The sequence below is a fragment of the Larus michahellis genome, chromosome 1 (genome assembly GCF_964199755.1).
Source record: "Larus michahellis chromosome 1, bLarMic1.1, whole genome shotgun sequence".
Classification (NCBI taxonomy): domain Eukaryota; kingdom Metazoa; phylum Chordata; class Aves; order Charadriiformes; family Laridae; genus Larus; species Larus michahellis.
Window position 1 is genome coordinate 218,659,917 of NC_133896.1, and position 288,358 is coordinate 218,948,274.

The window sequence follows — 288,358 nt, forward strand, 5'->3', positions numbered from 1 at the left end:
GGAAGGATAAAACTTCAGTTTCACAATAAGAAGTGGTTTTTAACTGTTAATTTGTTGGGATTTTTTCCATTGATGCAAAGCCATCTATAATTGTAACCATACTATAGACACCTACATGTAAGTACACGCCATATAGAAACACGCAGCATGCCAAGTACACAAAAATAGCATCCTATTACCACTGGAGAACTGCACATCCCCTGCTTTGTGTGAATATTGTCTGTGTGTACGACAGGCATAAACTTGCACTGTTACTTTTACATTAAAAAAACACCACATAATAAGATGACAAAAAGAAAAATAAATTACAAAGACATAATTTTAGTAACTTCTTGACAAGCACTTAATGTCTTCCAGTCAAGCAAGAACAGAAAATATGTTAGTTGCTTTTTAAACTATTATTCCAATAAAAAGTAATTATAGTGATTAATTGCATAATGATTACTGTAATCACAGCCCATTCTTAGTTGATTAAGAAAGACAGAAGCAGCTCACAGAAAGCTTTCCACTAAAACTATCTGTGTTTATTTTATTTGCCCTTTGCTAATTTTCTTATCAGAAACCTTGAAACCTTGAATGGCGATATTTCAAAGACAACCTTGCCAAGTTTCTTTGAGACTAATCCACTGTCCACTGATAAAAACTCCTTTTAAGAGATTGACAAACGTGTTAAGTGGTATTATGGAGGCAAGAAATTTTTCAGCCTTAACCATTGCTGGGGCTTTTGTTGCTATTACACTTTTTTCCTGCTTTTTAATTCAGTATTTCTGCCTCTCTAGAAGATTTTGAAAGAATTTGCATATACTTTTAGATACATATAAGTTTTAGCAAATACATACATTGAGAAGATGTATGAACTCTCTGAAGAGATGGTAGTGGGATGACAGATCTGGGATTTTATTCTGGGGGGGTGGAAATCTTGGATGCAACATCTGGGGAAAACCTTCACATTTCCATCTGCTTGGGTGGAATTGGCATAATTGACACCATTTAAGAATCTTCTCTGTCATGTTGTTCTTCCTCACAGTCCACTGGGACACTGGCTTTTGTTAATTGATTTGGTGTGTAATGAGATCAAACACTACTATGACAGGCAGCATCACAAAACCCTAAATAGAGAGCTTGAGTGATGAACAGAGATCTCAAAATATTACCTACTTTTGATTTATATTGGCGAATTGGAAGAAGAAAGCAGCTAATAGGCAAGGCAGTCAGTTTAGTTAAAACTCATCAACTGCAAGAAGACTTAATAACACCTGAGTCCTATCCATGCGTTTAATATTGCTGCACTCCTGTGTTGATTGTATGTGAGATTTTGTGGGCATGGAAGTACAGAATGGGGATGTGTTCTAAGGAAGAATAGGTGGGACGTCTGAAAACCTTTGTGAAAAGTATCTTAAAAAGGCTGGAGATCCAAAACAAACAGAGAAGGACCTATGATAAAAGAGAATCATGGAAGGGAGCCTAGAAGGGAGTCAGCCCATTCCTCATTGTGGTTTAGCAACATGAACTTAACTCCGTGGAAGCCCTACTGAGCTGAGGGTGCTGCTCAGATGCAGCATCAGCAACACAGCAAGACCCTCTGTGAAACTGTCCGAAGACGTTCCCACAAGATGATAGAAGTCTGTAACAACCACAAAGTCAACTCATGTCTCCTAAGTCTCATCCCAACACTTCAACCAACAGTGTCAGATACCCTCTCCATGACGATGCTTTTCAAGATAAGCTGTTGGACCTTTGCCAACTTTTGGTATGCTGACTACAGTCAGGAATGCTAAAATCTGTACAGATAAACGTCAATGCAGACAACAGCTATTACAAAGGGAAAACATATTCTTCTGTATAATTCCTCCACCTGGTGGTCAGGTCAGGGATTTGGCTAGTCCAGGTAATGGACACAGGGCAGGCCAGTTCCCAATTCAGTCATACTTGCCCTTCTTGCTTAAGGTGCTATTTGCAATTAGGCTGGGCAACCAGGTAAAGCTCAAAAAGTTATTACTCACCTGGGGGCCGGACCTTTTGGTTTCTGGAAGTGGCTAGGTAGCCCCCATTCGTCCAGGCATGTGCTTTGTTGATACACAATGTCATCGTCTTCCAGAAATTTTTTATCTTTTGCTTTCCTTCCCCAGCCCTGAAAATAATGATATTCTTCAAAAGTGAAACCATTTGCAGAAAGGGACTGGTTGTGAAAAATACCACATTTCAGTTTTAAAGAAAATAATCATGGTTTGCAATTGTCAAAATGCCCTGTTTTGACATTTGAAAATGAAAATAAAACTTTGAAAGGTCACTATAAAAGCAAAATGCTTTCAAATTTTAAAGTGAATTCTTAACTTGATTTCTTCTAAAAGGACCTTTTTTATTCTTTTTTTCCCTCTTGTTTGTTTTTTTTTTTTTTTTCTCTCCTCCTTGTTTCCCAGATATTCAGTACTGGAAGATCTGTAAGGCAGAGACATATTTAACCATCCTGTAGACTTTCCAAATGCACGAATGCATAACTGCTTTCATAACTAATGAGAGCAAGGAGCTTCTTTACATCCTACATCTCTAAATCCTGAAAGTACTTGCAAAACGGAAGACCTGCTTCCCACCTGGCACTCATGCGTATATTCCATCACGCTATTTTATGGCCCTCTTGAGTTAAAAGACATGCAATTATCACAACTGCTTGTTATTATAAATTCATACACGCATTAGAGCTGCATTTCTCTCTGTCTCACTCTTTTTCCTTCAGCTGTAGCTTTTCAGTTTGTTCTCTATTACTTTTGATTCCTCTAAATATATCCTTTGCAGCGAGGATATATTGAACCTGTCAAGTTTATTTAAAGAAAGTTAAACTCGGGAAAAATCAGGAGTGTGTTGCCTGGCCAGGGATGGTAAGGTATTCAAGACAAGGCCTTGCTCCACTTAGCAGACTACAAATCCTCCAGATGTCGAGGGAAGCACAGAAAAGCAGATGATAAATGGCATGTGAGAAACTGTACATTGATAAATGAGACTGCAAAGGAAGAATACATCTCCAGGAAATCCTTCATTGTTACCTGCAACGCTGTTGAATTGTAGAGTGCTATTTATATAATCAAACCTGCCAGTAATCAGTCAACGGGAGGCATGGTCCTACATTCGTATAACTCCAGAAAGTGAAAGGAAATTGTAACAAAGAGCGGAGAAAATAATCCAGTAGTTCCCATCCCCCAGCAGATGCACATGTTCATTGTCAGCTGTGGACTGAGTGTCCTTTAGGGAAGGGACAGGAACAATAAACCCTGAGATAAGAAGAATCAAGGGGAAGGTGTTTTGAGGACTCTAGTATCAGTCACCTGTCGTCGCAAAAAATGTTATTGAAGAAATGAGTCAAAGACTTTCCTTTCTCCATAATTATATGATACTTGAATTAATTGGTGCATGGTCCATTAAAGAAGACATTCATGTCATAGATGGGCTAAAGACAGGTTGCAAGAATTGGCTTGTCTTTCAGACTATTTCAGTGCCCTTCAGTGGGTCTTCTCTATTAATTTAGGCCTCACACACAATCATATTTGAATGTTTAAGAGGAAGAGGCAGTTATCAGAGACCTGTACCATGACTTAAACAAAATAAGTAATTTGCATGGAATTTGCATGGCTTTTTTGGAGGACATCCATTCTTCGGAGCCAAAATTTTAGGAGATCCAGAGATTCAGGATATGGACAGCATAAACACTTTAAATGGCCCAAAAGACAAATCAGAACACACAGAATCAGAAATCTGACCTCAGCTCCCTCCACTTAAACATAGTTACTTTGAGTATAACCTTATCACTGATGAGTGTGATTCTTGATCGATAAATTCATGCTACCCCTGCAATAGGCAAGTTATGGAGCTACAGAAGTACTTTGTATTGGTGTATCTTACATTCTTTGTAAGGGAAGGGGTCATTTTGGTACAGGCACATTTATACCAGTATAAGTATGACTTATACCACTATAAGCATGATCTCACCCATGTGACTGAAGGTTTTCGACTATATAGGATAGTTAAAGTAGTTCAATCAGGATACATAGAAAACTTTAGTCTAGTATTTATAGATACCTCTGCCCACAGCCACTCCGTACTGAATGCATCCAACACAGAGGCTCCTGAACCTTTCTGATAACTCTCTGGGGACCATGTGAGAATCTCAGGTGCTGTAGGACCAAGCCAAAAATACTAGTGTCGTGGTTTGGGCATGTTTGAACATGAAACCACAAAACCCAAGTGAGTGGAAAGATTTCAATCGGCTCCGTTGCTTCTGCTGACCAGCGGGATAGGAATTAAAAAGGAACAAAAAATAGACATCTCTTTTCATCTGCACATATTCACAAGTCAAACTGGTATTAAATAGATGGATAAGACATGCTTCATTATATGATACCTTGAGGTCTTAAAAATTGAATGATACGGTTCCTTGTTTGTAATCCAGCTGCTGAAAGAACCTCAACTTGCCATACAGAATGTTCATTCCTTCCTTTATAATTCAATTTTAAATACCTTCAGGAAGTTTAAACTCATGCATAATATGCAAATTATAGGTACTCTGAAACATCACATCGATTTACATTGTAATTGTTCCATTACTGATGATAATGGAAGTTGCATGTCCACGAGTACTTATTCTTATTAGGCAGGAACTCTGCAAAATAGGCTGTTATTGCTTTGATTTTGCAGCAGTTATTACAATGTGAATGGAAGAATCATAACACCCCAGCCATATTGTAAGATATTGAAAAGTATCCTTGAGATAGTGATATTTCTCAGAGGTTTATTGCTAGGGAAAAAAAAAACAAAAAAAAAATAACGCACCCCATCTGATCATGACTTCATGACTACAACTACAAATATAATAGTAAATATTAAAATACTAAGGATGTGGTTTATATGATGAAAATTCATACTTAATAGCAATGAAGCCATGGAAAATAGTGATGGGGGAAAAAAATTACATCTAATCTAGGTCTAACTAGTTCTGACAGTGCTGCCTACATTAATCTCGGACAAAATGATTCATGGAATGGAATTTTTTTGCTTTCTCTTTCTCTCTTTGCTCTTTCTTCCACCATTTTGCTCCCCTTCCTTCCCCTCAGTAAATGTAAGGCTGTTCAATAACGTTACAGATAGACCAAAAATAGGCAAAATATTTTGCATTCTGGTTTACCAATCAAGAAATAAGTGAAAAATTAGTTCAGAAGAAACAGCAAAGATACACATTTGACTTATAAAGTTGTTAACACACATCAAGGGAAAAGAGTTTTACTCTAGTTTAACAGGATGCATACTCAAGAGAAAGTAGAAGCAAAGATACAATAGTTCAGAATTTCTTGTTTTAATTTGGTAAGTTTGAAGCTAAATTTTATTTTTAAGGTGTGTGAAACACAATAGAAGCATTTCATTGCATCCACGTGATATTTGTATTCACAACTTTATTATTTGAGGGCCAGGCAGAAATTAATAAAGCCGAAATATCTTGGTTTCTGTATTCAAGTGACATGTGATGATGAGTTTAACCTTTGGAGGATGACCCACTCTGTATGATGACTCAAAGAATGATTCCATCATGTTCTCAACCAATTCCTTTGATTTCTGTGTGTCTCGAAGACTCATAGTTAATATTTGTATATAAGATGAAGATGTTATTTTTATAGAATCATACAATCGAATCATTTTGGTTGGAAAAGCCTTTAAGATCATCAAGTCCAACTGTAAACCTAACGTCACCACTGCTAAACCACATCCCTAAGCACCACTACGAATCTTTTAAATAGCTCCAGGGGTGGTGATTCCACTACTTCCCTGGGCAGCCTGTTCCAATGTTTGATAACTCTTTCAGTGAAGAAATTTCTCCTAATATCTAATCTAAACCTGTCCTGGTGTAACTTGAGGTTGTTGCCTGTTACTTGGGAAAAGAGACTGACCTCCACCTTGATACAACTTCCTTTCAGGTAGTTGTGGAGAGTGAGAAGGTCTCCCCTCAGCCTCCTTTTCTCCAGGCTGAACAATACCAGTTGCTCCTCACAAGACGTGTGCTCCAGACCCCTCACCAGCTTCGTTGCCCTTCTCTGGACACACTCCAGCACCTCAATGTCATTCTTGTAGTCAGGGGCCCAAAACTGAACACGGTATTTGAGGTGGGGCCTCACCAGTGCCCAGTACAGGGGGACAATCACTGCCCTAGTCCTGCTGGCCACACTGTTCCTGATACAGGCCCGGATGCTGTTGGCCGCCTTGGCCGACTGGGCACACTGCTGGTTTATATTCAGCCGGCTGTCAACCAATGCCCTCAAGTCCTTTTCTGCCAGGCAGCTTTCCAGCCTGGCAAGCCACTTTTCCAAGCCACTCTTCCCCAAGCTTGTAACGCTGCACGGGTCTGTTGTGACCCAAGTGCAGGACACGGCATTTGGCCTTGTTGAACATCATACCATTGGCCTCGGGCCATTGATCCAGCCTGTCCAGATCCCTCTGCAGACCCTTCCCACCCTCAAGCAGATCGACACTCCCACCCAACTTGGTGTCATCTGTAAATTTACTGTGGGTGCACTCGATCCACTCATCCAGGTTGTTGATAAAGGCATCAAAGAGAAATGACCCCAATACCGAGCCTTGGGGAACACCACTTGTGACCGCCCACCAACTGGATTTAACTCCATTCACCACAGCTCTTTCAACGCGGCCATCCAGCCAGTTTTTTAACCAGTGGAGAGTACATTCTTCCAAGCCATGAGTAGTTTGTCCAGGAGATTGCCGTTGGAATGCCAGAAGGCTGGGAAACAGTGTAAAAGGCTTTACTAAAGTCCAGGTGAACAGCATCTACAGCCTTTCCCTCGATCATAAACAGGTCATATCATAAAAGGAGATCAGATTAGTCAAGTAAAAAAAAAAAATTCATTTTAAATCAGGCAGTTCCAACACTTTTTTTCACATTGGTGGCTTTTGGAAGTTTTAAAACACCTCCATAGCCACAGTGCCTTTTCATGGTCATCCCCTCTTACATGTGATATGAACACAATAAACTACTAAGTTTCAGTTTTCTGCAGCTATTTCAGATCCCAAAAAGGATTAATGTATGTAAAAAGTAATCTCTCCCTCCCTGTGCCTTCTCACCCAAGATACTATCAGTTAATCTAATCAAAAATGTAATTTCTCACTAGAAGCCTTGTCTCATAACCTTAGAATATCACAAACACAACAATGCTACTAAGAAATTTGGTTACATTCAATATTGGTGGCCCAAAATATGCAAACATTGCCTAGATGGCAACTGTGAATTTGTGAAGAAATCAGGAGCAAATTTTGATTGGTTTAAGTGTTAGGTTACTTAAATTTTTAATGTATTAACTCTCATTGCTGATAGGTTACTCTCATTGCTAATGCAGATACCTTTACACTTATGCCGTTCTGCGACATACACTGCTTCAGGGATTCCTGCTAAAATGCGATGAATCTGCCACGGAAGTTGAATTCCTCTCGCTTTATTTTAGGTGTCTAAAAGTTAGGCATGTTGTCTAAGCCATCTAAATAGATTCCCCCTCTGTTCAGAGAAAGAGGTTACTCATCTGATCCCAAACCAGGTAATTAAGGGAAGTTCAATGAATCCTGCGGAGGAGCTCAGACTAAACGCCTAGTTTCTGACAGCTGCTGTTAGGTGCAATGAGTTCCCTCTTGTTGTTAGTATTGTACGTTGCCGATGCAGGTACATACAAGGGATCTTGACCCACTATGAATGGTTTAGAAACAATTTAACTGTGGACAACGTTTACTCAAAGTCTGAATCTGCCCAAAATTTCTAGATTTTGAAGTGCTATCCTAAGAGCCATAGAAACACACGGTGATGCTATCCAGCTTGAAAATATAAAATAAATGTGTCTGTGTGTATGTGAGTGTTTGTATGTAAATAAATCTGTGTTTCTACTCTCTAATTAGGTGTTCCTTTCATTAAAAAAATGTCTATAATTAGAACATATAAACCCTTAGCCAGGATGTAGGTAATTATAGGTAAACTATAATCACACGCTAGCAACTCCTGTCAGACTTCTATAACTAAGCTAATAAGGGTTAGATACTGTATACATTTTTTGCTGGATTTACTTTCAACCAGGATTGTACCTGCAAAGAAAACCCTGACTTCTTTCTTGGCTTCAATAAAGCTCCTGCTCACAGAAGAGGAAAGAAACTTTCCCAGTTTCTGATGTAGAACAGGGTTTCCCTGTGATATTTGTGCTCTGAATACATAAAGTCTACATATTTTCATTTCTTTACGAATTAACAATGGACTTTGCTGGGGGTTTTCTGTTGTGCTGTAACATCTGACATTTTTTCTCTTGCTTTTTTTTAATTTTGTACTGAGAGTGGGGTCCCCACAGGATATGATCCTCAACAGCTAATCTGAGTAACTGAGAAAAGAAAGGAAAAAACTATTTCTCACAGAATCTGCAAGAATGCAGGATTTTATTTTATTTTTTTTAAGTGTCCATGTGCTTCACACAATCGGCTATTTAGTTTTGCTTTAGTTAGTGGTAATTCGTTACAAATATATGAGATGATAAGAGAAATTAGTTTGAATAGAAGAGGCCTCTCAGAGTCACTCCTGCCTCTCACTGCATTTGTTTGTGTTTATGTAAGCAAAAAAATGGCATGCATTATCTTTTTATGAGCCTTGCGATTTATTCTGTTTTGTTGTCAGACCTTTGGGAATGCATTCTATAAACTTTATTGAGACAAGATATCTAAAGGCGTTTGCATATTTGTGAGCTCAGCACAATATTACTTTTTAATGCACTTTTGACTTTGCATGGAGAAAATGGAGTAAGAAAATGTAAACCAGCAATATTTCAGGTGGCTTTAGTTTTATTACCTGTTTTTTGTTTCCCCAGGTTAAAAACAAATAAAGACTCAATCATTTAAATGTAATAAACACTGAGGTCTAGTAGTTTAACTTCTGACTATTTCTGTGGATAAAAGTTCAAATTACTAACCAAGACCTCCATTCAAAAAGCTATTAAGGATACTGCTAGCTCAAGCACGTATTTAAGTATGAAGTTAAACTGTCATGTTTCTTGAATGGGGCTTCATGGCACACATCTGTTTTCAGTAAAAAAAAACAAACAAAACAAACAAACTTGCACATTTTTTGTTGTGATTTTAATTCTTCATGTTCTACCTGAAATTTACTGAAATTGCCATGAGCTCATCTGCAATACTTGCTCAGTTGTGCAGAGCTATTGATATACAGAAGCAAGTCCAGCGGTAGGCTATGCAGATGGTGCAGGGCTGGAGCATGCGTGGTGTACAAGCAGAGGCTGAAAGAATTGTTTTCGGACAGCCTTAAAAACAGAAAGTGAAGGGAGATTTTATTGTGGTCTTCAGCTACCTAATGGGGGGGGGTTAGAGAAGGTGTAACCAGGACCTTCTCAGATGCTTGCAGAAGGACAAGGGGAAGATGCAACGAGAGAAAATTTGATTAGATGTAAGGCAAAATCTTCCCACTAGAAGACTAGAAAAACACTGGAAAAGGTACCCAAAGAAAATGTGGGGTCTCTGTCCTTGGGAATAAGGTCTTTAGCAATCTGATCTAGTTGACCCTGATCTGGTCAGAAGATTAGACTACATGACCTCCAAAGGTCCCTTGTAACCTGAATTGCTCTAAGAGTCTGTGACTACATAGCTATTGACTTTCAGTAGCATATAATTTCACCCTGTGCTTTTGAGAGTTTCAGCCTTAAATATTGGCTAGAAATTTCACAAAATCGACATAAATGCATGTATTGGTTACAGCAAGGTTGAGGTAATCTATCATATCCCTTTAATTGATGGAATATTAGAAGTCTTTTTTAAAGTGGATCTTAAATTATCTATACTCATTTTATTTTAGATACTCTGTTTACATGAGTGGTTTGTCACTGTCGGAAGAACAGACCAGGACTGTCAGGTTTAGCTACTAAGCATAATTAAACATGTATTTGTTTTATTTCCATTCTTTGTGCTTCACTCTGTACTGACATCTCAGAACCCTCCAAGGATGTCAATGGTTTAACCAGGGGAAAAAATTGCCCTTTCTGGCTTCTTTCAAAGGACAATATTGGGAAATGACAGTGGAGTCAAAGTCACACTGGCTTCCACCTTTCTATTCCCCTTCACCTCATTTCTTTGCTGTGTTTTGTGCCTTTTTTTCACCTGAACTGCCCCTTAGAATGTTAGAACTTAGAAGCACTCTTGGAGGGAAAAAAAAAAAAGAAAAGAAAAAAAAAGATCAGATTGGAGAGTATTTACTCAAAACTTCCTTCTATCATACAGAAACACTTATGATGATAGAATCTGGAGAATAAAAGTTACAGCTCTCACTTCCAGTCCTTCTGGAAAGATTTCTGACTTGTTACATTTTCCTTCCCTGACGAATCACTTGATGTTGAAATAACATCTGCTCTGACAACTTGGGTAAGTGACTCAAAGCATTCTCTCTTCCCTGTGGTGTAGAGGTTCTTCTGAAAAATTTCTAAAGAAGTAAAGGTTTTTTCTTTGTTTTCTCTTCTAAAAGGGCCTAATGATTTTCCTGCTCTCTCTCTCTGTAGCACAGAAGGAAGGGACGTATTTGCCTGCACTGACACCCTTTCTCAATTTGCCAACAAGGTTGACTTAACAGATGGGTGTTTCTGTAGTTGTGGTATCGGACCTTGTTCCAACACAGTCTGTGTACCTGTTGTAAACATGGTTCATTATGCACACTGAGGAACTTTAAATAAAAAAAAAAAAACAAAAACCAAAAAGCCAGTAAATGAGCAGTTTCCCCATTTAGGACCTAATTCAGCAGTGCTCTAAAATGCATGCATCATCATTATTCAAGAAAACGTGCAAAGAACGTGCTGATGGATGTGCTTAGGTGTTATGTTGAATTAGGGACTTAATTACAAAAGACAAGCGGTAGAGCTGAACAGCTCATATTTGAAGAACCATGTCCCCATGGACCTCAAATGTTAATGATCGGCATATATGGATATTGTAAGGGGCGGGAGGGGAAAACAAAGCAAAACCCAAAATAAAAAGATAAATAGATTTTGAGGAAACTGCAATATATGTTGTAACTTTCCAAATGTCCATAATCCCTAGAAGGGTTCAGACTTTGCTATGAATATTAAAATCCCTGGATTTTGTTGAGGGTAGAAACACATAGGAGGGAAGCAATAACATGCTGGAGCTTGTTGCCAGAGGAGACTGTGAAGAGTATCAGGAGGGTCAAAAAGGATTAGAGAAATTAGGCAGACAAATTAGACAAGACAAATTAGATATTAAATGAGCAAAGTCAATACTACACTATTGAGTGAGTGACAAAACAAATAAAAAAAGCTTCATTCTATAGGGACTTTGATGAACTGTAAGGTTGAGTGAGCAGAAACTTCATGGAGTTTGCCAAAGAGAAAAGTCCTGCACATGAGCAGAATAAAGGCATTTTTCAGTACAGCTGGTAACCAACAGGCTGAACAGGAGTTCTGCTGAAAAGGACCTGGGCGCAGTGGGTGGACACTGAGTTTTGCAGGAGCCAGGAGCACTCTGACTGTGAATAAAGCATGCTCCATATTTGTATACAGTAGGAGAAGCATGGCCAGAAGACTAAGAGTTGGTACTATTCTCCTCACCAATGCCAGTGAAGTTACACCTGGAACAGTGTTCAGTCTTGGACCCCTCAAATTCAAGAACCATGTGGAGAAACAAGTCAGCAAAGAGTGACCAATGTGATAAAGGGCCTTGAGTACAGAATGTAGAGAGTTCCAGTGAGATGGGTGTGCTTCTTGTGACTAAGATGTGTGAAAGAAGGAGCAGAATGACACCCTGCAATTACTTCAATAGGAGTTATAAAGATGATGGTGTCCAATTCTTACTAGTGGCAGATGGTAAAACAAAGTGGAATGGAAAGAAGGTGTGGCTTGGAAGGTTCAGACTAGACATTAGAAAGATGCTTTTCACTAAAAGGGTTGCACAACACCGGAACAGGAGTAAGGGATGTTGTGGAATCCCCACTCTTAGAGGTTTTCCAGATGTTGTTAAACAGTCACTGCTAACCTGATCTAGCTTTAGCAACATTCATGCACTGACCATAAGGTTTTAGACAAAGTAACATAGCTGGAAAAATCAAGTGTTAAGGTTTACAAACTTCTTCAAGTCTCTGCATCCACACTGTCAAATATATGTCCTTAGGTTATCCCAGATACAAGCTATCAGAATAACTATAAAAAAAATATAAAAATTTTCACTTTGAATGTAGAGATGGTGGCAGAAGTCTTGGAAAACTCAGGAGTCTTTGCAAATGATGGGTTTAATTTTTAGTGGACATATAATTTCTGTCCATTAATCTCCTTCCTTCTCTCCTTGAAGCACCTTCATGGCCCCTTCTTGCTGATGTGGCACTCCATACAAGAGCAGTGCATCAGTACAAAATGGGATGGAACTTTATCTACTAGTTACACAATAAAAATAATTCTATTGCACAAGTAAATCACCATTACAATAGAGGTTCAATACACTTATCCAGGAACACTAGCCCAGTGCTGCAAGTATGCAGGTGTAATGCTATCAGCGTGACCACCTAGGGAGTATAAATGCATTAGCGACTAATAGGATTATTGACCTCATGTCACAGAAATGAAATAATTTCAATTTTTCATTTCTGCTTTAATTGTCTGATTGCAGTTAAGAACTCTTTCCCTTCTTCCTTGACTTTCACAGGGAGTAGATATGCGTATTGATGAGGAAGACATGTATGTAATTGCTTCATAAGACTGGATTGGTACCAGTCAGAATATAGCAAGTTGGCAACTGGTACATACACTATATATTTGAGACTAATTAATGCAAAGTAAGTAGTTCGCCAGTATATTTTTTTCATATAGGAAAGCAAGTTTGAGAAATATCCTTCTTGTTTCGTCTGTGGTAATATACCTCTGCCCTCAGCCAATGTTCACCCTCCTCTGTTGCACTAACAAATATACCAGTGGGTCCTATAAGGTAATATGGGCCAGAGAAAGGATTCATGTAATGAAAAATATTATTTTTATACTTTTTTTTCTATTCAACTTCATTTATTTCTGTTTCACTTGCTAGACCTGCTTTAGAAGGTTTAAAACCATTATTAAAAAGAAAAAATAATAATAAAAAAAATACTAAAGTTATGACATGTTAGTTGTAAACTACAAATACATGTCTGTTGTTTGTCATATTGGTTTGGATCAAGATGAAGTTTTCTGGTTTGCTTGAGTTTTAGCATTAGAAAAAACTGTATGGAAATCTTTATATGTGTTTTATATATATATAAATAAGAAAAGATACTTATTTGTTTATTCCTAGGTTGCTGAATGGAAATTCCTTATTATTTAACCTCATATAGTAATATGGACTAATTTTTTAGTAACTGGGTTCTACCTTGGCAATTAGTGGCTGGGTCCTTTCAGGGAAGATGTTCATCACGGATCATCTTCCAATGTGCTTATGAAGATTTTTTTACAGCCAACTTCACAGCTGACTTCAGAATTTACTCTTGTGTTGTACCACAGGCTGACTTTGGCCTGGAGCTTCCTAGTAGGACCTGTAAAAAAGACTTTATTTATGGGTAGGCTTTTTAACTGCAGGGATGTTGTTCCATGCAATACACTGGAAAGAGCAGATACATTTGCCACCTTGTTTTTCCACGCAACTAATGAATTTATACAGTCCTTAAAATCCTGAACAAATCAGAAACTTCACAACCACGTATGGAAGGCAAGTTTACGTGAGTGCTCCTCCCTGCCCATTTTTCTGAAAGGAACAGGCTAGGGAAGGGAGAATTTGCCAATCTGAAAGAAAAGGGTAAGGGAAGAGAGAATGGGACAGAAAGAAATTGCTTTCCTCCATCCTGGAAATGATACCGTCAGCCTGGAGTAGTTCTACGATTAGCACTTTATTTGAGATGTCCTTCAAACTCAATCAGGAGATAAGCCTCATTTTATGATTATTGCCACCCACTGTCTGCTTCCAGTACCCAAAAGACTTTTGAAGCCAAAAGTGGGCTATTCTGATCCAGAAGAGTACCAATGAAGAAACCTACACACTAGCTATGGCGATGATAGGGACATAAAAACCTGTGCAATTGTAAATAACGAGAATATTTCTCATGTTTTAAGAAGGCAGAAGCAGATATTCTTGAATCAGGGGGATGTCTGTGAGTGAAGAAATAAGAAAGGTGTTTTTCCTTCTTTTCTGATTCTCCCTCCCTCTTTTATTTTAATGGTCTTGCTCATGTGGGCCAATGAACATATAACCTGGCGGAGGCAGCATCTCTGCATAGGACCCCAGTAACGTAATTGAAGCCAATTCTGTAATGCAGTTTACCAAATCTCAAAGATGATGAATGGGGGATGATTTATTAAGTCACCCAGTCTGTTCCCTGCTACTCCAGGGTTAGTTCCAACAGTGTTTCTGTGTGTTTAATGGATTAATATAGTTCACTGAAGTTTATTCATGAAAGAGAAAGTGGGCTCAGCATTTTCTCCAGCTAAAGTGTGTGAAAACCCGCGCATAACAGAATTCAGATTTTATTTAGCAGGAAGGGGACCCAAGAGGAGTAATTCACTAACCTTTACAGCACACATTTCCCTTAGCACAAGTGACAGAAATGAGATACTTAATACAACTCTTGCTCTATGTTGAAAGATGGCAAAATTTTTAACAATGCAAAAAAGGGGCAATTTTAATCACAACTGCGTGTTCCAGACCAGCACATATACAATAAATATTGATTTTAAAAGTTTTAGAAAGGTACACTGCACTTTTGGAGCAGGAACAGTGGAAAACCCAAACAAAACAAGAAACTAAAAATACGTATATTTTCTGGGTATGTACTGACACAGAAGAGTTTTGCAATAAAAATTTATAGGTTGTTGTGTTTTGCTTCTCTTAGCGTAAAAGGTGTCAAAGAAAAAAAAGAAAAACAAAGCAAAAATCACAGACCTGAATGTGTATCCTCAAAATGGAGAATGAAACTGATGACTGAAAAGACCTTTTAAAATGTTTACATTTAAAGACATTTTCTAAGAGTAGAGAAATGGAATAACTAAAATAAAATTAAAAATCTGTCTCAGTTTGTGGAGTTATTTTTAAAGCATGTAAACATTTCAGGGTCTGCTACATTGAAAATAAAACTGCTAAAGGACGAACACTGCCTTATTATATAAAATGATGCGGTGAGAAACATCAGATAAGAACAAGTGACAAACATGTTAAAAGCATAAAAAATAAATCCCCTTTTTGTCTTATTTCTTTGCTTCTAGTACTTAATGAAAGAAAGAATTTTTCCTTCAGATTTGCAAACCAAAGGGATTTCAATAAAATCTGGATCAGTACTGTTTCAGGTATGTGGTGTGAATAAATCTGAAGGTTAGGCTTAGGATACCTGTAAGTACTGGTTTGTATTTCTAATTCTGGTTTTCATTGTTTAGTAGTCATGAAATAAAATAATGAGAAGGACTTACTCCATAACTAGTAACTTCTTAAATATTGCATTGCTTTACAAAGTATTTTAAGGTCATAAAGGGATAGAGAAAAAATGAAACTTGGGATTCTTTCTCCTTTCCTAATCTTTCTGAACTCTCAAATTTAAACCTAATGGGTGTTTGGAGAGGTGATACTTCTGATGGTCAACCCTCCCTGTTCATCAAGTAGGAGCAGCATTTTTATTGTCTCCAGAGTCTTCCTCTACATGCTCATATGCAATGAAAAGACAATTATTTTTTCATGCTTTATGACATGTAGAATTCTTTATACAACAGCCATAGAATCTAACTTGATGTGCAAAGAAAAGTATGACCAAATCACAGAACAGAGCATGTCTTCAGCAGGTATACTTCATATTTATCTTGAGAAGGAGACAACGGACACCAAAGTAAGGTGATTTAATGCAGAAAACAAGACGTTTCATCGAATCATAGAATTGTTCAGGTTGGGAGGGACCTTAAAGATCACCTAGGTCCCACCAGACCAGCTTGCTTAAAGCCCCATCCAGCCTAGTCTTGAACACTTTCAGGGATGGGGCATCCACATGCTCCCTGGGCAACCTGTTCCACTGCCTCACCACCCTCACAGTAAAGGATTTCTTCCTGATATCCAATCTAAATCTCCCCTCTTTGAGTTTAAAACCATTCCCACTCGCCTTATCGTTACACTCTCTGATAAAGAGTCCCTCCCCATCTTTCCTGTAGACCCCCTTTAGGTACTGGAAAGGGCTATAAGATTCCCACGGAGCCTTCTCTTCTCCGGGCTGAACAACCCCAACTCTCTCAGCCTGTCCTCATAGGATAGGTGTTCCACCTCTCTGATCATCTTCATGGCCCTCTGCTGGACCCTTTCCAACAGGTCCATGTCCAATAGGTCCATTTCTGCATGTTAGTAGTGTTACTTATTTAAAATAATGCATTACTTATAATATAATTATTCCAATTGATTATAACATTATTAACTACTGAGTTTGTGCTCTGCACTGCTGTTAGTCAAGAATACTTCACACAACACATAGCTTAAGTCAGAGAGATACAAAGTAGACAATTTTTCAAAAAGAGGCAAATTAGAAAATCATTCTGGAAATCCAGAGATGGAAACTACCCATTGACATCACAGCTACTGAGTTTAATCCTGCTCATTTTTTTCATTTTTGCCAGTAAGAATGTCACCCATATTTATCCCCCGAAGAACAGAAAAGGTTGTAGGGAAGGGGAGTTAGAAATGAGTTGTTCTCCTTCTTGCAAATGAGAATGAGTGAATATTGGAGCTGATGGGTATGGAAAGTTCAGGGAGTTGCCCCAAAGACATCGCTTCATCATCTTGCATGGCATAGACCTTAGTTCAGTACACAGCCAGAATGCTGTGCTGGGAAATGTCCTGGGACACCTGAGCTAGGACAAGAGAGTTTGCCTTACTCCTTTAACTTATTTTGTTTTCTTCCCTTCTATTCTGTTCTTATTATTCTGCCCTCCGCCAAAAATAGGTTTGAAAGGACTCTGAGCAAATAAGGGGATCACCAAGAAGGGAGACAGAAGTCTTGATTTTCTCAGGGTTACGTATAGGAAACTAAACGCTGGGAGAAGTCCTGCATCCATCCTTCAGCCCAGCTGGCTTTGTGGCACTCAATCCCATGTCAAAGGCATAGACAGTCCATAACATCCCTTAATGATTTTTAGTGCAATGTGTCTAAGGGCAAAGATTACAGAAGAAACAGCACAGCATGCAGTGGGAGGAGTGATCACCAAAATGCGTGCATTTCTTATGTTACAAGACCGTATGTCTGGGCCATCTCAGCCAATTCAAGGGATGTTGTCTACAATTTGGGATGCTAAATAAGAGGAAAACTAAATAACATATTCAGTTTCAGACACCCATTTATAGTGTAGCATGGAATAATAATTTTTGTTCAGTGTGTTGACATCTATTTGACATATGGAGATTTGTTATATATATACATTTATTATTCATGACTGCAAAAGATAGCTGAATAAATATGAATAAAAGAAATATACAAACCAATTTAATCTTAAAATAGTTCTGTCGAGATGGGATTTTACATCTTCAATACATCTTTTTTGGTATATTTTGTATTAATAATTCGGTTGTAGGTCTAGTAAATCTACAGTTTTAAAGAATGTGGTTTTTTGTTCTTTTCCATACTGAAAGGAACATAGTGGAGGAAATAATGTAGGAAACAATTTTTGTTTCGATCACGGAGTTACACTGAGAAAATACGAAAAGTTTGATGGTTATGAGTATTAGCATTTCTTGTTTGGGCATTAAGTATTCTTATCCTGTCAATCTTATGGAAATGAAAAAGATGTGGAATAGGTGTTGGAAATTAAAGCCATTTCATATAATTATTAAATGTGCCACTCCATTCTGAAAAGGGTGTAGCATTAAATGGGCTTTGTTTGATATTAATCAAACTTTCCTACCTGAAATACCTTCTAAATTTAATGACTCTGGTCTCAGTCAAGATCAGCTGTCATTCAAATTCAGTCTACGTATGGGTGGATATGTCTTTTTTTTAACTATATGATTACTGTACACAGAGCTGGACAGAGTTTAATGGAAATAAAATGTTATTACATGAGACAAAAGATAGAATAATACTGTTAGAGGGAATAAAGCTATATCATTCAATATCTCATATGTTCTCTGTTATGGAAGTGTTTTCTGCATTTGAAAGAATGATTTACTAGGAGTTACATTCTTCATTTGCTAAAGCAGTAGTGTGCTCTTACTGTGCTTGTCATGTAGTTGAGGCTCAGCAAAGGGAGAAAACAAAAAGGAACATGTGTCTCAAAGGCAGAATCTCTTCTATGTTGCTCTAATAAGGTGTTGCATAAAATTCTACATTGCAAAAGATTAGTGTCCTTTACAAAAATCAAGCATCTTAAAATGTGAAGAAGTTGCTATAAATCATCAGATCTTCATTGAAGTTAAGTTTTCACAGGAAGAAAAATGCTAAATAATGCAAGTGAAGCAAATTTTGTTGATTTACATCCTCTGAGAATCACAGAGAAACAAATTATGGCAATGGTTTAGCTATACATACCACAGGGAGTTTTTCCTTCTCTCTCTGTTTTTTCCCATCCCAGTGAAACTGAGCAAAAATCTGCCAATTTTCTTCACTTCCCCTGACCAAAAGTAAATGTAAGGGGCAAGATCAAACAAAAAAAATGTAGATCTGAGTTGCCTTTTCCTGAAGGAGAGAGAAAGTCTTTTTCTACCTACTAAGCTAAAGCCAACCTGACACTTCTGGGGTGGGGGTGTGCACATGACTCATCTCATGCCCATAGAAATGGAGCGTATACAAATGAAGTAAATCTTCAATTAAAAGAGCAAGTGTGGGCTTTGTCCTTCAATTGCAGAGGTAAAGCTGATAGATTGCATGCCATTTCTTCACAGTTCTCCTCCATTTATAGAATCATAGAATCACAGAATGGTTCGGGTTGGAAGGGACCTTAAAGATCATCCAGTTCCAACCCCCTGCCCTGGGCAGGGACACCTCCCACCAGACCAGGTTGCTCAAGACCCGTCCAACCTGGCCTTGAACCCCTCCAGGGATGGGGCAGCCACAGCTTCTCTGGGCAACCTGTTCCAGTGCCTCACCACCCTCACAGTAAAGAATTTCTTCCTAATCTCCCCTCTTTCAGTTTGAAACCATTCCCCCTCATCCTGTCACTCCACTCCCTGACAAAGAGTCCCTCCCCATCTTTCCTGTAGACCCCGTTTAGGTACTGGAAGGCTACTATAAGGTCTCCCCAGAGCTTTCTCTTCTCCAGGCTGAACAACCCCAACTTTTCAGAACATTTCAGAGTTCATATATTTTTACCCAACTCTGTGCCCTCTGAAATTATTTTCATGCATCAAATTGTTGTCTATGGTCAGTAAATTGCTCAGGGACAATTGGAGCCGTAGCATCTACATTAGTGCCACTCCTTATAGCCAGTACAAATTCTGGCTTGCAGGATGGAGAATTGACCAGTCCCTCTCCTGACATATTCATAGCATGGCTTGAATTTTTGTATGAAAGTTCCATTTATAAAATTAATTAAAGTTATAACTCTAGCACAGGAAATTGAAGATGTTAATAAGAGAGCTGGCTGGAAAAATTCCATGCAAATAGTTTTCTCTCATTCAGTGCTATTCAGAGAAAACCAGTTCCATTTTATTTTATTTATTTTTTTTGTGAAATGATATCATCTTTGTCAAAATTGTATTGTATGGTATTGTACAGAAAGTAAAACCCTTTGAAAATGTTATAACATGAATTTTTGATTTCTTGGAACAAAAACTTTCATAATTTTGAAACATTTTTGTTTCAAAATGAATATTACATAACAAATGAAGAAATATTACAATGGTAAAATATATAAATGAAATTATTAAACCAATCTAATAAAGCTGTAGAGGGAATTTTAATCTAATATCAGATGAAAGTATTTGGACACGATAACATTTTTCTAGTGAACAAAAATCTGTTCTTTGGCCACATCTAGTTGTCTCTCACCGAGCTTTTAAAATTTAACTCACCATTTTAACTTGATTTTACGAACATATGGGAAAAATAGTACACTTTGATTATATTAGACCTGTTAGTAGGATTGCCTGTCCTGGAAGTTTGTCCTCCTACTGATCTTTTCTTCACAGTCTCCAAAATTTTCCAGTCATCTTCTCACTGACTGCCCTTATCTTTCTATCCCTGCTCTTTTGTCCTGTTTCCTGGCTGTCTTTTTAACACCTTCATTCCTTTTGTGTTCCATTTTGTGAATGTCTTTCCCAAATAACTGTAGAATTAATGCAGTAGTTTCCTAACCATTTTTATATATATATGCCATGTAATATTCCATATTTTCCATTAATAGTTTGCCTTCTCTTCTATTTAGCCTGTAAGCAATTTAGGGCATAACTGTAAATCATTCTGTCTTCCCAGTGCTGAGGACAGGAGAGGTATATGTATATCCGGTTGCTCCAGAAGTTACTCTGTTGTAAAGATTATAATAATAACAATGCTCTACACCATTTTGTCATTGCCTAGAGAAGGTTAATTAACAGTAATTTTATCTAGATTTTTTAAAAAGTTTCTATATATGAAAAATCCTTTCTTCCTTGTAGAATTATAATTCCCATCCTGAAAATAAGGATAGCTGGGGTTTTGGTAAGGGAAATGCTTTGGAAAGATATACATTAATGGTAAGCAGTAGGACAACTGCAAGAGAATAAGTGCTCTGATGTACTCACAAGTGAAATTTTCATGTCTGTATCCACTTTTTTTTCCCTCATTGCATTGGTAATTTATGTCTCCTCCAGTTTTCCATTCTACCATTCCTCCAAATTCTGCAGCAAGTTTGCAGATGGACTATCCCAAGAGATGCATTGTCATAATGGGATTAGCAGCCTTTCCTCTCTGTTACACCCATTCAAATGCAGTTAAGGTCAATAATGACAGAATGTGGTCATTGTGTTCTAATAGCTCTGGACTAAATGAAATGAGCCAGTGGTCCCAAGGCAGTTCTGATAGTTGAGTGGCCATATAAATACAGTGAACATCCCTGCTGTCAATCTCAGGAGACAGAAGTCTGAAAGGACTAACATGAGGAATGACTTATTCCTTCACTTTCTTGAGAAAGCTCTCCAGTTGTGGGGCAAGGTATGGAGAAGAGGGAGAGACATGCCTCTTGTCCACCTGTGCTTAAACTCGTCTGTGGAGGAGCTCAGTTTTCAGTCCTACAGATGTGACAACTTCAGCATTTTACAAGGAAAAGAAACCAGAAGGAAAATAACAGGTAAACCAATCCATGAAGTGTTACTCCATTTTACTTTTTGAAAAAGCCATATCTTTGTAGATTGCTCAATTTTGTCTTTGTACATGGACATTTGAGAGAAGTCCCAAGCAAAAAGTTCAACCATGGGACTGAAATTCTAAAAGCCTAACAAGCGTTTGTATCTTGGATTACAGGTTGAGTTTGTTCCTAGTTGAAATTAAATATACTTAAAAAACCACCACAAACCCAACAACTTTAAGATGACAGCTTGACTTTGTGGTGATCAGAGCATGGTATAAATACTTTTCTGGGAGACTTTCTCAAATTACCATCAGAAGATCATGGTAAAACAACAATCTAGAAAAACACTTACTTTCCTTTGGACAACAATCTTGCTTTTTCCTTCTCCTTTGATCACAGTTCAATTTACATGTACAGGATATACACATGGACTGGGGACATTAATATTTCCATCAATCATAATTCTCTCACTAGATTAAGGCATTAATGACAAACTGAGGGTTACAACTTCTATGGAGGTAACATCACAATCAAAATATTTGTGTTATTTACCTAAGTTACGTAGTTTGATTAGCTTAGTTGGTTTTATGCAAAGATAATTAATAGAAAGGTTGATAAACCACAAAATTTCTAGTCTGATCTGTCCTTTTCAAGACAGCTGTTTCTCTTAACAAAGGAAGTTCAATAGATCTAATCGAGGCTTCGGTGATGTACCTCATAAACTGTCATATGTGTAATTAATGTAGAAATAGGAAAAAATTAGGATTGCTAAAAAATTTTTACAGGTAAGCAAAGGGCTTGATAAATTGAATGCGGAACAGGAAAAAAGGAAAGAATCTCAAGAAGTGATCTGGATAAGAGTCTTGTGAAAGCTTTGTTAATATTCTTGGCACAAGAGGTTAAATGTGAGTTCAGAGAAGTTACTGATGATTCAAATCTGGACAGCCCTGCAGGCACAAAATCTAAGTATCATGGAAGAACTACTAGATTAAAGGAGGAAAAGAATAGAAATGAAAAGAAATTTAGTCAGGGGTAAGTAATCAAAATTTCTCAAATGAGTTAGAAGATTTTTGCTCAGAAATGGCAAGAAAGACCTTAGTCCCTCATAGGATGTCTGAAAGACGTTACTATAAGGCCCTCACGGAAAAAGCAAATGTGAAACAAAAGTGCACGAAGCAACACATTTTCAGTAGAAATCAGAAAGTAAATTCAGGGAAAATAGAAAGGTTTAACAAAAAGAACAGATTGTTTTACCACAGGCATCTAAAAATGCTTGTCTTATTTTATCAGGCTAAGTAAAACCTGAGTAGGGAATATTATTGCTTTTTGTAAGGTTGTCATAAGTGAAAATAATTATCTCAGCTGAAGAGTGAGGTGGGCTAAAGAATGAAAGTATAAATTTCCCATAAAGTTGAGTGAGTTGCTTTTTTGTTTTGTTTTGTTTTGTTTTGTTTTTTAATATACTTAAATTTCTACGCTGATTTGATAATACTTACCGAAAGGACACTACTAAGTGCAAGTTTTAACACTAACACTGCAGCAGGTATAAATTCTGTTGCTATTTCTGCCTCTGAACTGCATATTCATCATGTTTTAAGACTCTCTTTATTTCCCACTATCTAGATGCCACTTAATTAAAACACCTAATTTAAAGAGACTCCTAGTTTACTAATATTTTATGCATATTAATATTGAATCCTAAATTTTAGAAAAAAAATCAAAAGCTCAGAAAAATTTGGGATGCCATACTTTCACAAGGGACTAACCACGCTAAGATGATCCTATTTTTAGCTGCAAAATATCAGGCATGTTAAAAATCTTACATTTAAGAAATGCTAAGCATGCTATCCTGTGACTTAGTCTTTTCAGATGTATCCTGGGCAAATTTTCAAAATTAGTATCTTTTTTGAAAATCGCTGCAAATATTATTCTTATGGGGATGTTATCATTTTTGTATTTATAAGAAGGAGGAGTTGAGGTGTAGAGATTTGCCTGCAAGTTAATCCGTTCCTTCCCCTCCTAGTCTTTCTAAAATCCAGGGGAGGACATTCCTTTAGTTTGTTTTCCTTAGTGAAACATTAGGAGTAGTTACCAAAAAAACGTATTTTAATGAATCCTCAGACTTATTTTGAAATGTGACATAGATAATATAATTACCCTTGCTGTTTTCCAAATGGTTCAATTGCAGGCAGAACTGTCATGGGAGACAACACGTACACTCAGTGATGATGCCGATAAATATTTTCACATTTTGATCTAATAACAATAATTTCTGTATTTCATGGGGACAGCTGAAAGAAGACAATAATTGGTATAGCATTATTGCCTTGTCCTTTATATCCTTGATCTTAAAGAATAAATATCCCTTAAAATGTGGTTGAATGAAGAATCATTAATGGAAGTTATGAGAGCTAATCAGACTGTCAGCCTGCATTTTTTGGTGTCCAGAAAATGAAAAGCAAGCAAGACACTTAGTAGAACAAGTGAGACATGCTTTTTACTGTGATAAAGATGCAATCCAATACAAATCTACTGAATGTCATCTTCTCTTGGAGTCAGAATGACATCTCTATTCTCCACACTTTTAATCCTGAGGCACCTCACAGCAGCAACTGTCAAACTAGTGCTAATTCAAAAAAAGCCCTGGAGGTGAAAATGTTTGACAGCCTCTCTCAGTTATCCAAATGAAAAATCAGGTTATTTTCCTTCACCACCCTTTTTGTCCACTTCTGTACACGCTTCCTTCAATTTGACTTTCATTTTCTTTGTCCTTGCCTCCCCCCCCCCAAATTTCTTCAATATTAAGACTTCTCTTTCTCTGCCTTTAATGATTCAAATATAATTATCTGCAGCGTAACACCAAGAAAAGGCGTGAATTGCCTTGTACAAAGGTGAAGGTACCTTGTTTTTAAGCTGTGGTCTTGATCTGAAAAGAAGAAAACAGCCTCAAACTTATTTTTGTTTTGCAGAGGGTCTCCCTGCTTTCTGAACATGTTAATTTGCATAATTAACATTATAGTAAAAGTTAAGTAAAGAGTAAGTAGAAAGAATTATTAGTGCCGGAGAAACCTGGAAATAATCTCCAAGTGCACTGGCTGGTCTTGAATTCACATTCATTCTGTATTGGCTCCCTACTAACTATTACGAAGACAAGAAATCTTGAATAGTCCTTTAAATCTAATGCATTTATGATTGCTTTGCATCTCTGTTGCTATGAACACTATTAATTTTATAGTATGCAGAATATGCATAAATTAAACATGCAGAATAGTTGCCTAATCATTCCATAGTATTTCAGGTCATTAGGTCACAAAGTCACTCCTTTGGTAAATTAAAACTCATTGAGTCTCACTCAAAGATCCAGAGACTCTCACTACAGAGAAGGATGTCAATGTCAGGAAACATGGGATGGCATGGAGAGCCCCCAGCAAATTTTAAGTGAATTAGCGTGGCTGTGACATGGGGTGCACCACAAAGCAGACATACGAAGGTGGGTCACAAAGCCCGTGTGCATGCAGTGAACTGAAGGTGAAGCCAAAGAGAAAAGTCAGCCAGCAAAAAATTTGGTGTATGGCTGCAGTCCTATTTCTGGAGATGGCTCAGGCATCCCAGCAGTCTGGCACATGTGCAGCCTGGAGATCCTGTTCTCGTGGACTAGGAGTGAGTAGGCACACAGCAAGAGATACCAAAGTGCCGTCTAAGATTAAGGCCCTGGTGATGGCTGAGATCTGATTTGAATGGGTGTCATGTCATATCCCAGTGTTCCACAGTCTAAAAAATAAATTATTTTGTATCAAAATCATTCCATTTATCAGTAAAAATAATTGCTTTCAGAAGCCTGAAAAAAATGTAAGACTTGGAAAGCAAGAACATTTTTTCTATTTCTCTTGCATCTTAACCAACAAATAGATTCAAAGGGTCAAATTTTTGGCCAGATTACCCAGTTGCTGGGCAAACTCTGACAGCTACAAGAGATGTAGTTGTATTTGTGTGTATTCCCTGAAGATTTACGGAAGAATCTCATGTCTAAAAAGTCCCCTGTTGGGAACGGTAAGAAAGAAACAAACTGCACGTTTTTGCACAAAAGTCTGCTGATTTCTTGTTATTTTGTGAATATTTTGTACTTATAGCCTGGATAGATTGATTATGGAGGAATTAATTTCAAATTATTAATAAAACATTCCACATTACTATTTTCAGAAGATCCCTTAAAGAACTTGCATTCAAAGATCACTGGCATCAATGGGAGTGAGATTTTCCATTTCCATTAAACTTAGTGAGCTCTGGATCATATTCCATGTGTACAAGTGGTTTCCATGTTATTTTTTAAATTGTCGAAGCTTGTTTGTAAGGTTGACATTAAGCTGTGAAGAGCAGGACTAAATTCACCATCTTAGAGCCAGCAGGTTATCTCCAAAAGGATGTCATGGCTCTGATTCATTCATGGAACAAGGTTCACACAATCTGTTATGTATTACAGTTTGCCTGGCTAGATTTTCTTATTTGTATCATGGCCAAGACATTTCAGTGTTCCTGTTCCTTTGAGACCCTCTGGTTAAGATGTGAGTGATTTCGAATGCAGAAAATTATTACTGCAATTAATTAATTGCCAACCAACTCTTTGTTAATAAACCCACCACTGAAATTCTAAGTTCTGCTCTGGGGGCTTTCACTTAAGTTTTATTTTCTAAAGTATTTTTTAATTGTGCATGAAAAAAATAAAATGTCAGGGTTAATTTTTTCTTCTTGCACCTTGCTCCTCTGGACCTACTATAGGAAATAAATAAGGGTAAGAAAAGAAGGATAGGGGTTTTCTGTAGCCATCTCACTCCAGACAACCTTCACACAAAGGAAATGATCTATTTTATTGATCAGCAGCGAAATTCTGAGTTTCATATCCTTACAGTAGTGCACGAGGGAATGTCCCCATTGGGCAGACCAGTTCTCCTTCACTGACGTGGTTATTTACCTTCCATTTGTTGTTTTCAAGAGAAGGATGAATTAATCTTTTCACCCTTTAAAACAGGCTGCTGGGAAAGATGCATCGTTCTGCATAGAGGATTCTTGCCTTTGTAAATCAAACCGGTTTTTAAGAAGGAGTTCTAAAAAAATCTGTCTTCCTTTGCATGAGGCTGTATGCACAATGCATTCAGGGCATGTATGAGCACCGTACTAACATTTATGTGGAGTTTAACTCTCTTTTTAACTGCCAGAACCATAAAGTTCTTTGAATCAGTGCCTTTCTTGAATTTCAAGGGGTGGTAGAGTCCCTGAGGAGACCATTCAGGCTGAGCATTTGTGCAGAGGAACAGTATTATTATTACACATCATCTTGTACCTGTAATCTTAATCCCCTCCACTTGATGTCAGGGTGATTACCAGTTCGGTGTAAATAAAAATCCATAAGGATTTATCATTTGTCTGGAAATTTATGGTTTTTCTTCAGATAACTAAGCACAGAACCTTGATTTTTTTTTCCAGAATAACATGACTTGAAGAACAACCAGGATAAATAGTGCTGATTTTCTCATTTTATTTTATAAATACCTCAGAAATGTCGCATTCCTGATCTGCATGCTCTATCAGTTTTGAAATTCAAATGTTAGAACTCATAGAAGAATAAAAAAAAAAAGTCTAATTCTACTCAGTACACAAGCCTAACATAACCCCAGCTACTAAAGGATGATATAATTTAATTTTTTTCTGCGTAATTCTGTTATTTCATTCTTCGGGCAAGTTTGCACAAAGAGAGTAGAAGCAAAGCTGTCAAACTCCTTGTGCAGCACTGGCACCTAAACTGGGACCAGGGCCCAAATAATGTCATGGCACTTAGAACTGGATCCATAAATCCAGGATGAATTTTATTGTAGAAGTGAGGTTAACCACCAGAAGTGCAACTGCGACTTGAGAGTAAAATTGAATCGCTGTACTTTAGAAAGAGTTGTTTTAAATTTTCTTCCTTAGAGGTATCATGTGGATATATTGACAGATAACCTGGAGTTGTGATAAAAATAGTTATTTGGCCATTTAGGAGTTTTCCCTTGGTTAGAAGTAACAAATAGCCTTGCTTCACACATTACTGTTCCTTACACATTGTTATAGATGTATTCTTCACAATTCCTGGATGAAGAGCACCTCATATCTTGGTTTTGGTAATTAAAATTTCATATAATGGAAAACTTGGCAGTTTTCTAAGGATCTCTCTCAACATCAGAGTGTCTGGCCCACAGTCTTACAAGGGTAATACTCTGGGCTTTTAGTGAGTTTAGGATCTTGCATTAGTTATTTGCCTCGGTGACATTTAGCTCTTATCAGTTCAAATAGTCTTTGAAGAATAACTTATATGAGAGAGAATTTAAATGATGATTGGTAGATTTGGGAAAATGACCTCAGGCGTAATGAGCAAAATGAAGATAAGGTGGAAGGTTGCCTTTGTCTTGCTTCTGGTATGACAGAGGCAGCAGGTGTGGTCCGAAGAAGTCCAGACCAGAAATGTCAGAACAACTCAGATTATTTCACTGTGAGCATTTCCATCAGCAGGGCTCACTCAGTTTATTAATAACTATGAAACTGGGCCCTGACTCATGATATTGCCTACATTTCAATGACAGTGCAAAATGATTTATTTTGCCTAAAACCTTCTTCTCTGCTCCTCTTAACTGCTTCTTCTAGTTATCTGCTCCTATAATTATGGGGTATAATGTGTTTAAAACAAAGATCATCCATTTTAGTGAAGTCTCATCTCAAACTACTTTGTCAAGCAACCTCCATCCTAAAGCTTATTGCTGATCAACTGTGTAAAATAATTACTGGTTTAGTAATGTGTTTTACTTTTCTTTCAGGCAGTTCAGATGTTCATTGCCAGTGAAACTGCTTAAAACTATAGAATCCTTATGGGGTTTATTCATCACTGAAGTCTTATTTTCTGAAGTAAATTAATGATTTGTTATTCCTGGAGACTTTACTGTGCTTATCACTGTATTAACTTGCATCAAAAAACACACTAAGCCATTTTTCAAACCTTAACAGAAATAGCCTAGAGACATTCTGGTGAATGAAGGTCTTGAGGGGGAAAAAAGCAGGTATATTTTGAATAATGGAAAGGTACTCAGTTAACTTCAGGTATAGCTGTCAGAGGTTATTGCTAGCTTTCAAAATCAGCCCCCCTTTCTACGGACAATATGTCAGAATACGGTGAGAGATGATGTTGGGAGGATCTGCATGAAGAAAAGCCGTGTTTAGCTGTTAAGACTTTGGCTCAGCTGTGAAAATTGCCTGAGTGCCAATTCACATTGGCATTGTGTAGCTGACACTTGGAGATCAGTCTAAGAAATCCAGCAAGTGCTTGCAACGGGTGAGAAAATAACATGTCAGAGATATATCTCTGTCAGAGGAAAGAGGGTAAATGAGGGAAAAGTCTTTTTTTAAATGGACAGGTATTTAGTTAATGAAAACAGAACGTGGAAAAAGCAAAAACAATGTTGAACAATTATGTGACCAGAAAAGACAGAAAAAGATACCTTTTTTTAACAGAAGAATAATATTGCATCCTCTTTTTTCTTCCATGAGTTACTAGTTAAAAGCCACGCTTATGCAGATCTCTGATAAGCTAATACACTTGGAGGTGTTTTTCCAATGAAAACCAGCATTGTCATGGGTATTAACAAGGGTGGAAGAACTGAACTGGGAAGAACGGGTGGTTTGAAGACCATTTCCTTAATTTGAAGATTCCTAGGAAAAAAAATCTTTGATCAACTGGTCTTTGATTTCATACAGTCCCCATCTGTCAACTTCCTCCTTCTTGCTTGGTCAGTCAAATAAATTTCCATTTTGCATAACAGATTAAATGGGCAGATTCACTTTATCCACCACTGAATCCTTCACTTGGGGACCGAAGCACTGGGGTCCTAGCCGCTGTTATTTGTTCTCTGGGACAGCACAAAGACTCCTGCCATACAGACATGGACAGAGACTGAGCAAAACAGCAATACCTTGCTGCCAGGAGCTTACAGTCTGAATAAAATACAAAAAAAAAAAAGAAAAAAAAAGGCAACTACAGAAAAGCAACCACAGGATGTTGAGTCTTGAGGGATTTGGAAAGAAACTGAAGCTGGTTAGAGACTTCTATGATTTTTGCATAACATTTTCCTCTCCACAATCTTCTGCCTTGAGTGTTGCATTTACATATACTGAAAGCTCCTTGTAACAAAAGTTCTTGTTACATGTGTGTTTGGTGGGTAATATAGCACCTGGCATCTCTGGGCTGTACCGTAATGGAAAGATTAGTCACTGAGCTACCACATATCAGAGACAGTGAAATAAGCAGCTCACACAGACTAGCAAGGACATGCAAATTCCGAGGGATGTGGACAGCTACAAAATTGTAAACTGGCATAAAATAGAAAAAGGGGTGAATTCATATTAGCACTTCAACTATCACACATATGCAGATTGTGATGCACCCACCAAGCACTAGCAGAAAAACATCAAAGAAAAAGTCAGAGAACTACTTGAAAATACGTAGGAAAGTGCTTCTAACACCTCTGGAATCTTTTCCTAAGAAACTTAAATAAGCATCAAAATTAGGTGCTAAATATTATGACATAGAATCATAGAATCATAGAGTCATTTTGGTTGGAAAAGATATCAAGATCATCAAGTCCAGCCGTTAACTAGCACTGACAAGTCCACCGCTAAACCACGTCCCTCAGCACCACGTCTACACGTCTTTTAAATACCTCCAGGGTTGGTGACTCCACCACTTCCCTGGGCAGCCCAGGCACAATACAACAGACAACAGGACAAACACATCCTCTCTCAGACGTTCTTGTAACAGCACTATAGGGATGGTGCCTAATTTGCTGCTTAGTTATTTCCAAAGATCTAGCTCAAGTGAGATTTATTTCCTATTTCACGATTTACTTGAATCATATGTTAGGAAGCAGAGTTGTGTCTAAGGAATTTGTCAGATTTGGAAATGAGAGTGTCCTGTGTAAGAAGAAATAACTGATATGTTTAGTACTATCCCTGATTCTTACATTTTTTTATCATTATGCTTTCTTTCTGTTGGGTAGTGTGGTCAGTGAACTGAGGATATCATCAAAATCCACTGAAATAAAAATAAATTATTCAAATGACTGTGAACAAATACTGTAATTCAGATTTATTTTAGTACACGATCTGGTTGGTTTGTTCTATTTTTGATGATATTTACAATAAATTTTCAGGTGGCTCTGGTTTCAACAATGTTGTTTGGATTTACTACAAAAACGATTGAGGAGACGAAATGTATTCTGTCCCTCAAATCAAGTTAAATATATTCAGAAATTAAGACTGCAAAAATAATAATCATGTGTTCCAAGAGTCTAACTGGAACACCAAAAAATGAAATGGTCTAATTCATGTGTCTCTTACGGTTTATAACATTTAGTGTTTCCCTTCTAAGCCAATTAGTGGTATTTGGAATAGAATACAATTAGAAATACAACCTCAAATGCAAAGAAAGGCCCATATGATTGCTTTACAATTCAGAGACTTATCCCCATAATCCCTGGTCTATGATTTTCACCCTTGTGGCTTGAGAAATAATTTCTTTGTCATTTCATATACCTGCCCTGATTAACAAAGGATTGATTATTTCCTAAAACAGTTTTGTAATTAATACCAAAGTCTCACTCCGTCCCCCTTGTTGATCCTTGCCTCTACATGTTTCTGATAAAATATAATTGTTTTCATTCTCTCTGGATTGATTAGATACAATGTTCAAAGGGAAATCTCCTTTATTACTGACCTAACATACCTTTGTTAATAAGAATTTTTTTTTACTGCACTTCAAAGATGAAAGTTTCTTAATTAACAGCAGAAGCTTTACTGAACCAAGTCTATTACAGTCACATCACCATATCCTGGGGCTCTATTATTTTCTTTATTAACAAAATCCATTGGAGATAAAGGCCTGAAAATAATATTTAGACACAGTGAAAAATGTACCATTCTGAAAAATGCTAGTACTTTTTAGAAACAAAGTTTAAGAACTAGAGGTTTTATGTAATGAAGAACATTTAAAATCTGTACTTGGAGTGGAGTTCACCACTTAACTTCCATTTGGAGGATTTAAATGGGACTCGAGTGGTGCACATGCCTTCAGATCTGCAGGGGGCAAATCTCACCCTTAATCAAGGTATTTTTTTACTATGTTATTTGAAAAGTGACATTTGCTAGCTCTGAAATTACTCTCAGTATTTTTGGTTAGTCAATAATGTGCTATTTTTAAGTTCAGATTTATGGTAGTCAAGGACAAGAAAAGTATTTGCCAGGAAGAAACCTATGCTGTAACCATTTCAGCCGTTATAGTTTAACAGTCAAAACGTCTCATACAGTACGCCACAATATTCTGTATAATTCATCTACATGGAAAGGCTGGACAGAGGCCCTTCAAATAACTTCTATTTATCCATATTGATATTTACTTTGCCATTTGTGGTACATAAGCATTAAAGAACCATCTTTAACTACTGCTCCTTTATCATTGTCTATGCCCACTGTTAAATAAGAAAAGAAAAAAATAAAAAAGAAATGGTATGGTTGACATAAGAATGTTGGATTTCTCAGTTTTTCTCAGCAACCCTAAGGTTCAAAAATGTAGTCATTTAAGGATAGGGAAAAATATTGACAAATTTAACACTTTGGACCTCAGCTTCTCATAAAGAAGATCAAGTATTGTGAGAGTAATGAAAAATACAGGTGGAGTTGACAACACTGGTTATTCCAATGAAAAAAAAAGAGAAAGGAAAAAGAAAAAAAAACAAAAAACCCCACCATTGCTAAAGAAATATGCGAAACACAGATTCACTCTGAAACAAACTGCTGAAAAATTGAAGCCTGAGGTTAAGAGACATGAAATAAAGCCTTAGACTGTAATACCTGTTTTTCAGTAAGTAATACTGGCAGCTCCACACATTCATGATAATATTAATTAGGCCTAGAAAAAATTGCAAGTATTATCATTAGCATGTTTTGACATTTAAGCCATCTCAAATTTGAAGACTGACGTTGACCTCTAAAACTCATAGAATTTATTCAAATTATGATCTCCCAGTTTAATATGCAAAGATGAGGGAGAGAAAACTTAAATTCTTAGGAGTGAAGTTGTTAAGGGTTTAGTAATTTTATTCTGATATTGTTGAAAGAGTTGTCAACAGTTTTTTAAAGTTCTTCCTGGTACATAAAGAAGAAACAGCTGCTTTAAAGTGGATTTTTATTAGTGTAAGAAGAGAACTCATGAGCTTGTCTGAGAGAATCTAAGAGATGCTTTATTGTTGTACATTTCTATGAAATTCTTCCTTTTATACAACTTTTTTTTTTTTTTTTTTTTTTTTGCCCGGAGAGCATTAAAAAGCAAGGAAAGAAGAAAGCAAATATTCACTGAAAGGAGCCCTAATCTACAAGTTATCACACTGACTGTATATATTCTAACTAAGAATGTAAGTTGGATATTTACAAAAATCAAAGGAAATCTTGCAAAAAAAGACTATATTTGGAAATTCAGTGAAATCAATCAGATAAATAAGAAAAAAAAAGGTAGAAAAATTTCTCTGTTTTTGGAAAAGGAAAATCTTTTGAGAGTATTAAAGATACAGATGTATGCGTTATTCATACGTAGTTTAATCACAGTATTTACCTTCTGTTATCTCAGAATACATGTTACCATGGAAAATCACTTTGTTTTGGTTTGTCTTCTTCTTCCAGCGCTTTGAGTTTCAACTACCTACATATGTCTGATGCATTTTAATTTAGGCACCACATGCCCAAGTACAAAGTGGAAAAAGTTTGGGTAGAAAACAGCTCACCAGAAAAGGAACCGGAGATTAAGAAAGATTGCTAAGTATAATGATATGCTGTCACACACACATACACATACACTGAAAAAAATATAGCTTCAGCCCAAAGTCATAAACAGGAGTGCTATAGTTTAATGACATGAAACAACCTTCAGCTACAGTCAACTGCCATGAAGCTGCACTGGTCTGGTATATCTAGTTGTGAGCACTGTGTTCCAAGAAAACAAACAAACAAAAAACTTAGATGGGATCCAGAAGAGAAAAACTAATTAAAGGAATAAAAACCTTGACCTATAGGAAAGTTTACAAAAATCATCATGGTTGAGTCTATGTAAGGAAAACCCGCACGGAGACAGCCTAATGTTCTTCAAATATTTTAAAGGCTCTACAGAGAATGGAAGAATAAAATATTTCACAAGCCTATTGGGTAGAAAATAGTCGCAATGGGTTTAAACAGCAGAGGAGGAGAACTGGGCAGGTAGTGGGAAGAACTCTTTTTAATGGTAAGAATAATTAAGCACTGGAATATCCAAGGATGGCAGCAGAATTCCTATCACATCAGTTTTCAAAAGAGTGATAGAAAGTTATCAGATGATAACAGGTCAGTATGACTCTACCCTGGGGCTATGGAGAGATAAAATGATTATTGGTGTTCCCTTCTGCATGTATTGGAACTCTACTAATCTGGGATGGTGCCTCTGCGACTTTTATAGGCATGTTTTTTTGTGAAGATGTTCATTAACAAAATCAAAACACAGGACCCAAAACTATTTCTGTTGCTGTTGTATTTTTGAGAGACAATGAGACAATAAAGACTTCTTGTATGAATCTCTTCAGGCAGTGACAGAAAGGTAAGGACATCGTACACAGTAGCAGTACAGCAATTTTCTTAGGCTTCTGAAAAGACAGAAAGTCAGAATGCATGTTTTTCTTGTCTTGAAACCATTCATCAGCCAGTGGCTGTACAGAAGATGATCTACTCTTAGATGTGATAAGACATCGGATTGAAAATAATCTTCCCATTGCTTTTTTGTTGTTTTTGGTTTGGTGGGAATTTTTTTTTTGTTTGTTTTGTTTGTTTGTTTTTTATATACAGAAACAACTGAATACTTCAGTGGTAAGTGCAGGAAAGCAGCAGATTTGTTCAGTGCATTTGATGACCTTTCGATGGCCTGATTAGAGATGGGAGGATCAACAAGAAGAGAAACTACTCAGAAATGCTGAAGTCAGGATCATCAACATTACTCCTTACTAAGTTTATAATTTGCAGCTACTGCTCAGAAAAGTCGGTATTCAGGCTTAGACCAAGGACTCTACCATACGTTAATAAAGATATATGTTGTTAGAATTTGATTTTAAAATATATTAACAACTAAATGTTGCTGCTGAGAGCACAACTGTAGGAAACAGAGAATGTAATGCACTTGCTGTGAGTAATTCCTCATAGGAACAATACTACATGTATTTGTTTAAGATTGAACAGGTTTTCAGGTACAAACCACAGAATTTTAAAATCTGAAACTCAAACATTTATTTGGGTTTAATAGGCTTTAGAAACATGAAAGATACCTATTCATGTCCAGTTTTATTCAATGTTCAAGAAGTTGTAAATACTTCACCATCTCAGGCTCAACCATGATTGACAGAATCTCTTTCTATATTGAGACTGAGATGACGACTTTTGCTTCCACACCCTTCAGGTCAAGTCCAAATATGACAGTATTTGTTTTAAGTACTGAGGTGGGACTCATCTCACTTAAGATCAAGTGTCTATAAAGCAATTCCTAAGCCCCTAATTCCTAGTTTTATTCCCACGTTTCAGTCAGTGGTGAGACAATCGATACAGTAAAGTGTCCAGAGAGGGATGCAGCTGACCTACTAGCAGGGGCTTGATTCCGTTGCCTTATCACAGGCAACAGTACCAAGGGTGTCCCATGTGACCTCCTGCTGCAGGTCCAGAAAGGCAGGGGTCTCCTCTATGTTATTCATCACAGCTGTTACCTCTCTATATGCCTTGAATAGCTTAGAGTATCTTAAAGGGCCTATATTTAAGCAACCAAATTGAGGATTGGGTGTTTTGTTTACGAAGAGATAAACCACTCTCTGGAGTCTACTGACTATATCTCCACTGACTATAATGACAGTTTAGACACCTACCTTCTCTGCAGGCACTTCTACTCTGGGAACCCACTGATAAGTGAAATTATTTTCACATTTTACATATTAATTGAAACCTCACAACGGCAGAGACCAATTTTCATGGAAGTTCTTTTATTTTGTTTTTGGTTTTGTTTTTGTTTTTCCCCGCCCCCCCCCCCCCCCCCCCCCCCATAAAGGTCAGTATAGGCTAAACTTATAGATCCCCTGGGCACATTGAAAACCCCCTGATTGAGGCTTTTCCCTTAGGGGAGAAGCAGGGCATTGGGCAAGGGCTATATTGTATTGTGCAACTGAGTCTCTTTCAATTTAGTTTAACATCAGTCAACCATTACTCATTGTTCTTAATAATTTACATGCGCACCCAGAGAGATTGCGATGAGCATAATTTTTTAAAAAAATTAATAATTAAGTGAAAGAAAGAAAGAAAGAAAGAAAGAAGTAAATGAATGAGGATGTCCTACTGAAAATGATCTATTGAGGATGATATATATCATAATGGGAAAATCAAATACTATGTTCTCATATTGTTAAAACAAAATTACTCTTCCCTAGTGATATAAAGTGATCTGAGGCTTTAGAAGCCTGAACTTGACATGTGAGGTTTTTCTTTATTCACGTTTAGGCTGAATAAGATAAAATATTTCCACTGGTGAGTCAGAAGCATCCTCTCCACCAACATACATAATAGGAGTCCTGTCGCAAGGATTATTACAGGGATTGTCACAAAGATTACTTAAAGTTGTGTTGGTTGAAGCATTGTTGAATGTACTACACAGAAAAAATGTGTACCAGTGTATCATGATAAATAATTCCTTTTTTGGGTAAGTATCGTTCACTCAGGATTGCAAACACCTGAACATACTTAACCTTCTGTGCCCTCGGTAGCCCTGCTGAGATTCAGCACATATGTAACTGTTTTCAAGATCAATGAATAATTATTTTAAGTTGAAAACCTAAGAACAAGACAATGATAAAACAGAAACAAGAAATGGGGAGAACCAAAGGGAGGAAATAGCACAAAACAAGGATGTTACGTGTTTTGCATCAATTAATACATGTCTTCATGATTCATTAATTTTATAAGCATATTCATCGTCATATAAACAGTTTATATTTAAGTAGAATATATTTAAATTGCTTTTGGCACGTGTCAATTAATATAATTAAAGCATAATTGTTGTAGGTTCAAAATATTTCATTGCAACTCTTGCCTGAGATTATTGTCATACTGCGGCTCACCCCATGGCGTTCATTGTTTATCATCTAGTTTTTCACTACAATTTCACAGCTTCAGTTGTGAACAACAATTCTTACATATTTCTCTTTCTGTCTTGTCCCTACGGTTTCTTCCCATTCATGCACGTGTAAGATGAGAAACTGAGCAAGGTAGAAAAAGCAGCGTACGAAAGTTACTATGTCCTAACAGGAGAACCAAATTATATGGATACACAGGTACGTATAAAGACTTATAGATAGGTATGCACATATTTATATACATGATCCTTGTACAGAAATACAAGTACTTATATAAACAGTATATAAATTAATTAATCTCAACTTCATATTGTAAATAGGTATATGCACACACTATGTAAATACTGTAAAAAGTTACATTGGTGAGCAGGGAAAACTCCACCTCAACAGTAAGGGAAGAATTGACCTCTTCCAATTTCTAGTCTATCTATCTTCTGGAAACAATTATTTCCAGCATGCACAGGCAATAAGGGAACTCAAGCACTAAGCAGTATGCCATGTTGCACAAGACAGGAAGATAATGTGCATCACCCCATGCATTCTCTTCTTAATTATTAGTACGGCACATTAGAACCGAATCACATAATTTTGTAATAATGGCAGTCAGGAAGGGGAGAGAGCAAACATAAAAAGTCTAAATTTTCTGTAGATTTCTCATACAACAACATATGTATTTATATATACACACACACATAAAATCACAATTTTAAAATTTATTTCAAGCTATATCTTTGGGGATTATTGGTGTTCAAATCTTTTATAGATTTAGGATTCACACATGCTAAAATAGTCAGAAGAGGCAATAAAACCCCTGGGGAATCACCCACGCAGTCAGCATTCCCCCAGTTTGACACAGTCCATTTTACAAAAATTCTTATTATGTACATCAAGCATCCACTGTTTTATCCCATCTTCAATCCCAGCTGCTTTGTGTTAAGATTCTGTGAAGTGAGTCTACACCCACAGTTTCTTGAAAATTAAAATGTCATGCCCCATATGATACGAGTATTGACTGCATCCTTCAGGGAGGTTAACAGGGCTACTAAACTGTGACTCCTTATAGCTGTGAATGCATTAATGAAGGGGAATATTTTGTACGGTAATGCAACAGGAGAGCATGCATGCTTTACATCATGTTTTGGTTTCAAATGACCAGAAGAGGCTCCAAAGTAATAGATTTCCAAAATGAAGTAAGCTTTTTCACAATTGTTTGTTTTCTAAAGGATCATGTAGCACAGGATAACTGGGGTGAAGAAAGGCTGGAATGCTTGCACTGTTGACACTGGAGAGCAGACCAATGTCTTGGAAACATCCTTGAAGTTGATGCCTAGGTCAGTTTTCTGTGATACGTGTTGGGCATGAGGTAGTCATTTAGGAGAAAACAGAATCGTACAAACATTTAGGTTGGAAAGACCCTTAAGATCATCAAGCTCAACTGTTAACCTAACATTGCCAAGTCCACCACTAAACCATGCCCCTTGGCACTACACCTGCATGTCTTTTAAATGCTTCCAGGGATGGTGACTCCACCACTTCCCTGGGCAGCCTGGTCCAATGCTTAATAACTCTTTCCATGAAGAAATTTTTCCTAATATCCATCCTAAACATCCCCTGGTGCAACTTGAGGCCATTTCCTCTTGTCCTATCACTTCTTATTTGTGAGAAGAAACCAGCCCCCACCTCAATACCCCCTCCTTTCAGGTAGTTGTAGGGAGCGAGAAGGTCTCCCCTCAGCCTCCTTTTCTCCAGGCTGAACAACCCCAGTTCCCTCAGCCGCTCCTCAGAATACTTGTGCTCTAGACACATTCCAGACAGTCTCAGAATTGAAACAAAACATCCCATTACAGCTGTCCCCCTTCCTGATTAACTGTTCATACCCTGTAAGGTGTTTTGAAACCCCATGAGGTTATGTATTTGGGGAGAGATAAATTTCTACGCTGTGAAAGCATGTGGGATGAAAACTAGACCTTATGTAGGGAATAAGCATTAAGTGCAGTAGACAAATACTCTAACACTTTCAGGTCATGAAAGTTTGATATGGAAGTTTGATGTGAAAGTTTGATGTGAAAATTCACAGAAAGTAGACAGTATACCTCAGATGAAACTACGAAATAATCAAACTAACATTAAGGTAGAGATAAACAATTTTTACTTGTTTGTATGTGTGTGAAACATAAGTTCTCATTGCTTAAAAAAAAAAAAAAGGAAAAATGAATAGATGAGAATTGCTTCTTTGTGGCACAAATAAATGACTTGCTGTGGGCTGCTGTGCTGTAGGCTGTGCATGTACATAGCCTGTTATGAAATCCTTACAGGGGTTTTTGGCTCATTTCCTGTACAAACTTTTCAAAATTTCACCACTTTATTGGCATCTTCTGGAACGTTCTTGTTCATTTTTCATTTCAGCTTGGATCTGGTTCTTTATTTTTCTCCTTTAGTGTTCTCATTTTCCTTTCTTGTTCACATTATTAATCTTTTAAGCTTTATTTAAATTAAAGATGCTTCCTTTTGTAAGGGGTGGAGGTGCAAAAAACCTTGTTAGAACAGTGCATGAAAGGGAAATCCCACCCGGTCAAGCTGACAGCCTCTCGTGATGGGACGACTGGCTCAGGGGATGAGGAGAGAGCAATGGATATTGTTTCTCTTCACTTTAGCCAGGTGTTCTGCCCTGTCTCCCACAACATCCTCATGGACCAAAGAAGGATGTGCAGCCCAGAAAAAGGGAAACTTACTGAAAACTGGATGAATTGCCAAGCTCAGAGAGAAAGGATTAGTGGAGCAAAGTCCACTGGAGCCCAGTCACCAGTGGTGAACCCCAGAGGTGAATACTGGGGTAAGTACTATTTAACGTTTTCATTAACGACCTGGATTGCAGGACAAGTTGCACCTTCGGCATGTTTGTTGATGAATCAAAGCTAGGAGGAGAAGTTATATACCAGATGGAGTGCCACCAGTCAGAGGGACTTTGACAGGTTGAAGTAGCGGGCAAAAAATAATCTTATGAAGGTCAACAAAGGAAATGCCAAGTCCGACCCCTTGGGCGGAATAACACTAGGCACCAGGACAGGCTGGGAGCCAAGTGGCTGGAGAGCAGCTTTGCAGAAGCGGTACTTGGTGGTACTGATAGATACCAAGTTAAGCACGAGCCAGCAATGAGCTCTTGTGGGAAAGAAAGCCAAGAGCCTCCTGGGCTGTACCAGAAGGAGCGTTTCAGGTAGATGGAGGTGACCTTTCTCCTATGTGTAGCCCTATTGATAGACATCTGTTGGGATACATCCAGTTCTGGATGTTTTTACTATGATGGAGGTCAACCACTGGAACTGGTTGTGGATTCTTTATTCTTTGAGACATCCAAAAGACAACTAGACACAGCCTTGGGTATCCTGCTCTACATGACTCTTTTTAGTAAGGGACGGAGTTGGCATTTCCTTTGTTGACCTTCATGAGATTGTTTTTTGCCCGCTACTTCTGCCTGTCAAAGTCCCTCTGACTGGTGGCACTCCATCTGGTATATAACTTCTCCTCCCGGCTTTGATTGATCAACAAACATGTCGAGGGTGCAACTTGTCCAGCAATCCAGGTCATTAATGAATGTATCATGGCTGTTCTGAGGTACTTTCCATCAATTCTGTGATCCTAGACTCAGCTCTTTCCCTGTGTTGACCCAGATTCATTTCTAGAGTAAGTTCAAATGAGTGATAAGGTTTTACCTTAACATTCACAATGCAGAACATCAAAGGCTCCACAGACTGAGAAGTGCAATACAAGGTGAAAGGAACTCTGGAATCAGGCTCTGTAAAGGCTTTTATGCTGGGACTGAAAACACACTAAGAATTATTGGTAGATCTTTGTTTTCCAGGAGGAAATTGTGCTGACATACCCTCCCATTTAATTCTTTCCCAAAAATCTTATTTTATTGTTCAGAATCTGCTGAAAGTCTGATAATAGTTTTCAGGAAATATCCCATATTTTATATTTTCTGCACTAGGTCAAATGGATGAGCAGTTTCATATATGCTTATTAATATCTTGGACACTGAATAACACCAAATACAGAAATAAATTATTGTTAGCAGAGTCCTTGATGTATTGCTTCAGGAAATAATAATTTGTTATGTCAGTCATTCCACATGCCATCAGCCAATATCTCAAAGGTTTCTCCCTAATTATTAGGAAGGCTAAAATCACCCATAATCACAATCTTACCTGTCTCACTTATCTGATCATATACTATTTCATTCTCCTACCTTTCCCGTCATGTTGGTCTCTTGCAGTCCCCTGCTATTAGGCCTTAAAACACTATCTACGAGCTCAATCCAATTGATTTTCTGGAGTTACAGTTCTTTTATATGTTTCCTCGACAGATAAGGGCAAATCTTCCATGTCAGATCTTTTCTTTGAAACATCTTATAATCATGTATTCAATGTTAAACCTTATTTTCAGGAAAAAAGAAAAAGGAAAAGAAAAAGAAAGAAAAAGAAAAAGAGAAAAGAAAAGGAAAAAAGAAAAAGAAAAAGAAAAAAGAAAAGAAAAAGAAAAAAAGGAAAAGGAAAAGGAAAAGGAAAAGGAAAAGGAAAAGGAAAAGGAAAAGGAAAAGAAAAAAAGAGAAAGAAAAGAAAAAAAACAGGCCCTCCCTGTACTGTCATTTCCATGCATTTTCATAAACATTTCTGGTTGTAAATTGTTAATAAAATGTTCTTCATCAGAACATGTTTACATCAGCAGTTTATTTTCACATTTTAACGTGGTCCACATCATGCATTTTTAGCCTGGTTCCATAAGCTTCTTCAATCCTAATGGGATACGTACGTGTCTATGCGTGCTCGTCTGTATGTCTACATGTTTGCGTGACTGTCTGTCAAGTCTTCCTTAAATCATTTTGAGGTGGTGATTTCAAAGTACGTTCAACAATTTTGAAGAGATCCAAAAAATATCATTTTTTTCTGCCCATGTCTAGTATTTCTGTGGTGATTATCATACTCTGCTTTCTTTTCGTTACCAGATTTCACTCTCCTTCCTCCTCCTCTTCATTTATTTGCTTTCACTTATTTGCTAGAGATAGATAGATTTTAAAAATTGAGAACACATAAAAAGAACATTGGAAAAGAAATGTTAAATACACTTTCCCCAGGACTTTTGAGGGGAAAAACCCAACAACAAACCAGGCTCGTTTTCATTCTCCCTTATTCCACCATCACTGTTTTGCACATTTTTTCTAACAAGGACACAGCCAGTCCTTTCTACTGCTGACAGCTTTTAAGCTGCATACAAACCATGTAATGCATTTGCTGAAGGAGGGTATAGCAAAGCTCTGCCAATCACTTTAAACTTAGCTTGGTTTGTTGCTTTAGATACTGACAGAAAGCAATAATCTAACACAGAGGTGATATGTAAGATAATGTCATTTTAGATGTGCTTGGATTGTACTATGTATCTATGGATAGAAAAGACATTATACATCCCATGCGTTGTCCACTGTATCCTTTTGAGAGACCCTGCATTTCCTACCATCCTGCATCTCGGCATGGCACGCAGCTGTGGTTTCTCCCTTTAAGGTGCCTCTTAGGGCTTCACTGGCTCCTCAGACCTTCTCTGAAGTCCTTCAAAGACATGTGAAATGGCAATGGGTGTACGTAGAGGTGACATAGTGCTGAGTGAGTCTGTTTCTGTCAGTAATATAGTGAGATTCTTAAAGTCCTGTCTATACTCAGATGCCCTGGACCTCAATTATTTCATCCACCTCTTGCTACAGTGGCTTGGATCAGCTTTACATCTGGGACCATGCATGGTCTATAAACTCTTGGAACCCTCCTAGGGCATTCATTCACGTAGTGTGTAAACGTCAGCCTACGTCAGACCAAGGCTAGCTACTATATGGGATTTAAATCTACAGATAAACAAGATAAAAGCAGAGGCAGGTGAAGATGCCTAGTTTAGGTTTTCTGTAGATTTGTGTTAATCTCCGAGTTTGGTCATAAAGCACTGCATCTCAAAAAATCAGTTGAGCTTTTACGTTGCTACACGCCCTCCTTTCCTTTGAGTGTTACTTTATCACACCAACTATCTGACCAAGGCACATGACTTAATCTGTTCAATTGCTAAGCCATTTGGCTGTCTTTATCATCCTCATATCTAACACCATGAAGAGAAACTGTGTACCTTTGCTTAAGTAAAAAGGAAACCTTTCATCTCTTGAAAGGTATTGTTAAATTATGAAACATCACTAGAAAACTGAGATTTCCTGTCTCCTATGAATCCTTTTTCTATTGCTATGAGAAAAATAATCAATGAACAACTTGAACCTGATATTGTTCTGCCAGTCTTGGAAAAATCCAGAAAGTCCAGAACTACATGTAAATTAATTATTTAAAGTAATACTATCCAGTATTGTCATTATGTTTCATGTTGTAGAATATTTTTCAAACTATGTCTTGAAAGGCTTTTTGAAGTTGTAATATACACCTTAGAGATCCAAATAATAGCAATTGAAAAGAGCGAGCAAAAGGGCAAGAGATAACCAGTGAAGAAGAAACGTTTTCAGATGTAGTTTGCAAATGGATGGAAAAGCAGAGTGTGATGCAAAGAGCATTTGAAACAACAGAAACGACAAAAAGTAGTGACAAAATTGTAGAAAGACACCGGAGGCAGGCGCTAAATAACTGAAAAGGGAGGACACTGGGGAGGTTGCTAAAGTACCGTGATAACAATAAAGAGTTAGACTGATCCCTACTGGGCTTTCTCTTTCAACAGTGATGGAAACGTGCAACTGATTTTCTTGGAAACATATCCACCACCTGAATGGTAAATATTTTTAATATTCCCACAAATTGTAACAGTTTTTCATAGTTTGCTTATAGCAATGCATAGTTATGGAAAGCTTTCCTTACAAAAAGAAAAAAAAAACAAAAACAAACAACCATGAAATCTATTGAAATCCAGACTTTTTATAAGCATTTTTTTATTTAGATAGTTTGTAATAATTCAATAAAACCTAGTTCCACATGTTATGAAATTTATGAAGACCAGGATAAGAGTCATCTCACCTGACTCAAGCATTTACAATGGAGATTCTGACATCTGAGCTAGCCACCCAGGGGTCCTTTTACAGTCACTGAAGAGAAATGGACAATTTTGGGTCATGGTTCATCTCTCGACATCTGAAATAGATCAGACGAATGATGCCCTGCAGTGATTAATTTTCCCTGTACAGAGGGCTGAAGACAGTTCATTCAGACTTCAGCACCTACTCTGAAAACCTCTTTAGGTAGAGATGAAACTTCTCCTAGGCACCACAGGCTCCACAAACCATGGGATTTCTTGTTTCCCTCAGTATATAGTGCCTGAGATAGTAAAATTTCTAGATGGGTTGTCTCATATTTGGACCCATGATTGGGCAGGATTGGGGTTGTAATGTATTGTAGGGGCTGGCAAAGAAAAAACACATCTGGGATAAGTACCATGGATTTAGTACATGGTAATACTTGGATTAAGTATCATGCTTTTGACATTGTTTTCAAGAGAAAAAAAAAAAAGAAAAAAAGGTCACCTGACTTTCACACATAGGCTCAACTAACTGTCTAGGGATTCAAGCTTTTAATTTTAATCGAAACTGTTTTCCTATCACAATACAGTGTCTGATAGTTGCTGAGCTTAATTTGACATTGGTGCAACTCGGCTGACAGTCACAGCTCTGGAGTTAACAGCAGCGCGCATGAGAAAAGGCCCATTAGCAGAATCTGTACTTTAGGAAAAAAATATTTACAGGTGACAGCCATTTTCATTTTAGTCTGAGGCCTAGTGCCTTGATATTGACTTTCTCAGGTTCAATTGTCAATTAATAAAATAAGGGTGATTTTTTTATTTTTTTGGAAGATGTTTTGAATGTTTAAAATGACACTCATTTTCTTAGGTTTTCACAGTGACTATAAGTGGAATATTCTTGATGCAATCTCTTTTTTTTTAAGGATTGGACATGTTTAATCCTGAGACTGCTTGAATACACTTCATTATAATTGTCGTATATTCATTAGATATGTGCAGTGAAGGGAGTAGTGACATTCAGAAGCTCCATCTGAAATGACTTATTCAAACTTTAAGACAACGACCTCTGACAAAGGAGATCTGTCTTTTCAGGTATGTACTTTTACACTCTCTATTTCCATATGGATAAGTGTTTTAGGATGTCAGTAAAGTCGCATATAAATATACAATACCTAGTGATAAGGCCAGACAATACAGCATCCATGAATCCAAGATCCCTTCTACATCAGTTTCCACATCTTTCTATGATTACACTGTAAGCTTTGTACTATACGTTACAGGAATATTTTACAGCTAAAAACCTACAGATATTTTTTTTAAATTGGGTTCTACCACCATCCCTGCTCCACATACACACCCCCCTGTACTGTCTTTAATTTTATGATGATTATCTCCAGGACATTCCTTGAAACAAAAAGAAAGATGAAATCTGTCTAGCTTGAGGGCGACAGACCTCTTTGTCTGCAACAAGCTAGTTCTATTAGTACGTTGTCAGAAAATGGAAAATAAAAAAAAGTTACTAGGTGATAGATTCGAATAAAATTTAAGATATACATACAAATTGGTTTTTTTTCATACATCAGCATCTGATTCTGCTTCATAACAGTATTGAACTTTAATTTTCGTTTGAGTTCCTTAAGAAAATGTAAAAAGGTCACATAATACAAACCATCCATCCCAAATGCCGCTGTACATATTAAGGGGATTTATTGATCATTAGATGACCCAGGTAAGAGTCCTGTTCTGCAGGGTTTGATTGTCTCACAAGAGTGACTTGGGGTGAATCGTGCCTTTCTTTCCATGGCACACCAAGGGAAGACATTTGTGGGTTTGGATGTATTTCAGTGGTCCTTTCCTCCAATTCCTTCAAATTAACCATCCAGCTGGCAGTATTGACTCAGTCCATCCCTATATTGAGCAAATATTCTTGAAGAGGAAATTATAAGATCCCGCTTGGTGTGTGAAGAGCACAACCCTGACTGCCGGGGAGATAGACTTCATCCTGGTTTATCTTGAGTGTATTTTGCCCACAATTTCCCTCATCACCACTGAACACCAAGTTAAGGCCATATAGAGACGATTTAGATACGATTCTGATATTTATCAATAGTCAATTCAGCCTCTACTGCAGAGAAACTAATGCCACATGTAGGCACAACCACCACTAGGCTCTTAGTTTGACTTGTCAGAGAGAACTTTATGGATTTTGTGATTTAAATTTCCATTGACACTTTTTATTACATGATTTTAAAAAAATGCCAAGAGGTAAGAACAATGAATAGTATCAGAAAAAAAGAGGCAGCTTTTTGGGTTTAAAGGGAAAAAAAAATCTACTCTGTCATTTTTATATGAACAGATAACAGGTATTAGAATGGCGTGTATTAAATGTTATCTAAGGGGAAAATAAACAGGGTTACAAAAATGTTACTAAGGCTGCAATACTGAGCAACTATCAGTGATTGCCCTTGCAAACTAATTCTCTGTCTCAATTCACTAAATGAGGTGGGGGCCCCCTGTGCTCATGTAAAAAACATCTATGTGACAGTTAATTGACGGTGGTCTTACTGCTTCTCAGAGGGAAAAAAGTCACTGGAATATCTCATAATGAGATGTCTTAGGCAACCTAAACGTACTGATCACTACCAGCTTCCCCTACAACTGATTATATTTGTGTGATTGTTAGAATATGGCTCGTAATGAGAAACCAACTCAACCTTGACAACAGAAAGATGTTAATTTCTCTTTAGTTAACCTCTGAATGCTGTGAATTATTATATAGAGAGATATTCAATCGTAATGCATGCAGATCAGATCCTTGCTTCTATTATTTTGTCAGTCATTTACAGTGCATCAACATTACACCTATCAGGGTTTTTTAAATTATTGTGGGAATAATTAAATCATACTGTTTCACCTGTACATCCACGCAGCGCGGAGTAACAACAATGTGGTTTCCCAAGGTTTGCTGTGTAATCCGTATTATTTCCAAAGATACTTTACGCAATGCAGTTCTCCTCAGAGAGTTTCTTACAAGTATTTTTCAAGCTCTTCCTATTTTCCATGGCAAGGCTATGTATTTTATAATCTGTAACAATGTGAATCTGGTGTTTTAATAAAAACAGAAGCTTTGCTGCAGAATTTACTTCAGTATCCTATCCAGTATTTGAAAGGTAGCTATTTTGTAATTTGAGGTTTAGTGCATTTCACAGGCTAGAAGTGTGAACCTATTGCAAAACTAGATGTGTTTCATGTATAGATTTCTTCCTGTAATAACTAATTTTTCACCTGACAGGAAATTTTGTCTCAAGGCTAAGAAAATCTTTCAAAAAATAGATCTTTTTTTTAACCAAACCTTTAAAAGACTCCTTATCAATAGCAAAATTGCTTTTTTTTTTACTGTGCAACGTAGGTTGTATAGTTTACACCCCATCATATCTAAGTCATGCTGTAGAGTCAGTTGAGTTACCAGATAATATCAAAATGTGAAAGATGTTCTTGCAATATACTGGTCTCCACATTGCAGCACTTCAGTCAGTGGTAGACAACTCAAGAGGATAGTTGCAGCAATGAGATTTACAGTCCTTATCTAGAATTCTGCTGTTAATGTTGTGTCTCCACAGACCTGTTGATTTTGTTCCAACTTAATTGCATCAACGCAGGAATTTTAAGGCTGAGGACATTACAGTGGTTTAACTGAGGGAATATCCATTAGTCTCACCTCTTAAAACCAAGCAATGACAAGCAAGAAAGAGAAGAAAAATTGAAAAGGATCGTCAAATAAGTTTTTTTTTTCAAATACCAGGACAAATTCAGTGTTATTTTTTCATTGGCCTCATGCCATACATTGAAAGTGGTTTCCTATATTTCTAATGTTAATATCAGTTTTAAAAGAACAAGCTGAAGCTATAATGTCATGCTTTCGTATGTTCTGAAGATTTTGCTTATCTATGTGGGAGTAGAAAGACAAATTAATGACTGAGTTGTGATGGTCTCCTTCATCCAGAGTTATAGTCCCAGTCAAGTAGAACATATGCCAATGAGAAAAAGTCTTTTCAGTATGGAATATCACATGTTCTTGTCCTTGTTTTTATTAATGCTATAGTACCTTAGTATTTCATTGATCACCCAAGAAAATTTATTGAATAGATAATAATCAGCCAATCTGCAAGTCAATTTAAATTATTGAGATGGTAAACATTCATATTGCATCAAAAATCCTCCCCCCACAAAAAGAAGAAAAAACAAACCCAACTTTATTAAAACAAACCTGTAAAGATCTCCCTCTCATAGCAATGCTAGTGGGTGCAATTGTAATATTAATGAGCTTTGGGAATTAATGACTTCAGAATTCCTAGGCTCTCAGTTTTGATCCATTAGTGGATATAGATTCAGTGGGAGTTAGCACAATTGGGCAAAGGCTGCCTAAGTGGAAAATTGATCCTGGTAAGTGCTAGCTTACTTGCTTGACACATTAATGTTTCCCATTTTAGTGCTTTGAACTTTTGCTCTGTGATAATGTGAGTTCAAGTCCCACTTGGGATGTTGAACTTTCAGTAAAGACTTAGAGCGAGCATGGGGGATCTGTCATTCCTTTACATTTTAATTAAAAGGATAAGTTGAAACTAATGGAGAAAATATAATGAAATTACCATCATCATCATCTAGCTCTGGAACTGGGAAATAGACCTTTTCTGTCACTTAGTCAAGGGAATGGTTGACTAGGGAGTTAAAGCAGGCACTGACAAGTATTGAAAGGTGCTACATCCAAAGTCTGAGCTCTTTAGTCATTGCCTCCCTTTTCTCCCAGCCTGCTGGAAGGGAAAAAAAAAAAAAAAAAAAGTAAGAAAGAAGAAAAAAAAAGATAAATCCAATGACTTTGAACAGAGTTTGCTCCTCGAGCACTTATTAATCAGACATAATATAAATAAAATGAAATAAATGGATAGTTTCAAGAGCACCTTACAGACTAATTAAATGGTTCTCACAGAACTCTTGGGAAATGGGCAATTAAGTAATTTCCCAAACAGATAATTTGGGAAAGTTGGGTAGAGAGATGAACTAGGGAAGGCACCCAGGGAGTCAAAGTTAATGATGATGTGGAACTTCCTCAGGTCCCATCTTGTGCTTAGATTAGTTGAGTGATACTGAATCTACAGAGAAAAATTGCATTTACCCAGGTTATTAAACAAGCCTTTTACAAGGAGGAAAATAATACCAAATTTAAAAAGGTGTAAACATTTCTCCTCCCCTCCTCCACCCCTCAAAATCCATTTCTAATCTCAGTGTAACACAAAATTTTGCCCTTTAATAGAAGAAAGCTTTGAACCCTCTCTGAGGTTAGTACTGATCACTGTGCAGGTATCATTTGAGGAATTTAGTGCAGAAGAACAAGATGCATTGTGTCCCTGCATATGCTTTCAAATTTGGATTGATATAAAGATTTATGGCTATGAAAACTTTCTCTTTGAAAACCTTACCCAAATTTCAGGACAAAAAGGTACAAAGGTTTCAAATTATTTTGTAAGAATAATTTGAACTTTATTTTTCCAGGTGCTAATGATGGCACCAGAAATAACCAAGCTTCTGGTTTATTTTGCAGACTCTTTAGGTCTGGATATACCTTTGAACTTTTGGATGTTTATCCAAGCTGAACTTAAGGTTTTTCCACACCTCATAGTTGTGATACTCCATGAAAATGGAAATAAATTTTGAGTCTACTGGCCACTGGTAGCTAGCGTTTCTATTTGCAAAATGGTCAGTGTTGAATGATTACAGCTTAGTAACATAAGCGCTAATGCTTACTTTTGTCATCTTCCTGGCAAGACGACTCAGGCAAATGAAAAAAATTATATGTGATTACTGCTGGCATTTAGATATCAATGTCACAGCTACTACCAATGGATAAACACCACAAAATAAGAGTCTCCACCACACAGCATTTGATGTATCATCAACTCCAAAAAGACAAATAAACCCCTCTATTATTTGAAGGCTTATCCACTTTTTAATGTCAGTTTTTCTTCTGAAATAACATCTTTCAGCAGACTGACATAAATGTTCATGTTCTGTTCTCCTCACAACTGCTTTTCCTACATTGAGTCCAAGAGCTCAGAAACAGGCTCTAATTAGATTTCTTTTATATTTTTAACCACCTTCCAAACTTGTCTCATCTGATAATATGTTGCCAAGCTCATAAAAGTCATTTGACCCCCATTGCTCTAGCAATTGGTAGATGTTGTAAGCAAAAATGACAAATTAGTTGGATCCCTGGAAAAGTATCTAGGTGAAATGATTATGGGAGGAAAAAAAATATAAAAGAAAAAACAAAAACAACACGTTCCTTTCTTTATTTTGACAATTGACCCCAGGGCAATATGAGTTCAATCATGCTACCAACAGGGTAGAAGGGCTGGAAGCAGTGCCATATACAGTGGGACTAACCTGTAGCTATTGGCTCCTTGGTCATAGCAGATTGGTGTGGCTTGATTGTTAGCCTGCGTGAAGTCTCATCAAATTCACTGAGAAATGGCTCACAATTACACAGACCACTGCCTCAACACTAAAGCTGGCTTCCTGCTACCAATCAAGCCTTCTTCCTAGAAATTGCCTCTGTGACATACATAAATACCAAGGATTATCACCCAGTTTGGCCAGCCCAACTGTTTATCTAATATTTATTATCAAGGAGGTTTTTGGGGTCATGGGGAACAGTTCACTCCAATCATTTCAGAGATCTTGTTAAAGAGACAACAATCTAAATCTTTAATACATAACTGCTCAGCAGAAGAAATTGTACCTTTAAGCATATGATCAAAACTAAGCTAGTATTTATATTTTTTGCTAAAGTGTGTTAAGATTAGGTATATAGCTAGTGTTAAATGTCCAGGTAAATACTTTCCCAACCAAAACCCCCTGGTGCTGTTCATAGTGATGCTTAGGCAAAGCCAGACATCTACTTTGCATCAGGTGATGCCCATCTGAGAATTAAATTCAGCTCCAAATAGTGGATTTAGAACATCCCAAAGGAGAACTGAGCCCATAGCATTAAGAATCGTGATCAGACACATTCTTTCATTCTTCCTTTGCATCCCAGAACTTAGCAGAGGCTTGTTTAAGTGAAACAAAATAAATAAATAAGAGGAAACAATCTGGATGCCCTCTGCCCTCCACTTCCAACCAATATTTGCTCACATTATCTGACAGAAAGGCCAAATACAGCGAAAATGAATTCCTGCTATCTGATAAGTAAGTGGGATTTATTTACACAAATTTGTTTAATTCTGATCTCCTGCTTGTCTGCTAGTTCATCTGCTCTATTTCACTCATTTCATGCAGCAGAGGGTTTTTCAATTATAAATCCAGGCAGCACAGTATATTTGAGCATTCTGTCAGCTTGATTTGTTTTTACACCCATAATGAATTTTAAATTCTCTCCTCAAAAGTCATCACGTACGATTTGGAGTAAGAGCTTCTCTGTTTTTGGTGGGATTACAGATAACTGGATAAATGGGAAAAGTCTGAAGATAACTAAATCAACCCTACAGGAGCCAGTGATGAATCCCAATAGACTGAGAGTTCCTTCTCATGCTCTTTATTTTACTCTCTATCCTCCTTAGTCTCCTCCTTCTCTTTCTTATTAAATCAATTTTATTTATTAATCAGTCTTTGATCATTGTTTATATGCTACACTGAATACCGCAGTTGCTGCTTGTAGCACTCTGTGGAAAGATAAACAATTGGCTTAAAAAGTTACAAATTCTGGCCTTGGTGACTTATTTCAGTCATTGGAAACCAGGCTACAAGTTCCCCTTGGGCAACAAAATCACCCATGGGAAAGAGCAGGGCAAAGTATCTACAACTTTGACTGTGCAAAGGGTCCTCATGTAGAGTGAAGCTATCCCAAGCCGCGTAATAGCGTCAGGGCTGAGCAGTTTCTCCTGGAGAAGACCAGGATTGGGCTCTCCTAAGGAAACTGGGATTTTTCCCCTGGTCATTTCTCTTACCTTAAGCTGTAGGAGGAACGGAAGGTGCATGTATAGAACTGTATGTGTGTGTACCTATATTTTTTATAAAATTATTCCCTGCACCTGGAAGGATTACCCAAGAGCTAGAGCTGTATTTACAACGTGTGTGGAAAAGCTGTTAAAGAAATGAAGCAAAAATCTTCATCAAAGGCAAATAATTAAAGCACAGCATCTAAGCAATGTTTATGCTGCCTCTGAAGTCATTTAGCTTCCTGTGCAAATCTCTCTGGTATCCTATAAGAATATTGTCTCCTCAAACACTAAAATTCCCTTGAGGTATATGCAGCATTTCACTAATGAGCCTTCTATAAAGTGAAGGCTAGAAGTATGAACTTCTAGTGAATGTTCAGAGCAATCTGACCCATTAAATCCCACGGTGGCAATCTGACGACATCCTTGTGTTTCCTGTGCCTGGCAAACAAGGATGTGTTTTTCTTGCTAGACCTGTTAAATTTATCGACAACCTTAAGCAGTAGAAAACACACTGCTGTGTTGGAAGTTGGGACGTTCCCAGGACAATCATCAGTAAGTGGCTAGCAACCTGAATGGCAAGACAAGTCTGTAAGGTATCAGAGATCACCAAACGTTCAATACTTACTGGATGGAAAGTGGATAGCTAAGAGCTTTGAGAAATCAGGTAATTAACCCGAAATTCCCTCTTGTCAATAAAAAGTGCTTAGGATGACAAGATACTTTGCTACATGCTAATGCTGTCATACCTTTGGCATTGACCAAAAATAAGTAGCTTCTTTCTTCATTGTGACAGAGGTAACTGCAGTTTACTTAAATCTGTGCGGTTTTCTGGTGGTTTACTGCACACATACTAAAAATACTGACATCTTTGGAACTTTGCAATCTGTGTTTTCCACGTAACTTCGAGTTTCCGAATGCATATATGAGTGATTGAAAGCAAACATTTCCGTTTATGGAGCCCTGAAGGCTTTATTTTCCTGGGTCGAGCCATTACTTTAGCCTTTATAGGAGTCCTCAATGGAATTCTTACTGTCACCATGCAAAGAGTTTGCTGGCTTTCTGATTGACCTAGAATGAGCTTTGCTCATACTACGATCCTCTTTCCTGCCCCTGCCAGCAGCCCCTCATGTGTCTTGCTTGCTGCTGCAGTTAAAGCCATGGTCTCAGGGAAATGATGAGGTGGGTTGAAGGAAGTGAAAAAGGCAGGAATTTGGGACTGGCAATCTCTGTGATGGCCAGACTCCTCCAGAAGAGACAGGAAAGAACTTAGTCTCTCCTCTTGGGGCTGGGACCTTGGTTGTTAAGGTTCTGGGGAAGAGTGTGCAGCAGAGTGAGTTAAAGGTTTCCAATTGCTGTGTCACTGATGTCATAGAATCATAGAATCACCTAGGTTGGAAGGGACCTTACAGATCATCGAGTCCAACCATCAACAAACACTGACAAAAAACATCACTAAACCATATCTCTAAGCACTATGTCTACCCGTCTTTTAAATACCTCCAGGGATGGTGCCTCAACCTCTTCCCTGGGCAGCCTGTTCCAATGCTTGATAACCCGTTCAGTGTAAAAATTTTTCCTAATATCCAGTCTAAACCTCCCCTGGCGCAACTTGAGGCCATGTCCTCCAGCTAAGCCAGGAAAGAAAATATTACAGAGACATGTCCACCTTGTGTATGTGCCACGTTTCACAAAGAAGAAAGGAAGGCCCCTTTCACAGTCTGAAAAATCCCCAGATTTCTAAAAGAGCCTAGGTGGATTAACGGATAGCATTAGATGATTAATTTTTAGGTACAGTTACATGACTGGAATCCCACTGTTACTGAATGAGCAAACTTGGGTCAGGAGAGCATGGTGTGAGTGAAGGCCTGTTTCAACAGACCCTTGTTTACATATAAGACTTTCATTTACCTTGAGAACAGATGAAAGGAGTAAGTTTTAAGCCTGCCAAAGGAAGAAAGAGCCTGTCAGCAAATGTGCAAATAAAAGCCTAGATGCATCCTGACAGCAAGAGATAAGTGACCTTGTCACTCTCTGATTTTTTCACTAATAAAAATACTTTTCAAATATATTCAGAATAGAAGCACTTATTCTGTAGGACAAGATAACACTCTCCCTGCAAAAACAAATGTAGGACACGTATGATGCTACTGAAGTATCCTCTGTAGATGCGCTAACACATGGATAAAAGGCAGATGGATTACCCCCCCCAAATGAATTGGCACAAGGTAATTGGGAGGCTCAGAAAATAAAATACAAATGAGCCAACACAACATGGGCCAAAGGTGCTTGGATGAGAAATGAGACACAGTTCAGGACAGGAGCAAATTTTGCAAAACATCCAAGGAGGCAGTGAGATGAACAGAAGCAGAAAATTCACTTTATATGGAAGAAGAAACCTTCCCCTCCCATTCTTCAAGGTTTTAAACTCCAAGTTGGATCCCAAAATTTTGCTCTCTGTGAGTATTGCTCAAATGAGAAATTCTTTGGTTTGGTCCTTCTGCATATTTCTTCAGCTGCCCAGTTGTATACGTGCTTTGGCAGGTGCTCTAGCTCTGCTGTCAACACATACCCAAAGTGCTAATATCATTTTCTCTGGATGACTTGCAGAAATAGGGGTCAATGAACCATCTGAGGAAACCTGGCATGCAGTCTACATTCAAACCATTCAGTGCCTCATTTTACTGAGGAACTAGCTTTTGAATGCATTTAGGCACCTCTCTGTACTTTGGGTAAGTTTCCAGCTTTAATATTCATATATTAAGATGAAAATAACATTTGTATTGATGACAAAATCTTACCTAAGTTGGTGAATCCTTCACCATTTCATGGCATTATTTTCTTCCAAAACTCTTATGGCATTATACACCACTATTACAATATGTGAACTCTTGTCACTCATGTCTTGCTGCGTAGGTCTGAGGTGAGATTTCCTGGGTTGCTTATTAGATTTACCTTCTATTTGGTTATTTAACTGAAGTTTCACTATTATGTTGGGCTGTAGTTCATGCCAAAACTCATTTGGTAAACAGGAGAGGTGTCCATAGGTATCTGAACAGGCCTAATCATGCTCAACACCTTTTATGATTAAGAGAGAGAAACAGGCACTTGACCAGCATGACTCATCGCATCCAGAACAGGTAAACTGACCTGAGCCATAAGAGACCCTGTTTTTCTTCATGACCCTGAAAAGAGCCTAGCTCAACTGCAGACATCTATGAGTAACTGTGAGTAATCTCACAGCTGCCCTTCAGCAGCCACACTGTGGCCTGCAGAAATTACTTTAAAATATTTTCTACTTTTCCCAAATGATGAAATTGATTTATAGGGTCAAATCAAAAGTCCGGCTGGCTCTATATTCTTCTTTGTGACCAGGATACTTTTATTGCTTCCTATGTATATTTGTTAGTTTTGAAGTTAAAGAGTTCCTAAAGGTATAAACTGTTGGAACTTGCACAGCTAAAATGTCTTCAATGAACGTAGTCAAGAAGATAGATGTTTTAATCTTAAATGGAGAGTATGGATTCGTTTTTCTCATCTCTATTACTGAAAGTGCTATGAGTGGATTTTCCAGAATGGTGTTATAAAAACAAAAGCTGATTGATTAATTCAAAACCTACAGCTAGGAAATGTTTTCCAGGAATACTTAGAGGAAATGCACAATGGTCTATTAATAGAAACAATTCACCGTGCGCACAATGATGGCTAAATTTACAGGGATCTGATACGTTTGGCTACGGCAGTGATAGATATGCTAAAATGGTGACTTTTTTCTATATTCATTCCTTCCTGTTATACTGAATAAGAAGATGAGGATATCAGAACTGCAGGCTGTCTTATAGTGAGACTCCCCAATTATACCTTTCAATTGTTTAAGTCTATAGGAAATATGCGAGCGTAGGTGTAAAAATGCATACAACAGGTGACTTCAGATTACAGCAAGCTCACTAAAAACTATCCCTGTTAAAATGAAAATATCTATCTGTCCACTATCCGTCTTATGGTGCAAGAACAGGAACCACAGGGAGGGATTTTTTGCCAAAGGTCAATGAAAGCAATGAGAGTTTGTCCTTTTATTTCAGAGGTCTTTGACTCAGGCTGTACCTGTTTGTAAAACAACCTGTGTGTAAGCAAAACAAGAGAGGAGTGTTAATAGGTTTGTATCATATCCTTAAGAGGTAGGTTAGTCATAAAATGCTAATGAAACAAGAAACTTCAGGGAATTTATCTGGGAAAAAATTGATAAAGATGAAACTTCATACTCATATCGTGCTCAAGAGATTGTTTCTGCATCTGCATCTTTTACTCTTCCATCAATCTATTTACTTCAGCTGCCAAGTTTAGATGTGGTCAGCTTGTTTCTCATAAACCATTTTTACTAACTTTTTTTTGTAATCAGAGTTAGGCCGTTAGTTATTTTCCTGAATCGTAGCGATTTGCTTCTAATGCAAAAAGTTGTCCCTTTTGACCTTTCTGAGTTACAGAAGAGGACAACTTCTGGCTCACTGACTTCACCTTCCCACTATCAAAAGCAGAACCTTTTTTTGATGTCTTTTAGAAATACATTGAACTTGATTTAATTTTGCTCAGTCATGACACTACAGCTCCGGAACCTCACCCTTCTAAAGGCTAGACATCATCTTTTAATTACCAGCTTAAATTTATTAATGATCAATTTATACCAAGATATTTTTTGTGTCAGTTAAACAGTCCCTCTTCCTTCTCAATATAAACACAATTTTGATGTATTTAAAAGGCTATACCGCCAGTTTAGTTATATGAATTCAAAGTTATGTGTGTACTGGAATGAATATAATTATTCCAAATGTTTGTAATGTACGAGGGGGATATTCAATGGCATTTCCAGGGAACAGAGAAATAAACATATTTTTAGTCAGATCCCATATGCTTACCATAGAAGAAAAAGGTATATCTATTAAATCAAAACTCCAGGAGAAAAAAACAAAACAAAACAAAACAAAACATAAAGCCATTTATGCTGTAGTGTACTTCTCTCTACGGGAAAACTCTTTCTCAGGTTTATTGATATGGGTGAATGAAGGTTTAAGAACAAACATTCGCTTCTGGTATGACATTATTTCATGGTTAGTTAGCAACATGATGGGCATCGAGAAGACCGTAGCACATACAGCCATCTAAAAAAATGTAATGAATCTACTCATCTACTCCTCTAATACAAACACATAATACAATTCCCTTCCTCATCTTCATAACGTTATTGTTTTCTCATTTGTGCTGTAGTTTCTTTGTTTGCTTTCTTGGTAGCGCGATATATATGGATGTGAAACACACATATCAGTTCGTTTATTTTTTTTTTTAATTTCCCTTTTTATGACAAAACATGACAACTTTAAATAGAAGTTTGTTATAACGAGGAACAGGAAATCACCAGGTATTACTGCTGGTATTACTGTGTCTGCAATTCTTTGAATTACTGCCCGTTCCTGAGGCAAAATGTCTTAATCTGATTATTTGAAATTGCATCATTGGTTAGATGTGAACGAATAGGCTCATAAAATGAAAGGTTGTAGAGCATGTCATGATTAGACTTTCAGATCCTCCTGGCAGCATCCAGGTTTAAAACCTCTTGCATCATTTCCCTTTCCACTCCACCTCCCCCCCGCAACACACACACTTTTAAGAGATATAGTGTCGTTCTGCTGGAGTGCAATATAACAGATGCTTAACAAAGATGTCTTAAACTGCTTCTGGAAAAAGAAAATCCATGACAGTAAAGCAAAAATCAGGACTTTAAAATATCTACTGAAAGTCTGATTTTGATAATAATAAAGCTAAGACTTAGGTGAAGCTCATTCTGAAAATAATGATTAACATGTTAACCAGGATTACTTCACTTCTTCCTACACCTCCCCTATGCATGTATTTCATTTGACGTACCTATAATCTCTGGTTTAGGCTATAAACACTTTCCAGACAAGGCTTGTACTCTGTTTTATGTACAGCAGTTAACACATTTGGGGAATAATAACAGGAAAAATAAGGATGAACCTTTCTAAAAATAGGACATGGACTTCACTTTACCTTGTGCTTATAGATCAGGAAACAAAAAAAAATAAAGCTTCAGAACAAGTTTAAACATGTCTTTTTGAATAAAGGGCAACGTTTCATATCATTGGCAAAGTAATAAAAATACAAATTCTGTTATTACATCATCAGTATAAAATCCCAAGATATAGACAATATGCACTGATAATAAAAAAGCCTGCACAACCCTTATACATATGTATTTCTTGCACAGGCATGTTAGACTGCTTGGATCATGGGTCAGGAGCCAATGGCCATGGGAAAGAAGAGCACAGAGGCTGATGCAGAGGGAAAAAACTGGCTTTTGGCACCCACCAGTTTTGGAAGTCAGCAAGCACCAGGAAAACCACCCCTGCGAGGTACAAGCTAGTTTAACCTAGTCAAGTTTTTCCCTCTAGAGAAAATGAAGCAAGGAAATGGAATTCATCCCATCTTAGGTTTCTCAAGCTAGGAAAGATGAAAGTAAACCTTAGTTTTTATTCAGAAAGGAGAAAAAGTCTAGAATACTGCACCAGAGAGCTTCTTAACCCCAGATGATAATTGATATAAAATCATAGAATCACAGAATCGCCTAGGTTGGAAGGGACCTTTGAGATCATTGAGTCCAACCATCAACCTAACTCTGACAAAAACCATCCCTAAACCATATCTCTAAGCACTACGTCTACCCATCTTTTAAATACCTCCAGGGATGGTGCCTCAACCTCTTCCCTGGGCAGCCTGTTCCAATGCTTGATAACCCGTTCAGTGTAAAAATTTTTCCTAATATCCAGTCTAAACCTCCCCTGGCGCAACTTGAGGCCATTTCCTCTTGTCCTATCCTTGTCCTGTTAGTTGGCAGAAGAGACTGACCTCCACCTCTTAGTATTTTATGGCCAAACTTTAATTATAGAAATAAACATACATGTATATGTAGTTATTCATTTTTTTCCATACAGATATTGTTTATAAAATATAAACATACTATTACAGAATATACCTATTGTCTTTAAGGGATTCTCAATTTAAATTAGTTAGTGAAACCATGCTATGTAAGTATTTTATGCAAGATTTTTATATGAAGTAAACGTAAGAGCAGAAAAATTGCACTTAACCAGGTCCTGTGCTTTATTGTTATGCAAGGTAAAACTTAGAAGCTGCAAGGTTAATTACTGTAATTTGGAAAAAGACAGTATAAGTAAAATGCAGATGCTGTAATATCTATGTAATTAAGTTGTAATTGCAGCATAATTGCACAGTGGTTTTGCTTTGCAGTGGATTGCTAAACTGGATTTATACAGTTACTTATGAATGAGTTAATTATACAAATTTTGACATCATATTACATTAATTTCTGTCACAAAGTTCCTTCAAATTATCAAATAGGGAGTGTATATTTTTTTTCAATTTCTTCCTCAGAACATTTAACTTTATTTTCATGTTATATGTAGACTGCATGCAAAAGTTGTAGCAAGTTAAACGTGAATCCTAAAAGGCTTTGCTTTATACATTATGCATTATTTCTCATAACACATAGCTCATAAAAAATACATATCACTTGGGCTGATAAAGCTGTAAGCAAAAGAAGGAAGACTGAAACCTAAAGGCAAAAATATTCTAATGAAATATAATTAAATACACAATAGAAATAATAATCAAGTAATTTTAGAGAAGTAGTGGAAGTGACAGAGTCATCCACCGTCTCATGTGATCTCCTGACACCCGGGTACAGAGAATGATGGACAGCTGCATCACGAGGTGGAAGTATCTTGTACTACAGAGGCAATAAACTCTTCTAAGCAATTTTTCTTGGTAGATGGAATAGTCATCTCAGGGAAAAGGGAAAGGGGAGAAGAACTCTTCAGAGCATGCTATCCCTTGAGCAAATAACGAAACCTACAAGGTGGCTTCAGAAGCGTGGTGAAATGCTGGAGCAGCTAAGGAGAAGTTTTAGTGCTAATTAATATTTTATTCATGCAACTAGTTGTGTATTGAATGTTTTGGGCTAGATATCCTTTTCACTTCTGTGAAGCAATAGAGCTGATTCTGATCATAGCGAGGAAATCTTTTGCCATGGCTTTGGTGAGTCCAAAAACTGGGCTCCTTCCAAAACAGCTGACAAAGCAATTTTCCAGGGTGTTGAGAAGGTAACGGTGTTGTGCCTCTACCCTCAGGGCACAGGCTAATTAGAGAGCTCGTAACACAGACATCTGAGGGCATGTGCTGGTTAGCCCCAAAGGTCTCAGGTATGTGCCAACACAGCAACAAGCAAGCATGAGCACCAGGGCCATGAATAACCTGAACGTGCCCAGCACTATCCTTGGGTAGAGGCCAGCTAGCACGAAACAACCTGCCGCGTTGTCGTTAAACCTAATTAGCCTCCTGCATCCAAACTGCATGCTGGGAATCATCCTTAGCTGTGCTAATTTCCCAACACTGCCTGAAAGTTGCTTGATAGAGTGTGATGTGGCCAACCCAAATAGATGGCTATTACATCTATCAGGGTGTCCTACTTCTTCCCTGGCAAGCATTGCTATTACATATATAATATATAGCATATATTACAGTACAATGTATTTACACAGTAAATGTGTGTGGAGGGTTATGATAAAGAAATTCCATGTTCTGGGACACAAAGCAAACAGTGTGTGATATGTAATCTTATTTAATTACAATTAAGGAAACAATTCTTTGATAGAAACTGAAGATGCCACAATAAGAGTGAATAGTTTAAGCAGGTATTTGTATAGGAAATTTACACATCAGATAATAAAATTATAACATCCTGAAACCTTTTGAGAAGAGTAAAAAAAAAAAAAAAACTCTCAAATTAAGCACCAGCTTACTCAAACGGATTAAGTCATCTGTGTAAAGCATTTAGACCGGCATTTAATAGAAGCTCAGATTTGCAAATTGTGGGATTTTTGCTAGAAGACGAAGTGCATCTGCAGCAGCGATGAGAATTCGGTGGGTGCCAAGGAACAGCACGTCAGGCACCGGTGCACAGGGGAACTCATGATGCAGGTTGAGCCAGCAGCTTTGGCAAGGTATTGACATCATGAGGTTTTAAAAGTGATACTCCACAAAAAATTAAAAACAAAAAAAAAACAGTGAGGGAGAAATCTCAGTGGAGAATCCTATACATTTTTAATTATCGTACCCAGGGTTTCCATCTAAAATTTTCATAGGAATTCAGTGCAAACCCAGCATTATTTTAAATGTTTGAGCCCACTATCCAGCTGAGCTTGTACTTTTAGATATCTTGAAGATAGCTTTGGAATAGCTTGCTTTGGAGTAAGCAAGGCCCCCTGAAAGACTCCATCTGTCAGAGTGAAGTTATAGGTCCTCTTTGCCATCATGTAAGTATTTTAAAGAATAAAGTAATCTGAAAATCTGAAACTCATGAAGAAGCTGCCGTTTGAAGAAAGGAAAAAGCAGACAGATAAGACATTATTGCTGAACAAACTATATTTTTGAACAGCACTGTAACCGATGTCTCCCTTTAACTGCAGTCATCACCTTCTCCTGTCACATCACACAGACACAAGAAAATAAACAGGCCTCAGAAATCTGATTTTTCTATCAGGCAGTAATGGCATTAGCCGCCTTTAAGCATTTTCTCTTTCATAGCCGAAGACTCAGTACATTCTTATAACTTTTTACCAAAAATGAAATTCTATCAAACAGGGCTTCATTTGCCAAGAAGAAGTAACAATATCCGTTGAAAATCTGTTGGACTATTATGCTGCTGGAATTCAGAAGCAAGAACTGATACTATTTGCCCCACTGCTCGATAATGTCCTAGTAGTTAAACACTCAGTTATCCTGGCTAACTCTAGCATAACACCAATTTTCCAACCACACCACGAAAATACCAGCATTCCTTGGCAATCATACAATAAAACCACATCATGAAAATACCCAGATTCTTGTCAGGAATATGGGATGTATAAGCACTAGAAAAATCTGGTTTTTACATCTTAACCTCAGGATCCGTCACAGAATACCCTATTTTGTTAAAGTTATGGAATTGAGAAAGTACAAATGTTGCAAAAGAGCTGTTCTCTTCAGTTGTTTCTCACTCTCTCTCCTTTTTTTTTTCTTTTTTTGTGAGCACACACATAATGAATTTTGTTCCAGATATTGATCTGCCAGTCTCTGTATCTACTTAAGTATAGAAAATTATGACTAAAGCTATCATTACAATTAAACAGGGTATGAACAAAAATTATGAAAAGAAAGCGCAACGAAAATTCCCTTGGAAAGTACACTAAGAAGGCTTTTGAATTACAAATACAACAATGGAAGAAATGAGAACATAGCACATCTTTTATAATATAATCATACATCTCTTATCTATGCAGAATTTCATATAAAATGCAAGGGAGACAATGACACTGTACATATACTGTGATTTGGTATATTAGCTGAGATGTATCTGGTACAAAATACCAATTATCGTAATTAAGTTTTTAAAATAAATATATTATTTATAATGTTACTGTTGTATAATGAATGTAGGAAGCTAGAAAGGACTAACTGGGTCACCGAGTCCAATTCTAGATACTGTCAGAAAATCATGATGTAGATGTTTAGCAGTGGAGGAAATAATGATAGACCTGCTACAGTGATGTTGATAAACAAACCAGTCAGCTGGATTGGTGATCTGCTCGTTGCTATGACATGCTCTCTGATTTTATCACACCACCAATAAACAATGCTGGTTTTCTGGGGCAATGCTTTGGTTTAGTTCTGGTTTTAAAGCCCTGTAGTTAGTTCAATGCCCTGCCATAGCTGAAACCATCATTTCTGACAATAGCCACCAAATTAAATAACAAAAAAGAAGACAAAAACACCACAAAGTATAGCAGAAAAATCATCATAAATTCCCAAAGCCTTTACTTATCCTATTTGGAGGTTGGCTGCCGTCCCCCATGTTGCAACTCATTAGTCCCTCCTTGTTCAGCAAGAAACGTAAAGATGTTTGATTCCTTTACAATGTGCTTGAAGGATTGCGGAACAAGGGATTGGCTTGATCATCTGCCTCAATGTTTTTTTGAAATGGCTGTCCTGCATAGAGTTAAATATTTTAGCACACTCAAGGCCTAAACTCTCTCTCTCATCACTTCAGAAAGAGCCCAAGGAAACCAGCTTCTTCAGGCAAGCTCATTAACTGATTGGATTAAGTCTGGCTTCCAGTCACACAAAGGCTGGTCCTCTAAAACTGGTCATCTTCTCAGGCATCCTGATGCCTCTTTAACTGACTAGAGAATCACTTGTGAAGAACATAGAAGAAGGAAATCTCAACTTTCAGCTCTATTGGTAAAGCCATTGTTGAACAGAGTTGAATGCAAAACAAATTCTGCTCAAAGGCATCTGTTACGTTTTTCTTAATTCTGACTAGAAATAAAGAAAAAAATAACGATGAAGTTGTTACAGAAAGAATGCTGAAAGCACCTCAACTTCAGTCAAAATGGCTTCTTTTGCCTAAACTGCTTGTTTCATTTCTGTTTAATTCAGTATTGTATACATCGTAATTCACAGAAAATTCTATTCCCCCTCTTAATATCTAAAATCGTTTTGAAGCCAAAATAAGCATGATTTTTCTAAGCCTCTGGGTTTCAAATGAAGTGTACTTTCTCATGGATAACAGTTCCATCTTTTTCCTTGCCAGGTCATCATGATGTTATCAGTATGCACAGTCACCACCACTAGTGTGGGAAGGACCATGACTCTGTATCCTGCCCATTCCCTTTGGGTCACGATTAGCCTTTGGAAAAGCTTTGAAAAAGCAGCTGCTTAATTTCACACGGCGCAATGACCACAAATGTTTTTGGCCCTAACATGGGGAGTACATTCGGGGGAGGCTCCTTGCATCTGGCAAGTGAAATCCATAACATGACCCTAAATAATATAAACGTGAGAACAACATTTTCTTGATAATGATTACAGAAGCATAGCTAATTATACAGCTAGCAAAGCTGTGTTGGATAGTTAATATACGCTAAGGCAAGTTCTTTTCTTGCTTTATGGCTTAGATATAACATAGACAAAGTCAGAAGACATTGTGAAGACTTGGCTTTTGTTGTTACTGGGGCCAATATCAAACAGACTGTGGTTTAGGGTGATTTAACTCAGAACTACAGGAGATCACCTTCGGAGAAAGTTATCCTTGAATAATCTGTGCATCCACTAGGTTCCTTTCCTCCTTCATATTGTCCCATTCTGTCAACAGCTACGTTCTCAGGAAGAACTACGAATAGATATCTCTGAAGTGCAACATGGTTTGTTTTGTACTGGACCAGATGGCATCCAGTGACAGATATATTCAAAGAATGCATTCCCAGATGAGGACACTTCTGTTCCTCTGACAGTACCTGAATGACATATACTATCTATAGCTTCATTAAAATACCCGTCTCTAACAATTACATGCAAAACTGTTTGCTTCTGTTCGAAAGAAAAACATGTTTGGTGTTGTTCTTTTTCTCTCTTTTGTTTGTTTTGTTTTGTTCGTGGTTTTGTTGTTGTTGTCTTAAAAAAAGGGAAGAGGATAAACAGATTCTTGTTCCTTTCTCCAGCAGGAGCACCAATAAAGTCACTTACATCTTCCATCAAACAGTTTCAAACAACCTGGATGTATAATACTGCAATTAGACATCATTTGATGATTCAACTTAAAAAAAAAATTAAATAAATAAAAATCAGGTGGTATGTTTACATGTATACTACATGTAGTGACATCTGAGTGGGGTCCATATGGCAAAGGCTGTGTTCTCCTGCCTTGCCTCTAACAAAAGTCAAAGTGCCATCATTCACAGTTAGAGCTGGGATTCAGGGTCTCTGGAAGCCTGGCAATAAAACATGTTGAGGCTTGAATACATTCCTTCCATTTGTGGCTGAATGCCTTCTAATCACTGAAAAGCCTCTAAATAGTCTCTACCAGAATAAAATAAGGTTTTGTTTAAAGTCTGAAATGGTTTTTATTTTGGGAATCATGTGTTATTTTAGTTACATAGTTCTGATTCTGTTCCATATTCAGCAGCAATTTATTTCTTAAGGAAGGTCTAACTTAAGCTCTGGGTTTAAGAAAATAATCAGCCACAGTTTGTACGATTCTGCTGTATGCTATTTCAGGTGGGCAGGCAGGGACTATGCTTAAACCTCAGAGGTTACATGCATTTTACAGAGATTGCTTTCTAACCACTCTTTGAAAGCAGCATCTTATAAATCTCTGATGTTTCACTAGCTCACCCAGCAAAACAGGAGGATTTTGTTTTTGCAAAAATGAAATTGTTCCAATTCTTTTTCTATAATTAAAAGCACATTTTGTTCTATTCTTGTACTTCCAGAAGGTCTCATTCTAGGTCCTGCTAAATATGAGCTTGAAAACTTAGTCTTTTCCCTCTTTCATAATAATAACAGTTTGCCACTCAAACTTCTTGCTTCAGAAATAGCCAGAAGTTACTTGAATGTTACTTGAAAAAAATAAACTGGTATGTGTTAGAAAAAGTGGATTGAAATCTTAAATTTAGTAATATAAGTCCAATAAGTTGCTAGTAAATTGTAGATGTTATATAATAAACAAAAATCAGGCAGAATGATGCTTTGATACGTTTACACTCAAAAACCCATTTCCAGTTTCCCACGTCACATGTAAATTACCAGATAGCACAATGCTGCTAAGAACTGATAATTCAGAAGCTGTTGATTTAGTTCAACAGGGAATGGCAGTTTGTTTTCTCACACAGGAATATAGAAAACTCATCTGAAGTGTAGGCATGTGCTTTGAAGTACAGAGGAAGAGCAAAAGATTCTCAGCATCTGCTAACAACTGTTGGGATGCTTGGGTTATATCTTGGATATAATCCATCAAATTGCATCAATCAAGTTAACTTATACTTCAAGACATAATGAAATGTGACCAACACAATTAAACACAATAACATAATATAGCAGCAAAAATGGATTCTTGATGATAGTGGGTAAAGAAATGGCAGTTTTGGTTTAACTCAGAAAATATTGCTTGATTTTTTGGAGTATTTTTAGGATACAACATGCTCTTTGCTGAAGGTTTTTGGCTGTTCTCAGAGGAATTTAAAAGGGCATGACTAGGGCATTTCTAGCTATTGCACTATTGAGGATGTAATTTCCAATTAAATAAGGAAAAAGAAATGATCATCTGCAGCTTTCTGTAAAGAATGTGCTCTACCGTCCTATTAGTACAGATTGCAAACTAGAGATTGTATAGAGGGTGCACAGTATTGCTCATATTTGAACTTATTTACACATACGTAATCTTAGATAGCTTCATTACAGATCATAATTGAACAATGATGACAGGCTTCTTGAACAAACTTTCACAAAAGCTTCATTGCTTTATTATGCAGCCAAACTCTTAATGAACCTGTGACTGGACATTGATTAATATAGTAATGATAACTATGCCAACAACACCGGGGAAAGGCAATCTCCAACAACAGCAGCAAGCAAAACACAACTCATTAATTCAGCTGTAAAAAGATTAAATCTACAAGATTCACTTGAAAGCAGACAAATCTTTTGTGTGAAAGAAATAATCTGTAAAGATTTGGTCACATTTTATGTATCTCCATATATGTATTTTGCTCAGCAAGTACCGCTGATCTTCTGTTATTGCGTGTATGCATATTTAGGTGTAATCCTTAAAAAGTTTATTTGGGACATCTCGAAAGTGTTTCAATTGTGTAATAATTGCTTCATAATCAGCTGGTTTTCCGATCAGGAAGTGACTGATATAAAGAAAACCAACGCTCCTACATCTATTTTCTCGTACCAGTGCAGTGCAAGCTCCAGATGTGATGAGTTTTACCGAAGACCGAGCGGGCTGCTAGACTAACTCCATATTGTACACGCTGGTGGTAATCCCACCACACGAAGCGTTAAGAGGTTGGTAAATCCATTTGTTTCTGAGTACTGGACTCCCATCAATCCTGCATTTATCTTAGATGTAATAATCTGATTTGATTCACTATGCTACTTATAACAAGGTTCGCAGAAGCGCTTACAAGAAACAGCCAGATCCGCTCCCGTTGGGTTTTGCTAGTATTTGTGCATTCCACTCCTTTAAAATGCTGCGACTTTATGTTTGTGATTCCCTGCCTCCAGAAAGAAGTGTATAATTTTACCTCAATACGTGAACATTACCTATTCAAACCCGAGATATACAAGAAAATGCACCTCAGTGGAAAACAATGTAACCCAGACATCAATCCTGAAATTAGTTGTTGGAGGGGTGGAGGGATCAAAAGCTTGTAAATCCCGTAAGTCTTATTTTCTTTGAGTGGGAGTTAAGGGTCCTAGCTTATATAACTGTTTTTCAAATTTTGTGCCAGCTATAGCGTGTTCATAATCCAGATTTAGATCCTCAGGCCTTAAAATTCCTGCAGGGTGATTTTCTTTACAAAAAGAATCGTTTTCTATAGAAAGGCAATCTCTTCCCGCAGGCTGGTAAAATTTAAATCTGTGATGCCATCCCTAACAACATACCAAAAAAAGTCCACAGGTGCTTTTTTAGCTAAATAAGGTGCTGTAACAACAAAGTCTTTGTGTAATAAAAATGCAACAAACTAAATTGTGATTCTAAACGAAATATAAATAAGTAAGTACAGAAAGAGAATTTCAGGCACCACTTCTCAAGCCATGAGAGGCTGCAAGACTATGAAATTGTACAAAATTTGAAGTTATCTCTTTCTTACCTTAATTACTGCTTTTCACCAATGTCCCAGAAGCAGAGAATATCCCGTGTTTCAAAGCAAAGAAATATATACATCCTACAAAAAAAAAAAAAAAGGAAGTAAAAGAAGAAATTGGAAAAAAGGTCTGCAATTTCAGAAAATTTGTTTCTCTTGTACTGCACTGGAATTAGAAAGTAATACTGAAGTCCTGTTCGGTGCCAGAGGAAGGCAAGATTTATTATATTCGCTATGAGGAGATCATAGTTACATGAAACATTTAATGAGTATTAAACTGAGAAGACAACGCGACAGGACTGAAGGCCCTTCTTGTGTCACTGATTCTTTCAGGAAGTTACCATCTTTTTATATCTTTGATTTATAAAGCACATTTTCTGTCCTGTTATTCACATGACACAATTTAATACACTTTTTTTTTTTTTGAACATAGTATATTATGCTATAAACCAGATGGATATATTCACTTGTAGTAAGGTCTGTGACCCCTATTCCTTAACCAAAACATAGAATGAGTGTTATATACACTCAAAGGAAAAACCTGGTCCAGGGATAAAAATATATATCTTAAAATATGACGGTTCGCCTTTTCTATCCACCCCATTTCCCACCAGGCCAAGAAAGATACTCCGTCCGCTTAAGGATGTAATGCTTAACATTCAACATATAGACACACACGTGTATATACACATATACATATAGTTCTAGACACATACATACATATATAATTAAGATGGTGATATGGAGTGGGTATGTAAAGCCAAAACATTTAATTTCAAGCCAGGACTCTTCTGATATCTTCGCAAACTGTTAAACCACCACAGGAGATGGTCTTGATACAGGAACAGATCTGATACATCATTTTCCCAGATTTTTCTGGTAGTATATATGAGAGCAAAGGAGGGTGGAATATGATAGTCTTCCAGCTTCTTTTTCTACTGAACAGGTATAAATTAATAAGTAATTAACTACTGGCTCTAGGAACACAGACATGAAGAGGACAACAAACTCACCTGCCTAAAAGCTCACTTATTTTAAACTGTTCTTCCTATATTCTGGCTAACTGAATTAAACACAATGATTTTTTTTTTTTTCCTCTTTTGTGGATCAGATTATTTGCTGTTTTGCCTGAAATTCTCAGAGCAGAACCCGGTCCTTTAGTTTTGGTTATTTGTGGAGTCAAAATCACAAGAACTCTTAGCTTCCTAAAAAGTCCCAGAAATAACACCAGGTCATCTGATCACCTGATGCTGCTCCCATTTGAGGCTGAAACAGGAGATTTTGATGTCTCTGACTTAAATCTGATTTGGGACTTGGTCTAAAACTTAACCATCCTATTGCCTAAGCTTTTAAAAGCAACCAAGACTTCTCAGTAGTTTAAGCTCAGTCACCACATTCATAACAATGCTGGTCACACAGAGTAAATTCACAGGTGAAGGAGACTTCTGCAAGTAGTTGGCTCCTGCCTGTTCTGTCCCTGTTTCCCAGCTGTTACGCTTTAAGCAGCAGGCTATTGAAACCCAGCAGTGACAGCGGAAAAAAAATTACAAACTGCCTGAAAAAAACCCACAAACTGCAATTTACAGTGACAATATTCGTCCCTGAAGTTTTGTGGATTGTCCTTCACACTTAGAGGGGCAAGCCTACGTGTTGCCTTTGCCTTCAGTAGGAAGGTGATGAAGGTAAACAAGATGAACCAGAAGAGAAAATATATTTAGAAAAATAGTTTTCTTTTACAGAAATATTGCAATTTTTTTTTCCTTCTTATAATTTATGCATGTATCTGAATTTATTTTTTTTTACTTTTTTTTTTTACTTATTTGAACTTTTTCTGCTGAGTTCTTTGTATTTACACTACATATATGAATCATGACTACGTCAAGTGATTACTTCTCCCTCAAATTAGTAGTCTGGAGATCAGGATTGGCTGAATAGACTCAAAAAAAAAAGAAAAATGCTGATATAGTCACATGCTAAGACAGTCCTAATACACATTACATACCAACGCATGCCCACAGAAACCCTCTTTCTTGAGGGTATTTGGCCCCAATTTCCTCCTACCAACATTTACATGGTTACCGACTTTTATTATTTTATTCATTACCTGAAAAGATACAATGTAACATTTAGGAAAATGTGTAAGCAAGAAAACCATCTCAATAAAATGTATTATTTGTCTTGCCCTAACGCAAATCCTAGACAATGACAAGGATAGGAACACGCACTTATGAATGTGATAGAGTTATAATGATTTAATGAGTTACAGCTTATCAGCTAGGTTGCTACGAATTACCGTTTGCATGATTTTCATCTCTCCTCTCCTTGCAGGTTAATGTAAAACTTCATATGTGAGAGAAGATGCTCTAACTAAAATAGCTTGACTTTGTATTCAGTATGGCTACAGTTGAACATGTGGGCAATTATGTGTGTTTAACTAAGTGAAAGGCGTATTTTGTTAAGCCGAAGTAACTGAAATCTGTACCTAAAGGAAACAAATTTTATTTTTTTTACCATGGGTTTCAGTGAAATTACTCCAGCTTGTACTAATATGAATGAAAATATTGGATGAAAATGACTTATGAAATGTAAGGGGGGGGGTCTCCTTTAATTTCTACCATTACATTTTCTTCGCTCTAATTTCTGCTACTCTGACAGTGTTTTTCTCTTTTGACTTGCTCTTAAAAGTTGACCTTAGTTGCTTCTCACACTGCAGGGACTACATGGTTGTACACCAGTTTAATGTTAATGAGTAAAGAACTCTAAAGCCTAGCAATAATTAAATGGGCACTTGCAATTGATAAGCACTTCAGGGGGGAATGCTGTTCTTTAACTCAGAGAAAAATCAAATTCTTGACCTAGGTTTGGAGCAGGAAAAAATGAAAAAACAAAACAAGAAAAAAAAATTATATCAGAGCAGCTGAGAAAAAAGAAACAAACAACTAAATATAGTAATTTTGAAAAATGCTGCTTAAACCGCTTTTTTCACCTGCAACTGTGGAGTCCTCCCTGGAACACAAGGTAGTCCTTCCAAGAATTTGCATTCACATAGTATATCAGAGTTAAAGGGGAGATGAAGTATTCATTATATACATAAGAACAAGCACGCTGGAACAACCCTATCTTTACAGGGAAAAAAGGCTACATCCACTGTTGAATTTAATTACTCAGAAAAGTGGCAAACACCTATATCTTCCCTCTGATTTCATTCTAGCCTCCTTGTTTCTAATTCTGATCCCCCTCTTAGGGTAGTTCTCTTCTTGGGGAGGCTTCTCATCACACAGTGAGGAGTAATTACCAGGGAAATCATGGTGAGACCGGACTAAGCAAAATGGACTTTGGTCATTCCTCTCCTTTCCCCCACGTAAACTTCTTGTAGGCCATAAAGAAGTGTCTTTGCTGATGTGTCTTTAACTTCCTTTGCACAACAGGAAAATATATCAGTTGCTCTACCTTATACTGAGTATTACAAATCAGAGATCATAGGGTGCTCACGCAACATAGACCACAATACCTACCCGATCTCGTGAGCCTTGTAACATACAGTTGAGAGAAAAAGGAAGGAACAAATGTATCATGCTTCATGCTCTGTGCATGATGTTCTCATTTGATGATCCCTTTCCATAGCTCCCAGACCACACTTTTTCAACACAATTGAATCCTATGATTAATTTACAAACAAACTGTGCCTGCTATGAGATCTCGGTGCAGAACAGAATTTCCAGCATTGCACGGCAGGCAGGGAGTGTCTCCTCCAGGTTGCGCGCCCTGATTGCAACCCTGGTTGATGAACCTTCCTGACCATATGACTTATCTTAGTATGTCAATAGGAGGAAAATCATATCTTCTCCTCAGCTGCCCTATGATATGGTATGCCACCATGGATCCATGCTCAGAAACCTTTATCTAACAAAAAATATGGACAAGTTTGCTTGATACTACAGGGCAGATTACTTTGTAAAACATTTCAAGTTCTTTCCCCATAAGCCTCAGCTCTACAGGAAAATTCATCCAACTAGCTACAAGAGGAGTCTGGAAGACATTCAAGGTGACATTTTTTGTATTGTGATATTGGATAAATGGCAAATACCAGACGCAGGCAACCATGGTGCTTGTAAGAAGTAAATTTTCCTGGTCTGCCTTCCAATTTTTTTTCCTAATTCTCTTTAGAAAGTTGAATGGATCTTCCATGTCTAGGGAACGACTTTCTCTTGCTAAGCCATATGCTGAGACCATCTATTTTTCTGTTGTCTCTGCTATGATGTTTTCAGATCGATAGACTATAAAATAAAATCAAAGTGGACCGCTCTAGAACATCCAATATGATTTTGCACATAATGCAGATTTAAAAAGATCATAACTTTTTATCTGATTGTTGTGTAAACTAAAAACCTATGTTTGCTAAACTTTCTTTTGCAATTTATTTTTCCTCATAGTCAGATCAACATTTGCTATTGCATTGCAGTTCTCCACTGCGTTATATTCTTGATGCTCCAGTTTAGTCACAATCATTAGTGGATAAACTCCATTACAGATGCTTCTATAAGCATCTCAGTGGTGAAGCTGAAAATCTAGGTCAATTTTTTCACTGAAAAGTGAATCAAATTTCTTTCTGATGATACTGGAAAGCGTGATAGGGAAAAACTCTACGGAATACCTTGGTAAACTTTGATAGACTCCTAAACCTTGATCAGCATTACTAACAAATAGCATGAAATCACACACTTCTGCGTGCAGCAGCTACTAATATATGCTTGTCCGGCTAATGCTTCATTACAGGTTGGGGCTTATCAACCCTAGGAACCACATGCTACTCTCATTTACTTCTGTTTACTGCCAAATCCTCTCATCTCTATGATGGTGTGACCAGGCAGGAATGTGAGGACAGAATTTAGCCCCATAAATCTATCTAATGGGGGCATTACATAAGTAAGTGACTACCACTGAAAACATGGATTAAAAGAATCCTCAATAAGGTGTTATAAATACCCTGCTCTCCTGAGCAGTTTCAGCAGCTTCCTTCTTTTATGCTCTTAGTCTGAATATCTTAACAAAAATAAAATTCCTAAGAGGCCACTGTGTTTCTGGACATGAAATCACTATCTAGCATTCATAGCGCTTTATGGAGGGCAGCAGAACAGGTTTTCGATTTCACTAATTTCACTTTTAATACTACTATCTTGCCAAGCAGCTTGGTGAGTTGTACAGGCCAGCACTGTTCTGCCTTATATTTACAACCTTTTAATCCTCGATCAGTCCCATAGGAGCAAAAGGAAACATATGAAACCTTTGCTTTTACTCAAAATGAAGGCAGAATTGCTGCTACCTCTGATGCTGTCTAGCTTTTAGGGTAATCTTCTGGTCTAGTAGGATGGTTTTCTCCTATTTCTGCCCTCACTGCTGGTGCGATGTTAGGCAAGGAGCACATCACTGTACCTCAGCTTCTTCCTTCGTAAAATGGGTATAAGGCAATCTCCCTGCTATCCCTCTTTGAGGTCTTCTGATGAAAGGTGCTAAAATAAGCACTATGTATTATTCATATATTAATTCGCTCTGGCATATTGGTTTCAGGAAACTTCATTTAAGAGCACTGGGAAATCAACATCAAAGAAACGCAGAGTTACACACAGTGAATACACTCAGCAGTGGAGCAGACCAGGCTTGACACAACCCTGAAAAGCAAATAAAAACCACATATAGAAACTCTGTAATCTCCTTATAACCAGAAAAAAAAGAACAAAAAAGCGCCCTATAATAACTTTTCCACAGCTTTTGGGGCAATCTTGTACAGCTTAGTAGTGAATTAGACTCTGGTAATGGAATTTTGTAGGGCAGCCCAAAATACTTATGGAGATAATTTAATTAAGAAAGTGATGGTCGCAGACAAAATCTTAAGCAATTAAGAGCCCTGGGTTCTTTGTCTTTCAGCCTGATTTTTTAGGGAGAATTACTTCTTAGAACATTTTGAGTTGTTGCTGTTCTCTTTCAGTCTTCAAAATACCTTGAGTGGGACACCCAAAAACTGACTAGCCCAAACTCCCACATCACTTCTGAGACTGTGGAACAAACTACCACCACAAGAATTTTTAAAAACTCTTCCTTATTCATTCACCAGTGTTTTTCCTTAGGAGCACTTATTTAACTGTTTTCAAAAACAAACTAAAAAAAAAGATTATATACGGCAATATTATTTGGTTTTTCCTCGTTTCTCTCTGGCACTTTGAAAGACTGTTTTTATATATGCATATAAAATGAAACACTCTGAACTCTGGAGGCAAAAGTAGAATTTCACCAGGCAGCGCCAAGATGTTCCCAAAAAACTTTATAGCATAATTTGCTATAATGAGCCTTGAAGCTTAAACTCTCGATTCTGTAAACAAAGGCAGTATATGTGCACTGAGGGAAGACAATTCATAGTAATTTTGTCAGCAAAATTGTTACAGTAAAGGCCTAAGCAACACTTCATCTACCTGTCACTTGTCTTGAAAGGGCAGATTACTTTTTCCTCAATCTTGGCACATCCAATTAAGGTAGACTTACAAGCCAGGCAGGTGTAAAGTGCAAGCCAGCACTTGTTCACATTAGCAATTATCAATGGAAAAAATACATAAGTGCTGAGGCTTGGCACAACAGTTACCCTGGCAACCGTTAGCACTCAGAGCCTCAGCAGAGACTAACATGACAGTTTGACATCTTTTCCCATAAAAAAAGATGATTGCATTCTCTCTTTCCCTCTCTGTTTTTTCTGTTCCCCTCTTTTTGTGCTGTTTTTCCAAAGCTCTCGTCAGTGACCCTGTCTTGTTTAACTCTACCCTCTCACCTACCGGCATGTAGGGTGCCGAACTGAACTCCCCTGCTTTGCCAGCCATTAGAGAATCCTTTAAGCAAGAGTGTTTACTGTTTACCTGACCAAGCCTGAAGAGCAGGAAGGAAGGGTGGAGATGCTGCATTAGTGCTATTGACCCAAGATAGAATCAGAGAATCAGAGAATCATCTAGGTTGGAAGGGACCTTTCAGGTCCCTGAGTCCAACCATCAACCTAACTCTGATAAAACCACCACTAACCCATGTCCCTAAGCACCATGTCTGCACGTCTTTTAAATACCTCCAGGGATGGTAACTCAACCACTTCCCTGGGGAACCTGTTACAATGCTTAATAACCCTTTTGGTGTAAAAATTTTTCCTAATATCCAATTCAACCTCCCCTGGCGCAACTTGAGGCCATTTCCTCTCATCCCATCTCTTGCTACTTGGGAGAAGAGACCAACCACCACCTCTCTACACCTTCCTTTCAGGGAGTTGTAGAGAGCGAGAAGGTCTCCCCTCAGCTTTCTTTTCTCCAGGCTGGACACCCCCAGCTCCCTCAGCCGCTCTGCAGAAGACTTGTGCTCCAGACCCCTCACCAGCTTTGTTGCCCTTCTCTGGGCGTGCTCCAGCACCTCAATGTCTTTCCTGTATTGAGGGGCCCAAAACTGGACACGATATTTGAGGTGGGGCCTCAACAGTGCTGAGTGTAGGGGGTATAGTATAGGAGTATAGGAGTATAGTACTGCTGGCCACAGTATTCCTGATACAGGCAAGGATGATGTTCGCCTTCTTGGCCACCTAGGCATGCTACTGGCTCATATACAAGGCCCCAGGTCCTTTTCTGCTGGGCAGAGACCTGCTGGCCAAATTCACTCAATGTTATCCTTTTTTATGATATTCTGCAACATCCAGTGAAGCACAACATTCAGCTGTGGCAACTTGCCTCAGGATGCTGGCCCCTCTTTCTTATGCACAGATCTTTGCAAACAAGTGTCTCTTTATTCACGAACCTCTCAAAAATGAAGAGAAAGTCAACCAGAAGGAAAGTATTTGTATTTTTGTGCACAGGGAAAAAAAACAAAAAACACCTCACCCTCAATTCCACCAGGAAACTCAGCCTAAGAAAGGTCTGCAGAAATTACAACTTCAGAACATACCCAATTGTCCAGTCCTTGAGGACAGAAGAGCTGGCAGCAGTCTTAGTGTCTCTTTGGATTAGTCTTTGTTCTGTGGAATGCCTATAGACTAAGTTGTCTGAACTTGTTGACTGTCTTAGCTGCCAGTACTTTCATTTCTATTTGTCATTTTTATGTCAAATAGACTTTAAAAATGATATGACTACATCAAATTTTTGTTAATCAGTGATGGTTTCAGTTAGCGTTTACTTGACTTTCCCTTTGCCGTTCCTCAGAAGTCATTTCCTTTTGTTGTTTTTTAATGTCCCTTTCCTAGGCAGTCTTTCAACATCCGTTGTTTTCCTTCAGTCTTACTTTCTCTTTAATTTTGTTCAGAACTTTCAATTTTAAGAAGTTAAATTACAATCTTAAAGATCTAGATCTCATTCATTTTATTTTTCTTTTAGGTTTATTTTCTTCCCTTTTCCTCCCTTGATGTATGTCATTCCTGTCCTTCAACTCATCATGTTCTCACTCACTGTCATCTCCAAATGGAGAAGAGTGGAAGGACTGGGGGTAGTTGTCTTCTTTTCTGGGTGGAGGAAGAAAACATTTGGGAAGCTGTGTATACAAGAAAAGCTTTCATGGTGAAATTGAGCTGATCATCTTGTCCTTACTCTTAAATTCTAGCCAAACTGAACACATACTCTGAAAGATATGCAGAAAATCAAAGTTAAACATCTCACAGTGTTTACAAGAAAATTCTGCATTTGCTTATTATTGCATATGCTGCACCCTTAGACCTCACAGATTTCAAAAAAGTAGGTTTTGGCTGTGGATTAACATTGACATGAAAATTCAAGATGCAGAGCCAAATCTTACTGCCTATGTTCCTGTGATCTGCTCCCATGGGCAAACAGAATCTGTAGTGTAACTTTAATTCTGTCAGCAGGATGAAGGCATAATAAATAAAAGCGGTAAACATTTTACAACATTAAACAATCTTTCACAGCTAGTCAATTTAACAGTTTTGACCAGCATTAAATTTACTGGAATGTCTCTAATCATGAACAAGAAACAAAGTCATACTTCCTCTGGTACAGTTGCATTGATTAGAAGAGTGAACCAATAAACATTATTACTACTTTCAGATTCTGGGACTAACGGAAACTTGCTCCTTTCTCTGCTGTTCTGTGAACTGCATTGCAATCTCTTCCACAACAACATAATTTAATTTAAAAATCATGATGCTATAAGTACTTGAGGAGCAGTTACAGCTATTCAGTCAGAGAAAGGTCATGTTAACATAAATATTGAAAAGAATGATAATTAGGCAAGAAAAACAGCAAAACACATTAAAGAGAAATGAGGCAATTTTTAAATGTTAACATCTCAATTCAGAAATGTTTACACTACATTTAATGGTTCCATTTTCAATGAACATTCCAATAAAAAAAATTACTGAGCAAAATTATAGAAGAGAATTACAACCAAAAATGACACTGTATACATCACACCATCTTGAGAGAAAATGAATTGACTGAACCTTGTTAAACACAATGGAATTCAAATAGTCCAAGCATGACTTACTGCAGAATAAAGCAACATACTCTCTTCTTAAGAAGAAAGTACTTAGTCTTTTGATGATAGTTCGTAATTTAAAATTCTGAATATTTGAACTAGTTACAATATATTTAATTGTTTCTATAAATTGTCCAACCCACATAGGGTTGGATAAAGGTAAGAATGTCACAGCAATGTTAGCAAATTCATAGCCTGAAATAGACTGTCGCTCGGTATTACTATGAGCAATACGCATAGTATTGCTTTCCACATAATCCAGCCTTGATATCAAGAAACACACACTTAATGACACTTATAACTCCCAAACAGGCTAAGCTTATTGTTTCAGGGTGACTTCCAACTTATAGTATAAGCTTTTCGAGTTTAATTTTGAAGGATGATTTTAGATTAATTAAAAATATTACAAGAAGAAACCTAAAGATTTTATCAAAAGATTCCTGGTTTTACTTATATTCAGTTGATTTTTTTTATTATTTTTTTTTCTTTTCCTGTCTTCTCACTTATAGCTCTTACCTCTGATCATCATTCCCTCCCAGGAAAATCTGAATACTTTTCCAGTCAGATTTGTAATCTACCTGGACACCACAATCAGAGCTAGAGTGCCATGCTAATGCAGCAGTAGCACAATACAGTCCCCAAAGCAAGGTCATTGTAATATGGCTAAAGAGGGATGAAAAAGTAAAAGGATAGACAGAAGCATAGAGCAATAAAGAGATACGCTGGTAACGTAACTTTTTTGTTTGTTTGTTTTATTCTCGGTATAAAGCCACACAGTTTAACCTGCACAATTATCAGGTCAAGCAAATGCTTCTGATTTTGTTTATTTTCGAATCAAAGGGAAGAAGGGATCACAGAAGTCAGATATTAGGAAGAAACGATTAAGACATTGTGAGAAGGGACAAATTTAACTAAGAATTCCTTCTTTAATTACAACCTCCTACACCCTTCTTTAAAATGCAAATGAATCTACTTAAGTGAATTTACTTTAAAAGGGTTGTCATATAAGAACACCCTTATTTGCAGAGACCCGAGTACCTGAAATGTAGAGAATAGCAGAAGAGATTTCAGAGAGCTTAGAGCTTTAAGTCTATATAAAATATCTTGACAAAAATACATTCCTGTGGTTTTCATTCCCAGGGGCCAGGACCTCTTGCCCACACGCAGCGTATCTGCCAACAATGTAATGTCAACAGACATCATTATGGGCATCACAACGGGAGTGCGAGGAAGTTGGTTGCCATTGTAAACAGCAGGGCCATGATTCTAGCAAGGAAAATCCTGGATATCATAAAGCCCAACTACCTGTAACACTTCTATACCACTTTTCTCTCTAAGCTCTTCCACTTGAATTTCATCCAAAAAAAGGATAGACAGAAGGTGCTCAAACTTGTAATGAACTTACATGAAGTAACAGCTGCAGAAGAAACAAAGGCCATATAAAAACTATGGCTATATTTTTCTGCTCTTCGGTTCAAATACACCTACTTACCCAGCACTCATCATTGAGAGTATTGTTGGGTAAATTTTCAAGATATCTAAAAGCAGAACTGCTGTGATTTCTGTAAATACGCTATTATTAGTTTACAAGCAAAAAGCTGACTTTTGTTTTTGTCCAGATTATGTCTCGTGACAGCATCTCTCTGAAAAAAAGTTTAGCAAAAATGTACTTCTATGAAGGAAATTCCACCCCAAATTTCTCAGCATTACGGGTACTGGGAAATAGAGTGTGGAAATTCTGTCCCAAGGAAAAAAAGAAAAAAGTAGAGCTTAATAGAAAATAATGTAAAAAAAGGGGTGTCAAGAAATTATTCCTTGAAAACCCTTCTTGGTCCATGTTTTGGTCTTTCTGTAAACATGCTGGGGGAGATGCCACAGCCTCCCAAGCAACCTAGTCCTGTGTTTTGCTTTCCTGTTAGAAAGTTCTCCCAGAAGTTTCACCCAAACCTCTCTGATGCAGCTGAAACCTTTGGTTCTTTCTCTATTAAATGAGGGAAAAGAGAATGTTTTATTCCTTTTCCCTTTGAAGGTCTCTTCTGCATATTTGGAGATGATTATCTTCCTTCAGTCTTCTGGTGTCTAGACTAAACAGTCTCAGCTCTTTCAGGGTTTACACTGATTTCATAATGTCTGCTTGCCATTTTTGGAATTTGAACAAACTCCACAGATGTATAATGATACTAGGTTGACCCAACAGAGTGTTTAAAATGTAAATACGCTTTATACACTAGTATTTGTTGATTCTTGCAGAGGAAATTCCTGTTGACTAATACCGATAAAAATAGCTAAGAACAAATTGTGTGAACTGACATGACTAACACTGGCCAGTAGTTTACCATATCAAATCAGTGAGTCATAACTACTGTTATTCCTTATCACAGGTCAGACCTTTGAGTGCAATCATTCCTTAGCTCAAAAGCTTTTGATGGCCAATATACATGGGATTTTCAAAAAAGGAGTGATTCTAGATATTTCTTTTGGGTGTTCATCTATTTCTAGTATAAGAACCATCAGAAAAACTCTTGAAGAGAAGATTTTGTCAATGGCATATAACTGCCTCCTGGGAACTGGGCTGGAGCGATGATACGGACCCTTAAAATCTTAGCGTTTACGCTTATTTGAAAATCAGGATTTGGTGTCTGCACAAGCCATTTGATATGGGGAAGCAGCCTTTTCCAAGGGGATTGACTATGCACACAACAACTTAAATCTGTAAAAATGAATCAACTGACTCAGCTGCCGATGACTGCAAAAATGGCCTAGATGCCATTTACTGTTACCTTTTCAAGCAGGAGCTTGAAATTAGGAGAATTATAGCAAAACTGTCATTGAAGAGAGATCGACTGCCTGGAATTTGCAACGCAAACCTGTTCTTATCCCTTATGCAGGAGAAAGATAAGTGGGGGAAAAAAATAAATTAACAGCCATAAGAGTTCTCTCCCAGCTGCAGTTTCATCTTATTTATTGTTGCTATTTATTTATATATATATATTTAAAAGCTTAAATGATTTGTTAGCTGTGCATCAAGATAACTCATATAAATGCATGTTTTATTGCAGCTGTTACAACTTTTAATGCTGTTTATTATTATTCTTTTAGCACCTAGAAACTATTATCATGCTTTAAGGCCCCACTCTGGAAGTCTCTCTATGAGCAAGTGAGACAAGGGCAGTGGCTGCCCCAGAGGGCTCACAATGTAGGATTTTGGAAGGATGAAGCACACGACCAAACATCAAGAGGGACAGGTGGGGTGACAAGGTGATGTAGATTCAATATGTTTACTTAAAGAAGCAAGCTTTGCAGCAGAGATAGGTGTTTCAGTGAAGAACAGGGAGAGGTCATTCTCTTCCTCTGCTTTGTTGTGCTTTGTGTCACACCTGTTTCTTGCTTTGTGGCTTCAGATAAAGCCCTGTCCTGTGACTGGCTCTTCCTGGGCTCCTCACTGCAACTGCACGGAGCCAGTGATGGAACGAAGGCAAATTACTTCCAATAGAGACAAGCTCTGGGTTTGCCCAGCACCACTGGGGAGCCTTTTGCACAGCCAGAGGAAAACATTGATAAAAATACCTTGGATTAAAATTACCAGCATCTGTCTTGTGTTGTGAGCATCTACTCCCTAAATGAAAAAATATAACATCAGCAAAGTACTACGAAACCTCCACAGCCTTAAAAGATCAAAGAAAAGAAAAATAAAAGAAAGAGACGTCTAGCTGGTTAACAAAAGCAGGCTGGAAAAGCAACCACTCTAGCTGAAACACCTTGCAGAAGATACCTGTCATCTGCTCCATTTTTTTCACACTGTGGAAGTTCTAGCCTGGATTCCTCCTTCAAGTTTGCCATGACAGAAGAAGAGATGATTTATTAGCTCTTCTTGACCTTTCTGAGTCTTTGAAGGTTAAACCTGGCATCCTGGTTTCCAACGACTTTCACAGAAATGTGCGTTCCCTGTTTTATATTTTCAGATGTAAAGTCTGGTCCATGGCAGATCTGTTAGTTGGTGTTGAATGGTTCGTTCAAAAAGATCTTGTATATGCCTACATATATTCTGAGATCATCTACTATCTCAATAAGCCATCCCAGGGTGTGAGATCAGCTGAAGTGTTTTCAGAAGTAGTTGATGGACATAAAAACATAATGAGTGCTGGTAAATTGTGTTCTCAATGAACAGGCTCCCAGCTATGCAATTTAATACACTTTGTCACCCCTCTCACCTCTCCCTAGCACCCAGAAAAGGTTCTCATTCAACAAAATAACAAAACATTTACTGAAGTGCCTCTTAATTACACCTATTGTGTGCTAATTTTTAGGATCCATTATTAAGGTCATCTGTTTAATGAGAGAGAAGGCAGCATGAAACAACAGGCCAATGAGATCTAGCAATTAAAATTTACAAATATCATCTGTGGTCCTGAAGGCTAGGATAAACTCTTGGCTGAATAGAACAAACTATGGATAGAATCTGCATGGTTTTGGTTTGTGTTTTTTTCCTCTCAGGGGAAGTTCGGCCAACACACTCTATCAAAAACGGTGTGCTCCAAAGCACTGGTTGGGATTTTTCATCCTACTGATCATGCTACCTCTAGAAATCAGAAGTACAGGGTCTGCCAAGATTTGCATTTGTTATCATGTAGATGCTTATTATGTTGAAATATGCACATTTGCGGGTTTATAGGGCTGAGGCAGTTAACAAGGTATGCTGTATATTACTGTCTTATTTTACTTAAATCAAAAGAGCCCATGTTACTCTGGAAACTAGAGGTGAATTTCAGATACTCAAAGTTAGGTGTTCACATGCAGCATTTATAGCTAGGCAAGGTGTCTGACCCCTTTTCTCCAGCGATAAGGCGATACACTCTATGGAGTTGGTATTCAACTCCCAAAGCCCAGTCCAAACCCTATCAGCAAGATAATACCCTGGATACCTGGACCCTCAATTTATTTGCTGTAACTTAGTCACCTAGTGCCATTTGAGATGTTCTGGGCCATCCCACCTGATCTCAAGCAGCTGCTCCAGAAAGGTGGAGATCTCCCATACACCCTGTGACAGGCAGATTTCAACATCATAAATTGTGTTGATACCTGCACTTAGGCACCTGAATTGTGTCTCGTTGAATGTATTGACTCTGTCTCTACTGTTAAATATCTAGCACACAGTTAGGTCCTTGTCTATAATATAGATACATAACAGGCACCTGCAAGTAGTTGGCTAAACCTGAAGCAGCACTAGACAATAAGCAGAAACTGCTTTAGTTTATCATTATAAAAGAGCTTCCACTTGAGTGAAATGGACAACGATTTACCAGATGAACAGTTGAAGAACAACTGAAACTAAGTGATAACAGAAATTAAAAATATGGCAGTGTAATGCAAAAGGCAGATAGACTTGGATAATATCTATGAAGACTTTATCACAGCACCAGTGTTAACCTGAGGTACTTAAAATTAAACCAGAACCTAAACCACTATGACCAGTCAAAAGACAAAATATCATCCAAACCCAAATGACAATAATGCTATTGACCATGAAACAGAAATTATTGGATGCTGCTAGACAAATAGTTATTTGGCCTGACCCTGCTGTGTCCTTGAAAATAACTGACTTTGCAGCAGATGCTGACAAAAAAGCTGTTTGGGATGAAGTCAGGATAAAACTCCTTGAACTCTCAACCCGCCAAAAACCTTGTCTAAATTTCTCTAGAAATGCATCTTTTTAAAGCAATTACGCCTATCCCAGGATTTTTGTCTTTTCAATGTATAGCTGGGTTATCCTGGAAAATACAGAGATTGTAGATAACTCATCCAGGTGGGCAGCCTGATATTTGGAATGTGGCAAGATGAATCTCACCCTATACTGGAGACTTGGATTTCATTTTCTCCCTCTACTGAGAGCATCTAACGTAGGGCTGGGTCCCCATTTCAGTGGATAATGAGTATGCTAGCACCCTTGGATATTTAGGTGTCTGCTCCATTGTGCTGCAGTTTGCTGTCTGTCCAGCATGGATATCTATCAGGTAAGATTGACTCTACCTCACAATGGTATTGTAATGGATAAATATAAAGACATTGTTAAATGCATAAAGATTAAGGTAATGGAGACTACCTTGGCACATTAGCATCATGAATATGTCAATCAATGCAAATATAAAAATAGAGTATGCTTTAAACAGGAATGTTATTTGACTTCTGCTGTCTATGGTCGAAGATGGAAATATGCCATAACTTTTTATTCTCATCATCTTGGTCTTTTTTTTGCACACTCTGTTCTCATTACTGTAAAATCTCTGCAACAATTTCGGATTTACTGTTCACTTAAACTCCTCTGTGCAGCTAATCACTTGAAACTGCTATCATTTTTACTGCTTTTTTTCTTCCCTTAATTCTGGGTCATCTGCCATTTTTGAAGCATCTGAGGGAGACTGAAAGGGAAGGAATATGCATCCTTTAGGACCAGGCCCCAAGCAACGCTCTGAGATCTGTATTATCTTGTAACTTTAATGGGGGAGTTTCCTTATCTACCTTCTTTAGTCCTACATATCCTTAGTAAGCCATACAAACGTTTGTCAAAGGGCTTTCTTGTTTTCTTTGCTGCTCAGAATTATGGAGCCTAACACAGTTGAGACCCAGTACTTCAACAGTTTTTAATAGTACAAATTACCTTGTTAACTGATCTTGGGCAACAGCAGATCTTTTTAACATCTTAATTTCCCTCCGAAAAATTCTACCTTTTTCTCAGACGTGTTACCATAAAGTGTCCCTCCTTTGTGAGTACTGATAAATAGTGGAGGCCCTCAGTGACATCCGGCTAAATCTTATTCGTGTCCTTCAGAGGTAGGGCAGAAGAGGATTTTGCAGTATTTGACTGATAAGAGATGACATCTCATAGAGATGCCATTCTTCTACTTTCCATATGGGAATATACATAGTATTTCAGTACGTATTTGTACTTACTCACCTTGGTGGACTGTGCTGGACAAAGACATAAATGAGGATCACAACAACAGAAATCTATATTCTCCTATATCATTATTATATGTTTGGAAATCAGTCAACACAGGCATCCCAGAAGCTGGCACACAAGTTTGTACATTTTTTGACCATCCCATGACACATTCACAAAATGCCTGAAACTATACACATGCTAGAGATGCTAAATTTTCTCTTTTAGCTGATTGGTGGGGCAAATTTATAGCACATTGTTATAAATCACCATCACTCATATATTTTCTGGAATTATTTTTCTGGGAATGTTTCAACAAAAAGGCAGCAATCCTGCATAAGGCTAAAAAGCACACAAAAAGAAAAGAAGAAGAAGAAAAGGGAAGAAAAAACCCACAACAATAAAAAAACCCTAATCCCAATGCATTTGCCAAATTAATTCTCCAAAAAGTTATATTATTCTGTTTTAATTTGGTCTTGGAAAGTTTTGGACTTGAGCTTGATGGACCCAGTTCAATTCCCAGCCTTTCCCTTGTCATCATAAGTGATGGGGTTGTGGGATTTTCTCACTCTTCTGTGGTGGGACCTCCTCACTCTTCTGCTGTGGGACCTCCTCAATCATACATTGTGGGGCCTCCTCACTCTTCTATTGTGGGAAGGTCTTTCCTTAAAGAAAAGTCCTGGAGGGAGATGAAGGTAGGGCTGTGATACACCATGAGAATAGGAGCCACAGCTATTTGAGGTAGACAAGCACACAGTTCTGTGGTCATTTTCTTTTTCTTTTCTTCCAGCCAGCAGGACATTCCAAAATTTGAGAGGTTATAAATTTAACAACTTTCCCACTGTATTTTCAAGACTTGTCTTTGCATATTAGCAGAGCTCACAACGCTTAATTTCTTGGGGATTTCATCCTGTGGTAGGTCTGTTTTCCAACAAAATCATTGTGCTGCTGCTGTGTGAGCTTGCCTTATTGCCCCCCCCCACCCCCCCCACAGGGAACCCTCATGGAAGAGGGGTTTGCCTAATGTCTTGGCAGTGGGAAAACCTTCATTTGAAGTTCATGACTTATTAGACACCAGCAAATTCACTCCGAGCTCTGTGCAGTTCATGCTCTCTGCTGTCTGCTGGAGTGTGGATTGAGGCTGATGGTCTTCCTGTGATTTGAGCATTCATGATGCCTTCTGTGTGCTAATCCTCTGGTCTCTAATAAGGGTTGCAGTGCTTGTCTAAGGACATGAGAGTGGTAAGGTTCATAGTCTATTTTGTTAGTTCAGCTGATACTGTTGGAAAGATCAAAAAGCTAGCTTTCAAATTGCATGTACACCCTTTAGATCCAATTCAGAAGAAGCTAACTTAAAAATAAATACAGGCAAAGATAATTAAAGATTAAGCACAGTGATTGTAACCTGTTAAATACTCTGAGGAAAAAAGTGAGTCCTGCCTGTGGAAAGCAATGAGATCAGGAAGGAGAGGGACGATGCTGACTACTGATACAAATCAATAAAATCAGGTATCATATGGGAAAAGATAAGTGGATGATGACTTTTGATTGTTTCCTCTAACAGAAGAATGAGAGGGGGGCCAATGACATGAAGAGACATCACATTTAGGTACCTTCCAGTACCTAAAGTGGGCCTACAGGAAAAATGGGGAGGGACTCTTGATCAGGGAGAGTAATGATAGGATGAGGGGTAATGGTTTCAAACTGAAAGAGGGGAGATTTAGATTAGCTATTAGGAAGAAATTCTCAGCTGTGAGGGTGGTGAGCCCCTGGCCCAGGTTGCCCAGAGAAGCTGTGGCTGGCCCATCCCTGGAGGGGTTCAAGGCCAGGCTGGACGGGGCTTGGAGCATCCTGGTCTGGTGGGAGGTGTCCCTGCCCAGGGCAGGGGGGTTGGAACTGGATGGTCTTTAAGGTCCCTTCCAACCCAAACCATTCTGTGATTCTATGATTCTATGATTTAAAAGCAAGGAAAAGGAAATACTTATTCATGTAACATAGAGTTACAATTTAGACCTCTGTTATGGCAGGGCAAAAAGCACAACTGTGTTAAGACACAGACCAGAGAAATTCACGTAGTTCTCAGAGATCAGAGCTTGGGCAAAATATCTTCCTTTGGAAGTTTCTAGATGCTGGCAGCCAGATGCTGGGAAGGTAATAATCCCTCTATACATGTCCTGTTTCTCATAGTTGTCTTTAGGTGACTGTTACTGCCTGCTTCTAGAGGCAGGATCTTGGCTTGGTGAGCCCGGTGGTTTGACACAGGGTGGTGGCTCTCATGTTCTTCAGTTAGCAGTTTCAGTTAACAAAACAGTGAGACCACTGATGATTTCCAGCTCCAGAGTGCTCTTTGTGAGTGCGAAATGTTGTAATTTAATGTGCACTCTCATTTGAGCTGGACCTTGCAGCAGCACCGGCAAGCTCTCTCACAGAAAGAGGGGGGAAACTTGAATACCTAGAGAAGTCAGTTGAAGTAGTTATTCATTTTGCTTTCGTCTCCTTGGCTTTCTAATTTCTACTTCTGTCAATTTGGTTAAAAAAATTCTCCCTAGGTGGTCTTGCATGTTGCAAAATGCAATTAGCTGAACATCACCCTGTGAAATCAGTATATCCCCAACAGCAGAGGGGATATATCCCCATCAGGGATATCCCCATCAGAGGGGAGATATTCACATCAGCAGCTGAGCAAAAGAGAAAGCGTGTCTCTTCCCAAGGGGGAGGCAAGGTGGAAAAACAATAGAAAGAGGAGAATACACCACCAGTGACAGGGTGTGGGGAAGAAAAGTCTTCAGTGGTTGTAATGAAAAAGGGCTGAAATTATTTTTCCATCTATGTGCACAGCTGCAGTGAGGTTCCTTGGCACCCATATTTCTGCCTCCCTCTTTTCCTCACACACACTGTGGTCACTCTGTCATCACAAGTTGCAGGGCTGAAGATTATCTTTAATTTCTTGGTCACCCCTTTTGGTCCTTGTTGCTGTAGCTCTAACGACACATGTTCCCCCCCTTCAGGTCTCTCTATTATCTTGGCAAGTGCTCTTCTGAAATGAAGTTTACAACTATATTTAGCTATCAGCTACATGCAATTTCTTTTTTTTTTTTTTTTACTGAATCGGCAGTCTTACTCCAATTTTCTAATTGGAGAATTTGTGAGAAATTTGTTTGAACTTCTCCTCATTAGCATTTTTCAATCTGGAAATTTTGAGCAATGCTTTCCAAGGTACTCTTTGGTAATGGAGCAGTGAATAATGAGAATTTATTTCCCTTTTCAAAAGTAATTAATAAACACGAGAAGATACTACTTCCCTACTAAATCAATAGATTTATAGAACGTTTTCTTCCTGGAAGCTATAAAAGAAATGGGACTTAATGCAATGTTAATTCTCAGAAAATAATAATAAAAACCCTATTATAGTCAATTTTACTGATATTACATGTACAATAGATAACTGGGAGCAACTCTTGGACTCTCTACAGGAAAACAATAGGTGTTGCAGTAATGCAGGGGAGTCTTTGCGTCTTAAGGAATATTTTAAGAAATGTATCAGTGTATGAAATATGCTTGCTAACTGTGTAATCAATTGGCCTTAATGGTCAATTCAGAAAAAGCAATCCTATACTTTCTGTGGTTCACTTGATGGAAATAGAAGTTGAGGCAAGGATAAACAGTCAAGCAATATATTTTTGGAGAACTGGAGACTCTTCAGAGTATTTGCTGTGAGTCCAGGTGAAGTGCATGGCAGAGGCTGTGCAGCAGAGGAGTTAGGGTATGGGAAGCATGAGGATGAAGACAGTTCAGGAAGAAAGGAGATAACAGAATCAGATTTTAGATATTCAGTGACCGGAGTTTGATGTTAGAGTGCACCGGAAAGAGGCTTTGAAAAGAGAAAAAAATGTGTTTGTCTGGAAAATCTGCTGCCATAGCGCTGGGAGGTGTTAAAGGGCAAGAGGGAGAGAATACAATCTCTCCAGTCAAAATTGGAATCTTGAAGCAATAACAGCAGGCAATCATGTTCAGTAAACAATTAGGGACAGAACTAAAGATAGGCTAAAAACAATTTACAAGCCATATGAACTAGAAAATAGGAAAAAAAGTGAAGTAAGAAGCAAAAGGAAACAATGAATTGTGTCCAGAAGAAAGAAAAATATAAAATAATAAAAACACAGCAACAAAAGTGTGTTGAGATATTTGGATTATGATTTTTTTTCTTTTTTTTCCGTCTTGAAATCCACTGTATATAGTGAGAATAGTTCACATGCTCAGGTAATCAAAAATATTTCTGAGCAGAATAACTCTTAATTTCTGAGCTGGGTAACAAACAGGAGGAGCTGGAAGCCATTGTGCAGCAGGATAATTATGATGTAGTCGCCATCACAGAAACGTGGTGGGATGACTCACATAGCTATAGTGCTGCCATGGATGCCTATAGGCTCTTCGGGAAGGATAGGCAAGCAAGGAGAGGCGGGGGTGTGGCCCTGTATGTTAAGGAGTGTTATGAATGCTTTGAACTAAATGATGGTGATAATGAGACTGAATGTTTATGGGTAAGAATCAGGGGCAGGGCTAACAAGGCAGATATCGTAGTAGGAGTCTGTTATAGACCGCCCAATCAGGATGAGGAGGCAGATGAAATATTCTATAAACGGCTGGGAGAAGTCTCAAGATCGCGAGCTCTTGTCCTCGTGGGGGACTTCAATTTGCCGGACATCTGCTGGGAATACAATACAGCAGGGAGGGAACAGTCTAGAAGGTTCCTGGAATGTGCTGGGGATAACTTCCTGACACAGCTAGTGAGAGAGCCAACTAGGGAAGGTGCCCTGCTGGATCTGTTGTTTGTAAATAGGGAAGGTCTTGTGGGGGATGTGAAGGTTGGAGGCTGTCTTGGGAACAGTGACCATGAAATGATAGAGTTTTCAATTCTGCGAGAAGCAAGGAGAGGGGTCAGCAGAACTGCTACCTTGGACTTCCGGAGGGCGGACTTTGGGCTTTTCAGGAGCCTGGTTGACAAAGTCCCCTGGGAGGCAGTCCTCCAGGGCAAAGGAGCCCAGGAAGCCCGGATGATTTTCAAGAAGGAAGTCTTAAAGGCGCAGGAGCAGGCTGTCCCCATGTGCCAGAAGACAAGCCGTCGGGGAAAAAGGCCGGCCTGGCTAAACAGGGAGCTAGTGTTGCAACTTAGGGAAAAAAAGAGGTTCTATGGCCTCTGGAAGGAAGGGCAGGCCACTCAAGACGACTACAAAGAGGTAGTTAAGCTATGTAGGGAAAAAATCAGGAGGGCCAAAGCCCAGCTGGAGCTAAACCTGGCTTCTGCTGTCAAGGACAACAAAAAAAGCTTCTATAAATATATTAGCAATAGGAAGAGGACTAAGGATTATCTCTGTCCTCTAGTAGATGGGGCCGGCAACATAGTGACCAAGGATGAAGAAAAGGCTGAGGTACTTAATGAAGTCTTTGCCTCAGTCTTCAGCAGTAGGACCAGTTGTTCCCTGAGCACCCAGACCCCTGAACTAGAAGACAGGGATGGGGAGCAGAATGAAGCCCCTCTAATCCAAAGGGAAACGGTGAGGGACCTGCTTCAGCACCTGGAGGTGCACAAATCTATGGGGCCGGATGGGATCCACCCAAGGGTATTGAAAGAGCTGGCGGAGGTGCTCGCCAGGACACTTGGTATCATTTATGAGCAGTCCTGGACAACCGGGGGGGTCCCAGCTGACTGGAGGTTAGCAAATGTGACACCCATCCACAAGAAGGGCCGGAAGGAGGATCTGGGGAACTACAGGCCAGTCAGTCTGACCTCGGTGCCTGGGAAGGTCATGGAACAGATCCTCCTCAGTGCCATTACATGGCACATGCAGGAGAACAGGGTGATCAGGCCCAGTCAGCATGGGTTTGTGAAGGGCAGGTCATGCCTATCAAACCTAATATCCTTCTATGATAAGGTGACACACTTAGTGGATGAGGGAAAAGCTGTGGATGTTATCTACTTGGATTTTTGCAAAGCTTTTGACACTGTTTCCCACAGCATTCTCCTGGAGAAACTGGCTGCTCATGGCCTGGGCAGGTGTACTCTTCGCTGGGTAAAAAACTGGCTGGATGGCCGTGCCCAGAGAGTGGTGGTAAATGGAGTTAAATCCAGTTGGTGTCCAGTCACAAGTGGTGTCCCCCAGGGTTCGGTGCTGGGGCCGGTTCTCTTTAATATCTTTATCAATGATCTGGATGAAGGGATCGAATGCACCCTCAGTAAGTTCGCAGATGACACTAAACTGGGCGGGCGTGTTGATCTGCTTGAGGGTAGGTTGGCTCTGCAGAGGGATCTGGACAGGCTGGACCGATGGGCTGAGACCAATGGTATGAGGTTCAACAAGGCCAAATGCCGGGTCCTGCACTTGGGACACAACAACCCCATGCAGCGCTACAGGATTGGGGCAGAGTGGCTTGAAAGCAGCTCGACAGAAAAGGACTTGGGAGTATTGGTTGACAGCCGGCTGAATATGAGCCAGCAGTGTGCCCAGGTGGCCAAGAAGGCCAACAGCATCCTAGCCTGTATCAGGAATAGTGTGGTGAGCCGGACTAGGGAAGTGATCATCCCCCTGTACTCGGCACTGGTGAGGCCCCACCTCGAGTACTGCCTTCAGTTTTGGGCCCCTCGCTACAAGAGGGACATTGAGGTGTTGGAGCGTGTCCAGAGAAGGGCTACAAAGCTGGTGAGGGGTCTGGAGGACAAACCTTATGAAGAACGACTGAGGGAGCTGGGGTTGTTTAGCCTGGAGAAGAGGAGGCTGAGGGGAGACCTTATCACCCTCTACAACTACCTGAAAGGAGGGTGTAGAGAGATGGGGGCTGACCTCTTCTCCCTGGTGACAAGTGATAGGACGAGGGGAAGCGGGTTCAAGTTACGTCAGGGGAGGTTTAGATTAGATATTAGGAGACATTTTTTCACTGAAAGGGTTATTAAACATTGGAATAGGCTGCCCAGGGAGGTGGTGGATTCACCATCCCTGGAGGTGTTTAAAAAAAGGGTAGATGGGGCACTTAGGGACATGGTTTAGAAGTGGCTCTTGTCAGGGTAGGCTAAAGGTTGGACTCGATGATCTTAAAGGTCCCTTCCCAACCTCAACAATTCTATGATTCTATGATTCTATGATTCTATGATTCTATGAACTAAAAGCTTGGTCTAAATTAACTACGAAAACTTGACAAAGAGACAGAGACCATGCAGATAGGTCCAGAAAATGCTGTAATCAGTATGCAGCAGTGCTACAAAGGCTGGCAGACTGTTACGATGCAAAGGGAGGAAGAATCAGATTCCCATTTGATGTGAACGTACAGGGGAAAAGCAAAGCAAGAACTCTGCAATTTGGATTTTTGGTTTTGGAAGACTAAATGTTTCAAAACCTTGAATTCCAGTGTAGGAACAGTGAAAATAAAAATCAGATATCAGGTGGGTAGAAATGTTTCATTAAAAAAAAAAAAAAAAAAGATATAATGCTACACTGATTTCAACCTGTTTTCATTGTATATTAAAGTATAAAGTAAAAATGGAGAAGTGAAAAAAACCAACCAATATATATATTGAAGTGGAAAAATCTAAGCACTCCAGTACAGTCAAACTGAAACCTTTGCACTCACCAGTGTACCTCTCCCTCTGTGCACTGCCCTTGCCCTCAGCCCTAACCTCCCAGTGCTTATTTCAGAGCAAAACATCAATGGCAACAGGATTTCCTCTTGAACAGCCCACAGCAGCTCCCTGCTCGCTATTTGATGTCTCCAACCACACCCAGAGGCATCCAACCTTCTCTGGTCATGCCATCAGGAACCCACATAACTAATCAAAGCTTTTCGGTTCTGCTCCAGTTCTCAGTTGTCTGGATCCCTTTGAGCCTTCGCCTTGAATATCTTCACGGTTCTCTTTACCTTTCTGTAAAATGGGTATTTCATAACCTACCTGTAAAATGCCTGTGAAGGGAGAAGACTGCTATTCTTTTGCAATTCTCTCGGATTAGGTGTACTGCAGGACTAAAACATGATATGTACATGTACATGCACACGTGCGTGTTGGACTATACACTGGGCTCATTGTGTACCACCATAAGATGCCAGAAGTAATGGCTAAATGACAGGAAAGACGGAATATCACTAAAAGGATCCTTTTTGCAGATGAACACCCATGGTAATAAGTAACTACAGAAATCAGTGTTGGCTCTTGGACATGATTGTCTGGCTGTCAGATCTGACTTCCACATTAGAAAATGATGTTAAAATGGGATGCAGAATAATGTGGGTAAGGACCAATGAACCAAGATTATTCTACTGACTGCCCTAACAAAAAGCAGCACCAATTATGAATCATAATTTTGAATTAAAAATAAAGTGTAAGTCTTACAGCAAAATTAAAAAGAAAAAAGACAGAGAGAAAAAATATGAAAATAAAACTTATTTTTGCCTATTGACCAGGAAAAATGTTTGAGAATTATTGTAGAAAAAGCTCTAAAGCCTCAGCTCACTGAAAACTGCAGTGGAAAAGGCAAACAATGTGCAGGTTGTATTTACGGACCATAACAGATATCAGAGAAGACAGTGGTTCTGCTGCAATAATAATTCAACACTAGTTTCCTGGTAAACCCAAGCTTCATCCATAATCAGTTGCCTCAACATACACCAAAAGATGAGAAGCCTTTCTAAAAGGAGACAGTCTAAAGCAGGCACAATTTCAGTCAAAATACTACATTTCAGAGAACACAAATTATAGTGAAATATGTACAAGCACTGTCCCCATCCTGTTCCGGCTAAGGGAGCTAAGGAGAGATTTATTTGGAAAATGCTGATGAAGGAGATTGATAAGCATGCACTTGGGAGGAAAATATGCAAATTAAATCACCAGAAAGCTGCAATCAACTCCGCCAGGGCTGTGCAACTGTGGATGCTGCTCTCAGTGTCACTTACTTTACAATCGCACCAGCTCCATGATGCACTTCCCTGTGTGTCCCCAGACTGCTGGACGGACCAGGCTGGGGACAGTCATGAGGGGGGCAGCAGAAACTGGTGCCAATTTTTCCCCAAACAGGCAGCAGAAGGAAATAATTCAACAGAAACATGAAAACAACCGGCAGGTGAAATGACTGCAGAAGTTGCAACTTATCTATTTTCTGTATGCTCTTTCCATCACCACGTCCTTTGTTTAAGTCTGCTCAGAACAACTCCAGGTCCCCACTTGAAGGAAGATGTCCCCAGTTAGCAAAGTGCAGGTGACGGCACAAACCTGAACACGGGAAGTTCCATCTCAACATGAGGAAAAACTTCTTTCCTGTGAGGGTGGCAGAGGACTGGAATGGGCTGCCCAGAGAGGTGGTGGAGTCTCCGTCTCTGGAGACATTCCAAACCCGCCTGGACGCGTTCCTGTGCCACCTGCTCTGGGTGACCCTGCTCTGGCAGGGGGCTGGACGAGACGATCTCCAGAGGTCCCTTCCAACCCCTGCCATTCTGTGATTCTGTGACCAGCTTGCAAGAGGATAAAACAGGATATAAGGTATAGACTAGACTATACCGTGAACCTGGACTGGTCAAGAGATGTGGGACGACACAGTAGTGTGTGCATGTGCATATCTCTGGACGAAAAGATACTCACATCCCATTTTTTAAAAATAAAAACAAGAAAAAATATTCGCGCACACACTTGGCATTTAGCAACGAGCCCACAAACTGGAGAATAGGAAATTTTAAATACCAAAACATTGTAAGCAAATTCACAGTGATAAGAAGGGATGATCAGCTGGATGCTAAGAAATACTAATCTAAAGTGTGGAACAGATTTTGTTTTATTCTTTTGGCAGCATGCTCCCCTGTTTTCATTTTAATGGGAATCTTTATACGGTTGTGCTTAAAATGATTCAGCAATTCTTTTTTTCTTCCCTCCTGCATACAATTCTACTGACTTTACAAATGTAGTTAGAAAATTTAATTTCGTTCACTCTCAGCTCTCAGAGTAACAGTAATTAGACACAATCAGGAATGATACAGTTGGGACAACTACTTCTTTGGGTATTTTTATTTGTCCTTTACATCAGGCTGTTACTCTTCAAAGTTTCAGGACATTGTGGCAATAATGAAAAGTATTAGTTCGTTTGTAGACTAGGTGTTTATGCACATGCCACTATCAACAAGTTGGGGAGAATCCTCCCACTTGCCAGCTCACTCATATCGCATTACTTACAGGATCCTCTGCCCACCACTTCAAAGCAGCCACCTACCAAGGAGGGCTGAAAAGCTGTTTCATGGTGCAAATCAACAGCTTCCAGCACTGCTGGGCAGGATATAGAGGCTATCATCTATAGCATTTTATAAGGAATTTAGGAAAAAATGTTACATATATTGATTGTTTTAAAAATGTCTGTCTAATTTTTTGACTGATATCAGTTGAGAAGGATGAGATCAACCTTGTCATTACCTACAGAAAAAATATATATTTTTTTTTTTTCCTATAGCTAATGCAAGTTCTAGTGTTACGTTATCTCCTACACTTCGTAGAAAGCAAGCCACAACCCCACAGAACCGAAATGGCTCAGTCACTATGGCACAACGAGTATGAATGCAAGCGTGAATGATCAGAAACACTGCTTTTCATGCAGCCTCTGTGGGCTGCTTGTGGAGCTGCTGACTGTAGGGATGGCCCTTGTTTGGAAAGGTGTTTTTGTCGTGCTGTTTCAAACACTGCGTTCATTTTGTGATCTGAAGCAGGTAGTGTATGTTAGATGTGGGCTGCTCTCTCTTACCTCATCTGGTGCAGGAGAGACAATTGTTGCAATAGTTCGATGCACAGACCTCAAAGTAACAGACAGATTTCGATGAATCCATGGCATAACCAAATAAAGTAGCTTTATACTTCAATGCTATTAGAAACGGGGCATGCACAACTCAAACACTATGCTTAGCACAACATTTGCCTGCCTAATTAAAAGGGAACAGAGACAAAACACAGGAAAGCTTATTGCCACGCTTTAATAGCTGGCCAGCTTGAGGGAAAGGATTTCTTTCAAAGTCTGAGCTTTATTTCTGAGGAGCAAAACCCAGACCAACTTAAGGCTGTGCTTAGCTTTAAGCAATTCTTACTAATGCAGATACTTCAGTCCTGTAGTGAACAGGACCTGATGTTGCTTTAATTAAGTGCCTTGACCTCCTCCCAGATAATGTTAGTCCTTGGTTACTCTGGAAAAAAAACGGGAAAAAAAAAACAAAACTCAAGAAACCAACCCCCCAACTACATTCATTTTCTTTATGCCTCCCCATTTCATTTACAGTGTCATTCGTCTCTGTGATGATGCAGCAAAAATAAAGCCTTGCTTGGCTCGTTTGCATTGCGCCTGGCTGCGCCGCTCCAACTCTCCCTGCTCTCCTCCTGATTTACAGCATCCCGGCTCATCCCACCGCATCAATCACCGCATCTCTCATCACTGAGGGAACAGCAAGGAGGAAGATGTGAAAGCGGAGGTGGGGGAGGAAGGCAATGGGGCGCACAAACCGCCACGTAAAGAATGGCTGGCGTTAAATTCCTGTCTGCAGAGACAGGGAGATAAAATCTGGCACGCGAGGCATCTTAGCTGCGAATGACTGTTCTAACTTCATTAAACTGAGATTACTGGATTCAGGGGGAAAATGATGCCTCCTTTAAGGGAACATATAATCACTAACACAGCTTTTTGTCTAAAGGGAAATCTGTATGACAAATAGCTTGCGAGATAAGTGTGGTATTTCTATGATAATTCTATGTTGTCCTCCACTGTCCAAAGGCAAATGCAGGTAACTATAAGGTAGACGAAATACAAGCCTGACATTTCAGCATGTTATTAGCTACGTGCGGGATATGCAGAGCATCTCTGATATACACACGGTCCCGGCTTCTCTGCATTTGCAAATTACCGGTTCTCATCCCCCCATGGAAGTACAGATCGAATGTTTCTCTCGAGTTATGTCTTACATTTTAAGACATTTTTCCTTTCCCACTGTGCTATTGCCATTTCCAATGAAACGCATTTTATGCTAAAACATCAATTTTTTCCATTTCTGCTCTCTGCCAATCACTTTTCCCTCACAACAGTTAACATCTGTTTTGTTTCTGCATTGCTTTTTTTAAAAACTAATCATGGGTTTGGACAATATTCCCAGTGCAGATATCCTTTCCCATCTGAAACATAGTGGAAATGCAACTCTGGCTCAGATCTTTGGAGCTCAGATTTCTCTATTATGATAGGAAAAGTGGAAAGTCGAGACATAAACGTGCCTGAACTTCAAGTGCATTTTGTTTTCCCAGAGTTGTTCTTGGTCTTACATGATTTTAACTCTGCTGATTCCAACAGAATTATTCTTGGCTTAGACTATCGTAAGGGAAAGAGGGAATAAATATTAATGTAAAAAGCATTTTAAAAAAATATAAATCTAAGACACTTCGTTACCTATGTGGTAAAATCTTGGAATCTCTTCTTTATACTTAGCAATCCAATATTTTATTGAAATGATATATTGCTTTGCATCAAGTAAAAATTAAGTAAAGAATTCCAAAATTTGGATATATACACACAGTCTGCAGATAATTTTTCTCACTGCCTACAAGATAAACAAAGTCTTAATAATTTTTTCAACTTTTTTCTTTTCCCCAGCTCTTATATTCTTTTAAATTGACATTCCAATATGTTACCTAGAAATTTAAAAAGTATTAAAAGAAAACTTTTAACTCTTCTTTAGCCTGCCTTTCTCTTCCTCTCTCACACGCATATGTGCAGATACCTAGGACATCCCAGACGTGTAAGGAGCCAGTCCTATTAGGAATACGAAATAAGCTTCATCTAGCAAAAGAATGTCAAAATTCATAGCAGACAAAAATTCTAGACCAAATTTAATGATGCTAAGTCTTTCTACCTTCTACCTGAATAAAGTTTTGTGTTTTAATTGTCATCTCTGCTTACCTTGAGGATGTTACCAGAGAATCCAGAGGATACACAAACAACACATCAGCTCTGAAATGGTTATGTGTCCTAACATTTAACTTTCTGCACATTTGTCTTTTGCTTAGTAAAATATACAAATGCTCTTTCTGGATGTTTTGGGTTTTTTAGGACACTCAGGCTAATTTCTCCATGCTTAAACAATTACCTATGTGATTTTTTATGTGTCATTTATGAGAAGAAACTGGCATAGTGTCCACTAATAGTACGAAGTGGGAACTTGTTTTAATTTTTTCTGGAAATAATACTATATATTTTGTCTCACATTTCAGTTTAGAATAATGAGCCATATTTGACCCTAAGCCCATGCTCTCTGAGCTCAGGTGATGCGATCACAACAGTAAGTGATACAGCTAAAGCAAAACACTGGCTTAATCAGAATTTCAAGATCACAACTTGTATTGCTAAATAATAAGGGCCCTGGGACCAAACAGCTCTGACTGGCTTGTGTCCACACTGCTTGGAGGTAGTCCCCTCCAGAGGAGATTTTTCTTGGGCAGAGGTAATTGGAGCCATGCAAAGATCCTGGGAGAAAGCTAACAGTTTTGCAGTGAGCAGATTGAAGGCCCAGGGGTTGATCCCTGGCTTTCTGCTCAGGGGTTCAGAGGTAGCCGAACGGTGCCTTTCAATGGGCACACCATGGTGACTGCAGTAACAAAGCAAAAGGGAAAACAGCATCTGTATCTCCCATGTTGCACTTGGCAATGCTGTAGACCCCTAAATGATCCGGTCAAAGCATTGCCAGACAAGGAACTGGAAAGAAGAGTTGACTCGGTAGCAGAAAATGTGCCATTTATATGCAGTCTAACCCAATACTAGCAAATATGAGAGCTCAACAGTTTCAAACCTAGAGGGAAAAAGGGAAGAGGCAAAAAGAGTGGGGTACATTTCAATCAAAAGCACAAGAGTTGATCAATCAAGGTAGATGTTGTGGTAGATGAGAGACTGTGACCAGATAAAGAGAAATTGGCCGGGCAGAGCAACTCAGGATTTGTAGAAGATAAGAAGATGCACAGGTGAGGCCCCACATTGAAACTGTAGGACACAAAACTGTGTCCAGTTTTGGGCCCCTCACCACAAAAAAAGACATTCAGGTGCTGGAGCGCATCCAGAGAAGGACAACGAAGCTGTTGAAGGGTTTGAAGCACAAGTCTTATGAGGAGCGGATGAGGGAGCTGGGGTTGTTCAGTCTGGAGAAAAGGAGGCTGAGGGGAGACAGGAGACCTTCTCACTCTCTACAACTCTCTGAAAGGATGATGTAGAGTGGTGGGGGTCGGTTTCTTCTACCAAGTGGCAGGTAATAAGACAAGAGGAAATGGCCTCAAGTTGCGCCAGGGGAGGTTTAGGTTAGATATTATGAGAAATTTTTACTGAAAGGGTTATTAAGCATTGGAACAGGCTGCCCAGGGAAGTGGTTGAGGTGCCATCCCTGGAGGTAGTTAAAAGACAGGTAGATGTAGTGCTTGGAGATATGGTTTAGTGATGGTTTTTGTCAATGTTAGGTTGATGGTTGGACTAGATGATCTGTAAGGTCCCTTCCAACCCAGACAATTCTATGATTCTGTGATTCTCAGATGTATGCCTAGAAAGGATACAGTTGGCCGAGAGGGAAAACAGAGAAGAAAAGAAAAGAAAGGAGATCCGTTACACCAGAAACATAGTCTATGTCCATGCTGTACATGTTGTGACTGGAAAAGGGCTTCAGGCTGTCATTTTATAGCACTTCTCTCTACCACTAAACTCACAACACTGACAGCTGTGTTTTTGGATCCATTTGACCCTGAACAGGTAGAAAGATTTGGATTTTGCTTGTGCTAAAATGAGATTTCCCTTCCTAAAGCTTATGTTTAAGCCTTAACTCGGTTTGTTTGATGTTTAAATGCTTTCCCTGAATTTCTGCCTCCAAGGCTTAGCCTCCCTTCTCAGGACAATTCTCTTAAGCAACTGATTTGTGGAGAGGTAGGAGCTGTGAAGGAGAAGGTTGGAGTCGGACATAGCGACAGTCACATGAGTTCAGAGCAAATCCATTAAACCCCATTCTCTGTGGATCCATGTCTGAGACCTAACCCACCACCATGTCCCTCCTGTTCTACATGAGCATAACCTTAATGACATCAGTGGGGAGCTGCTGATGGAAAAAGGATTTGTGCAGTTGAATTTCAGGCTGCAGACTGTTGCACTTATGGTGCGTGCCGGAGTCATTATGAAAATGATGAATTGTGACTGATCCTCAGGAAACTTTGGTGTTCACAGTCCTCCAGCCACATACTTCCTCTAACACTCAGTTAAAATTGCAGGTGTTCTCCCTGTAAGTAAAATATATTAATGTCTGCCTGTAATTTCACTAGGACAGTCAGGCTGTTATCCCTGTACTTAGGTGGAGTAGTGTGTGTTGAACAGAGTAATACCCGGCTGCTTTGAATCATACAAAGGTGTTTTAATATCTGTAATGGTGTGAACAGGATGACTTTGTGCTCTGAGAAGTGCAGTCAGTTGGAATCCTTGTTAGTTGAAAGCACAGAAGACAAATAGGGTAGCCTTGACATGGCAGAAGGTGGTTTTATTTTATTTTATTTTATTTTATTTTATTTTATTTTATTTTATTTTATTTTATTTTATTTTATTTTATTTTATTTTATTTTATTTTATTTTATTTTATTTTATTTTATTTTATTTTATTTTAATAAAATATGGCATCATGTGTGTGTTTTCTGGATTACAGCATGATTAGGAGATACTTTTATAGCAAGTTATCAGGCAACTTGGATAAGATATTTGGCTTATCAAGACATGGGCCAGTCAGGTCATTAAGTGAAGAGTCAACTCCAGACTGTAGACACCTAAACTCGGATGTCTCAATATGCCTACAGGGGAGCTAGATTCCTAATTTCTCATTATACTCAGTGGTAACCAACACAATGAAAGGAGTCTAGAGAATTGCTCAGCTCACTCTAATATAGACACATTCAGCTAGGCTCCACTGACTGCATTAACTAGCTCCCAATTAGCTAGAAAAGTGAATTAGGTGTCTAGTTCAACACCTGCTCCTAGATGTCTACAATCCAGAGCTAAATCCCAGGCCAATGGTGTGATGCTGCAATTAAAGTGACATAAATGCACTGATGTTTAATCAGCAGGATAATCAGTGGGATAAACCTGTTCTCTATGGCCAAGGAGGCTGTGGGTATAGAAGGGATGTCAAATTAATAGCAAGGTTTTCCATTGCAAGAATGCTTTCCTAACACCAGCAATAAAGAATGGTAATTACACGTTCTTCATTTCTGCCTAAGTAAGCCTAGGACTTGCAATAATAACTATAATAGGACTGGTCAGCATTTAACCTAGTAGAAGTAACAAGTGCTAAATTAAGGCTTGAGCAAATCTGATCATCAGCACAATTGGCATATCAAGAGAAGAATGAAGATTATGGTCTGCAATGTAGATATGCGTGTCTGAAATACCGGTTAGACACTAACTCCTATAGTGATTATATGTATTAAGCCAGTTATTATTTCAATTCACCCACTAGCATTGTAATACATCTGAGTTTGCCCTAGGGAATTTGGTACATAACGGCTTGTTACCTATTGATTCTCTGAGAAAAGAAAAAAGCTGGCTTTCAACTAATCTAATATTACGTCTAGAATCCCAGATATGAGTTATTTGGAATCTTTAAAGGGAGAAACTTACCTAGTTTAGTTCTAATAAGAAGACTATTTGTACTAAAGATAACATATATATACAAATACATATATACTTGGTGTTGCAGATATTTTTATAATGGAATACATAAAAAAATAATAAAAAAACATTTTAACCTAAACATATCTTATTTAATTAATTCGCAGAAGGTTTTTTGTTTCATTTAACTTTTTTTTGGAGTTGTTCTATGTTTCTAGAAGGAATTTGAGGCATTCCTTTGCCTACATCCTAAACTATTATTTCTTTTTTGCATGTTCATAGCACGAGAATTAGCATTTATTATCTTTGTTTAAGCAGGTGATTTATTTTTGTCCTGAAGGCCAAAGGAGGAATTGGGAAATTTCCCACAGCCATAAATATTTGTTTTGGGGCAAATTTCACTGTAATGCTGTGACCGATGAGCCTGGCATTGGGCATTTGCTCATGCAGGACAGATACGGCTCTTTAGCTTTGAGTTTCTGTCTTGTGTGATCAGTGGCTGAAGACACTCAGACATTGAAGCACAAAACAGGAAAATAAACTTGATGAATTTGGAATGGAAAATCAGTGAGAGGGATGTACAGTGAGGGAATGAAGGGAATTCTCTAGCATACATTTCTGTGTTCATTTAGGCTTTCAGTGACAGTGAAAACTAGCACGGACCTGGAATAAAATATCAAAACCAAAGAATATGAGTTAGAAATTGCTTTTAGAGTCCTTAGATTATGGAAGATTTTAATTGGAATTTTAAAATCCTGATCAAAACCACTAAAATGTCTCTGGATTTTTCACTTTACAGTTGCAGTTAATGCAATCCTACGAAAACTGATAATTTTCCAGAGAGCTGATATAAATAACATGGGTAAGATCAAACAAAGAATGCAAAAGTGATCACACAGACGATCAGTACCATTTTCAGTGTAACTTCTCCTGCATTTTTCTCAGCTTGTGGACAAAATTAACATAACTAAGGCAAAGGGAGAGAGGGAGGGAGGGAGGGAGGGAGGGGAGGTACAGCTGTCTGTTCCTCCTCCACCCTGGTGACAGGACTTAATGGCTAAATTATGACTCCACTCATTCTGGTCGTGACAGACCAAAAGTGGTCACCTGGAGATCACTTACTTGTAAGACGGATGTCAGTTAATAATGAAAATCCAATGCAGACCATGGTCATGATAAGGACTGGGAAAAACAGGAAGATGAACCATGAACACGTTTCTTTTTTTTTCCCTCCCCCCCAGATCAATTTACCAAGAATCCAAATTTAAACCAAGACAAGGTACCAGAACTGCAATTTGGTGTAACTGAAGAGGGGATGCAGAGAGAGACAGCAGGAATATAATAACCAGGACTGTGAGTTCAGAGCATTTATCTCAGAATGACTTAATAGGGGCAGCAGAGCAACAGGATAGTGTGATATCATAGTCATTTTAGGTTCAGGACCGTTGGATAAGCAAGAATAAGTAAGGTGAGTCCTCCCAGGCTGGATCAAGCACCTATATAAACGGTTCTTCAGTATGGATGTGGGAAAGTTTCCCAGGGAATCGGTGTTTACTTAAAAAAATTAATGTTGGATTCAATTTCAAAGCCTAGGTCGAGCTTTGCAAATAGAAAATAAAAGTGGGAAAAAGAGGCTCTCACAGGGTTTATAATTAGGCACTGAACTGGGGTGTAGGTGGTGAGGTTGGGAACAAAGATGTCAGCCAAAGTCATGGCCCCCCCAGGAAGGGGGCAGTGCTGAGCTGCTCTGCAGTGGGAGACTCAGGTCCTCTTATAGTCATATTAAATATTGATATTTTTGCTATATATATATAAAATATATATATTACAGTATCTTAAATATACTGTGTATAATATATAGAATCATAGAATCATAGAATGTGTTGGGTTGGAAGGGACCTTTAAAGGTCATCTAGTCCAACGCCCCTGCAGTGAGCAGGGACATCTTCAACTAGATCACGTTGCTCAGAGCCTCATCAAGCCTGGCCTTGAATGTCTCCAGGGATGGGGCTTCCACCACCTCTCTGGGCAACCTGTTTCAGTGTCTCACCACCCTCAGTGTAAAGAACTTCTTCCTAATGTCTAATCTAAACCTACCCTGCTCTAGTTTAAAACCATTGCCCCTCGTCCTGTCGCTACATGCCCTTGCAAACAGCCCCTCCCCAGCTTTCTTGTAGGCCCCCTTCAGGTACTGGAAGCCGCTATAAGGTCTCCCCGGAGCCTTCTCTTCTCCAGGCTGAACAACCCCAACTCTCTCAGCCTCAGTATATAATACTATATTAAATATAGTGTTTACTGTGCTAAGAAAGATAAATGAGAAGGCCATTTTTTGTTAAGCCCTTTCACTTCAGAGGGGAGATTCAGCACCACTGGTCCCCCCATGCATTGAAACACTTCATACAGCAAGAAACACCATCAACAGCAGCAAGAGGTGAAAGTGGTCCCCATCTGAACACCGCGCAGCTCAAACCAGGCTGGTGCACATCCCTTCTTGCAGGCAAGAAAATCAACCCAGCGGTTTCCTTGATTTTACAGCTTACATTTTACCAGACTGGAAGACAACGGAGCAATCAAAGGGAGAAAAAAAAATCCAGAATCCTGAATGTTGTTATTTCAGTGTCACTTTGCAGAGTGTAATCTCATTTAAGAATTTCAGCAATTCCTGTTATTGCTGTATTGCATGCAACTTCTACTTTCTGCTCTATTAGGACATATTTCTGTTATGCAGCTGTCTAAAATCTGCTTTTGCTTTAAAGACAGATGCAAACAGCTGTTTAATGAATCTGTCATTTTCTCATCTTCCCCATTTCTGCAGTCTGATTATTTCTAAGTGCCGCACTGTCTTTTAGAGACATTTCTTGTAGGCAGAATAAGTCACATTTTCTTCTGTATTTCTAATATTTATGTCAACTTGGGAAAAATATCCTCTCAACATTAAATCTTTAGAACTAAAAAAAAAAAAAAAACAAAGCAAGGGAATAAGTTGATACATTAGACATTAAATCTGATGTCATGTTTTACAAGTTTGATCTCACAAGGAGCATGTTGTCAAAGGAAATTCTTCAGCTTGTTCACATGCTCGTGAACGGAATGCCATTTCGCTGCTTGATGGAAGTAATTTAGAATAATATGTTAAAATGCCATATATCACAGGCGAGCAGTTTTCTCTGAGACCTGCTGCATACAGTCTAGACTGATTTTTTAAAATACTGTCAGTTACTGCTATAGTCTAGTACTCCTCAAGTTGACATATTCTGAATGGCAGATTGCGGATAAGAGTGAAATACATTTAAATGTGAAGATAAAGGAAAAGGGGAAAAGAGAATGAAATTGCCAAGAGATTCAGGGAATAGCTAAAAAGCATTCAGGTCTACAAATTGCAATCAGGATGAGAACCATCAGAAGTCTACTAAAGCGCAGCCTGATAAGTCCTATGTAAAAACCCTGTGTGAGTGATATATGCACACCATCTTCTCTCAAAAAGGTACAGCTGAACAGTTTTAAGAAAGCGAGCTACACCGCCAGAAAGTGGTTAAGTTTGATTTTCAGTTTATGATTAGTGTTGAGGTCTTTCTCTATTGAAAAAAATGTGAGCCCAAGGTTTGAAATTCCATATTACCGTAACTTGGACTTGCACTGTGTTCCCATCTTTAAGAATTGTATTTGAATTATGAGCTTTGAAGCAGAAATGAGCCAGGAAAAACACACTGGATCCTTTCTGACTAAGTAATCAGTGGTTCCCTGATTAGATGCAGCCCGGTTATATTTTTGGCGGGCCACAATCACACTGTCATTGGGGGCTGTCAGCTGGCGGGATGAATTATAACACAGTGATGCCTCTACCTCTGAGCGCTCCCAGGGATGTAGATACACCACCTGCCACCAGCATGTCCTGCGTCACTCAGACATTCCGGAGTACTCATACATTAATTCAAAAAAATTCATTTTTACACCTTTCCTATACTTCTGCTGACCTCCACATCAATACATGGTGAAGTCCTGGTAGGATACATTCTCCAATGTTTTCCCATCATGAGCGCAGGCAGGCTGCAGTGGAAAAGCCTCTCCCCTTCCAGCTCCTTCTCCACTGTTGTCATACGCCTGCCCTCCCTTGGCCAATGTGCTCTTTTCTGACTTATATGGGATTTGCATGTTCTTGAATACCAGTTTTACCTGTAATATCGATAAATCTTATTATTCGACTGCTTGTCTTTTAAATGAATATTCCAATCCTGCAATATATCAAATGCTTGCAATCCCACTGAAGATATTGAGGTTACTCACAGGGAAGTGGTTACAAGGGGGTCTTGTCTTCCTTTCCTTCTTTGTATGCAAACTTGAGACCAATCTAATTTGCAGATAATCCTTTCCCTTTGGAAAACTAGAATGACAAAACCAACTTCTTAAATAGTGTAAAAATATAGAGTAAAAATGTGTACATGTACACACTGGCATACATTATTGGGAAACATTTAAAGTAACTAGAAACACAAATATTTCATTGTCTTTTTTTGTGGCTGAGAACTTGTGACGAGACTAGGAAGGATGTTGTGAAATGATACACAGTGTCTATCACAAACAAGAGATGTTTGCTGGTTGAATGAACTCTTTTGGCTTATACATGGTTAACTGCTTCTAGACATCAGGGCTGGGTTTCCTTTGTCTCAACTTGCAGGTCTAGGAAGAAGACACCTGAAGCTAAAATAATACACACACACCGCCCCCCCCATCTCCCTGGTAGTCAGAGGAGATGAGGAGTCACTTTCAGAGTGTGATCTGTCTGACCTATTTTGGTCGTCTCTTTTGGATAAGCTACTTTAAAAGTGCTTGTTCCTCTCCTTGGACTTTAAAGGCAACCTGAGTGATCAGCTCAGATGGAAGCATATGCAGGTTGTTCAGATGGCTACTATTGCAGGTCGTCATGGAGGTTAATGCTACAGCGAAATGATGTCCTGATTAATGGAGATATTAAAGATCTTATACTACGAAAAGCATGACTTGCAATTTTCTAGACAAATCTGATTTAGCTGACCGATAGGACAGCATCAAAGAATGTTATATAAGAACTGTTCATATATATATATATATATATATATGCACGTATGCAATAGAATCATAGAATGGTTGGGACCTTAAAGATCATCTAGTTGCAAACCTCCTGCCCTGGGCAGGGACACCTCCCACCAGACCAGGCTGCTCAAAGCCCCGTCCAGCCTGGCCTTGAACACCTCCAGGGATGGGGCAGCCACAACTTCCCTGGGCAACCTGCCCAGCGAAGTGTCTCACCACCCTCACAGGAAAGAATTTCTTCCTAATAACTAATATAAGTCTACCCTCTTTCAGTTTAAAACCATTAATCCTCATCCTGTCACTACACTCCCTGATAAAGAGTCCCTCCCCGTCTTTCCTGTAGGCGCCCATAGAAATATATATATTTCTATAAGTATTTTTTTTATAAATTGTTCCCTGTATTTCCTTTTTTTTTCCCCAGAAGTTTAGAATTACTTTTAAAATATTAAGTACCATTTTATTTTCTTTAACTGTTCAGGATATTTCAAAATGAAATCTCTAAATTTTCTATTGAAGTCAGAGGAGGTAAAAACCAAAAAAGTTATCGATAACACAGTTTTCCCACAGAACTAATAGCTGCATAGTACACGGCATAATATTTTTACATGGGAAGCTACAAAGCAAATAAAACATCAAGTGAAATCCCATACACAGAAATAAATGATGACAATCCCACAGCCAGCCACTGAGTCAGGATTTTATCCCCAGCTCATAGTGAAACCCTTACATTGACATAATACACCCCTAAGTATGCAATTAGATCATTACAGCACACTCCTTAACCTCCTCCCAATTATTAAATGCCTCCCAAACTTCACTTAGCAGTATTTTGCTGAACATGATGAATAAAATGGTCTTTGCTTTGTGATTTATCTGTATGTAATTTTCTATATGTTTCATTAGGTTTGAGAATCTTTTTGAAATTAAATTATGAAATGATTGGAATTTATGAAAGTAACAGTAAGCTAGGAGAAGAAAAAATACGGTTTTTACAAGGCAAACTGGAGCACAAGAAATGTGTTGTTAATGGAAAGAGAGGATTTGAGGCTAAAGCCTTTTTTTAGAGGCTCAAATGGGTAGTAGTGCTCTCTAACCTATAAGGGGTATAGCTTATATTCTCAGTAGGTTTGTTCTCATCTGCGTCACATGTTTCTTGTAAGACTTTCAACAGAGCATTTTCATGCCTTGATTTCCACATTGGTTTTCTGGTTAGTGCTGTTAGGCACAACTCACATGCATTTCTGGAGAATTTGGTTGCTAAATTCACAGAAGATTTGGAAATGGACAATCCTTGTGAACTACCTAGGAAGAAACGTACAACCAGACTCTGATGTTATTCTACCAGCTACAACCCCATCCATACCCCAGTAGACTCATTTTATCTGAGAGCTTATTTCAAATAAGTAAAGGGACTAGAAGAAATGACTGCATTAAAAGACAGTATTTAAATTATTTTTCATTTTCCTTTCATCGATCAGAAGGAGTCTCTTACTAGAAATATTCCGACTGGGAAATGAATGCAGTTAAGTTATTTGTTCATAAATATGCTGCAATAAAAGCAAGGAAATTATATTTTTAAGCTGTTTGAAGATGCTGACATAGCATAGTTCCTAACAGTGGGATTTGCTCAGCACGGGAGTTTAGGGAATACATCTATGAGTATCCCCAAAAATATGTACAACAGCTTTCAACAATACAGTACATTTACTTTTTTATTAGTCATTGTTCTTATATGTCAGAAACTTGTAACACTTTAGTTACCACTTAAGCATTCAAAATTTGCTTTTATGCAAATTTCTGTTGGCTATTTTCACAGCTTACGTTTGTTGGTGGTTTTTTTGCAGGGATGGGGGGGCAGTTTATAATAAGTCACTATAAACATTTCTGAACAGATATAAAAGACATTTCTATGCTCTGCCAAATGAGCACAACAGCATCTTTTAAACAGTAGTTATTGGGAAAACCTATAAATTGTGGATTTAATATTTGTTCTACTCCAGGTAAAATCTGGAAAAGGGAAAAATACATGACTTTGCACTAATTAGATTCTTATCAGTTTAAATCCTTGGCTTCCCCACTAAAGGTGTTAGAACAGAGATCAATTCGATTTTGGTTTATGAGAACTAAGGAAAAGCAAAGCCTACATGGCCCACCGGGTAGCTAAAAGTCACAAACACCAGGTGAAAGAGTTGCCCTGCATGATCTCAGGCTCCCATCTGCGGGTAGCATCTCTCCACTTCTTCCGTAGACTGTACAGTCATTGATCAAGAAAACTCTTGGAAACCGACAGTCCCAAAGTCAGTAAAAAATTAGATACTGCACAGTTTTGAAAAAGGGCACATCAGTAACTCAAATCTCTCAAGCCACCAACTCAAGCTGGGAAAGTGGTTTCATTTTGCTTTCAACTTTTTTGCTCCCACAAATCTTGGTAAGGTCTTGGCTGGACAGTGCTCCAACTCTTACAGTTTTAGAAAGGAAATTATTTATCTTATTACTTCTAGTCACTCTTTAATCCAGGACTGTACTTTACGTAGAACCAAGAGGCAGATTTTCATAGAGTTTCACAGGTGGACACCTTATTCCTGGGTGCTGCTGGTACCGTGGGTTTAGTGAGTGAGCCTGAGGCTTCTTTTGCATTTATTCCATAGCCAGATGATCCGTCACAATGGCTTGTCTCATAATTTCCCATCTGGTAGATATTTTCTTGGCTAGTTGAGACAGCATGTGGTTTACTTTTGCACATGTTCCTTGTTCTTTTTATATCAGTAACGACACTGTCATAATAATAGGAACAAAAAATGCAATTCCTCCAAAAGTGAGAGCACTCATCTCTTATCTTAATAGATAGTATTGGCTTAATTTACCTAAGACACTCTGTAGTTGGGTCCTGCTGACAGTGCTGGGGATTTTCCAGAAGCACAGGATTATGAAGTCAAGGACAGCATTGCCATTTCCTGCAGTTTTTAATAGGAAGCTTGCAGAGCTGCCACCACTAAACAGCCCAGGTCTTGGAGTCATGTGAAAATCTAATCTTCCATCTTAGTTTCAGCTGTGTGGTAAACATGCAGTACCACTTTCTAGAAAGCTTTCTAAAAAGCTCAAAAAGGTGAAGGTCCAGAAGGCATTATCACTATAATTGCAAAGAACAATGCTATTTATCTTAAGTTGGCTCAGTAACTTTTTTCTCCCCTTTATTTTTTTTTTATGATAGAAACCAAGAAATTTGCCTGTAAAATTTACTGTTATTCTTTGTTCCTTCACCAACCAGATGTACTGTAGTCATTATGTTGGCTTAGACTCCTCATCCATGTTAGTTCTACATCCTAAGTTCAGCACTAGCCAATGCTACAGTTAACTGGGCAATGATTTAGCTTCCTCCATCTATTAAAAAAAAAAGCAAAAAAAAAAAAAGGCAAAAAAAAACCAAACAAAAACAACCATCTGAAAAATCCCCAAGCACTCCATTAAAAGGTGTTTTCTTTAAAAATAGTTGAGGCTTCAGCCAAAATACAGTAATTTAGTCTTTTATTCAGACTTTCTGAAAGCCATAAGCACATACGTCACCTTCAGTCACAAGCGAAAAAAGAAAGGAGAAAATAATTTTGATGAAAAATACGAGTGATGTAGTAAAAAAAAAAAAAAAATCCATGTTAATATCCATCTTTCTAAAAATGTTCCACATACTTTTATTAGCTTGTGTCTTCCACTCCAGGGGAAGGTTCAAGGAATCCAGATGTAGTCATATGCAAGACCCAAGAAACACTATAACAACTTTTGGCTCTCTAATCTCTTAAATTGTGATGGCTCCTATTTTCAGTAAGTCTTGAAGATGGAATTGCAGCTGGTGAACATTTGTTCTCTGCAATCTTTGGAAATATAAATAAAAAATAACAAACTGCGTGGCTGAAACCTCAAATGCCAAGAGAGGATGGCAGACGCTACAAAGTAGTATTTACAATACTAATGAGGCAGCAATGACTAATAGCTCTAGGAAGCTTATTTAAGAGTCAGTTCACAGCTGGTAATGAAAGTTTACAACAAAAAAAAAAACAATTACAAAAATTATGAACATAAAAATCAAAATTTAGTAGAAAACTTGTAACATTAATATTTTACAAACTTCTCAAGAAGGACTCTGTACTCTTTTTTTTTTTTTTTTTTTTTTTCCCTAGAGTGAGTGCTGTGTTTTTTGTACTTTGTTTCTTGGGCATCCAAATTTGCCCAAACCGAATATCAGGTCTTAATACAGTGTTGCAATTGAGTGCGTAAGAATCATACTATGCAATGTCACTCCTGAAAATAAAACTATTGCAGAGGAGTAATAGATTTTACTTGTGATTTTTTTATAGGTTTTCAAAAGCGGAAGTGGGTCTCGTAATTATGAAACCACCCTTCTTCACCTGCTCACAGTTAGTTCCTTCACTATATTTGCAATTTATTTTCAAGAAGTCCTGCTAACATAATCACGTCCAGTAAACAACAGCTAAAAGGAAGCAGGTGCCATGCATAAGTCTCACAGTAGCTGAAGTGGAAATGGGTTTGGTCAGGATATTTAAATAAGTTGAGAGGAGATAAACTAGAGATAAAGTAGTCATTTTCAGTAAAACCTTTCCAGATCCACTTTGAAATCTCTCAAACAGCTGAGATATTCTCCTCTTTCCCTCTCTTCCTCCTATTTCTTTCATCATTATTGGTGTAAAATTATATTTGATATGTGAGAACATGGATGAATTAAACTGTCTTCTCCCGTGCTTGAGAACGATGCCAGAAGAACATCCATGGAAACTAATACCTTATTAATCCACACAGCAGATGCAGACAGGCTGAGACAGGAAACTTACATCAGTTTCCTACTATACCTTGCAAGGGATTAATATTAAATAATTAAAAATAAATAAATAAAAAAAAATACCCAAACAAAAAGAACCCCAAGAATATCTTATTCAGACATTTACTGGTTTGGGTTTGTGCAAAAGTTTATGAAGTTTTTGTTTGTTTATTTGTTTGTTTTTATTATTTATCGAAGCTCCTTTGTCTGACTCGAAAATAAGCCTAAGCAGAATTCTTCAGAGCAACCGGGCTTAGTTGATATTCTTTCAGACACACTAAAAAACATTATAATTCTACCCTCTAAGGAGTCAAGCTGTGAGCAATATAATTTTCAAAATGGGAAAGAAGGGTATACATTGGTTATGGGCAATCTGTTCTTGTAACTTCTGTAATCAGCCAAGATGATGAGCTATGGCCTTCCTCATTATAACAGAAAATCAGATTTACCTCTGACAAAAGAAATAGTAACACTTAGCATTTATATAGCTCTTTATCTCTTAAAGCTTTTTAGAAATATTAACTAATTATACGTGGAGTTTTGAAGTTTCCTGAAAGAAATATCACAACCTAAAATTCTATGAAGGGAAATAAAGTTCCTACAAAGAAAAGGATCCTGGAAATTTATATCATTTGTACTTATAAAATTACATGTAGAGAAAAAAAAAATCAACAGCACCAACATCAATCCTGTTACAACAATGTATTTAATGATTGCAATTTCATTGTAATTATTTCTAATAAAAAAATTCTGGTTATGAGGTTATCAAAAGAATTTCATCATAAAAATTTGATTTGGTAACTCCGGAATTTTTTTTTCTGAAGTCTGTGTCATATTATTTGTGTAAGTCATTTGCTCTAGTGTAGTAGTATGACTTTACCAGTACAGCTTAACAGTATAACCAGTCTTTTAAATCATTGGTGTGGTTTAATGTTCTAGGATGGACAAACCTTTCAAGCAGAAATATTAAAGGCAGAAGTAAAAATTTTAGGGTGATAATCTGTGACAAACATTTGTAAGTTATTTAAGTTGCTTGAGCGATTTTACAGCTGACAAATGGCATCCTTCAGAAATTTTGCAAATGATCTTTTGGAAAGGTAATTTATAAGGAAATTCTGGGGTTGGAAGGAAATTTGTGATGTTTATTTTTTCTTTTACAGGTAGCTAACTTTATATTTCTTATTAGTGTCTCTTATTCAGTAATATGCACTATCCACCTGCTAAGGGGTTTTGTAACAAAACAGCTGTTGTCTTTTCTGTTTTTATAGTGGAGTGTTATAATTTCTTCTTTTTTTTTTTTTTTAATTTGAATTATTTATACCCTTATGCCTGTTTACATCTTTGAAAACAGGCCAAAGAAATACCACTTACATTTATACTTATCCCTCAACTCTCCCACGCCAGTACTCATATACATATGATAAAAAACTGTCTATGCATAAAGAAAAGAAATAACTTCCATTTGTTGAATAAGCAGACTTGTCAATCATGGTCCTCATCAAAAAACTTTAAGTGTTACCGCATGGCTGGACATTTTGTACTAGAAGTTCTTCAGGTACTTTCCAACCATGAAGATTCTATGATTCTATGATTCTATTGCTGTAGTTCACATGGGTGGGAATAGCAGTAGAATCATAACGTCACCTGGGTTGGAAGGGACCTTACAGAACATCAAGTCCAACCATCAACCTAACTCTTGACAAAAAACATCACTAAACCGTATCTCCAGGCACTACATCTACCTGTCTTTTAAATACCTCCAGGGACAGTGACTCAACCACTTCCCTGGACAGCCTGTTCCAATGCTTGATAACCCTTTCAGTGTAAAAATTTTTCCTAATATCCAATCTAAATCTCCCCTGGTGCAACTTGAGCCTGGTTCCTCTTGTCCTATCCCCTGTCACTTGGGAGAAGAGACCAACCTCCACCTCTTTACAACCTCCTTTCAAGTAGTTGTGGAAAGCAAAGTCTCTCCTCAGCCTTCCTTTCTCCAGGCTAAGCAACCCCAGCTCCCTCAACCGTTCCTCATAGACTTATTCTCCAGACCCCTCACCAGCTTGGTTGCTCTTCTCTGGACACACTCCAGCAAGTGTTTACAGCTTGGGTCAGGCTAGCATCCAGCTAGAAGGAAGTTGTTTTCTAACCTGACAGATGTCTTATTCGTATATGCTGCTGTATGAAAGAGCAGAATCTGCATCCAGAAACACTTCTAAGACATTAATTCATTGCAAGCCTGTATCTTCAGACAAAATAAACTACTACTTTCCTGAAATTTCCTTTGCTTGTCACCTTCACCATTCACTTGTTTAAGTTCATCCAAATATTCTTTGTTTATGAATCAGTCTCATTTGAGCATTATTTCATGTTGTTTGGGATAGTGTGGTTGCATCTGCCAAAAGACTGGGAGGCAGCTTGCCTTATATGTTGCCTTCTGATATGTCTGTCTATGCATCCAGGGAGGTACTTGCTCCATTTTCATAAAGACAGTGTAGGTCTAGCTAACCTTAGGTACTGCAAGAAGAATGATACTTATAAAACTTTATCATCAGCGGAAACCACAATGCCAAAGTGAAACAAAAAAACCCAAAACCAATGTACCTACTGGCCTTTTTTCCCAAAGCCAATCATCAAAACTGTAATGTGCTAGTGATACAATGCCATTATAATCGCTATCCAGAAAAAAGAAAGAAAAGGTTTTAGGAAACAAGGGAAGATTTTGGTTTTCCCTTTTTCCTCCCATTTCTTGGATACAAGCTCTGGGCAGGAAGCTACACAAATTCTTGGATACTAGAAGCCACCAGGGTTTCTGAGTATCTTTCATAGAATCATAGAATCATAGAATCATAGGGTTGGAAGGGACCTCTGGAGATCATCTAGTCCAACCCCCCTGCCAGAGCAGGGTCACCTAGAGCAGGTTACACAGGAACATGTCCAGGCGGGTTTTGAATGTCTCCAGAGTTGGAGACTCCACCACCTCTCTGGGCAGCCTGTTCCAGTGCTCTGTCACCCTCAGGGTAAAGAAGTTCCTCCTCATGTTTAGGTGGAACTTCCTATGTTCAAGTTTGTGCCCATTGCCTCTTGTCCTGTCCCCGGGCACCACTGAAAAGAGCCTGGCCCCATCCTCCTGACACCCACCCTTTAAGTATTTATAAGCATTGATAAGGTCACCCCTCAGCCGTCTTTTTTCCAGACTGAAGAGACCCAAATCCCTCAGCCTTTCCTCATAAGAGAGGTGTTCCAGTCCCCCAATCATCTTTGTAGCCCTCTGCTGGACCCTTTCCAGCAGTTCCCTGTCCCTCTTGAACCGGGGAGCCCAGAACTGGACACAGTACTCCAGGTGCGGCCTCACCAAGGCAGAGTAGAGGGGGAGGATGACCTCCCTCGACCTGCTGGCCACACTCTTCTTGATGCATCCCAGGATGCCATTGGCCTTCTTGGCCACAAGGGCACATTGCTGACTCATGGTCATCCTGTTGTCCACCAGGACTCCCAGGTCTCTTTCCACAGAGCTGCTCTCCAGCAGGTCAGCACCCAACCTGTACTGGTGCATGGGGTTGTTCCTTCCCAGGTGCAGCACCCTACACTTGCCCTTGTTGAACTTCATAAGGTTTCTCTCTGCCCAGATCTCCAACCTGTCCAGGTCTCTCTGTATGGCGGCACAGCCTTCCGGTGTGTCAGCCACCCCACCCAGCTTGGTGTCATCAGCAAACTTGCTGAGGGCGCACTCTATCCCCTCATCCAGGTCATTGATGAATATGTTGAAGAGGACTGGACCCAGTACTGACCCCTGGGGAACACCACTCGTCACTGGTCTCCAGCTAGACTCTGTGCCCCTAATCACAACCCTCTGAGCTCTATCTTTCAACCAGTTTTCTATCCACCCCACTGTCCATTCATCTAACCCACACTTCCTAAGCTTCCCTATGAGGATGCTGTGGGAGACCGTGTTGAATGCCTTGCTTAAGTCAAGGTAGACCACATCTACCGCCCTCCCCTCATCTATCCATCTAGTCATGCCATCGTAGAAGGCTATCAGATTAGTCAGACATGATTTCCCCTTGGTGAATCCATGCTGAGTACTTCTGATAGCTTTCCTTTCCTCCACATGCCTTGAGATGACACCCAGAACGAGCTGTTCCATCATCTTTCCAGGGATGGAGGTGAGGCTGACCGGCCTGTAGTTCCCCGGCTCCTCCTTCTTGCCTTTCTTGAAGACTGGAGTGACATTGGCTTTCCTCCAGTCCCCAGGCACCTCGCCTGTTCTCCAGGACTTTTCAAAGATGATGGAGAGCGGCCCAGCAATGACTTCTGCCAGCTCCCTCAGCACTCTCGGGTGCATCCCATCAGGGCCCATGGACTTGTGAATATCTAGATGATCTAATTGGTCCCTCACTCGCTCCTCCTCAACCCAAGGGAAGTCGTCTTCTTTCCCTGTTACTTTATTCAATGCCTGGGACTCCTGAGGGCTGGGCCGAGCAGAAAAGACCGAAGCAAAGAAGGCATTCAGTAACTCTGCCTTCTCCACATCCTCCGTCACCATGACTCCTGCCTCATTCAGCAGTGGGCCTACAACTTCTCTGGTCTTCCTTTTGCTTCCAATATACTTGTAGAAGCTCTTTTTGTTGTGCTTGATGTCCCTAGCCAGGTCTAATTCCAAGGCGGCCTTGGCTTTCCTTGTTTCATCCCTGCACGCTCTGGTGGCATTCTTGTAATCCTCCCAAGGGGTCAGCCCCTTCTTCCACTTATTATAAACTTCCTTCTTCCACTTGAGCTTTTTCTGAAGCTCCCTGCTCAACCATGCAGGTCTCCTGCGTCCCTTGGCCGATTTCTTTCTCTTAGGGATGCACCGATCCTGAGCTTGGAGGAAGTGGTCTTTGAATATCAACCAGCTTTCTTGAGCCCCTTTGCCTTCCAGAGCCCTAGCCCACGGGATCTCTCCAAGCAGTTTCTTGAAGAGGTCGAAGTTAGCCCTCCTGAAATCCAAGGTTGTAATTTTACTTCTTGTTGTTGTTTTGTGGATAGTACCCATGATCCTGAACTCAATCATTTCATGATCACTACAACCTAGGGTGCCCCCAACCTTAATGTCCTCCACCAATCCCTCTGTGTTTGTCAGTACCAGGTCTAGAAGTGCTCCTCTCCTTGTTGGCTCCTGTACCACCTGTGTCAAAAAGTTGTCATCAATGCACTGGAGGAGCCTCCTGGACTGTGCATGCCTGGCTGTGTGGTCTTCCCAGCAGGTATCGGGGTGATTGAAGTCCCCCATGAGAACCAGGGCCTGCGCTTGCAAGGCTACCTTCAGTTGTCTGTAGAAAGCCTCATCAGTCTCCCCATCCTGATCAGGTGGCCTGTAATAAACACCCACAACAGTGTCCCTCATATTTGCCTGTCCCTTAATCCTCACCCATAAGCTCTCAACCCGCTCTTCATCCGCCCCTAGTGAGAGCTCGATGCATTCCAAATGCTCTCTCACATAGAGTGCAATTCCACCACCACGCCTTGCTGGTCTGTCTTTCCTGAAAAGGACATAGCCATCCATGACAGCATTCCAGTCATGCGAGTTGTCCCACCACGTCTCAGTAATTGCAATGAGATCATGGCCCCGCAACCGCACACAGACCTCCAGTTCTTCCTGCTTATTCCCCATGCTGCGTGCATTGGTGTATAAGCATTTCAGAGAGGGAGTTGTGTGTGTAGTTTTGACCCTTGAGATGTGGTGTGCCTTCTGGCTTTCAGAAATACTGGCACACTGGCCCACGAGCGCTGAGCAACTACACCCTGGCACCTCACCAGCAAGCCCAGTACCATCCCCACCCCCCTTCAGATCTAGTTTAAAGCCCTCTCAATGAGCCCCGATAACTCTTGTCCTAGAACCCTTTTTCCCCTGGAGGTCAAGGTATTCCTGCCTGTTACCAGCAGGCCAGGCGTTTTGTAGATCAGGCCATGATCAAAGAACCCAAAGTCCTGCCGGCAGCACCAAACTCGAAGCCAGGCATTGATCTGCTGGGTCCTTCTATTTAGCCCCTCATCATTCCCCGCAACTGGGGGAATAGACGAGAACACAACTTGCGCTCCCGCTTCAGATGTTACTAGTTCAGCTGTTCTCAAAGATATGAAGCGAACCTCCCTTCTATCCACTGAAAATTCTATTTCCATAATCCTATAGATTACATCTCCTTTTAAATGGAAAGTAGAAAGATGGGAACAATGTAAAACAAACCCCATTAACCTTACAGTTGGGCTACCTTACTGCAGGCCTATGCTTTACTTTTGAATCACATGAACCTTCCACACTAAATTATCATCATTACCCCTCTACAAAAAAATCTAGTAGGCTTTTTTTCTCCCAGAAAGGTTTAAATTTACCTCCAAACCATTGACATGTTTACTCAGACTTGAATCTACACCAAAGAAACACAATATAAGGATATAGAACAGCTGCATCAGGCTTTATTTGTTCTTGATTTAGTAATTGTAGCAGTCAAAAGTGCTACTGGAAGCCAAAAAAGCCCTGAATTGGACTGTGAGCTGCAGGAATTATCCCAGCATGACGCCTGACAGATGTTTCATCTCTTGGTCAGAAACAGATCTATGGTCTCCAGTTTGAGAAACACTGTGTTTTGACACTATGTAAGTGCTATTCCCATATTCTCAACAGCGAACTGCATGGGCAGAGCGCTGCAGTGTGTTTTAGTATGTATTCTTTATCATTGCCCTTAAACTAAACTATAGATATTTTATAAAATATGGATATTATTTATATAATAAAATATGGAATGTTTATCCACTATCAAAATTTGGGAAAATAATGTTTTAACTAAAAAATTCAGGAGCAAAAGTATTTCTTTCATAATTTTCCAGTTTGAACACAAATTGGCAAAAAATCTGTTTGTCAGTGTAAGATTTTCTCCACATTCAGAAAAACACAGAAAAATATGTATGCAGAAAAATGAGAAAAGGTGATTATTTGCATTAATTCCATGATACTATTAATTAATTCCATGGTACCATCAATAGCATTAATTTAATGGCACAACTTTTTTACCATAAGTACTTGTTAAAAAGTGGTTTCCAGCTTCCAGTAAAGCTCAAAGCCAATTCTCTTTAAGCGATTTTCGTTTATGATATACAGGGAAAAAAAATAAATCTGAAAGAAACTATGAGAAAGAACAAGGCATGCCATGCAGGTGATTTTCTCAATCTGACTTAATAACTTAAGTCATAATGTTAATTGGGCCATGCTATTGCCATTGAAGATAATATTTTTGGGGATATTAAGCGTAGAATCCCCCTCCTTTTTTCCAGTTTGCTCTTTGCACAGCCTTACTTTGACTTAGCTGAACACAGAGGGGAAAAAAGAAAGGCGCATCACCTCATCCACTGCTGAGAGCTAATCACCTGTAAAATACTTAAAATCCACTGTTATGCAGTTAGCATCAGCTCTCAAAGGACTCAAAGCTGGTTTCACTGAAGTAGTGTGTTCTCTAATCTAGGATGACAGAGGACTTTTGGCGTGATCCTGTATGACTCAACCCAGTGGGAGTTTCAGCACTGATTTAAATGGAATGGGATCCATGAAACCAAGTCAGAAAATCACTTCAGTATGTCTTTAACCTATCTCTGATTAGGAAACAATGCAATTTACCATTGTTCCTTGTTCTCTGAGGGTAGTCATCCTGATTTGGGGTCTATATGTTCACACCAGTAATACTATAACAACCAGAAACTCTCCTTGGTTCATGTCACATTGTATTGGGTGCTCTATAAACACAAAAAAAATATCTCGTAAAATCAAACCCACACACCTGATTGTGTGTCCTCTAGAGTTTTACAGGATTTCCCTTTATATTGTACATGCCATTGTATGTTCTATCCTGCACATTACTGATGATGGAGATGGAGGGTATATATATTCTCAACCTACAAATGCCTATACGTTATTTTATTTTTCCACTGGTGAGAGGAGCAAAGCTTATCATGACTTGAACAATGAAAGCCTACAGAGAAAGCTGCAAGGAAAATCAATTTAAATTCCCAAAGTCTGAGCAGACTACAATACACAGAAAAGGAAAAAAAAAAGGGAGGAAAATAAAGAGGTCCTCGTCTGGTTTACATTATTGGTTTGATAATGCTACTTTCCAGGTACCATGTTCTTCACGCAGCATCAAAACCCTACTGATTATTGGGGAGATTGGCATTTTACAGAAATAACACAGAACATCCTCTGTGCCGCTGCAATTAGTGATTTCCAAACAATAGACTTCACTGAACAACTCCTGCAAAGATTAAATGACCCTTTCTGTTCCCACCCATCTTTTTTTCTTCTTCCTTATGTTCTGTTGTGTCATACTATGTTCTGTTATGTTCGGTTATGTTGTTATGTTGTTTTCTATGCTTGTAGCCCTTTGGGGATGTATAATGAGAATAGAAGCACAAATGAGAAAGCAGAAAATACAAAGCAGTGAGTGTAGGTTTAGGTAAAGTGACAGCTGCCATTAGAGATAAGGTAATTCTACTAAAAAGCTCCAGCAGAGATTAAAAACTAGCCCACACTGCCAAGCTGCCAAAGAAAGAAAAGAGCTTTTTGCTAGCTATTTTTCTCTGCTGTTGTTTCTTCTTTTGTTTTAGTGGGAGGGGCAATTCATAAAGAATTTGTCCTCATCTTTCACTTATATCCTCCTATAAATAGATGGGAGTTAGGGGGAGAATAAAAAACTCCTCTTTTCCTTTAAAGAATATAGTTTCCTTTTTCTACGGATGTTGTTCTCTAAGCCCAGTCAGCTCCCGCCTTTTCTTGTCATGCCCCACAGGAAAAGAAAGGCAGCACAAGAAAGGAAGAAACATGGCACACTAATACAGGGAAATTTAAAATGCACATTCAGCCTTTTGTGAGTGTTGGAAAATAAATCCATGAAAAAAAAATCCGCTGTTAGTTATTCCATATTTTGCTTAATTAATGACTTCCCCTTCAGTCTCCCTTATCTTCCAAATAAAATATGAAAATTTTAAACAGCCAAAAATTGCACAGCTAAGAAAGTACTGTTATACATTTTTTGCCCAGCTTGCTCTTCTTGCAGAAAAGCTTGAATCATACAACCTGCCTTGAGCTGTGTGGTTAAAGCTGTAGTATTGGTCAAGAAAAGACAGTCCAAGGGCAAGATTTGAGAACACAGCATTTCTTGTGAGATCCTGGGTAAATGTGTTACCCGCATCTATTTCCATCTTTCCATTTGTAAAATCAAGACAAAATAACCCTGCCTGGACTATTCTGTGCTGTGTAGATTGATTTGAGAGGAAGGGAAAAAAAAAAAAAAAGTGACTCATAAAACATACTGATGACAAAGTCCCCGCTTGCTGAATATATATTTACAACTCCTGCAGGTAGTTCGCTGATCACCATCTCTGGGCTTTTGGCAACGTGCCTGCTATAGTAGATCCACCAGCCTTGCACCGCTATACTCCCTGCCAGCCAGTGACGAACACAACCTTAACAGGGATTAACAACCTAGAAACACAAGCTGCAGCAGATAAATATGAGGAAAACAGCAAACTGATTAAGTTAATTGGAGCTGATCTACCCATCAGTGTAATTGGATAGGATTTTCACTATAAAGACGGAAAACTTCAAGCAGCCACCTTAAAAGACCAAATTACCTTGGAATAATAATTACTAAGAATGCTTAAAACACAATAAAATCCAGCTTTGATCCGATTTGAATACTGTGAAGTTTGACTCTGATAGGAAGGAGCAATTAATACACACTCTAAGGGGCAAACTCAAGGCAGTGAAGATGACTGCTGCCTGGAATCCTCTTAATTTAAAATCCCTACATATTATTATTGCCTTATACATCAGATTTTTTTTTTTAATTTTTTTCCCTATACTTTTCTATTATTCAGATATTTTACTGTTATCTCACCTTTAATGTGTGCTCTAGTACACTTCTGACAAAGAAGTTCATGTACTTCATCTGTCCATCAGAGATGAATGCCATGACTGTGAAACCAATTTTTTTTCTAGTTTTTTTAATACAGAATTTTACTACAAGAAATGTGTGTGTATGTGACCATGAGGTATCTCATCTATAGAGAACATGAGCCTGGCTGTAAACTCTGACCCATCAGCCAAATAAGCAGATCCCTGGTATATTCCCTGCACTGCTGGCCAGGGCGGACATCACGTATACTTGTATACACACTCAGAGGGATAATTGACTGAAAAGCATATGTAAAAGTTCATTTTTCGGTGATGTAAACAAAAAAACAAAATTCAAGGAAATGGAGCTCTTAACTGAAGAGACCGATTTAATACTCTTGCACTTCAGTAAATTAGCCACACTATTGCAGTCACTGGAGTAGTTTTCAAGTGGTCAAACACCTGGCTGACACATTTAGAAGGCAAATTTAACCATATTTAGCTGTTACATCTCTAAAACCATTTTCCTTTTTTGTTTTTTTTTGTTTTATTTTTAATAACTAATTATATTACTGAAATGACCTGTATGCCTCCCTTAATTCATCTAATGTCAGAGTCACCACATTATGGAGCAAGCTTGTGCTTAAAACAAAACAAAACAAAACTACATATTTGACTTAATCTGATTTTTAAAATCACAGGTCTAAACCATGTATTTGGTGACGGGACAGTCCCTTCTTTTCAAACTTTAGGGAGATGTAGTAGATGGGAAAGAGCTGCTATGGGCAATATCTTCTGCTGAGACACATGATTAGACATCTGACAGACTTGAACTGCAATAGTATCCCCAGGCAACCAAACCTATTAACCTTTTTCCAGCAGCTGGCTAAATCTAAAAAGCTCAGCAGTATCAATTTATACATTTGTACAGTCCTCAATGAAACGGAAGTGGAATGATTCAAAAGGAAAATCATGTGCTGATCTACAATGTAATATTAATAGCCAAGCTTGGGAGAAAATTGTGCAGAAATATCGACATGACTACCCTGAATTAGGCATTTAAAAATAATTAAGCCAAAAATAGCATTTACAGATTGCTGGACATCCTCTCACATTATGTGAACGTGTATAGACGGTGGAAGTATGATAAAGAAAGAAGAGATGTAACCAGATCTTTTAGAAATGAAAACAGAGACAAAATAGGTACGAAACTAAGCCAATGTAACTATTCATAGAAAATACATCGTTTAGAAGTTCTGTATCATTAGATTTAATGATATACAAATAAGCATTTTAAAAGGGGCTTTTTTGACTTAATTTTTACTAAAAGTAGACCTTTCAATAAAACTAAAAGTCAGAGAGAAGAGCATTAGCATTGCCTTCTTTAATGGGAGAGCTGGATCTTTTTGCCTTTAATGAAGGAGTAAATAATCACAAAATGCAATGACAATACAACAACTAAGAAAAAGAGTGATTCATATGCTAAAGGACATAACCTGGCCCATTTTTTTTTTTATATGATCATCATGCTATATCACACTAGCGAAGAAAGGGAAATGTCAGTGAAACAAATGGAATATCATATGTACTCAAAATTGAAGAGTGGCTTGATAGTAAGATTTTTTTGCATACAATTAACTGCTGATAAGAGAGAAATCTATATATGGTTTTGTTTCTCTTCCTTTTTCCAAGCTTTCCCTTTCCCTCCAAGCTTTCCCTTTCCCTTGTCTTCTTCATTCCTTGCATACACCTCTGAAAATAAATCATAAAGCTGAATAAACCCAGCAAAGAGCAAACAATAGCCTTACCCACTATGTCTGTCAAACTAGTCATGTTCCTGGTATTTTTGAGCAAATTTTTTGGTTTTTTTGGCTTTCATTCTTTTTTTTTATGACAGCTGATTATCAGCTCTGATTATCATTTGTATTCTTTGCTGCTAACAGCTGTCAGGCTTCTTATTCTCGGTATGGATGATCTCAAATAACTAGGAAAGGCCTATCAAATCAGTTTTTGAAGTCTGAAGAGCAAGAGATCTGCATGTGGCACTCACATTTGCAGACGTCTGAATACAGAAATCGATATTTTTAAGAATGCAAGCACGCTGTTAGGCAAAGCCAAGCAGCCACCATGCCTACCACTGAGTGAGCTCTTTCTACCTTTCCACCCCGGTGCCAAGACACCAGCCCACCTTTTTTGAACTCTTAGGCAGCCATAAACACTGCAGTAAAGGTCCTATTGTTTAACTATATAATCTGCAGGATATATAAGATAAAAACACTGAAAAGAGTCAGTCTGGACCTTAGTTCCTTAAAAAAGGAGAACTTGGGAAAAAGCATCAGAAAGAAATGATGGCTTGGGGACAATAAATTCCCTTCCTGTTATCTTACTGCTCACAGGGGGAAACAAGCTTCTGATAATTTATACAGAGAAAAATGATGAGAGTTACAACTCTTATTATGGCAAGCCTGTTGTCACTAAGTAGTGCAGAGACCACAGAGCTGCTGTATGTTGTACAGACAGTGAAATCTATACCGGGTCCTGCCGTTAGCGTCATTCGGTAGCGCTGAGCACACCTAAGCCTGTTTCACATCCCTGTTCGCTACAGACAGAGAGGCAGCTACACTGCCTGGTTAAAGCTGGTGCAGAGATGCTCCAGCCACTTCTGGTCATTCCAGCTCTTGAAGCAGAACAGATGTGTCAGAGCATCACTGACCTCATAGTTTTTTCCAGTATTGAAGATGTTCTAGGTTACAAAATCTGTTAGGTTATACATTCAAGATGGAAACCAGTATTTTTCGCACGCAGTGACAATAAGAAAGCTGAGCATGAAGTTATGGTATAAACATTATACAATATATAAACATCGGGTTTAGATTAGCAATAACTTGGCAAATGTATTGCCATTTATTTCATTGGATGGACAAGGAAAACCATGTTTTTCCTTTCCTATATACTTTCATTATTGAGTGTATATAACAGAGTAAGCAGCTCAGACATAGACATCCACATTTGCTCTAATGACTCCCATAAGTCACCTCACACATCACTTACAAGAAACATATATGATGTCCTAGAGCAAATAAAAATCAGCATCAGATGTCAGGTGTTTTCTGTCACTGTTCCCACATCAGACCCAGTAGATCACTGTGACCTTAGACAAGTCATTTAGTCTCTCTGTTTCTATTTCATGTTCACACATTAATGGACCTGAATAAAACTGCAGTGAGACAGAAAATAGTTTGCTATTATTCTGAAATATTCCTGCATTAAAAACATTTAACATAATGATGCCATAAAAGAACTGATATAGGACTGCTGCGAAGCTGGAACACAGATTTTTGTGTTCACATTGTCTATATTACTTAGACGATACCTTGAGGGTGCTGCCTGTTTATGAGGTGATAACCATTTCCTAAGCTATATAACTCCCAGGTTTATTATGCAAGGACACAAATATTGCAGCATAATGGCAAGAGCTCTTAAGGCATTGCATAAAAAATTGGCTTTTCTTTTCATAATCAATCATACCCTTCTTGATTGCCACATCACTGCAACAGACATTGTGTCCCTATTGTTCAGAAAAGTTAAGCAATACAGAAAGAGAGAGACAGATTTTCTTTGCCTTTGATCTAAGAGGCCCATGGGAGAAGCTGCATAATGATTCAGCATATATAAGGTTTGCTGGCAGAAGAGAACATGTGAAGAAAGCCATACATTCCTGAATATAGACATTTATAAATTCTGGAATAAAAGGACCCAATCCTTTAGCAGTATGAGGGACATTTGCAAAAATGGCTTTTACACGGCCTAAGTAGGTAGGATTGATTACAACTTTCCACTTCACACTTGAGTTTAAGCCTTTGCATGATGGGTCAAGTCTTTGCATGATGGGTCAAAGTTCGATTTAATATTTGTAAAATGATTATATCTGGTGGAGACTATGATTATTCTGGTCTAGATTAAAAGGTGTGTATTGGGTTTGCATGGTAAGATTTTGGTAGCTGGGGGGCTACAGGGGTGGCTTCTGTGAGAAGCTGCTAGAAGCTTCCCCCATGTCTGATAGAGCCCATGCCAATCAGATTCAACATGGACCCACCACTGGCCAAGGCTGAGCCCATCAGCAATGGTGGTAGCGCCTCTGGGGTAGCACAGTTAAGAAGGGAGAAAAAAATGCACAACGGCAATTGCAACAAGAGACAGAAGTGAGACTATGTGAGAACAACAGCTCTGCAAACACCACGGTCAGTAAAGAAGGAGGGGAGGAGGTGCTCCAGGAGCCGGAGCAGAGATTTCCCCGCAGCCCGTGGTGAGACCATGGCGAGGCAGGTTGTCCTCCTGCAGCCCATGGAGGTCCACAGTGGAGCAGAGATCCACCTGCAACCCATGGAGGACCCCATACCGAAGCAGGTGGATGCCTGAAGGAGGCTGTGACCCTGTGGAGAGCCCATGCTGGAGGAGGCTCCTGTCAGGACCTTTGGCCCCATGGAGGGAGGAACCCACATTGGAGCAGGTTTGCTGGAAGGGTTTATGACCCTTCCAGGGTCCCACATGGGAGCAATCTGTTCCTGAAAGACTGCATGCTAGAGAAGGGACCCACGCTGGACCAGGTCATGAAGAATGGCAGCCCGTGGGAAGTACTCACACCGGAGAAGTATGTGTGAAGAAGAACTGTCTCCTGTGGGAGGGACCCCATGCTGGAGCAGGGGAAGAGTGTGAGGAGTCCTCCCCCTGAGGAGCGAGGAGCGTCAGAGACAACGTGTGATGAACTGACCTCAACCCCCATTCCCCATCCCCTTGTGCCGCTCAGGGGGAGGAGGTGGAGAAATCAGGAGTGAAGTTGAGCCCAGGAAGAAGAGGGGGGTGGGGGGAAGGTGTTTTAAGATTTATTCTTATTTCTTATTGTCCTACTTTCATTTGGTTGATAATAGTTTAAACTAATTTCCCCCAGTCAAATCTATTTTGCCTATGATGGTAACTGCTGAGTGATCTCCCTGTCCTTATCTTCACCCACGAGCCTTTTGTTATACTTTCTCTCCCCTGTCCAGCTGAGGAGGGGAGTGATAGACCAGCTTTGGTGGGCACCTGGCATCCATCTGGGGCCAACCCACTATAAGGAGACTTCCAGAGAGCAGCTGTGATTTATCTTTGCAACCTGAGTACACTAAAGCATTCAGCTCTTTCCTATGGTTAATCATTTTTCTTCTGAAACCAGGGAAATAAGTAAAATCTTTAATATGATAAAAGAAAGGCAGGAATTACAAACTAAAGTTATGGCAGGGAATTTTTCACCTATGTGAACTTTTTAAAAGACCGTTTATACACTTTCTGCCAAAAAAGCCCAAAAATATACAAAGCTTCAGGTGTTCCATGGAACAAGGGTTTTAATCAGTCTCAGGAGTTCTTTACTTTTATGTAAAGGTAAAGATTTATCAGCCTTCCAGGAAATATGTATATAATATGGATCATTTCAGTGTGCCTGATTATTCCTTTTTGAAAGGTATCTTACTTTCCAGCTTCCGGTGGGAACACTGAAACCGACTTGCTGGACAGCCAATACCAGTGGCAGTACAGAACCCCATCTTTACTTCAAAAAAAGGACCTGAAAACAACCCAGGAGATATTCTATGGCTGCTGGTCTGAAATCCTGCAAGGCTGAGGACCACAAGGTGACATTGTGCCATGTCCTCTGCTGTCTGCCTTTCTGCTTACAGAAAGGTCTGCACAGGAGACTTTTACATGCGTTGGTTGTGAAGGGATTGGATGCCAAATGCCATTCTTGTTTTGGAGGCTCTACTGTCGTTCTGCCACAGACAAGCACAAGACAAGACACAGAGCTCAGCTGCAGCCTGTCAGTTCACTTTAGTACTTAATGACAAGAACTTAAAGTGTTTTTCATGTCTAGTACCATGTGTAATTATTCAGCCTTTCACTGTGCCTACATTACAGAAAAAAAATATAATTCTCTCTCCTTCTCCATAGTATGCATTACAATCTTTTAAGTTATGCCAGTCCAGGAAACATTTTTTTTATATTTCCTTCTTTCCTTGAGAACACAGAAGTTAAAGTTTCCTCCTCCTACCTTTTTAAGTTGAAGGACATGAAAATTTAGTGCAGATATTTGTTCCCATGGTAGGCTTCCTTCTCAGCATGCAGTAATGTGAAACCGAACACTCATTCGATTATAAATTCACTCGGAGGAATTGCAAAAAAAATTCCCCACAGCAAATGTCTGGAAAGCTCAAGCCGATTTAAATTGAAACCTAAATCATTCTCTGTTAACAATAGTTTTCCCTTGAGAAATACACCTGCCAGGTTAGCTTGCCTGTGTGGGATGAGACCTGAAGACCAGCAGCAAAAAAGTCACACTCAGCTGCATCGGCTGCTCTGCTCCTTCGCTTCCTGAGTGGACTGCCAAGGCTCTTCAGCATCAGACACAGGATCTGAATCTAAGGCAGGCAGGTAAAATTTCAATTTCAACTGTCAATGCCGATAGAGAAAAACAGCGAAAAAGGCATAAAAGATATTCCATTAAAACAGCAACTGGTCCTGATAGAATATGAATTTATCCCGGTGACCATCTGTTTTATGCTTAAGCTTTTTTGGCAAGCCTGAAAGAAACAGTAGTGTTTCCAAATTTCCTCTAGTGAACTTTGATATTATAAAATAATCTACAATAAGATAGAGGGAATTTAAATCTTGAAGCATCTCCTGCCTGAGTTCTGTGTCATTTGCTCTGAGCACCATTAAAATAAAATGAGTAAGGATAAAATTGCATTTAATTCTAGCACCTGGTCTGGGAATTTTGTTGCAGAGATGTGGAGTGATGTTCAGGCACTGCCTGGCAGACTGGTGCTTGTTTTTGAGTTGGATTAAAGAAGAAACTGGAAAGAAGTGAAAGAAGTTTAATGCAGAGGTACATAAACGTTGCACTGACATTCCAAGATATAAACTAATCTGGACAAGAGCATCAAGTAAGATAGAGGTAACAAATCCACAGAAATAAAGTGGAATTATCTGATGTAATGAGTTGATGGACTGAAGCAGAAACTTTTAAGGTGTGATTCATGTCATCATTGTACGTGTGTTTACAATTTCTCTGACACAGGTCAGAGAAATTTCCTTAAAGTGCCCGTATTTCTCCAGAGATGATAAATACAACCTAGTGGGATTACTGCAGATGTAATCATCTTTGGTAAATATAATGAATACTAGCATTGGTATCTACACCGTAAAATGCAATGATTTGCAGGTTTGGTTTACAGGTATTTGGGCAATTTTTTCTTCACTTCCCAACATTTTTTTTAGATTCCTTAAGAACAATTAGATTTATAGATTCATGGGATAAAACTCCTTAAACCTCTAAATAAAACATAGTTGGGCTTGTGAATGAAAAATAGGTATCAATTACAGAATCACACAGAATCACAGAATGGCAGGGGTTGGAAGGGACCTCTGGAGATCATCTAGTCCAACCCCCTGCCAGAGCAGGGTCACCCAGAGCAGGTGGCACAGGAACGCGTCCAGGCGGGTTTGGAATGTCTCCAGAGACGGAGACTCTACCACCTCTCTGGGCAGCCTGTTTCAGGGCTGTGACACCCTCATGTTGAGATGGAATTTCCTGTTTTCCAGTTTGTGTCCGTTGGCCCTTGTCCTGTCAGCAGGCACCACTGAGAAGAGTCTGGCCCCATCCTCTTGACACGAACAGCTGGCTCAAAAGCTGCCCATCAGAAAAGGACCTGGGGGTGTTGGTGGACAGCCGGCTGAATATGAGCCAGCAGTGTGCCCAGGTGGCCAAGAAGGCCAACAGCATCCTAGCCTGTATCAGGAAGAGTGTGGTGAGCCGGACTAGGGAAGTGATCATCCCCCTGTACTCGGCACTGGTGAGGCCCCACCTCGAGTACTGCCTTCAGTTTTGGGCCCCCCTACTACAAAGAAGGACATTGAGGTGTTGGAGCGTGTCCAGAGAAGGGCTACAAAGCTGGTGAGGGGTCTGAAGGAGAAACCTTATGAAGAACGACTGAGGGAGCTGGGCATGTTTAGCTTGGAGAAGAGGAGGCTGAGGGGAGACCTTATCACCCTCTACAACTACCTGAAAGGAGGTTGTAGAGAGATGGGGGCTGACCTCTTCTCCCTGGTGACAAGTGATAGGACAAGACGAAACGGGTTCAAGTTACGTCAGGGGAGGTTTAGATTGGATATTAGGAAACATTTTTTCACTGAAAGGGTTATTAAACATTGGAATAGGCTGCCCAGGGAGGTGGTGGATTCACCATCCCTGAAGGTGTTTAAAAAAAGGGTAGATGGGGCACTTAGGGACATGGTTTAGAAGTGGCTTTTGTCAGGGTAGGTCAATGGTTGGACTTGATGATCTTAAAGGTCCCTTCCAACCTCAGCAATTCTATGATTCTATGGTTCTATGACACCCATCCTTTAAGTATTTATAAGCACTGATGAGATCACCTCTCAGCCTTCTCTTCTCCAGGCTAAACACACCCAGGTCTCTCAGCCTTTCCTCATAAGAAATGTGCTCCACTCCCTTGATCGTCTTCATAGCCTCCGCTGGACTCTCTCCAGTAGTTCCCTGGCCTGGAAATGGGGAGCCCAGAACTCGACCCAGTACTCCAGATGCAGCCTCACCAGGGCAAAGTAGAGGGGGAGTACAACCTCCCTTGACCTGCTGGCCACATTCTTTTTAATGCACCCCAGGAGACCATTGGCTTTCTTGGCCACAAGGGCACATTGCTGGCTCATGGCTCATTTACTTTCCAAGGTAAAGTAGACTCATTTAAAATAAGAAAATATACATGCAAAACTGGCTAAGTTTTGAGTGGACAACAGGTCCCAGTACTATGAAAGAAAAAAGAAAAAAATATACTTCCTAGCTACAATTGCAGGGACTTTAAAGCCACATGAAAGAAATACGAAAGAGTGTGAAGATTGCTTCAGAAAAGGCATGACAGTGGAAATTACAGAAGTATACAAAATAATTAGCCACTGTAAGAAATTGCATTTAATTTCTTCCTTTTTTTTCCCCCACCTTAATAAGAAAGACCCAGCACAGATTCAGGGTGCCAGATGGAAACTGAAGGAGGAGATGTATTCACATAACTCAGCATTAACCTGTGGTATCATTGGGTCACACCCGTTCTAAAAGAGAAACATAAAAATAATTTGGCCAAAATAGTCATCCTGAGTTGCAGCAGTAAGTGCAAACAAAATGCATTTTCACAGGCACATTAACCTTCAGACTTCGGTATTTAGGTCAATTGTGTTATTGTGGTCAATTGCCAACAAATAAGAGCAAGGACTAAATACTTCTTTGAGGTAGTTTTTCTCTGGGAGCGTCTGGGTAGTCATAGAACCATAGAATCATAGAATGGTTCGCGTTGGAAGAGACACGATCATCTAGTTCCAACCCCCCGGCATGGGCAGGGACACCTCCCACCTAGACCAGGTTGCTCAAAGCCTGGTCTTGAACGTTTCCATGGAAGGTGCATCCACAGCTTCTCTGGGCCACCTGGGCCGGTGTCTCACCACCCTCACAGTAAAGAATTTCTTCCTAATATCTAATCTAAATCTCCCTTCTTTCAGTTTAAAACCGTTACCCCTTATCCTGTCACTCCACTCCCTGATAAAGAGTCCCTCTCCATCTTTCCTGTAGGCCCCCTTCAGGTACTGGAAGGCCGCTATAAGGTCTCCCCAGAGCTTTGTCTTCTCCAGGCTGAACAACCCCTGATCTCTCAGCCTGTCTTCATAGGAGACGTGCTCCAGCCCTCTGATCATCTTCGTGGCCCTCCTCTGGACCAACTTCAACAGGTTCATGTGCTTTTATGTTGGGGACTCCAAAGCTGGACACAATACTCCAGGTGGGGTCCCATGAAAGCAGAGTAGAGGAGCAGAATCACCTCCTTCGACCTGCTGGCCATGCTTCTTTTGATGCAGCCCAGGATGCAGTTGGCTTTCTGGGCTGTGAGCTCATGTTGAGCTTCTCGTCCATCAACACCCCCAAGTCCTTCCCCTCAGGGCTACTCTCAATCCATTCTCCGCCCAGCCTGTATTTGTCCTTGGACCTGTGTTTGTGCTTGGACCTATGTTAGTCCTTATGAAAGGTCTCCTGCGGTAGATCTGGGCAGTCACATGCCTCATCTAGATGGTCATATGCCAACTCCAGCCCAAGACAAGCCAGCAGCTATGCAGCATCAGTAGCATGCCACTGAGCTCACGGTTTGGGACAGCTAATATTACCTGCTTTTGTGGGCTGGTGTAACTTGGTTGCATTTCTTTGGTTTCAACATATGCACAAAGCAGGCAGTTACCAGTCGGTGCGTGACTGCATACCTATGCAGGTATATAGTAGCCTCAGATATTGACCATAACCAGTAAAATTTTTCAGCTATCCTGAATGTAGGATGGACCATTCCTATTTTCCTGTCCCTTTCCTTCCTCACTCACTAGCAATCCCAATGAGGACTGCTGGATACATCAAGAATTTATTCACCCAGTTACTAAGCCCCAGGAAGCAGCAGGAAAGTGGTTATAAATCAAAGAGTCTTTTGGCAAGTCAAAACACACTTTGGTAAAAGAAAGAGAGGAATTTATGCTGCTGTGTAAGGAAGCAGATGTGTACATTGCTGTGACACAGAAGAAATCAACTACCTATAGATATTGCTATATCACACAGAAACCAAAGAGGCTCAGTGGCTGGATTAACCTTGACGCAGATTAGTCTAGGTTAATTTCAGTTGCAGGAGGGTCTAAACTTTTGTCAGACTCTCAGGCAGACACCACCGCTGCTGTCAGAGTGTTTTAAGTGAACATCTGTGTGAATGACTTCTAAGGAAATGCTACTTGAAGGCTCCCTGATAGCTGCCAGAGGGCTCAAGACCCCTTCTGACTTGCACATAGACAGCAAGACTACAATTAGCAGTTAGTTTTCCCCAAATTGCCCATTTGGCTCAGGAGGCCAAGACCCCTTTTGATGACTGGTATCTACAACATTGAATGTAGAGTTGGGCTTTCTCTGCCAACTCTTCCCCTTGCTTGGATGCAAGTCAAAGGCACACTAAGCACAGAGATGCAGCTCTGTATCTGTGTCTGTATGGTGTGGTTTTTCAGTGGAGAATTTCTCCCCAGGGGCCACCTCTGTCAGCAGGGGCACTCTGTTGGGCTGGTGCAGTTTCCAGAAACATCAGTCTTGTCCCTGGCAAGCTTGAAGCATGTGAAAAGGTGTTCTTGTAGGGTGTTGTAGACGTAGACATACTTATTGCTAGTTTGATGCCTAAGCACTAAGGATTCTTCCTACTCGGTGTGGAGATCTATGAGGTGGAGATACGTATCTGATAGAAATATCCTATATAGTCAGGGAAGAGATGTAGAAAGTTTTACAGTGCTTGAAAGTGGTCAGACGAACTACATGGTGCAAATGCCTCTTTCTTTCCCTTGACTGTACATGGAACCAAAGGTAACCACACTGCAGAGGTCTAAAAGATCACTGGATATGTCCCACATCAGCCATTTTTGAAAGCAGAACTCTGGATTTCTCTTTGTCTGTCTTAAAAACACTGAGAACATAATCCTAGGACTACTTAGGTTACTTTATTTTCTTTCTAATGGGCTTCATTTTCTGAAATGTACTTACAAATCAATTTTTGTCATTAGTCCTTTAAAGTAAATATAATATTTCTGGAAAGTAATTATGTATATGATCACTCTTTTGTTTAAATTAGATTTTAAACTATTTGTTAACTTAGAGATTACAAAATACTGGTGGTTAATGACTTTAAAGAAGATAGGTTTATTCTTCAAGGGACAAAAGCATAGGCAGTTACAGTCATGCCAGCAGAGAAGATGTCTATCTATCTGCCTCAAAATAGGGTCAAAGGAAGACCTATAAACACTAGTTAATGTACCACTGATTAATCTTAAAGCCTAACTTCTTCATGTATTTCTCAAAATAAACACAATAGGTTCAACAATTTTCCTATGGTCAACACTATTGCAACAAATCTTTACTATTTTTTGTTGTTGGTGTTGGCCACTTAGTGTACTGGTTTGGGCTGGGATAGAGTTAAGTTTCTTCCTAATAGCTTGTATGGGGCTATGTTTTTGATCTGTGCTGAAACCACGACACCTAGGAAAGTTGCTTTTTTCCAAAGATTTTGCAAAAGCCTTCAAACAATGATAGTTGGATAAATACCTATGTAGGTCTTAGATATATTTCAATACTTTTATTATAAGTCATTGGATAGCACAATTGCTTGAGACACAACAAGTCCTTGATTGAGGATGCTCATCTAATCCAATTTGATGATATAAAGTAAACCTAAACATTTTTTTTTTCTAAGCCAGGAGGTTTCTGAACTACATAGACTTCAGGATAGCAGACTTGGGGTGTCTACCTGGAAGAATCCTATGGGGTGTGATCCCAGAGGGAAGATGGATCCAGAATAGCTGGGTAATTTTCAATCAACACCACCTCCAAGCTCAGAAGGGTCCATCCCAAGGAGTAGGAAGTCAAGCAAAGTGACAGAAAACCTTCATGGAAGAACAAGGAGCTCCTGATTAAACTAAAACATAGGAAGCACTCAATAGGTAGAAGCAGGGACAGGTCAACCAGGACAAATATGCTGTTTAAGTGTGTTAGGGGTTAGGAAAACTAAAACTGACATGGAGTTTTATCTGGCAACAGATTTGAAGGGAAACAAGTATGGCTTCTGTCGGTATTCCATCAACGAAAAGAAAAGGAAGGAAAATATGTGTTCACTGCTGAATAGGTCACAGCACCTTGTGGCAAAGGGCATAGAAATATCCAGCATACTCAATGCCTTCTCTTTGCTAATTCTTGCCTTAGGATTCCCAAGTCCCTCAGACAAGTGGAAAAGTCTGGAGCAAAGATTTATCCTCAGATTATGGAACATTTAAGGAAATTGGATGTACTCAAGTTCATGGGACCTAATGGGATACACTCATGAGTGCTGAGGGATCTGGCCAATGTCATTACAAGGGCACTCTAGGCTGTAGGGCTGGCAATTAGGAGAGGTTCCTGAGGATGGGAAGAAAGCAAATGTATCTGAATAGCAGCTTCAAAAAAGAACAGTGATTTCCAGTGTTGAATCCTAATCTGTTCCACAATAGCAGTCACCTATACAATTGCAAAAGGCTGAGCAGGCAGTTCAAAAAATTTGAGCATCCCTTTTGACATGACTCAATAGATCTCATTGAGGTATTCTTAATCACTCATGAAACTTTGTGTAGAAACAGAAACAAATGACCGAAGGAAGTTCCCACAATGATTATAATCAAGCTGCTTTCTCAACATGTTTCAAAGCCAGAAATAAGGGAGAACCTGTCATGTGACATACACAAAATAAACTATGCTTGTCTTCGCCTGGAAGCTACAAAAACGATTGAAGTCACCAGGTATTTTCACAGTCCAAAAGCCACAATAGGCTGGAATTGCATACTTTTATTGAGGAAACTAGTCATCTCTACAAGATTGCTCCCATAAATAAAGTAAATAAATTGGTGGCATTTCCACAGCTTTTTGACAAGGAATAGTAAGTAAATCATAAATATTAGCTTTAAGAAATTGTATTTGTGTATTTATTTTCAGGGTTTTGATCCCTTGAATTTATTTTTTTTGTTTTTTCTTGAAACCAAAATGTTTTAAATTAATCACAAAATATATTGCCAGAAGCAGTGCTAAAGGCTTCTTCCTTCCTTATATTTGTTCAAATTTACTTGAAAAAAATGTCACTTTTTGGTGATTTTTTCTTCTTATTGACGAGTTCATCCCATATCCTATGATACATGACACTAAAAGAGCATGTTTCTTTAAAATTTAAATCACAATTCTGAAAATAAATTAAAACATAATACAATATCCTTGTTAAAAAAAAAGCAAAAAAACAAAAAAACAAAAAAAACCCCAAAACAACCAAACCCAAGCTATTTCTGTTTCCATCCCATCAAAGACAAAACAAGGAACAGTGTTGAAGTGCGAAATTAGCAATCTAATCTGGCCATTGCAATCTAACGGCATGAATTAATTTTTAACCTTCTGGTTTACTCCTAACATAAGTAGGCATTTTAAAACAATTGATGAAATTTCACCAGGTACAAAGCCTATGTATTGCATAAGTGACATTAACACATCTCTCTTCTCTCCCCTTCTGCTTTTGATTTAAGAGGAAACAGAGGTGAATGAGTGAAACAAAGAAAATGCAGTATGTATCAGCTTAGATTCTGATGTTTCCACTCACAGCTAATTACTCAGAGAGTATCCCTGCCTATTTATAAAAGAATACTTAAAGAATAAGATAAAGTCATGACTAAGGGTGGAAGACTATATATTCCACTGGCCAGTGAAGAAATAAGACCAGTTTATTTTTTTCTGCATAAAGTCACCTGCTCATAAGTTTCTTTTATGAAGCACCTCTCATGGACCATTTTCTGGCATGTAGCTCACTCGGCATTATATTTTGGCTTCAAGGTTATTCTGTTACCACTAATATGCCATCCTCTGTAGTTAAAATAATTTCTTTTCACACAATTTAACCTCACTGTAACCAAGGTTTACTGGATAGCCTCAGATACTCAAAGGTTTGAGTTGATATTTCAGATAACAGCAGTCAAAACTTCACTTTAGTCCTCTAAAGGAGTAACCATTAAAGGCTATTTCCTTAGAGATATTTTCAACTGGGCATTTGGAAACACAAGCTAACATCAACTCAGTAATCAGGTTTGGAACATAAAATGGTGTTTTGAATGTGCATCCAAAGAACATGTTGCAGCACTGCAGAAGTTGTATCTTCCACCAAGCTAGTAAATTTAGATCCTGCTATAAATTTCCAAGAGTAGCAAAGATTGTTGACATTGATTCTGCATATCTGCCATTATTATATCATTTTACTGGTTGATATTTTATTTCCTCTGAGACTTTTCTGGACTGTTGCATTTTCAGGATCAGGTATTTTTCTTGAGGACATTTAACTCACAGTTCTGTTTATCTTATTTGGAAAACATTTTCTCTCCCAATTGCTGTAAGATGACATTTGTTTCAGAATGTATTGTCTGTGTAGAAACATTTCTCGATGGTTATTTGATAGACTGCTGTGTGATGGCACTAATAAAAGCAATGGGGATAGGTAACTGCTGACAGCTTACGTACTAGAAAAAAGAAAATCACTAAGTATAATACTGGCTATTGGTCAAAAAAAAAAAAAAAGGAATTTAGAAATTCTGTAATTAGTAGCAATACAGAGCTCTTGGATAGACCAGATGGACAGGGTCCAAACAACATTTTTTCCAGCAGACCTGTTACTGACATCAAGCCAAGCTGAGTGGTGCGGTTGACATGCCTGAGTGATGGGATGCCATCCAGAGGGACCTGGACAGGCTTGAGAAATGGGCCTGTGTGAACCTCGTAAGGTTCAACAAGACCAAGTGCAAGGTCCTGCACTTGAATCGAAGCAACCCCCAGTATCAATACAGGCTGGAGGATGAAGGGATTGAAAGCAGCCCTGATGAGAAGGACTTGGAGGTACTGGTGGATGAAAAGCTGGACATGAGCTGGCAATGCATGCTCACAGCCCAGAAAGCCAACCGTATCCTGGCCTACATCAAAAGAAGCATGGCCAGCAGGTCAAGGGAGGTAATTCTACCCCTCTGCTCTGATGAGACCACACCTGGAGTACTGCATGCAGCTCTGGAGTCCTCAACACAGGAAAGACATGGACTTGTTGGAGCAAGTCCAGAGGAGTGCAACGAAGATGATCAGAGGGCTGGAGAACCTCTGCTGTGAGGACAGGCTGAGAGAGTTGGGGTTGTTCAGCCTGGAGAAGAGAAGGCTCTGGGGAGACCTTATAGCAGCAACCTTTCAGCACTTAAAGGCAGCCTACAGCTCTTTGCTCTGAGGGTGGTGAAACACTGGCACAGGTTGCCCAGAGAGGTGGTAGATTCTCCATCACTGGATGGGATGGCCGTTCAAGGCCAGGTTGGACGGGGCTTTGCGCAACCTGATCTAGTTGAAGATGTCCCTGCTCATTGCAGGGGGGGGTTGGACTAGATGACCTTTAAAGGTCCTTCCCAACCCAAACTATTCTATGATTTTATGATTCTATGATTCTAAGATTCTAAGTCTCCACTAAAATTTCTTGTAATTTAAATTTCACCTGACATTTATATTCTAGATGTTCCTTATTATTTCAGTACAGCTTCCTACTAACTTCCTTTGTCACTTAGATCAGCTTTAGTCTTGCCTGCCTTTAATAGCAGTTGGGGATGAAAGTTTTGAAATATGTCTGAGGAAAAAAAAAAAAAAGAAAATAAAAAGATGAAATAAAACTGAAAACCATTGTGAAATGTTTTAAAGAAAACTATAAATGAGAACAGGCAGCTTTAATTTAATCACAGATATTAAAAGATGATCAGATAAGAAATTCAGCCTGATTTTTAACTGGGCAGCTGCAGATCTTTCTGTGGAAAAGGCTGGATCACATTTTTAATTCATAAGTATAGGCCTGGCTGTATGGCTAGGATTACAAATTATCCTTTCTCTTCTGATGTCAACAGAAGCCTAGGGAGAAGAAAAAAAAAAAAAAAAGAGGGTAAAACATAGCATTTATTCTGTTGTTCAGCTGTTAGCTATTATCACTGATTCCCAACTTTCCTGGTACCTTATTGACCTCTTAAGTATAACTAGGAAAAAAAAAAATAAATAACTGGTCTCAATTATAGAAAAGACTTTCATGATTCTTCAGTCTGGTTGCCTGAAGAACGCAGATCATAAAAATTCATGGATTAAGCTGAGACTTAGTGATATCACTGTGTTGTCTACTTTTATTCATCTCTTCGTATCTTCTCTCATTCTCTCTTTCTTCCCTTCTGTTACCCCCATGACTTTTCCTCAATCTATCTACTTATTTCATTCCTTCAGTCAGACACTACACCAAATAAAAATGATCAGTAGTTCAGTAATAAATGATGACATCTGAGTGCAACTGCCAAACAGAATTAGTCCATGGAGAATGCAGGGTCAAGGAGAAGCACAGATACTGGGGCCATAGATCTTGGCCGTTGGTAGACCCAGGATGACAGCACTGCAGTGACTACATTCATATACCTTTGAAATCTTCAGGTCTGGAATGCTTTAGATTTATTGATTATTTCCTTTTTTTTTTTTTTTTTCCATACAGTCATAGAATCGTTTAGTTTAGAAACAACCTTTAAGATCACCAAGTCCGGCCATTAGCTAGCACTGCCAAAACCATCACTAAACCACTTCCCAAAGCACCACATCTACCTGTCTTTTAAATACCTCTAGGGATGGTGAATCAACCACTTCCCTGGGCAGCCCGTTCCAATGCTTGACAACCCTTTCACTGGAGACATTTTTTCCTAATATCCAGTCTAAACCTCCCCTGATGCAACTTGAGACCTTTTCCTCTTGTCCTATTGCTTGTTACTTGGGAGAAGAGACAGACACTCACCCCACTACAACCTCCTTTCAGGAAGCTGTAGAGAGCGAGAAGGTCTCCCCTCAGCCTTCTTTTCTCCAGGCTAAACAATACCACTTCTCTCAGCCGCTCCTCACAAGACTTGTGCTCTAGACCCCTCACCAGCCTCACTGCCCTTCTCTGGACACACTCCAGCACCTCAATCTCTCTCTTGTAGTGAGGGGCCCAAAACTGAATACAGTATTTGAGGGTGGGCTTCACCAGTGCCGAGTACAGGGGGATGATCACTTCCCTAGTCCTGCTGGCCACACTATTTCTGATACAGGACAGGATGCTGGCTGCATTGGCCACCTGGGCACACTGCTGGATCATATTCAGACAACTGTCGATGAACACCCCCCAGGTCCTTTTCTGCCAGTCAGCTCTCCAGCCGCTCTTCTCCAATCCTGTAGCGCTGCATGGGGTTGTTGTGACCCAAGTGCAGGACACGGCACTTGGCCTTGTTGAACCTCATACAGTTGGCCTTGGCCCATCCATCCAGCCTGTCCAGATCCCTCTGTAGACCCATCCCACCCTCAATAAGATCAGCACTCCCTCTCAACTTGGTGTTGTCTGCAAAATTACTGATGGTGCAATTGATCACCTCATCCAGATTATTGATAAAGATATTAAAGAGAACTGGCCCCAATGCTGAATTTAACTCCATTCACCACAACCCTTTGGGCCTGGCCATCCAGCCAGTTTTTTACCCAGCAAAGACCACCCCTGTCCATGAGCAGCCAGTTTCTACATGAGAATGCTGTGGGAAATTGTGTCAAAGCTCTACTAAAATCTGGGTAGGCAACTTCCACAGCCTTTCCCTTATCCCACTTAGTGGAGATGATAGAAGGAGATCAAGTTGGTCAAGTGGGACCTCGCTTTCATAAACCCATGCTGATTGGACCTGATCTCCTGGTTGTCCTGTGTTGCCATGTAATGGTACTCAAGATGATCAGCTCCATAATGAATTTCAACATAATGAAAGCCGTATACGTCACTTGGGCCACTGGAAAAGCTCAGATAATATTAAAACCTGACCTGCCTGTTCTGCAATGTTCAATTAGGACAGGTGGGTCTCATGTCTAGGTCACTTAAATTTCTGTGACTGTGTTGATGAAAAAATGGTCAAAAATCATGAAAAACATGTCAAAACTGGCCAAGAATCAGATCTCTTTTTCCTAAGACATTGGAATACCCTCCAGTGATATCAGTGTCCCAAACCAGTAACACATCCCCCAGCAAATACATTCCTGCTGGAGACAAAATAAGTTTTTGTCCAAGTTTGCTTAGATGAAACAAACTAGACTGCCTTTTCTTTCTCCTCCCCGTTTTTTTTGCTATCATATGTCCTATTGAATCTAAGGTTGTCTTACTAATACCAAGGGATGGTGACCTCATCCTTTGCTAGTCCAGAGGAGCAGAACTGTACTGGTGTGTCTGAGTCTTATAAGAGAAGTGGAATATTATTCTGAGAAAGGAGATAGACTGGTAAGTAGGTAGGTAGATGGCTCAATAGAAAGTTTGTTTAAAAAATAAAAAAACCCCAAAACCTACAACTGAGACATATTTTACCTCATCTTCACTTTCACAAGCAACCTGCAAGATCACCTGTTTATATCAGTTCTCTCTTTCTTGGCCAGGAAAAATTGCTAAAGCAAGGTAGGAATGATCAGATGCTTAAAATACTGTACAATTCAAAAGAAATCTTAGAATACTGTTTTGTTTTGCAAGTTCTGTTTGGTGTCAACTTTCGGGCTGCCTTGTTCTCCTTTCAAAGACTGTTATAGGAAAAAATCGAGTAACTAGCAACACACAAACACACAAATCTCATGTAGGCTACAAGTGCAGTGAGAAGTTTGCAATCTTCTGATACTAAAGCAAAGAACATAATTGCAAGAAATTACTGTAATGAGAGAGCCTGTGAACACAGAACACGATGTACAAAAGATACAGGCACAAATGGCTAAATAACAGGATTGGTGTAAACAACCTGAAAATGGGCCCCTGTGTACTTAGAGATGATCCCATGTGAGGAGAATACAAGCCACCCAGACAGAAAAGAAATAGCAAAGAGAAATAAGAACAAAATTAGATTTTTTGTGTTTGTTTTTTTTTTTTTTTTTAAGTTAGATAAGAGTGTCTCAGGAAATACAGTTGCATTCTCCAGAGGAAAAAAACGAAACAAAACAAAATAAAACAAAACAAAAAAAAGCAAACAAAAAAAAAGGGAAAAAGGAGACACTGTATCAGAAGAAATACAATGGTTACAAATCTTTATGATCCTTAAAACAGCTACCACCACCTTCAGTATTTGTCTGTCCCCAGCACTAGAATACTATTTAAATTTAAGAAGTTTTATTGGTTGCTTGCAGAACAGAGGGCACTGTGAAAATAAAATTTTCAGTTATACATACATCTGTGCAGGGATCAGAAATATTGTTGTAGGGAAAAAAAAAAAAAAAAGACTTGATTTTTCTGTGATTTTTCTGTAAGATCCTCTTCATCTGAGGATGAAGAATGTTGGGTTGGTATCTTTATCCTCATTCTATTTAAAGCTGTCTGCAGCTTTTAGGTGTCAAGGAATCCATTTCTTAGTGGTGTTGGTTTGTTGTGTTTGTGGTTTTATTATTTTTTTTTTAAATCAGTGATTATATCTGAATAGCCCATTTCAAAGGCAGTTCCTCTACATATCTTTGTTCGCTCATAGGATGTGCCAAGGGATACATTTTTTTGTTTTCAATATTTTCTTGAAAACATCCTGAACTGGATGTAACGGAAATACACATAATATGGAATTGGAAATAATAGAACTGTCATGAAAAATTTGATGTTTGGTGAAGAAGATACTTAAAATATGCAAAATCACTTGAGTGCCACTGGACCCAACAACTTTTGGGCAGAAAGCCCATAAAGTTTCTGGAATTGTAATACAGACATAGGCCATCGAATGTTGGCTCCACCTGACAACATGAGGTCTGCAAAAATGGAAAGGTTTTGCTGGAGGATCTAGGATGTAGCCTGACCCTGAAAAAGCAGCTCAAGTCTGAACACCAGGTATCTGCCAGAAGATGTTCTTCTGGATAGATACTGGCAAATTTACTTAAAAGTTCCTATGGATTTACTGTCTTAGGTCAGCATCAGTTCATTGTGTGCTGTAGATATATTAATCAGCTGCAAAATTCTTTAAAACTAACATTGTTTATGTTTCTGAGTCACTTCAGGCAATTTTGAAAATGGCTGTGAAAAATCAAACAGTTTAACGGTTCAGTTGTTAAACTCTTCCCTGACATGAGTTTGGACTGTTCCAACTCACTCACAAAGACACTGCAGGAACTAGAATAGGCCAGGGGCCATTCCCAAGAGGTAGTCTGAATGTACTTTTGGTACACAAAGGCACATTTAATATGTTAGTATAGACGTAATTTATTTGACCTTGGCCATACCCCTTGCTTCTTCCACTTTCCTTTCTGTAAAATGGAATAATGGGATTCTTCCAACTCTGCAAAATATATAGATGCATCCTTAAACAGCTGGCTGATACATAACTATGAGGGTGGAAATGGGAAAGTAAGGGCGATTTGTATCAGTTAAACATATGGGTTTTCAAATTAACTGCTTGAAAACCCACATTCGAATGCAGGGAAGACCTAGGCATTTCTGAAGATTGCATCCTATTTCATCTTTGTTAGCCTTCTAACATCAACAACAGTGGCGCCAACATTTCTCCCTCTATCAGCTACTTCCACTAACAGAGCTGCTGAATCAATAGCTGGTAGAGTCTGTGGATGTTTTGGAAGGCACTGAGGAATTCCAAACTTTGATACGAATGTGAGAGAACTATTCACATTTTGCCTGCTGCTGTCTTCTTCTGAGGTCTGGGTATCATATTTCCTTAACAAGATTAAAAAGGATGGGTTGTTTATAAAATAAGCTTGTCCCACATGACAGGTTCTCAACCAGCAGGGATAAAGATAAACAGTATGAGCTGAATCTAGAGAAAAGAAACACCAGAAGTGCGTTTCCTGAAGGTTTGTTCCACAGCTATCCACTGCTTTCTCTTTGCTTGTGCCACAGGCAAACCCAGAAAAACGAGCAAACCCAGATGTACTCCTGGGCATCCCTGACACATAAAACACAACAGTAGCTGTTTGAACATTTGTGGATATTTCTAGATTGGCTTATGTTTTCATTTATTAAAATACATACGTTTTATGTAGAGGGACCTGGTGAAGCCCCTGGTGAATGCCCCTGGTAAAGCCATGCTGGCTGTTTCTAATCACCTCCGTGTCCTCCATGTGCCTTAGCATAGCTTCTAGGAGGATCTGTTCCATGATCTTCCCAGGCACAGAGGTGATGCTGACAGGGCGGTAGTTCCCAGGGTCCTCCTTTCTACCCTTTTCAAAAATAGGTGTGAAGTTTCCCTTTTTCCAGTCACCAGGGACTTCTGCCACTCTACTCTGCTCTCGTGAGACCTCACCTGGAATACTGCCTCCAGATCTGGAACCCTCAGCACAAGAAGGACATGGCCCTGTTGGAGCAAGTCCAGAGGAGGGCCATGAGGATGATCAAAGGGCTGGAGCACCTCTGCTATGAAGACAGGCTGAGAGAGCTGGGGTTGTTCAGCCTGGAGAAGAGAAGGCTCCGGGGAGACCTTATAGCAGCCTTCCAGTACCTGAAGGGGGCCTACAAGAAAGCTGGGGAGAGGCTGTTTGTAAGGGCATGTAGCGATAGGACGAGGGGCAATGGTTTTAAACTAGAGCAGGGTAGGTTTAGATTAGACATTAGGAAGAAGTTCTTTACAATGAGGGTGGTGAGACACTGGAACAGGTTGCCCAGAGAGGTGGTGGAGGCCCCATCCCTGGATACATCCAAGGTGAGGCTTGATGAGGCTCTGAGCAACGTGATCTAGTTGAAGATGTCCCTGCTCACTGCAGGGGGGTTGGACTAGATGACCTTTAAAGGTCCCTTCCAACCCAACACATTCTATGATTCTATGATTTATGCAAATTCCCTTTTACGTACACTCCAGCTCAACCATTGCCCATCTGGATATAAGCTGGTGGAAGAGGGGCTGCTGCTCACTCTGTACAGATCCCAGGACTCTCCTGACCATTTCTGATGCTACCTTAATGGCTAGTGGCCAAAAGAAGCAGGCTACCGCCTTTCAACCCACTGAACAAGAATCAGTGTCCGCTGGTGCTGGCAGCCTTTCTCAAATTTATATTGTACATGTTATACACGCGCCTTGGTTATTACAAGCTCCCTGCTCCCATCAACAACAGTAATTGCAACCTATTTCTATAAAGTCCATCGAATTGGTACATTTCAGCAATGCCCCAGAAAGAAGGCTACTCCAACTACTGTATGTATTTCTGTGGTTTATGAATCAACTTTATGATTTTAATTTTGAAACTGTTATTAAAGAGACAGATGGCATTTAATAACAATTTTAGTATTGCCTGCTGCTCTAACCAGCAAGCAATAAAGCAAACTAAAATTAAAACAGGAATCCACTGCTAGGAAGCAAGCACATATAGAAGGTGGCGATTTCTTGTTGTAACCTCCATAAAATATCGGCAGGCATAGTATTTCTGTCATTGTGGTGCTTATTCTCATGGCTGCAAAAACAAGCCACATGTCCTGGGAGTCATTTTTCCAATTAAAAACAAAACCCCCTTTCTCCGGCTCTGTCCAACACGTAGGCTTATCATGTAGACTCGCTGCATGAATTTTGTACGCTCAGGTCCATGCATGCCCAAACTGTCTTTGTTATTTTTGCATGTGGTTTTTGCTCACTATTCAGCAGAAATACAGCATTTACCACAAAATGAATTTCCGCGTGGTTGGTTCTATATATAGTGACTCCCTGTCAATCACAGAGGTTCTGAATTAGCACTTCTGAATTGGTCATCACTCAGCACTAAATGATAGAGTGGAAAAGGTTTTTCAGAGAAGATTCTATTGTCAAAATTCATTTCACTGCTCAAGCCCTATGCAAGCACTAATTTCCTGGTCCATTAGAATGAAACCACTGATAATGTTTATCTTTACATGGCAAAATATTTGATAATCTTCACAAGGCTTGGTTTACCTGGAATATATTGGGATTAGTGGACCTCTTGTATCAAAGAGCTAAGACGAAAGATCTTATGGGAACAGACTCCCTCAAGATTGCTGCTGTGTTGCTATCAGGCTAAAGAGTAAGAACTAAGAGGTTCAGTTCAATATGATCTTATGTCTGGTTTCACACCAGGGTAGAATTGAGTAAAGGTATGTTTTTGGTTGAAGTCAACTCATCATCTCCCAAGCAGTTTCCAAAAATGGATGGGGAGTAAGCATGGGTAAGGACCAACTCCAAAAGTCAGAGCGTGTGTTAATACCTTGTTTGGAATGTGAAAACACTTGACAGTGTGGATAAAGGTCATTCTATATGTATAGGTTACAGTACCAGAGGATGGTTTTGACAATATTTAAATGGTTAGAAATTAAATTCTTCAGGTTTTACATGGCATTATCCCATTAAAGCCTCACTTATTTCACGCATTTTGGTAGTAATAAAAGTCAGTTTGTAATCACTGGTAAATAAGAAATGACTCCTTCTAAGCTCTGCATTATGCAGGATCTAAAACGTGATATAAAGAAATATAACTCTTTGTTGTTCTTGAATCCCTATACAACCCTAATCATCACTGCCGCGTGGACAGCTGTGTTAAGGAACTAATGCACTACAGAAAGCCTCAAGTTTAACTGTTTCTCAGTGTTCAGCACTACACACAGCCATAGGACATGAAAAACTTCTGGATAGTGCACTGCCTGATAGCCGTGACTGGGGACCACCGCTCTTGGGGTGAGGCAGCCTGAACTTCACACAATTTCAAGCAGCTCTCGGGATGCTGTGAGTTTAGGAAGCCTCAAAAGGATTCAGGGTGAAAGGGAAACTCGCACATAAGTGATATAGTTGAAATTGAACAGAGGACTTCTTTTGTAGTCGGAAGCATGAGCAAAGAATGGCAGAGAGGTGCAGCTGAGGTTAACCAGAATCTCCTTTCTCCATTTGTGACCTCAATCCCCTGCTTTATTTAGGGAAGAGATGGTGTTTCATAACTGCTGCTGCAATGGAGAATTCCTAAACTTGAGTTGCAATGTTACAGAATGATTCATGGAAGAAAGAGCTGCTCCTTTAGAGCAATACACTAATCTCCAGTGCTTCTGTACATGCATATATATTACTTTTAATTTCCCACTTTCTGTTTGCCTATAATAAAATTTCAATTAGAGAAAAAGGGAGAAAGCTTCTGTTTGCACGCATACTCGAGTAATTAGTGACAACGGGAAGGGGATGCAAGATAGTTTAATAGGGGTTTTAGCAAAATATTATTTTCCCTCAGTTTGCCTGAGAATGGCAATAGTTCTTTAAGTAAATATGAATTATTATACGTGAATCATTTGTGTACAATTTTCTTTGAGAGTCAGGATTAAAATATGTAAATATTCTAGATGTCACTCTTCAAAAGAGACTAACTTGCATTCACAGAAACCCTTTATTCAATTGGAAATTGAGATCACACAATATGGGATAATAATAGGAACTTGCAGTGCTGCAGTAGCTTAAAATTGAAAGGCAGAAAAGAAATGTGCCTTTTGATTCTTCTGTTGCTCTGGTTCTTCCTGATAACAGGACATATTTCCCTTTTATGGGGAAAGCTAGGGTGACTCTGATGTCCTACTTGGCACCCTTTGTTCAGGGCTTGTGCTGTTCTCAGGGCAGAGGTAAATCCAAAAAGTAAGAGGTGGATCCACTAACCACTGAAATCAGTGGGAGTTCTTTAAACTGACATCTGTGGGTGTTGGATCAAATCCTATTTTGAATGAGTGGCTGAGCCATTGCCAGCCAAATCCTAGAATCAATAGGTTGTGATGTAAAGCCAGCTTTGGCAGTCTCTTGAAGAGGTGCATCTACTGGGGTCATCAGGGCATATGTCTGCATGCCAAATTCAGCAGTTGGCAGAGTAAGCTTGTTTGAGTGAACATTGAAATGTCCAGTAGAATAGTATAGAGACAAATTAGAATAGTACAGAGAAAAATTAGATTTGCTGAAGATCCTTGAAAGAAACAGTCTTGTGTTTTTCACTCATGTTTTCCAGTAGAGCTGGTGAGACCCTTACCAAACAAAGGCCATGTAGGAGGAAAGGAAGGACTGTAATATATAATTACTACTTATTGCATCAAAACATCTCCAATCCAAATTTTGCCAAAGCCATGACAAAAAGGCATACGGACTGTGACTTAGGAATCAGGATAGTTATCAGTGATCTGAAGACTTTGAGTTGTATTTTTCACATGTCCATTTGACAATTATCCCTCCTTCCTGCTTTGTTCCTCTTAGTCTTCACATCTTCAGGATACAGCTTCAAAGGAGATACTCTAGCCCTGTGACCAGCTGTAGTCAGAGAAGAGGATGGCTGGTGATGCTAAGGACAGTGATGCTAGAACAGTTGATTTTAGAATACTTACAGCACACAAAACTAGTGTAGACTGTGCAGTTGAAAGGACTGTTGGGATGGGTAAGCAGTATCATCTTTTTTTTTTTTCCACAGTAGAAGGAAAAAACTAAAACATTTTCAGCAGCATGAGAACTACCGTGAAACAGTATCATTATTGCTCAGACAGCTCGTCAGGGGACCTCTCACAGATCTCTGGGGTGTCCGTGCACTTGTACTGACACCTGGTGGCAAAAAACGAATAAGAAATGAAATAAAGATGGCTGATTCTTTATTTTCTCTGGGCTTGTAAAATTAACCAGTTTCCAAGTTAACTTACATGACCACTCTGAAAATTATGTTGATTGAATGCATTCTGGCATCTACTCTTTCTGAAGCTTGCGTTGAGTTCCTTTAAAAGTCATTTGTCAAGACAGACACCTATTTTTGGAGCAGAACCCTGAGAATGGTGGTTACGTTTCTCATTTTCCATGTTATCAAATTACAAGTGCTTGTGATAAACATGCAATGAATCGCAACAGTACTGATCAACATACCCAGTGGCACATTTTTCTGCTGCTAGGATGCTTAGCAGTATTTACAATGTCATGTTTGTAGAGCGATCTTGCTGGAATATTTGCATGGTTTTCTGAGGGCTGAATCCCAAATCTTGGTCACAGATTAGGTGTTGTAATCTCTATTTCTTTTTTTTTGTCTTCTTCCTAATTAAATTTAAAGCCAACTCAGGATTCTGGGACTGATGGTCTTCTTCTCACAGCTGAAGCAGCAAAAGGGCACCTAAGAATATGCTAAGGGTACTTTAAGTTATAAACTGACAGTGGACCTGGAACAAATCTAGTCATAATGTGCTTGCAAACTTTCTGTGCTTCCAGAAATCTCACATTCCCACCATTGTTTCCAAGGAAGATACTTCATTCTAAAACCTAGTTCCCTGTGTAGCGGAATAAGTAAAGGCTGCTGTCCATGAAAACCCATCCCTGGGAGCCATAGCCCGAGAAAAACTAACCACCTTTCTTCCTTCCAAATGTGAAAGATGTGTTGCATTCAGTAACTTCTGCCACCATTACAGAAGCCTCTTACTCTTGTTAACTAATTAATTTCAGCTTGCTCCAAGAGTGGCTATTCAATGTAATGTGTGCTATGCAAGTATAAAAAATGAGATCTGTCTCTCTTGCTTGGAAATTAAATCCAGCATAACTGACAATAAACTACACCTTCATCGGTACTGAAAGACATGCATGAATTTGAACCACTCCTGAACAATGTTTGTTTCTCAGCTGAGATATATTCCATAGAGTATGAGTGTAAATTCTGTGTAGAAAGGACTGTTTTCTGAATGAAGTTTTGAAATTATCATTTATTTAGTTTATGAAAAGTGTAAGGCATTACCGCTGAACATGTAAATAACATTTAATAAACTACGTTCTGGCCCAGGCAACAGCAGAGTCCATTTGGAAGTAACCTTATATTTGGCTGTATAGGTCATTCAGGTCTATAAAGAATTGGGCCCAGTGTCAGTTCTTCTAAAGAGTTGAAATTGTAATTGATTAAATCTACTAACTTAGTACCTTTCCCAAGAAATCTATGCAGAGAAAATGTTAAAGGAAAAAGGAAAAAAAAAAAAACACTTCTCATTGTAAATGAACGAACAAAAAGGCAATCTCAAACTACCCTTTGACCAAGGAATCACAAAATAGATTGTATTTCCCAGCTGAAATCCTTATCACAAAAGCTCAGTGCAACTATCTTCCTGTTTACTATGTGTTTCCCCAGGGAAAATGAAGGATGATAAACAGTGATGTGACCCAAAAGACAAGGAGGTTCAGCTAACAGGTTTACCTTGTTTTGCTTCTCCCCACCCCTCCCCATTTTCAGGCTGCAAGAACACCAAGAAATGAAATAATTTGTGACATAGATTAAAATGCTGATATTAAACACAATGGGTTTTTTTTGTTTCAAGTAATTTTTGCTGTTGTAATTAACTAATTGTTAACCAATACAGAGAAGAGAAGGCTGACAATTACAAAATGAAGAATTTGTTCATGTTTGTAGTTGTATGTATAGGCAGATAGATGCAATTTCTTCTATGAAAACAGTACAAGTGTAAGGTCTAAATTCCACATATTGCAGGCCTCAAACACACACATGGACCTCTCCTACAGCCCTGTTGATAATCTTCATCAGCAACAGTTTTTAGCTATTCATAACTCTGTAGAGCCAGTGATCTGAGTCACTGCTCCATCTGTACCATCCTTGTGGAAATGTCAGTGGCAGATGCTGCTAGTTAAACAGGATTTGAGTTAAAGGAGTCAGAACAAGACATCAAAATACTCAACAGGGATTTCAGCTGGCTCCTACTCTCCTTGGAGTATTATATTTTGAAATTACCCCAGAATACAGTTTTACTTATGTCATCTCTGGGAAATATAAAGCTCCTATCGATCCTGGTAGGATAAAAGGTTGACACTTAGAAACACTTGCATACTTGCCGGTCTATACCCTGCATTAGGAATTCAGTCATTACAAATCAAACATGAAACACAACTGGTGGGAATGATATAACCTTCTTCAACACTTGGAAAGCGACTCCTAAAGAAAAGTGGCTCTTTTTGGACAGAATCACCACAGAGCAGCAGCGCTGCCTTGTGAGCAAACCTGGGGGAGAACATAAGCTCTGGGCATACGGCACTGGAGCGCACTGGGGACATCCCCAGAGTCTGTCTCAGTCCAGCAGCCTTCACTAAACAATCCCTCTGAGTTTCCTCTAAGTGTGTTGGGATGCAGTAAGGGCTTTTCCTGTTGCTGCAGGAGAGAAGGACGTTGTTTTATACTGGTTTTGCAGGTTTCAGTCAAGCAAAGCTAGCCATAAATTTGACCTGAAATCCTTAAATACCTTAATTTAAATAAACGTTGGAGGAAAGGAAGGATAAGAAATGCTGGAACAGTTTTGTGGTTTTTGTTTTTTTTTTTTTTTTTGCATTTCCCAGAATAAAATATGTTTACGTCGTAGGAGGTTTGGTTTGTAGTAAGATAGGATGCATAGGAAAGGAGCTGATGGTCGTTATGCCATTTCCTATGAATCCTGTAGGAAAGAGAACTTTCCAGGCAGGAAGAAAGAAAATTATTTAAACGTGTAAACTGGACAAGTACGTTAATACTGGATTATAGGATTTAAGAGGAAAAGGAAGAATACCACCACTTGTCTCATTATTGATTTTGTTTCAGTCTCCTTACAATTCTAACATGAAGACAAAGAGATCTTGGAAAGCTACCTCCATATATATTTTTTTTAATTATTATTCTCCTCTCCCATAGTATTTTAAACAGTTTATTTGGTATGTTCAAGCACTAAATATTCTTGGGAATCATATTTGCAATATAAGGTAGGAAACATGCACAGAAGATTTTAAGTTATACTCCACATTCTCCTAGTCTAGACTCTATTCATGCAGAGGCTGGAAACAAAGTCAGATCCTCTCTCATCACGGAGGGTTGCAACAGGTATTTCCACCCTCTGGGAGAGGATCCTAACCGCCACCTCTGTGGTTTGTTTTTTTTTCTCTGTCATTCCTCTCTGCTGAGGCTGCTCTAGCTCGTCAAAACGAGATTTCAATACGCAGGGTAACAGCAGGTGGAATCCAAAACCCCTCCCCCTGCTGGCATGTCACACATCAGGGCATAAATCTCACTCTCTTTTCTGCCAATCCAGTAAATATTAAACTAGTCTACCTCTGTATTCCCAGGTTGTTCTAAAACTGTATTTGTTCAGTGATCCACTCATGAAAAAGTCTGCTTCTGAAGAAAAGTTTAAGGACCTTCCCATAGCCACCAGGAAAAACAAAAAACAAACAATGAAAACAACCCATAGTATCACTCTTGTAGATTTTACTGCTGGACACATTCTGAATGTACGCACTCTTTGTTGCATTAAAGTCTATCTATAGAGTTACCCATTGCAGTTAAGCTATTTCCATTGGCTTCCCCATTGCTGACAGCAACGTTGCATCACCTGGTTCCTTCACATCACGCATATGCCTAAAGAGATTGAAATTTCTTTAAAGTCCAGAATTTTTTTGAACAATATATCTAACAGCCACACAGATGCTAGAGTTGTGTTGTTATGGCTCTTTGAGCAAGACACAGATGTCTGGGTGGGATATTCCCTAAAGCCAGTCAGTGTGAATTAACACAAGACTGGGAGTCAAGAACCATATGATCCTGAAAAGGTTATTTAAAAAACTTTGTGTTGTTTTTCCATCTGGAAAATTGTCTTCCTAGTTACAAAAATCTTTCTTTCAAAAGTGTTAAGCACTTACCTAGAAAGCACTGTAGGTTCCTTTAATTTTAATGAATTCTCTTTCACTTTTACAATACCTAAAGGCTCTGCACCTTTCTTTTTGGTGCGAACCCTGTCTCTTTTAAATCTCTAGTGCTTTAAATCTATGGACAAGATTCTTTTAAAAAAAAAAGGGGTTTCTGAAAGTGTTATTAATAAGACACTTGTAGGAATTCATTATTTCTTCAACTATACATGAGTTACTTGTGTTTCAGAGTGATAAGATGTACTTTCACTGATATTCCCTTGGTATGACTCTATGTTTTTATCTACTGAAAGTGCTGCAAGCCAGAGCTCTCCAGAAAGAGAGCTCAACATGTCAGGTTATTTATATTACGATGAATGTAACAAGGATCTTTTCTCTCCTAAATGTAAGTACATAATTCCCCTCACTAATAGAAATTACACACGCACATCAAGGAGCAGAACACAAGCTTGTAACGTTAATGTGATCTTATATAGACAGATTTTACCTGTAAAGAATCCCTTAAGTTTTACACAATCCCCATATCGTTTATTCATTAGCCATTATTGATAGACCAGGCAGGAAGAGCAGGTAATATTTAATTACTCCTAGTAGGATTTGACAAGGATACCAGCGCTCATAGCTTTACCCTTTCTTATGAAGTGCTCAGTTCATAGCAAGTATACACGAAATCGTGCCAACAGGGTTATAACTACTGTCCCTTTGCTTCTAATTGTAAAGAAAAATACTATCCTGGACAAGGCCAGCTACTTTAAAATTCCATTTACAAGGTTTCCCTTCCCTTCCAAGGGGGAGAAGCAAGAAAATCACATCTGTGCACATTCACGTTATTTTCAGTGATTCTTTCATTCATTTATCCAAATATAACACTTTGGGGAGAAAAGATTAAGGGTTTCCCTTGGACTTCTGTATAGCTCAATGGGCAGGATGATTTGCTGCCAAGCAGGACTTTGAGTGCCAACAAGTTCAGAAGATTCTAAAATCTACAAATCTGCACACGAGCACAAATAGCTGTAAGCCAGGGCCATCAAGCAAAGGCAGAGCTCCTCTTGCAATAGTCTCCTGTGCACTCTCTGTTCTGCACGCTCTGAGCACGAACACCACACCACTGTCCTTCAGCTGAAACACATGATCTTAATGATCTTTCTTTTTGATCCTAATGTGACTGAAGCATGAGTTGCTTGGCAGCATGAAGCAGAATATAGAAAATAGAAGTGTCTGCGAGTTTTATAGGACTCCGGGTTTCAGGGCAACTCAGCTGCCATTCTTAGGAGTTTTGGGACTTACACTCCCAAAATGAAAGTTAGGCAAGACTCACACTCAAAAGATTTTTTTGTGGATCCAGCCACAACTGCTCAAAGTTGGATTTTCACCTCAAAGAGGGACTGGAGACAGAGGTTGTGGAGGTGAAGACAAATAAATACTTATCTGATTTAGCTGATCTTAGAGGGAAAAGACAGCGCTTGATAGGGCCTTATAGAGGTTCAGGGAGTGGATATTTTTAAAGCCAATACAAATACCTGCATTGCCTTGACTACGGTCTAGAGATTTCTGCTTCAGCAACTGAAGACCAGTCAGCTGTTAATTCAAAGTAAATTCAAACAGCCAGAGCCCTGACTGTTTACTCTGTTTACTGAAAGGGGTCTGAAGCAGTTGGAGCAGGACTGAGATTCTTCTTACAGCGTTGCTCCACACACTACACATAACAGCCATCTCACACAACCTCAGATTCACCTCAGAAAAGATCAGAAGCAGCCATGTTTCTACGTGTCTCAAATTATAGAAATGGAGCCTTATGGTTAAACATGAATAGAGAAAAAATAAAATGGGGAAAAAAAAAAGAGGAAAAAGCTAGAAGAAAAACATCAGTTGGTTTAGAGTTCAATATTTTTTGTTTACAATTGAGGATGGCTTTTCAAATACCATTTATAATATCATCGGCTATTTACAGTCCTTTTTGAGTGAATTAAAATTTTGTTTTAATTGTACTTGCTTTGCAAATTGACGATTGTAGTTGACATTTGCAAATTTATGGCTATTTGTACTGTGACTTACTTATAAAATAGCCCTGTGGTTTATGTGACATTTTGCTATAGCCATGATTGTTTAAGAGGGCTTTTGTGCCTGAAAGCTTGACAGATTTTTACCAAACATACCAGTCAGTTTAATAAAAGATCATAGACTTTTTTTTTTTGAATATCTGAGGTTGGAGGGACCTCTGAAGATCATCTAGTCCAACACAGTGCACAAAGCAGGGTCAGCTAGAGCAGGTTGCTCAGGGCTGCGTGCAGTTGGACTTTGAATATCCCTGGGAATGGAGGCTCCATAATTTCTTTGGAAAACTTGTTCCAGTGTTTTACCACCCTCACAGTAAAAAAGTGGGTTTTTTTCTTATGTTTAATGGATGTTTCCTGTGTTTCAGTTTATGCCCCTTGATTCTTGTCCTGTCATTGTACACCACTGAGAATAGTCTGGCTCTGTGTTTGTTATTCTCTCCATTAGCTGTTTATATACATAAGATCCTCCTGAACCGTTTCTTCTCCAGGCTGAACAGTTCCAGCTCGATCAACCTCTTCTTGTATGTCAGATGCTCCAGAGCTTTAATCCTGTTTAGGATCCTTATCTGGCCTCAATGAAGTTGTGTCTCACCAGGGCTGAGCAGAGGGGAAGGATGATCTCCCTTGAACTTCCAGCAACGCTTTGCCTAATGCAGCCCAGGAGGTCGCTGGCTTTCTTTACCATGAGTGCAACATGGACTACTTGGTGTCCACCTGGATCCCCAGGTCCTCCTCTGCACAACTGTAGGTGCTTTGGAAAGGCACCTGGTCATGCTGATTTCAGAGACATTTGAAGTTTCTCCATCATGCTGTCCTCTCTGCACTTTTTAATATGCATATGCTTGAAATAGGCCCCTTTCAGCCACATTTTGCTGACTACAAAGTTTCCCTTGTCCACATCACTATTCACCCTTTGCTTTCTAACCCAATCCATCATTTCCTCACTTGACTGTTCATCATCTGCCTCCCTTGTTGTTCCTAGTTTAACCCACGCCCACTACAGCAGCAAGACTGTTGGCAGAGATGTTGCCCTGCTTAGTGAGATGTTACCCTGCTTATAAGGTGTCTCCCTCCCTAGCTTTCTTCTTCTCTAACTGCAATGATGGACCTACAATTCAAAGAGTATTTTCTTAAAAGACAAACCCTGAATGATGCTGAAGCATAAACTAAACTGAGACAGTAGAGGATGTGGTCGTAATAGTTATGCATAACTAATGGAAATTCAGTAGGAGGGATTTTTAATGAATCTGTAAATTCATTTGTAATAGTCTGCCTGAAAAACGGCAAACATAATGGGCTACACAAAAAGAGAAAATAAAGGTGATCCCTGCAATTACAGGACTCTAAGCTTGACTTAAATGCTTTGTAGAGTATTATAAGAGTTCTTGAAAGAAAGAACAATTAAGGACACAGACAAAGGAAGTGACAAAATTACACACATGGTTTTATCAAAGATGTCAGCCTAACCTAATACCTGTAGTTTTTAAGCACTGATATCTTAGATAAGGTGATGCAGTGGATTTAGTAAATATATCTAAAAAAAGAAAAAAAAAAGGCAAAGCCAAACACTGTATATGGTTTCCCACAGGAAATTACTGCTCAAGGAGGAGATGATGAACATTAATATAATAGTAAGCCGATAAAGAGCTGGCTAAAGAAGAGACTATAATAGCTTATATTAAAAGGGGTGAATAGGAATGGAGAAGGACAGTTACTTGTATTCTTCAGTCATCAGTCTAAGACTGCTTCCACTTAATTGGCCAATGACCTGGAGATAAGAAGTAGGTAGGTGTTCATCAAAAATTTTGACTAGCAAAATTGGAAGGAACTGACAATATTAGGGAAGACTGAATCATCAATTAAAGAAAATTGGTGAAGTCTGTTTAAAAGACTAGATGTGGGATGACATTTAAGAATGCAGGTAGAAAAGTCATGAACTTTGGTATAAACAGGCAAGACACTACTTGAAGGTAGCAGATAAATTACCTGCAGGTTGATGTTCTGCCCTGTCCTTTTCCTGTCCCCTTCCCCACGGATATGCCACAGCTGGGGATGCGTACAACTTGTCCCCTGGCTACCCTCCTCCTGACTAGAGCGTGGTGGGACAGGACCTGACTGTGACGTCCTGCCCTGTCCCCCATTACAGCTTCCAGGAAGCCACTGGCCCTAGTAGCACCCTGACACTGACTTGTATTATTGCACATAATTCTGGTCCATTACAATCATTACACCAATTTTTGCAGTAAACTGTGTATTTACAACTTTTTTGTAAGTTTTCATAGCTCCTAAGCATGCAGTATTACAACAAATGTGGTATCCTTGGTTAATTGGATCTGATTTCAAAATAAAATACACCTGTGATAACAATTAAAGAGGGGTTTTTTTGGTATATGTTCAGGTTTTAGTTGTCTCCCCTTGCAATCCCTTTTCTTCAATTCTAAGGGCTAAAGCTGCATTTGAAAATTAGTCTTAAACTAATCAAAATATAGAGTCCAACAGTTGTGGTTCTAAGAAAAAGAAGAGGGAAATATCAGGAAACTTGGGATAAGAACCATGAGAACTGGTCACATAACATTTTTTACATGTTTAATCTGAGACCTTATTCTCAAATCCAATGGCTTAATCTCACCTAGAAAAGCACTGGAATGTGTGCATATGCCAGGGAATGGCACTCGTTCTATGGGTGATAATATCAGGGTCTTGAAATTTATAAATTTGTGTATGCAACCCGGCTCAGCCTCTGAAAAAAAGTGAGATTAAATTCTAAATGATTATACAGGTAGACCACATGAGACAAATTGCCAATTTATACATCCGAAGGCATCAGGGGGAAAATTTGCAAAACTTTCAATTTTTTCATTCTAGACAAAAATGAGAAAGGTCACGTATGGAAGAACCAAATCACTTTGAGATTTCACCCAGCTTTCATGAGCATTTTAGCCAATTTTTGTAGTCAAGGTATTTCAGTAATATCAGAGATGTTTACCCTGAAGAATCATTTTGAGCTGTATCTTGCTTTTTCCTTAGTTCAAAACTCATTCCCATTTCCACTAGGGATCAGAATGTATGTTGATAGTGAAGCCTGTTTATTAAAACCACAAATAAATGTGTACATCAGTGAAAATTATGTAAATGTCTTACAGCTTGAATACTCATCCTCTAAAACCTGCTTTGCATATGCCAAACTCATTTAACCTCTGAAGAATCATTGGATTTTCTTCAAAATTCACTCCTCGATCCTCAGTTGGATTTGAACCATGAAACTAGGCTGTAAAGCTTTATATCTTGTATTAAACCCCAAGACATATCCAGTCCAAAGTATTCTCTGATGTCAAAGCATGGAATTTTGTAATGGGATCAGGAAATGGCATGACAATTTTTATTCATGAACCGAATGTGGCATTGAAATGCCTAGCACAGGCTATATAACACAACTTCATGCTGCACTGGTTTAATCTTTGTGTTACTCTGTGTGCCGGACATTTTTTTTTTTGCTCTTCTTCATTTACAGCTCTCTCTCAAGTCAGAGAGACTGAAGAGGCTGGGAGGTTCACAAATCAATTTAAGAGAGCTCTGAAAAGGTCAGCTTTGCATGCTTGCCCATTACCTTCTGCAGGCAATACAAGGGATTTAAATTGTGGCACCTAATTCTAATGAAGATTGCAATGCGAAGAGGGAAGAAACAATATGAATTTGTTCTCATGACCAGTATAATAATGGGAGCAGAGAATAGTACAAATACAACATAGAGCCATTAAAATTTTAAATCTTCAGTCTCATGGTTTGCCTAAGCTGTACTAGAGGTGGGCATGGTATTTTATAACACCAAATCCATTTAATTTGCTTAGACTATAAATCCACAATTTAGGATTTAATTTAATTTCTGAAGGAATTCTTGACTCTTGATTACAATTTCAATTACCTGTTTTTTTTAACTGTTGATTTGTACTTATTGCTATCAAGTTCTTTGCTTTTCTATGCATTACATATAATTGCTACTTTCATTTTTTTTTTTTCTTAGCATTATGTTTTCAGCCTGGATTTCTATGGAAAAAAGCTTCTGTAATCACTCTGTGATTGTGTGTTTGTGGAGGGGGTATGTTTCAGGTATTTCCTCATAAATAAAATAGTTTTAACTCATTGGTCATTCTGAAACAAATTTGACCTATATATGCAGGTTTCAGCATTACCAGGTTCCCAAAAGTTTTATGAAATAGGAATTTGTGTAGAAGTTAGGACCTCATTAAGAGAAAAACTGTTTTGTAAGTTCATTTCTTAAGAGATACCAGAAAATCTCCTTTGGAGATGTTTTATGAATGACCTAAGAGAAATGCTTCAATCAGAGATCTCACAGTATTTGGTACAACATCCTGAAGAAGCCAAGTTTCATCAGGTCAACTGCTTCTAGTTGAGGAAAACTTCTTTTTGGAACTGTACAAACTTACAGGGGTTTTGTAGTGTACATAAGAGAAAAGTTTTCAATACATCTGCCACGTTTTAGAAAAAGTCTTGTCTAACTATCCCACATCATACCATGACAGCTACCATCGTACCTTTGGAGCCGGCAACCGTCTCCCGGTGCATTCTAACAGAAGCTTTTTAGTCAGCACATATTAACCGTATTAAAATACAACACGCAGTATATCTGCCTTTCTTTTCAGACTGGAAGCCCAGCTCACAAATACTAAATTTCACTTTATGCCCTTGTACTGGGTTTACATGTTTTGGTAATGAGGGGGGCTGCAGGGGTGGCTTCTGAGAGAAGAGACCGAGAGCTGCTTCCATGTCAGATACAGACAGTTCCAGCCAGCTCCCAGAGGGATCTGCCAAGGTGATAACATATTGAAGAAAGAATAAAATATGCTGTGCAGTGTCTGTGAGAGAGAGGAGTGGAAAAATAATGTGAGAGAAACAACTATACAGACACCAAGGTCAGTGAAGAAGGAGGAGGAGCAGGTGCTCCAGGTGCCAGAGCTGAGATTCCCCTACAACCAATGGAGAAGACCATGGGAAAGCAGATGTACCCCTGCAGCCCATGGAGGACCCTGCATCAGAGCAGGTGGATGTGTCCTGAAGGAAGCTGCTTCTTGTGGAGAGAAGCCCACGCAGACGCAGGTTGTCTGTCAGGAACTCCTGCCTTTGGGAGACTCACACTGGAGCAGTTTGTTCCTGAAGGACTGTACCCTGTGGAAAGGACTCACCCTAGAGCAGTTCTTGAAGAACTGCAGCCCATGGGAAAGACCCACATTGAAGAAGTTCATGGAGGACTGTATCTCCTGGGAGGGACCTCAAGCTGGAGCAGGGGAAGAGCATGAGGAGGATGGGGCACAGGAGCAGCAGAGACAACGTGTGATGAACTGACCACCTGTTTGGAAGGAAGGAGGTTGAAGGGAAGTTGAGCCTGGGAAGAAATGGGGTGTGGAGAGAAGGTCCTCCTGGGCCTTATCTTTCATATTATTTTCTCTTCCTGGACCGCTAAGGATGCAGAGTGAGAGAACAGCTTCATGGGCATCTGGTAGACAAGGTCAACCCACCACAACCCTTCTCTATCATGGTCAATCTGGCAGAATTCTGGTTTCTAGGAAGTGTTCATACACTTCCAAAATGACAAAGTATAGAACACCCCAGTCAGCCCTAAGATGGTCACGTTTATACTCTTTCCATCTCCAACCCCCACAATCTTGCAAAATCTTATGTTTTTATATATATATATACACATATATATATATATATGAACTGCCTGCACCTTTTAAATATAGGCTTCTCAAAGTAAAGACCCATTTATTTTATGTACTGTGGCTCTATACATGCAGTAACAAATGATATTAAACTAAAGAACTCTTCAATTCTAATAGACAAAGCTGAAGATTCAACACGTGTAATTAAGCCAAGTCCTTCTATAGGCATTTCTACAAGTGCTCTTCCAACCCTAGTAGCCTTAACTTGGTGCTACAAACTCAGTATATACTGTATTGACCAGTGCGACAAACTGCATTTGGCCACAACAGCATGGTAGAACAGGAGACAGTAAATATCAGAGACAGGATATTTACTCTGTTACACAAGAGCGCATCACTAAGTTGTTTTACATTGACCAAGTCTAGCAGTATCGGACAGGAAAGGACTTCCTGAGCCACCAAATACATTTTTCCTGCCATTGTCATGGACAACTGGATCACATAGTTTTTTGGTTGGTCGTTTTTTGTTGTTGGTTTGTTTGTGGGGTTTTTTTTATGAGTTTCATGCTGCATCCGAAAGCTAGTAAATTTTTTGCTCTCTCTACTCTGAACAAAATTTGGTCCTATTGAAGCAATGATAGTGCTGGCACCAACTTCAGTGGATCAATTCTAGATTTGGAAAGACATCAAGAAGTAGTAGGAGGAGTGGGGTAGGAGAAATGGTATTTATGACTGCAAAACCATTTCAAAAATAACCAATAAATATAAATGGGAACTTCATGAATGCATAAAAAGTGGACAGATGAATTGATAAGAAATGTCAAATCTATTTTTATAATATTGTTCCTAGTAATACAGAGAGAAGAAAAAGAAATGGTGAAAATGGTATTTGAACAGAATTATTTTTCAGATGTTCTTAAAACACTAACCAAAGAAGACACAAAGTAAGCTTTAGAATTACCTTAATGAAAATTACTTGTTTTGCCAAGTATAATTATGATCCTATCCCCGAACTAAGAAGACAAACAAATACAAAAGAAAGAGACTTAGAATGTATAATAGGGGAGATTTTAAACACAAAATATGATATTTTTTAAGCATCTCATTTGAAGATGATACTTGTTCACATTCAGAAATGCAATTAATTCCTTACTTGGAAACTGGTAATAGTGTTTCTCAGCAAGCTGTACGTCAGGAAGAAATAGGAATTATAAGTGGTTTTACTGTCATGACTTAAGAAGAGTAAAATATATAGCCTACCTATTGGTTGGCAACTGCCCTCTGTGGATAAAATGAGCAATCGTCTTCATGGTGTTCCTTCTCTCACAGGAATTCAAATTATTACCCTGAAGTAAGATTGTAGCTCCTAAGGTTTCCTGAATTTTTATTTATTAGATTAATAGCATGCTTCAAACATTCTTCAGAAGCTTTTATTGTTTTTTGTTTGTGCTTTTTTTTTCTCTTTGAGTTGTTTTTGCTTTTTTATTAATTAAAAGAGAGACTTCTATCTTAAAACTAAACATAAATAGTTCTAAAGAGCATTAATGTAATCTGCAGAGGTACCATGGAAGTTTGCAAGTTCCTCATCCTGTCAACGTTCTTATGATGTATGGAAATAAGATAACCCTTTTTCGGGGATAAGAAATTGATGGACAGAGAACAGCATCTAAAAATCTGTCTGCCTAAGGTTGGTACAGCATGGTGAAGGTAGCCAGGCACTCAGGAACATCTAGCCACACCTGCAGTAGGATACACAAAGGAAGCAACAGGGATGAGAGAAAGACAGAACAAAGACTGTGGACCCTCCTTTGAAATGCGTATCTTACCTGTTCATCTGCAAAGCTGCACTCCTTTTTATTCTTTGGCCCAACAGATATTCCAAAAAAGTAGAAGACTTTAGGAAGATCACAGACTCATTTATCATCCTTTGATTCAAACGAATCAACACGCACCAGCCAAACAGTATAAATTATGTAAGAACATTTTCTCGAGATGGACATCCTTGGAATGAAACAATGAGCTTTCCAACTCTCCTAAATAAACCACCAGATCAGAAAGCAGTTGTTTTCCTACAAATGCATCAGCACAGATCCTCTACTCCCTTCTCCAAGAGCATATATTGAGGACCGCTGGGTTCTGCTGCCTGGGGGAGCAAAGGAGGTACAATGTGAGATTACTGTAGTAGGCTGTATGCTTCGGTCACTTGTTGCAGCCTTTGCAAGCAACTGGAAGTTATGTGTGCCTGAAAGCTATTTTAACTGGGGGAACATAACCTTGGAGGGGCATAGAAAAGTGTTTTTAAACTACACTACTTTTATATGCTACACTAGGGTTTTTTTGCAAGCATGCAACAAAAAAAAGCCAGCCCTGCTCATCTCTTACCCATTAGACCCAAGTGAAATACCTAATTTCAGGTAAGTAACAGAGAATCAGACCCACTACAAGCTCCATAATTCCTCAGAAACGCAAGCAAAGCTTAATCAAGTGCAAAACTAGGCCTTTTACAATTGCAGATCAAGTTTTATACATTTCAAGACCGTGATTCTCTGCTGCATTACTCAGCAATACTGCTGTCAAATGGCAGGAGCACAGCTGAGAGCCATTCCCTAGGTGTTGTCTTAGCTCCATAAAACATGCCTTACCAATTCAGTCCCTAATGATTTCATACCCGATGTGCTACATAGTGGAGACACTAAGGGCCAGCAGGTCAGCATTAATCATTTCCTCCTGGACAACATTATGAAGTGATACCACTGATACTAGTTAAATAGCTCATAGAAACAACCAGTGTAACAGAGGAGACTCCACAGCATTAGACCTGGTACTTTAATGGAACTGTCAAACTTTTTGCCTGTCTCTTTGCTGCCTGGCACCTTGGTTAGTCATTTATGCATGAGCCTGGGGACAGTAAACAGGCATAAAATCAGACCTCTCCATTCATACAGGCGTAACGTTTTATATCAGTAACTGCGGTGGAAAGAGATGCAGATTCAGATGCTATGGGCTTATACAATCTTTTCCTTTTACCTACAAGATAATTATAAGAATAGAGCAGAACAATTTGTGTTTAATCATATCAGAACCACTGTAGCTCTCTAGTGATTTAACTCCTCCCTTCCGAGCAACGTGTGTTGAACATGTGCTAAAACTGCAACATCACTGATGCCATTCTTAATTGTCTCCTGTATTGCTAAAGAAGTCTCTTTATGAGCATTGCGGTGCTCTACGAGGACTTGGGCTCTCAAGCCCCATGGTGGGCCATTCCACTACCTGTTTATTACATGTAATTAGGGAATTCAACACTGACTTGAAAGTGCTGGAATGCCTTGAAAAGCACAAATATACTACTTCTCTGTTTCTGAGCACATAGGCAGTAAGCTCTATAATTTTCTTAATTGTCTTAGACCTTTTTTGTTGTCGTTTCCTTTTCTCCATCAAATGAACGTGAATCTCCTACAGAAATCAGAAATGCCGACTTTATGCTTGAGCTTTCAATTCTCTTTTCCGGTAGAAAGCTGGCAGGAAAACACCATGCTTGTGAGCATAAGTGTACAAAAGCACATATATATTCCTATATATGTTTTTGTTCAGAGCCAACATAATAAGAAATAAATACGTAAGAGAATGTAATGAGTTAGGCAGGCTTGCAGAGTTTCTAAGAACGTTTCTCTTTTTTATTTTAGATCACCTAGAAGTACGTTTAAAACATCACAAGGCTGGGGAGCTGCAAGAGCTCCAGAAGACTTTTAATGTAAGAACCGGGTTTATACTCTTTGGTATGGCACTGTGTGCCTAAAGGTGGATGGAGATGTAATCCCGATGACTTTATGACCTACTTGCTTACTTTTTCATAATAATGTAAAAGATGCGTAGTATACATGATAGTAAATCTCTGAGATCTCTGTGTGTGTACCTACATTTATGGGTGTGAACGTTAACTCCTTTACTTTGAGGGTAACAGAGCACTGGCACAGGCTGCCCAGAGAGGTGGTGGAGTCTCCATCTCTGGAGATATTCAAAAGACAACTGTATGTGTTCCTTTCCAACCTGCTCTGGGTGACCCTGCTCTGGCAGGGGGTTGGACTAGATGATCTCTGAAGGTCCCTTCCAACCCCTACCATTCTGTGATTCTGTGATTCTGTAATGCGAAGACAGTAGATGAATATTTTCAGTGGAAATCTGTGGGGATATATGGATACATCTGATGGAAGGACACCCCCAACAGGAGTGGTCCGTAGGAGCAGGACCTATATAACGATATGTCATTTAGACAGTTAAATGCAGGAAAGCAAGGAGAAATTAATGTGACAGGACAACAATAACTGATTGCTCACTTGTAGAAAGATGCACTCTTTCAGACACTTAAAAAAACCCAACAAACCCTGATAAGGAATATAACAGTGTTGGTCTTAAAGAAGGCCAATTTTCAATATTTGAAATTGAGTGGAGAGTTCATGTGCACACACATAATTTTCTGATACCATTCCTTGCTTTCTACCACAGGTACCAACATGCCAAAAAATTGAGTCTCTGTGTTCTTTGGTCATTAGTATTTGCCCTCTGGTTGGTAGCAGTGGTTGGTTCCTAATGTCATGACTCAAATGTCAGAGAAGGTCCTTTCAGAAACTAGCAGTGAACAGCACGCGCAAAGCTATACATCAAGCACTGTCAAAAAACTAAGACAGCAGAAATAAATGATGTCCAAAAAAACTTTTACAAGGACACGGAGCTACATTCCCTTTACACAGGTGATACATAGGATATTACTCCAAGAGCAAGAGACTTTACTTTAGTAAAACTCTCTTAGCTCCAGAAAAAACAGACCACCACCACTACAGGAGCCTTGCTGTAGATCCAGACTCTTCTGTTCCTTACATCTCAAGGGCATCTAGCTCACATATAGACATGCCAATCACAAGATTCTAATATGGCAGAAGAATTTCACCTTTGATGACAATAAGAAGTGATACCATCTTCATTACTGAAATTTTGATGCCCAGTTCATACAATGACCTTGACGTGATAGGGTACCACACAGGATACAAATTCTGTGTTTTGTTCTTTCCTTTTGCTAGGCCTTCATATCATCTCTATAGGGATTTCAACCTCACAGCTCCTATGAAAGGGTCATCCCGTATACCTTCAGCTCATATAACCAAGCTCACTACAAGTCCAACCTTCCATCCAGATCAGATTCTATTTTCTGCTCATCACCACATAGTCCAAGCCCTGAGCAGGAAAATCATGACATCTGCAGTTTTCCAACATAGAATAGCATTATAGCATTCTCCATCCCCATTGCTTATAACTCTGAATAACTACTTTGAAGGTTTCGGATTAATGAAAGCACCTTCTAACACTGAGCATTTTTACAAGGTTATGGCTAACGGTGAACAGAAAGTGAGAGATAATGAAATGACTTAAACATGCATGCCACCCCCATGCCACTTAAATATTTTTTCCATCATGTTCTTTTTCTGTATTACATAGTTGGTAGCTGAGAAATCTATACAAATATAAGGAGGGAGGAAACACCATAGATCTGAATGAAAATGCCAAACACAGAATATATATTCTTGTTCCAACTATAGAAATTTTGTTTGGGGGGTGGGGTGTTAAAAAGTTAGTTAAAGAAATAAACTTTCAAAGACACCCTGTTCCATCAAAAGAAATATTACACCTTCTTGCTTTCAAGACTGAGGATCCGTATTGGGTAATACAACCTCTGTCTTTCCAGTCAGCTCGTAGAAAAAGTTTTTAAAATGAAGATACTTTTTTTTGGGATCTGATCCTGCACTCATCTTACCTAACCTTCTTCTTTTGCAATGCTGAGGAATTAAATACATTTAATTTTCAAAATGGAAGAAAAAAAAATAATCAAAGCCTGGAAAAATGTTGCCTAGATATGTATCTCATTAGTGTATCAACATGAGCCAGATTTTAAAATTTGGAGTGAGCCAAGTTTAGAAAGGAAAGGGCCAAATTAAGTTCAGCATTGAATCTAAGCTAAAAGGCTAGTTTTGCTGGACTTCAAGCAAACAAAGAAAAAAACTTGACAGTTTTAGATGCATTTTTCTTTAAATTTGAGCTTTTTAAAGTTCACATCACATAGATGACTAAGTGGCATAAGGTTGATTTGCAATTTTTGCAGCTGCCAATTGTTTCCCTCAAGAGGTTTTTTCCCTCTTTCTTCCTTTCCTTCTTTCTTTTTTTCTTTTTTTTTTTTTTTCCCCTGCCAGATTGTACAAATCAATGCTTATTCCAAACATGAAAAGCATTGTTTTGAACACCAGTTAAGGTTGCCAAGGAAACTACAGTGTTGTCACTCTCACATCATTTACAAAACCTGTGCACTTTATGGCAAGGAAATGAATAGTTAAAGGCATTGTAAATCTTATACTGACAAAACAATGAACACATGCATTATTTTACTTGGGAATATAGAAATGGAAAGACAAGACCTCTGATCCTAAGAATCCAAGAACATGGGGTTTTCCCTTGCAAGCTAACACTAAATTCCTTTTAGCTATAAGCTATGAATAGATGCTTTTTCTAAGTTCCAGACAGCCAGAAATACGTTCAGAAGAACTTCCAACTTCAATGTTTTAAAAAACTGACCACCCAGCTAGAGAGAGTCCGGCTTCACTTTGTTCAGGAATGCTGTGAATATGCTTTGATTATGAAAATTAAGCCCAAGGCATTTCAAGCTGTGCAGTCAAACTGGGCTGCCCATGTTTGGCTTAAATTAGAGACTGCACTTGAAAATATTGATAATTGTGCCTGATCGTGTTCCCACTCAAGTAGATGGTGAAAGAAAAATCCTATTGACTTCAAAGAGAGAACAGTTATGCCCACACTTTCTACAAAAATCTATGACAGCAAGATTAATTCAAAATGTAGCAGCATTTTCCATTGCTGTGGGGCAGTAGTTAAACCACTGTGATTGTCTAAGACAATGTTATAGAAGGAGAAGAAAATCGCATTTTAACCATTACAGCACTTATGGAAGGACTAATGCTTTTCCATTATAGTTCTGAAGAATATGCACAACTCCCAAAATCTTTGTTACACCATTTCCCATGTTCCCCAGATGTTTGCTGAGTGAAAAAATAGTATTCTTATGAACTTCTTCCTGATACTTTTCCACAATTCATTCCTGTATCCTGATCTTGGTTGAAATATTTAAATTCTTTTCAACTCTCTTTTCAGGCTCTTTCTTATATGATACTTGTTTCCCTCCAGAGTCAGCTGCTGACCTATTCTGCTTCTATTCTTATTCCTTTAATCTCTTTCCCATGCATTTAGTCTTGGTTTTTAACCTCAAATCCAAAGAACTAAGCTTTTACCCCAACCTTTGCTTTATTCCCTTTTCAGCTTTAACCTCCTTCAAAGACTCACTAGAAAACAGATTCCCACCCGCCTTTTACCAAGTCAGACACCCTACTTGTTGGACTATTTGACGTGGCTGGCAATTTGTATGATGACAATGACACGTAGAGCTTGTACACAATGAGATGACGTGAGGGAAGTGAAGGCTGTGCTAGCCTAAATATCAGCTGCACTTAGTTCTATGTCTCATTCTATCCTTGAATTTCTCCTTTGATTTGCTTTCATATCTGACTTTCCTAGAACTTCCTTGGGCTCTTCCAAATAGTACTAATATTTCTACCCAAGCACAAGTAGGATCATCTTTTTCTTGTGTTTTAAGGAGACTTACCCATATGCATCATCAGTATTGCTGGACAAATATACACAAGATATTCCTGTGGGTTTAAATTTCTGTTGTAACTGAGGTCAACAGCAGAGCCCTCCATCACAATGTCAGACTATAATTTGTTTATAACCTTGCTCCCTTCTTCTTTTTTAAAATCTTCTCTTGCATTTCCTGTGCTAGGGAGTTGCTTAGAGGTGTCAGCCTGCAGAAGAGGGGCTTCTGGAGTCAGATATGCCGAGGCCATTTGAGTTAGACCACATACTTCTGTTTGTTTAAATGAGGCAGTCTTTTTCGTCTTGGTTTTATTTAGGTTTATTCTTTTTTTTTAAGTATTACTGCCAAAGTAGCTCAGAATGTTAAAAACAATAATTGACATGAATTTGTTAATTTAGAGCATTTGTAGGCAGCCACAAAAGTGTGAAAAACCTTTATTTAAGAAGTACATGCAGTACATTTCTAGGCTAGAGCAAGACCCGAAGCTAATGACACATGATTTTTCAGCATCTCGTATGAACTTTTGGCTTGGCAATTAGCATCACAGAAAACAAAGTTGCTTACCAGACATGGTAAATAAATTGTGTGTTGACCCAAACCTGCAGTGCATTAAGAGAATGATGCTATTTTCCTATCTTTGAAGTGTCTTCATAAATAATGCTCTTGTTTGTGCGTAACCTCCACTCCAAACAGCCAAACAGAAGTCAAACTTACATTTACTGTTTGTTCAACTCATCAGTAGTTTGCGGAAGATCAGCACATCTCTGGAGGAAGATGCTTTAGCAGTGCTTTCTACCCTCTGCTAATATACATAACCCTTAGATCACAAATAGTAAAATAAAATAATCTGCTGATGATGGACTTTTGTATAAGGCAATGAGGATTACAGATCACAATAATTGATTTCTGGTGAGTTAGTAGAATGAGCATATAAAACAGGATAATTAAGAGCAAATGATGTCAAAAAAAGCTCAGTGCTGAAAAAATAAAGCAATTAAAATCACTGGATGCAAAACACAAATGACAAAGAAACTAACTGGAAATATACTGTCCTCTGAATATGAAATCATAGAATGGGTTGGGTTGGAAGGGACCTTTAAAGGTCATCTAGTCCAAACCCCCTGCAAGGACCAGGGACATCTTCAACTAGATCAGGTGGCTTAGAGCCCTATCCTACCCAACCTTGAACATTTCTAGGGATGGGGCATCTACCACCTCTCTGGGCAACCTGGGACAGTGTTTCACCATCCTCACTGCAAAAAAAATTCTTCCTTATATCTAGTCTGAGCACCATTACTGAGAAGTTTAGTTACAGCTCGTATATCTTGCTCCAAAAGAACAGAAACATGTCTGCTGGACACATTTCTACATCCAGTAGATGCATCCAGTGGCTGTATCCAGTAGATGCATCGATTCATATATCTCAAATGTACACAGATTTTTGGTTATGAAATGCTGTCACCGGTACCAGGATATTCCTTTCTTAAGTTGCATAAAACACACAAAACATTAAGTGTCCAGTTTGGAACATGAACCTAAGAGACACTTGACAGAAATTCCTGAGTTCTTCTAAAGTTCATCTACTCAGATGGAGTCTTGACACATGGAGCTACTGCATGAATTAACTATAGCACTTTACATTCATTTACTCTAGGTTTGTTTGATCGATGCAGATGAAGTGCAGCATTGTGTAAAAGGCAATTCAGCTGTCAATAGTGATATATTTAGTAGGGGAAAGTCGATAGAGATATGTGAAATGTTACTGACTGATATATATTTCACCAGACTCTTGAGATGTTTGATCTGTACTTTACACACAGGGACTGTGTATATCAAAAAGGTGGTCCTGAGGGCAAGGTGTTGAGCTGGAACTGAAGAAGTCAGTGCTGGTTTTGCTGCGGTATTCTTTTTGCATATGTGTATCTTTGTGTTGGTCATTCAGGCCTAGATACTTTGTACGTATCATACTCCCTGAGTTGTATAAATATTACCATAATACAAATATTGTAAGTTACATACTGGAAAGGGCATGTGGTTCACCTCAATTTTTTCTTTTATTTCTCTACTGTGCAGTACGTTGAGTATTTTATGTTAGTGGGACATATTTTTTTCAACTATTTAATTTTATTTCTCAATATTTGCTTTTAAGAGTAGTTTGAAGAGCTTTTGGTGGACTTTGTGTAGACAAAATCATCAGTAAAAAAGTACATGAGGCTGTTGTTGAATTAAGCACTTAAAACTGATCTGTAAAAAAGGGGGTTTAAAGACTGCTATAAACATATCTTGCCAACGTATAGTTCCATGTTGGCTCAAAGAGGAAGCTTCGCACTTCGAGTAAGTAAAGCACAATGATGCTAAAAATGCAAATAGAGACACGTGCTCTGGATTAGCTGTTGGAATTATTTGCAAAAGCCTCTAAGTAAACCAAAGTGCAAGCACCTAACCCTGCATTTTGCATTCTGCACAGGAAGCCTCATTGTCCTGCTGCAAGATTTCCGCAGAAATAGGGCAACATTTTTGGTTATCTGTGGAATGGCACGTATTGTTTGTTCTTAGTATTTGTTGAGGTGACCTACAATAAGTTGTAATCTTGGCTTCCTGTAGAGTGTGTGTAGAAAGACGACACTAGGAGAAGCTGCTTCATCTAGTCTTACAGTAAGTCTTTGACTGATGGAATAGGTTGTGTTATTTCTTCCCATTGAGTAATGAGTGATTCTGGGCAGCTGCCTTCCAATAGGTGTCTAAAGGTATATGGGAAGGCTCCTGTCACAGAAGAGTTTACCAATGTTAAAACCTCAATATATTTAATTTAGTACAAGTGAAAGGGAAATGTAATTCTCTCAGTGTATATGCAAAAATATTGAATTGATCATCACAAAGGGTAAAGGACAGCTGTTGAAAACTATGGAAGTGATGTAGAGAAAATGTGTGAACTTCTTGTTATACAGGGTTTTAAATAGAATAATACCCCTACTGGCATGAGTTCTGCATTTTTAACCAAAATACATTGCATTTTTCAACATTTTAGGTTAATTCATACCACTTTTTCTTAAAAAAGTAAGTTTAAGGAAATGAAAATGCAATAAATTTTATAAACACCTCAACAGAAGATGAATAAGAATGTCACAGAAAATGTCACGGGGCAAGAGAAATGCTGTGTGAACCAACATATTATAAAAATCAGCTTTATGAATACAAACGTGTTTTGTAATGCCTGCTATATCTGCTGTTGTAACAGATGTGAATTTACTGAAGGAATTGGGTGATTAACCTTTTAGATTTTCCTGTTATCACTGGTGGTGTGGTATTCATTCCCATATAGAGTGATGCAAGAGCAGCTGCATGCTACTGACGCTCAGTAAATCCATTTGGCACTTTGGTCTTCTGTAGGTAACAAAACACTCACCCTTCAAATAAACTCAGTATAGTGATAGGACAAGGGGTAATGGTTTTAAACCGAAAGGAGGTAGATTTAGATTAGATATTTGGAAGAAATATCTTTATTCATCACCTTCTTTATTCTGAGGGTGTTGAGACACTGGCACATGTTGCCCAGAGAAGTTGTGGATGACCCATCCCTGAAAGTGTTCAAGGTTGGATGGGGTTTTGAGCAACCTGGCCTAGTGGGAGGTGTCCCTGCCCATGGCGGGAGATTGGAACAAGGTAGCCTTTAGAGGTCCCTTCCAACCCCAAACATACCACTGTTCAATGATTCTATGATTTTACCTTCTTGAAAGCACACCAAAACTGGTAATGTAAACATTTGTCTACTAAGCTTTGGCCATCTATTCAACTTCCATGAAGAGTTAAAGAAATGCACCTACTATATGCAATGTTAGAGAATTTCATCTTAAACCAGGTTTAGCAAAATACCAAATATTCCAGCTGTATTCAGGCTCTTCAGTGCAACCCAGTTAAATATACATTTGACATGGTACCCATTAATCTTACAAAGCACTGTCTTGAGTTACTCAATCTTGTGACATAATGGCTTCCTTTCCTACACCTTGGATGAGCAATCAACCGGAGATTGACTTTCTCCATTTAGTCAAATAGATTTATCTAAGCCATGTTTCAAATGACTAGATTAAGTAGGGCAATGTGGGTTTTTTATGTCCGAAGAAAAATCCATTTAATAGAACTGTTCCTTTGATTTTAGAGTGAGAATTACTATCAAAACACTGGACTCTTTCCTCCGTATTTTTTTGTTATAATGATCTAGACAGTCTTATCTACCTGTACAGCAATTGAGGGTGTTAATACTCCTGTGACATGTCTGCAATAAAGTATGTTCTTGGACAGAAGAGACAAAGAGACTCCCCACATGAGGCCATTTATGTACTAGGGTACGTGTGCTGATGAGGACAGTGAACAAATGTCCTTTTGTTATTATGTCACAGAAATGATTTTTGTGAAGGATTAATTCATTAAAAACAACAAAAGGACATTTTCTTTTCTTTCTCACAATTAATTATGGGAGGACAAAGCTGTGCAATAGAGAAGTGTAATTAGCTTGCAGCAGGGAATTTAACTATTCCATTGCACTGTGGAGGTGATAAAGACAGAAACTCCCCACCCTGTGTGTATTCTGGAGCACTCTGCTGAACTGAAGCAAAACCTCTCAACTCCTTGTCAAGACCCTGTTATGGTAACAGACTCAATGGCATTTTATCATGAGAAAAATCTCAAGGGCAAGAAAAAGAAAATTCCTTGAGATTTCCCCTGAGCTGTTCACAGAAGAGTAGGGAAATATGTATTTATTAATTCAAGATGAGTCTAATATGCTTTATTTCAGATCAGAGGTGAATTTTGATTTGAGACATGATCACTGGAGATGTTCTGCATGTTATAAAAGGAATCTATTGCAATCTTATCTAATACACTTTGAACACCAGCAGAAGTTATTTTTCCTAAGATTATAACTTTTCCTTGAATTCGGCATTCTAAGCAGACAATAATAAAATACATTTGATTCTTTTTTGGTTCACAATATCAAAGCAGATGAAAAACTATCTGTTTCTCATCCAACATTACAGAATGATTTTAGAGCAGTAAACAGAGTCTCAGCTGACAATTAGGAGTTTCCTGAGCTCTGACCCCTGCTGTTGTTGAAACCTTGGTTTATGCAGAAGGCAGATTCCTGCACTAAGTCCTCACCTTTGTGAGGACTTCTAGTCCATCTTCTAGTTTAGTGTCAGAGAAGCACATCGCCTAACATGTGGTAGACATGAATGTTTAAGCGTTTTAAAGGACTGTTCAGTCATAAAATTGGGACTTTAGGGCTGTGTAGCACAGGGAAGACAGGAAGTGAGGAACATTTCTGCATCCTATTCCCTATGACTTTCTCTTGCCTTTCTAGATCTTGGAGCTTTAAAGACTTTCTGTGGGATCTCTGGGAGCAAGGCCAGCAGATTGTCATATTCACACAGGCTGGAGAAAATGCAGAAGGAAGCAGTCAATCCATGACTATCTAGAAGAACGGTTCCTGAATTAAGAGACCACAAATGGTTACCTATTCTGACATAAAATGTGACTCCAAAAAAATTTATAATGTCTGAGTGTTAGTACAGTTGCCCCCCCCCAAAAAATGTCTGCAGCTTAATGGAGTCCCTGCTCTTCCTGACTGAGCCGAGACCATGTTTCTGTAACTTCCAGGATGTTCCACACATCCATGGGAAAGATCAGTTCTCCATTGTAATATTGGTGTGTCTTGACTCCAAATAGAAAATAATCAGAAATTCTATGGAACTCCAAAAGCGGAGTGAAGGAATTGTTTCTGAAATGACCAGGTTTTGTTTCCTGACTTGTTGAATTGTATTAATATTTTGGTGTAGTATAGGTCAGAAATTAAGAGCCATTAAGTCCAATATTAAGTCTCATTCACAGTCTCTTAGATGGAAGCGACGACCATAATACCATATTCTAAAACAGCGTATTCTCTTGTAGTATCTTATTCATTAGTGGGAGAATGTTATTTACTAGTAGGATATCAAGTGCCAAACAACACTTGCCTTTCTTGAAATCTTACAAAATTAAGTTGATAAAGAACAAATTGAATAAGTGGTTTATGCTTCCAGTGACGAAAAGCTACGGTGACATTATCACAATCCTAGAAACATATTAGGAAATCATCATTGCTACATCATCAATTAAATTAAATCTTCTTTTAAAGCACTGACAAGAACTAAATATACTTGGTTGATAAAATCTGATAGGTTCATATGTTTTCTCAAAACCTGGTTTTTGGAAAACTATGGGTGACACAGCTGTTGGAGTCAGGAAGGCATAATAATATCTTAAACACATACCAAGTGCTTAATCTAAAGGCAATTCTAAACCTAATCTTAAAATGTCTCCAACTACTTTGAAACTGTGGCTTCTTCAGGATTACAGATTGAACAAAGTGACATAACCCAAAACTATTTATCAACGGAAAAGAACAAGAACTCCACATTGCAAGTCCTCTACCGTGCAGGTCATTGTACAGCACCAGAACACCAGAAGTACCATGATTTGCGTCCAATGGTGGCCTGATCCCCATAATCAAATGGAATTGTAATGTAACATAATAATAAATAAATATAATTAATAATTTATTATTCTATATAATAATTAATAATAAAACTGAAGAACAAGAAAACTGAAAACTATTCATTTAAATCTAAAACTTGTCTTCAAAGTTAACAGGATAATGGTTCTTTTTAGAAACAGCAGCTTCTATGATCTGTGATGAGCAATAAATAGACGGTTTGAATGACAGCTGAGGCATGGTTAATATTATGTCAGTTAATGACACTGGTGATTTGAAAGAAAAACTCACTTTAAACACGAGTGACCATGAAGGTGTCCCCACAGCTGCAGTGGCTGGCCAAAGAAGACAGCTTTGTCTTATTCACATATTTCCTTTCTGTACCGCACAACTCTTTTCTTATTTACATTTGAGATCTAATCCAGATAGTTTGAGTTAAAAAATAACACAGACTAGCCTGGACTAAATATAAAGGCTTTGGAAAAAAGACTACCTTTATACAAGCTTTCCCTTCCCAGATCAGCAAAATGCCATATCAGGGGATTTCACTAGTCCAGCAATAGCATTTTCTTTTGTCAAGACCTGCACTACTGCTGCACAAGGCCATGTGCTAAAAAAAATCCATATAGACACTGCTTGATAATAGACTTCATAATGCTGACCTCAATAAAATGAGATACATTTTCTTTTCTTTAAAGGGTGTACCCCAGCCTCTAAGGTTTATTGTTGAGCACTGTCCTGTTCTAAGGTAAACCTCAAATGTAAGATACCACCAGAACGAGGTACTAAATCAGTGGTACCTTTTCCAGCAGCCCTGGGGATCAACAATAGTAGAGCACAAAAGAAAAAAAAAAAAAGTAAAATTGGATGACACAACCTACTAAATAATCAAAAGATACCTTATTTTAATGCCCACAGACACCTTTTTTTAGCTGCTTTTTTAAATTAATTCTGATTCATCATAAAGCATTCAGTTATAAAAAAGAGAACATAATATTGTTGACCACAGGTCTGATATGATTTTCTGCTACAGGAAAGGTAGAAAGATAATTTTAGGATTTGATCACTCTTTCCTCAAATTAGACACTTCACTGATGAGGACTGAAGTATTTTCTTGTATTTTTTTTCTTCTCTCTCTCTCTTTTTTTTTTTTTTTTTTTTAAATGGATGGAATGACACTTCTAAAGAGGGATTCAGATTTTCAGGAAGATGAACCGCCCCTGGAAATTTCTCTCTTTTACCATTGATTGAATAGCTTTCACAATCTCCATTCTTGGAGATACTCAGAACTTGACTGGACAGGGCTCTGATCAACACAATCTAATTCCAAACTGTGATCCAACTTTGAAAGAGGACCTGGTCTGATTGTTTGGGAGGGGGTTTGGTCAGATGACTTCCAGAGGTCCCTTCCAGTTTAACTTGTGATTCTATTTTCCTTTCTTTGGCACTTCTGTAAGAGTCTAAGTACAGGCAGGCTGAACCTGAGACTTTAAGTGGAACATACAGCCCGTAAACCTAAACCTGCAGGAAAAGGAAGAATGTAATATTTTTCCTTAATAGCAATACTTTATTACCGTCACATAAATGTAGTTAGGGGGGAAAAGTCTTTCAATCATACAGTAAAGTGCTCTTAGCATCACAATAGGATATGTGGTCAGAAAGATCATATACTACCTTTCCTTTGCAATGGTAATGAGAACTCTTTCTCAGAGAACACTATTGTCTGTATAAATTATTCACCAGCAGAATAGGCTGTATATAGATTTCTTAAAAGGAATATTTCATTAATATGACAAATTACATCTTTAGCCATGAAATGCTTAGTTACCTCCCTGAATTTAGTTGGGAAAGACACACCATCTTATATTTCACACTGCGGCAGTTTATTCAGTAGAACTATATAAAATCCCCTGAATCCAAGCATCCTGGGGTCCAAGCATGTATGGTCCAAGCATTAATTAATTTAATTTTAGGTTACTATTAGTTTTACTGTCATATAATAAATACACACAAATGGCTGTTGGCTTCACTTCATTTCCTTTCAGTTTTTTATCTAACTGGTCTTTGTCTGATGCTTGATCAGAATATAGAGGTCATTGATTGTATTTACCACTTTGATACTAACTTGATACGAAAAAAAACAATTAGATTAAGAAAAAACCCTCAAATTACTGCCTTATATGTAAGTATTATTTCTCAGTCCACTTTAAACACAAGGATTTATGACAAACCCCTAATCTTCTTAGTGGTCTGCTTGTAGTAGCTGTGGATGGAACAGTGGCATTCTTGGAACCTTCATGACTTTAGGTCTTCAGAAGTCAAGTATTCTATTTTTTAAATTTTTTCTTGATTAGGATATTTCAAAGTGTGTATAGTTCAAATATCCATAAACCAACACAGTTGTGGCAATTTTCCACTTGTGAATACTCAGTTCCTCCAAATGCGAAGGAGACCCCATTGCCTGAAAACATCTTTTTTTTTTGAGGTTTAAGCCGATGCGTTTTGTGGGGGCTTAGATTATACATCAGCATATAAGTCAGTTTCAATGACTTAATTAAAAAATGGCAACTGTGCACACTGCCATATTCAGCCTGCGTGCAGTCCAATGCTCATCGCCTCAATTTATATCAGTGCAGCACTATACTGACAGTTTTCTAAAGCTTAATCAACCAATGCTTCCTAGGCATTTGCAGATGTTAGATGAAACACGGAACATTAATGGAAAGAGCTTTTACTGCTACTACTAAATTAAGTTTCATTTGCTTTTTTAAAGGCATTTTAAGAGTGTTATGTATATTCTGATTTAAGAAGCACTCAGTGCTCAAGCATTTTATCATGCAATTTTTGTGAAAAGGCCTGAGGTCTTTTTGAAAAGGTTTGCTGCTTCTGATTTAGTGCAGCATTGTTCACTTCCATCTGAAACTGCTAATTTAAATATTTTAACCATGAAATGCAGGTCAAGGTGTACTGTTAATTACAGAAATCCCATTGTTGTTTCCTTTGAAAAAGCTCTATAATAGAAAAAAAGATGAAAGGCAATGCAGCTGGCAATGAAATAGCATGAAAACACTGCTTTCCTTCTTCAAAGGCCTTGTTTACAAAATGTAAGGTCACTTTGGTTGGAATTGAAAATACAAACACAATAAGCTAGCGCCAAGGAATCACTCTGAAGGCAACCTAAACTTCAATTAAATGCCTTTTTTTTTTCTTTTTTTCTCCACCCCCCCCCCCCCCGCCCCGGCCCCCGCAGTGAGAGCAATTGGAAAACTTGCAGAACAAAACTAAACTTCACATCCACTTTCAAGGTGTTTTATGTAGATACATACACAATGAATTACGGTTATCAGTTAGGAAAAACACAGTGACAAGGTTTTTTACCAAGAGTTTTGCCTCTCATACTTGCTTCAAATCTGATGGCACAGTAATTTGAAAGCCTTCAGAATTGTTTGCGTGTATCAGGTGAACTCTAAAGGAATATCAGTATTCTGATTACACAGCAAGTTAAATTATCTGTTAGAGCTAAACACTCACCAAATAATCAACCTACTTTTTGTTTTGATTGGCCATACCAGCAGATTAAGCTGCTAATATAGAAAAAGACAGATGTCAATCACTACAGGATCTCAGCAATCTGCTAATGACTAAGCTTATGCACTTTAATAATCCTGCTTATTTTAATGGTAAGGGGTGGAAAAGCTGAAAGAAAAACTGATTAGAGCAATGAATTGCTTATTTTAAAAGATGTGATTTTAGCATAAATCTATTTTTTAAACCATCTTGTGCTTGATTGCATATCATTTTTGTTACCAGTGCGGTATTAGTAGTAATTTTACTTAAAAAAAAAAAAAAAAAAAGAGAGAGAAAAAAACCCAACACAGCAGAAGTAACAACACACAAAAAACAACTGAAAAGGAACTCTTGAAATATAGTAGATCCAATTCAACCGTTTAAGAAAACATAGTTCTGTCTTCTCTACTTCTTATGATTTGTAAAGAAGAGAGAAGCACTGGGGTAAAGTCAGGATTCCCACTTTTGATGTTCAGTGTAGGTGTTTTAGTACCAAAAGAGTACATGTGCCCCTCACAGAGTGATTTTTCTAGGTGCCACCTAGGTAGCTAGTCTTCTTATGCATGTGATGGGCATATCAAACCTGGAAAGGCAATTTCAAGACATCTTTTTTTTTTTTTTCCCCATTCACTGTTTCCTTTTTTTTTTTTTAATCCCTGGTAAAGTATAACAGCTAGGATGTTGGAAGCAGTGATGCCAATAACTCCATGCTTTTATAATGTAGAGTTGCAGCAATAGCAAGTAATTAGTCACCTCCTTCTATACATTTTACAGGCTTTTTCTGCAGTACCACAGATACTCGGATGTTTATATATGGCCATATCACACATGAGTATTTAGACATATGTGTATTGGTATTATTGTAGAATCATAGAATAGTCTAGGTTGAAAGGGACCTTTAAGGTCATTGGGCCCAACCGTCAACCCAAGACTGCCAAAACCACCACTAAACCATGTCCCTAAGCACCCTAAAACATGTCTTTTAAACACCTCCAGGGACTGCAATTCCACCACTTTCCTGGGCAGCCTGTTCCAATGTTTGATATGCAAGTCTTCGCAGCCTGTTAGTTGGAAATATTGCCTGACAGAGGGAGGCTTGAACCTTGCTGAAGGACAGGGGACTGGTTGAGGGCTGTGCATGGGCTATCTCTACCTGCTTTTTGTCCAGAGAACCAAGTCCTCTTCTAAGGGTATGTGCTGAACCGAGCTTGCCTTGTTGACTAGCCTGGAGGTCGTTCATCAACTCTGCAAAGGGCAGGAAGCGTTTCTAATCTCTGATCTAATGATTACTTCTGTGAAATGACTTCCAAGCAGAACCCATAAATTATCCTAAGCAGATGGATCAGAACACTGGACTCCTGCTCACAGCTGAGTGGCTTAATCGTTTCATAATGTGGCCTCCTTCTGCTTGAACAGAAATTCAGAGGAGATTTGCTGACATATTCTTTTGATTCATGGGTCTGAAATCCACTCCAGTCTCCTTTTAGATGGTAGGATCACTCTACATAAGTAATCTATATAAAGCATCTATCTCTCTCTATAGATAATCTTAAATATTTATATGGCTCCAACTAATTGCACTCAGAAAGAGAAAGCTAATAAACCAAATTAGAATGAATGAATTACATACCTCTAAGCACAAACTTTCCCACGCTCGGGGGACTTGAAGTCCTAGATAAACGCCTAAAATGTCTCTAAAAATGTGAGTCTTATGACTCACCTCCCCGAGGTCACACAAGAGAGTACATCAAAGTAGAGAATTGCACAAAAAGGAGCCACATAAGGCCCATATAAGTGTTCTAAATGCTATTTTTCCCTTCATCCCCAAACTTTTGCAACTAAGAAAGGGAAAAAACAGAGATGTCACTTAACTCTAGTGGGATGCATTAAGGCCAGTGTTTAGCTTTTTCTCCTTAGTAAGGTAGATAGAGTAGCAAACTTGCTATCTTGGACCAGGTGTTAGTTAAGGAGAGTCTGTGCTTTTATATGCCCCAGATTTCCTATTTCTAAGCCCACGACCCCATCTACAGTCATATTCCTTTTCCACAGGTTATTTTTGAGTATTCACACAGGTTATAAACACTGTCTGATCACCTCACAAACACTAACTCATGTAGTATTAAAGCTTTTCTTTGAGGCAACTTCCAACCAGAAAGATCCGATTATATACATTCAATCTAAATGTATACATCTATAAATATGTGTATGTGTGTGTATACTCTTTCTACAAAGAAAGCCAAAACTTAATATATTTACAAGATTTACCAAACCTCATAAAAATGTTCTGGAAGCAGGAACAAGACAATGTTATTTTATACGTCCTCGTTCAACACGTAAGTGAAAAAGCTTGCTTTCTTTTCCACATGGGAGCAAGGAGCTCCACATTCACTACATGCCTCACAGAGAATGCGCCAATTCCCTGTCAGATGACTGTAAATATCAGATTCTGGCAGAGAATTTAGGCTGCAGGAAGACATGAATTTGTCTACAAACTCCTTTTACACAGAAAGACAGGGTTGTAGGAAAGTCAAAATAACAACAACATATTATCAGAAGGTGGTAAGAGCGAAGTTGGAATGAAATGATGTGACAAACGTAAGATTAGGCTCACAACACATTTCCCAAGATAACAGAATCATCAAACCTGGAACGGCAATTTCAAGGCATCGGGGTTTTGTTGTTGTTGTTTTTTTTCACCCGAGGTGAAGTGTAGCAGCTAGGAGGTTGGAAGCAGTGATGCCATTAACTCTAAATTCCTTTAAGGCAGCAATAGCAACCAATTAATCTCCTCATTTTGTACATTCTGCCAACTTTCCCCATAGTACCACAGATGCTCAGATGTTCATATATCACCAAATTCCTCATGAGTATTTAGACAGATGTTTATTGGTATTGAATCTCGCAAACATTGCCTGCAGCCCCAGTTGCCACCAGGTCACTCCACAGCTTGATTCTCTCTATCTGCTCCCTTCCCTCCCAGATCGGCATCATCTGTAGACTTGCTGGCAGTTGAATTGACATAGAAGGAACATCTCTGACAAAGAACAACATGAAAGAAGGCTGCCTTCAGAAGCCAAGTTGGTCTAAATGTCACTCCAAGAACCTTCAGTTTATCTCAGCCTTACGTATATATTTTTTTTGCTAAGAGCATATCCTTTCGAATAGTGATAAACTCAGCATCAGTGACCACAGCTGAAAGACCTGACAGAGATGAGCTATCAGTTCTTGCCAACTACACAGCCTGGTTCACACCTGTGCTACGTTCATCTTGCCTCGGAGCGACCCACTGATGTTTTCAGCTATAAAAAATGAAGCAGGGTAAGGACTGGAGAGCCCTCTGACTTTTTATTTTGTGTTATACTGCTCTGTCCTGTAATTACTAGTTAAGTGGAAGCTGATTAATGCCATGAAATCTGAAGCTTAATAGAGATAAAACAAATGTTATGCATAAAATGAAAAACCAGTGAAAGCTCGAAAATGCACTAAGTGTTCTTTGCTACCAATAAGTAACCCCAACCCCTGTGTGATCATTAAGTGTCCCTAAGGATTTCAACACTAATTTGTTTGACTTTTAGTTAAAATTAGGCAATCAGTTTCTTCCCCTAGGTAGTTGCTTAAGGCCTCTTTTATTGTACATCCAATTTGCTCAACTTCTCTGAAGAGAACTTTAGCATGTTAACATGAGTTAGAAATTGGGCGTGTTAGATTTGGAAATTACAGTTCTGCTTCTTATTTACTTCGAATTTAACTCTTTCAGATGAGCATGTTGGTATTTCATGTCTGCATATGTTTATTTCTTCCTTACGACATGAAGTACCAGTTATTGGGCGTAAAAGAAAAATTTGTGTGTTGTATCATCTGTCTTTTGCTCTACAGAAAATCAGATTAAGTGATGGCACTGTTTAGCTTTACAAGCTACAAGTATTTGGAATATCTTAGAATCATAGAATCATAGAATCATTTAGGTTGGAAAAGACCCTTGGGATCATCGAGTCCAACCATCATCTCCACTCCACAAAGTTCTCCCTTACACCATATCCCCTAACACCACATCTAAACGAGTCTTAATCTTCCCTTACAAGAACTCAGAAACAATTTCCAAATGTCTGCAAACATAATTCCTCCAATTTGAACAATGGTACATGCCAAAAAAATTCAGATTCCTCATGCTGTTTTTCAACACTCCTACCTGGAAAGATGGAATTCTTACATTGACCTCAAATATTTCTCTCAAATATTTTGTGGGAGAATATAGAAATAAGTAAGCAGTTAGAGTAGACAATGTTCGTCCCTTGAACACTCAAATTCGTTTTAATTTGGAGAAATTGTTTCACTAAACACAGCTAGAATATTGACTGTGCAAAGAATTCAGGGTCAAACTCTAATGCTGTTTAGCTGACATTCATTTCTCTTATTTCTAAGTTCACATTAAGTAATTAAATGCTTAAATAATTGCTTTATTTGAATACTTACACTTTAATATTCATCAATTCAGTCATTTTTAAAAAATACAGTACTCAAAATGACACCAAGGTAATTTATTAAGTAATTAAAATTACTCCAAGATGTGACAAATTACACACTTAATATAATTCAATTAAAATGTGATTACTACTTCAGTCTAAAATTTTAAACTACTGTAGACACTCTGGCAGTAAGTAATAAACATATAAGTAAATAAACCCCCAGGAGATGACCATAAATGTTTAGGTACTTTTTTCCTTTTGCCATTGGTGCTAAGAGTTTGAAGATTTATTTTATTACCATGGATTTCACTTCTTTGAGACAGCAAGGTTTTCTGCTGATTAACAATGGGCAAAGCAAAGAGCATGTCAAATGGGAAATAGTGAGATGCTCCAATAGCTTCGTTGCTCCAGCCTGTTGCTCCCCTAATGGGACAAGTTGTGTTGCAGATCACAAAATGGACTGGTACCCAAACCACTGATTCCATGGGTCGGAGTCTCAGCAAAATGAGCAAAACTAACAGACCACAGGGGATAAGGATAAAATTTCACATATCTTTATTTATCACTAATCACTATTGAAGTGAGCCACACTTGGTTTGTGTGAGTTTCAGTAGTCGTGGGGCTACGTGGAGCAGAAAGGCAAGCGCCGCAGTAAGCACTTTCTACAGCATCTCCTCTCCTGGCTGTACTGCTGGGAGGTTAATGATCTGGAGTCTGAACTGCTTCCTCAGCTGCTAGCTGAACTGATTACAGCTGAGATACACAAACAGGTAGATTTAACTGGAGAGAGATTTTCATAACAGCTGCTATGCATGTGAATGCACCGGGTGGGATTCAGCTCACTGAACTTTAGCCATTGCAAATAAACTTTCTTTAAAACTATTGTACAGGTTTTCTCTGTGTTCAAAAGAGCTGGACAAGGACACCCAGAGCATGATTTGTCCCATCTTGCAATAGCATACAACTAAAGGTACAGCCATGATGGCAAACAAAGCAGATCCCTAGTTTGCTCCCTGATTATATACTCTGTTTAATACTGTATTCCCAGAATATTATTTTTTTGAGTAAAGTAACTAATTCTACCTAAGAAGAGTCCTGGATATGGTTCTACAGAGAGTTTTGCATAAGTCTTGCACCCTAGACGTAGCTAAACCAGCTTTGCCTTGTGCACGCAACTGATTCCTCAACATTTGACCATGAGCCCACGCACATCCGTGCCAAGTCAGGACATGCTTCAAGGCATGTAACACAAGCCTGAACACCAGGCTCTAAAAACATCGCTCTGGCAGGCTAAGAAATAGCCATTCTTGTCTTTCAGGCACATGCATGTTTTGGGGTGGAGGGTTTAGAGCCGCAGGTGAGGGTCATAGGCATGTTGCTACTCTATTAGCTATCTCTACACCTTATAAATACAGGGCTCTTTGCAACACTTGGACTGGGAGTCAGGATCTGGATAACAGTGGGCATAGACTCAGAGAGAAGAGAGAAGTTCTTTCTCTGAAAAGAGTCTAGAAAATGAAGTTAGGTTATATGCTCAACCTCAAAATAATCTAGTTAAAAGTCGTGCTTCTTACTTCAGTGTCCAGAGGAAACTTGATAATAAACCTCAATTTTTTTCCTCCCTCTAAATTAGTTCACCAAGGACAACAAAAAAACCTCCCCACAAATACTGTTAGCTGGCTCACATAGCACGTAGGTCAAGAAACATTTAGCACCAAATCGTCTGACAATGGCCTGCTGTATTTTTTTCTGATCGGTAACTTCTCCGAACTGCGCAAAATGAAGCACTACAAAAAGTGAAGTGCAGTTCAATTTGCATTTTAATTTGCAGCTCTACAAGCAAATCAGTTCTTCAGGTTTCAAGATAGACGATATATACTTTGTGCATGTATATGAATGCATATATGAATAAATATATGTACATGTAATAAATACGTAGTATAAATTCTACATATATGCATCTGAATGTATATGCATATACACATATACATATATATATAATTATATATATAAGTTTAAATAAATATATTGGATTTGGGGTTTTTTTTAGAGGAATTCTGCAGTTCCACAAATTCTTGGATTACCCTATGACTAGCATTAGAGTCTCCTTTCTGTCTATCTTGAATAAGAGTAAGGAAACAGGAATTATTCTGCAGGAAAATGCTATGGGAAATGACACAAAATTACAGAAAACATTAAAATTCATTGAAATCTATGGATTTCATCTAGATTTAGAAGGTTGCCTGACTGTACCTCAAGTACCAGCTTTTGTTGGGATTTCACCATTGCAAATGATCTCAGAATCGGAAGCATTGTCTTCCGTCTATCTCCATTTTCAAATACTTGTAATAATATGTAGGTACTTGGAGGAGACTCTCAGTGCTCTGAAGCAAAAGCCAAGAAATACATTTTAGTAGGGAGAAGGAAAAGACAATGTAGAAGGGCCTTGTCAGGTAAAGAATCTCTTTTTACGCAGGTAGCATCGCATTAAAAGATGTACTTGCTTGCCTTAAATCTTGATAAGAAAAATTTTTCTCCAAAAAGGTATTTATATTTTCTTTCTGGGGAAAAGAACTATGAAAAAGAAAGAGGGTTATTGCTTTACAAAAATCCTTTATTCAAGTAATTGCTGTTTACAAAGAGACCAAGCTTGTGGTTGTTCTTTTGCTTGACAGCCTTCCATTTTAATGCATGACTGTGTGTCAACACCTTTAGGAATTTCTAAATAGCTTTATTTTCACCTAATAACAATAATCATTTCTCTCTTTTAGGCTCTGCTTCTCTGCTCACGTGTATCAGCTTTCCTCCATTGGGTTGTTGAGGTTAGTCATATGTTGAGCAATGTGAGTAAAGGAGAAATTTACTACCATTACTACCCTGTTCTAATTGCAACATAAACAAACAGATGCCTATATTGAAACCCCAACTTACTGCAGCATAAGTAATATCAGAGTGAATCCTACTAGTCAATACTGTGCCATTGCTAGGTGCATAGGGCAACAAAGCCGGTAAAGATCTCCGAGATAATTCCAAGCATGCTTAAACATTTCTGTGAGTCTCTAGTTGTAGCTCAGATGTTGAAAACAAAATACCAACAGTATGGTACAGAACTAATTAATATAATGATATCCACCTCTCAGCAGAGATGATGAGTTCAGGTGCAACTATACCAACACAATCATAAATGCTTTTATTTCCAAGCCCAGATCTCCTTTAAGCAAATCCCATGTATGACGGAGAAATTCCTGGTGATGTCAGAGTGTTGAAAAAGCTTATTTACATGCAATCTGCAGTAATAAATAAAATTAGACTCAAATCCCTTAGATTATTCAAAGGAGATTATCCCTACCAAATTTCCTGCCCTATGCTCTGCCTTTATGGTGAAGATTCCCATTAAAGCCATGCCAAAACATTCATTTGAGTTTGAGAGGCCAGAGTTTCACCTGGAGCTCCAATATTTTCTGTATTTACTTCCAAAACTTCTGTTAAGTTTGGAAAAGTAGCAATAAATAAAAACTTCTAGAGCATATATGAGGAACACCATTCAATTAAAATACTTAACGTAAAATTAAAAATTGTGAATTCAGCCCAACCTTAGACTCTATGTGTTGACAATGTAGTATCCAACCTATGGTGCTGGAATAGTTACAGCAGCATAATTGTGGCATCAGTGAAGCACAAATGCTGTCTAATTATCATAATTGAAACTCTTGCTGTCATTTCATTTATATTAACACATTTGGTGGAGGTATCAAGGTATCCAGGTTCTGTAGGTTAAACCAAGGTTTACTTTTTTGCGTTCACTTTGATTAACCATACACTTTGCCACATACTTGAGATTTAATTGCATTTAGTAAGTGTTTTGCATATGCATTCTGCAGGAATGGTGACAATGACATTTTGAAATTTAGTCAGATCTTCATTCTCTAAGACATATCATAACAATAATCTAGAAGATGGTTTCCCACCCCTTTGGTTTATTTAAATTACGAATATGTCCTTTTGCCTACACATTGTAGAAATACAAAATCATGTAAACCTTGTTCATAGTGGTAGCAACTAAATCTTATTATCTCAGCACCGATTACTATGGAATGAGTGTATTATCCAGAACTCCAGTTAAGTGCCGTCCTATGAAAAAATGCCATCACAGAAACCATTAACTTGGTGTTTATTTGATCACTTGTAGACAGGTGGTTTTGCTTTTAATGAGGCAACAGCAGTTATTGTGCTCAGGTCACAAATTGAAATGGAAAGGCTAATTTTTGGAAGATGTTTCTAGATTTTTATACTGAGGTATTGAGTTGTGACATTTTTTGGGATGAGCATAAAATGCAGGTATGCTAATGAGTATCATCCCACTGTTTTCATGTTCTCTACTCATCCTTTTCTCTCTGCCTCTGTGGCTTCTTGTTGCCTTTTCCTGATGGCTTTGAAACAGATAATAAGTCTTCATTATAGATTTTATACAAAGCTGAGAACATAAGATCTCTGATCCCTGACTGCAGTTCCTAGGTAGTATCACCAAGAAATACTTCGGTAGATGAAAGCATCCATATTTTCAATATACTCTGTTTCATCTTCAAAATAAGCCTGTGCACCTTTGGAAAGCTGCTCTTAATAGGGGCATAGTGCTTGTTGATCGCCCTGGTTATCCAAGTCAAAGTGTAAGGCAGTTAATAAGAGTTACAGAGATCAGGAGATGCCTACTAATTGAATTAACAGTGCTAAAATGACTGCATTCTTGAGCTTGAACGTCAGGCAAGCTGAGGTTGTCTTCGTTGTTACACCATTATTTAGAATGGCGGAATTTATTTTCTGATGTTGTGAGAGCTATGAATTGTTGCTGTAAATACTAAGAAAGAGTCTATGCAGACCTGAGTTGCGACACCAGAGGGAGGAACAAGATGAGGCTGGAAAAAAAGAGGTCTCTGCAAATAAAGACGTCTCAAAATCCCAATCCAAATTTAGGAACCCCTAATAAAGAAAAGAACATCAAAAACTAATGTCATATGTAAATGTTATGATCTCAAACTGTATTCTACATTCAGTGTCAAAGCGGTACCTAGAAAATTGAATCTTTATTATTTCAGATGCATTTGTCTAAGGTCACTGTTATGAAGCTGAACCTAATCCAAGTCTTCTGACTAGAATTCCATTATCTTAGCCACACAGTGCTTATTTCAGTTCCCGTACCACTAAAACAGCAATAAGAGGAGGTAACATGGGGATAAGCCTAATCCAAATAATGTAAAAGTCTACAGTACAGTTCAACTCATCCTAAATGTTAGTGAAGTCAGGCTGGATGTGCCTCTAATTGTGCCTGCTCTCTCCACTGATTCTGATGAGATGGTAGGAAGATGGCAAGTAAGATGAAAGTCACCCAACATGTTGCTAGAGAAATACAGAGAATGAAAAAATCCTGATGACATCTCTATATTTGGTTTAAAGCAAAGATCCTAGAAATTTAAATGATGATTTTAGAAATGCTGTTTCTAAGGTAAGAGGAATATATCCCCAAGATGCTTTTTTATCATACACAAGCTAATTGCTGCTCAGGTATACAAAATATAGGCTGGCTGGATTAGTACCCGACCAAAAAAGCTTAACTTTAAGAAGGAAAAATAGTCAGAAATGCCAGAGGTTTTAGGTTTTAAGTGAGGTAGCTGTGAAGGAGGATGGAACATTATGTAAATAACGGGTAAAAAGAAGAAAAGAAGAAAACAAATGACCAACTTGAAATGACCTGACTTAGCCACATAGAGCAATTCAATGCAGAAGAGTGTAAACGACTGTCCCTTGTATCAGATAGCAGAAAACAAAGGAATTGTAAAGCTTATGTAAGTATATTGGCTAAACTAGGGTACTCCTCTAACTAAAGCAAGGAAAGAAACAGGAACTCTCTGTTTGCTAAAAGCACTAATACAAAATAAATTCAATGACAGTTAAAGGATGGGAAATAGGCACATTTCTATGGTTTGCAAATGCTAGAAAATTAACTGTCTCTATAAGTAGTACCTGCCGGAACAGGATTCATGTATTGACCCTGAACACAGACTGCAGGCTAGTTTCTGATATGTTATTTTTTCTTTCTTTTTTCTTTGGCGGGCTGGGGAGATTTTCACATTGCTTTTCCAGTTGTGTTTTTAAAGATGTCTTATCAATTGAATTTGTTAGCTTGAATGATTACAAAGATTAAATCCTAAACTTGAATGGGCCTGAAATTTTTAAGTAAAGACACTTCAGATTTCAATTCATGAATATGACACTCAAACATGAATACAAGTTTGTTAGTCCAATCAGGGAGCATAACTCATGCCTAATAATCTGACTCCAGGAAAGCAGAGCATTTCTTTTAAATCTGAAATGTCTTCATTCAGCTCTATGCAAATACTCACTTACCAATACATACTTTTTCAAGAAAAATGTGTTATAAAACATGTGTTCTAAAAAGGGCATGTAAGCATTTCAATCATATATTTTTGGAGAAATTTAGGAGCAGAATAATGCCACTCTGTTGAATATAAAGTTTATTGAGCACTATAATACTGCTATGGATTAATTCATTTTTGTTGGAAAAATAGCTTTCTTTTTCTTTTTCTTTTTTTTTTTTTTTTAAATGCAAATGCCAGCATGTTCCCATACCAAAAAAAAAAAACCCAGAAAATTCTGGATCTCAGGAAGATTTGAATTTCCAGTGTGTTCCGTAAACCTCTAGCTGGGTCTTCATGATATAATGTCCAGGAATTATGTATTCCCCACAGAGACCTTCCAGTGGCCAAAACTCAGCAGGATTTCTGTCTCGTGGGAAAGACAGTAACATGAGTTAGTCAAAGTTTGTGATTCCCATTGATTTGTCTGGTTGATGTGAACATGAGCACCTGCTGATTTGCTTGGTTACTTGTTCCTGCAGCAGGATCAGCTATCAAAGTAGTAACCAATAAGCAAAAGCATAATTCAGGAATATATATATGGCATATATTGTACAGGACCACTGCAGTGGAGGTAGAAGGGGACAGTTTTGTGCACAGTGAGGAGCAGGCACTCAATAGCAGGAGAGTGGCAGCAGTGGAGATTGAGCTTCGGATATTGCCCAGTTTATGGTAGATCTGGGAGTAGCTTCATGAGTGTGCGGAATATTGAAGTAAGCTGGATGTCCTGGTTTGAGGTTGAACAGAATCAACTTTCTGTTCAGTAATTTTACTTCTCAGCTAAGCCTCTTCTAACTCTCTGAAATTAACAGCATATTTTGAGAAAACTGTTGGTTTTCCAAGTTATAGGACCTGATTATACCAAGGAACGGTACGCAGAGAGGCTCTTGCTTATACTTATTGTATAACAACCAAGGTCAGCTAATTTTGTTATTTACCCCGTTAGAGGGTCGGAAACGGAAAAGCATAGAAGGGTCAACCTGTGGGGTGGAGCGGACAGGACGGATGACCCAAAGCTGACCAACAGAGTATTCCATACCATCTGCTCCATGCTCAGTATAAAAGCTGAGGGATCAAAGGGTCAGCCTCTTTCTTTAATGGCCAACACCCGAGGAGGACCCTGTCTGTTCATCTGCCTTTTATCCTGATTTGTGTGTTCCTGACTCCAGTTCCCCCACCCATCGCTGAGTCCAGTCTGGGGCTTCCCCAGTGCCGGCTGGTGACATCATCCTGGGAGGCTGATACAGTTTTGTATATATTGTATCCATTTCATTATTTCCTTTTTATTTTACTATTACTATTTCATTAAATTAGTTTAGTTCCTTCTAAAGATGTAAATCTCTTTATGTCTCCTCCTCCTCTCCTTGGAGTGAGAGGTGAGGGGGGACCATCTGTCTCCATCATTGGCCAATTCAGCTTAAACCACCACAGATTTGTTGGCGCCCAACGTGGGGCTTGAACAGAGCTTGATCAGAGCTAGCCAGCCTAAACCACGACACTGAGAGAAATTTGGTATGCTGGAGAGAAAAGATAGGCACCATCAGAAGGTTTAGGGTTATTGTCCATGAGGAAGGTGTTGAGCACAGGGCATCTAGGAAACAAGGAAGAGAGGGATGTAAGAGACCCAGAGAGGAGAGGGTTGGGCGAGAGTGAAAGAGGGAGAGACAATGTGGCTATTGTCCCGCTTACTCATTTGAGCTGGAAGTTATTGCTGTACACAGAAGGTCTCTGAAATCCTCCTTTTGAAGCTGTTCCAATTGACTGTTGCTTATATGGTCCTCAAGCATGAACGAAGGACTTAACTACTGAAGACTTCCGTCTTAACACTTAGTCTCCATTGTACAGGGGGTCTTCTGTGTCTACAGACTAACTAAAGGACAAATCCTGTGTGCCATAGAATTTGAGCAGACCTCGTGTTCAAGGGATCAAACTTTTAATTTCCTAAAAGTCAGGATGGAGGACCATTCCTCCTTCAGTATGCCCCAATCTTGCCATATCCCCATCTTACTATGTATCAGAATTGTCTTGTTAACATAGCCTCTAATATTAATGAACTACGCGCATTAGTCTCTTTGACATATTTGTGATAAATTCAATAGACCGTGTAAATATTTGTAGGAAAATCTGTTTGTTTTTTTTTTTAATGTGCATAAAAGTCACATACTGAAGTTTATCTCAGAATTGACAGTCTGTTGGAGATATTTCATGTTCATTGTGTATCCAGTTTGTTCAGTCCAGTTAGGACAAAGGCAGATTTAAAGGGTAGGTGTAGTTTTCTTTTCTCTTTGTACACCAGTCTCTAAGAAGAGTAACTGTTTTATTAATCTATTAGGTTTTTTTGCTTCCAGATTTTCCAGTTGCTGAGAGACTTTTGAATGCTGGCAAGACATCATTTCATTTGTGAAGATGGGAATTCATTTTTAAAAAAAAAAAAGCAGTGGTATACTTCTGAAGCTACCAACACCTCATGCCAAATTGGAGAAACCCAAGAGTAGGCAGAAGGCTACATGAGCTGCTGATAGCAGTAGACAACTTCTAGTGACACGTGTTAATGAATGGCTTTTTGGCGTGTGGTGTGCATTGTCCCTGAAACTCAACAGTCTCTATCAAATTGTAACAAATTCATGTAAAATAATGTACTTAAGTCCTGACCTTCAGTCTGGAGCACCTGAACGGTCCATTTGAGTTGAACCAACTTGAGTGGTTCTTGTTACCAGGCTGACCCCAGCACTTAAGAACATCCTATAGGAGATCTGTTTAAATGTGAAAAGATTTTTTTTTAACAAATTAGCTCATTCCAAATACACAAGTAAATGAAAAATCACCAGTCAAACATTTTGACAACATGGAGCTTTCTATACAATAATGAAAGCTTCAGTATCACCGCTCCAGCAGGTTACTGTATCTGAAGACGGTCAAATAGACAGATAAGATGTTGATTAATAAGACAGTAAAAGAGGAAGGTATAATGCTATGTAATGGACAGCCTTAATTTTTGCTTTAGGGGTAAAATGACCAAGTCTTGTCCTCACAGTAATAGAAAGCCATAGAAATACTCTGCTTTCTGTTATGCTTCATTTAAGGATATACCTGAAGCTACTTTATGTTTATTATGTTTCTAACTGTCTTAAATAGAAGTTGATCTTGAAAGATCTTGAACAATTGTTGCCTAGCAATGATACTTCCCCTGTAATTTAGTGAGTACACAGGTTCTTAATTATGCACAAATTATTTTTGTCTTCCTGTGTTGTTTCTTTTTATCATTATCTCTTCATTGTCAGCAGGCGTAAATTAGGATGCAAGCCAAACTTTTACCCTCCTTTTCAGTGTAGGTATAAGTAGAATTAGTACCCAAATATCTGCCAGAAGAACACAGCTAGTTTGGTAAAATTTTCATTGCTCTTGGTCAGTCAGAATTCAGTTTTCTACCAAGGAGCCGCCAGATCATCAAAGCTGTCTCTTCCCAGAAACTGTGATATGGTACTTGCTGGACCCATAGTGTCTTAGGTTTTCCGCTCTTTGGGAAAGAGTTTTTCTTCTAACACTGAAGGGTCAACATATCAGTTCAATAACATCTAGAAGTCAAGGTATGCTGGTATAGAAAGACGATAAAATCACATTTATCATGCTTCTCTAGGAACCTGTACAATTGTTATCCTAAGGAATAGTTACAGTGTGTGATGTGTGTGTATGAGTACAGTACTCCCACTGTTAGGTGTCTAGAGAGGCTTAAACAGGCTGTCATCCACTGCAAAAAAGTATGAAATGTTCTGAAAACTGCCTTTTCTTGACTAGCTATAGAAAGCGAGAAGAAATAGTAGCATCTTTTAACATTCCGGATCTGTTATAATTTATGGAGCTCACCAACTTGTTTTCTGGGTAAGATAAGAGAACTTAATGCAGGCACTATCTCTGCCTTCCTGAGGTGCATGTACTGTGCGTGGTTTAAGATCAGTAGACAGCTGGGAGAGAGTTGGAAGGGTAAAAGTGTGAACCCTCATGAGTTAAGGACAGTTTAAAAGGTAAAGCAAAAGCTGTGCATAGAAGCAAAGCAAAACAAGGAATTCATTCACTACTTCCCATCGGCAGGCAAGAGTTCAGCAATCTCCAGGAAAGCAGGGCTCCATCATGTGTAAAAGTTACTTGGGAAGACAGTCACCGTAACTCTGAACGTCCCTGCTTCCTCCTTCTTCCCCCAGCTTTTATTGCTGAGCACAATGTTATATAGTTTAGGATGTATATATATCTATATATGTATGGTTTGACCCCTTTGGACAGTTGGGGTCAGCTGTCCCAGCTGTGCCCCCTCCCAACTTCTTGTGCACTCCCAGCCTATTTACTGGTGGGGCAGCATAAGGAGCAGAAAAGGCCTTGTTGCTGTGTAAGCACTGCTCAGCAATAGCTAAAACAGCTCTGTGTTACCAACACTGTTTTCAGCACAAAACCAAAACATAGCACCATGTGAGGCACAATGAAGAAAACTAACTCTATCCCAGCCAAAACCAGTGCAGTAAAAAAAAAAAAAAAAGAAAGAAAATAAGTGAACCCTTAGCCTTTCAATTCCACTCCTCTGAAAGCTTAATAGGATAATAATTGTCCCCTGAATTTAGTGAACTGTTCAGAACTGTGCAGTAAGTATATCCAGTAAGTCCAACATTGTCCCAAATTTATAAACTATTATTATGCCATTATATAAATTGATGGCATGTCCTCCCTTGAATCTTGTGCTCAATTCTGGTCATACGATCTCAAAAAAAGAGATAACAGAAGTAGAAAAGGTCTGCAGCAGGGCAATGAAAATTATTAGAGACATGAAAAGACTGCAGTGTGAGGAGAGATGAAAAAGATCAGGGCTGTTTAATTTCAGAGTTAAGTAAGAGTTGATGTCACAGGGGCTTATTAAATCAGAGATGTCACGCGAGTCAACTGAGTGTTTCTATTTACTCCTTCATATAATACAAAAGGGAAATATAAAGAAAAAAATCTGTCATGTGAAAGGAAATATAAATTTTTTACAACACAGTTCAGACAGAAAGCAAGGAGCTCACTGTAACTGGCAACCAAATGGCTCAGAAACAGAGCCTCCAGTGCTCTGAGAAATTAATATAATATCTTTAGCTGCATTTGATGGAATATAAAACTGGAAAGAATAAGAAAGAACAGAGAAAATATAAGACTGAGTGAATCATGGCCCTTCCTGAGGTTCACCCAGGCTTCAGGGGCTGTACCGCACCTGCTCTCACCCACACACATGGTGTGTACAAGTTGTTCCTTGTTGTTTATGCTTTTCACATACTTGCACACAATTAGAGGGTGCATCTGGTGAAAGTAAACCACAGATGTTTAGTTCTATTATTTTTGCCTCTTAAGTCATTGCGATCATACTAATAAGTCTGTTGCTGCTCTTTACATATTCTCTAACCAGTGTTTAGAAAGGGATTATCACCTCCATATCATCTTCTGTGTTACATTTGCCATCCCAGTTTACTCAAACTGCTTGACAAAATTTACTTCTAAATCTCTTTAAAATATAAAAGCTCTTCCAAACAGATTTAGCCCAAGTCAAACAAAGCAGTAGGAATTCTCTCTTATGCAAGGAATCCCTACTTACGCTTCTCTTGAAAATCAAAGTACATGCATGTTAGAGCATATTGAAAAAAGAACAATTTTGAGCCTACTGCCACGTGACAGAGATTCAATGAAATTACTGTGGTCTAAGTGTGTTCATGTCATTCTCTTGGAGCAGGGTAAGAGCTCCCTATGCCAAAGGAGACCTGCAACTGATTAACTCAATATTGTAACATCGCTTCAACTGAGCAAAATAAAATGTTTGAGAGAAGAAGGAACGGTGACGTGAATGTTAACATATTGGCTATAACTACGTAAAAGAAGATGGATGTCAGGCATGCATCTTCCCACTATTTACCCAAATCTTACAAATGAACTCAAACACCACCTATCACATATTTGCAGTTATTTTCACTTCCAAAATCTGAAGGTTAAAACTCAAGTTCAGTCTTGAGGAATCACTGCACTGGGTTTTGTACAGAGGCAGACAGAGAGGCAGAGCCCTAATGTGAACAGCTCTAGGAAGATGCTTATTATTCCCAGATGTGATTGCATAAGTGAAAGGTGCATGTTCTACCTTTCAGCTTGTTCTTTTATCTTATTTTTTCCCCTAATATCTAATTAATTTATCTTGATTTACTGCATTTGCAAAGCTGTTATATAAACATTAGTCGTTATGTTTCATATCAAATATTTAATGGAATGCTTTTGTTGCAAGTTGAAAACACACTGCAAATGTCACAAAGCACAGGGCCAGATTAGTCAGAAGTCAGCTCCGCTATACTGAAGAAAAAGGTACTTCTCTAATGTGGAATCTCTAATAGAATAGAAGACAGGAACAACGGAAAAAAAAATTTCTTTTTTTATTTTTCTGTGCTAGCAAAACACCAACTTTAAGGGCAAGACTACTCTCAGTGTACCATGAGGGGATGTACTGATGGCAAGCTAGCTCTCATCCATAAAGTACTACAGCCATTAGCCCAAGTGCAGCACAGCACGTATGTGGTTCCTACTCCGAGACATAAACTCTGTGGCACAGACACACAGTGTCTAGCAGGATATTAGGAGCTACGGCGTGGATCCCACATTGCAAGAGAGAAAGCAAGAGAAAGCAGCCTTCCAATATATGTGGAAAACCTCTAAATTAGTAGGTGGATCAGTGGGAGAAAGTCCATCGAGCACTACCAATTAATTAAGTTTACTTATATTACTGGCATAATGCAACACTATTGTATTTTGCAGCAGCAGTAGCTTCTGTATATACATGAAATTTAGAATGACTAGAAAAAGACCTGAGTTCTCATCAGTATACTTTTGCTCTCACTCATATTCTCATATTCTCTTATAATCTTATCAGTAAGTAAGGCACTGGCTTTGAATTAATAGGATTTGGGATTGTTCACTAGTGTCCATGTATAAACTATTAATGTTTTTAACAACCCTGGGCCAAAAATATTTCACGTGGCCATTGAGCTATTGGTGGAATACTGAAGTAGGACCCTCAAATAATTTTAGGAATAAATTACACTTAGAATTTACAGCCACGCTCAGAGGTGCAATTTCTGTTAATAGCTCTCTACAAAGAAACATATAAAAGCAATTACAGCTGAAGTAACCATTTGTAGCCAAGCTTCTGGCAGAAGAGTCCCTATCGTCAGGTATCCTGCCTACTCAAATGTTTGTTTAGCTTTGCTACGTTTGAAGTTTATTTATCACCTTCAGGGAAAACTAATTGAATAGGTGACAAGTCAAAAATAAACACGAGCTATTAGAGAAAAGAGAGATGTGGACGTGGCCAAGCTGAGGCCAAGGCAGTAGCCTGAGGTTATTAGACTCCAGAGCATCTACAGCAGCACAAGCTCTTACAAATATGCCAGCTTCGGATGCTTCAGAGTTCGCTCCTTACTGAAAAAATAATTTAAAAATGAACCAATGAGTCAGCAAGCAATGGGAAACCAGGTTCCCTTCATGAGTTTTGGTGCTCATTCTACTAATAGCTTTTTTATTTTTTTCGCTTCACTGTTTTGCTGCATTTCATTCTTTTTTTTTTTTTTTTATTGTTTTCTAACAAAATATTCCAGTTCATAATGATGGTGGCTTTGCTTATTTTAGTCATTGGTCCCTTCAGATATGCCAAAGACCCATGTGACCCGTGTTGTTAATCTTGACCCTAGATTAACATTAACATTTTCACGATGAGAGTGGTGAGACACTGGCCCAGGTTGCCCACAGACGTGGTGGATGCCCCATTCCTGGAAACATTCAAGGTCAGGTTGGATGGGACTCTGAGCAACCTGATCTAGTTGAAGATGTCCCTGCTCCTTACACGGGGGTTGGATTAGATGGCCTTTAAAGGTCCCTTCCACCCCAAACTGCTCTATGATTCTACGATTCTATGAAAAATATATACACTCTTTCTTGATTTTCTACACATTATATAGCAATAAAGCGCAGAAAAACCAGTGATTCTCTGTGAACTGAAATATCCTTTTCTACTCCCAATATCAGCTACTAGATAATTTCTCTTCACCATTTAGTTTTGTTTACAGACCATGGAATTCTGCCTACAAATATCCACTAACGAGACATTAATAATGAGACACTGATAGCGTTTCATGGACTGATTCACTGCTCCTCAGCTAAAGTATTTCACTAACCAGAGAGTTATTAGGAAGGAAAAAAAAATAATAATCAAAGACCAAATACGACAAAAGATTTGCTGAAGGAGCTCCTTCAGGAGGCAAAACAGATCATAGATGTAAGGCACATTATGAACTTCTAGATTATCTCATTAAAGAACAAACAATGGCTGCTGTAGCACAGCACAAATCACACCATACAGGCTGGCTTAGGGCACTGAAGAATTTCTGAGCTGTAATAAAATGTGGGGTTTTAGGTATATTTTTCTCCTCATTGATTTTACAAGAAATGTGTAGCAAATAATCCCCAGATTTGACTTTTAAAACAGCACGTTAGCTTAGGGAAATGCTTTTGTGAGAAACTGGAGGAAGCAGAGTTGCAACTGACATCACCTGCCCTCTTGAATCTTTTCTGGGTTTATATTAAAGGCATAGAAATCCAGTAACTTCAAGGAAGAATTTGCTTTGAGCTTTTTTTGGTTTTTTTTTTTTGTTGTTTTTGGTTTTGTTTTGTTTTTTTCAAATAAGAGTGGCTGGAAAGCTGCCCAGCAGAAAAGGACCTGGAGGTGCTGGTGGACGGCCAGCTTAACATGAGCCAGCAGTGTGCCCAGGTGGCCAAGAAGGCCAACAGCATTCTGGCTTGTATCAGGAATAGCCTGCCCAGGGAGGGGGTTGAGTCACCATCCCGAGAGGTGTTTAAGAAACGTCTAGATGTGGCACTTCAGGGCATGCTTTAGTGGCAGAGATTGTAGGTTGTTTGGATGGACTCGATGATCTCAAAGGTTCTTTCCAACCATGAAGATTCTAAGATTCTATGATTCTATGATTTCTTAATGTTACATGAAGTTTCTCAGAAGGATTTAATGCAATAGAAAATGTTTCTATCGGGTGCATCGCCTTACATTGTTGCACCCTTTATATTCACTAAAGAGAGAACCTACAGCTGTTGCTTTACAAGGCAGAAGACAGACAGATATCTAAAATTCAGTATTACAGCTGTTTCCAGGAGGTATTTGCGCTGCCTTGTATGCTGAATTAACAGGTGGTTTGGCGAACGTATTCCATACAAGCTAGTAATGGGGGCCTTGGAGGATGAATAACAGAGCGAGTTTAGAAAATCTCCTGAAGCTGGTTAGAAAGGAGTTTTTCACACACAAGACTATTTCTTCAGTAGAAAAAAAAAGGTTAAAAAACATTCATCAACATTTCATTCTGTGGTTAATGCACTTCATGGCCCAACGTGCTACCTTATAGTGTTGGCTTTCTCTGGCAGAATTTGCCTCTGGCTGCAAGCTTTTGCAGGGGTAAAACTGATCTATGACTGTAAACATTTGGCCTTCCCTGACTGTACCATGTCAAACACTGGGATTTGTGCGAGTGTGTGTGTGCACGTGAGAGTCATTGTGTGTGTAAACTGCCACTTATTATATTTGCCCAGAAGATAAAGAGAACAACCGGAACAAAAGTTATGTAGTGAAAAAGAATCTAATGAGGAAGTGTCACGCTAGACTGAAGGCGTTAGTAAGTCATTACTGCTGCAACTGTAATTACTATCAGTTTTCAAGTACCATGATTCGACTTCTAATTTCTTTTTCTGAACAAAGGTCCAAGTAATACATGATCAGTTAAAAACCCTTGAAGGAAACTGAGGCCGTCATGAACTCAATTAATCTTCAGGTTCCTTGCACTCTTGGCAAGTTTATATTTCCTCCTAAAACCCCCACACATCACACTCCTGTAGTTTCTGATTCATTGTTTATTTTCTTTGTATGGGATTTAAACCTCTGCAAAAGCCCATTTATCTCTTAAGAGCCATTTAACCCCCACCAGGGTAAATCTTACCCTTAAGGCATGAGATATAAATAAAAAATATCTTTTCCTTATTCAGATTTCCACTTAGATCCATGGGAGATATAGTACTAGGCTCTGTCTTTCCAAATGCTAAACAATGTTAGGTAGAGAGTCCAGGAAATTCAAGAAAAGGCATGGAGTTTTCTTTTCTTCAATTTTAGGAAGTTTTCACACCATTTACCTCTAGGTTTCTAATGTGGGAGGCTACTCAAAGTTAGATGATACTCTGCAAGGCTAGTGGAAAAATATGTTCCCCTAGGTCCTGATTTGGAGCACCTATTTGGAGCTTCCAATGTTTTGGTCAAGTCCTAGTGTTCAACTGATGTCGAGCATCGTCAGGAAAGGTGTTGCAAGCAGAAGAGAAAGCATCATTTGCCCCAGTATAAAAGCCTTATGTACCCACACCCTGAAGTGCTATGTTCTGATCTGTTGTCCTAATCTCAAGAGGGATGTTGTGGAGTTAGAAAAAGGTTCAGAGTATCTTCATCACAATGATCAAGTGGAGGGAGCGGCTGCCCTGGGAGGAGGGTGGGGCTCTGAACAGCAGAAGGTCCAGGAGGAATATGATCATGGTTTACAAGGTCAAAAGGGAGAAGAAAAGGGGAATGCAGAGCTGTTTGTTTGGGGTTTTATTTTTTCCACCCAAAACTCATAGTACAAGAAAGATGGGGCACTGGCTGAAGTTTGCAGTAGACGAGTTTAAAACAGATAACTGAAACTCCTCTTTACACAACGAAAACTGAACTTCTAAAACCTGATGTCAAGAGAAACTGGTATAAAAAAGAGTAAAAAAAAAAAAAAATCACAGACAGCAGACCCATTAAAAGAAACTGAAAAGGCAGGGATGCAACCTGTAATATCTCAAAAACAACAGTTCTGGATGCTGGGGAAATGCAAGAGAATTGGACTGTAGGATTTGATGCTTTCCATAGGCAACTTTTCTTACTGCCCCTCCTGGAGACCAAATACAGAGCTAGATGGTCTCTCCCAGCAGGACATTTCTTATGTTCTTTTAAATACTGGATTTGAAATTATTTCAGAAGTAAAAATGAAGCATGCTTATTAACAACGTGGCAACTGAGGAAAATAAAGTTCCTTGACAGCAGTTTTGCCTCTTACCTTTCCTTTAAAGAGTCCTGAAGGAATGTGTGAGAGAAACGAATGATTATATTTAGATTTCTGATTGGATCCCAGTGGTTTCTCATAAGGGGTCAAAAGGTCATGTGAAAACCACGTTACAATAAATATCCTGCTGGGACATTTCTGTGGATTTATTGCAGAGCATTGGCGGTTAACACTGGTTTATGACATAATGTGCATTTTCGATATCTACCTTAAGATGCACTGAATCACAGCCTGAAAGTGCCTATTTGTCTCCATTGTGAATAAGATGTGGAATACTAGCTCTGACGTAGACATTCACACTGGAGATTTCTGCAGTGAGGTGAGATGAATCATGACAATTCAGTTTAAACAGAGGCTGATTTAACTGGATAGACTGTCACTCCTTGCTTCGGAAAATATGTTTAGTTTATTTTCTGACAAGAAAATACACAAGCATAGGGAAAAAAGTCATATTGAGTTAAACCAAATTCCCATCAAACCCAGAAATCCAGCTCCAAAAAAGCCATTAGTAGATGGCCAGAGTACAACAACAACCATTTCCAATAGCCTGTGTCTTGGAGAACGCCTGGAGGATCTTGTGAACCAGAAGTGTTACATTTGTGCTCGGTAGCCCTCAACAGTTTGCATCTACGAATTAGAGAACAGAAACATCCACCCTTTGGCATCCCTGAAAGAGTTAATGTAGTGCATGTAATATAAGAATGCAGTCTATACTGAATTCTGGTGCAGGGTCTTTGGAGCACCTGCCCTGGTCAAAATACAAGATATGGTCTTGATGCAGTGAAATGCCTACTTCAGTCTTTAAGCCAAAGAAAGCATTTATCAGGCTTTGGTATAACTTCATTGATGGTTTCTATTTGTATTTTTCTGATCCAAGAGGCTTAGTGAAGAAATAGAGAGCATGGAAAATCCAACTTGCTTGCTTTCTTGTTTAATCAAACATGTTTATTTTCGGTAGTCAGCACTGAAATAAAATTTGAGTCCTGAAAAAACCCTAAGCAAGTTACAGGTTTACAGGTTTTAGCTGTCTAGGCTTAATCTTTTTTTTTGTCAAGTGACGTATCAGTTTCATTTATAAAATTACTGTGAACTTGTTTTCATTAATTCCTTATACTTATTCTCGTGTCCAAAGCAGGTAATATTCATCTAACAATTGCCTTTGACTATTCTGTCATTTTACTAATAGGAAATTGAAATGAATGAAGCTGTTTTCCAGCCCCATGGCTACACAAATGAATGTGTATACGATCTTGATTAAATATATACCTTTACATATGAACTGTGCATACTGATGCTGGAGACCTTTCCCTCATACAACTGTTTTAGAGAGTGAATGAGGCAATTCATGTAAACAGCAGCTCACATAAATAAGTTAACATTTCACATAAGGCCAATGCTATTATATTTTAAAGGAATGCAAGACAAACCCTGAGGAGTTTGCATTTTCATGTGTATTTAAAAGTCTCGAGCACCATAAAATGTGTGACTATAACATTATTACAACCAGTACACTTGTTCTGTATCCACGCCCTTTATCAATTTTTCATTTATTTTGTGAAGCCTCTATTAGCAAGCAAAGATTTCAGAACGTCCAGATATTTTCTGGATCAGTGAACTACAAAGTGTACAATTTGATATAGGTTTCAAAAGCCTTTATCTTTTCTGACCGTTATTCCATTGAAAAAGGTAGAAAAATGTTAATTTGTAAAAATCAGAAATGGTAGAAGAAAAAAAGTGTGGTGATCCCAATTCCTGGTTTTCTTGCTTTTCTTGGGACAAAAATGCCATGAAATAAGCTGATTTAATTGTTCAGTTTGGGTCAGAACTGGAAAGGACAACAGAAAAAAAGCACACTAAATTAAATACTAACAACTTTTTGAAACAGGGTTCAGGTCTGAGAGATTAAATAGACATATCAGTTGAAGTAGCAGTAGCTTTTTGGCTTGCATCCCAAGTCAGTGCTCCTTAATTATTTATCACTTTGTCATTATTTATAACAAATGATTATGAATGGGAACACCTGTTTCACTATATCTAAACATGGTCCTTCTGTTCCTGTTCTGCTCCTATTACTTTGAAGCTACTTGGTTAGATCATTATCGCCTTCTAGCCTGAAAAAGGCTGAATTAAATAAGCTAGTGTTATGAATTGCTATGTCCTTTAACAAGAATTACCCAAACACAGAGAGGTACTATTGAATCCCAATGTACATATCTGCTAATCCGCCTTTAAATTATCATGGTCTGCCCATAGTCATGTTGGAGCAGAAATAAGTAGGCTCCTCAAAGCTTTCCTACTGTATCAGCAAAATTGTCCCTAACTATAGAAAAAAGGAGAAAAAATGGCAGGGAAAGGCAGGGATCCAGAGGGACACAGTGTCCTGCTTACTATCTGAGTTAGCTGAACACACAGGACAGCAAACTCTTCCATTTACAAGAGAAGGCTGATGAAACTAAGCTGATGGGGGAATGTCAGATGAAGTATGACCTCTGAATGGCAATTAATTTGTCTTGATCCTGTGATGGTGCAAGAGGCATACTGGCATTGTAACATAGACATTGATGTTGATTGAAAGTGGAAAGCATAGAGATCGTAGAGATCATAGACATCATACATCACATTGTGTGTTTTCCCCCATTATCATGGAAGGTCTGCCTTGATGTGGTCTCTAAACGACTGTCATTTCCATTCTCAATTAACAGAAATTATGAGACAGGCTTAGAGCATATGAAAAGCTTCTGATAGTATGAATAGGACAAAGGTTATGCTGGTGGTGGACATCATGATTAGTATGTGTTCTTGAATTGTGACTCATCTGGCTAAATCCTTGAATTCATGGCTTGGGTGTATGCTAGGTCAGCATTGAGATTCATATTGGTCTCTTAAAAAGCATGGATCCATGACAACTGCGCTACTTTGCAAAAATCTCTATTTAACAGAAGTTTATTGTCTGCGCGCGTCACAGGCACAGCGTGTGATGAGATGTGTCAGAATGTTAAAAAAAAAAAAAAAAAAAACCCCAAACAAACCCCAAAACTAAAACTGAGGATCCTAATTTAGATTTTAAAAAGAATAAAGTTACTGTTAAGCAATGAGTATGTACTTGTCAAAGCCATTTTATAATTTGTGAGGGAAGTAGACACAATATGGAGTAAAGTTACAGGAGGAAAAAGCATCTGTGCTCCTACAGTAGGCAAAGTGTTCAGCCATTTAAGCATATTACTTTTCAGTAGAAAACAATAAACACTCATGAAAATCTTATATAGTTCTTTTGGCAGAATATGGATAATAGGTAGAGCTGTTGTTGTCTCAATACAATATTTGTTAAATGTTGTCCTTTTTTGGTCTCCATGACCTAATCATGAGACTGTTGTATCATATACAGGCATATTCATCGTTTAACAAATGCTGTTACATGAAACCTGCAACTACATACAGGTATGAATCTAAAAAAAATTCTGTAAAAAATGTCCCATGAAGTTTGGAATATGAGTTTATTTCTCAAAAATGAAGACAACTGAGTGAAACTGTTGGAAAAATAAGTTGAAAGAAAAAAAAAAGGCAAACTGTGATTTTGTTACAATTTTTACATGACAATAGGCCAAATCAAAAGTCCATCTAGTCCAACAGTTTCTTTCCAGTCATGGACAGGAGCTGAAGCTTAGGAAACGATCACTTCCTGAGCAGAAAAGAAATAATAATAACTGATTCTTTCTGCCATGTGCTTTTCTACATTACAGAAGTCAACAGTTTAAATACTTCTTGGGAACAGTAATTTCTAATATCCACCAATGGAATTTACCTACTCATAATTTCAGGAGTGAAGGGTAGATCCTACTTATCCTGAGAAGTGATAAATGTACATTTTCCACAGGTTTGTGAACCTCATTTATGATCCTACCAAATACATTTCACTCATCTGTTTTTCAAAGTGAAGAATCCTTATCAATTTCCTTCATGCAAGCTATTCCATGCCTCTTATCCCCCATGTCGTTGTTCTCAGTACTCTTCTATTTCTTCTAATTTTTGTTGTGATAGTATGACCAGTACATGTGCCATTTAAAATTCATACAAGGGACCATTCAATGAAATAGAGATGTTCTTTTGTTCTTTGCCCCTTCTCTAATTGTAGCACCGTATTCTGTTTGTCTTCTGACCATACCAAAGACTGACCTTAGTCTTTCAAAGAAATACCTTTAGCAATTCCAAGTTCTCTTTCCTGAGTATTAATGACTCATTTAAAGGTTCTCATTATATACACATTTTTATAAGGTGCTTTTTTTCAAAAAAAAAAAACCAACAACAATCAAAAAGCCATAAAAATTTGAATTCTACAAAACAGAACAGCACAATACATTTCATGCAAATTTGGAACCGATTCATAAAACCCAAAGAATGATGCAGTTAGCAATTATTCATGAGGTGTACAACCTGGTAGTGTAAGTTAAAGGCAAAAAATAAATTCTGTGGTTTAGAAGAATGTGTTCAGTATGTATTGAGGGAAAAAAAGTCTACATTCTACTAAATGGATAAAATTGTTGATAACAAGGTAGATAAGTCAGAATAATTTTATAAACATTTTTGTCCTCTATTTGGAAAAAGAAAATCAGGATAAAATGCTACAACACAATATAATGCTTTCTACTCCATTAGTAACCAAGGAAGATGTTAAACTTCTATTAGTAACACATATTTGTTACCAGAAAGCTTGGATAACAATTTACATCTGAATTTTGCACAAAGGAACACTTTTAATTAGTGCCCTGAGACATAAATAAGCTCCTGATGACATTTTGAAAATACTTAAGAGCTGGAGTCCTCCTCATTTTGTCGGAGATAGGTGCCTATGCACTTAAAAAAAAATAATCTGATGAGCATCTACCTGCCTTTTACACAACTAAATACTTTATAATTTTAATTAAAATCTTTTACAACTAATAATTATACCATTAACTAATCCCTTCTGGTGGCTAAATTGAACACCTGCCTTTAATTATGATGACTTGGAAAAAAGAAGCAGCCTGAAGATTAGAGGATTGTAGAATCGGAAATGCAGTGTTGCACAAGTATATTTTGTTTAAATAAAACCATCTTATCAGACAAGTGCCCAATTATCATTTGTATCAGAAAATATTTAATTTTATTCTTATTTGCTTTCAGCAAACATTAATTTCGGTGCACGTAATGCAGAAAAGCAATGATCCTGAAAGCAGAAATCTTGGTTATAGATGATTTGGAAGATTTAGGGAATCAAAATTACTTTTCTTCTTATTGAAATGGTTTCTATTCTCTGATTGTGCTTGTAGACTATGGGCAAATGCTCAACAACATCAGCCTCTATTAATCTGTGAGCAAGGTAGCTTAGTAAGAACCGTACTACAGATTAGAAACTGCTTATAACAAAACAAAGCAACTTAACGATCCCAGGCACTGTTTAAATCTGAGTGAAAAAGTACTCTCAACATTTGGACAATAGAGCTGCAGTTTCAATCTATCCTGGAAAGCTTAAATTATACCTGAATTTTTGGCAATCAAAAATATTCCTACAATGTGGATGATGTGGGCTATCAAATTGAAATCACTTACTCCTTCTATATGGGTATTGTGGGCTGGATAGATGACTTTTACTAAAGAATTAGGCTAAATATGTTCTTTACACCATGCACATTTTTGCTTTTTGAATAAAAATACATAAGAATGACTTTTGAAAAAACCGTATCTCAGCTTGTGTGCAACACTAGTGATTTTCATAGGCTGGCAGAATCATAGGCTACATCTGTAACATCTGGAAGAGGAAACTAGATGGTTCAACTGGGGTTCAAACTTGGCATTGGCAAAAAACCGTGTACACAGTTATGTTGTCAGTACAGACCCTTTCACATGTAAGTAAAACAACGGATTGGAAGGGACCTCTGGAGATTGTCCAGTCAAACTTTCCACTAAAAAATGCCATTTTATATGTTAAAACACTTTGTTTGGGGCCTCATCCGGTTGAGTTTTGAAAAACGGGAAAGCTGAAGATTGCACAACTTCTCTGTTCTCCTGTTCTTGTCGTCAGTCACTCTCATTGTGATTTTTTCTTCTCTTTCTCCTTATATTTAACCAGAATTTTCCTTTTTGCAGCTTGTTTTCACAGCCTCTTGCGCTCTGAGAAGAGCTTTGCTTTGTCATCTCTATAGTTCTCTGTTATGTATTTGAAGACAAAAGTCTCCTCACCATTTTCCCCTCACAGCCGAATAAACCAGCTCCCTCAGCCTCTCCCTGTATTTCTTCAATTCCTTAGTTTTCCTTGGCATATTGGATTGCATTTACTGATGTAGGCCATTGCTTGCCACGATAGGTTCTCTAGCCATCATGCTCCCAGCTGTGACTAGCATCCAAGATTCCTTCACTTTGGAAATTTTGTAAATTTTGTAAATTTATTATTATGAAATTCCATTAGAACCTCTGAATAAGAGCAGAAAAAAATATTTTTATTGCTTCTAGGGTAAAATCATCTGAATTTCTCTTCAGGCTGGATATCTTAACTTTGAAAAACTATGCATTATTAAGCTGTGTAAATGTCCTTTGCAGTGTTCAGCTTTGCTTCTGTGTCAGCTGTCTCCTAATTTCCCCGTAACTCTGCTCTCTATTGAGCCATGGAGTTCTTGCTTTATTGTTCAGTGCTTCGATTTCTATTACTATGAACCCTCTACTCCCTCCACTTGTGCTTCCTTCTTCTAGAAAGTTTGGAATACTAAATAAAGAGTTATAAACTCAATCTAAAAATATTTTGCAGGGGTTTTATGTGTTTCAATAATTCACTACTACCATGAAAATGAGGAATAGTCTACAAAAATAGTATTAAAAAGAGAAGCAAAGGCAAAAGAATATTGAAACCAAGGATGAAGCCATTATATTTCACCAGTTGATGCTATTTCAATAAATCAGCTGATCTGCACAATAAATATGAAAGATAAACCAGATGTTTCAGTCATCACTTCAAATCTTCAGGACTAGCAGATCAAAACCTGAATCTAAATTTTGCATCTTCTTAAGTATTTATAACAAAGTGCTGGATGTTAACATCTTTAAGTGTGTAAGATTCAGAATCAGGGCAATGATCACATCTCAGAGACACTTCTAGATAGTAAGTTGGATTTTGGTTTATATTTTTTTCTTTAGCTTACTGTGACTGTGCTAAAGGTAGCATACCTGGCCCTGTGCAGATGTCCCTCAGCACTAGAGAGTCTTTGGATGATGAAGAATGATTGAAGAGGTACTTTTAATTAGTCATTTCCCATGAGAGGGAGGATGATTGTCCTCAAACCCAGGAAATTCCAGCTGTCGGCATGAAGGTATTATTTGCAAAAAGTACATGTTCGACAGCTGTTAAAACCCAAGTTTACTCCTGAGCTGCATATTTAATATGTTTACAACATAAATAAAGATTTAACCCATTATCTTTATGTAATATCATCTTTCAGTGATGACCCAGAGAACTGCCACCTGAGCCCAATGAAATACATAATCAAAAGCACTTAAAAAACAGGTTTGGAAGGATGTGGCACAACATTTGTTTCTGATGTGAAACCTCACTCCTCTGGAAAGTCAAATTTGCTGGGATAAATTCCTTGATTTTTTTTTGGTTTGTGCAGTGCCTTCTTCAGACACATCACCCCCTTTCACAAGGTCACTTTGAAATGAGCCACCAGGTAAACTGCAGTTAGAGAAACAGAAGGGAAGTGAGAAACTCATGCAAAAGTCCTTGACCTATAGAAAGTGATGGGCATTGCAGCGATGACAATAGAGAGAGCATGATGGGAAGTTTCAGTAGAGACACTCACAAGGAAATGTAGGAAAACTGGCAAATATTGTAAATGACTGGTATAAAATATTGCTCTTCCTTCAACGCAAAGCCACAGTGTACTATGTAAGAAATTCCAGTTATTATATCTAATTACAAGGAAGTGTAAATCACCATGGATTTTTATTTCTAAATCCTAACTTTAATAAAAAAAATAATTAACATCTACACAGAATATTCTGGTGAAGCCTACCTGAAATATTACATTGATTTCCAGGGTATCATATAGCCTGGCTGAAATGAATGTGCAGTAAGATGCTTGGAGAAAAGAAACTGAAAGAATGAGCAGGCTAACAATATTTATTTGTGAAATGTCCCAATTATGTATAGCTTCATCCAAAGGATAAAGGCTTTTCCTCTAATGTTTGCTCCTAATAACATTAAGGTCTTGAATCTTCAGTGCACTTAAAAGCAGTTTTAAAATTTCTTTGCAGTTTAGGGATGGATTTTAGCTTATATTTCTGCATTTTGTTAAATTAAAAAAAAAATAAAAATACATGAGTACTTAAGAATGTATAAAGTTATGAAGGGGTCAGAGTGCCATGGGGTACCATGGAGAAAATATTTAGGATGTCAAATAAAATATATGAAACAAGGAAAAAAAGGCTGAATATGGAAAAAGTTAGAACATGTAAAAATCCAAAAGAAAATACACACTATTTGATAATCTTTAAAGCAGGATATTAAGGCAGTGGGAAATATTTTATTCTGTCTGGAAAAGTAATGATCTAATACTAAATCTTTTCTTTCCTTCAGAAGCAATGATGTATAATTAGGTGTAGTGATATGCATCTTATTATAGACAACATCTGATTCATACATGTTTATATCAATTGAATAGGAGCTGCTATACTGTGGTATTTACTCAGAAGACTGAATACTAATAGAAGATTAAACAGGCACCGAGCTGGGAGGTTGTAATAAGACCCCTTCTAAATATACAGAAGGGTGAATTTTGGACACTGAAAGACTGAGTATTGAGTCAATCTAATCTAAGCTTTCCTAACCTGATGCAGCTCCATCTCAAAAACAAATGCTCATAGCTGCCAGCGAGGGTTTTTTGTACCTTCACTACTCTGAGAAGATGAGTTACCCACTTCACTGCTGAAATGATTGGTAATCTCCTAATTTCCATATACCTTCAGGGTCAGAATTACTGACAGCTAAATACACTCAGAGATGCCTTGGGGAGTCCTGAAAGGCACCAGAAGTGAATCCACTTCCAAATTGGTTTTCCATAGTTGTTTATGTTTCCCTTCTCTATCTAGGATATCACAGATACTCTGGGTTTTGAATGTACGGTGGGAAAGTATTTTTGTCTATAAGATTTTTAGAGAGAGATTGTAGTAGGGTCTGTGAGCCCAAGTAAAAAGGACCGATGTAGTGTGAAATTAGAGTTGAAAGTGATTAACACAATGGAAAGGTTCTGCCCTGTAACTCTTCAATGACCTTCAGATCTGATATGTAAATGTGTAGCAAAGCAGATCAAGCAGAATTTGTACGGCTAAGATGGAAATTCTCTTTCACATAGCACATATAAATTATTCAGGCATTGCTTATATCTGTATTTACCGCTCAGCTATCTCAGCCTTCTCCCCCCGCCCCGGTTTTCTTTTCTGCTTCTTTGGAAGGCATTGCTCTTTCTTTCTGAGGTAGTAAGGAGAAGCTGTATCCCTGCTTCTAACAAGACATGCCAAATTCATATTTTGAATCCTCTGTAACCTGCCACTGAGATTTGATGATGGCTTTACTGCAGCAAACACCTTTGATTTTGGATGTTTTAAAGAGGAAAACCCTTTCCTTCCTTCCCTTTCCATTTGTGTCAATAGAAGATCCCACTTCAGCCAAGTACATGAATATATATGTAATTTTACACACCTGAGGGCTCATGCTTACTTAATTTACCATGTTTTAAGGCTGGTGAAGAGGACGGTAGGACTTTTCTTGCCTTTTTTTTTCAAATGGTTATGCGGATTTGATTTTTTCTAGCAGGTGGGTCAGGCATAAACCCCCACAGCAACTCGGGAAGCTTGGCGTCCTCTTACGGCTGCCTACCTTCTGAGGAGCCCTACAACACTGGTACGTGCATTAAATCATGTAGACACTGACCTGCAGGTCGTATGAAAAAGCAGTCACAGGCGAGGCGGTGACATGGAGCCCTTGAATGGGTCCATGGTTGTTCCCACTCTATTGAAGTCAAGAAACTTCTATTCAAACCCAGAATTTTCTATGACAAAATATCAAATAGGTGGGTGCGAGAAGATAAAGTGCTAGATTAAAATGGATGCAAACAGCGGAATCTGTGTATAGAGCCAAATTCAGATTTCATTAAAGTGATCTGGAAGATATCGCCTCTAACACGATCAGGATGGGGGTCTGGGCAGAATTGCAACAGTGAAATCCTGTCCATATAGGCTGTGCCGAGCAATAGGCATTTAAGAGCATTGTAATGTTAAAAATACCTTCACTTCTGTGGTGATTTTAATCTTACATAGAAATGTGTTCAGTAAAAACATGAGTACAGTTAAACAACTGTTTCTTCTCCTTCACTTTTATCACCATTGATAGAATAATAATAATCAGGAAGCAGATACAAAGGTAAAGCCAAGCTGTTAAGAAGCTAAACCACACAAAATAATAGTGCTTCCTGTGGCTGTACTTTTCTTCATATTTTCTACTAATATTTTTTATTATCCATAAACGACAGTGCTTCATAAGAAATAAGCAAATATTGTGAAGGTGTTTCCATAAACATTCATTCACCATATGAAATGTATTCATGCCATTATTTCTTGCCCTGGTGGGTGTGCTTTCACAGACAACTTGTGTTAGTATAATGCTAGAGGAAAGAGAATTTTAAGCTTCCTTAATTTCCCTGAGGAAAAAAAAATAAAAAAATAAAAGAAATCACACAGCTTTCCCACAAGTTTATTGACAAATCAGTAATAGTGAAATTATCAGGTGATTTCTGTAATAGCTCATAAGTATGTATAGACATACACAGTGAAACACACATGGAGACATTACAGTTGGATAAGCAATAAAAAAAGGAAAATAACAACCTGCTTGGTGACACCTTTATTCTTAGATTCAAATGCAGCTCTGCAGTTTTCAGGCAACAAAAATATCAAACGCAACAGAAGTGTATTTGTATTGAAAGGAGTCACCGTGATATTTATGATGAAGGAAAATTAAGAGCAAGTGACCAAGGCAAAACTCTCACAAATGCAATGAGAATAACTTGAGCCGAAAGAGCCCCAGGCCCTATAACCTGTCACCAAATAAAAGTTGTTTACTTGCTTTGTCCGTTTACGTGCAGGATGCGCTAGCTGTGACTGTCTGCACCTCCCCAGGGTACAAAGGTGAGGATCAACCCCCCTCCAAGTGCAGTGGGAAGAAATTCAGTTCCCACAGCATGGACGCTCCTCTCCACAAGCTCAGGACTCACAACACTAAAAGTAAATCACTGCGATGGGAGGTGATATAAAGCCAGATTTGATGCACACCTGCTAAACAGCAAGATCAAACATCACAATAGGCCCCTCAGTCCTCTTTTCTTCCTCGTCTCTGATCTGCTATTATTTCTATTCCCCAGTTCATGCTTTAAAAAAAAAAAAAAACAATGTGGTAAGTATTACCTCCATTCCTGGTTTAAGATAATTGAAGCTAATAATAATATTAAAGCAAGCATGCATTTTCTTCACAGTGTCTTGGCTTTTTTCAGTATCTTAGCTTTCTACACTGTTTGGTAATTTATTCTAAAAATCCATTAAAGGCTTAGTAATTTCCAATAATGAGCACATTATCGTGAGTATTCCTGTACCCAAAACCTTTAAAATAGAATAGATAGGAGGGAAAAACAAAAGTAGCAGATGATTGTTGCAGATGATCGTTGAAGCTGGACCCTAATATCTGCTCATAATTATTCTGATGCTATTAATTCTATCGCATTAATTCTACTGATATGATTAGTTACTTGTGCTTTCACTAGGAAATTTAAGAAGGAGGAGGTCAGGCCTCAAATATTTCCTTTCTTATTAGAGACTACAGAGATAATCCAGGATTTATGGAGGTTTTTTGGGCTTTGAGGCAGTAGCTACTGATGGATGAAATGTTTTATGTATTGGAAAGGGAAGGGAAACAGACAAAACAGAGCAATGCATTTCTGCACAGTCTCTTGAGCGAGAAGCATAAATGTCTGGTTATTATTTCTGATTTGCTTTCAACTCTTCAACTCAAGTTTAAAGATGCTACAGAAAGATTAAGCCTTAGAATTGTCTGTCTCAGATGTTATGGATGTAAATGTATTTCATTAAAGGAGGAATGTGTTTAAATAGGAAAAGTAATCAAGTGAAATCTCAGCTCATAGACATCAATGGAAGCTTTCACATTGCTTTCAGTGGAGACAGCTTTTCACCGAGATGTTTCATTTAGAAATCAAGTCAAAACCTCTTTCTTTTTTCTCCCATCTCTGTATTTCAGAAAAAAAAAATAAAAATGAGTCACTGAAGCTCACTGAACAAAAAAATATTAAAAATCCGGATGAATCTTATTCAACTATGTAGCTGTGCCAGTGAAAGAGAAAAATGGTTTTGGAAATTTCCCTGCATTTTAGCACTATTATTAGCTGTAGCCCCTAGATGGTGCTGCTACAAACGGTCTTGGGAGTCAACCGAACACATAGACAATTAGACCGAGGAAAAGCTATTTATCATTTGTGGTGAAATTTACACCAAAATTTACCTTGTTCTTTACCTGAAAGTCCATGCTTAATATTTATTTTTTTTTAAGTGTGTAAGGAGCATGCAAAAATCATACTTGTGAAAATAACATTAAATTATGCTAAAGGATGTCAAACTTCATATCAGAAATGTGAAAATATCTGCATCATCTTATGAACCCCTTTTAGTATTACAGGTTAGTTATGAGGCATAGTTGGCTAAAAGTTGGGTGGCGTTTTGTGGGTTTTCTAAGGTTATGATTGACCTCATGTAACTTTCAGGGTGGGGTTCAGTTCCATATTCAGACACGAGAATTTATATAACTCTATGTGATCTATGTGTCCTTGTCATTCAGCTAGTGCTCCGATGAGACACAAATCTTCTGTGTTATATCCATGACACCCGTGAGGATGTCTCAGGTATACCAGGATATCTCAAATGGTACAAGAAATCGGTATATAGACAGATGAATCCTGATCCAGAGATTAGGTTAGATGAAATCCACATGTAATTCGAAGACACTGAGGAACTGAATAACCAATGTTGTGCTGGAGAGCTTGGAAATCAAGGGCAGAAGATAGCAAAAATATGCTCTTGCCTATGCTGAAAACAAAGTACTTCATATTCATGGAAACACATTATACAGTAATAGGAAGCCATCAGCTTTGATTGTCTCTCTGCTTCTTTCACACCTCCTAAACTATAAGGACCGAACTCAAGAGACAAGCTGACTTTGAAATCTAGCTATTAAATTTGCTTGCAATCATCTGGAAAGGGAATAGCACACAAAGAAACCAAACTATAAACATGTTCCCTGGAGACAAGTTTAGGATAAGACATTGTCATTGTCACAGAAAGTTAAAGAAAGGAGAGAACTTTGCATTGAAGAAGGTAATTTCTTTTCCATGTCTGGCTATAAGATTATGTGGATGAGGTGACAAACAAAGTGTGAAGGAAGGGGTATGTTAGTATTTGCCAGTAATATTTGTGCCCTGCTGAAAGTGCAACTTGGAAAGGGTGCTCAGGTGAATTCCTCAATGGGAGGTGATGATACGTACATGCTTATTCCTATGTTGGCGTTAGCCAATGTTGTCTTTGGACATCAAAAATTTGTGTAAGAAAAGGCCACTCAGAGGAAGTCCAACCAATAATCCATTGTTCTGTTCATTATTCACCCTGCATGGAGTGACTGCAAAACAAATTGAAAATATTCTCTTTTCTCAGCTGCATTGTTTTTATAGCCATTTTGCCTGAGTGTCCTTACACAAGCGCTTGGAAGAAAAAAAGGTCTAGTGAATTTATGGCAACATAAGATCCATCATCCACAGGATCTTTATTTTATACCATTGTCAGAGCACCAGAGGTTGTAAGTCATAGTTGTCATCAGTGTACTAGAGTACCTGACAGGTTTCCCTGTTCTTTCTCCAGTGACATTTTGATATTTTGGAATTTTTATTGTGATCTGTGAGCGTGTAGGTGAACGAGTAGCTCATGTGTAAGTCATGAGATGAGACCAAACAGCAAAAGCAAAGGCCAGCAGTGGTATCAGAGATGAGCCCCCTCCCTCCAATCTATAAATGCAAAAAGCAGTCTGAGGATGAGTAGGTAAGATACCTACTATGTAAAATATGAAAATGTGCAAATAGCTACTGCATATCTACATATCTACTTAGATAACTCAATTTCCTATATAACTGAGAAGAAAAAAATACATCAGCTAATGTTAAAAAGCACAGATTTTTTAAATAGCAATCATATTAAAAGAAAGATAAACATCGTCAAGGCTGGTTTGGGAAGTAGATCTGAGACGTCTGAACACCTCATGCCTAGCAATAAATGCAGGTGGTATCAAGTGCCAAAGGAAGGAAAATATCTAAAAAATCTACATAAACATCATATTTTTACAGGCTGAGCTAAAAGGAAACTATTTTGTCATACAGTCCATTTCTACCAACCCCCCCCCCCCCCCCATATGAATAAGGATCCATTTTGGAAAGAAACAAAAATAAAAAAAAAGAAAATAATAAGGTGTCTGTAAAATTCCATTGCTTTTTTTGTGCATCCTGATGTGATTTCCATGATTTGGGGCAATTTTTCCCGTTGCCTGTTCTTTAATTTGCCACGAGAAACCTGCAGCCGCACTTAGAATGGAGGTGAAAGACAGGATGATATAAATAAAAAAGACAGGGACATGCCAAAACTCCAGGGATACTTCATACAGCACCCAGATAAAGGTTTTTAAAGCATTTTCTAAAGGCTAACCTGTCTCTAGTCCCTTCTCCCACAATGGCTTAATGTTATCCAAACGAAGGTCATTCCAGTTGAGAAAAGGGCAAAGAACCACACACATTTCTTTGTAGTACGATGAATAACATAGGTCAGAAATGCTTTCCATGCATCACTTGTACAGGACGTTAGTATGAGGTTAGGATGTAACAATATATATCCAATCAACTTTGTATTTACCTCCGAGGTAGACCAGCGTTACCTCAGGGAATCTCTCTCCAAAGACATGAAGTTTTCCTGGCTGTGTCTCCTGGTGTGGGCTGGGCTATGCGTGAGTCTGGGTCAGAGCCAGAGCACCAGCAAGCATATAATCTGCACTGAGAAGTTTAACATTTCCAGCAAATAACCCCAAAGACTGTTGTACCTCTGTACTCAGCACTGGTGAGGCCCCACCTCGGGTAGTGTGTTCAGTTTTGGGCCCCTCACTGCAAGAAAGATATTAAGGTGCTGGAGTGGGTCCAGAGAAAGACAATGAAGCTGGTGAGGGGTCTGGAGCACAAGTCTTGTGAGGAGCGGCTGAGGGAGCTGGGGGTGTTCAGCCTGGAGAAAAGGAGGCTGAGGGGAGACCTTCTCGCTCTCTGCAACTACCTGAGAGTGTAGCAAAGTGGTGGTCAGTCTCTTCTCCCAAGTAACAAGTGATAGCACAAGAGGCATTGTACTCAAGTTGTGCCAGGGGAGGTTTAGACTGGATATTAGGAAAAAATTCTTAACCTAAAGGGTTGTCAAGCATTGGAACAGGCTGCCCAGGGAAGTGGTGGAGTCACCTTCCCTGGAGATACTTAAAAGATGTGTAGATGTAGTGCTGAGGGACATGGTTTAGTGGTAACTTGGCAGGGGTTGGTTGATGGTTGGACTTGATGATCTTAAAGGTCTCTTCCAGCCAAAACGATTCTGATTCTACTATTATTTTGAGATAACACCACACTGCACAAGGAAGACTGAGCTCGGCTCCCACTTAATCCCTACCAATGCAGGTAGTGACCCCTCTACATGCTGCCTTGAGAAGATGAAATGCAGAATAGAGTATGGCTGACTTTCTTGTAATCCCGTCTCTTAAATTTTGCAGAAATGAGGTCCACAGCCACAGCACAGCTTGGTACTGCACTCCCATAGCGTCAAATCTGCAAACACGAAGATGAGATTTAACCACAGCCAGTTGCTGGCTTTCACCTCTTGAGCCCTTCCCGTTTTCTCCGCACTGTGTGTGCTATACAGCATGCTCTTTCTGTGGGTTTAACGGGATTACACTCCAGCAGTAATGCTACGGCTGTTGGCCGTGCTGCAGGGAGGGTGCAGCAGGATAGGGCTGTACAATACCTCAGGTTGGAGATCTGCCTTCCCCTGTGTTACAGCTTCGGCTAGGGCCAGCAATGAATACGTAGAGAAGTAAAGGAAATATGTCTGTTAAAAAGCAATCCTTTTTCTATACCTCCCACATTCCGGGAATCGATTTAGGATTTCCTAGGTGACAGGTAAGGCCAGTTATAAGGATAACTGGCAGGTTGAGATATTTTTGCCTGCTAGGCCTCTGGCACAGATTATAGTTAATGTTAGTGACATGGCAAAATTAAATGTGGGTCCATCTCCCATCATTAGGAAGCTTGTCTTCCCATAGTAATTTTTGAGATTATAGGAAGCCTTTTTCCCAAGTTCATTTTTGTGGCTATATTGTGACTTTGACTCCTCATGAATGACTGGAAAAAGGGTGTTACACTCTTGGCCAGTCACTCGAGGGGAAGAGTATTTGTGAATGTGTGCATTAAAAAAAACAAATTTTCAGGGTGGGGCTATCTGGTGGAAGGTTTTGACAGCCAGCTACAGATATTATTCCACATTCAAGCACCTTACATCGCTCCACTTCGCGTAACACCAATCAGATGAAGCTCTGTGTCCACAGTCATGTTTCCTTTGTGTCTGTTAGGATTGCCAAGCAGTTGTCGTACCTTGCTGTATTACTCAGCCCCCCAATGCTGAAAATAACTTCTGTGAGTCATACAGATGGAGCTTCGATACCTGTACATTCAGCCTCCACAACATTGCTCACTGAAACCTACAGAGGCTTAAAGAGAGGCTCATGAGATGTTGGCATTCGCAAAAAAAAAAAAAAAAAAAAAAAAAGAATCACAGAACCTCAGAATTACAGAATCACAGAATCTTCATGGTTGGAAAGGACTCTTAAGATCATCGAGTCCAACCAAACAACCTACAATCTCTGCCACTAGAGCATGCCCTGAAGTGCCGCATCTAGATGTTTCTTAAACACCTCTAGGGATGGTGACTCAACCCCCTCCCTGGGCAGGCTGTTCCAGTGCCTGACCACTCTTGCAGTCAAGTAATTCTTCCTAATGTATAATCCGAACCTCCCCTGCCGCAGCTTCAGACCATTTCCTCTGGTCCTGTCATTATTCACCTGGGAGAAGAGGCCAACACCCACCTCTCTCCAGCCTCCTTTCAGGCAGTTGTAGAGGGCAATGAGGTCTCCCCTCAGCCTCCTCTTCTCCAAGCTAAACATGCCCAGCTCCCTCAGCCTCTCCTCATATGACCTGGTCTCCAGACCCCTCACCAGCCTGGTGGCTCTCCTCTGGACACGCTCCAGCACCTCAATGTCCCTCTTGTACAGAGGGGCCCAGAACTGAACACAGCACTCGAGGTGAGGCCTCACCAGTGCCGAGTACAGAGGCACCATCACTTCCCTGCTCCTGCTGGCCATGCTATTCCTGATACAAGCCAGAATGCTGTTGGCCTTCTTGGCCACCTGGGCACACTGCTGGCTCATGTTAAGCTGGCCATCCACCTGCACCTCCAGGTCCTTTTCTGCTGGGCAGCTTTCCAGCCACTCTTCTTTGAAAAAAACAAAACAAAAACAAAAACAACCCCCCCAAAAAAAAAGCTCAAAGCAAATTCTTCCTTGAAGTTACTGGATTTCTATGCCTTTAATATAAACCCAGAAAAGATTCAAGAGGGCAGGTGATGTCAGTTGCAACTCTGCTTCCTCCAGTTTCTCACAAAAGCATTTCCCTAAGCTAACGTGCTGTTTTAAAAGTCAAATCTGGGGATTATTTGCTACACATTTCTTGTAAAATCAATGAGGAGAAAAATATACCTAAAACCCCACATTTTATTACAGCTCAGAAATTCTTCAGTGCCCTAAGCCAGCCTGTATATTGTAATTTGTGCTTTCCAGCCACTCTTCCCCAAGCCTGTAGCGTTTCTTGGGGTTGTTGTGACTGAAATGCAGGACCCGGCACTTGGCCTTATTAAACCTCATACAGTTGTCCTTGGCCCATCGATCCAGCCTGTCCAGGTCCCTCTGTAGAGCCTTCCTACCCTCAAGCAGATCAACACTCCCACCTAGTTTGGTGTCGTCTGCAAACTTACTGAGGGTGCACTCAGTCCCCTCATCCAGATCATTGATAAAGATATTAAACAAAACTGGCCCCAAAACTGAGCCCTGAGGGACACCCAGAGGATTTCACCCCATTAATCACAACTCTCTGGGTACGGCCATCCAGCCAGTTTTTAACCCAGCCAAGAGTACACTTGTCTATGCCATGATTCACCAGCTTCTCCAGGAGAAGGGGAGGTGTGGGGGACGGTGCCAAAGGCCTTACCAAAGTCCAGATAGACAATGTCCACAGCTTTCCCCACATCCAGAAGGCGGGTCACACGGTCATAGAAAGAGATCAGGTTGAAAAAAGAAAAAAGGAGCTGTTCCCACGAACATTAAATGTACTCGCAAAGCAGTCCACAGTTCCTTTTACATAAATCCCACCTGAGCTAAGGTGAGATAAGGATACTTGTTCTTATCTGAGCTGTTCACTCTGTGTACAGAAATACATTGCATGCTAAGTTCAAAGCCAGGACTATGATTTTACCAGAACACACTGAGGAAGGATTAGTGTCAGAGTTTGTGTTTGTGAAAGCATTTATAAAAAGAAATCAGAGCATTACACTTGGTGTTTGTAGAGCACAAAGGAAAATGCATTAGGTTTTTAAAAGGTGGGGTCAGTCTTTTTAAATACAGACATCTAAATTGCATGTTACACTCAGAAAACACCCTGTTAGTTTATGCAATCTCAATAAATTACTGTGTATGTATTGTTTTCAATCTTATGTACAGTTTTCTTTAAGATTATACATGTTATGAACTCAGAAGATATCCTTCCCTCATCTGCCTAGGTGTTGTATTGCATTTATCCTCTGCAACATGTTGAAGGATCTCAGTATCACTACTCTTTGTTCTGCTGGCCCTTCTCTGACAAGAACATATGAAGCCACTAAACCATTGAAATGGGAACCCTAAAGCTCAGATGGGCATATGAAATTAAGGAGGAAACTCCTAGCTTATATGATATAATGTGATCATTCTGAAAAAAATGTGCTTTTTCTCTCCCAAAGCTCCAAATGGCTATCCTATCTTAAAGGGCTGAATGTTCCTCCTCGTCTTGCAGACCTGGCGGATCACAAGGATGCTAGCATTGAGCACCAGGAGGTAACCCAGACTTCCAAGCTGTCCAGTCAAGCTGAAGAAGGTATGAAAAGAAATATGAACTCCAAATCTACTATCAAGATAGTGTCTAATAGCTAGACTCCCAGTCTTGGCTTATACGGTATGAAAATTGCAGCAAATTGCAGCAAAGAACATCAGGAGTCTGATGCAATTTAGAATAGTAAGAGGGCCTCAATGCATAAGAACACATAAGATTCTGCTGCTTTAACTCACAAATTATGCCTACTTAGTGTGGCTGTAAAATAAAAAAAACCACTTTAGATAGAAGGAAACTAGAAGAATTTTCAGGAAAGATTTAACAAGATATTCTAGGAAGTCCAGGTTGGAATACCCTACAAGAAAATTCATAATATCAGCACTCAAGTCTTTTGTTTCATTTATTAGTGGAAAATTGTGAATTACTCCAAAAATAGAGTCCTGGAGGTTATTAATACAAAATCGGAGTAAATAGAAAATCAGACTTATTTCTTGTGGTCAAGCCTTCCAGGAAAATAGTACAAAAGAACAATTTGTCAGCATGTCCCAAGGAGGATGATGAAAATACATTCAGGTAGCATGTATGACACTAGCTTTTAGGACCAATACTATAATATAATGGATGCCACTTTATACTACAGGCAAGAGGCACACCTGATGTTCTGAAATCCAGTCGTCTTCATCTCATTTACCTATTAGTGAAATCTAATTTGGAACAATACAGAGACTAAAACAATGAATATAAATATTTCCTTAAGTCTGAATGATTGAAAGGTTTTGATAAACTGGACTACATGCAATTGGTATGGTTACTGCATGCCCAAAAGTAAATCTGCAGCTGCTTTAAATGGGGCTGTGCTAACAGACACCACTGGAACATTCGGTAGATAGATTCTGTGCAAATGAGAACAGCCCTTGTTGCTGTTCATCTTCAGTAAACGTGCTAAATAAACAAGTGGCAACTGTTTAATATGTAATAACTTTTTTTTCACTGTCTTTTAAAATCAACTTGAATGCTCATTAGGGAACCTAAACTGAGATGTGTTAATAGGAGTGTCACATTTTCAGGCGATAACCCAACCATTAGCACGTGTCACTGATACAAATCTATTTGTTAAGCTACATTATAATTCTGAAAGAATTTGTAACCATAATAGCAATAAGCCTTCTTGTAAATAAGCTGCTTGTTTGTGACTGAGGAGAACAGAGAGATACAAATCATATCTTTTTAGAATTATTTTGGAATATCTTCCTGTTTTCTGAAATTTAAAATACCCCAGGATTACGTGTTCCAGGATATTTAGCATTTTTAAGTCCAAGAAATATATTCTGAGAGCAGCTGCTAGTACAAATTTAATATAAATAATCATGCTTCATTTTCTGTGCCGATGGACTCTGTATTGGGTTAGCGTGGCAAGGTTTTGGTAGCAGGGGGGCTACAGGGGTGGCTTCTGTGAGAAGCTGCTAGAAGCTTCCCCCATGTCTGGTAGAGCCAATGCCAGCCAGCTCCAAGACAGACCCACCACTGGCCAAGGCCGAGCCCATCAGCAACGGTGGAAGCTCCTCTGGGATAACATAGTTAAGAAGGGGAAAAAAAACCAAAAACCAAAACTGTGCAACTGCAGCTGGAGAGAGGAGTGAGAATATGTGAGAGCTCTGCAAGACACCAAGGTCAGTGAAGAAGGAGGGGGAGAAGGTGCTCCAGGCGCCAGAGCAGCGATTCCCATGCAGCCCATGGAGAAGACCATGGTGAGGCAGGTTGTCCCCCTGCAGCCCATGGAGGTCCACAGTGGAGCAGAGATCCACCTACAACCCATGGAGGACCCCATAACAAAGCAGGTGGATGCCTGAAGGAGGCTGTGACCCTGTGGAGAGCCCATGCTGGAGCAGGCTGCTGGCAGGATCTGTGGTCCCAATGAGAGAGCAGCCCACGCTGGAGCAGGTTTGCTGGCAGGGCTTTTGACTCTGTGGGAGACCCACGCTGGAGTAGTCTGTTCCTGAAGGACTCTGCACCCCATGGAAGGGACCCACACTGGAGCAGTTTGTGAAGAACTGCAGCCCATGGGAAGGACCCACATTGGAGAAGTTCATGGAGAGCTGTGTTCTGTGGGACGGACCCCATGCTGGAGCAGGGGAAGAGTGTGAGGAGTCCTCCCCCTGAGGAGCAAGGTGCGGCAGAGACAGCATGTGATGAACTGACCACAACCCCCATTCCCCATCCCCCTGTGCCGCTCAGGAGGAGGAGGTGGAGAAATCAGGAGCGAAGTTGAGCCCAGGAAGAAGGGAGGGGTGGGGGGAAGTTGTTTTAAGATTTAGTTTTTATTTCTCATTGTCCTACTCTGATTTGGTTGGTAATATATTAAATTAATTTCCCCAAGTCAAGTCTGTTTTGCCTGTAATTGGTGGGTGATCTCCCTGTCCTTATCTTGACCCACAAGCCTTTTTTAATATTTCCTCTCCCCTGGTCAGCTGAGGTGGTGAGTGATAGAGTGGCTTTGGTGGGCACCTGGTGTCCAGCCAGGGTCAAACACACCAGACTCACAGAAGGGCCAACCTCAATTAAGGGTGTAAGCTTCTACAACAATACTGAAGGAGACATCAGGCAGCCTAACTGTGAACACCCATTACTGAATCTGAAATCACCACATTTAAAATGAGACTTTGTCTTACATAACTCAAACAAGGTGTGTACAAGAACACACACTTCTGAAACTCCCTACCTGCTGTTCCCAGCCATATGCACTTAATACTATATTTTAAATTAAAAGATGACTTCTCATGTGGAATGTAAAATTTGCCTACCAACCAGGAATCTTTTTGGTTTGCTGGCAGGAGTGATACCAATATAAAATCAATTAAAAATATAATCAATTAAATTTACATTTATCAATCCCTATGTCAGGAACATGAGAACACTAATTAGCCTTAATTGCCTTGCTCAGCCTCACCTGGGGCCTTCACCTTCCTTCCTTGCACAGGGTCCCTTTCTGAAGGTATGCCTGTCTCCTGCCTTGTCCTGGCTGGACCTCGGACCTATGTTTTAGGTAGCCTATCTCCAGTCATGTCTCTGGTCCCATCTTCTGGATGGACTTCTGGCCTATGTTACAGCCCTGTCTTGTGCTGCTCCTGACTTTACTCCCTAGAAAGACCCTGGACTGAGTTACCATTATCTATATATCTATATATGTATATACACATGCTATGAATATGTAAAATGTCTGTATAAAAACACATTTGACTGCATCTATCTGTCATTTCCCTCTCTAAGTTTACTGAGTAGCATAAAGTTTGAAAAAAAAAAAGGAAAAAAAAGGAAAAAGAGAAGAAACATATAAAATTAATCGTGTTTATCTATATGGTTTTATGCAATATACGCTGAAACCCCATAATTCTCCTTTCCAAACATCTTTATAGCTTCTTACAGGGCAAGGACCATGTCTTCATGTGTGTTAACTATATTCCATCCATTCCAAAGATTTTTGCGCTTCTCCAAGGCCTCTTTATTTCCTATGGAAGGAGTAAATTTGCCTGAGGTTGGGGTCAGGGAATGGACACAAAGAATAATTGCCCTAATAGGAGAGCAAAAAGAAGATCTAGAGGACTAAAATCCAATTGTTTGATTCCTAGATGATTTTAAGTCCATAAAAGCCATTTGCTTTAACCTGGACCTCGTATATCTTCTCTCTCCACCCTGTGCTTGAGTCAAGGCTTTGTTGAGCTTGACGAACCATAGCAAGTTTGTAAGTCAAAATTCTTTTCTTCCCGTCGTTTTGTACAAGCCAAGATCCTCCCGTTGCCATCCAGGTTTCCAGTTTTACTCGTGCACCTCACTACAATGACAGTCTTGTGGGAGGACATGCGATGCAAGAGTGGCATGTTTATTTATGTGTTTCATCTGGGAATATTATGTGACAAGTGGAAGCGATGCAAACCCCCTGCTACATACCCTCCACTGGAGCAGTCTGGTTTGTGTGTCAGCTCTTTAGTATAAGGCACAACGTGCTGCATTTTCTGCATTTTCATTCCTTTTGAGCATCTCCCAATCTTACAATGTGTTAACTATCATTTTTACATTAATTCTACTTTTTGGAATCCTTTGAATTCTGTGTAAATTCTCTGCAAAATTATTTATGTGTCTCAATGCACAATGGCTTGAGGGTTTTTCTCAGACTCTGTAGGCTTTGGATAGAGGGTAAATGTAGCATCAGTAAAAAATCATTGTATTGATTAAAAAGAACATTTGGCTATTTTTAACTTCAGCTGTTTTCATGCCACTTGACAGCTCAAGTTGCCATTCGGCAGCTAGAACAAGCTTTGGTTTTTGAGAAACAATAGTTGCGTTGGTTTGCCAGGCCAACACTTCTCCAACACGTGAAACAGGCTGAAGCAATGATCTGTGCTCCATAATTGGGATGTTTAGCTGCATCTTTCATTGTATCATTTCTTCTTAAACTATATATATACGTTGTGGGTTTTTCTAAACAAACTATTGTGGTTCTAAAGATATATATACATGTACAGCTCAGTCTCTTTGCAGAAGAAAAACATAATATCTCCATTATAATAAACAAAGAAAGATAATGCCGAACAGGTTAACTCTCCTTTCTACGACATTTCTCTGCATCCAGCCACTCCAGAGAACCACTGTAGGAAATGTCTACAGGGAGCTCTGAGCTTTGAGGGAACTTACAGAGAGAAACAAGATTTAATAAGTTTAAGTTTGGTCTTGCACCATACAATCAGAGGCATGAGATAAAGAGATAAAAGATAACAACCCCTTTTAAGGCTTGCCCCTTCTGTTTTCCTGCTGCAGTAATATATGTCTTTGGTGGTTGCATTACTCTTTAACAATTGTGATACAACTGGAGCAGTATCTGCATATGCATTTTTTTACCCCCCTTTTTTTTTTTTTTAATCCACACATACAATTAAAGGGATGAAAAATTTATCTCCATGGCTTTCTGCTTTTTCTTTCCTCTTCATTAATTCATCTTGCCTCCAGGGATTACCAAAGAGTAGTCAGAACTGAGTTGTTGAAAAACACCCTTGGAAAGTTCTCATGACTCCTAACACCAATGTACAAATGTTTTCTTACGCATCCATTTCTGGCAATGACTGTATTTATTCTTTTCACCATCAGTAATACACATTATCAATGAGTATCCCGTGTGCCTTTTTGCCAGCCAGCCATCAGGTTGGGATAAATGAACTCCTCAGCCTCATGTTAAGAAACATTCAACCATAATTTAGGATATCCAGACCCATTTCATCCCCCTGCCCTCTCCTTTCCCTTTCAATCTGCAGAGCACTTCTCAAAGAAAATGGGTTGGAGAAGTCTTTTTCTCAGGGACTGATGCCATCTCAAAGGTTCAGAAGGACTGGAAACTACAATCAGCATTTGGCTTTCATGAACCCCTAGAGAGCCATTTCTGTCACACATGAAATGCACAACAAATAGTACAATCTCTGGTCTTAGAGTAGGCTTTGTGGAGGTGACAAGTCTGTTGCAACAATGTAGGGCAACCAGCCTGGGTATTCTCCCTTGAAGTGCAATTTCAATTCTCCATTGGTAAAAATCAGCATTGTTTTTTCTGACTTCAGTAGAGCTATTTCTGCTGACAGCTGCTGAGCTTCTGGCCAGCAGTTTCCAATTGCTTGATTTTATGGTAATTTCTGAATCAGAGGGGTACATGGATGGTCCCAGACCACAGAGCTTTCCCTTCCGTTTAAGTAAATCTTTTAGTAAATCTAAATAGAGTTTGTGGAAAACCAAGAATTGGGTACTGAGTGTTGCTATCTTGCAAATTTCCATAGGAACACAATGCAGTTATCTCCCTAGGTAGTCATTTGATATAGTTCTGAAGTAATTCACCCTAGAAATATCTTTTTTCTGTCATATTTATAGCAATTATGTCAAATAGTGAATTTAAATAATTTGAGTTGATTACTGCTGGTTTGTGAAAACACACAGTTTGACGGATTCACAAGTTTCAATTACTGTATGTGGAATGTAATTATGTGGAGTACAAAGCTCCAGGGGAAGCTGTGTTTGCTAAATACACCTTGTCTGAATTGCAATGATCTTTACTTTTTTTTTCCCCAAAATTCCAAAATATCATAAACTTTGTCAATGGCTGATCACCTAGCAGATCCCACTTTTAAAAGCTCAATAGACTGAGAACAAAGAGAAAATAAAAATCATCACAATCTTAGTAACCTATCTGCTATGTGAACACATAAATGTAATCATTCTTTAATTTTCTTTTTTTCATATTTTTCTGGCCACTGTTCAAGACTCCCCTGAGTACTGTTTTTTGCTTAGTGAGAGCTTAGAGTAAAATTTCATTTGTTTCAAAATAAGTCTTTGTAACAAGAAACTTGATAATGGTAATTTTTCAGCTGATTCACTAAGGGTTATTTAGGACTAAGTTTTTTAAAGGTACTAAAGCATTGTTAGTGGCCAACGGTTCCTTAAGAAAAAAAGACAAATCATCATCTGATCATCAAGTCTTGTCACCTGTGATAGCAGGAAACATAAAGCAAACGTATTATCTTCCACATATATTCTCCCAAATACCACACAGGTCCAAACTTCCAAAAAAATTGTGGTTATAATGTGCTACAGAAAAGGAGCAGGAGGGCTGAAGTTTATGGAAGGTGGCAGGGGATGGAAGTCAGCATTTTGCCATGGTACTGATCCCAGCGTTTACAGCAGCTTTCCTTTTTGTCCTTGTGAGACAATTCTCATTAGCCCCGGTGCCACAAATGCTGGCATAAATGGTATTTCTGTGAGCTCCGCAGCCCCATTCATAGAACTTCCCATATGGAAATGCCGATTAAAATTTATATTACACTTTTAAATATACAAAGTTTCAGAGTTGTTAAATTTGATCCTCTCTAAGGCATCTGTGTATTTAATTTGCATCTCACAAAAACAGATCGACATTAAAATCCATTTTATTTGGGTTGCTGTGATAACCCCAAATAACCCTAAATTCCTTCTGTTCATATTTACTCACATTCTTGGCTTCGGAAACTCCTTATCCTTCTGATGCCTTTATTTTCCTTTCTAGTGAAGCTGTTTTCATATCTAACATGGGATGCATATCTGTTTATTTTTAACAAACAGTGCAACAGACATGAAGGAAGACGTTCATGATTATTCTTTCTCCTTAAAGAATTACATGTCCTTTCTATTGTGTCATTTATCAAAACAATTCCAATTATTATCATTAAAATTTCACATTTCCTTCTTCCTAAAGAGCTGAAAAATATGCTTTTGACAGGTTTGACAGTGGTTTGATTTGAACTTCTGCTTTAAAGGACTAGTAAAAGCTTTTTTAAATATCTGGGTAAATAGGACTTTCATGCCCACAGTAGGAAAATTTATATCCGATTAACTGGAATTGAGTAGGGTAAGAAGTGAGGGAAAGCTTTCTTTTTGAAATAAATTATGTACCCCCGAGGTGTACTCAATTACAATTTTGCTTTGACACAAGATATCACCTTCCAGTTGTCCTTCATGACTAAACATTTTACTGCAGTATCCTTAGCTGATATAGACTCCTAAAAAGGAATCAAGGTGGCGTATCACTTTCTAATGTAGCCACTGTGCCCCAGTATAGTTGTGAAAGAATGTTGCTCTCGTGTTCTACTGACATTGGAGTTATGTTTTGAAAAAGAACATCATAATAGAAAATCAAAAATGAAAAAGTGAAATCTATAATAATACCATTTGTTTTCAAGAGTCTTTGAATTAGATGAAAAATACGACTAGAAATAACGTCTCACCTATTGACCATTTTCTACATAATGACTTAGATTATTACCATTTCTTTTAATCTATTTGTGTGAATTTCTTGAAAGGAGTCGTCTATATAAATGAGAATATATTTTTTTCCCTGGAAATACGAGCGAGGTTTACATAAAGGTATAAGTGTATTTCCTTGCGCAGACATTTGGAAATTACAGAAATCTACAATTAACTGTATGAATAGAAAAGGAATTGGTGCCTCTTTCATTTATACAGCATATTATTCCAAATAATGCAATTACAGCATATAATGACCTGACTACATGGTCTTCACTCTCATCTTCTCACATGGCAGTATTTTTCCACTGTTTTCAATTGCTGACCAATTAGTTAAAAACCCAGCAATGAATGTATAAGATGTGTTTTTCTGGGTTTCCAAAAAAAAGCAAATGAACAAACTGATACATGAGAATCAACCATAGACAAAATAGCTTCTGATGTCTGGCCGCAAATGCATGTCTATACACTGCCCACAAATGCATGTGTACCCTAAACACAATACATGTTGTTGATGTTGGTATTAGCCAAAGAAGAAATATCAAAAAATAAACAGGGATTTATACAGACTAGGGTAGTACTGGGCAAGAGCAAACCAGAATGGCAGCACGTTAGGGGCTGCTAAGGCATCGTTACCTAGGAAGTGGTCAGCAATGCCAGTAATTTCCTGCATCTCTTGAAGCCTTCCTGAAGTCCGCTGGACCAAAGACGACATCCTAACTGATTTTTACTCCAAATGTTGCTAGATCTGTACTGCAGAAGTGTTCTCCATCATATTCTCCAAGGCAACACAAATATCGAGTGTATCCAAAAAGCCAAAAAATAATTCTTTGCCTTGGGAAAATCTCAGATTCCTGACTGCGTGGAAGTAGCTGCAGTTCCCCACTCTGTCAACCACTGTCAATAATCCCAGCAGCAGCGCTCTTCAGGCAATGAGGCACAGATGAAGATGCATTTTCATCACAGGACTTCCAGTAGGGCTCTAACTACAGGTTACTTCAATCAAAACACATTCATTACAGACCTACACACTGTACATTTCTAAATGAAAAACAACCCAGCGCAGGTTAATTCAGGTTATCTGTTACTTTTTACTCTTGTGTTAGAAAAGAAGTAGGGTTTTTTTCACAGCAGTGGCACAAAACACTGACTGATCTGCCTGTATGCTTAAATAAAAATTCCTTACGCATTTAGTCTGTGCTGTCAGGAGTCTTCTTTTCCCTTTGTACAAGACCCTTCTCTTTATGAGTGTGGACACAGATTTTAAATCTAATAATTTTCCTTCCACTGCTGTCTTGACATCCTTAGTAGCAGCTATATAGCCTGACTCCTTTGTAATGGATGGACTCTTCCTGTTTCATTTCATTATTACATGTCATGGTAGTTGGTGTGGAACAACAGCATTAGGTATAACACTATAGAAAGGTCATATCTTAGCTTTTACTTTAAAGGATCTAATGAATTAACTTAGCAACAGTATCAAATACTATGCCAACTGCATTTTTAATTAACAAGCAAAGTGTATGATAATTAATAAATTATCTTAGAGGCACAAATCATTTAATGACTTAAAGGTTAGAGATCAGTACAGATGAAAAGAGATGTAGGCATGGAAAACATATGAAAAGTTTAATAAGAAGTAAAACTTTTCACATATATGGAATAACTTCATATTTAATCTTCCTGAGACATAAAAGCACTTCTGCCACAGGATAAGCGTGCTGTTTAGGTGAAATTAATTGATACGCCCTGTCTACCTTACGGGATCCATGGATTAGTGACTGGCTTTCAAGTGGCTTCTGTTCAGCAAAGGAAAGGTCTAAAGGAATTGGATAGCTGGACCCACTTTAGTGAACACAACTATGAAAATTTCTGTTCAAAAAAGTAAAACTAAGGCTAGGTATTGCACCAATCAGTAGATGTGCACTATGTTTCAAGGATAACAGTTGTTTCATGTTAGAATCTGGCTTCACTTGAATTTGAGCCAAAACCTACTGAGGCCACTAGAAGTTTTGAATTTGCACTATGAACTATAGCATGCCTGTGAATCATCCTCTTAGGTCTAAATTAATTTCACCTAATTTAAGGCAGCTGAGAAGTCCATAGTTGGTGCCAAGTTATAAACTGCTGCAGAGAATGTTTTTTGGGTTTGCCTTTTTTTTTTTTTTTTGGGTAGAGCCATGACATTTCTAAGTAATCCTAATAACATACGCGAATCCCCCACAGACTTGCAGAAAATTGTGATATATGTGACATACTTAGCTACCTAGATCTTTTCATTGCTGCTGCAAGGCAGTCCAAAGGGAGACATTGTTCAATTAATACAGAATAATACAGTGCAATCACAGGCTACCAAAGAAAGAAAGAAGTTAAGCACTTGAAAGAAGAAAGGAAATATTTTATGTTATTTACTCAAAGTAAACAATATTTAACCTACGGCATCAACTATTGACAAAACCTGAGAGACAGTGGGGTTGTAAGTACTTTTTCAAATCTGGCTGCCTCAGTGTAAAGGCTAAATTTCTCTGCTAAGTCCAAACCGAGTAGAAAAGCTACGATTCTTCTCACGGGATGATTTAAAATGTTTACAGCAAGAGCCTATATCTCCTTTTGATCAACAAGAGAAGCGTTTTACCTGAACCCACCTTTACTGGTCTCTGTAACAAGTTAGGAAGTCTACACATCAAACTTAGTAAAAATCATCCAATTTTTTAGTTATTGAAGCTCCAAAAGTAGAAGCAAAGGTGCTACCATAAACAGGGAGACTCTAGGCCAGATCTCATACACACTTGGGGCTGTGCCCACAGTGAGGAGTGCAGCAAAATGGGAACAGATATGTTCCAGCAACGCAGTAACTGGAGACGACTGGGAGATTCCCTTCAAAAGTTCACCCTGTTATGAAATAAAATTAGGATTTTAAGTTCCTAATTCACTGTAGATTAATCAGAAACTCTAGATTCACAAAAATTTGCTCAGGCTGTGAAACATCTAATGGAAACTTCTCCAAGCAAAGCTGAGCAGTTTTCAAGGCCAGGCCAGGTCAGAAAAGGATTCTTTATTAATATAAATAAGGTAACATTTGAATTTGAAAGGATTTTCATTTTTTGTCATCAAAAGGTGCTTATGTTTGATAATGAAAATCCAAATCCAGTCCTGAAATTGAAATCCATGATCAGGGAGACAAAGATGTTTGAAGCCTTTCCATTTCGTTTTAGATAATTTCAGAATTACACTCAATATACTAATTCTAAGGCTGGGGTTTAAAGATTTGCTTTTATTAGTTCTGATTTTAGATGCTTTCTGGTATGCCCTATGGCAAATGATCTCTTCGCTCTCCTTTGGGCTGAACTTGGACGTGGGTTGCAGTACCGCAAGTCAGTCGCAGACCAAAGACTTTTTCCCCTGTCCTGTGATTCATCCCCCACTTAGTCCCAGAGCCTAGTAAGTCACTTGATTTAATCTTAGTAAAAGTACCAACCAGTAATAGGCCGTTAACATCTATACTTGTTATGTTACCTCAAAGCTGCAAGAGTCCTCCCATTTAAACACTATGGTAGTAGAAGATGAGCAAGTCTCAGCAACCTCAGAGAACAGGGGCCTGTCCTGATGTGGTCTGGTCTACAAATAAGGTTTTAACAACAAGGGATGAGTTAGAATTTAAACCCCGAGTCTGGCACAGGTTTAATATAAGTGTATAAGCAGATCTGGCCCAACCACCCTTGTTGTATGAGTTAGAACATATTCCAACATGTGCTAATTTACACCAGCCATGATATGGATTATCTGCTTAACATAGGCTTACTCTTTTGATAAGGAACAGTTTTTGGTTAGAAATCTTTAGGTGCAATTCAGAAGATCTCATCCCCTGTTTTAAAATAAATAATTTCTGAAGTTTTCAGCATAGAAATGAGCATTCACATTTAGGCACCAGAATGGTGATCAAAGAGTTTCTGTTTAGGATGATCTCTGGCTTCAGATTTTTCACAAATTTTACCTCCGGTTCCCAAATGAGCTCAGCTAATAATCAGTGGCTTATTAGAAAGCTTCAAGAAACAACATGTCTTTTCAACCTGCCTACAAGGTCAAAAAAACTTCCAGCAGGATTTAATATACGTACACAAGCTTGATGTATTGGAGTGTTGCATTTTTTTACAATGTTAACAGTTTGATGAGAATATCAATTAAACATGACTGTGTAGTTAAGATTTCCATCTCCAAATGCAGCTGCAGCAAGTAACCGGACTGCTAATCAAAGCAGTGTTATAATTTAGCACTGATGAGGAAAGCAGTAGCCGTCAGAAGGGAATGACAGAAAGGAGGCAGCTGCTTTCATATCATTTTAGTGTCCATTTCTTTAATGAGCCTGAGGAGACAATTCCCTGCTGACTATTCATTAATTAATGAAATTTATGAGAGGAGAAGAGCTATCAGCATGCAAACAAGTAGAGAATAGGTGATGACGGTCTTCTATTTGCAGGGAATGAGCAAGTTGAGAGAAGGAAGCTTTTGAATAAAGTAAACAGTTTGAAAGGGATATTTAGTAGAATGCTAAGTTCCCAATTCTTTGGCTGGGCAGCCTTTACGGAGGTATATTATTCAACTCAGCTTCTGAAATATCCATGGCCAGATCAGGAAGAAAGGAGAAAGCAACCCAGAGGATTCAGCAGATGGCTCTTTCCCATTTGGAATGAAAAACAACATTTTGCTCTGACTTGATTGCATTAATAAAGAGTTGGTTAGAGCCTGCTAGGAAACATTGTCTCCTTCCTGCATGGTCTTTCAAAGTTATCCCAGAGTCTTGCCCTTTGCTGGGGAAGTCTGAGGTGCCTGGAGTGAGTTTTGCAAGGCAAACCAAACTCTTTCCCACCCATAAAGATCTCAGGGTGCAGGGGAGATTGCGCCATAATCAACCTGCAGAGATTAATAAAGAGAAGACAATAGCACAGTGCTGGGCATCAGCCACCCTTCTGTCAGGCTGGAGACCCTTTGCATATGTATGAAATCGTAGGGGAGCTGCGATTGCACAATTGGTTGTAGTCTCATGGTATCAGTTCACAAAGGGATTCTTTGAGCCTCTTTGCACAACCTGAATTCATGTAATATTAAACACCCTGAGGCCAGATTCCAATTCATTCTCTTTGTTCTGATCATAAAGTGTAAAGTAGCTGGATTTAGACACATTTGTACTGAAGAAAACTGCCGATAATGCTGATTCTATCCGTTTTCTACCCGGGTCATTATGTGTAGGATGCGCGAGGAACATGGTGGAGCTCAGCTCTGCAAGTTCAAGCTCCTTAAAGACTTGATATTAGCAGCATATGTCAGAGCAGCCACGAGCCTGCTGTAAACAGGACATGCTGAGGCAGCAAAGACTGGACATGCGAGATAGACTCCAGCCATAAAAGCTCCAAACAGTATCCCATTATGTTTTGGAGATTTACATTAGAAAGGCCATGGTGACAATCCCACTCATACAATATGCCACTCGTAGAAGTCTGTTGCAGAGAATCTTGTATCTCTTGCATATGCAGTAGCCAAACACAAGGATTTCATTCTTGACACTAGATACCACACACAAACTGCTCCACATATGTTCGCAGGGTGGGTAGCTATGGCACATGCTTTTTCTACTAGAGTTTCTAAATGTCAGGGATGTTACGCATTTTTCTCAATGGCTCTTCTGTTGGGTGGATGGTGGAGAAATAAACAAACAACAAAGAGAGTTGAGCAATTTTATCCAAGGTCATAAGCAATGACTTAATGCAAAACATGTCTCGAATGCATCATAAAATTAAAAAAGGCATGGCAATTAATATGAGAAAATATGGAACACAGGAAGAACCTCTCCTTTTATATTATATTGTTTTATCACGTGTATTATCTTGAGGTGGGGAAGGAGGAGGAGTTCAATAACAACGTGGAGGCTTGGGTAACTAGGGATAAGGCACAGATAATAAATAAATACAAGTCCTTGATTCCATCATAAGTATATATGAAGTTAGGCTTTAAATTTTCTTAGGTATTTCTTTCTTAAGTATTAATATTTCTTAGGTATTAAATATTCTTCATTTTATTGCATAGCCCACATCTCTCTGCATTTTTTTCCAAAATCTGTAGCTCCAGGAGTCCTATGAAAACATCAATTTTATTATAAAGTAGGTTATAATAAGAAAATAAAACACACCAACCAAAACCAAAACAAAACGATGAAAGTAAAAATGTCTATTTTAGAGCATTGTCTTAATGTTTAAACCAATCCTGGGTTTCTGTTTGATTTCTTTGGTATTGTACGGGGTAATCTGCTCAACCCCTCTTCCTGACTCTTTGGGAGTGACAATACCAACTCTCTGGGGGAAAGGACTGTTGTTACACAACACCTTCTGCCTGTGTGAAATTCATCCATTGGCTCCAGCCTGGTTCAAGGCTTCAAGATAATTTCAGTACAAACATGAAATTACAGGAAAAAAAAAAAAAAAAAGAGTAATTAACACGTAAACAAATTGTACTAGTCCTCTTCACACTACCTTCATGCAGGACTGTCTGGTAGAAAGTGGAAGCCTGTCTTGTTTCACTGAAAAATATTCTATTGACTTCTAATAATATGTAGCTTTCTTGGCCCAGCCATTTCATCGATGTGAATGAACTGTAAAACCCCTTGAGATTAAGTCCCATGCTGCTAATTACAAACAGGCATTCAGATTTGAACTTAGGCTTCTGTATTTCGATGAGAAAGGTTGAAAATTTTGACCATTTAGCTCCTTTCATGGCTAGAAATATATGTCTAATGACATCTTCAACCCAGCCACCAGTGAAAACACAACAGACGGAATCCATATATCTTTTGAATTAGTTGACATGAGTGTTATAGCAATGGTGTCTATCGGAAAAGACAGGTGGATTGCCCAAGGTAGCACACACCTGACCCTGGTGCCAGGCTGCCAAACTACCAAAGATTTCCCCATACCTGAGATGGCAAAACTAGCAGAAGTTGAAAGTTATGATCTCCAAAAGAACTTAGGACAAATCCATATGCAATTCAAAAGGATTCTAGCACTCTTAAGTTAAAAACAAAACTATATCAAGGGTATTAGGGAAGAAGGAAGAAGTGTTGTTTTTAAGGGGAGAAAGAAAAATAAACAAAATCACTGTTTTCCACCTTTTCCTCTTTTTCAAACATTGAAATCACCAGTCCTGCAGCTCTTTTACACCTACATGGCCTGACTGTGCTAAGCACCAACAAACCTGACCAAGACAATGGGAATGAAACAGCTATCGAAATACAAAAAGGTTGTGGATATGGAAACTCTGTGGATGGAGTACAGACACCCCAGGGCTTGGTGCAAGAACCACACAGCTGGAGCATGTAACAGTGACCCCTTCCTCCAAAACCAGCTCACTTAATTGCACCACAATAAAGCATAAAATTAATAGCTTTATCCACTCCTTTCATTTGACAACACTTTTTCGTCTGCTTCTCCTACACAACAAAATCTCCAACACCATCTGTAAACAATGAATTCTTAACTGATTATATACTCAGTTGTACATCAAAGCTGATGACAGTGTTTTTAAAATATACATAATCCACATTTAGTGGTCTTACCTTAATAAAACCAGCAGGATGTCTGAAGAAATCCAGTGAGAATGCAGCCAACATCCTAAGAAAAATAAAAATAAATGAATGAATAAAGGCTGTAATCAAAACTATGACTGTGACATCCATAAAGATGGCCATTCTGGTGTGAACTTTGTAGGCCAGCAATACATGAAGATACACATCCTCCTCCTCTTCCCACCCTTTCCTTCACCCCAGCTGTAGATGAACATTTAAACCTATTTGCTGCTAATATTAATTTTCTTGTCCCAGGTGTGATCAGCATATGAAACCTGCCTATATATTGCATCAGAAATGACAAAGGAAATTAATAATGATTGAAATGCTTTCTGGTCTTATCTTTTATGATACGAATAATAGGACAACTAATTTCAAAACAATAGCTGAACCTTCTTTCCAGATTTCTGGAAGACTTTTTTTTAAGTTCCACAGCTTTTTTCATCATTCTTGAGGGTTATCATTATTTTCTTTTCATATTTAATGAAGGCCTGAGACTAATGAAACTAAAAAATTCAGGTTATTAGAGGCTAAAATAAGAATTACTATTAATTTAAGGGAAAAGCTTTAAAAATAATGATATTGTCTTACTGTTCTTCATGCAATTTTAAGGCAAACAATAAAATGTAAAGGCATATAACTCCAAGAGTGATGAAAAGATCAAATTGTTGGCATTACTACTCAGGTTTTAATCATGATATAAGAGCAAGGGGAAACTGAATACAGCTGAAGGAAGAAAATGTAAAGCTTGTTAAGAAACACTTCTTAAAATTCTTATTGAGCTTCTAAAACTCATTGCTATGAGATATCTCTGAAACCAGAAGTCAAAAAGATAGGAAAGAGGTCTCATGTCTGACTTCACAGAAAAGTAAAAATTAAGTCCTGCTTCTGCTCTCTGACAAATTCTTTCAGTTCTGATCAGAGAACTTCTCACTCAAATACTTTGGCCTCTGTGTTTCTTCAATGAAATGACCAAATGAAGCATTATAAGGATGGGTTTTGGGGGGTTGTTTTCAGTGGCTCAGACATGCACCACTAGTTGTTCTGGGATGCATGAAAAAGCCTAAAAGTAAGAAGCTGAATTATGACTGATTTACCTTCAGTTTCCTTACACAGATATGTCCTAAAATACTGAAAGCATGAGTTCATAAATGTCATGTGTATTACAAAGCAATTGTACTTCACACCCTAGTTATTACAGAATAAGCACCTACGTTACAGCACCCTGTAGAAGAAGGTTTTAAGAACCTTTTAGTATATATATTTCCTGGTAATTCAACTAACAACCAACTGTGAAGTTCAATCCAAATCTTCTCCTCAAATTTGCTGCCCACAGCAGATCTCCTTGTTTCAGAACCAAGTTCTTTCTTCCCCATTTGCACCTCATTTTGGTTTAATTTAACTGCACCTTCTTGCAGAGTTGAAGACCCCAGTCAAAACGTTTCTCTGATGACATCCCATGCCTTTCTACACAGGCTTGTAACGCCTTCTTCTTACTTACAGATTGTGTGCAAATGTATTAAGGCATTGACTTCTGCCAGCTATACCATGGAGAAACTGTTCATAAAGGGAACATGAGCAAAGAGGACATTAGAGCTACAGCTGGAACCTATAAAATATCTTGAGGAAGGAAGTTGTGGGGAAAGTACAGGAGTTAGGTTTTCTGAAAGCTACAGATTGATGTGACCTTCACCAGGAAAGCTTCTCCAGTTCTATTAACTGCAGGAGGAGACAAGACTGGGAGTGGGGTATTTGAAACAGATGTGGATGGGAATGAAGCTCTAAATTAATTTATGTAGAGAGTAAAGATGGGAATGACCATGTTTTCTAAGGCTGGTTGCATTTTTTGTTTTGTTTTTCAGTTTCTGTATTTTTCCATTTTCAGATTCTGAAAAAAGATAGGAGGCTGTCAAACAAGCAAGCAAACAATGCACTTTTCTCTATCATTCCTTTTTAAAATTCCTGTTATTAGAATTGTAAATCCTGGAGGTCCATTCACTCAGAAGGAGGGATCAGCAGGTGTTTTATATATGAAATCTGCAAAGCTTTTGTTTGATTTTCAACAGGAAAATAAAAAAGTAATTTAGTGTAGATCACGGAGTTAACCAGTAAGAGATGAAAAATAATCCAATCAATCCTCCGACACTGCAATTCTGTGTTCTGCGACTGAATAATCAGATCCTTCAAACTCCACACTAGAGTTTATTCTGCAATTTACCCTGGAGTGTAAACTCCAGGTCCTTGTCCACCCCCATTTCCTTAAGTTTAATGTTACCATGTCTATAACATTAAAATGGTAATGTTAAAATAAATTCTGAAGTCACATGGCAGATGTGAATAGAATTTATGAATCAGATTTCATAATTCACGCAGAAAGCATGCGTATTCCTCACTCGCATTGCCCTTCGCAATATTTCCCTTGGATGGTGGGGCCTTCCCAGTTAGCCCAGTCTTCTTGTTGATTGTAAGAAACAGTCCAGCCCCATCCAAAAAACTTGATACCTGTAATTTCCACTTCCTGACATGTGTTTATACATGTTTATGTGCGTTTTAACCAACATATGTTTATATCTAGTAGGATCGATGGTATTTACAGTAGGTTTTCACTGTTGTGCATTTATTGATTTCAGTTGCATTTACTCCTATTTCACTGTGGCGTTACTGGGAAGAGAGTCATGCTCACAGTTTTTATGATGATTTGTGATCTTTTCAAAGACATGTGAACAAAAACACTGCTGTGAGCAATTTGGCATAATTTATGCCAGATATTATTATTTTCCTTTATTTTCCATGTATTACAAACACACATGACTTATTGGAGATGCTGGTTCTTGTAGCGAAAAAAAAACCCTCATAAATTCCACTGAGTAACAAAATATTTTAAGTGGCTGTATATTTGAGTAGATCATAAATATGCCTGATTTCAGCACTGGTTTTACTATATTTTTAATTTTCCAACAGATTGGCCATAGTTTTAAAGGTTTCATCTGAGGCCGTCTGGTCTATTTAAAGGGCACAATGTACTTAACTATTCAAAAGGCACTTGATCCCATGAATGCACTTTGCTAGTAATGGGATAGTCATTTTCCAGGCCAGTAAAAAGCTATTACTCACTGGAACACAAACAGATTGTGAGAGGAAACGCTCATGCTGACGGCTGGCAGCCTGACAAAGGGAAAAGGGAAATATGGCCCTTTCCTGAATTAAGTTGCATTGACTCTATCTGTTCCAAATGTTTGACTCAACTCCATTCTTCTCATGATACTTATGACAATAATAGGATAACAGATTTATGTCATGAAGGCACTGACCTTTGTCAGAGGGAACATTTTGACAGGAAAAGATGTGATATGCTGCTACGCTCTATAATTTTGACAATGACTGACAGTGTGGCTGTATGTCGATGTGGCAAAGCTTATGCTTATGCTTTTACATTGTCATCCTTGGATTATCTTCTGGGTTTTTTTTAGTGTCTTTGATCACATAAACCTTTTCTAATGAAATTGCTAGATGGTGGCAAATCATGCAGCCAGGAAGCCTTGATTCACCCCACACCCACAGAAGTAACGTGCTCCAGAGAAAGATGGATTTGGGTAAAGTGACAGGTAAACCTAGTGAACACTGATGCTTCCGTTCTTTCACTCTAGGGTGAGGATACACTCAGTTTAAGAAAACCCAGTTTATATTGCCTGCTTTGTTGTTGAAAGTTGTATGTTCATGATGAACATTTGATTCTGCTCATTTTTCTGTTGAACAGCTGGATTTGATGGAATGTGAGCAAATTTAAATTTACTGCATGGAATATGAATACTTAGGAGATAATCAATATATGAATGAAATTATTTTTCTTTGTCTTCAGGATTGGCAGATAGAGACATTTCATCACTGTAGTAGAGAAGAATCCCGTCCATAAGAAAAAGCTGTATATCCATGTAGTTAGACAAGGGGAAAAGGAAATACGCGTAGAAAAAAACATTTTTCCAAAGATAGAGTGCAAATGTTCAGCATCTTTTTTTGAAATTAGGAATAATATCTTCCAATTTACAGTTCAGTAGTCAAACTGAACTGCTTATGCTGCCTGGTTTTCCTATCTGAGTAATGACCACTTATTTTGGGGGGATTGCAGCATAGCAACGTGGCATGGCATGCAGTGTTCAACTCATTTTTTTTTTTTGGTCTAGCATGAAGAATATCTGCAGTGCTGTGCACTGCAAGCAAAATTGACAGCCTCTGCCCTAGAGGATCTTATCTTGCAAACCCTTACACGTGAGTAATTTCATTCACTTGGAGTTTATTTCTGTTCCCAGTGAAATCACTGGTGAAATTCCCAGTAACTCCAGCAGAGCAGGATCAAGACCAAGAATATTAACATTGACTTATGTGAGAGCTCTCAGAGAACAAATCAAACTGGAATGCAATCAAAGCAGTGAAAACTTGTTTTCTGTCTTTCACCTTTCGTGATTTAGGTATAAAATTGCCTAGATGTAGCATCACTTTTCATTCAGCTCTCTGAGTGACATATAATGAGGTTTCATTGTTCATTATGACACTTTGACAAATGTTGTGTTACTATTGCTCTTAAGAGTGACTATACAAAACATCTCCACTTGGGAAACGTAGTGCGAGTATAGTGAGAATCCAAATGAATTATACATGAAACATGAGAAAGGAAGCAAATGTTAACTAATTTCAAAATGGGTCAAAATCATGACAATTTAGTTGGTGACAAGTGAAGTAATTTTTATAAAATATTAACCAACTGTGTCCCTTCTGCTAGATTGATTTGCAGAGCCGAAAAGGTCATTTTCCAGGCAGATGGGGAATTTCCCAAGCAGAGGGGAATTCAGTTTCTACATGCCAGGTATAATGAGAACCAATAAATTAGGCAAAACTCCTGTTTACCTAAGCTGAAATATTGATGGCCAAGCCCATGAGAATGCTAATGTCTGCATTCATCATTTTTTTTAAGTCTAGAAATTTAGAGCACAGTAGTACATGTTGTGATAGATCTATATATCATAGATACAGTAACATTAGAGAAGGTACCAACCACAGAATACAAATATAATACAACTGAATAATTTAAGTTTCTTCCACACAAATTTCACTTTTATCAGCTAAAATGAACTGGGATGTAGAACAGTACTAAGAATAAAATGTATGGCTTGAAGTACTGAGAGCAGATTAGAAGATCTTTTTACTCTTATGTTACCAGTGACTATAAGCTGGTATGCAAGCTATGTGACATGATCTGGTGGTCTTCATCCATTTCCCAGATTGTGACACCATATGGATCCTTCATATGTCAGTGTAATCCAGGCACAAGGATTGTGGCAAACCTTTCAAGACAGAAAGCTACCATATGACTGGAAAACAGCAAGTTTAATAGCTTAAGTTAAGAGAACAAAAATGATCCACATAACTAAAGGCCTTTAACTCCAACTTCTGAAGAATGTATTTGTAAGGAGAGAAATGCATGAAAACAAGTGGAAAATAGGTTAAAATACAATTCTCATTTAGCACCAGAACATTACATGACAATAATCTGGTAATTTAGACAAAAAAAATGGCCGGTAAGAAACTGTAGCCCCATCTCAAGGGCATGTCAACATATGCAGGCGAAATCAGACATGAGGGTTTTCTAAAAGTTAGTGCAGAACTGCACAACTATGCAGTGATTGGCAGGATAGATTGTCAAGCCGGAGTGTGTTGATGGAGTGTGGTAGTGGATGGACACCAGGATGGATGCAGATGTGGAACATGTGTGGATGGACAGCATATGCATAGATAACACATATGGAGTCCTGCAAAGGAACAGGCCATAAGGCCTGTTGAGACTTTATGGATCAGGATGAGAGGGGAGGTCATGAGAAAAAAGGAAGTTGTGTCACTCATCTGCTAAAGACAGCCTGATCAAAAAGAGATAATGAATGAAGCCTCCTTGAAATCTCCTGTTCACTAGTCTTGGTCTCATGGAAGATTTTAACTGTATTGGCTAGGAGGGTCACGCAGCAGGGCACAGGCAATCCCAGAAATTTACAGATTGTTTTGACAGAGTTGCTGGTGGGTTGAATGAAGTAGCTTTTACTGCACACAATTGCATGTGGCATGGGAAAGAATGGGGTCTGGATCTACTAATCATGAATGTAACACCAATTCAGGGATGTAATGTAACGAATGTAACACTATTCAGGGATGTGATAGTTGGCTGCAGTGACCTTGAGATCAAACATTAAAAATCCTGAGAGAACTGAAGAAGGTGAGTAACAAAATAAAGACGTTCTGGACTTCAGGAGATCAAACTGTTAGGCAGGCTCCCATGGGAAACTGCCCTGAAGGGCAAAAAGACCCAGGAATCCTGGATGATTTCACAAGGTTAAACCCAGTGAAGTGCAAGGTCCTGCATCTGGGTTGGCGGTACACCCTGCTATCAATACAGGCTGGGGGATGAAGAGATTGACAGTAGCCCTGAGGAGAAGGACGTGGGGGTACTGGTGGATGAAAAGCTGAACATGAGCTGGCAATGTGCGCTCACAGCTCAGATAGCCAACCATACCCAGGGCTGCATCCCCAGCAGTGTGGCCAGCAGGGCAAAGGGGGAGATTCTGCCCCTCTGCTCCATTCTGTTAAGACCCCACCTGGAGTACTGTGTCCAGCTCTGGAGCCCTCAGCACAGGAAACACATGGATCTGTTGGAGCAAGTCCAGCGGAGGGTCACAAAAATCGATCGGAGATCTGGAGCACCTCTGCTATGAGGACAGGCTGAGAGAGTTGTGGTTGTTCAGCCTGGAGAAGAGAAGGCTCCAGTGAAACCTTATTGCAGCCTTCCAGTACCTAAAGGTGGCCCAGAGGAAAGATGGGGACAGACCTTTTAGTAGTGCCTGTTGTGATAGGACAAGAGGTAATGGTTTTAAACCAAAAGAAGCTGGATATATGGAAGACATTTTTCACAGTGAGGTTGGTGAAACACTGACACAGGTTGTCCAGAGAGGCTGTAGGTGCCCCATCCCTGGAAACATTCAAGGTCAGGTTGGCCGGGGCTCTGAGCAATCTGATGTAGTTGCTGCTCATTGCAGAGGGGTTTGGACTAAATGACCTTTAAAGATCTCTTCCAGCCCAGGCTATTCTATGATTCTATTTTAACAGACAACCTTCTCAAAATGCAAGAATGGCCCATCCTGATATGCAGGGACTCGAGCAGCTGTAGCAGAGGAACAGCATGGATAAACAGGGATATCTAGACTCAGGTGAAACACAAAAAGGAAGTAAAAAGAAGGAAGAAGCAGAGTTGGGTTGTCTAAAATAACTGTAGAGACATTTCCTGAGTGAGCAGGGATGGAGATAGAATAGCCCCACAACTCAGCTGGAGTTCAGTCTACCAAGAGATGTGAAAGGCAACACATCTTCTGTAAATATATCAGCAACAAAAGGCAGGCCAAGGAAAATGCTTCTCTTGTGCTGAAGGGGGGATGATGACACAGTGATGAAAAATACAGATTGGGTCACTCTATACCTTCTTTGCTCAGTCTTTATTAGTCTCTATAAGTCTGCTCTCACCTTACCAGATCTCTGTGCCTAACAATAGAGTTTGGGGAGTGAGGGAAAGCACAACAGAGGAATAGTACCAGGAACTACTCTAGCAAACATATATAAAGCCATGGAAATAGTTGAGATGTGTCCAAGTATACTGCAGGAGCTGATGTCCTTATGAGACTGCTTTTTGCCATTTTCGAAAGATACCGACGATTGCTGGAGTGACCAAGTGACTGCAAAAAAAAAGGCAATATTACACTCAATTAGAAAAAGTAAGGAGAGGGATACAGGAAATTACAGGCTCAGTAAAGAGCAGAACAAAGTCTTGGGACTGGAACAACTCTATGCAAAAGCACAGTCTGAGGACCAACCCTCTATGGAGCATCTCTGTAGAAGAAGATAAGTGCCTTGATGGGTAGTAAGCTGAACATCACTATCTGCAGCATGTCCTCACTGTCATAAGGGCTAAGCACTTTTGGGTCTGCATCAACAGCAGTGTAGCCAGTCAGCTGAGCAAAGTGATGATCCCCCCCAACTCAGCTACCCTGAAACCATATCCAGAGTCCTATGGCTAGTTTTGAGTTAAGTATGAGAGTGACAAACTTCTCCCAGCAGAGGCAACCAAGAAGATTCATGGTTGGAGCACATGACACACAAGGAGGGATTGAGAGCTGGAATTGTTTAGCTGGGGGAAGTAAAATCTGTCTTCAACTATAAAAAAAGATAGAGGACATACACAGGCTCATCTCTGAGGTTCACAGAGAAAATACAAGGGGCAGCAAGGAAAATTCAGTTTGGATATTAGCGTAATAGCTTTTGTGATGGGAGTAATTAGGCACTGGAACAGATTGCTCAGAGAAGCTATGGGGTCGCCATCCTTGGAGAGGATCCCTGTGCATTCCTGAGAAACCTGGTCTAATTTTGAAGCTGGTCCCGTAGAGGACCTGCAGAAGGTTGGACTAGATAATCTCAGAGAGCTTTTCCAACCTTAATCACTCTGTGATTCTTTGACTTTAAATATATGACAAAGAACTGATGAGTGTGTAGTGAACAATAGCATCCTGGCAAAAAAATCTGTTGCAGCAGAAGGAGGCTACCAGCACAATTTTCTTAAAGAATTCCCATTGAAGTTTTGGTAGAACAGTACCTGGAAGCTGCAGTTGAGTGATTTATTTCTTTCTGACATGTAAAAAGACTGTTTCAACTGTAACGTTATTCTGAAAAAACATCCTGAAATCTTCAGCCAGAAGTAAAATGGAAAATTCATCACTACCTAATTTTTTTGGAAAAAAAAAAAACAAAACAACCAACCAACTGAAAAGCAGAAAACTGTTGAGAAAACGATTTGCAAGTAGGATTGAATCCAGTGTAATATGAGGGGATACAAGCTATTTTGATCCAAATCTTTGGCTCCCAATACAGCTTCTTTGCACTGATCTGTTAATGCTGAGCTGGTAAAACTCCCGGGAATTCTCCTTCTGTAAGGAAAAATCCTAGCTGGCAGAGAAAGCAAGTATAGCTGGCTTTGCTCCAGGGTACTGAAAAGAAGGCCATTTCCAGGGCAGGGGTGGGAAGCTAAAATAGCTTGTTATAATGGGTACTGGTTTTGACAGTAATGAAGATGACTATCACTTCTCCATACCTAAATATGTTGCATAATGAGACTACCGAAAATAGGCATATATTCCACATAGTTTGGGGAAAAGGGTTCGCCTTTTGGAAGCCTTTGAATGTATTAAAATAATGCTAGAGGAAAAAATACCGATATTACTTATTGTAGGAATTATTTCTTCTGGGAGAGTTACATTGTTTTCTATAGCAATAATTGAAATGGGATGCTGGATTCTGTTTTTTCTTATAACTATATAAATCCAAAGTAGCACAATTATTGAAGTATTTGTTATGAATATTTACATGGTTTTCTGAGAACGGATTTTAGTTCATACATTTCCAGTCTTCAATCTTCCTTTTTTTTTTGTTTTTTTTTGTTTTTTTAACAGCAAGGGACAACTGACTGTAGCACAGGAAGAAATTATATAATCAGCATTTTAAAGCACACTCCCTTTGAAACTATAGCCTGCTAAACATTTAGGAACACATTTCATAAAACACACGAAAGAACTTGTTTGCTGAGACTAACGAGAAAAACATCAAAACTGTATAATCCATATATTTGTATTTTCTTAGGACACGCTGCTGAATTCTAGACCAACCTGTCCTGCTAATATGAATAATGTCAGGCTATAAAACACTGCACAATTTTCAGTACAGCCCAGAGACTAAAAATTCTTCCTCTGCCATTCACATTCAGTGTAGTTCTGGATTCCAGATGAAATTCACAGGAAGATTTATGCAATGTGCACAGAGTGCATTAATCCACTGAACTACAAAGTCCATTAATTTTGAATACTGCTATCAATTGCACTACATGACATGGTGATAACTACATTATTACCTTTATAAAAATGCCTTTCCTGATATTGAGGGCCTCATTTTTACTCGGTGGATATTTTGTGCAGTTTTGTACATGCACATGGGTAGGCAGAAATCTCAAAAACATATGCGTATATGTTAAATATTTGCATTAATATTTATTACATCTTTAGTATCATAACATCATTATGCTCATTTAATTAAATTAGAGATCCATCAACTTTGTTATTTGTTTATTTTTATTGTCAAACATTGTAAATTAAATTATCCATAAATGGAAACTAATGAAATTGAAGGCTAGCAATAGAAAGGAAAACAACTATTCCAACCCATTTTGGTGAATTTGAAAGTACCAGACTAAGGATCTAAGGAGGAATTCTGGTTCGACCGAACCGTTCAATTTCATGGAGTCAAGGTGTGCTTTTCAGTTTTAGAAGAGAGACTCGCGTTGTCTAGATTGAGATGCTTATTACGTTTACCTTAAATGAGAAGGGGAGAACTAGATGCTACTTAACAAGTCAGGGCACATTATTGTGTAGATCAGCTAATTGAACACGAACAAAGAGATCTCAACAGGTTGGTGAGATGGCCTGACAGAAACCCCGTGAAGTTCGACAGAAGCAAATGCAATTCTGACAAATATAAGAATTTGTTTTTAAGGATATTTTTCTCTCTCTCTCTTTTTTTTTTTTTTTTTTTTTTTTTAAAAATTGGTGGGTGGTCAAACACTGGAGCAGGTTTTCCAGAAAGGTTGTGCAATCTCTGTCCTTGTGTGTGTTCAAGACTCAACTGGAGACAGCCTTGAACAACCTGATCTAATCAGACCTGCTTTGAACAGGTAGTTGGACTAGAAGCCTTCCAGAAGTAGTTCCAACCTAAACTATTCTCTTATTCTGTGACTTTGAAAGTAGATTTTATTGCCGTCTTCATCTAACAAATGGATGCTTATAGAAACTCTCTTGGATGTGCAGAGTCATAAGATAAGGCGTGAAAAACACAAGCTGATAAATATAAGGAAAATATTCTTCATCCTGAGTGTAGTCAGGCACTGGAAAATGGGACAAAAGCAACTGTGAAATTTCCAAGCTTGGAGATATTCAGGACATGGCTGAAAAAGATCTTAAGCAACCTGATCTAATTTTGAGGTCAGCTTTGCTTTGTATGGGAGCCTGGACTCCACCTATTTGAGAGGTCATTTCAGCTAAAAACATTGTGTGATTCTGAATGTATAATATTGCCTTAAATTTTCTTTCCATTTTAAGGGCTTACATGAAAACTTGCCTTACTAGACAAATACTGCAATTATTTTCTGATAGAAATATCAACATCTGGTTGCAAAAACAGAGCAGCATTTCTCTTTTCTCCATACACACATATTCTGTGAATTATTTTACAGCAATTTCTGGTTCAAGTTTGTTATCTGCAAAGATATAAGTCTCTCTGAAATTGTGGCTATATATGACCAAATCCATACAATGCATGAGCAGTAATTAACCATAGATTTCTACTCCACTTGTAAATGAGACAGAATTGGTAGAGCTGGAAATAATCAATGATTGTATGACCTAATCTAATTTTTGCTTTTTTTCTTCTTGGATTATCTCCAAGAGATGCTTATTACATGTTAACTGAAAAAAAATCCCACTTTTTTATTACAGAAACTCATTAAGACATTGGTCTGTCTATGGGTGGTCAAAAACTTTCAACAGAGTATGTTTGTAGGAGAGAAATGTGGCTGTCAGATGTTTTAAACCACAGCCTGCTTTCCATGCATCTTTTTTTATTTGTTTTCAGAAGGCAAAATTCTAAAAAGTTATGTTTTTCACATGAAAAACTGGGTAGTAATAGAGAATATTTTGCCATCCTGAAAATGCGTCGTCATTTCTGTTTGATAATTGGCTCTTTTTTTTATATATTTTCCAATCCCTTTTGCTGGCCTTAAATCTCCTGTGACATACTGTTGCCAAGGAACCTTCATCTTACCATGCATGAAGCAAGGCAGTGGTGTACAATGCCCTGAGTTGTTTAGCCAGGTGACTAGAGAATGGGGGGTGCATGTGCGTGTTATGTTTAGTGATTATAATTTGATTTCTTTATAACACAAAATATTTCTTCATATATACCACTGGGAGCAGCATTAATTTATTGCATGTAACTCATCTATTCAAAGCCTGTTCTATGAAAGAGAATGGTAGAATTAAGGCATGAATCTAAAACTTCTTTTTGATTTATTGCTCCTTTAACCTGCATACAAGCAAAACAAAACAAAAACCTCTTCCACATCAAAAAAAAGATCCCAATTAAAAATTTCAGACTGGATGTGTAATAACAAGAACAACCCTTCCTCAATCAAATTATGAACCGTATTCTGCTTTTGTAGACAGAGCATCTGTTATGTATGGTGCTGAAAGTGATGTCTTCAACTACGCTTAAGAAAGGAGCTACAAAAAAGTTATGTGGCATAAATTTAATATCAAGCAGCAATGACATATTTAGTCTGATGACAGTGAGGAAAAACTACTAGCAAGATATCCGAGCAGATGGCCTTTTGCCTCCCACATGTCAAGCTTCTTGTATACCAACTGCCACGGTGCCACTTGTCTTTGTTAGTAGGACCCCAGGTTAAGTAAGCATCAGGTTAAGAAAAGGAATTTTTCTAGGTGGATTAATTTCTGAACGCTGAGATGACATCCTTGGGGCCATTTATAGATTTGTTATCCATATTGTACCTTACCACTTCCAAACAACTTAACAGCAGCTGCTGGGGCTAAAAGTCCCATCACACTCTCCATTCTGTGAGCACAAAGAGCCGATATCTAAATATTTCATTGATCTTCAGTTGTAGACTATATTTTCACTTGATATAGCCTAAATATGCAGTTTTATGTGTGTGTGAGCTACAGGAAGCTCAAAAGCTACTTTCACAAAGAAATTCGAACCTTCAAAGAGTGATTTATGAGCTTATTTTTATTGCTGTGAGTAATCTTACTAAGGTTAATTCATTAAGCATTAGGTAAATTTAGAGGGGTTAGTGTGCTTCCAGTGAGACTGAAGGGGTTTAGGGGTTAACCTTGGTGTGTTAAAAATATTACATTGGGTCATGAGGGGGGAAGTGAGAAGAATGGAATGGAAAATTAAAGGTTTTTTCCCTCTGTTTAAATATAACATTTCTTTTTTGATTGTGTTTGTCTTTTCCTTTTCAGCTTTGATGATCTCACCTGCAGGCTTTCTGATAGACTGAGCTCTAGTACAGTGAAATAAAGTCAGGGTAAGAAAAGTTGAATTCTTTTGGTGTAAATATATAGAAAAACACCCTATGTATAGGTAGCACTCCCTATCCTCTGTCTCTCAACATTCTTTGCACACTGTGTTCAAATATCCAAAAATACTCCCCGCCTGAGCTTTGATTTTTAAAGCATCTTTACTGTCACTGTTCTGATACTGCATCTGCAGTCAAAGGAACTGTTGCCTTCAGATAGCTACACGAAATGACTTGTAGCTCTCATAAGCAGTCCATTCTCTCATCCCCTTCCAAGACAGATACACAGGCATTCTTTTTAAATTCCTTACTTGTTAACATTTTATTTGCGCTTTACCTTTCTTTCTTATTTTTATTGACTTCTATTGAGTGAACTAGTAAACTTTAAACCTAAATCGTCTCTGAGTTTAGCTTGCTCTTACTATGTATCTGCAAAATCTTTTTGTCCCACTGGATCACCACACTTTTTCAAACTCCAAAATAAGGGAAATGCAAAATATGTAACATACACATCTAAATTTCTGAGTAGATACTTAACCAATCCAACGAGTATTTGTATTACTTGGGACACTTTATATCTTGGATTGTGTCTACACAAGGGTAAAAGAAACATGGCAATTTTTTAATCTTGCTCAGTGGTTTTGTGACCTTTGGTCCCTCCTGGCTCACCTGTTTTCAGGCAACGTTAAATAATCCGCCAGTCTCTAATTGTTTCTTTAAGATGTTGGGGGATGCCTACCTTTGCAAAGGCAGTGTCTCCACTTCAATGTGGATATACCGGTACTGTGCTACAAGCAGCCCTTCTGTGTTACCAACAGTACACAGGGGTATGAAATAATGTGGTTCAAAATTATCAGCAGACACAAAGGGGGAGGTTCAGTGGGAGAAGAGAAATCAGCTACAGACCTGAGCTCTAAAAATATATTGAAGTGACTGCAGAAGAGTCATCTGGCAGAAGAATCTCATGATTTAAAAGTGACTTAACAGCCATCAGTGATAAATTGTTATGCAGTAACTGCTGGTCATCGGCTTGGGGGTCTGTGGGGCACTGACAACACATTACAATAATCTCCCTCTTAAACTTCTTTCCCATTTTTCTGTTTGCTGTAGCCACACACCTTTTCCTAATGCCACTAAAACATTCCTTGAGACACTATGAACTCTTTTTTCCTTACAGCTGGGTAAAATTCCCAGTGCACACAGATCTCTAAATACAGTTTAGAGATTATTATATTATATTGTTATATTAGATTAGATTATTATATTATATATATTATTATTAGATTAGATTAGATTAGATTGTTATATTTAGAGATATTATATTATTGCAGATTATTAGAGATATATTATTGCAGATTACAATAATATACATCAGTATTACAATAAATGTGTTGATAATTACGCAAATAGTTCGACAATCATATCTCAGTTTGATACAATATTGGGTTTTCATCTGTGAACTCAGTGAATTAATTACACCTTTTGGGTTTAGTGTAGATTGGTAAAAAATGTCCTATTTCATATACCAGTCTCACAGTCAACGAAATTACCATAAAAAAACTTACTTTTGGGCAGTGCAACCCCACCACAAGAGGTGAGACAGAATTATGCAATTAAATCATAGCTAGAGAATATTATGGATTTACATTGCAGAATAATCAGCATCAGAAACATTAGGCACATTCAGAAACCTTTCCTGCTAGTATCTGTGGCGTGACTCAAACATATTGCTAGTGAAAATGGTGATAACATTATCCAAATCCCACACAGATTTCCACTGTTGTGAGAGTGCTCCAGGGACACATTTAAGGGTAATCAGGAGCAGCACACAGAGGAAACTGAAACATATTGCTCACTGCTTTTTCCTTCCACATGTAGGCCCACAATTACTTCCTCTTGTTTTATATTCTGCATTATGTGGGATGACATCATTGAGTAGGCTTACAATTTATACTGATGGAAGTGGTAAACTAGATACCGGAGATAAACTAGGTTGCTGCCTTGTCACAATAAAGGTCTCATCTTTCATCACAAAGGTACCAAATTGTCCCTCAAGAAAGGAAATACTGGCAGTGGTAATTTATAAAAGGATATTGTTAAAGAAACAAGTTAGAGGAACTCTATTCAGTCCTGCCAAGTCCCAAGCTGTTTGAGGTTTTCATCAGCCAGTGTTTGCTGGCCATGCTCTGCTGTCAAATTGGGACAAATCTCACTGATTTCTATGAATTTATTCAGTTTGATGACACACTATAAAGTGTGCAGGTTATGGATGACATTATTCTCCTCAAAGAATATCGCTTTTGCATCACTGTCTCTCATCCTCCAGCTTTGCTTCTCTATAGACTCCATACCATCATGAGTGGTTTTGCTCGATCAAAATTAAAACAGGACACATCTGTTTTGTAGTAGCTTCAAGGTATTTGTATAAAATTATATCTGAAGCACCAGAATATCTAAAGATAGAATAAAGCAGATAGAAAAGCTAACGAGAGAATAAAGAGGATGTTTGTCCTCAGTGCAGGACTTTTTCTAGTTGGATTTCTTCTTCTTTTTTTGAGCTCTTCTCTACTGTATTTTAAGTAATATTCCATGGAAAATCTGCTCCACAGTTCATTGCATTCATTAAGTCTTACACTACAAAGAATACTGGAATATGGTGGAAGGCGATATAGAAATGTGACCCGCACTGCTGACGGTCATTTCAGTTCCTGTTCTGCCTTTATTAGCACTAAGATTTTAACTTCAATACCCTTCTCACATTTCCTTTTGGATGCTTGCATTCTTTTACAAAAATGAAATCTGTAGTTTTTTCTCCTCCCTTCTATACTTAAACTGTATCATAGATTTGCTGTGACATCTTTGGCATGTTTAAAGTGAATTAAATGCTTTCTGTCCATTGAACAGAGTAGTGAAAAAAAAATATATATTTGGATCATGACTTCCTTCGCATCACTTCTACTAATAATATGAATTTTAATTTCAATTTTATTTTCATTTATAGCAGTATAAACTTGAAGTAATGCCAATGACTTCTGTGAGTTTACCCTGGATTTTCAGCGAGTAGAGGCTCTGACCCATGGACGTCATTGAAGTTGCTCTGGATTTACCTCACAGTAATATATCAGAGAATGAATCTGAGATTTGTTTACAGGAGTATAAAAGGGTAAGTTTGCAGAGGACAATACAAGGACCAATTTAATTAACATCAGCAGCATCCCTGAGAAACTGTTGGGTTGGCTTTGACTTGCTGAGAACATTTTCCGTACAAGCTGAATGGATTCTTGGAAGAAACCAGAGAGTGCAAAATCCCCTTTACAAACGCTAACAGTCCATTGTCATCTCCCTGACACATTTCTATTAAAGTATTAAACACATCTCAGCCCTTAATGACTCTTTCAACAAAGAACTGCCAGTCCAAATAGCCATCTTTGGGGTCTTGTGTATTATTATATTTTTCCTGAGTTATCTCCCATGGCATAAAATATTACTTATCATGTAGCAACCTGAACAGCTATTAAAAACCCATCTGAAACAAAGAATGAAATGAGGCAGCTACACCTGTTTATTATGTCCATTTCCATATGGCATCGGCTGCCAAACCCACCCAGTCTTGGGGGCAGAAATAAATCTTGTTATTTTAATGACTAGACAATAAAATAATACGTCCTGCTCATTTTTAATAGTGTAACATCTAATAAAACACCCTTCAAGCTCTGGCTTGGAGGGAGAAATTTATTTTCATATTATTCACAGTGAATTGCTCTTGTTATTAATTACACAACAGCAATGATATTGAATCTGTTGCTCTTTTGGGCCTGTTGTACCCAGTAGGCTGACTGATTTTCCTTTTGCTTTCACAATGAGTTAGGGAAAATATGATAGTTATAACACAGAACAGGATGTGTAGAAGCTGAAGTAGTCCCTAAGAATATCCATTGACATATGACCAACGATGCTTGTGATAGGACAAGGGGTAGTGGTTTTAAACTAAAAAAAGGTAGATTCAAACTAGATATAAGGAAACATTTTTTTATGATGAGGGTGGTGAAACACTGGCATAGGCTGCCCAAAGAAGTGGTAGATGCCCCACCCATGGAAATATTCCAGGTCAGGTTGGACGAGGATCTGAGCAACCTGATCTAGTTCAAGATGTCCCTGCTCATTGCAGTGGGCTTGGACAGTGTGGCCTATAAAGGTGCCTTCCAACCTAAACTGTTATATGATTCTATGATTCTATGATTCTATGTTTCTACTCTACACTGTGTTCAAGTCTAGAAGATTGCAAACAGAAGAAAATCGCTACCTAATGGAAAAAAATCTAAACATTGATAAGGTAAGAAAAATGAAGGAACTGACACAGAAAAGCCATAGATGACTGCATTCTGCCTTAATCACCTTCTGGTTTAATTTTTCTACCTAGTTTCATTTGTGCTTTCTTGAAAGCTGGGCAAACAGTTCCCTTGTCCTACTGGGATCAATGGTATTTTTTGTCAAAGTAAGTTTGATATAGTTCTTAACTAATTGTAAATGCTGTATTATAAACAGAGCATAGTTTAAAAGAAAACAAAAAAACCCACCCAAAACAATTTTTGGTCATTACTCAGCAAAGAAACTGTGTTTTTGACCGCTCTTGAATGGTAAGAGGCTGGAAGAGAGAAAAAAAATAGGAAAGAAAAATAACTAGGAAGATGGAGAATTTGAAGAGTTCTTAAGACAAGTTCTGAAAAATATTGAAGGTGGAAATAAGGGTGGCAGGGCACTGGAAAAGGCTGACCAGAGTGGTGGTGGAATCTCCATCTCTGGAGACATTCAAAACCTGCCTGGACTCATTCCTGTTCAACCTGCTCTAGGTGAACCTGCTTTGGCAAGGAGGTTGGACTAGATGATCTCCCAATGTCCTTTCCAACCCCTGTGATTCTGTAATAAATAAGAGATAAGAAACTTCAGAAAATACTTAAAATGAAGAAGAAATTTGTCTACTTCTTTGCCTCAGTCTTCAATAGTCAGACCAGCTATTCCCAGGGTGTTCAGCCTCCTGAGCTGGAAGATAAGGATGGAGAGCAGAATAACCCATCTATAATCCAGGAAGAAGTAGTTAATGATCTGCTTCTGCACCTAGACACACATAAGACTATGGGACCGGATGGGATTCACCCAAGAGTACTCAGGGAGCTGGTGGGAGAGCTCACCAAACCTCTCTCCATCATTTGTCAACAATACTGGTCAACAGGGGAGGTACCAGATGACTGGAGGGTGGCTAATGTGATGCCCATCTCCAAGAAGGGTCGGAAGGAGGATCCGGGGAACTACAGGCCTGTCAGCCTGACCTCGGTACCAGGAAAGATCATGGAGAGGATCATTTTGAGTGAGCTCTCACAGCAAGTGCAGGGCGGCCAAGGGATCAGGGCCAGCCAGCGTGGGTTTCGGAAAGGGAGGTCCTGCTTAACCAACCTGATGTCTTTCTATGACCATGTGACCTGCCTTCTGGATGCAGGCAAGGCTGTGGACGTTGTCTGTCTGGACTTTGGTAAGGCCTTTGACACCGTCCCCCACAGCATTCTCCTGGAGAAGTTGGCAAATCATGGCATAGACAAGTGTACTCTTCACTGGGTTGGCTCTTGGGGGAAGAGTGGCTGGAAAGCTGCCCAGCAGAAAAGGACCTGGAGGTGCTGGTGGACGGCCAGCTTAACATGAGCCAGCAGTGTGCCCAGGTGGCCAAGAAGGCCAACAGCCTTTGGCTTGTATCAGGAATAGCGTGGCCAGCAGGAGGAGGGAAGTGATCGTGCCTCTGTACTCGGCACTGGTGAGGCCTCACCTCGAGTGCTGTGTTCAGTTCTGGGCCCCTCTGTACAAGAGGGACATTGAGGTGCTGGAGCGTGTCCAGAGGAGAGCTACCAGGCTGGTGAGGGGTCTGGAGACCAGGTCATCTGAGGAGAGGCTGAGGGAGCTGGGCATGTTTAGCTTGGAGAAGAGGAGGCTGAGGGGAGACCTCATTGCCCTCTACAACTGCCTGAAAGGAGGCTGGAGAGAGGTGGGTGTTGGCCTCTTCTCCCAGGTGAATAATGACAGGACCAGAGGAAAGGGTCTGAAGTTGCGTCAGGGGAGGTTTAGATTAGATATTCGGAAGAATTCCTTTACTGCAAGAGTGGTCAGGCACTGGAACAGCCTGCCCAGGGAGGGGGTTGAGTCACCATCCCTAGAGGTGTTTAAGAAATGTTTAGATGTGGCACTTCAGGACATGATCTAGTGGCAGAGATTGTAGGGTTTTTTTGTGTGTGTATGGTTGGACTCAGTGATCTCAAAGGTCCTTTCCAAACATGAAGATTCTATGATTCTATGATTCTATACTTATATATGATACTAAGTTTTTTATAACATAGATAAGAAAGGAGTTTGCTGTTTGTTTGTTTCTAACTTTCGAAAAAAAGTTCTGCCCAAGTGAGAAATGCTTTCAAAGAAAGATAAATTAGGTCCTTGGTATTTTACTGTAAAAAAAATTGTATGCAATTAAAGTGGGTGAAAGAACACTGTCTTGAAAGAGCTACCCTAAATTATGCATACTGATGATCAATTCTCATATATAACTAAGACAGAGAAAATCCCCGGAATAATTTCCTACATTTTGAGACAGAAACAGTTAATTTTTTTTTTTATTTTTTTTTTAATATTTGAGAAAGAGAAACCTTAATCTCTGTTATTTTCCTCCTAAAGAGTCAAAAGATAATATCATATCTATAGAAAAGCAACCATGGAAGCCAAAGTATAGAACTTGTTTCGTTGAAAGTCTTGGAGGTGGTTGTGGTGAGTTAATTGCTCCTTTATTGTAGAATGACCCTATAAAATGTTGTGGAAGAAGGATAACTGAAAGTTTCCCCTGTGGAGTTCAATATAGGAGGACAAAGAGGCAAGGACTGTACAAAGACCATGAACTTTTCCTGTTTCCATGGTGATACAGTCCCAGAAAAGATGCACCCATTTAAACTAGTGGAGCCTGCTGCATTATATTTTTAAGTAGATTAAACTCTGCTGGTTGTGCATTGGAATGAAGATGAAGTTCCTGAGCTCTGTTCAAACTCTTTCCACCTCTCTCCATTTAGATAACATGAGCTAAGAGGAATCACAATGTAGAAAAGTCACAGAGAGTATGAACATCCATGAAAAGTCTCACATCTTGAGGAAGACAGATTTCAGACATGCACTCTCCAACAATGGCAAGCATTCCTTACACAGTGATTTGACAACTGAGGTTTTCTAGTTAAAAAAATTCTCAGAGATGTTTCTATCTGTTTATTAGACATCATAATCTACCTATGCGGCTGCATCCTGGAACTTAATTGTCACAATTTGCTGGGAACCTCAACAGTCAGTATTTGGCTTTGAGTTCCCTCTCTTATGTATGAACTTATAACAGTAGGAGGATGAACCTTTTAAATGGAGATGACACCTGTCATCACACTAATCATACATGTGGAAAATTTAGACAAGCTACTGGACATCCACGTCCCTCTTCCAAGCATCAAACTTCAAAGATAAGAAAAGCCAAGGTTAAGGAAAAAATGCTCAGTTTACTTAGGTATAGCTTAGGTCATCCCTGAAATCAGCATAGATCTGAGAGGATATTAAGGTCATAGGACAATTATCTCTCATGAGAAACAGGAAGACAGATAGTCATTGTCTGTGGCTAGTGTAGAGGAAGGAGATTATAATATGTGAAAAGATCAATATCTCTACTTAGTTCATTGTTTCTGGTATTCAATAGAATTACGAATTTCCCAGACTCTTTGCTTCAGAGGGCTTTATAAGTCTTCATTGAGAATCAAGAGAGAAGGAGTGACTGTTTTGTAAGAAGTATTCCCTTACTGTCAGCGGGGTGTTTCTGCTCTTCATCGATTGTGTGAGTTCATCCTGCTGTGTAGTTGTTTCTTGGCTTATCCTGTGTTGCTACTATGAGGACACTGCTACCCAGGATGAAATGTGTTACGTCCCAGGACATGCAGATGCAAGATCCACGAAGGCTGATGTTTTTATTGTGGGGTTATTTACTATGCCTGTGGTGGAGATCTGTTGGCATTAAGCTCTATGTTACACAAGCTGTAAACAACTTGTCTCCTCCCTTTTCCCAGTCTATAGTATCCCACATCCCATAGTCAGAATCTCATTTTTCCTAGAAGGTAGTTCAGACAATAAACATGTAATTAAACCATGACCAGCTTGAATTTAGGTTTGAAGTTTCTTGTTTCTAGTTGAGATACAAAGAAGGGCTCATGCCTGACAGCTCAACTGATGTTTCACTTCTAACAACTGGTCTAGTAAAAGGTATCTCCATTCAGGAGATATCAGATAGGCCTGACTTCTGGTGTCCTTAACAACATGCTAAGCACTGAGGTGTTGCTCACAGTTAATGAACTCTGAAATACCCAAGGGATCCTACAAAAACACAATGGTCCACTCAGAGGCAACCTCTCCACTGGGGATTTACCGCCTCTTACTAAGTATCTTTTGTAAACTGGGGATGACAGTATTGCCTGTTTTCCATCCTTTCTCTGAAATCAAGGTTTCTCAGGACAGCAGTACCTCTCAAGCACATAACCTCTGCATAACACCAGACAGGATGGGGATAGTCTCTGGATGGGGATTCTTAGTGCTTCATGAAACACAGCTCCAACCAGCCATTAGCCAAGACCCTTCCCTGTAGCTCTAATACGCCAGCATTTTATTCTCTTATTGAACTTTGATCTTCTTTAATTTATTGTGCTGTTTTATTTGTAGTGTATGGAGAATTTAGAATCTAAATGTGATCTTCACCTTTACTTTCACACAGTTTTAATAATAACTGCTAAACCGCAAATCTATCACACATGGGGATCAATTCTTATATCCTTACAGTAGCGACTGTAAAACAAGGAATGTAAAATCACACAACTAGATAATCAGTAATTACAAATAATTCATCTTCATCTCCAGCTTTCACAATTAAAGTGTTAGTTTGGGCTCAAAGAGCTGAGGTAGAGCAGTAGCTAGGAGATATTTGCCTCTTTTGTTCATGCTTCCAGTAAGTAATTTCTAATTTCATAAATTAAACACACTTCCATCGTTAAAAGTCCAAGTTCATTTCTAACAAATAAAATATAGAGATAACATTTTAAAATATTTAGCAATAGCTGCCTGAATTGAGCAACTTTCTCTTGGTGTTTTAAAGTACTACCCAACAAGCATAAATATAAAGGTGCAGCCTCAAACAGAAACCAAGGACAGACTGAAATATCCTACTAATCTACCTCAGGCAAAAGCCTGTCTGAACAGATGGGCTTTGCTCTATGCCTTCAGGTTTTGCTGCATTACTGGTGGAAATTAGTTCCAGAGGGGAGAGGCTTCTCTTGAGAGTTTTCCATCACCTGCCCCGAGATGTTAAACTCAGTAGCACAGAAGGAAAGAAGCATTTCCCCAGAAAATTGGGACCTAAAACATCTTAGAGACTAGCATGAGTTTATTGGCATGTAGTTTGCAGGGGACTCTGTTGAGCTGTAATGACAGCTTGTGCTGTCCACAGCTCATTCTTCCTTTGCAAGCAGTGTGGGAGAAGCTGTCCGGAGCACTGTGCTCACAATTGTTCTATATTCGCAGCATCATACTCCAGACCAGCCAGAATTACCAAAACAGACTGCTGAGAAACTTAAGAAATTTCAGCAGCTGAGAAATCTGGGTATGAAGATTGGAAATTAGGTGCAGAGAAGCTGCACACTGCCACAAAGCAAGAGAGGAGCTTATTTCTGTAGAATGAAAATAATTTTAGTGTTCCAACTGTCTGGAATTTTTAATAATTGGTGTTCCATATAGCACCCGTTTGACATAGTCCTTGATCTTGTGAAGACTCATGGGGTTTAGTTATTTGCTTAAAGACAAATATAAGTGGAAGTTGTTGTTGGCCTTTTATGTGCATCTGCCTGACACATTTATCTGTAAGCAGAATTATTTATTTCTTCCTTTTATTTTTTAATCAAAGTTTTCAGTATAAAAACACGTTCCTACTGTTCATTTTATATACAAGTTATTCTGAGCGTGATGCCATTTTAATTAATGGTTTTCACAAATGGAAAGACCATAATCAATTAGGGCTATAAAAAAAGCATTTTAAAGCAGATAGAATCAACACAATTTTTCAGAAAATCAACTTCTTTTCAGTAAATGGTGTATTGATTTTACAGCTTCACATGCGTATTGTGTCACTTAGAGAAAATGTCTATTCCAAGTGTCTGCCTACCTCTTGTGAACACCCATCTGAAAACCTAAATAGTTTGCCAAGGTCTGGTCTAATTTATTTACATTACATGCTGTCAACAGCAGTAGGTGGCAATCACCACGGGATCAAAAAAAAAAAAAAAGGCACTTTGAGAGCAGATCTAAAATGGTGAATGGAGTTGGGGTTTGCATACAAGATGAAAATGGGCTGTGAATGAAGTGGACTGAAAACTTGGGATTGATTCTGACTTTTATTGGGTCCTCATAAGGGTGAAAAAGTATTTTCAATCTTAGAGTTGACTAGGCATCCTATTTAGGAAGGCTATGGAATTTAAGAGAGAATAGTGCTTTCTTAAGATAATGTGAAGTTTGTGGGCTGGTTGCCTAAGGAATGGACGTCTTGTTATCCTCAGGGATGGTCACAGAAAGTTGACATATGATGGTGAGTGTGGGGTTGTCAAGTTGTGGATGCAATGCTATGCTTTGACATCAAGGATCATCTGGACCATGTTCTTAGTCATACAGTTTAGTTTTAGGTAGTCCTGTGAAGAGCGGGGAGTTGGACTTAATAATTCTTATGGGTCTCTTCCAACTTGATCTATGACTAGGACATCTGGGTCAGATTAACAATGGGGATTACTGTGAACGACCAGGAGTACTGTTGCACTTGGCTGAGTACCAGATTTCACAGCGGCAGAAGGTACTGAGCCTTCAGACCCAAGCTGCATGGCATCAAACCCCGGACTTTTGAAAGATCTTATATGAGTAGAAAAAGCACAGTGCCCACCTGATCAGGATAAGCACTTAAAATGGAAGAAGCCATGATACAAATATCTGCTGTACCTAATAGGGATCAAGGATGTGAAAGTGAGGCATATCCCACGTGCACATTAAGTATTCAGGCATCGAAGCTGTCAGCTATGCTGAAGTGGGGTATTTTTCTCTTATTCTGACTTGTCATTTCTCTTCTAGACCTGTGGAACTACCCTAGTCTGTCAGTGCTGGTAGATGTTTCTCTGAGGACGTTGTAAGTCAGGCAAAGCTGAGTGCAGCAGGGTAGATGAGGTGCTCCAAAGGGAAAATCCCCAGTTTCACAACAGGTGGATAAGCTGGCAGAAAGAAAATGTGCATAATTGACCCCTTTTCTGCATACCAAATCAGGTGGGAGCACTAAAATATATTCTGAAGATATGTTTCTATCATATTCTGTGGGTTAAAAAAATCAAAAAAAGCAGCAGTGAAATCTTGTCATCTCTCCCAGTTCTCACTGTAAGGGACAGAGCTGCGGACCCAAAGCACGGCTTAGCGTACTGCCATGTTAAAGAACTATCTCATTTTAAAACTAGGAAATGGAGGGTCGTTTTTTTTCCATAACGTGCAGTTTTGAAACTGTACCACTCAGCTTCCATGGTCTTTTTATTTCTCTCTCTCTCTCTTAGTCTCACAATATAGGCTTTATTCTCTTCTCACTTTTTTATCTGCTTTAAAACAAAATGTAACTCTGCTGGCTTTGGCGGACTCATTCCTGAGTTATACCCTGGAGTAAGAAAGTGAATGACAACCCAATATGAAACATATGATTGCGCAGAGTGAATTCCATATTGGCCTGCACCCTGCATAATTGACTGAAGTCAATCTAAGTCATGTAAGTTATTGCCTAATTTTTTGCATGAAAGAAAAAAAAATAAAATAAAATGAAAGAGCCCATGTCTAGCCTTGTGTTTTATCCTAAGCCAAATGGGTAGACAGCTTGCATTTGCCAGCCTTCTCAGAAAGAGCCTAAAGGGACCTGTTTGCCAACATTTGATTCCCTGGCAGCAAGCTTTTTGTACTTTTGTTAATTAGCCAGCACAGGGTGTTTTCAGTTTCTCTGGAATACTCTAGCCAAGGGCAGACTCTATGGACACACATCAGAAAAAAGCCACTGACTCTACAGAAATCCACTGAAGAATCCCATGCTCATTGCTTGGAGGATTGGAACAGATGCACTGAAGAGAGGAGTCCAGGAACACAGATTTTTATGTATGGTTTTATCAGAGTTTAACAATCCTACAGTGGCATTCGTTTGACTTGCCAAGCAGAAGGCAATGGTTTCATCTGTATCAGGCACTCAGGCAGAGCAGCTTGTTAGATATTATAAACAAATATGCTACAATGGAAGCACACTTTAATTTGTTAGAAGGGGGGCTAATTTTGTCAGAGCAGTCTGAAATATCAGCGCTTATTTAAGGAGATATAGATGCGTAAGCACACACATTTTGAGATGCAGGCGCCTCCTTCCACACAAAATAAGCCTAACTTCTGAACTGCTACCCAATAGTACTCTGCTCTTCTTGACATGTAAATTTAAACATCCTGTCTAATAATCACGGTGGCCTAAAGAATACAAGCTGTGGCAAAAACATGAATATATTTAAGGAAAACTTAAAAAACAAAAACCAAACAACAGGTATGCAACTTTCTGTGTATTTATCAGAAGTTACATCTCACTAGTGCATTAAAATATCTCAGTACACTGAGGCATAGAAAGCAATATCTATATATATAGAATAAAACTTGACACAAATGCATTGCACAACAGCTGAAATGCCTGGTAATCTTTCTCCAAGATTCAGACACTTAAAACTGACCAAATCAAGCAAGTCCACTAAATCCACTAAATTTTCCCCAAAATGAGGAAAATTCAGTTGGTTGCAGGAAAATAGTAAATTGCTTTCTACGCAATGAAAGCACACCTGCTACCATTATTGATGTGTCAGTGCTATCTGGTTTTCAATGACTGTTATCTGAGCAGCAATGTTCTCTTCAGAGGCATAAATAGCGATAGAATAATATCTTGAAAGATTCAGAATCTCTTAAAAAATAATTAAAGGGAAAGGGAAGTTTCTAAAAGATGCATTTAAAACAATCATAAAAAAAGAAAGTTTATTCTGGTCCAGGTCTTCACAGTGGTCCTGTGAGAAAAGGGTGTGCTTATTATTCCAGATTTCTGACTCTAAAGAAGAAAAAGATCTACTTACTTTTTAATAAAATCCACTTTCTTCTCTTTGCACGCTTTCAAATACCTGCCATTTTTTTCAGGTAATCAGATATTCAATCTGAAGCTGCTTTTCAACACATCAGACACAGAGGAGCAGAGTATCACTCAGCGCAAACTGCTCCAACTTGATGTAATCTTTGCCTCCAAACTGTTGCAAACTTGTTGCCTTTGTTCCAGTAATTATCACACTCTAATGAATTTACTGCAGCTGAGGACTGGTTTCCTACAATGTTTTTTTAAGGAATTTTGCAGACAGGAGTGAATTTCAGCCACAAAAAAATGACCACCTAACCTCGTGAGAACAGTAGTTTTCTGAAAAATAGAGATTGTGATATATACAAATGTATTTAGCCCTATGTCAAATGGAAGGACATTTATAACATTATTTAGTCTTATTGTACACCTGTCTGAGAGCTAGAGGTGAAAAGCAATATACAGAAGCATACACCATAACAGGCCAATGGACCAACTAATATTTTGACTTTGACAGTGACCTATAGAAGTGCTTTAGAAGGACATTTAAGTTCTTTGTGACACAGTGAAATAACAGTGAGTGTCCACAAAAGGAGAATTTCCCCTATTCTCATCATACTGCTGGTTGAAAAGTATGATTTTTCAGTAAAACAGGTGCATGAAATCAATGGAGAACAATTAACTTAAGAATCATCCAAAACCTTTTCAAGACAAAGCACAAAAATTTGTTTTGTCTTTGATTTATAAATAATTTGTGTTAATTAAAATAAAAAGAATTTGAATTTCAAAGCTTTCAAATAGAACACGTCTACAAAAGCAATGAGAAAAAAAAAAAAGGTTATTAAACTCTATAACAGCCACTTAACGCTTAACCCTAAGTATTCCGTGCCTTTCTATGCTTAATTTTCCTTCCCCTTGAATGTGCTGTATCAGCAATGGTCTCCATTGATGATTACCAGCGTCTTGTCCCTGGAGTCCAGCTGAGGTTACACAAACTTCCATCAAGTTCAGGGACAATGGCCTGAGAGCAACCATGGCTTTTTCTTTTTAATTTTGCTTCTTTTTTTATTAAGATTTAACCGAGCTTTGTTTCAGAGTAGTGGACTGTGAAACTAGGATGGGAAGATTAGACTTTTCTGGGAAAAAGTTATGTATGAAATATTACTATGACAAGGTTGTGTGGCTAGTTTGTGATGTGTGAAATGAAATCCCTACTCAATGTGCCTAGGCAATGCAATTAGTGCTATCCTGGTCAGGGATTTCTTGTTAGAACTGAAAAGATTTGTCCTTAAAAGCAAGTTCCTGATGCATAATTATTTAAAGCCCAACTTAAAAAAAAAAAAAAAATAATACCCCCCCCCCCCAAACCAATAAAATCCTTAAGAAATACAGTCTGATTTATCATTTTTATGTATCTATCATGGGTTAGAGTGAAGGCTCATTTTCAAGAAACTTGTGGCTAAGTTCTGAATTCTTGATCAGAATAGTAAACATAGCAAAAGAATGAACTTTGTCTGGGATTCAGTTGCGTGACACAGGTAGGGAGATTCAAGCTGATTAAGAGATTCCCATTCAATTAATTTTTAATGGAGAATACTATCTTAAAAAAACTCAAGAATTGCTACAGAAGAAATTATTATTTTTTTCCTGAAAAAAATAATCACAGAACAAAACAAAAAACAACCTTGAACTTTCTCCTAGGCAAATTGAAGCATGGGGTACTAGGCATAAACTGCTTTCTCTTGGAGAGGGAAGACAAAACTAATAAAAGTTTTTCCCAGCTGAAAATACGAATTTTGTGTCTTCCCCTCTGATGATGGAATGTAGTCTTTTTTTCCTGTTTTCTTCCAATTCATAACAGAAGAAAATATTTTCAAAAATGGCACTGGTGGAAAATAAATGCATATCTTCCAGCCAAGCATAGCCATCAGAAGCCATAGAAATAGTCTACCAAGAGTGAAGTGGACAGGCTGCTTTAGCAATTAGTGTTTCTCGTAATCTTAATATTATTTAGGATAGAGCTACTTATTTCCTGGTTTCAGGGCTTGAATGGTTCATATAGTTTTGTTCTGACCCTGTGCGCAGAGATGAAACCCTTATTTAGGTTACTATGTCCTTGCTGTAAAGACAGTTTAAAATAATGATAAAAAGATAAAGATAAAAAGATATCAAAAGTTTCTAATAACTTAAGGCTGTGTCAGAAATGTGCCCAAACCAATTTTAAGATAAAAACAGCACAAAGACTGAACATAGTAGTAAATCATGTGTGTGTTTCCTAGGTCAGTAAACTCTTCACATGTTCTTTGGCACAAATTTTACCAGTCTTTCTCTACAGTTCCCTGACACAGTTGGCTGGCAAAATATTCCAAAGGTGTTTCCCAATAGCCAGCTTCTACACCTTGTATTGAAAACCAAGACATGTTACTTGGCATCAGTGTCTGGCAACATTTCCGGGCATGTTCAATTTACTAGTAGCCAAAATGTTGTCACTTTTGGCTGTCCAGATGCTGTGTGTGTTCCCTGGATGTTGTGTGTGTTCCTGCCTGCCTGTGTCCGTAAGGGCAGGCAGAAAACACAAGTTTACTCTGATTATCTCCAATTGAAAAAATAAAGGGGGTAGAAAAAAAATGTTTAAAATAAAAATTAAAAATTCTTTAAAAGCTGAAAGCAGGATTGAAATCAGGGCCTCTGAAATCTGAATCTCTAGTCATTGCAAGGTAATCCCATGATTTGGTCCCTAGGACAACCTGGAGGGACAAAGTCAGAGAAATATCCATAACCAAAGAAGTAAAACAGAAATAGAGGTAGGAATTGATCTGGAAAGGGACTATGAACTCCATGTTCGTCAGAGTATCTTAAAATAAGATCTGAAATGAATAATTTCATTGAGACAGTTAAGGTTAGATGGAGAAAATATGTACTTTGGTCAGAATACGGTTAAATTTTTGTCCTCTGTAAGGGATGTATTTCTGTGTATTACTGTTGACACATAATGGAAAAATAAACAACCAGGAAGGCCATTTCATAACACAGATTCTTAGAAAGATAAACTAAATTCCTTTTACTTCTATACTTTTAAATAAAGTATCCTTCTACCTGTTTCTGTCTTTTACAAAGTCTTCTGAAACACTCAGATTATAAATTATCTACCAAAAAGTGTGTTTCCCTTACTGTACATTGCTTAGCTCAGGAGAGCTCTGATCCTTGTTAAAATCTACAGGTGGATTACCACTACTAATAATTCTAATTTATTTGAAGTTTAAAGGATAGCACTATCTTCAAATTAATACAACTGCTTTGTCTGTTTGGACTCTTCAAATTGGGTACTAGATCTCAGAGACTGTGTTCAACATAACACAAACTGGTCCTCATCTTGGCTGGATCTTTCAGAAGTTAACAAAATATGTATTATCGGGAGGTAAAAACTCGAATATTTCTTAGTTTTGATGAAGTTGAAAAGACAAAACATGAGGCAGCTGCATAAGAAGAGGAGTCTGGATAAATTAAAATGGGAATGTTAAAAGGGAGATGCTGGAGTGTGGTAAATCTCTAATGACTCACAGGGAATAACCCTGAATTCCAAAACAGAGGGAAATGCAGTTCAAAGCAATTTCAAAACTGTAAAATGAATAAACATTCAGATGAATCTTGCTTTGAGAATTAATCGCACAGTACTTTGCAAGGAATGATCTGAAACTACTACCGTGAATGGGTAATATTTATAAGGTGGAATCGCTGGTTGAGAAGAGATTACAAACTTTAATCTAACACAGGTTCCTACTATGGCACATTTACCAGGTAGCTGAACAAATCTTTCATAAGGAACTATTTGTAAGCTTGTGACCTTTTCCTTCTTTTCATTCCCATTTCACTTAAATTATCACTCCAAATATATCAAAGGGACTCTCAGCAGTCTGATAGGTTAGCACTACATATTGAATAGAAGATGCATTAATTTGAAAAGAAAAAGAAAATTAATTTCTTAGAAGTTCTACTCTGCAAGGATTTTGTGTCTGCCAAGAGTTTAAAAACTGATACATGCTCAATGGAAATAGTTATTATGCAAAGAATAAAAGATTCTAACAACAGTTTGTTGTTGGTATGCTAATTATGGTTTTCATACTCTACAAATGCTTTACAAACAAAGAGTTTGAACAAGCAGACTAGAGCAAGCTTAAATGTTTTTTGATTCAAGTGATATTCAACAGAATTGAGTGCTAAATAAAAGCTTTTTGTTTGCTTTGCTTTTTTTTTTTTCCCCTCAAAATAATCAACCTTTCTTAGGAAAAAAAAAATAAATAAATCACTCCAAATTGCTAAAAATTTAAAAATGGTGATTTTTCAAGACCTGAAATGGTTTTCATTGAATGTCTCTACTGTATCTGTTCAAGCCATCACTCTGGTAGGACCATTTCCTGCAACATGCCTAACTGTCCTATAACTAGCAATGAATGCAATTAATTCTCTTGCTGCCTCTTGATATTTTCTATATCCTTTCTCTCCTGCAGCCTCTGTTGGAGTCTGTCACCTCAATGCGTCAGATGGGAAAGCCTGGCTAAAGCCCATATAAAGAACCCTTAACTCCAACAGTTAAGATCTCACTAGAGGACACCACAAGTCTTTTATGTATGGCCAACTACTGAAATTGTCTGCAGGTCCCCTTACCTGAAAAGATTATTGGGTAAATAGACTTCCATGTCTTCACTAAATCATAAATTTTCTTCTGCTTTATGAACTTTATCTGCAGTTGTAGAAATCACTATGAATTATACAAATAGCAATAAAGAGAAAAGAACTTTGCTTCTGCTGTGGAAAACCTAGTTTGGAAAGAACCTCATTACATGATCTAGTCCAAACCTGTGCTTAAAGCAACACCAACTTTGAAAAGGTTTGAAAAGAATTGACTCATAGAATCATAGAATCTTCGTGGTTGGAAAAGACGTTTGAGATCATCAAGTCCAACCATACACACACACAAAAAAAAACCAAACAAAAAAAACAAACAAAAAAATACCCTACAATCTCTGTCACTGGAGCATACAAGAGTCCTTAGAGTGGAGCTCCTATCACCTAAAATGCAAAATCACCAATGCAGGAAGCTGGGCCCCAATGCAGTTGACCCACATGTATATGTAGAGTCAACTGAGATGTCCCGAGGAGACCCTTCATGGCTTCTAGCTAACGGTCTGGATGAGCATTTTCTCACAAAGGTCCTGGCTCTCCTCTGCCATGATTTGCAGATGCCTTTAGACATCTCAAATGGCTCTACGGGCAAATCCCTTGTCAATGCCATCAAAGTCTGTACATCCATTCAGCTAATCACATGTAAGTATCTGCTTCAAGGAGAGCGCATAGTTCTCTGAACTGACGATACTGGTTATACTAGAACCCTGGCTCACATCAGGTACCTAATGAAGACAGTGGCATCGAGGTGTGAAGTGAACTGTGAAGTAAACTTCAAAAGAGTTGTCCAGAAAGTTGTCAAGTTTCCTTCTATGTTTTTTTTTCGAAAAGGACTTCCGGAGAACAATTCACACTGCCTCCCTCAGACTGCCATTTTAGGATGGAATTAATCAGTTTCTGAAGATGTCACTCTTCTCCATTAGTTTAGAGGACTAGTTTAGGACTAGTTTAGAGTAGATGTCCGATTTTCATACAGCTGAAATTAAGTGAGGTTTATTCCATCTCCTGCCTATGTTGTTCATTAAAACAAGCAGTAGTGTTGGATTGTGGGCGTTGTGAATAGTACAACATGAAACTCTGAGGTTGTTCTAATGGTTTGGTTAATTAAACTAATCCCATTTTGGGGAAGCCCAGGCTGAAGGGAGAAAGGAAAGATGCTCAACTAAACCTCTGAATCTATGATAACAGAGAGAGAGAGAGAGAGAGAGAGAGGGAACAGACTTTTATTTTCATTTTATATAGGTCACTGTCTTTATATTATAAATTCTTCAGGACACTGACAATGTGGGACAGATTTTAACTCATGCTAAGAGGTTTAACTTCTCAGTACCACTCCCCTGGGCCTCACTACTTTTAGCTTTTTAGAATTCAGGCTTTTTTTTTTTTGCTTGTTACTTTCTTTTTTTCATATTTGTTTGTTAACGTTGCAAATGTGTTTATAGTACAAAGCTTACTATTCCTTTCACTGTGTTTCAGGATTGTCTCTAAGGTGTCTATAATTATGTGAAAACAAACTTCTTTTAACAATTCTTGTTTCAAGAACATACAACATTTTCTGAAACTGAAGGTTCCAAAGGGACTAGTGTTTTTTGAGTGATAAATTACATGACTTTTGCATTATAAATTTTACAGCATACCTTGCTTTGTGTTGTGGAAAGATAAGATTGTCTTCTCATTTAAAATATATATTTTTAAGATGTATGAATACATAAGGGAAGAACACAGGTTTGGCATAATTATCTGCTGTTTTAAGTTGTGCCCATGTCTCATTTTTAAAAACTGCTGAAAGATTATTTCCCATGGCATGTTGCCTGAAGTACATTTCATTTTAAATGCAGATTTAAACAAACAGCTGCTTTTTTTCCCCTGTAGTCTTTCAAAAAGCTGCCAGAGTCCCTAACAAAATGTCTTCACCTCTGCCTAAAGCTGTAAATATTTAGACAGCAGCCAAAACAGCAGTAGACCATATACTGCAGTAAACATAAGCTGAAGCATTATTATAAATCGAAAAATACTTATTAAAAGGTCTGACCGAAATAAATCGTCATGCTGTAAAAGTTTGTTTTGATCTAAAAAAACATATCTAAATATGATTATGGGCCCTATAAACAAAGTAAACTTGGCTGTGGGGAAAAAAAATAATTAACAAATTATACCTCCAAAAAGGAAATGGTGGTATTCATCTGAAGAAAAAAAGCAGATGAATGGTCCAGGTATATCTGACCTACCCACTGTTGTTGTCGTGTTACCTGCTTACTTAGAAAAATACTAAAATGCATAAAATATCTCTGGTAGTTTTGTTTGGTAGATAATGTTTGCCTGTCCAGTCAGGGACTATTTATTTGAAGGTCTCTCCAGACTGAAGCATTGGATCATTTTCTAAGAAAGTAGATTAGAAACAGCAGTGTGACTCTCTCGTGTATCCTGCTCTTACCAGCAAAGCCTTGGTTAAGTTCTTGTGTATTTTGAAATTATTCAGGAAAAATAAGTAACTTGCATTTCTGAGATCAGATCAAAAATCCATTAAAGCCCAGAAAAGATTTAAATGATCTTTGGGTGAGGCGATAGCTGTTAGTAGGGTTATTTCAGTGACTGACCCAATCAATCTAATCCTACAGACTATTTCTCTTTACTCCACCTACTGTCTGTTTTCCTTTCTAATGGCTGGGGTTTGCATAATCAGAGCTGAGGGTAAACGTAATGACAAATCATGAAATTTCCTTGAAGATCTTGAACTGAGCTTTGTAATTTAGTAAAAATAAAAGTTTGGAATATTCATACTGAGAAAATTCATGTTAACGCCATAGACTACTGCATTTTATAGTCATAATGACAGTTGGCTTCTTTTGTAAAATATTAAATTATTATGATATTAATGCACACAACCCCCATATATCATGCTATACCAAAAAATCCTAAATCCTCCAAACCCCTTCAAAACCCAACAAAAACCCTCCAACCCCCCCCCAAAAAAACCCAAAAGAACTCAATAACTTCTCAATATTCACAACATGCAACAACATACTTAAAATGACTGCTGTACTTTTCTTCTGGACAATATTAAGAGACACACTTTGCTGCTAGTTTGGTTATAACCACATCTTGAGAAAGAAATCTTTTTGGATTTTCCTTGTAAGAATTATTCCCCAACAGGACACCAAATATGAGAAACAAGAGTGCAAGTCAACACGTGGGCTCTGGAGATATGCTTTTCAGTACTGTAATAAGAGAACACTAAGAAATTTCTGTAAACCTGAGGCCAACCATAATCATTAAAGAAAACTTGATTTTATAACTTTTAGTGGTGTCATTGACAAGTTTAAGAAAAGGCTTTTAAACAAGGAAGTCCGTATTTTAAATTTGGAATTATGAACAATTTACTAGTGTCTTAGATGATATGCATGATTTTTGATGTTCAAAATTTATAAATCAAAATTGAGGTCTGAGAGGACCTTAGGCTGACATAAAAAGCAGTCAACATAACATAAGGAAATTAGTTCTTTTCTGAGTGGTCATAATGTGAATAACAAGAAAATCATTAAGCTGGTAATGCTTTAAGACCTTTGCTTGCTTTTTTGGGGCACATTTATTCTTTTAATGCCACCAAGAATTCATGTGTCTCTCTGCCCTTTATCTACATGTGTGTTTTGGTTTTGTTTTTGTTTTTTTTTCTTTTTATGTTCCTATCTTTCTTTTTATTGGTGATTATATCAATCAAGTACTGTTTGGACAAAAAAACAAAAAAAAAAACCAAAAAAACACTGTTACACCATCCCAAGAATGCTAACCTTATTTTTGGCATAATAAGGAACATAAGATCCAGAACACATACTGTATGGTTCCCAGAAGGATGTCCAGGAGGAACAGAAAAATCTTCTTTTCCTAACTCCACTGCTCCTCTGCTTACACTAAGCTAAGACGGACCTTCTAGTGGCAGCCACTGAAGACAGACTGTTGGTTTTGGGTTTTTTGATCCATGTGGAGACCAGGTGGAGGTCTACCAGGCAGTCTACTAGGTGGAGGTCTACCAGGTCTACCAGGTCTTTCCAGTGGAAGACCTGGTATCCTGTTTTTTTCAGCAGTTTGGTGTTAAACTGTCCTTCACAGAATCACTGAATGGATGGGATGGAAAGGCACCTCTGGAAATCATCTAGTCTAACCCCCTGCCCAAGCAAGGTCAGCTAGGGTGCTCAGGACAGTGTCTAGTCAGGTTTTGAATATTTCCAAGGATGGAGACTCCACAACCTCTCTGGGCAACCTGTTGTACCTTCACGGAAAAAAGTGGGAGGCAGTATGGAAAACATTGCTGAAATCAAGATAAACTACATCCACTGCTGTCTCCCTTTCCTGTAATCTAAATTCAAGATTGCTTAATTAAATTCCTGGCTATGACACATACTCGTGGTCTTGTCAAGAAAACTATTTAAGAAAATTCAAGTATTTTGATGTTATAGGACATGTAAGTGCCCAGAAAAGTATTTTGCAGGTTATCTGGATTGTATGAATGCTATAAGTTTTCAACATAGATATGCATATTTTAAAGAAGTGAGATTCAAAACACTTTATAATGCATATACTGCTTTGATCACAATTCATACTCGTTTGAGGGTAAATATCTCAGTATAAGGAGTTGACAGACTTCTTAATGTGTGCTTTTTAGGAAAAGAAATTTTTGTAAGATAAATATCTCTATAAATCTACCATTATCCATGTGCACTAATGTATACAGCAGGATGAATACATTAAGAACAAAAATCTGTCACTCATACCCCTCTGTCTCTTTTTTCACTTTCCTTTTTAGTGTGGCAGGGCAACTGTATTGAATAGCCCTGTGACTCGGTTCCCTTGTGTGATCTTGTTTTTGATTTTAACACCCATTTTACTTGAGATTTCTCATAATTATAGTGCTAGAATAATTTACCTTCTTCTGAAAATGTGCTGTGTTATGAAGCAGTGTGGAAAAGTGTAACATAAGAAGAGTTGAGTGCTACAGAAAGTAAAAATTACTGTCAATATTGATGGTATTAGCCACAACCTTTTTCTCTGAACATCTTTGATTATGATTATTTCAAGAGCAGTCAAGATACAAAAGGTCAAAATCTGGTCTTAGTTACACTGAATTAAATACAGGTTAACCGCACTGCATTTAAGTGTTCCTAACAAAAGAACTGAATTTTAATTTGGTTTCCAAATACAAGAAAAGTATTTCAGTAGCAACCTGCTAGGGTGAAGCTTTGGGATTTATTTTTTTTTCTTCCTACTCCTTTGATTCATTCCTTTAAAGTATGTTTATTTATGCATTCTTTTATAAATGCAATCACAGATCATTTTACATTTCTCATTGGGATATCATTTAAGCATAAGTCAAGATCTGCCACATAGAGTCAGATGGTTTAATAGAAAAGATTACTTAAATACCAAAAGAACTGATTAAAACAAAGCCCTGGTGGATTCCTCGGTAAATACTTTTAGAATATTACACATACCTTATAACGTTTTGTTAAGAACTGCAGACGTTGATGGGCTGTGGGGTCAGCAGGTCAACAATCCAGGCACAAAACTGAGGACAAAATAAATCCCTGAACCCAGATGTCTGTTTACATAAGACGGAGCCTTTATTCCCTTATTCTGTTATTGGCAGGACCTGGAATATAATTTCATTTTTTTGTTCCTTCCTGAATATGTGAATTTGTGCTTCTCAGGTGAGAAGCCTATGTGTTAGCACAGCCAGGGAATTTCAAACCTGCCTTACCAGATCTAGCATTAGGGAAGAGATAAACTCATATTGTGGCTATGTGACACAAGGTGGCTGGCAAGAAGCAGCTGCAGAGCGAGGTTATACAGGACATGGAGGTACTTCGATTGGTTTCAACAGTATTGCCATGTAATAACACCGTCTGCAGCCAGCCCAGAAGGAAATTACTGAGCAGTGTTATCCACACTGGTTTCAGTGCTGGTGCGTGCACTTCTCAGAACACATGATTTTTTGAGCCTTTTGCTGGAAAACTTGTTAAAATCTATCCTCACTCTTCCTCCTTTGAGGTTTCTCTTCAGTTATTACACACTGAGCTTTTAATTTTATGAAAAACTGGGTCTAGGAAAATCTGCTTGGCATGAATGAAAAAACTGTGGATGTTAGTGTATAGAAACTAGATCATTACCTCCTGCAAGGTTTACTTTAACGTTGTTGGTTAAGTTAATGGAGGGGTAATGGAGAGAATATTTGGATTGCTTGTTTCTGTTACTAATGTAATATAAGTATCGTCGTGAAAAAATGATAGAAATGTAATAATAAGACCTGATATAAACTTGATACAAATTAGTAATTTGAAAAATGAAAGTTCTATTCTTTGAGGTATTAACTAAATACAGCTAAGAAATTATTTGGAAAATGAATGAATGTATACAGTGAAAACATTAAACAAACAAACAAACAAATAAATAAATAAATAAAGGTCTTTGGTGTTTCCCTCAAGGCTATGTTTAATAAATAAGACTGCAAATATGAATACATTTAGTAGAGTTATAGTGATTTTGTCCAGTTTTACCCTATTTTGTTATCTGTATTGGATAAATCAGATTTGATTTTATATAAAAGCACTCATAGACTGTTTACTGAAGTTACCCTTTGACTTCCTATAACTCCCGCATAACTGGTTAGACATTAAATTTGTTAAGTAGTAAGTGCTTAATTGGCTGTATCTGATTGAATGTAATCAGACAGTCAACAGATTAGAGGACTCTTTTAACCAAAAAGTCTCCTAAATAAGAGATTGTCTGTGCTTCAGCAGCAGCTCCATTAGGGTTGCCATAAGAAGATTTCCTAGTGTGGAAATGGACTTCTGGTTAGTGAAGAAAATCAGAGAACTCTTATTTTAAAAACTGTCTGCCATGAGATTAGAAAATAAGTGTCCGTGAGCTGAAGGATGCAAAGCTGCAGTCACAACCAAATAGACCATTAAGGAAGTTGCAATCCTGTTTCCTATAGACAGAGCAAGTCATTGGAAGTACCTTTGGATACTGTTTTCACTTGGAGTTGTTTTGTGACTTTGGCTAAGAGAAACTTATTTTCCTCCAGTATGCATTTCTAGAGAAAAAAATCCCTTATTCCAGTAGAACTTTTTTCCATTTCAGTGGGAATGGCAGTGTTTTTTAGGCTCTAGCTACTTAACGACTATGTTATAAAATGAAACCTCACAGTTGGAGTGGAGGACTAGGTCCTAATGCAGGAACACAACAGACCTGTCTACTGACAGCACCAGTAGCAGCAGAAGCGGTAATCTGAGCAGGTTAGGGAACAAGGTTCCCTTGTTAACACGTTAAAATGTTAACAGTTAACATGTTAAACTGTCACAATTATCTTCACACTGTCCTCTTTCAATGAAATAATCATCTTTACTGCATGCATAATTGAAAGATGATATGGGAAGGCGGTGGACCAAAAAATGATACAATACTTGTATTAAATTGCATTCCATTGAATCTAACATAGCAGGAACACGGCAACTGAACAAAAATCAATTCTGGAGTTATGCATATGTTGTTCCTTTTTCTGTGAGAACAAGAAGCTAATTTGGATTTGACAGTACCATTCTAGGTTTGGCTGTGAACCTCCCAAAGTCTTCAGCTGTGATAACCAGCTAAACGTTTCTATAGTTATTGAATATCACAGAATCACAGAACGGTGAGGGTTGGAAGGGACCTCTGGAGATCATCTAGTCCAACGCCCTGCCAGAGCAGGCTCACCCAGAGCAGGTGGCACAGGAACACGTCCAGGCAGGTTTGGAATGTCTCCAGAGACGGAGACTCCACCACCTCTGTGGGCAGCCTGTGCCAGGGCTCTGCCACCCTCACAGGAAAGAAGTTCCTCCTCATGTTTAGGTAGAACTTCCTGTGTTCCAGCTTGTGTTCTTTGCCCCTTGTCCTGTCACTGGGTGCCACTGAAAAGAGTCTGACTCCATCCTCTTGACGCCCACAGGACTTGAATTTCTGAATGCAAGATTTTCATTCCTGACGGTACTTGGTAAAGTTAACTGGATCTACTTTTTTCCCATCTTTCTAGGAAAGACACTATGTTAGTACTACCCATTTAGCCTGAGCATTCAGCTGTTCGACATAAGAGAAGAGGGAATAGCATTTCAAAATCCTCAAAACTTCTGAAATGTTTTAGAGTGCCCTGTGAAATATTCATTGCTACCTTACACAAGCTAGTTCATAGTGTGTTAAGCTCTGAATACTGAACAATGAATCTCCAGCCCTCCCCAGGATAATATTAAATAAAATAGTAAGAAGTCCCGAGTATAATAAATACATAAAAATAAAGAGAAGTACTGATTTGCTTAAAAGTTGTTTACCTGATCCTGTACAATCATGCAGAGCTCCAAGTCACTAGAAAAACGGTGTGAGGGAAGGGAATAAAATGTGAGAGCACAGGAATGTCCTTTCCAAATAAGATCAGAAGTTTGTATATTTGTGTATTCTGTTTTAGTGTGTCAAATGGCAAGTAACTGAAAAAGAGCCTAAGAATAAGACACAAATATGACAATGTTTTCACAGTATATTTCCCTAGTGATTTCAAATAATCTATAGCTTGGAGAATTTTTGAGCTAGTGTTATCTTTTATTTATTAGGTCTAGAGAGATTTCTTTTCTTATTAATCTAATTGCTTTTTCAACACACATGAGCTACTGACAAAAGTTTCTGTGGCACTGAGTTCCACAGTTACACTATTTTATGATTTTTTTATTTTTTTTTGTTACAGCAGATCTGATTTGTTTTAACTTGGCTACTGAAAATAGTCACCCAGATTTACCCATTTCACATCAATTTTTCTATATTCATTATGATTTCACAGTACTCTATCATGCATATGCTCCATGGGCTCATTCAGTCTGGAAAACTGTGGTCAGTTTAGTCACTTTTGGCTATTTACTACTTACAATTGGAAGCTATTCAGTACTTGGGATTGACTCAGTCCCTTTTCAGCTTTATCTGAAGCAACAAGGAGACATGGAGCATCATAGAATCATAGAATCAGAGAATGTGTTGGATTGGAAGGGACCTTTAAAGGCCATCTAGTCCAACCCCCCTGCAGTGAGCAGGGACATCTTCAACTAGATCAGGTTGCTCAGAGCCTCATCAAGCCTGGCCTTGAATGTCTCCAGAGATGGGGCCTCCACCACGCCTCTGGGCAACCTGGGCTAGTGTTTCACCACCATCAGTGTAAAGAAATTCTTCCTAATGGCTAGTCTAAACCTGCCCTGCTCTAGTTTAAGACCATCGCCCTTCGTCCTGTCGCTACATGCCCTTGCAAACATCTGGAATGTCTGTCTCAGAAATGATCTCAGTAAGGCTGTATTAGGAAACCTTTCACTGTATTAGGAAACAGAATGTTCTGAAACTGGGAGACGCATAAATATAGATATAATAAAGTAAAAAAAAAAATAAATCACAAAAACATACATGCCCCTATAGATTTTATTAGCAGATGAAATGTGACTTTGAAAAGCATCACATAGTCGCTAAATTTTGTAAGACCAACGAGACCTTCTGATCAGCACTGCAAATAGCTTTCTCTATGTAGTGCCTTAAAACAGCTCGTATTGGTTAAAATACAGGGACACCTGAACTTATGAGACAAATCATTTCAATGTGATGATTCTTATTTAAATAAGGAACACTGAAGAATGGAATTCAAATGTTTTTACAACCAGCTTTGGATCTGAGTTTAGACTAGTTCTTAGAGGGAAATCCTGACTTCCTTGTTCATCTTGCAGGTTCATGAAATGAAATTCAAGAGCAATAGAAATAGGTTTACTGCTTTGAATCTACTGAAAAATAACGCATGTTTGCCGCCTTCTGTACTGCTCCTACCGAGATCATTCAAACATGGACTGTCTCAATTTTGAGCCATGTGGATAGGCATTTATAAGACACTTGGATTGTCTTGAAGTTCACTAGGAGAATTTACCATGGTTGATGTAGTCATGTAAAATGTGCCATCTGGTTGAACTCAGTATGAACTTGGAGCTCTTTACTAAATCTTGGCTTTGGGGGAAAATCAGAGACATAAAACTTGAAAAGGATTTATAAATCATAACAAATTTAAATATGACAGCAGGATGTAGCAGCTTCATTATTATGGCAGGATTTCAGAGCACATTTACAACCTAAATCAAATATATCTCAAGAGTATAATAAGGTAGGGTAGCTGAAATCTTTCTATTTAGTTATTTTTAACACGATTTGTAGATCTGTCATTGAATTTATCTATCTTAATTGAGAAGCCAAAGAAAGGCAGAAATGTCTGTGGATTTTTAAATCTACTTTGGAATGAGTCGACTGTTTTAGAAATTATTTTAACTAAATACGATCTTTAAAATAAAAGTTTGTAAAGTGAAACATACTCCTGCAGCTTTATTCAGAAGATTTATAAATAAGAACTAAAGAAATCTTTAAGAAAAACATGCCCTGGAAACATTCAATGCTTCAATGTTCATTATGTTTGAAACTATCTGGCTCATTTCTCCAATCAACTCTTAGTCTAAGACAGAAATACATCATCTGAAAGACGGGCAGTTTCTGAAACACGTATGGATTCACTCCAGTTACTGCCCAAACCATGAATCACAGCTTCAATACAAATGAAATCGTGCATTAGGACACTAATTTCATTTAACATTAACCGAGTTCCTGGAATGCTACGGTAAAGACATTATTCTCTGGCCACTTGTGCAAACACTTCATGCTACCATTCCTATATGGGCTTGTAGACTTTGCATGTAACACATCTTCTTACCTTAATTTCAGTATTGATTCTGTCTTATGAAGTCAATGGACCCTATTTTCTAACAATTTAAGGTCAACTCTCAGCAGAGTTATGATGAAGTGAGTGGCCTAAGGAGATCTTATGTCACCATATACTAATTCTAATTAATCTGCTGTGGCATTGGCCAAAGCACTTTCTCTGTATCACTGTTTATCTCCTCATTTTTTATTTCCTTCATCTATTTGGATAAAAAATCACTCCCTCTTTAGGGCAGAGACTGTTTTTTCATGCGTATCTTGTCACGACAGAAACAAAAATAAACAATTGTATTAAACATTTTGCATTCAACTGAACTTTGAAATGGGTCACAATCTTTGGGCTGAGGAATTAGTCTGCTACAGATAAGCTCACTTTCTGCAATAGCAGATAATTCTTATCTTGAACAAGTTGTAATGTCAGCCAATATTATCATTATCACACTTCAAAAGTAGGAGATAGCTGAAAGAAAGTAATTTAAAAACAAATAAACTGAACTCAAAAAGTGTGACAGCAGCCTGAAAGAGTAATTATGGGGCTCTACAGTCAATATTGCCTCTGTATATCTCAGCTGGTTGATTGACTGGCAAAAATATTTTTAGCTACTTCTGTCATTTTAAATTTAGAAATATTTTTATTTCCTAATGTACTTGGCATTGATTCATTTGTGCTTTAAAATCTTCTTTTTTTCTACTGAGATCCTAATTTGGCAAAATAATTAATTATAGACCAAGGATTAAGCAGAATATTAATTTTTGTGTTTGCTAATAAGGCACAAAACCACCTCTGTGAAGCTGGTTGTGAGCAGAACTAGGGGGGAAATAATTTCAAACAATGATCTATGTAGCCAGCTAGTCTGGGCTCAGGCTAACAAAACTTTCAGGGCTGTCAGCAGGCATACAAAAATAATCTTGATTTCAGTGATGTTGGCTACCATGTTAGATGTATCTGTTATGGGTTCAAATACTTCATGGAATCATAGAATGTGTTGGGTTGGAAGGAACCCTTAGGGGTCATCTAGTCCAATCCCCCTGCAGTGAGCAGGGACATCTTCAACTAGATCACGTTGCTCAGAGCCTCATCAAGCCTGGCCTTGAATGTCTCCAGGGATGGGGCCTCCACCACCTCTCTGGGCAACCTGTTCCAGTGTCAAAAGTGATTAGAAGAATGATTAAAAGAATTAGTGATTCAAATCAGTAATTAAAAGAAAGAGAAAAAGAAGGAATAGGAAAAAGAAAAAAAAAACAGAAAAAGGAAAAGAAAAAGGAAAAGAAAAAGGAAAAGAAAAAGAAAAAGAAAAAGGAAAAGAAAAAGAAAAAGAAAAAGAAAAAGAAAAAGAAAAAGAAAAAGAAAAAGAAAAAAGAAAAAAAGAAGGAGAAAGAGAAAGAGAAAGAGAAAGAGAAAGAGAAAGAGAAAGAGAAAGAGAAAGAGAAAGAGAAAGAGAAAGAGAAAGAGAAAAAAGAGGAAAGCAACTCTTGAATGCGTGTTTCCCTTCCTAGTCACACAACCTCGTTATAGAGACATCTGGCATGGGATGTGGCAGTGGAGTGTTATTTCTTTGAGAATAGCTTCAAAAATCCCTAAATTTAAAAAGCTCCCTTTACTTGAAATTAGCAGTCTTCTAAAAAAAAAAAACAGAAAAAAAAATTGGTTTCAATAAACATCCATTTAAAGCAGCATTTCAGAGCTTTTTATGTAAGCTAGGAAAATGATGATAAAATTAGTACATAGTCCCAGGCAAGTGTCCTATTTTATATTTAATCATCATAAAACGGTTTTGAAAACCCTAAGACATTTATTCTTGACCATCATAGAAACCCAAATATCTACATATATATATACACACATATATACACACATATATACTTGTACTGAGACAGGGATCTCATTACTACCTGGCAACAGATGAATTGATGTCTCAAGAACTGGTTCATAAGACTTTGTATAAATGTTCAGTCCTCAGGCACAAGACCATTACTATTCAGAATTGTTTCACGAGTTATGTCAGTGAAATAGTCTTTATCACTTAAATAAAAGAAAGCAGTGCCAAGCATTTCCTCTTTTTGAAGAGTGTTTTTAAAGGGTTAAGATGAGACAATTTTAATAAAAGATTGCTCTTGCCTTATACTGCTTAATTCCTTGGAGATCTTCATAACTCTGGAAAAATAACACGGCACCTTAGTTTTTTATACAATAATCCCCGTTGATTTTATCAGTGGCACTTGATTAATAAATGCACAGAGTAGCATTTATTAGGGTAAAATAATTGACAGAGAACTTGACTGTATTGAATATAATTTTCATAGGACATTCCGACTTCTCTGGCATCAGAAGTGGACCAAATATAACCCAGGGCTCTGTCTTCTCAACAGTGAAAACAGGTCCTCTTCCTTTGTGATAGTGACTCAGAGAACAGAAATCACGTCTTATGAGATTAATTTTATGCAATTTACTGTCTAAATGCTTTCTAAAGGCAATTCAGAGAAAAAGGCATTCGTAGAGCACAATTTTTTCTCCTCTTAAGATAGGTAATTAATACATATATATATATAAAAATTGCACTCCCAAAATGGCTTTTTGCCAGTAGCTGTAGGAGTCTAGACAACTGGTTCAGTGCAGATACACACATTTAAAGGAAAGCAAGCAGCCTCAATAATGTCAGGGAAAAAAATGCCTGGGTAAGAATCAGGAAAGCAAATTCCAGGTATCTGCTAATTTCCCAGGGTGAGCTGCACTTCTGCTCACAAAGGCAGCCAAATCTCTGCTCTCAATGGCTGTTTCTACGCCGTTCGTACGGCTGAGTCAGGGAGATGTCACTGCTCTGTCTCTGTGCTGTGACGGATGGTTATGGGACATCAGTCTGTAACTCCCAAATAGTCAGTAGAAGAAGCTTTTGTTTATAAAGAGGTTTTAATACTAACAAAGGATTAGTATTACAAAATAATAATGTAAAAGAATTAAAAAATGGAAAATTATTTCCTGTAGAAATCAATGGCACCACAGAAGGTAACCAGCAAAGATGAAGAAATTACAGCAAGTCTGTCTAAAATTCATTTTGCGGGATTATTCTCTATCTTAAATTTTATCTAAAGACTTCTGGAAAATTGTTAATTTACAGATTTACAGAAAACCCATGAAGAAACTCTCTACTTACTTCAAATGATAACTATACAACACAAAATACAAAAAATTCTGTGTTGAAAGACAGACACATATAGACAGATATATATAGAATTTTGGCAAAATTCAGAATTACCTTTAGCTCAAGAAACTGCGTCATGCTACATGAGCCTGTCTCTCTCTTTTGGTTAAAAATATATGAACCACATCTGCATAGGTGTTTACAAAGCTCCATCCCCTGACAAACACAATGCCCCATGAATAAGGGAATACAAAGTATTTTTAATAGAATATAATAAACTACAACGTTCCAGCTCTGTTGATTGGGATAAGGGGGGGAAAGGGAGACAACTCAAAAATTTTATACCAGAAGGAATATAAAAAATCCCGATACCATAAAAGAGCATGAAATCTAGCAACAGTCACCCAGCAAAAGGGATATCAGTATGGACTAGTTAAACTTTGCAGAACTAGTTTGCTTTTATTTTCTAACTTCATGACTCTTCAGCCTCATACCTATAAACAGACTTATCAAGACACAAGGTAAATTAAGGAAAAAAAAAACTACTGAAGAATCTACGTTTTCATACTTTTTGTGCCTGTGTAATATTTGTGCATGTGTAGAGGAGCCTATCAAACAACAGAGAGCAAAACAAATCTCTGATGAAAAAGTCAAACTTGTATTAGCTGTGTCTCTTTTTGATGCTAGCTACTGTGCCAGGACACAGAAAGACTAAATCCTGCTCAGGACGGCTTTTACATAAGGATGAAAAGAAACTCAAACCCAAGTAGACAGCAGAAAAGAAAAGGACTGGCATAAACAAAGTGATCTGGGTGATGAACTGGATAAGGTTTTTTTTATAAAGTTAAATACTTACAAGATAAGCCAGTGTAGTTTATTTATAAAGTGAACATTGATGACATGCATAACTTAAATGAAATAAACATGTATTATTTTAAAGTGGATTTTTTACCTTTTCTTCTCCTCCCCTTTATCTCTTTGTTTCCTTGACAGTCATCTTTCTTTTTCTGACGACATTTTGGGTGTTCTGCTTAAATATTTTATAAATGGCACAATTTACTTGGAATTATTTGTAAATTATTTTAAAACGTTTGCTTTTAAATATTTTTAGATAAAATACATGATTGCTACTGTGTCTCTGTTAGTGAGCAGTATCAAACAGTCACGATATTGTTTTGCTGCCTTCTTCTTCACATTATTTTCATTATTTGTCAGTAAATGCACCTGATTATCTCAGACTGGAGAGCTGAGTTTAGTCCTGTCACTTGCAATTGAAAGTCACAGAGTCTGAGTCTGTAGAAGACTGTTCTTTTGGAAAAATAAGATCCACCACAAGCATTGCCTATAGCATATCTTGCAAAAGCAGCATGAGAGCAGAAGATGGGGAAAGATCCCATTTTTCTAACCAGGTAAAATCTAAAAATTATCAAGGGACATAAACAAAAATCAATATGAAAGGGTGGTGTTTTTCTTCCTTTTTTCCCCCTTCTCTTCACCGCAATCAAGAGTGTTAGTTGAATGTGACTTAATCATTAAATTGCCAGGTGTAATACAAAACCTCTTGCAAAGATTCCTCCACACAAACAGGTCAAGAACTTCAATTGTCCCAAAACTAGTTGCATTGCACCTAGTTTAGGAAAGAAGGACTTCTCACAAGCCGTACGAGGGGGAAAAGTAAGAAAACTAAAGTGTCCCACTGGTTTACGCACTCTCCTGGGAAGCGGAGAAGTCCCAGCTAACCCCTGTTCAGAGGAAGAGCTTGGGTCCCCCATATGCAGGTAGATGACTATTGCGTGTGCATGTGTTTGACAGCTATTTTGTGATCACCTTTTCCATAGCCTTTAGCAAAGATGTGATTCTGAACTGTAAACTATTTCCCAGTCAACTCCTCATCCAAAGAAGACAGAGAAAGAAAAATATTTTACTAGATAAACCATGTTTTCTATTAACAGTAACAATAAAAAAATCTGTAAGAATATTCTGTCTTTTTTCAGTAGCGGCCCAAAATGTGATTGACTTCATTCTGTGAGGAAATTATATGCACAAAAATCAACAATAAAGTAGACAACAGAATGCCGCAAACAATATGAAATGATCATAGCAGCCAGTAACCAATGACAGATAATTTTCTGCAAAATTAGTTTCTGATCTCTTAGTCCTAATCCTCAAAGGAGACTGAAAAATTTCTTGAAAAGTGTAGCTTGAGAGTAAATAATCGTAACTTTAATACTAAATATCATGAACTGAATAAATCACAGAATCATAGAATCATAGACCAGTTTGGGTTGGAAGGGACCTTCAAGATCATCTAGTTCCAACCCCTCTGCCACAGGCAGGGACACCTCCCACTACATCATGTTGCTCAAAGCCCTGTCCAACCTGGCCTTGAACACCTCCAGGGATGGGGCAGCCACAGCTTCTCTGGGCAACCTGGGACAGTGTCTCATCACCCTCACAAGAAAGAATTTCTTCCTAATATTTAATATCTAATATCTCATAGCAGAGGTGCTCCAGCCCTCTGATCATCGTCGTGGCCCTCTGCTGGACCTGTTCCAACACGTCCACGTCCTTTTTGTGCTGAGGACTCCAAAGCTGCATGCAGTACTGCAGTGGGGGGTCTCACCAGAGCAGAGTAGAATGGTAGAATCACCTCCCTCAACCTGCTGGCCGTACTTCTTGAAGTGTGGATGCAGTTGTCTTTCTGGGCTGCAAGTGTTCATTGACGGCTCAAGTTCAGTTTCTCATTAACCAACAATTCCAAGTCCTCCTCAGGGCTGCTTTCTATCCATTCTCCACCCAGCCTGTCTTTCTGCATAGTATTGCTCTGACCCAGGTGCAGGACCTTGTATTTGGCCTTGTTGACCTACATGAGGTTTGCGTGGGCCCACCTCTCAAGCCTGTCCAGGTCCCTCTGGATAGCATCCCTTCCCTCCAGCGCGTCAACCGCACAACACAGTTTGGTTTCATTGGAAAACTTGCTAAGGCTGTACTCAATCCCACTGTCCATGTCAACAACAAAGATGTTAAATAGTACCAGTCCCAGCACCAACCCCTGAAGAACACTGCTCACCACTGCTCGCCACTTGGACATCAAGCTGTTGACTGCAACCCTTTGAGTGCAGCCATCCAGCCAATTCTTTATCTGAAGAGTAGTCTGTCTGTCAAATCCATGTCTCTTCAATTTAGAGACAAGGATGTCATGCAGGACAGGGTCAAATGCTTTGCACAAGTCCAGGTAGATAATGTCAGTTGCTCTTCTCTTATCCACCAATGTTGTAACCCCATTGGAGAAGGCCACCAAATTTGTCAGGCACGATTTACCCTTAGTGAAACCATATTGACTGTCACCAATCACTTCCTTATTTTCCATGTGCCTTACCAGAGTTTCCAGGAGGATCATCTCCATGATCTTGCTGGGCACAGAGGTGAGACTGACCAGCCTGTAGTTCCGTGAGTCTTCCTTTTTTTTTCCTTTTTAAAAATGGGGATTATGTTTCTCCTTGTCAATGGAGACTTCACCACACTGCCACAATTTCTAAAATACAATGGATAGTGGCTTGGCAACTTCATCCACTAGTTCCCTCAGGACCCATGGATGGATTTCATCAGGTCCCCTGGATTTTTGTACCTTCAGGTTCCTTAGATGGTGTCAAACTTGATCTCCTGTAGTGGGTAGTTCTTCATTCTCCCAGTCCCTGCCTTTGCCTTCTGCAATTTGGGGGTTGCTAAGTGCCTCAGCCTTCTCCATATCCTGGGAAAACAAGTTTCCTGTTTCCTTCCAGAAAAGGCACATGTTTTCCCTGGTCTTCCTTTTATCACCAACATAACTATAGAAGCTTTTCTTGTTGCCCTTGACGTCCCTGGCCAGATTTAATTCTGTCTGGGCTTCAGCTTTCTTAACCTGATCCCTGGCTGCTCAGACAATTTCTCTGTATTCCTCCCAGTCTACCCGTCCTTGCTTCCACCCTCTGTAGGCTTCCTTTTTGTGTTTCAGTTTGTCCAGGAGCTCCTTGCTCATCCATGCAGGTCTCCTGCATATATTTGTATATGTATAATATATTGCAATTTAGCCATGACACTCCTTGCTAGGTATTCTCACTTCCACAGATACTAATTTTCATGTGTTTTTTTTTTTTTTAGCAAGACCTGTATTATGGTTGTGGTTGTTCCAATTTGTAGGATGCAGCATTTGCAAAACATTGTCTACACTGATAAGTGTGATAGGACTGTTAGGGGCTGAAATTTGGCAGGCTATGGTAATCAAACAGAAATAATGACCTAATAGATGAATAGGAATCTACATAGAATTTGACCATGCTTCCAAGCTGATATGAGGTTGTGGAAGCGTTTTTTTTTTTATTTCTTGGGATTTATTTATTTATTTATTTATTTCCCGAGACAACCAGCATTAGCTTAATCTGATGATAATCCCATGGCAGGGGGCTGGAACTAGATGATCTTTAAGGTCCCTTCCAACCCTAACCATTCTATGATTCTATGATTCTATGACATGGGAAGTGGATACAATTCAGTGGTAATATCCATAAAGTAAGTATAAATGTCCTTAGCTGATAGATGTTCTGCACTGGTTTGTGAAGCTCAGCTGGCGGGTTTGAGTCTTTCGTTCACTGGCTCGGAGACCAGTGACTCTCAGCATGCCCCAGGTTTGTCAGTTGTAGACTTGAGCCCATTAGAAATTCCCACTGCATGCACACACCATGCAGTGGACCACAGGAATGAGCTGTGATGTTGATTTGTTCTAATGGAGCAAGTGCTCCTGCATTGGGGACTGTCCAGTAGTTATACATCTGCAAATTATTATTCTCTTGGTGAGAACACTGATTTACACCTCAAAGACAGCTTGCTGTAGGGAATTTGCCCCACTCCTGGACTTGTGTTTTATTTGTTTATTCTTCTTCTTTCAATAATGTTAAAATGCACCAAAGGAAATGCAATAAAACGAGATTTACTTTTTGCAAAGCCTGGTGGCCTTGTTCTTTCATTACAAGCAGTACAAAGTGTAATAAAGTAATTAGAAAATTCTGTCAGATATTTGAAAAATATTCTGTACCATTTTTGAAAAAGTCTGATTTGGAAGAGTACACTAAAAAAAGTCCATTAAACAGTAATGAAGTGACAAATATACATAGTATACTGTAAGTTTTGTTGTTTGTTTTTTTTTTAATTTCAAACTATTTTCCAACTTCTCTTAAGTGTTTAAAAAAAGCGACAACTCATCTTACAGAAAGTATGAACGCCGAGTATTTCTCACAGCTCCTTGTGTAACCTTCAGCTAGTGAGTATCTCCAGACCAATCCATAGTTAATAATTCTTCCTTATACCTCTGTACAATAAAATAAAACTCCCTTCTGTCTTTTACAGAATGGAAAACAAAGGAACTGGAACTATTTATCTAACACCACACATCTTTTGCCAGTGAGCCGTTTTGGAATGTGGAAGACAGAGCTTCTATTCTCTGACAGGGTAGCAGACACCTTGAATTAAGTAAAGAAATTAAAAAAAAAAAAAAGTACATGGGCTTCAGAGAGAAAAGGAACGAAAGCAAAATAGCACAGTCTTTAACTATAAGATGGTGCATATTGTACCATTAAATAAGAAAACTGTCACTGAGATTTGTCATCAAGGCTACATCTCATACACAAAGATAAGTGAATAACCATGAAACATGATAGCTGCAATCTCTGTCTCAGTTTGCATTCTCAGCATAAGAAGTTTTTGCTACAATTGAATAAATCAGTATCCAAATGAAATTGTATGAATTTGCATGACATTACTGGTGTCAAAGCATGATGTTACTGGTGTCAAACACAATTCAAGGGCAAGTGCAACCTACTTAGTAAATTATGTGATTGTCTTTTCCAGATAGCATTAATATTGAATAGTTAGATGAGAAGTAAATTGAAAACTAAACTTTTTCATAATCCTGAAAATATAAAATCTCTGCCTGGAAACATATATGTGGTGATTGTTAATCAACACATCAGATAGTTCTCAAACAGATGTAAACCAATGTCATTGCTGCTTCATATCACAATTTTCTGTTTTACAAAATATTTTTATGTGTGTTTTAAGAATAAGCATTTTTCTGAGTTTCCATATTCTTTAATTTTGTCCAGACTGAAAATAACTTAGAGGAAGAGCTAGTTGCAATATGTCAACAACTCTTTTAGTCCACCATAGTCCACCATGAATCACAATGGTGAAAAGAAGAAAGGATATCTCTAAAGAGCTAATGCAACTATTATCTTATTATTATATAATGCAACTTTTTTTTTTTAATTAGTTGAATGTCTGCACTAGTTATTTTTTTACAATAGAACAAGGTTTTTTTCTCTCTTGATCCATTATAATAATTATTATCATTACTCATTTCCATTACAGGAAGCACCTAGCTGGTCCTTAAAAGATCAGGCTCTATTATTTACAGTATAGAGAAGTAACAAGACAAGACTGTTGTTTTCTAGAGAGCTGATAATATGAGTAACAGAAACTAAATCTATACTAATAAATCAAAAAGCACCAAGAAATATTCCCAGGCACTGGAATTCAATTGATTATGCTGTGAAATTGTCAGAATGGTCTTTAGCATGTTTCTGGACAGGTACAGGTAGCACTCTTCAAAATGATCCTGAAATATGGATCAGGAGCTATTATGAACCAGGGACAATTCCCAGTCTATGCTTTGAGTTCATCTACCTTTATTTTATTTTATTTTATTTTATTTTATTTTATTTTATTTTATTTTATTTTATTTTATTTTATTTTATTTTATTTTATTTTATTTTATTTTACAAGTATGAACAGGGGAAGCTGAAACTCAGAGAAAGCCTTGGACGTATTTAGATTGCTAACGTAGAGGACTCCATAATTGCATGAAAGGGACAAATGGATATGATACTTAAAAGATAAATCCAATGCAACAGAATTTAGGCTAAAGAGCTCTTCGCAGAGCATGAATGCAAATTTCACTGCACTGAGGAACTATGCACCATCCAGCCTCTGTTTCCCTTGAAAGACCTCCAGAGTGAGATAGTCCAAAAATGCCTCTTTGAAGTCTTTACCCCTCAGTTATTTTGAGACATCCAAGAAAACCTTTTTACTTTTTGTAATTGAAATCTGGGATGATAAAGTATCATTTTTTCTAGTGTTCCTAATGATTCACTTCTAAATTGCTACCATAATTTTGAGCTTGTCCATTAAGCAGAAGAGTCTCATTATTATCACACCCTTGCTCTTCTCCTCATCTGGGCACAGCAGGAATAAGACTCCATTGGGCTCTACCAATCTCATATTTTGCGGGGGACTGGAGGTATCTCAGGGAGCCATGCACTCACAGATATCCTCTGGGTTGCTGCCTTGAGTTCCCTGAAATTCACAATTAGGAGGATACAGTTTTGGCTGTTTCTATTCTTGGCATACACCACTGCTGTTTTACCTGGACAGTTACATCACTTTTTCTCTGTTCCTCTGAGCAAACTCATATTGCAGTAGTTTTTAAAGGTACTTCTGCAAAGGCAGTGCAGTAGTGTAGTTAAACATGGATTCTTCTTTAATGTTATGGTCTATTTCCATTTAAATAGTCCTGTTGAACTCCTCATGCTCTAAAACTGAGGAAATTTTAAAACTGTTTTTCTGAAAAGGGAGAAACAGGACAAGTCTTATAGCCTTTATCTAAATACTCAATGGTGAAGTAGGTTACAAATTTTGAATACTCTTGGTACGTTGTATGTGTGGGTTTGGGTTTTTTTTATTTTCTCACTTAGCTTAGTATGGCATGCCTACTTTGGGATCACCTGCATTAGAAAGCAACCTTCTTCCCTTTCTATTTTATTGTCTAAAGCAGTCATGGTGGATTTACCGCTTGAAAAGTGGGTAATCTCTGTGGATGAGGCATGGACAATAGTATATGTTCTGAAGTTGCTAACATAAAATCCACTTGCACGATTAACATAAAATAATGCATGCTTCTTAGCATTAGAGACACAAGAAGAGATTTAACTTATTAAACTGTAATGAGATGAAGTTTCATTCTCATCTGCCATTTCCTAGTTATAACAGTTAATAGAGGGAAAACCAATTTAATTAAACTTCAAGAAAGGCTAATCCAATAATGTTGTGAAGTGGATTTACCTTGACTACATGTCAGAAATCTTCTCCCAGCTTGCTCCTCTGAAATGAATCTGATTTTAATGTTTTCACAAATTCTCTCACCGGAGTCATGCAGGATTTGGTGGAGGGTCCTGCTAATTCATTAATTTTTATTGAGATACACTTGTGACTTCTCAGGACCGTGTGACTATGGAGAATCTTCTGATGGCGAGGAACGATGCTCACAGGGGTACAATACAAAAATGGTTGAAATGGCACAATCCTTCCAGCTCAGAAAATTATAGAGACTTTGTGACCTTTATAGTCTCTGAAGTTTTATTTCTACACAACTATCCACTTCCTCCTTTTGTTCCTCTAGATTGCATTGCATCTCTTTACTGTGTCCAGTTCTGGGCTCCCCAGTTAAAGAGGGACAGGGAACTGCTGGAAAGAGTACAGAAAAGGGCTACCAAGATGATGAGGGGACTGGAACAGCTCTCTTAGGAAGAAAGGCTGAGGGACTTGGGTCTTTTCAGTCTGGGAAAAAAGAAGACTGAGGGGGGACCTTATCAATGCTTATAAATACTGAAAGGGTGGGTGTCAGGAGGATGGGGCCAGGCTCTTCTCAGTGGTGCCCAGTGACAGGACAAGAGGTAACGGGCACAAACTTGAGCATAGGAAGTTCCATCTCAACATGAGGAGGAACTTCTTTCCTTTGAGGGTGGCGGAGCCCTGGCACAGGCTGCCCAGAGAGGTGGTGGAGTCTCTGTCTCTGGAGACATTCCAAACCCGCCTGGACGCGTTCCTGTGCCACCTGCTCTGGGTGACCCTGCTCTGGCAGGATGTTGGACTAGATGATCTCCAGAGGTCCCTGCCAACCCCTACCTTTCTGTGATTCTGTGATGCTTTGTGACATCTGTATCTTATTATATACATGTTTTTGTTGTATCTGGAAAGAGTTTCTGTATATGTAGAAGATTTCATAAACTGAGAACTTACAGCAGGTATACAAAGTATGAATAATAGGAACAGACACGTTGCAGCCACTGAATTTTCACCGAGCAAAACTAGCTATATTTCTTATCATTGTTACATATTTTATGTTAACTTCCTGCAACATTATTTTCTGTCTTTAAGAAACAAAAAGAAAGATGATATCAATACAAAGTATCTATTACTTAGTGGTGGAAATACCTAGTAATCTTAAGTATGGAGCAGGAAGGACTGCCACTTAGAAAAATGTGTGCTATAACAGCATTCCTGGCACCCAAAATCACAAAATTCAAGTGCAAACTATGGCAATAGGATAATGTGGTGCCCATACTTCAAGCCATATAATGAACACATGGCTGGACAGGTTTTCCTTGCAGTGTGCATGATGTTTGCATTTACTGCTAGAAATGACCAAGAATTTTCTCATATTACATAGGAGTGTGTAGGTGCAAAGTCACCTAGTACCTCCATTAAAATACTTTAATGCATATAAATCTATTAACTGGAAAAACAAAACAAACAAAAAAGAAACCCACTTTTAAATTGTGGTTATTTCTTAGTAACTAAAGACAAGCAAGAAACAAAACCAATATGTGTTCCAACACTGCAAATTCATGTATTTATTAAGTGAGAAAGCTTAGAATAATGAAAAATTATGCTTTTTGCCCAATAAACTCAACAACTCCAGGTGAATGTTATGGCCCTGCATAGAGGACATGGATTCCACCCAGCACTAACAAGGTTAAAATCAGTAGTGCTGTACCTATTTTGTTTGTATAACTTATCTCAGCCTTCTAATGCTTGCAAAGCATTTTTGAAATCTAATCATTGCAGACACAACATGGAAATAACCTAGCTGGTTCTTCTACTGGTATTAAAAAACTCTGTGTCCTTTCTCTGACCCGCTGTGAATGCCATAGGACTCAAAGGAGAAGAAACAGCTGGCAAGCAGTTTTGGAGGCACCGATATAAGACAGTGGATAAGCTCTGGCAAAGAGATATTTAGGCTTGTATTGGCTGGTATGTCAAACCGTGAGCAGAAGGGGGAAAAAAATCATATTGAACCACCAAGAATGTGGGAATGGAGCAGCAACAGGTCCCCACCGATGGGTTACAGACAGGATGCTGGTATTACCTAT